The sequence below is a fragment of the Xyrauchen texanus genome, chromosome 4 (assembly GCF_025860055.1).
Source record: "Xyrauchen texanus isolate HMW12.3.18 chromosome 4, RBS_HiC_50CHRs, whole genome shotgun sequence".
NCBI classification, from domain to species: domain Eukaryota; kingdom Metazoa; phylum Chordata; class Actinopteri; order Cypriniformes; family Catostomidae; genus Xyrauchen; species Xyrauchen texanus.
In genome coordinates, this window is record NC_068279.1 from 30,317,411 (window position 1) to 30,605,768 (window position 288,358).

The 288,358-nt window shown below is 39.7% G+C and overlaps 5 protein-coding genes across 7 annotated transcripts in view; 3 read left to right on the forward strand and 2 right to left on the reverse strand.

The window, feature by feature from the left end:
* Positions 1–84,832: 84,832 nt before the first annotated feature.
* LOC127643292 (atrial natriuretic peptide receptor 3-like) lies at positions 84,833–130,301 on the reverse strand. 2 transcript variants are annotated; one of them, XM_052125971.1, is made up of 8 exons: positions 129,333–130,301; positions 112,226–112,348; positions 110,314–110,489; positions 99,684–99,819; positions 96,137–96,231; positions 95,235–95,349; positions 94,765–94,849; positions 84,833–86,760 (listed from the first exon to the last, which is right to left on the reverse strand). In XM_052125971.1, exons 1-8 carry the CDS (start codon positions 130,000–130,002, stop codon positions 86,649–86,651), a joined length of 1,512 nt encoding a protein of 503 aa, XP_051981931.1. In that variant the 5' UTR covers positions 130,003–130,301; the 3' UTR covers positions 84,833–86,648. The 2 variants fall into 2 exon arrangements, with proteins under 2 accessions (XP_051981931.1, XP_051981930.1); XM_052125970.1 differs by having other exon boundaries at positions 94,765–94,852.
* Positions 130,302–139,045: 8,744 nt separating this feature from the next.
* Positions 139,046–226,481, forward strand: LOC127643291 (AT-rich interactive domain-containing protein 3A-like). Of its 2 annotated transcripts, XM_052125968.1 has the most exons (9): positions 139,046–139,309; positions 139,869–140,507; positions 147,828–147,914; positions 195,887–195,959; positions 215,466–215,649; positions 216,963–217,207; positions 218,905–219,192; positions 221,199–221,288; positions 223,095–226,481. In XM_052125968.1, exons 1-9 carry the CDS (start codon positions 139,271–139,273, stop codon positions 223,268–223,270), a joined length of 1,821 nt encoding a protein of 606 aa, XP_051981928.1. In that variant the 5' UTR covers positions 139,046–139,270; the 3' UTR covers positions 223,271–226,481. The 2 variants fall into 2 exon arrangements, with proteins under 2 accessions (XP_051981928.1, XP_051981929.1); XM_052125969.1 differs by lacking the exon at positions 147,828–147,914.
* A 28,536-nt stretch (positions 226,482–255,017) lies between these two features.
* Positions 255,018–263,859, forward strand: LOC127636673 (E3 SUMO-protein ligase PIAS2-like). Its single transcript, XM_052117337.1, is given in 15 exon segments — positions 255,018–255,086; positions 256,609–257,077; positions 258,934–259,021; positions 259,109–259,159; positions 259,258–259,348; positions 259,583–259,613; positions 259,616–259,716; positions 259,869–259,974; positions 260,201–260,274; positions 260,382–260,542; positions 261,282–261,415; positions 261,561–261,738; positions 262,033–262,172; positions 262,270–262,307; positions 262,452–263,859. Coding segments are annotated over 15 exon segments (1,881 nt in total). The 5' UTR covers positions 255,018–255,062; the 3' UTR covers positions 262,647–263,859.
* A 261-nt stretch (positions 263,860–264,120) lies between these two features.
* On the reverse strand, positions 264,121–285,221 carry LOC127636663 (elongation factor 2). The gene is made up of 15 exons (XM_052117325.1): positions 285,081–285,221; positions 283,876–284,090; positions 273,167–273,348; positions 272,704–272,915; positions 272,082–272,269; positions 271,854–271,959; positions 271,646–271,759; positions 269,092–269,230; positions 268,808–269,003; positions 268,464–268,722; positions 268,148–268,255; positions 267,715–268,068; positions 264,787–264,969; positions 264,571–264,703; positions 264,121–264,353 (listed from the first exon to the last, which is right to left on the reverse strand). Exons 1-15 carry the CDS (start codon positions 285,081–285,083, stop codon positions 264,160–264,162), a joined length of 2,586 nt encoding a protein of 861 aa, XP_051973285.1. The 5' UTR covers positions 285,084–285,221; the 3' UTR covers positions 264,121–264,159.
* A 1,560-nt stretch (positions 285,222–286,781) lies between these two features.
* Positions 286,782–288,358, forward strand: part of LOC127641203 (chaperone protein DnaJ-like) — a 13,532-nt gene continuing 11,955 nt past the window's right edge. The window contains exons 1-5 of the mRNA XM_052124029.1: positions 286,782–286,931; positions 287,031–287,115; positions 287,195–287,320; positions 287,426–287,616; positions 288,272–288,358. The exon at positions 288,272–288,358 is cut by the window's right edge and continues 55 nt beyond it. Of these exons, the coding sequence (XP_051979989.1) occupies positions 286,863–286,931; positions 287,031–287,115; positions 287,195–287,320; positions 287,426–287,616; positions 288,272–288,358 (558 nt within the window). The 5' untranslated portion in view covers positions 286,782–286,862. The remainder of the gene's footprint in view (positions 286,932–287,030; positions 287,116–287,194; positions 287,321–287,425; positions 287,617–288,271) is intronic.

Below are 288,358 nucleotides of genomic sequence, written 5' to 3' on the forward strand. Positions count from 1 at the left end.
CCAGTAACTGAGCAGATTGTGAAATACTCAGACCGGCCCGTCTGGCACCAACAACCATGCCACCCTCAAAATTGCTTAAATCACCTTTCTTTCCCATTCTGTCATTCAGTTTGGAAATAAGGAGATTGTCTTGACCAGGACCACACCCCTAAATGCATTGAAGCAACTGCCATGTGATTGGTTGATTAGATAATTGCATTAATGAGAAATTGAACAGGTGTTCCTAATAATCCTTTAGGTGAGTGTATATATATATATTTATTTTAATCTAGTGACTAAGGGGCTAAATATGACCAAGATATTTTCTAAAAAGCACCCCATTGGATTGAGAAGTAAATAAAAATTATTGGTTGCAGAAAAAAGACCCCATCTAACATCAGAGTCCACTGAATTCTTGTCACTCTTAGTTCATCACATGAAGATGTATTTCATGCAATACCAAATACATTTCCACGTGAATAATTTTGAAGATTACTCATCTGAATGTACTTACAGTTGCCTCTCAGTTTTGAATGGCCAATCCATCAGAGAAACATAAAACGTCTAAAGATTTTTGTGCAGTATTGTTAAATGTAACATTTGGCCTGACTCAAGAGTCTTGAGTTTTTGTGTCCTTGCCATGATCAAAGTTTATAACAGCATTTTAGCAATGCTGCCTAAAAAAGGGCTGTTGGCAGTGTTTTGCACAGGCTTTGACTGGAGAGGAACACATTCTGCTGGGCTGAATCACCCTGCTTGGACTTTGATATTGGGTGTTTCTCTGTTAGTACAGAGCTTTGATGCAGACATTGCTGCCCACAGCTGCTCATGTTGGCTGTAGACCATGGAGGAATATAGTGGGCTTGTTGATGACTGTTCATCAACAAGCCCAATGAGGGGGACCCTGCTGAGTAAAATGTCCTGAAAGTTAGCTGGAGGTACCCTCAACCTGTCCGTCTATCCATACTGCCTTGTAAATCTGCCTACCCTGGACCAATACTGATTGATCACAAGGAGATTTGCTTGTTTGTTTTTTTTTTTTTCACAGACAAGTGTACCTTAGACAAGTTGTTTGGGTAGTTGGGAGTGTTTAAATGGATGGTTCACCAATAAAAATGTATTCTGTCATTTACTCACCAATCCAAACATATATGAGTTTCTATCAAAAAGGAGATGGTAGGCAGAATGTTTGCCTTGGTCACAATTCACTTTCAAGACATCTTTTTTCAATACAATGAAAGTGAATTGTGACTGAAGTTACCTTTCTGTCTAATTATCTAATTTCATTCTTATATATACAGGTGAAACTCGAAAAATTAGAATATCGTGCAAAAGTTCATTAATTTCAGTAATTCAGCTTAAAAGGTGAAACTAATAAATTATATAGACTCATTACAAGCAAAGTAAGATATTTCAAGCCTTTATTTGATATAATTTTTATGATTATGGCTTACAGCTTATGAAAACCCCAAATTCAGAATCTCAGAAAATTAGAATATTACATGAAATCAATAAAAAAAAGGATTTTAAATACAGAAATGTCGGCCCTCTGAAAAGTATAATCATGCATATGTACTCAGTACTTGGTTTGGGCCCCTTTTGCATTAATTACTGCCTCAATGCGGCGTGGCATGGATGCTATCAGCCTGTGGCACTGCTGAGGTGTTATGGAAGACCAAGATGCTTCAATAGCGGCCTTCAGCTCTTCTGCATTGTTTGGTCTCATGTCTCTCATCTTTCTCTTGGCAATGCCCCATAGATTCTCTATGGGGTTCATGTCAGGCGAGTTTGCTGGCCAATCAAGCACAGTAATACCATGGTCATTGAACCAGGTTTTGGTACTTTTGGCAGTGTGGGCAGGTGCCAAGTCCTGCTGGAAAATGAAGTCAGCATCTCCATAAAGCTTGTCTGCTGAAGGAAGCATGAAGTGCTCTAAAATGTCCCGGTAGACGGCTGCGTTGACTCTGGACTTAATAAAGCACAGTGGACCAACACCAGCCGATGACATGGCTCCCCAAACCAACACAGACTGTGGAAACTTCACACTGGACTTCAAGCATCTTGGATTGTGTGCCTCTCCATTCTTCCTCCAGACTCTGGGACCTTGGTTTCCAAATGAGATGCAAACTTTGCTTTCATCAGAAAAGAGGACTTTGGACCACTGAGCAACAGACCAGTTCTTTTTTTCTTTAGCCCAGGTAAGATGCTTCTGACGTTGTTTGTTGTTCAGGAGCGGCTTGACAAGAGGAATACGACATTTGAAGCCTCAGTCCACTCCTTGTGAAGCTCCCCCACACATTTGAATGGCCTTTTCCTGACAATCCTCTCCAGGCTACGGTCAGCCCTGCTGCTTGTGCACCTTTTTCTTCCACACTTTTCCCTTCCACTTAACTTTCTATTAATGTGCTTTGAGAACATCCAACTTCTTTTGCAATTACCTTTTGAGGCTTTCCCTCCATGTGGAGGGTGTCAATGATGGTTTTCTGCACAACTGTCAGATCAGCAGTCTTCCCCATGATTGTGAATTCAACTGAACCAGACTGAGAGACCATTTAAAGGCTCAGGAACCCTTTGCAGGTGTTTTGGATTAATTAGCTGATTAGAGTGTGACACTTTGAGCCTACAATACTGAACCTTTTCACAATATTCTAATTTTCTGACATTCTGAATTTGGGGTTTTCATAAGCTGTAAGCCATAATCATAAAAATTATATCAAATAAAGGCTTGAAATATCTTACTTTGCTTGTAATGAGTCTATATAATATATTAGTTTCACCTTTTAAGTTGAATTACTGAAATTAATGAACGATATTCAAATTTTTCGAGTTTCACCTGTATATTAGTAATAGAGGTTTGGATTGGAACAACGTGAGTGTGAATATATGAGAGCATTTTAGTTTTTTGAGTGAACTGTCACTTTAAGTGTGCTTTAGGGTACTGAAATGTATCAGCTAATAGGCCAGATTTCCCTTACCTTTGGCCTAGTGTGCTTCACAGCAGGACAGCTTATATCCCAGCAACATGGGAAGATTATGACTGTGTGCCGGCTTGCCTTCTCTGTGTACTGCAACAAATGGCTGTGTGGCAAATCATTATGCAATAAGCTCCATTATGCCTCCCAAGTAACATGAGCCATACTTTAATTCCTTTGATTCCCCACAGACACAATTAAGATATTCATGGTTGTGATTTTCACACAGTGGGCCAAATGTCATTCCTGCTATCTCGCTCACCGGCTGGGGAAATGTCTTGCCGGGGGTGGATATATCAGCAGTCATGTCTCATTTGTCTAGTGTTTACAACATGGTCTCTGTAGCAAATCATCTTGTTATTTGCCTGGGTGTATCCACAGCGGAATTCCTTTTCGATGGCAATTCCTTGGAATAAATCTTCAGATTGCATTATCAATAAACAAACTGTGCAGACATTGTATAATGATATCACATTAACTAATCTTTCACTTGGTTAGCATTAATAGTGGAAAATACATTCAAGCATAATACCCCCGATGGCACTAAAGAAAAATTCACCGTAATTAATGGAAAAAAAGTGTTTGGAATAATGCAGTCATTAAATATTCATGGTTGTGCTTCCGTTGTTTATATGAGGGTTTTCCACTTGACCTGTTTAGATCCTGTTTTTTTTCCAACTAAATACATAAGGACTCTAAGGACACTAAAATTCCTTATTACATTAGGTGCTACCAGCTGTTTTCTTCATTGCATAATATATACAAAAAATATATATATTTCTGTGTGATGCCTTGTCTGGTTTACTTTGGAATAAAAATGACAGCCTCTAACAGTTGATTAAAATTTAACCTGATTAATTGGGAAATACTTATTGATCATTTATACAACAGTTAGTTCCGGTTCTTAAATCTGACTGGCCAAGTGGCATTCCAAGAGTGCTGATATTTAGTATGACAACAATGGGGCGTTTCAGTGTTCGTACCACGCTGCTTGTCTAATGTATATTAACTGTGTTCCAGACCAGAGTGTGTGAGCAGTGCGGAGTTGTGGGATTTTGCCTGGCGTAAGGAGAGGGTTTTTGAATGTCAACGCGTTGGTGTTTTTTTTTTTTTCTCAACTTGTGATTGCATGGAGTGGGGATTCACTGTTGAGTGGGGAAATGGAAAACCCAGAGTGAAGGTGAAATGGAGTCATTAGAGAATGCTTTGAGTGGGGAGGGGAAATTGCTGTTGCTCCATTCAAATACGTTTATCCTTTCTTTGTGTTACCAACATGAAAATTTGGTCAAATTTTGTCTGAAACATATATTAACTACTTTATACAACTATCTCGCTCTGCAAAAGCAATATCACACTCCTACGGCAATGCAGATATTCAGTACAAGAGCTTTCCAAGAGCTTTCTTGCCATAATTATAATGGGTTAGTAACTAACATAAGGTTGTATGTTCAGTGAAGAACTGATTTTTCCTTTTTCTTTCAATTCCCAGAATAAAGACAGGACATTTTTTCATCAGACCTCACCACTCACTCTGCCCACTGTCTTTCTGCTATTTCTCACAAGGACAGAATGTAGACAGAACCAGCAAATGGAAAGCTGTTATACACCATTCAAATAAACCAAGGATTTGCAGAAGAGTAGGAGCTAGAGAATCTCTGACGTAAAATAGTCTACCGTGCACACACAGTGTCAACATGTTGTGTTTCTCTTCACCAGTCAGAGCATCCCATTTGGAGGATGTTTAAGCGGGGATCTGTTCGTCTCTTTGTTCTAGCCTATCTGTCACTCAGACCACATGCATTCCAGGACAAGCCTTGCTTGGACTGTTCTCTCATTATATTGGATCTTAACTTTGAATCTTTTCTTTTGGATGGATTTAATCTCAAATGTACCATTAGAAATGTGGAACAATTTTAAGGGCTGATTTCCTCTCCGGTGGCTAATTCAAACGTTTCATTGCATTACTACACCAGGATCAACTCAGTTTGTAGTTTTCATGGAAAGAGAGAAATCTAGCAAAACAGTGATGTGCTTCAAAGCCAAAATGCAGTAACTACATTTTTTTTTATTTTTTTTTTTTTATTATTATTCCCAAAATTGAGTTATGAATGAATGGAATAAAGGGAGTCTCAAGGCATTAATGCAAGTCAAAGTGACAAATATGTCCCCCGAAATTCAAAACAATAGTGGCAACATTTTTTCCATAAGAGCCCATTTAGGCCCAATTGTACCTTTTGCATTAAGTATATGTTGATTTGAAAATGTTTTACGCAAGTTTGCAGTTTTTATTTTTTTATTTGAATGGAAAAGAAAATGGCACAGGTTTATAATGCCCCTGAAAATGAAATTCATTGGGCATATATTGCCCCTCAATTAAGTAGTTAATTTCTGACCCTGCCTGTGACAAACAGGTTTGGCTCAACAATGTTCTAAAGTTAAAAATTGTTAAAAAGCTTTTTTTTTTTTTTTTACAATTTGCAAACATCTGTTTACACCACCCAAAACGAATATTCGTCTTCTTTAATGAAACCAAATGCCCTTCCATAACTCTCCTGGTACCACCAATGAGGTGGATTGTATACCCGCAGGGGCTTGGGAAATGTTACCCAACATGATCACATTGGTCAGGCAGTTTCCTTTGTCATCCGAAATAAAACAAATCAGACTGCACTCTGCAAACAAAAAAGCAACAAAAAAGAACTTTGGTCAATAGGCAGATGAATTGTCACACTCTGTGTGAATAGATCTATAGTAATCCATTGTTTTTATTTCAAAATCTTGTTTGCATCAAATATACAAAATGAAAATGTGAAACAAATCGCATGAGTAAGGTCTATACAAACCAAGGCCAAAACTAATATTTGTCTGGCTAAATGAAAACGAAACAAAAAAAAACCACTTGCAAAATATGGTATCTTTAGTGCCATAGATGCAGTGGATTGTGCAACAGTTGTGGCCTGGTAAACATGATGCAAAGCTCATATATCTTTGGTCACTTAGTTTTCTTCATTGGAAAAAAAATAAACTGCTCTCTATATAATCGGTCTCTTAGTGGACGAGTGTTTGTGCCTGGTAAGAAATGGGAAAACATTTTCTTTAATTTAAAATCTTTTTTGCAACAAATATTTGCTACGCATCAGTGTGAAAAGGCCTTTACTGCCTGTCCTGTGAGATGGCCTTATCCACTAATTCTAATTGCTGACTAATTCGGTTAGCAATGAGAGGAAAACACTGAGAAGAAATGTAGGCAGTCACACACGCAAGGTGGGCCATTAAGCCATTCAGTACCCAGAGGCAAGCATCACTGCACTAATTAAGTCACATACTGAATTTATAACATTATTCTACAGTTCATATTTCCATCTCTTTTAAAAGGTTTAATAAATGGAATAATTTGGATTTAAACAAATCCTTAACGACTTGGAGGTATTTTTAATGTGTCCTCCAGGGAAAAGAGGCTGTGTCTGCTCTTCAGAGGTGAAAGGAAGTTTAGTGGAATGTCTGCAGCACAATTTTAAGTAATTGACTTGGGTTGTGCTATTATTTTGTTCCGAAAATCATTACTTTTACAATGTCACATTCTTCATTTTATTTGGACTAAAGTGCACTTCTAGCATAGTTCTGAAGCATTTCTATTTCGGTTTGGTCCTATTCAGTTACTGATCTGCACATAGATGACCAATACAAACCCTTAACGTCGTATAAAAATCAACAAGTCTTTTAAACATTTAATATAATTCTCATTCAACTACTGAAACATGGGTAATATGCAAAAGTGATATTTTACAGAACACTACTTTAAGGGGTAGTTCATCCAAAAAAGGAAAATCCTATTATCCTACAACATTCTGCCTAATATCTCCTTTTGTGTTCCACTTATAGTTTGGAATAACATGAGGGTGAGTAAATGATAACTTTGTAAAAAAAAAACATTTAGAACTACCATCCCTTAAAGACAAAATCTTTGGCTTTGCCACTAGCATCAAATGACTTATGGTATAGAGAATTTAAATACAAATATAATAGTGTGGACTGTGTGTTACCTTGATTTCCAGACTTTAGGGAACAGTGCCTCTAATCCTTATGAGGACTATGGGTCCTATTAACCTGTCCCTGAGAGTTTGTTTTTACATGCGTATGTGTTCATTGCCATGGCCTCTTTTAAAAGGAAACAGGACCATTGCCAAATTTGTTACCCCATACTGTAGATTGCTCTGAGAGGAAGAGGAACAACACAACAGGGGGTGTCTGCTGTACAACATGGCCAAACATCCAGCGCTGTCAGGGGGCACATTCAAGAATGCACTCTGTATGTGTTAAATGTTTTCAAAACATGAAACTCAACTCTTTAAAACATTGCTCACGCTGTTTCCCCGGTACCTGTCTTTGGATATTTGCAATCCAGTCATATCAGGGAAGGATGGTGAAATGTTGCGATGTATGCGTTGGCATATTTTAATGACACAGAATTTTTACTTTGGAGTTTTGCTTGCCAATTTGCATTTTCGATTATTCTCAGGGCCTTAATTCAAGGAATTAAACATGTCACTGACCTCTATTTTGATCAAATGCAACTGGAATTATGTTTACAGATTGACAAATCTGTAATTCTTATGTCAAACGACTATAATAGTTCTGGTTAATGTACTTTTATAATTGATTGAACCTACAATTTAGATATTAATACTCAGTGATAGGACAGTTAAACAGTGCATCCGTAAAGTATTCACAGCGCTTCACTTTTTCCACATTTTGTTAAGTTACAGCCTTATTCCAAAATGGATTAACTTCATTATTTTCCACAAAATTCTACAAACAATACCCCATAATCACAACGTGAAAGAAGTTTGTTTGAAATCTTTGCAAATTCATTAAAAATAAAAAAATGGAAAAAAAAATCACATGTACATAAGTATTCACAGCCTTTGCCATGACACTCAAAATTGAGCTCAGGTGCATCCTGTTTTCTGATCATCCTTGAGATGTCCCTACAACTTGATTGGACTCCACCTGTGGTAAATTCAATTGATTGGACATGATTTGGAAAGGCACACACCTGTCTATATAAGGTCCCGCAGTTAACAGTGCATGTCAGAGCACAAACAAAGCCATGAAGTCCAAGGAATTGTCTCTAGACCTCCGAGACAGGATTGTTTCGAGGCACAGATCTGGGAAAGGGTACAGAAAAATGTCACAGTGGCATCCACCATCCGTAAATGGAAGAAGTTTGGAACCACCAGGACCTAGAGCTGGCCACTCGGGCAAACTGAGCGATCGGGGGAGAAGGGCCTTACCGTGCGTTCAGACCAGAGGCAGCGAGATCGTCAAAATTCGCTCTGGCTGCTCTGCCAACAACGCTATCAAAAATTCGTGGACGCTTTGACGTATTTGAAAGAGGCAGCAACGTTCATTCAGAATGCTTGGTTTGTGAACTATATTTAAAGGGGCCATGTCTCCAGACATGTCGACCGGTATCTTTTTGATGACATATGCTCATGAAATATTTTTATATATTATTATATAAACCATAATATCCACTTCATCAACTCACCTGGCACGCTAACAATTTCAGACACCTTTGTCCACTCATCGTTTGTTTTAAATTGTATTTATATCCCCTGGAAGCAAATGGGGACAGATCAAATATTACGTGGAAAGCCGCCAAAGCAATAATCAGTCTTCGGAACTAATGTTTGGTGGGAACTAGAGTTTACAAGGTTGAGTTCTCTAGACTTCTTCGCTGGAGCGTCAAAGCTCATTACCATAATGTTGGCAGCACTTGAACTTTCCTCTGATGCCCACACCGCCCAAGACTCGCCGCCGAGAGACGCTGGCTGTCATAGAAAATGAATGACTTCCGGTCGATTTGACGCTCTCGACACCTCTGGTCTGAACACACGCTTAGTCAGGGAGGTGACCAAGAACCTGATTGTCACTCTGACAGACCTCCATCGTTTCTCTGTGGAGAGAGGAGAACCTTCCAGAAGGACAACCATCTCTGCAGCACTCCACAGATCAGGCCTGTATGGTAGAGTGGCCAGACGGAAGCCACTCCTCAGTAAAAGACACATGGCAGCCTGCCTGGAGTTTTCCAAAAGGCACCAGAAGTACTCTGACCGTGAGAAACAAAATTATCTGGCCTGAATGGCAAGCATCATGTATGGAGGAAACCAGGCACCGCTCATCACCTGGCCAATACCATCCCTACAGTAAAGCATGGTGGTTATAGCTTCATGCAGTGGGATATGTTTTTCAGCGGCAGGAACTGGGAGACTAGTCAGGATCGAGGGAAAGTTGAATGCAGCAATGTACAGAGACATCCTTGATTAAAACCTGCTCCAGTGCGCTCTGGACCTCAGACTGGGGCGAAGGTTTATCTTCCAACAGGACAATGAAACTAAGCCAGCCAGAGTCCAGACTTGAACCTGATTGAACATCTCTGGAGAGATCTGAAAATGTCTGTGCACCGATGCTCCCTATCCTACCTGATGGAGCTTGAGAGGTCCTGCAAAGAAGAATGGGAGAAACTGCCCAAAAATGGATGTGCCAGGCTTGTAGTATCATACACAAAAAGTATTTAGGCTGTAATTGGTGCCAAAGGTGCTTCAGCAAAGTATTGAGCAAAGGCTGTGAATATGTACATGTGATTATATTTTTTTATTTTTGATACATTTGCAAAGATTTCAAATAAACTACTTTCACGTTGTGATTATGGGGTATTGTTTGTAGAACTTTGAGGAAAATAATGAATTTAATCCATTTTGGAATAAGGCTGTAACATAACAAAATGTGGGAAAAGTGAAGCGCTGTGAATACTTTCCGGATGCACTGTAACTGCTTTGATGTAAAGACTTTTGTTGCTGATAAAATCAAATCTTATCTACTTGATGATCTTGAATGTTTTTAATGATTTTTCTTTTGCCTTGAATGTTAAAACAATAACTAACATGTTTCTCTACAGGAAATTCATAGAAGACCCTATGTAGTTATGGTCTGGAAGAAAGGTTCAGGTAAGTTAAGGTACCAGGTGGTTTGGCTTGGCTCATGTATTTGGTAGCTGGTTAGATCTCAATCCTAGGCCCTTGGATAACAGCCCATTGTACAAAGGGGCCACAGTTTGTGCCTGACAGGCAGCAGATGCCTAACCCTGCCTCCACCCTAATTTTAACCATATGGAGCATGTAAGGCAGAGTAGCCTGCCAGGAAAAAGTATGGCACCTTTTGCCCATCGCACCTTGAGGAAGACATGTAACTTGTGATAGCTCTGTGTACAAGAAACATGAACTTATTGCTCCTATTGCACCATGTGATAGATGCAACTAACTTGATAGGCTCAGCCATTCAGTGGTATGGTTTACAGACATCACATTGTTTAAGGAGGCTTTAGGACATAGACTACAACATAGTTATCAGAAATTAAGTTATTATTTCTTACTTGAGGAACCTTACACGACATGTTCACAAACAAATACAATATTCTCAGTTGTGTAAATTGAGCTTTTTTTAGATTTCAATTGTTTCTAGCACCAATACTTTGTGTAATATTTGTCTCAAGGCTCATGGCCTCTTCATACCTAAATGTTGCACTCAAGGGGAGAAGATGGGAGACTTTTACTTTGTATTTTTTAGCCAGCACTGTGAAATCAGTTATAGATGCTGTGGTGTTGCCCAAACTAGGTAGATTTTCTATCAGGCCATCTAACCATTATCACTAATTTAGTATTAATTATAAATTAGTACACGTGGAAGGGCAATCTGGCCAATTTAATAACTGAGAATTTCACATATATTGTATTTAGACAGGCTGGGACCAATGTGGAACTCATTTTGTTTTGTAGCCAAAACTAGCTTTTAGTTTCTACCATCTTTAATCTTTTAAATTGCCATTGTGACATCTCACTTGTCATACCTTTTAGAAAAAAAAAAAGAATTCAGACACGTTCTAATGTTTGCACTATAATAGGACCACAATGATCAGCAAATCCAATTGGAACAGGTGCATCTCTGTTTATCAGAGCCTCTAAACCTTAGACCTTTTTTATTTCTGCATGTCACAGTGAGATGAAAAACTGGCTTGTCACATGCATTTTGTCTGCAGATTTGAAGCAGGATATAATGATGAGCACATGGATAAATATTTCATTTACCTTAACCTATATTTTACCACAAAATGAACTCCTTTTTAAATCTTCTTTGTTCTTTGAATATCCCCCCCAAAAAAAGATCCTTAATCCAGTTTATAAATGCAGATATTTTTTTTTGTTTTTTGCCACTCTTTATTAGTATAATTGTTTTTCTCATTGTACGTGAATGTGCTTTTGAGACTGTTACCTCAAATAGATGGCGTTTGTAAAGCCAAAATTGCTATAGTAAGACCACATTTGTTAAACATGTCCCGGATAACCTTTTCAAAACTCTAGATACTCTCCCATAAGAAATGCATGTTAATCTTCTAAATTTGTGTTTGTTTGAATTATTTTACAGATATTATCAGTATTATCAGGGAGATGTGTCATTTTATATTAACAGTTTACCTATAAATTCTGCACAAAACAACAGAAGTTCTTGGCTCACATGAACACACAAGCCACTGTGAATAAGCTTCAATCATAGCTTTCAAAATTTGCAACAGACATCAAGATTTTCACCCAAAAATACCTATCATTTTCTATCTGAGGATGTAGAATATGAAGCTCGAGTCACAGTAAATACACTTTAAAAAAAATGTCAGTAATTTTAACAGTAAAATACTGTAAAAATGCTACAGAAATAAAATGTTAATTGATTAACAAATATTAACTGTAAAATATTCAGTAAAATGTTTTAATATATTTTAAAAGACAATACAGTAGTTTATACAATACAATTATGTAAAAATTAAATAATTTAAATGTAAAGGACGATATTCCTGTGTAATTAATGGTAAAAAGAACAAGAGAGTACATGTACTTTTTTACAGTAAATTATTGTTAAAATAATATAATATTGAATAATAATTATGTTTCATCATATTTTTTATATCAGTTACGCACACTGGGGTGTTCTGTGTTATATTTAATGTAATTTAGTTAATGTTTACTGCATTATTTAAATTTCATATGTGTTACTCTGATGGTGTTTAGTGTTTTTGTGAGTGATACTGAGCACTGTCTCTGTATGTTTATTGATCATTGTTCCTGGAAGAGCCACTATTGATGAACTTCATGTCGTCATGTGCCCTTCTGTTGTTACTATGGTGATTAACAAATACTTTATAAAGTAAAAAACTGATTTGTACAGTTTCAGAAGGCATGTTTATGAATTTTATTTACTGTAAATTTAACAATTTATTTTTTAATTACAACCATTTTAAACTGTAATATGTACAAGTTGTTCTGTAAAGTGGTTTACATTTAAACTGTATTTCAACCACAGCTGCCAGATTTTTGGGGTAAATATAATAGGATTGTTTTTACAGTGTACTTTTATGATATTATTGGTCCTTTTTTAGGCTTTTAGGTCAATTATCTGCTGTTTTATTGAAAATATGAACTGGGATATTCATTAAAATGTCTCCTTTTGTGTTCCATAGAAGAAAAAAATCATACGGGTTTGGAACAACAATAGTAAATTAAGACAATGACATTTTGGGGTGAACTGTTCCTATAAGCTGACATAAACAAATGTTATTTCAGTCAGTAATGCTTTTCCATGTGTCCATAAAATCTGAATTAGTCATACTTTGGGACTGAAGCAATCTCAGTTCTAACAAGAAAAATAGATCACATACCAATATTAAGTATTTGTTAACTAACAGGTTCCTTAAATAGCAGATTGACCTTTCTTGGAAAGAATAGTTTAAATTGATTGAACAGACAAGCTGTACAAATATTAAAATAGAAGTAAATCTCTTTCTATGGATTTGGCAGAGTAAAAACGGCACTAGAACAATAAGGGTGACATGTGTCTTCTCAGATTTGCAACGCTCAGATGAGCAAACGAACCAGAGAAAGCAATTTCAGTCAATTCAGTCCAGCTCAAATAAAGTCGTTAACACTTTTCTATAAGGTTTCATTTGTTAGCAACCTTAGTGAACATGAACTAACATTGAACATTACTTTTACAGCATTTATTAATTTAGATAAGTTTAGATTTACTCATCTAAACATTTAGATGAGTAAATGCTGAAAAAGATATATTGTTAATAATTTGTTCATGATACCTAATGCATTAACTAATGTTAATGAATGGAACCTTATTGTAAAGTGTTACCATAAATTCTAATGATGAGGGCAATCTGGCTGTGAAAAGATGTATTTGTCCAAACAGATAAAAACACAATTATGAAGATGTTTTACAATGACAGGTTGTGAATAATCTGACCAAGAGCACTTTGGCATTTAACTGTGACTGTTAATTGTTGTGCTGAACAGCAGGTAGTTAAATATATATAGTAAAACACATACATGACATTAGTGAGAGAAATTATTTGCATCAAGTTATCTACAAGGTTTTTTTAAAGTTAGTCTCGGCTTGTACTGGGGGGGAAATGTAAATTATGTAAAAATGTGAGTTTAAAAAGTAATTTATGAATATTATTCACCTGTTGTTATTTGATTTCTTCAGCAAATGTTTCATTGTGCTCATTCGTGACCCAATGACTGGGTGTGAAAATGGATGATGCGTTCAAAGGATGTCAAATTTCTTCAGAGCACATGGCTTCAAACAGAGATGTCTAGATATCATGGCAACCCATTGTATATTTGACCCTTATGTGAAAATAATCCTACCAGCTTTGGCTGAAACATTTTAAAGTTGATCGTCATTGCAGTTAACCAAGCAAATACCAATTAAATTCTCGTTTCACATGCAATGCCTTTTGCTTTTATGTTGCCAATGTATCTGATATATTACATGTGAGAGAGCTGTGCTGTTTGCTGTCATGACCTTCTGAGTTCCCATAGCTCTTTTCAAGTACAACACATCTGCACATTCAGATCTTCAATGATATTATCTTGTCACACTTTTGAAAATTAAGAAAGACTGCCCTACTGTGCAACAATTTTCACAAATACTTTATCATGATTAGCCCTTGCCCAGGTCAGGATTTCAACCAAATCGACTTTTGTAATGGTATTTATTGCTTTCAGAAATGTTAAATGAACAGCACTTAAAGTGACACTGGCATCTTCAATGAAATGCTTGGACACATCTCTGTAGTGGTGGCCTTTCCAGTAACTATTGAGAAGCCTAGTGTTTGTTGACATTTCCCAGACTTTGCAGTGAGTGTCTGTGTTTGTGCTCACCAATGTGTGTCCAACAAGACAAAACTAAATTAGGTCTTCAGAGGTGATGGTTCTTAACCTTTAATACCTCTCTTTTCTTTGCAGTGTTACAGCACGTGATTGATTTTTCTCTCAAATGGCAGAAAAAGAAAGATGTGTCTTATGATAGAAACGACAGGCATTATTTAATCATGTAGGTAAAAATAAATGAAAGAAATGCATGGACAAGCATTTCAGATCCATTTTTCTAGTAAATGAGCTGAGTTAAAAATGTCTTTCTAGCAAGTCAATCCACTGTTGACCATCTTTGGGACACACTTGGGAGCCTATTTCCAGTCATGCCAGTGCAGCTCCTATCTGCTTGAATGGGGGGACTCAAAAACGATTATATTTGAAATCGGCAATAAAATTTGATAACATTGGAATCATAATTTGTGATTCTTTACCTCATATTACACTAAAACACACAATTTTCCCAGCTTGTATAGCTAATGCGTATGTATATTAGTGAGTTGATTGAAATGTGCCCTGTATCTTAAAGGTGATTGGCTCTTTTACCTCTAAAGCGAAACTTCCTTTTTTATATTGGTTGACCGTTGGGTGCTAGAGCTTCTTGCTTAGGCGTTCCAATTTCGTCCATTCATTTAAATAGAAGTGGCCCTGTCTCTGCTAAATAGTCTCTGATTTAAATATTTTGCAGATTGCTTTCTTTGAGATTGTCCAGATACTGATTGAGTCCTATATGAGCCAAGCCAGCATTGATTATTTTTACTTGAAGAAAACATCACAATCTTATTAACATTTAATATATTTCAGTTATGGATAAAAGGAATAGTAATAGGTTTTGAGGGGTTTTTACATTTTATCACCTAGACAATATAATTGCAGCGCACAAATGATAAACTGGAAGATTAAATGACACTTTGAGGCACAGCCATACTGGTAAGCTCTGGAAGAATCCTGTGTGATTGAGGGCAAATCTGAAGACATAGTTTTCTGCAGTTATGTGTTATTGTGATTTGATTGTGGTGAATATTTTACTATTTTATTATTATTCATTTTTGCAAAAACAAGAAACTGTAATCAGATCTAAGGCAACTACACAAATAAAAAAAATTCTGTTCTGGAGAGGTCCGATTGAAACAATTTTTACAAACAAACATAAACTGCTATTACAGGCTTCCATGATTGGCTATATTCCCAAACTTTCTCTAAGAAAACAAACATACAGTAATCTGATCAACAGTGTCTGCTACAGTGGGGGGCTGGGAATGTGTCTGATAAGCACTCTCTCTCTCTCTCTCTCTCTCTCTCTCTCTCTCTCTCTCTCTCTCTCTCTCTCTCTCTCTCTCTCTCTCTCTCTCTCAGCCCTGTAGAGTACCAGCATCTTCCATACAGAACATGTTGAGTGATTGGAAGCATGTACCTCTATATAACAGGCCAGCGAGCAGGGCACTTTAGCTTTTTAACCCTGAATATTACAAAAAGAAAGAACATTGATTTAGCGTCCAGTTTTTTTCCAGGTTTGAATGAAAAAAATAAAAATACAGATTTTCAACTTGGTCTCAGATTTTTGGATCCTACTGTATTTTTAGTAGATCTTAAAATTCAAGCCAAGCCAACAGTTAAACTGAATTTTGATGAATGTGGTTTTAGTCCTAGTAGAAGTAATCAATTTAATAGACCTCTTTCTAGAGGATGTTGTATCTCATAAAGTTTCGCTTGTGATCATTTGTGCACAGTTGGTCTCTCAGCTCATGCCAAGACTTGAATTCGACAGCTTCTTTGCCTGTATTAAATGGCTCCCTGTTAAGTTTAACAAAGTCACAGAAAAATGTTGATGAGGGCCTATATGTTTTTAAATAATCTAATTTTGGATTTAAAGAAGAAAATTAAAAGGAAGAAAAGGCCATTGCTATTGATATAATTAGCCCTCTAAAAGAAACTGTGGGAAAGACTCCTGAGAAATAAGACGTTATCAGTGTAATTCTTGTAGACTTTCACAGCACAGTTATCGGTGTATTAGTGCATTGCTTTATTTCGATCGAGAGTATCAGTCTGATTGCTAATAGCCCAACTCTCCAGAGTCTAGCAGGGAGCAGATTGTCTCACTTAGATTTTAGTGCGAGTGACGCAACGTAGGGCAGTGAACATCTTGCCCTTATTATGATTATTGTTATTATTTCCTCTTAAAGTGCTTTTAATAAAAGTCAGATGTGCCCCTCAAAACAGGTACTGCCAACATTTGGGCCTTTTCATTCTGTTTGCTTTATTTCCCCTGATGATCTCACAAACTCCTGGCACTAAATAGATGCGCTCTGTCCGGCACAACCATTCAGCACCTGTATTGTTACTTGATCTCATCCGAATGCCATGTAATGCCAAATAATTATGGGGTGTGACTGACTACTCAACCCTCTATATGAAGTTAAATACATTGAGGGAGAGATTTACTAAACCGTTGTGCCAATTACGCATGCAGTATTATGGTAAAAAAAAACTTTCAAAAGAGGTCAAAAGTTTTTCTACTGAGATTGGTCTGTTTACCAAAATTTGAACCAATGTCCCTAGTGGCCAAAAATGGAAGCATTGTTTAAAGAATGAACATAAGCTTTATTTTCTGGGTGAAATATCTACAGAATGGTGGCAAAAGGTTGTTTTTTTTTCAGTTGTAAATTATGTTATGCATTCAAAAGGAATGCAATTTTTTTTAACCATATGCTTCCATCTAAATCCCAACTGTAAACCTAACCTTCAGTGAAGAGAAAATGTATGTATGTAAAATGTATTCTTAAAGGAGGAAAAAACTCTGAATCACACTCATCATTTTGTTATGTCTTGCTGCTGTTTTTGTATTGTTGTGCACTGGAAGCTCTTGTCACCAAGACAAATTCCTTGTATGTGTAAGCAATCTTTGCAATAAAGTTCATTCTGATTCTGAGAAGCTAATATACAAATGACTCCTCTTGGATTCAACCAAGGGTGAATTTTAATATGAATATTAACCTTTGTTACTGCAAGTGATCAAGCAAGGGCACATGAAATCTGGTGTAAAGCAGTGATATTATTAACTCTGTTTTACAGTGCATCCGGAAAGTATTCACAGCACTTCACTTTTTCCACATTTTATTATGTTACAGCCTTATTCCAAAATTTATTAAATTCATTATTTTCAACAAACAATACCCCATAATGACAACGTGAAAGTAGTTTGTTTGAAATCTTTGCAAATTTATTAAAAATTAAAAATGAAAAAAAAAAAAAAATCACATGTACATAAGTATTCACAGCCTTTGGGTTGACACTCAAAATTGAGCTCAGGTGCATCCTGTTTCCACTGATTATCCTTGAGATGTCCCTACAACTTCATTGGAGTCCACCTGTGGTAAATTCAGTTGATTGGACATGATTTGGAAAGGCACACACCTGTCTATATAAGTTCCCACAGTTAACAGTGCATGTCAGAGCACAAACAAAGCCATGAAGTCCAAGGAATTGTCTGTAGACCTCTGAGACAGGATTGTATCGAGGCACAGATCTGGGGAAGGGTATGGAAACATTTCTGCAGCATTGAAGGTCCCAATGAGCACAGTGGCCTCCATAATCCGTAAATGGAAGAAGTTTGGAACCACCAGGACTCTTCCTTGAGCTGGCCGCCCGGCCAAACTGGGCGATTGGGGGAGAAGGGCCTTAGTCAGGGAGGTGACCAAGAACCCGATGGTCACTCTGACAGAGCTCCAGTGTTTCTCTGTGGAGAGAGGAGAACCTTCCAGAAGAACAACCATCTCTGCAGCACTCCACCAATCAGGCCTGTATGGTAGAGTGGCCAGACGGAAGCCACTCCTCAGTAAAAGACACATGACTGCCGCCTGGAGTTTGCCAAAAGGACTCTCAGACCATGAGAAACAAAATTCTGTGGTCTGATGAAACCTTTGGCCTGAACGCCAAGCATCATGTCTGGAGGAAACCAGGCACCGCTCATCACCTGGCCAATACCATCCCTACAGTGAAGCATGGTGGTGGCAGCATCATGCTGTGGGGATGTTTTTCAGCAGCAGGAACTGGGAGACTAGTCAGGATCGAGGGAAAGATGAATGCAGCAATGTACAGAGACATCCTTGATTAAAACCTGCTCCAGAGCGCTCTGGACCTCAGACTGGGGCGAATGTTCATCTTCCAACAGGACAACAAACCTAAGCACACAGCCAAGATAACAAAGGAGTGGCTACGGGACAACTCTGTGAATGTCCTTGAGTGGCCCAGCCAGAGCCCAGACTTGAACCCGATTGAACCCCATTTTCAGATCTCTGGAGAGATATGAAAATGTCTGTGCACAGACACTCCCCATCCTACCTGATGGAGCTTGAGAGGTCCTGCAAAGAACAATGGGAGAAACTGCCCAAAAATAGGTGTGCCAAGTTTGTAGCATCATAAACAATAAGACTTGAGGCTGTAAATGGTGCCAAAGATGCTTCAACAAAGTATAGGGCAAAGGCTGTGAATACTTATGGACATGTGATTTTTTGGGGGATTTTTTTTTGTTGTTGCAATAAATTTGCAAAGATTTAAAACAACTTCTTTCACATTGTCATTATGAGGTATTGTTTGTAGAATTTTGAGGAAAATAATTAATTTAATCCATTTTGGAATAAGGCTGTAACATAACAAATTGTGGAAAAAGTGAAGCGCTGTGAATACTTTCCGGATTCACTGTATGATGTTATTATTAACATTGTCCCTGGACCTGTGATAAGGGTGGGTGCTGTTTCATAATGGACCTTTATGGTATAGCCAAATCAATGGGGGAAGGAGGCACAATTGCAAAAAAAGAATTGTCCCAGACTCTGACTTTATGTGACTAAAATGGCTAATGCGAAATTTATCTCTGTCAGCATGGAAACTGATTAAGCTATTGTTTCTCACAAGAGAATTGTTCACCTCAAGCTCAGTGCTTAGTACCCATTAAATGAATGGTTCAGCCAAAAGTAACATTTTTGTCATTTATTCACACCGATGTCACTCCAAACCCAAATTATTATTTGTTTCATGGAAAATAAAATGAGGTATTTAGCAGAATGTCTTCTGCTCTTTTTCATACAATGAAAGTGAATGGTGACCAATGGCTATCAAGCCAAACAATAGCTTCGTAAAATAAAACAGCCAATATTTAAGTTGTTATTTGCTGAAAATCTTCCCCTCCATTCCCTGGTGCAACATCTTAAGTTACCAGGTTTGACCAACATGATCACACGTAAATGGACATGTTGCATTTTCCCATAAATTTAGATGTGATCGCATTTCCCTCTAGAACTACTCATAGCGCCTTGCTCAAGAAACCTTCGAGACACAGGTTGTGGAACCAAAAAATAATTGTGTTCATATAAACAATAGTTATCACGATTCAAATGGTGCATTTTTGCTCTAAAATTACATTTGTTTACTCCACTGATGGTTAGGTTTAGTGTTTGGGTTAAGGCTAGAGGGTGGTAATAAAATATGCATTCCTGTATTTATAACTAAACAACAGCAATTGGCATTTTCGTCCAACAACAACAACAACAACTTGCTTTTGAGTTTAATCTAGAGACATTTCACTTGGAAACTGAAGCTCTCTCAGGGTCAAACATTCAACATCGCTTTTGCAGCTGGGAGGCAGTAATAAAAATTTCACAGGCCGATTTCACCAGCAATACTTTTGACAATTCTGCTGAATGCACAGTGCGATTAATCTGTTTTGAACCAAAGATAACTCACGCAATGCACACAAAGTGTGTATAAGATTTGAAAGCTACAGTGGAGGGAACATTTTCAGATGGGACATCTTGCTAAACGTCTCCTTTTGTTTTCTACAGATGAAAGTCACACATGTTTCAAATGGCTCGGGTGAGTAAATGACAGAATTAAAATTTTTGGGCAAAATATCACTGCCTATGCAACTGAGTGAGCTCAATGTATTGCTCTGTGAAGATATTTTGCGAGTTCTCTGGTGGATATTTTCGCCATTGTCTGTGGTACATGCCAGTTCACTGGTTAAGTTTTCACTGGTTTTCAAATTGGGCCATTTTGCATAAACATTTAGCTACAGGTTAAGTTTTAAGATTTAGAAACAGATATTGGTATAATATTTATATTTGACTAGATTTAATTAGTTAGATTTAGATTTTACATATTGAATATAACATATATCTTGAAAATGTTGATTTAGATTTGTTTTATTTTTTTAAATATGAAAAGCCTGGGATTTAAAAACTATAGTAATTTTTTTTGGAAAGATGGGCAGTTATTTATATTATTATAATAATATATTTACTGCAATTTCAGAATTCATACATTACCTTGAAGAATATCCTCAATAAAGTGAGAAAGAAGTATGTGATTTCACATCAAGCAGTGTCAACTCTTTTATAGAGTTGGAATATGTGATGCTCCGGATCAGACTCAAGCAAACACATGTGGGCCTATATGGTAAGTACAGAGCTCAGTGTTGGAACTTTCCTCCACCACAGCCCTCAAATGGAGTGTATTGTTAACAGAAACTTTAGCTACATTACCACTACCAGTGTTGCTGTAAACACTGATTGTTTCTAGCTAATCATTGCCGGAACAAATGTATCCCACGTGGAGGTAATCGGTTTAATAAAGTGCATTTGTCTGAAGGCCATTTATAAATGCAAACCGTGCACATCTGGAACTGATCCTGGGCTGAGAAAATCCTGGTCTGATGATTTTGGTTCACCTGTAGTCAAGCACTGCACAGGTTGTGCAGGAACGGCCTGTCTAGAAGATGAGGGTTTGCAAGCACTTGCGTATATCTCAAGCATTATGCCGTTGACTTCAGTGAGATCTCTTAAGTATCTGTCTTTTTTTTTAGACAATGGAGCTCTTTATGACTCTCAATGTTTCGTAGCACAGCATTGAGTCCCCCTGTGGTTTTATGGAAATAAATTTTACGAATCAAGGGCATATGTTTCGACTCTAAAGCTGCATTACACATTGCTAAATCTATTTCTGATAATAGACATTGGGTATAGAAAAGCTTGTTTTTAGTTAAATAGTGACTAGATGTTCAGCAATAAGAGCTCCCCAACGAGTTCTTCTTTGTCTCCTCAGCCAACAAAACACATTTAAGACGATTTCCCGAAGGTTTCAAAGTTTTACAACAACTTACAAGTATTGTAATGGCTTTTCATTAAGAGGAAATGTGACATAGAGATCTAGTTTTATGTGGCAGGACACATACTATATGTCAGGATTATAATGAAATGCTGCCTGGAAACAAGTTTAGTACAGGTTCCAGACAAGGCAAACTAATTAAACAAGGGCGGGAAGGAGCTGTTTGATTTGTGATGGCAACATCACGCAGCACATTCCTGTAGTTTAACATTACTGGAACTAAGCAGCGCATATTCAAGGAATGGTCAGAGCTTCAAACCCTCACAGAGGTCTTCATGTTAGCTCACAGCTAATTGCCATTCTTGTTGTCTTAGTAACCAGTCAACAAGGCAGGGCTCAGTGCTTTGACATATTACACAGTATCCTTGGAAGCAGATTGTGAAGAAACCGTGCAGGTTCTATGAAAAGTGTCAATAATCAACAACTGGATTGCAGAAATGGTTCCATAAATTGCAATCCAACTAAAAGTGCTGCTTTACATGTTACCTCTCCAAATTAACTAGTAGCAATTGAAACAATTGGAATTTTAAGTGTTTGCATACCTATTGAAGTAACACCTCCAACCTCCAAAAAATATTTGGTTTATTCCTGCAGTAGACCTGTACAAGAATTGCTTTAGATACAGTATGTAACAAAAGAGTAGTTCAAGACCCCTTTTTTCAGTTTAAACCTAATCTAGCTCAACAAAAAAAATTGTTTAATTTTACTGTGGGCTCGACAGGCAAGTAATGTCACTATAATTTCTCATGTAGATGTTGTCTTCAGTGATTTACAGTACACTTACTGGAAGTCACCATTGACTATACTTGTGTTAAAGGGATAGTTTACCCAAAAATGATCTTTTACTCTCATACCATCCCAGATGCGCATGATTTTCTTTCTTCAGCAGAACACAAATGGATATTTTTCATCTCTGATCTGTTGGTCCATACAATGCTAGTGGATGGCAATCAGACCTTTTTGTAGCTCCAAAAATCACATAAAGCAAACATGAAAGTAATCCGTATGACAGTGGTTAAATCTATATCTTCAGAAGTGATATGATTGGTTCAGTTTCTCACCCACACCTTATTTAACTATCCTGTTATGTTTCATGTAATTTTTGACCCATTTAAGAGTTAAAAACAGTGAAAAACTAGACTTAAGTTTGGTCAATACTTTTGGATTATCCTCAACATTGACTAAATGAACATGTAAAAAAAAAAAAAAAAAAAAGCATTTTTATTATATTTGTGGAATGAAATCTGGCCCGGGGTAAATAATGCTGGTTTTCAATGAAGCTGTGAAGCTTCTCTTGATTGGAGGTCTCTCTCTCTCTCTCTCTCTCTCTCTCTCTCTCTCTCTCTCTCTCTCACACACACACACACACACACACACACACACAAAGTGTTAATAAACATTATTATCAAAATCAGCAAATATTTTTCATCTTAAGAGGACATGCGAATGAAAATATGAAGGAGATCATTTTCGGCGACAATTTTTCATTGTCTTCTGCTTCCAGAAGTACAGAAACATTCACGGGGTGGCAGTAGACATCTAATACGTTTTATACAACAGGGTTTCAGCAAAATATTTATCATGTTGATGAAATAGAGTTTTTAGAAAATCTTTATGAAATGCAATACGCACAGCTTTATTAATATTTGCAGATATTATACACAGATCTGCACATAATGTCAACGCACACACACACACACACACACACACACACACACACACACACACACACACACACACACACACTGTTATTTGTAGATGTTCAACTGCACAATGTTGACTTAACAATGCTGACAATGTATTTGCTGTACGATAATATGTTCCTTTTTTTGCAATATTTCTATGGTTGTAATTTTGCAGAATATAAACCATGAATATGTTTTTCTTTTAGAATGATTAAATTGGTAATTAATATGAGTATTAGCTCATTTTACTTACTGTAAATCATTACCGTAAAGCTTGATTTGCTTTATATCTATTGTACATGTATAGTCCTCACAAAGAGGTGGCGCTCTTTTCAGTTAAAATGCTACTATAGAAGCCTTTTTGGTGTGAAAACATGTAGGTAGCCAGTTTTCATGTTCATTATTTATAGATAAAAGGGATAATATAGTCAAAGTGCATACAAGCATACTGCTAACTGCATAGGCTATTACATACAGTGTACTGCACATACCTGAACATTTATGCCATATATATATATATATATATATATATATATATATATATATATATATATAAGAATTATTTTTTTTCTTGTAACTTGTATTTTCCTAAATCATAGGGGCATTTGAATACATAAAGTGCTGTGTAGAAGTTTTAGGCAGTTGTAAAAAATGTTTAGTGAGAATGATTTTAAAAATAATGCCATGAATAATTTTCATTTATCAATTAACTTCACACAAATTGCAATTAACAACAACAACAACAAAAAAAAAATATATATTTTTAGTGTGACCACATTATATGCTTTAAAACAGCACCAGTTTTAGGTTAAGCATTTTGGTTAATTTATGACAATTGAATGGTAGCTCAAGTGCATTGCATACTATGTGCTCTTTTTATACTGCACATTATCCCAAATATAGTAGGCAATTCCGGTACTCCATGGATACTGAGGTAGTATGGTTTGCTATTGAATACGTATATCCAAAGATGCTTTTACCATTGGGACAGATTTCTATAAAGAGAAGTGATTGGCCAGGCTGGTTTAAAGACAGGCAGGAATTATTTGGCATCTACATTACGCTGAACCAGAGAAGCCACAGACTTTTAGGCAGATGGGCCTGGACCTGGTTACTGCACGATCAGATTGTTTCAACACTGATGATGTGTGACCACATGACATTCTACAGCTGCCTGAAAGTGTTTATATCAAAGATGCATTTCTTTGTTGCTGAGTGTATAGACCATAATTCTGCTCCTCAAAAGAAAAAAGCATCAAACACGACCATTGCTTTCTATGCTATGTAAGCTATATAATCAGTCAACTCTTCAAGTGGTTGATATAGTCATTATATTATGATTATCCACTAAATCTCCACGGAGTGAAAAAGGCTTTTAAAGGTAATAGCAGATCATTTGAAATATCAATCATGTCTATAGCACAAAACACACATAGTACTAAAGTGCAGAAAACAAATGCTTCTAGCAATGCAAGCTTGATTTCGTGCATTATTGCATTCCGAAATGTGTCAGACCACAGTTCAGTTAAGCAAGTTAATGTTGCATTCAGGGCTGGACTGGGAAGAGAAATCGTCCCAGGATTTTCCCAGGTTCTCTGTCCTTTTCTGTATATCGCGGCGCCATTTTGTGGTCTGTTTTGCATATAGTAAATTTTAGCTTATTACGGCCCATTCGCCTATTTCGCGGCCGACCCACCGGCCTGCTCGGTTCTCCCGATGGCCAGTCCTGATCGACCCCAAAGTGCGTCGGCCCACCGGAAAAATGCCCGGTGTGCCAGATTACCAGTCCAGCCCTGGTTGTATTCTAAGAGTTGTCGCAAGAAGCGCTATGGCAGACATTAGTCATAACTGTCCAATTCCACTGTGACTTTTCTCTTTCAACCAACTAATGTCATGTTGGAACAACAGTTTGAAAAGAATATTGCTGAGCAAGTAAGGTACAGTCATTAGATTTGTAACATCTTACCTGAATAAGACAACAGGTTTTACAGCACAAATTTATCGCACCCTTGAATACTTAGGTTTGTTACTGCCACAGTGACACTAGATCATACGTTAATATGTTTAACTGGACTACACTTTGGCAATTGGCCAAGCATTTAGGTCTGTGTTGGCATACTTGCGTGTATTTCTGTCATGCACCACTAACACAATGATTTATCATTAATAATTTCCTGTTGTGCAGTGTGGAGCCAGTCAATAAGATATGTGTAAAAAGGTGGCTAACATGGCTGCGTCACATCATTTGTACTGACCGTGTGGATCATTATTAGTAATTTAAGAATATTCATAAAAACATGCTGAAATGATACAGATGCCTTTCTCTGATTATTAAATGGAGAATCATATCACATGTTTTTATTCTGTTCAGCACCCGTAACTGCATGCATGATTACAAGGGCTCTTAACTATCTTTGTTGAAAATAAAGAATGGTTTGATGAGGAGACACTGCTGATCTTTGTTCATTGCTAAGACTAAATTAAACAATTGATACTGCTCATAAAACAATACACAAGGTGATTAGACACTCCAAAAATAAAAGCATCTAAAAAACATTTACACTTCCATTTATATATAAAGTAAAGCAGCTTTCAAGAGTGCACATTTATACTGTTATGTGGGAGTACACATACAGCGAAGGCGAGACATATGATGCCAGAAAATGCTGTTTTATGAATCTGTCAGCAATTTGTCACACCTGTACCCCCTTTTTTCCATAAATCTGTCAACATTTGAATTTTTGGGGTTGCAAAATATAAATGAGAAGATTTAGAGGGCTATGACACATTCTTTAAGCAAGTGAAAGAGGTGAAAGTGAATTTCAGCACCTTCCGCAATTACCAGCTTTTCCTGTAAGTGCTTATTGCTTGAAAGGTTGGAGAGCTCTCAGAGATGCATTAATTCTGGAGGTGAGTTTAGGTGCTTGCAGTCTGCCTATCTGTGTTGAAAGCTGCTAGAGGTTGTAAATTAAACATGAGGGCTGCTATTCTGGCCTCGGTCAGGAGAACTGCATTTTAAATTAAATGCAGCAATGAATTTTAAGGCCCCAAAACTGCCTTTTAAATTGAAGAATGAATGTGTGTGATACATTTAGAACAAAATCTTTCCAAAAGTTTTTTTTTTATTTGTTTTGGTTGTTTGTAACCGCTCACCTGGGCAAGATTTCAGGAAAACTTAGTATCGGCTGCTAAACACCTTCTTACTGACATTGGTCCATATCATCGTTAGGTGAGACCTGGAGCTTCACCTACTTTCGAGGCCGACAACTAATTCCCATTCAGTCATGTAAAGGAGACCTTTTATGTCCCTTTTACAAGATGTAATATTAGTCTCAGGTGTCCCCAGAATGTTGTAAATGCTTCTTTTTGGGTGGAATCAAAAACACACTGATTATGTGTGTGTCTCATTAAATGCAAATGAGCTGCTGCTCCCTGCCCCCTTTCCGGATGAGGGCTGTGCCTGATGTCGGGAGTACATGAAGACTCTTATGCTCACTTTTACAGCCAACAACAGAACTCTTATGACGCTTAAGAACCTGAGACATTATTCTTCTCACTGTATCTGCTCCAGCACAGTAAGAAATGGCAGACTGTGTGTAGATCACTCGGGGGACTATGATAATCAGGTGGAGTCCGTCACCAGTCATGGGCAAGGCCTGCTCTAACGTAACATCACGTTATAGCAGAAAAATAAAAAAATATTTTTGATTAATAGAAATGTAAGAAAGAGGAGTTGTGTATACACACTGCTGACTAATATTTATGTACAAACACCATGTAAAAGTGAATTTTGCAAAATAGGTCCCTTTTAAAATCAGTCAACATGAACACACCAGCATACAGTGTTATAAACAAGCTAGTGCAAACTTACATTCTGTACAGTTTTTCATGTAGAGACATTTTCCAAGAACATTTCATGCAGTTTATTTAATGAATTAGTCAACAAAAGGAATAAAATCCACTTAATTACTCTTAAGTGCTGTCCCCAGTGAAAGCCATTCACATATCTGTCCATGTTAAGACAACTTTAATTTATATTTAGTAGATGCTTTTATCCAAAGTGACTTACAAATGAGCAACATGATAAGCAATTTGTCATATTGAAAAATTGACTATATCAGCAATATTGGATCGCTAAGTTCTCAAAGTGGCTGGAGTAGTGTCAATGTTAGCGCAGAAGAAAGAGACAGACAAAAAACTTTTTTGGCTTGACAGATATATTTTATTGTAAAATAGTAAGTGTGGATTGGTTCAGTTCTCGCAGAACAGAGACGTCTTCAGCTGATTCTTGATTGCTGAGATGGTACCAGCAGATTGTGTGGAGGTTGGAAGCTCATTCCACCACAGAGAAACAGAGAAAGGGAATGTTCGTGAAATAGACTTTGTGCCTCTGCGAAGGGACCACCAGACACCACTCGTTTATTCATAGCAGAGGGCGAGTTGGGATATAGACCTGGAGAAGTGAACTGAAGGTGGTGCTGTTCAATTTGCTGTCCTGAATGCCCGAGTCAAAGCCTTGAATTTGATGTGGGCAGCTAACAGTAGAATTAAATAAAGTGTGGGGTGATTTGAGCCCTCTTAGGCTGATTGAAGACCAGACATGCTGCAGCATTCTGGACCATCTGTAGTGGTTTAATCATGCTAACTGGGAGGCCGGCTAACAGGATCTTACAGTAGTCTTGAAATGAGCAGAGATTATAGAATATTAGTAGAATATTCAGACATGAACGATCTGATTATCCTGATGTTGTAAAGCATGAAACTGTTGGCAGTGTAGTTAAGCTGGTCATCCACCACCACTCCCAGGTTCCGGGCTGTCCTGGCTGGTGATAGTGTAGTTGAACCAAGATGAATAGAGACATTGTGGCAAACAGTTGGGTTGGCTGGGATCAAGAATTCTGTCTTTGCAAGGCTGAGCTGAAGGAGATGTTCCTTCATCCAGGCTGAGATCTCTGAGAGGCAGGCAGAGATACAAGCTGAGACTGTGGGGTAGTCAGTCTGGAACGACAGGTCCTATGTGGCAGTGGTAGGAAAAACCATGTGTCGTAATAATAGACCTGAGTTGTAGTGTAGTGTAGTGAAGATTGAAAAGAAGAGGGGTCCAAGCACTGATCCCTGAGGAACACCAGTTGTCAGCTGGTGTGATTTGTACACCTCTCCTCTCCAGATGACTTTGAAGGATCTGTGAGGTATGACTCAAACCATCCAAGCACAGATCTTGTGATTCAAGGTCAGAGAGAATGGACAGGAGAATCTGGTGGTTCACTGTGTCAAAAGCAAGGAGGAGGACGACATATGATTTGGAGTTAGCTCTTGCCAGTCGCAGGGTTTCAGCAATCGACAAAAGGGCAGTTTCCTTTTAGTTTCCTTTTTTGAAGCCAGACTGATGTCTGTAGAGTAGGTTGTTCTGTGAAAAAAAAGATGACAACTGGTGCAAAACATCCCTCTCAAGAGTTTTAGCTAGGAAAGGTAGGAGAGAGCATGGTCTGTAGATATCAACTACTGTGGGATATGTGTTGTTTTTTTTGAGCAATTGGGTTACTCAAGCCTGCTTGAATGTGTTGGGAAATTTTCCAGTTGTAAGAGATATGTTGATGATGGGTGTGAGTGCAGGTAAAATTGATGAAGAGGCATCTTGCAGAGCATGGGAGGAGTAAAGGGGACAGGCGGTAGAATATTAGAAAGAAGCACTTTGGACACCTCAGTGTCAGAGAGATGAGAGAAAGAGTAAAACAGAGGATGGGATGTGGGAAGAGAGTGGTTGTGGGTGTGTGGTGTAGAAAAATGGCTGCTGATGCTCACTACTTTGTCAGTTTAAAACTTAATCAGCAGTCAGAGAAGAAGTGGGAGGTAGTGAAGGATAGAGAAAAGAAAGTCAAAAACAGTTTATGGGAATCTGAAGTCTTACTGATCTTATTCTGGTAATAATCAACCATAGCAGCAGGAAGACTAGAGGAAAAAGAGGAGGAAAAAAAATAATACTTGCTTAGGTCAGCAGGGTATTTTGACTTGCTCAGTGCATTGGTCGACAGCTGGCCTGGAGGTAAGAGGACAGGCACTGTCGATGCAAAAAGTTAATGTTGAGCAAAGAGCATTTGTAACTTCATTTTCATTTAAACTGAACAGAAGTCTTAGCCTAAGTTCTGCATCTAGACCAGGCGTGTTCAGTACATTGATTGCGATAGCAAGACCACAACTGGTTGGTTGATCTACTGTAGATAAAATGTAAAAGATTGACTTTTGATTTCCTGGCATCTGTAGCTGTGCACTGTTTGACTGATAGGCGGCTTATGTTGGTTTGTTCGCTGCACTTTTCATGCTGGTGTTCTGAGAGTGCCTAAAAGTTCAAATGCACTTTATAATACCACCAGTGTCTATCTTGGTGAGGCATTAATGTAAATGCAGTTGGTTGTGTCTAAAGTGAACATAAACAGTGGGACAAAAAGTGCATTTGTATCAAAATGTCAGACTAGAATTGAAACTGAATAGACCACTGCCTAGTTCGGTGCATCTGGAAAGTATTCACAGCGCTTCACTTTTTCCACATTTTGTTATGTTACAGCCTTATTCCAAAATTTATTAAATTCATTATTTTCAACAAACAATACCCCATAATGACAAGGTGAAAGAAGTTTGTTTGAAATCTTTGCAAATGTATTAAAAATAAAAACCGAAAGAAATCACATGTACATAAGTATTCACAGCCTTTGCCATGACACTCAAAATTGAGCTCAGGTGCATCCTGTTTTCTCTGATCATCCTTGAGATGTTTCTACAACTTCATTGGAGTCCACCTGTGGTAAATTCAGTTGATTGGACATTATTTGGAAAGGCACACACCGTCTATATAAAGTCCCACAGTTAACAGTGCATGTCAGAGCACAAACAAAGCCATAAAGTCCAAGGAATTGTCTGTAGACCTCTGAGACAGGATTGTATCGAGGCACAGATCTGGGGAAGGTTGCAGAAAATGTTCTGCAGCATTGAAGGTCCCAATGTGCACAGTGGCCTCCATCATCCATAAATGGAAGAAGTTTGGAACCACCAGGACTCTTCCTAGAGCTGGCCGCCCGGCCAAACTGAGCAATCGAGGGAGAAGGGCCTTAGTCAGGGAGGTGACCAAGAACCTGATGGTCACTCTGACAGAGCTCCAGCGTTTCTCTGTGGAGAGAGGAGAACCTTCCAGAAGAACAACCACCTCTGCAGCACCCCACCAATCAGGCCTGTATGGTAGAGTGGCCAGACGGAATCCACTCCTCAGTAAAAGACACATGACTGCCCGCCTGGAGGCACCTGAAGGACTCTCAGATCATGAGAAACAAAATTCTCTGGTCTGATGAAACCTTTAGCATGAATGGCAAGCATCATGTCTGGAGGAAACCAGGCACCACTCATCACCTGGCCAATACCATCCCTAAAATGAAGCATGGTGGTGGCAGCATCATGCTGTGGGGATGTTTTTCAGCAGCAGGAACTGGGAGACTAGTCAGGATCAAGGGAAAGATGAATGCAGCAATGTACAGAGACATCCTTGATGAAAACCTGCTCCAGAGCACTCTGGACCTCAGACTGGGGTGAATGTTCATCTTCCAACAGGACAACGACCCTAAGCACACAGCCAAGATAACAAAGGAGTGGCTATGGGACAACTCTGTGAATGTCCTTGAGTGGCCCAGCCAGAGCCCAGACTTGAACCCGATTGAACATCTCTGGAGAGATCTGAAAATTGCTGTGCACCAACACTCCCCATCCTACCTGATGGAGCTTGAGAGGTCCTGCAAAGAACAATGGGAGAAACTGCCCAAAAATAGGTGTGTCAAGCTTGTATCGTCATACACAAAAAGACTTGAGGCTGTAATTAGTGACAAAGGTGCTTCAACAAAGTATTGAGCAACAGCTGTGAATACTTATGTATGTGTGGTTTGAAAAAATAAATTTGATTTATACATTTGCAAAGATTTCAAACAAACTTCTTTCACGTTGTCATTATGGGTTATTGTTTGGAGAATTTTGAGGAAAATAATACATGTAATCAATTTTAGAATAAGGCTCTAACATAACAAAATGTGGAAAAAGTGAAGCACTGTGAATACTTTCCAGATGCACTGTATTTCATTAAAATGCAATTAATAAAACAACAATAACAAGAACTAGAAAACCCCTCACTATGTTTGGCTAAAAAAAATTAAGTCATTTTTTAAGTAGTATTAATTTCTTATAATAAAACAGTGAAATGTTTAATATAATTTTTTAACATTTTTTATAATGTTGTTTTAATAATACTGACTCCTGATGTCGGGTGTGTTAATTTGTGTAATAAATACCAGGAAAGTAGAGATAATAAAATAATTTATAATTATGCTTAGACTATATAAGTTCCCTGTCTGACGCTCACTTCAACGTTGTGTCGAAGAAGCGACACTAGGTGTCTCTCTTGAGAGCCTTTTGCATCTCTGATCTATGAGAAAAGGCCAATGAGAAATTGGCAGACAGAATTTGCATGTCCCGCCCCCGGACATATGGATATAAAGGGAGGGAAATGCATCTGTTTCATTCAGAAATTTTCTTTGGAGCCGATCGGTTATTCTCAACTACCTCAACAACTGGCTCATCCTTGCCCACTCCCGAGAGTTACTATGCGCCCACAGGGACCAGGTGCTCTGGCACCTCAGCCGTTTAAGGCTTCAGGTCAACTGGGAAAAGAGCAAGCTCAACCCGGTTCAGAGCATCTCTTTTCTCAGCATGGAGTTAGACTCAGTCTCAATGTTAGCGCGCCTCACCAACGAGCGTGCGCAGTCAGTACTGAAATGATGTGTGCCAGCGCGTCTGCCCCGAGGGGAGCCTCTGTTCGGGCGTACCAGAGCGGGCATTTGGAGGTCTCTCGGGAGGCAAACAGGTCTACCTTGGCCTTGCCGCACCGTTCCAAAGGTCTAGCTGATCTACCACCTGCTGTCGTAGACACGATCAACCAAGCCAGAGCTCCCTCTACCAGGCAACTTTATGCCCTGAAGTGGTGCTTGTTTGCAAATTGGTGTTCTTCCCGGGCTGAAGACCCACAGAGGTGCGCAGTTAGGTCAGTGCTTTCATTCCTGCAGGAGAGGTTGGAGGGGAGGCTGTCCCCCTCCACCTTGAAGGTGTATGTAGCTGCTATCGCGGCCCACCATGACACAGTAAACGGCAAGTCTTTGGGTAAGCACGACTTCATTATCAGGTTCCTAAGGTTGAATCCCTCCCAGCCGAGCCTGTTCCCTTCATGGGATCTCTCAGTGGTCCTCCCGGGCCTTCAGAGACCCCCCCTTCGAGCCACTAGAATCAGTCGACTCAGGGCCCTCTCCTTGAAGACGGCCCTCCTGATCGTGCTCGCCTCCATCAAAAGGGTCGGGGACCTGAAAGTGTTCTCTTTCAGCGACACCTGCCTGGAGTGCGGTCCGGCAGACACTCAAGTGATCATAAGACCACGACCAGGCTACGTACCCAAGGTTCCTACCACTCCTTCCAGGGACCAGGTGGTGAACCTGCAAGGAGGAGGCAGGCCCAGCCCCTTCGTTGCTGTGTCCAGCACGTGCTTTGCGTATCTACTTGGACCGCATGCAGAGCTTTAGACAATCTTTGCCTGCTTTGGGGGACAGCGGAAAGGGAATGCTGTCTCCAAACAGAGGCTTTCCCACTGGGTAGTGGACGCCATTACGTTGGCCTATAGAACTCTGTACACGCTGAAAAACTGACCGCTTGCACCTAGCGCTTTTACCCGAGGAGATTCCACAAACTCGGCTCCCTGGATGACTCCTCCCTAGCCCTCTGGTCAGCAAATTCGGCAGAGGCTCAATTTACCCTGTACTGGAATAGGTGCTCCACAGGATGGGCTCCCACGTGGAATTTACCCCCTGTGTGTATTTTCGGCGGTACGGTCCCCTTGCGAGCGGACCCGTGTCTCCCTTGGGCAGTCCTTACGGACCCCCGGTTGCCGTGTTTGTAGCAACTCCGCCCTCCCAATGAGGTAGGATCTACCACCACACCATTCTCCACATGTGACCTAAAAGCCCATGTGATGTATTTCACCACTCTTTACCTCCCCCAGTCTGGGCAGGTGTGGTATCCGCAGGATCTCTCCCCCCTGAAAGAATAGGAAAACTGGGAAAGATCGCCTTCCCTGATGCGTATGATAGTGTTAAGATGGCCCCAGCTGCTTTAACTATGTGAGAAACATAGAGAGAAAAAAGGCACGGCTGGCGTGGCCTGCTCCCATGCTTGGAACGTCGCCTTGTTCCCCCCCGTCGGGGGTAAAGAACCAGAAGGCTTTGATGATTTTTCATGTAAAATACCTGCCCGCTCCTGTGTCAGCAGTACACTTACACGGCTCAGCGCATGGCGTGATTTAAATTGGATCCCTAGTGTCGCTTCTTCGACACAACGTCGAAGTGAGGGACAGATGGGGAATGTCTAGGTTACGGATGTAACCTCCATTCCCTGATGGAGGGAACGAGACGTTGTGTCCTCCCGGTCATGTCGCTGAACCGAGCCACTGTTGCAGCCGAACCTCATTGTCGGCCCCTCAGAAAAATCCTGAATGAAACAGATATATTTCCCTCCCTTTATACCCATATGTCCGGGGGCGGGACATGCAAATTCTGTCTTCCAATTTCTCATTGGCCTTTTCTCATAGATCAGTGATGCAAAAGGCTCTCGAGAGACCCCTAGTGTCGCTTATTCGACACAACGTCTCGTTCCCTCCATTAGGGAACAGAGGTTACATCCGTAACCTAGACGTTTTTTCTAATGCCTGATAGAAAACTATCAACCGTTTGTAGAGCAATACATCAGGCAGAAATTCCCATCATCGGTCACAGATACTCTTCAGAAAATTGTGCATCGTACATTAGATTAGAATGAGAACACAACTATATCTGGGCTTAAGAGATAATTAAATCAATGTGGAACATTGTATCTCAAAAGGACTACAATGTGCTTCTTGAAGGTTAGTTCACCCAGAAATGAAAATTCTCTGAGCATTTACTCACCCTCATGCATCCAGATGTTTATGACTTTCTTTCTTCAGCAGAACACAAATTAAGATATTTGAAGAATATTTCAGTTCTGTAGGTTCTCACAATGCAAGTGAATGGTGCCAAAATGTTGACGCTCCAAAAAGCTCATAAAGGCAGCAAAAAAGTAATCCATATGACTCCAGTGCTTAAATCCATGACTTCAGAAGTGATAGATGTGGGCGAGAAAAAGATCAACATTTAAGACAATTTTTGCTAGAAATTCTTCTCTCTACCCAGTAGGTGGCAATATTCATGAATAATGTGAATCACCAAAAAACACAAGAAGAAGAATGTGAAAGATAAAGTGGAGCCTGACTGAGCAGAGATGACAATTTATAGTAAAAATGGACTTAAACATTGATTTGAGCTGAATCTTAATAGATCTGTATCTGATAACAATGTTGTAATATGTTGATACAATTTATGACATTGTATTTTCTTTCCAGATCACTGAAACAATATTTACTTTGTGCAATGATTGAAAATTCCTTGACAAATAACTTTTTGTTGTGTGTAAACACAGGAACCGGTCTTGAACTAGAGCTTGAGATGTAGCTGATGGAATACTGGCATGTTAAACAGGAATTCAGGGGAAATGTGGGCCTGAAAGTCTGCTGTCTCAGGCTTGCTAGTGTTTTGGTATTTTGCAGCACTTCCTATTTAGATAGCAACAACCTGAATCCCGAGCTCTACACTGATTTGTCCTCTGACCTGTTTTCAGGAAGCAATTGAGAAGACTTCTGATTGGAGATCTTTTTTCCATTTCCTCATCCCTGCACTTTGCCTGAGTTTACGGTAATGAACTGCCCTGTGCATGTGTTGACATTATGAATGTGAGAAGAACATCATGTGGGAATATTTCCTGTTGATCTTTTTTTTTCTTTTTTTCTTCCTAAATTTACAAGAGACCTCTAAAACATGACCCTTTTCCAAATGGGACACATCCTGTTAAACTTAACCCAACATTATACTTTCTGCCATCTACAGTGAAATTCTTTACAGGGATCTAAGGATTTCAAAAAATGAACAAACACTACAATCAACATTTATGGTTAAAGGAATATTTCAGGTTCAATTCAACTAGGCTCAATCGACTACTTTTGTGGCATAATGTAGATTACCACAAAAATTTATTATTACCTGTCCCTTATTTTCTTTAAATTCTGGGGTAAATGGAGGCACTTACAATGGAAGTAAATTGGGCAGTCCGTAAATATGAAAAGTCAAAATTATATTTTGTTGTAATCAACATTTTGTCACAAATGCTGTCGACTGATCTTAACTTGTATTGAACCCGGAATATTCCTTTAAATATAAAAGATGCATGTTTGCACTGAAAAGAATGACAATGACACTTAAAAAATACACATGGCACAAGATAGTACCTGGTTAAGCTAAACTGTTGGTAGATAGTGAATAAGACGTAGGTGTTTGGGCTGAAATACTGCAAGCAAAAGAGGTGCAACTGTTTAGTGATATAAAAAATATATAATATATAAAAAATTTTTTTAAATATTTTTGCTTGGAAATTGTTGTATTTTAAAATGAATAAATGCCACTTGTTTTTTTATACCATAGTCTATTCAGATACTTGAATCAGATTGGCCGGAATGAATGCGTTAAAACGTTTTAATGCACAGGAAGTTCCAGTTAGAGGTCTGTGCAAGACTGTTTTTTTTCCATCCCTCTCCTGCAAGTTTCTATCCCGCACCTGAATGCTCCCGCTTAATTCTGCTCCATGTTCACCTGCTCTCTGCCCACTGTGATTTTCTTTCTTGACTGTTCCCATTCCCGCAACCCGCATTACTTTTTCACATAGGGCAAAAGCCATACATAAGACAAGTGTACGCAAGAGTTTTTTATTTGCCCCATTGACTACCTGCATAGCCTGCCCTAAATATTGGAGAAGTTCATGCATGTGATATATGCACCTTCTTAAGTTTATTTTCTATTTATTGCCATAAAAAATAAATCAATAGTAAAATAAATAATAATTATTAGGGATTTTTTCATTCATAAATGAATGAACCTGCTGCAGTAGGTCCTGTGGGATTTGGGAATGCAGACCTCTAGTTCCGGTCAGTTTTAATCACCTTTTAATATGAATGAACCTTTCTACCCACCAACTCTGACTGCTTTTCCCCACATGAAACATAATGAGAAAATTATGCCTCTGTTCAAACTACCTCCATTCGCGAATATAGTGTAGCGCGTCCGATGCCTCTCAGAGCTGGGATTAATGTCACATTAAAAAAACACAACATTATAAGTAATGCTGACTTCAAGACATGCAGTGCCATCTTTAAATCAACTGTGAAGCACTACAGGAAAAACTGAAAAGACACCAGTATTCATAAGACTGGTATTACTGGAGATAATTAGGGATGCACCTGCACTTTACCCTTACACACCCATAGGCATGAAAGGAATCCATGGTTTGACATTCACTCGATCAAGCTATGTTTTGCACGGAGGGGAAGAGAAGGAACTCAGGACCTATCAACAGTGTCTTTTGCTGTCCGGCAAGATGATTTGCCCACACCCACTTGAAAGCGCCACTCAATCCCGCATCACTGACTGAAGCGCTGAATGCAATCTGTATTTTAAAAGCAGCCTTTTATAGTTTAGTAAGGCCATATCACGATTTGATTTTGATCTTAATTAAAATCATGGTGGTTGTCTCCGTGGATGTTCTTTGACTTCACGATAATTTATTACACTGCTCTCTGGAATACTGATTCCGATTTGGCAATGGCGCCATCTAGCAGTCTGATATTTCTCAGTAACAACCTCACATCCACGTATCAAACCGCTTGTCAGGGTATTTGCAAACGATCTTCCCTGCTTATCAGATCACTGTGAATTCTCTACAAATAAGCAAATAAAATAATTTCAACTTAAATCAATGTTTCACGTGCATTTATTTATTTGTTTTGCAAGTAGTCTTCATTAATTTATTCATTTATGTTCATTAATTACAAAATAACAAACAAAATAAGAACTGCGACACAAACCAGAGGTGGATTTCAGCTTTTTCAGTGATCACATAATTACATGATTTCAATGCAAATCAATATTTTATGGCCATGTATTTATTTAAAAATAGGTTGGTATCTGTGTAAGGTTATCAGAAAATAAACCCATTCAGGGTGATAAAAGACCCCTCCGCTTTGCGTCAGGATCGAGATCACCCTGTTGGGTTTTATTTTGCGATTTCAACCTGCTGATTGTACATTATCCCTTACTTAATGCAAACCTAGCTATAGATTATCCCTTACATATAATGCAATAACTTTCATACATTTTTAATTGTGACTTAAGTGTCTAAATACATTTTGGGACCACTGTGTGTTTCATGAACACTATCTGTGGTCAATTGCATGTGGTTTCCATAATCTTGGATGGTTGTAAAAGTGTCCAGGCATTTCACAACACTATAAACAGCTTTGTGAAAACTCAATGGGGGATTACTCATGACACCACGACTCCCTTGAGAATGTGCAATGACAGATAATAGTTGGCTGTTGTTTAAGGGCCAGGACAGCCAAACATCAATTAAGCCACTTTGGTAAAATAGTTTATTCAAATGGAAAATCATGTCCTGTATGGTTCTGATTTTCATTTGTTTTTCAGTTCAGCAATGATATTTCCTTTTTAGAGACAGAATCATGAAGAGCAATGTAATCCAAACAATGTTTCAGTAAGGTACAAACTTTAAACTTTGATTTATGTATGTATTAATCTAAAGTAATTTATTAAATGTATTGTAACCAATTTTTTTTTCATGGAAAACATTCAAAAGATGTTCCAAATCCTTTAAAGATATTAATGAAATCAGTGTCCTGAGATATCTCACCAGTCTCTGTGACAGCTGTAAACAGCAAACAAAAATGTGTTCGAAAACCACAGACATTGACTCTTTTCACCTGTCAATCATTTTGCTCGTTCTCACAGTGTTGTATTTGAAGCAGATTGTTGAGGCTATGACTCATAATGTTTGTCATTCATTTTTGGTCACAAAATTATCTTTGGAAGGTGGGGGTTTTGGTATGAGGGGTGTGGCTAATTCAACAGCTCTGTCACAAGAAAGCTTCAGAATGCTAAATTCACTTTCAGCACCTTTAATTGCATGGCCGCTCTGGACAAGCTGCAACTTAAAGAGAGCCACATTTCTAAGGGCATCATAAATTGTACAATGCTCTCAATAACTCTCCTGTTTCTCCATTTCATGTTTTTGGGATCAATTGCTTACATATTCCTTGCAACTTTCATGAAATGTAGGGTGGAATACTGCAGGTTTTTTTTTTTTTTGCTCTTTGTTTTTCTTTTGTTTTCACATATGCTCAAATGTCACAGCCGTGGAAGGAAATATGTCTGGCCACTTCAGGTGCTTTTCAAAGAGATTCAATATGTACTGTCTCCATTCAAGAGAGTTTCCCATCACAAAGACGTTGCAACAACAGGAACTTCTTGTAAAAGACTAACTTCTGTTTAGCCTCCCCTGTCATAATTTTGCTTGTTGAAAGATCATGCAAGATCATTACAGGACATGATGGCACAGTGTATGTCCATTTCTAGAATGTGACTGATCTGCTCCATCATTTTGAGTCACTTTGTCCCAGAAACATATTTTGAGTTGCACTAAAGAAAAATAAAATCATTTCAAGTATTACATCAGCCAACATTTAAATTATTAATATCTTCAGCAATGATTTAGGCATAGACACAATAATTATATTGTATAATGATATATTGTCAGAAAGTTGAGACTTTTTCCTTTAGTGCATTCAATTAAAAATATGTTTCTGGGTCAAAGTGACTCAAAATGATGAGGCAGGGCACAATTAATAAAAGACCAATCTCCAAGGTGTATTTTGTCTAATAATGCCAACAATATTTCAGGTGACCTGGATTTTTCAGCTTTTTCTCAGACAAAAACTTAATTTACTAAATTTAAATGAAATATGTTGAAGGGAAAATTGATTCTGGCTGTTGGACTACATTACCCTCATTTTCTATCCCATTATTTAGTATAATTTATTCATGACACAACTTTTTCCAGAGCTAAAAACCAGAGCTCAACATCTTTATAAAATCCATCTATCAACCAAGACACACAAATACATGCTTGCAATAAGACTTGAAAGGATTGCATGCTTAAATATACTAAGCAAATATGTTTTCAATGTTCATATGAGAATTTGTTATACTGTTTGCAGCTAAAACCAGATGTAGAGATATTTGTTAAGAGATTATTTGTCATCTACTTGGACGCATCTGTGGTGCATTGAACATTTGCTGCTTCTGGTGCTTCTAAATGCTATTTAACTTTTCCAAGGACTATGAGTCATATTGATTTGTTACACAGCGGACGGGACATGGCAGATGGTAATACATCTTGAAGGACTATTATGAAGGATGTTTTACTCAATTTTGAAGAGATTAATTAGATGTGATTAACAGAATCAGGCCAAAAATGCTCTGTTCGCTGTGGTTTATAGTAATAAGATAGACTTGCACAACCTGTGTATTAATGGTAAATATTTTGAGAAATGATTGTTTTATTAATAGCATTACAGCAGACCCCCAAGCCGCACACTTCTGCACTATTTTACATAATTTGAAGTGTACGTAGTACGAGTAGTATGTTTACACTGAAAATGCAACAAAAAGAAGTGTACTACAAGTATCCATATGATGCACTTTTTCAGCCATCAAAACAGAGTGTTGAATGTTGGACACTTTGTGCACTTGGCTTGCCATACATAGCGGAATGGGCAGAGTTACAGGCAGCGACGGTGATCTGGCAAAACAATTGTAAATAATGGAGAATATGACAACTAGCTAAACTTCTAGCACCTAACATAAGTAAGTTAAACGCTTTAACATCATACCATGCTGTGTCAATATGCATATGTGACGAGGAGGAGGGCATGGCCATGATGGTGCACGGTCGGTGCTGAATCTGATGATCAGCGGGAGAGCAAGATAAATGGGAGCCGGAGATGGCAGTTCGAGAGAGAGACGCACATGGCCGTGCTGCATGTTTGTGTGTTTGTCTTATGTTTTATGTTGTTTTAATTTGAGTTTTAAATTGAACGTTATATAGACTGTTCAGCTGGTTCCCACCTCCTCCTTGCCCGATCTTAAACCCGGGAGGGAGGAGGGAGTCCTCGCCGCTGCCGTCCACCATAGGAGCAGTCACAGGGGTCGCTTCCGGCTGCTGAGAGCTGGAGGAACTGCTGCCATCTGCCAAGAAGAACACTTTGAAAATTCAGTGTACAGTACATTTTGTAAGTGCAAATGTATAGTGTGTCTTTTGGGACACAGATCAACATTCTACACTCTGTTTTGACAGTTGAAAAAGTGTATCATCCAGGTACACTTAAAGTCTCTTTGTTGCATTGTCAGTGTTAACATACTACTCGCACAACTTACACTATAAAATGATGTATAATTGTGCAGAAGTGTGCTGTTTGTGATGCACAGTAGCGGTTTTAGGCACGGGCGAACCGGGCATTTGCCCGGGGCGGCATTTTTTCATGTCACATGGGGGGTGGCACGAGCAGTTAAATATTTAATTAATTTAAAAAAAAAAAAAAAATCCTCTGCGCCGCGAAGCGGTTTTCTACATAGAGGTTTTCTGTTATCTGTCATTTCACTGTGTGGGGAATTGGCAAATTGGCACCCCTGCGTGCTGAGAAGGTGCCGTGTGTGAGAAGGGGAAAGGGGAGGGGGGCGCAGCAGGCAGGGGATAGTTCACCTCTGGGTGACTGACTGGGGGTGTCCACTGTATAACAGAGCAATACTCTAATGAAATTAGTGGGCTAAAGTCAGTCACACTCGACTTTCTTCCAAATAAGCACATTTTATTCATAATATTATAAATACAGGCCTATAGTTCCTGCACATTTTTGTTTTTCTGTGTGAAATGGCTAATAAAAATAAGTAATACAAAACGATTATGTGGTCACCTCACCAAGGTGAATTGGTTTAGTCTTGACTTCTGGCCGTGACTCGTAACGTGAGTGACAGTGTTGGGGGCGGGGGATGGGAAATCTGTTGATTGTCGAGTGCCAAATAAACAGGGATGGATAGGAAAAGGTCAAAGCCATCAGGTGCACAATTTTGAAAAAAAAGAAAAGAAGAAGAGGAGAAACCAACAAAAGATAAAGGTATGCAACTATGTTCTCTCTGTGATATAATTACGGTATCCATGTTGTCATGAATGAAGGGCTAATGTTAATTGTTGGTAACTCTTACGTTTGTTAGCCTATTTGCTATGATGCTTGCTATGCTTATACAACAAGAATTCGGTTTTAAGTCAGCAAACACGAGATCTAATTTCACCATAATATTGTGCTTTGCAACCAAACTGTTACAAGTTTGGTTATTATTTATTTCAATCAGTTGGGTTACGTTAGGAAATGTAATTAGCCAACGGAATTTTTTTTAAATCTGTAGGTAGTTTCAAAGAGACGACATTTGCTATTTATTTACTACTTATTTGCTACATGACACATGCCATGAATATGAAGGAGGTTTTTATGCATGTTTATGACAACTGTCATTAAGTGTCACATTAAGTGTCAACGTTGTCGTTGATGCAGCCACGTCAGCCATCAAGGAGAGATTTTCCACATTGGAAAATGTGGGAAAGAAATTCTGGGTTTTGACAAATTTCCCAAGTCTTGCAGGTGAGGAGCTGGCAGAGCAATGCGAGGCACTAGGCAGCACACTGCACTTTAAGGGGCACTCTGATGTGGACAGTAGAGAGCTTGTGCAGGAAATTAAGAACTTCCCTGAACTGCCATCAAAGACCATGAGCCTCCTTGAGCTTATCACTTTTATGCATGATAAGGATCTATCGGAGATCTACCCCAATTTTTGGACTGCTATCAGGATTGCACTTACTCTGCCAGTCACTGTTGCTCAAGCAGAGAGGAGCTTTTCAAAACTAAAGTTAATCAAGTCATACCTGAGATCAACCATGTCCCAGGAACGGCTCACTGGCCTTGCCGTCATCAGTATCAATCACTCAATACGGGGAGCAGATTTCATATGATGACATCATTGATGATTTTGCATCAAGGAAAGCCAGAAAAGTCAGGTTTTAGTTTTAGTTTGTGTTTTCTGTTCTTAGTGCAATAGTGTAATAATTAGATTCTCTTTAGTGTGTTTTCACATTTGTGTGTAATATATAATATATATATTCTATTCTATATTTTATTTGTATATTATTCATAATGTGTTATATTATTGTTGCTCTCTGCACTTGTTAAATTTTTTATATATCTGATTGTATATATGTTTGGCACATTTATGTATATAGTGTATATTTAAGTTTTCCAAACGACAATGAACACAATTCTGCACATTGTCGGATGTTAGGAAGGATTTTTGTGTGTGTGTTTTTTTTTGGGAAGTACAGTGGAACAATCTGGAAGTACAGTGGAACAATCATCTAAACTACCAACTATACCCATTTACACACACAAATGTAAAATAATGTCTGCATTTATGTGCTAGTACCTTGAGGGAATCATAGAGTTTTATGTAAGAGGGAAACCCCCAATATTGTATCGCAATTCAGCTGCAGGTCATGATAGTTAGTTAAGGAAACAAACACAGCAACAACTCTATCTGGAAATAAAGCGAATCAACAGAGTAAAATCTTCCTCAGATGCCATGTGTTATTTCAACAAGCTTCACAGGAAAATGATGTTGCTGTGGAGAAAGCTGCTTACTGACTAACTGCATGTATACGGGAGTAAAGAGTATGCTGCTTAAACAGTGCATGTACACAGGAATGCTGTTTTCTCACAATAACCCACTTTCTCGCAAGAAGCCGCTTTCTGGTGTCCATGTAACACTGATGGCAATTGCGATAACTGGCATGATGAAGAGACCGTATTATGTGTTATTGTTGCATATTTAAGAAGACGAATGACAAGCAGTGCTGATATGCCTGACAACATTACCACTTAAGGGCTCCATTGACAGGTGTGTGTCCGTCGTGAGCTGTATTTGTCCAATCATTGTTGACACCGTAATTATGCAAATCTTAGGGTGTACAGTGTGAAACCTCAAATTATGAATACCCAGAATTAGTTAGTAACCCAGGGTAAAGTATAAACAGTGTGAAACATGAAACGGGCTAATAACCAGTTGAACTGGACTGAACCGCAACAGGAGTTTACAGATGTATTTTCCCCTCTAATGGGTCTTACAAACCTTATCCAGCATCACATCGAGACCAAGCCAGGGGTGGTGGTATTAGCCAATCCTACCAATTGCCCGAGCACAAAAAGAAAATTGTCCGGGAAGAATTGGATGCAATGCTCGATATGGCAATAGAGGAATCCCACAGCGACTGGTCCAGCCCGTTTTATGTAGTTCCTAAGAATGACGGGTCTGTATGGTTCTGTGTGGATTATAGAAAAGTCAACGTGATATCTAAATTTAATGCCTAGCCAATGCCTCACGTTGATGAGTTGCTTGATCGGTTGGGCAATGCTCGATTTCATTCGACATTGGATTTGACAAAGGGTTATTGGCAGAGAGTTTGGGGCCCTGGCTATGTTTCAGCGTCTCATGGACCGAATCCTCAGACTGCATTCGGCTTAAGCTGCTGCCTATTTAGATGACATAATCATTTAAATCCATGATTGGCAGCAGCACATGCAGCATCTGATGCCGGTTCTGAGATTGCTGTGACAAGCGGAACTCACAGCAAACCCCAAGAAGTGCGCGATTGGACGGGTGGAGGTACGGTATCTGGAGTCCCCAAATTGACAAGACTGTGGCGATTGCAACCTGCCCGAGGCCCAAGACCAAAAAGGTGGTGAGACAGTTCCTGGGGCTGGCTGGCTATTATAGGAAATCTGTACCTAATTATTCGGACATCACCAGCCCGCTGACTGATCTCGCTAAAATGGGAGCTCCAGACCTGGACGGAGTAGTGTAAACAGGTGTTTACGCAAGTGAAAGCCGCACTTTGTGGGGGGCCGATTTTACATTCACCTAATTTCTCTCTCCCTTTTGTCTTACAGATGGATACTTCAGACAGGGGGCTGGGGGCTGTACTCTCGAAGGTGGTGGAGGGGGAGTAGCGCCCGGTGCTGTGCATTAGTCGTAAGCTCTCGCTGAGGGAGACGAAGTACAGCACCTTTGAAAAGGAGTGTCTTGCCATCAAATGGGCGGTCCTCACTCTCCGGTACTACAGGAGTATGCAAACGTTTAGGCACCCCTGTCAATTTCCATGATTTTCATTTATAAATAATTGGGTGTTTTGGATCAACAATTTCATTTTGATCTATCAAATAATTGAAGGACACAGTAATATTTCGGTAGTGAAATGAGGTTCATTGGATTAACAGAAAATGTGCAATATGCATCAAAACACTTTACAATAAGGTTGTAACACTTTACAATAAGGTTCATTAACATTATTTAGCATGAACTAACATATTTTAATTAATTTCTAAAAGTTATATTTGATAACATTAGTTAATGCATTATGAACTTACATGAAATATCAATGCACAATTGCATTAACTTAAATTAATAAAAATATATATTGTTCATTGTACATGTTACCAAATGCATTTAATGGAACCTTACTGTAGTGTTACCATGTTTTCTTTTCTAAGAAGGAACTAAATGCATTTTGACAAGAAAATAAGTAAATATACAGTACACAAAATGTTTTGCACTTTCAAGATCTGCTACTAATCACGATTAACTATGAAAAATCATGCGATTAATTATGATTAAATACTTTAACTGACAGCACTAAAAGGAATGAAATACAAATTAAAAATGGAGCTGTTTATACTACTAATATTTGGTAATTAATGCTTTGTTCCAATGTCCATACATCTGAGGCTGTCCATGGGTCACCCTTTGTGTGTATTTGTGTGTGGGTGGGGGGTGGGGGGCATTTGTGAAGCATTTGTATAAATATTTAACTGATACTGTGAGGTCAATGTGGAATAGACAGAGGATATGTGAGACTACTTACGCAGTTTGCGGTCACTTTCAGATGGCTGGCAGAAGAATACTTTTTTTCCCCGTCTGGGATATTTGATCAGCTCTAAGTGGTGCAATTATAGCTGGTTAATCCATACAATTAATCCCCCTATATTGCTCATTTCCCTTCTCTTGGCTTAAATGATTAACTGGACGAAAGATTGTTTATTCAGGTTTTAGCCATGCTTGGCTTAGCACGTCAAGAGGAAAGTGTAAGCGAGATCAAGTGAGAAACTGGCTGAGTTTTAGCAGACTTCCACATATAAAACCTCTGCCAGCTTTCTCAATTATTGTAATGCTTGCAGTGAACTTAAGTGAATTAGAGCTCCAGATTTCACTAGGCATTGTGATGTATGACGGAAAATAAACAGTCCCAAGATGATGTTAACATTAATCTGTGCTAATGATATCCTATACTGTAATAGCATGTTTCCTACACATAAGTCTGCCTCTTACCCCATTTGGTAGTCCTCACAACAAACCTTATTGGAAACACGTAATGAGCTGCCCAGCGGAGGGCAAACACCATGCAAATAATATTTTAAATAGTGCTCACAATTTCCTCTTTAGTTCCACTGAGACATGGCCTTCAGACCATTATACTGAGACTTAAACAGTAAGCATCCTTGACAGCTCCACAAAGTGCATGATTATGTGGCTTTAAAATTGTATCACAGGTCAAATAGACTGCCCTTAGGAATACTTGACATGAACAAAGAGGGAGATATTGTACATTTTAATTGATTGCATAATGTTTTTAAGGGGAACAAGGAAGATTGTTTGTTACAATGGTGCAGTGAGCTTCTAACAGACCCTTTGATCTTTTATCCTCTGGTTCTGAGTATGTAAAAGTAGGCCAGAGAGCCTGGCATCTTTATGTGATCAAAAGGGAATTTGAGGTTAGTTACTGAAACATAACCGCGGTTCCCGAAATGGAGGGAACGAAACGTTAGGTCGAATGGCGACTATGAGTCGCCCCTGATCTCTTTCAATAGTTTTAAATCATGCCAATTCTGATAGGCAGATGTCTTTCTATGTCCCGCCTCCCATGCTCAGTGAGCATATAAAGATGGGCCTCGTAAGGAAATAATTCGATGGAAGAGGCGAGAGGATCTCAAGCACCTTTTCAGCGGCAATCAGTATTGTGGCAGGAATATGTAACGTCTCATTCCCTCCTTTCAGGGAACTGGGGTTACATTTCAGTAGCCTAGAACAACACCGCAATACTGCTAATACTTCTCTTGCTCCCTGTCATGTGGCAGAAAGCTTGTAGACAGCCCGTTTCACCACCTGAGTAGGGAAAATACAGTGATACTGCCATAGATGAGGTTAGCCAATATTTTCCATAGAAATCAAGTCAATTGAGGTGATGAACTCAAGGGAGGATTGAATCACATACTCTCAGTCCTGGTTTTGAAAGGAGCCGCCCTCTGGGGCACCTTAAACCAAGCTAAGGAAGAGTTGATTCCCATTTGGAATCTAGGATAAATTCTAGATAAATAAATGTCTTAACTGCCTAACTTTTCATAAGGTAGATAAAACTAAGTGACACATTGTCCCATATATATAGAAGATTACTGCTATCATTTACAGTCAATCTTTAGAAATCCGTTCCATTTGTATCTAACCACTCTGGGGAGCATACTAAATGGGGTTTGTGCCTTAAGCGCAGTAACATTACTGCCTCTCCAGTGAGAAGTGTTTTCATCCAATGGATAAAACTCTTCTATGTTGTTCAGAATGAAACTAAGAAAACGTAAAAGTTGTAACCAACAACCTTCATGTTCCCAAGGCATTTGATTCAACGCTACTCATTGTGATGAGAGTTCATCTTCCTTTCACAGAGCACATCTGTGAAGAAAAGGAGGAAACATCTAGATTATAAAATCTAGTAAATGTGTTTGGGTAAGCCCAGCCTGCTGCTTGGCAGATGTCTGATAATGACAGACATTTTGCCAATGCCAAAGAGGAAGACATGCCTCTTGTGGAGTGGGCTTTAATTCTCACAGGGTATTCCAAGCCCTGTGATTCAGACGCCAGCTTAATAGCGTCTATGACCAGTGAGACAGTCTCTGTTTAAAGACTGCTCTGCCTTTGAATCGGCCTCCGAAACACATAAAGCGCTGACTTGTCAGTCTAAACTGGTGTGCACACTCTATGTAAATGTGTGTGCAATAAACGTTCTTCTTTTCACTGAAAAGGAGGAGAGAAATATAATGTACGTTTTTCACTGGAATCCTCCACTGATAGAGCTTGGATATCTCCCTACCACTTGTCTGAAGTGATGGCCAGTAAAGAGAACATGTAGTTCAGCTGTTTTTAGTGGCTCAAATGGCGAAGTACACAGAGCCTTCAGAACCACGGACAGATCCCACACAGGGATTGAGTCGGTCCAATATGTTTCGCTCCCTGTAGGAATTTCGTAAAAACATTGCGCTTGCTTATCGAAATTCCTGCAACCTGAGCAAGATTTTCCGCAATAGCTGCAACATACACTTTCAGCATTGTTGGTGATAAACCCGCATCCAATCGTCCTTGAAGAAAGTGCAGCATCATATTTACTGAGCAGTCTGCTGGGTTTCCTTGTCGTGATAAACATCAGTCTGAAAAAGTTGCCAATTTATTGCATATAGCTGCCTCGTCGAGGGGGCACTAGACTGTGCAATGGTGTTACAAACTGTATGTGACAACCCATTTATTTCACACGTGTTATGTTAAATGGCCAAATGTGCTGTTTCCACAGCCATAGCTATGCCTGGCTATTCCAGGTTGTGCCCTGCACAGAGAGTCTCTCCTCAGTGGAATTTGCCAGGGTGGAGCTTCTAGCAGTTTGGCCAATTCTGCAAACCATGGCTGGTTGGGCCATTCTGGCGCAAATAGTAGCACTGCTTTCCGATCCATTCTGATTTTGTACAGCTCTTGGTGTATCAGGCATAATGGTAGAAATGCATATTTGCATTTCTTTGCTGGACATTTGTGGGCTAAGGCATCTATGGGGTGAATGCTCTTACACAATAGCAAATTGGACCTTTAATTCAAATGGCTGGAAAATGTGAACTGCCCGGATTGATTTGACTCACCTCTTTCGCACAACATTTTTGATGTATCAGATTTATAAGGATGATATGCATATTTGGTTTAATCATTCGCCCCTAGAGTGATGCTCGTTTGATAAAATGCAGCCTTCACTGTGACAGTAATTAATCCGTAGGTATAATTTGACGTGGCGCCCCATGGCACTCTCGCACTAATGGGATCTCATATGCTGTAAACCCAACAATGTGTCTGCTATAGAGGCTGCCATGAACCCAAGAGCTTTCTGAAATGATTTCAGGAGTCAACTTGAGAACTTACATGTGCAGAAGTGAATCCACACGTTCATCAGACGTGCTCACATTGTACTCAAATCTATTTTCGTTTCGAGAACTGATGTCAGTATAAGTACATTCTTACCCAATTGATGCTTATACCCAGCTGCTACAGGTGTGCAAGAAAGATGTCTTTATGCTTGTAACACTGAGCCTACGACTAAAATGAGCCAGTCGTACAGGCAATTCAGAACACATATTCCCTGTATTCTGATCATCGCTGGGAAAGTTTAAGGTGTTATGACATTGCAAGCCACTGACTGTAACGATGACTGGTGCTGGCAATGATGAAGACGATGGCGATGAATTGAAGAACCAAAGAGCAAATTATTAACAAACGTGAAATCTAAAAAAAAACAACTACTGTATAAACTTAAAACATATACATGAACTTGAATGTAAATTGACTTAACATAAACTTGACTTGACATAAACATGGCTTGACATAAACTGACAAAGTTACCAAACACAATATGTAACAAGGGACAATGGATATGGGAGAACATAAACCAATGAACAAACAGAACTCTAAACATGAAAATCAAACAATGAACCAATGAAGACAAGACACATGAACATGGAGGGATGACAGTACATCACATGACCAAGAACACATGACATGAAGGAACTAAACTTTTCAAAATAAAAGATATGAAAAACACGAATCAACAAAATACACTGCACTGACGTGTTGTTTCTTTGAATCAACTTCTTTATTCTGGAGTTCTGGTTAAGATTATTTTGGATCCAGAAACAGTACCAGTTATTTTATGCACTCTGTGTGCCTTTTTTTTTTTTTTTTAGAGGAATCATTTTCCCTAACTTGAATCTTTCAAGTGATAGCAAAATAATTGCATGCGCCTGCTTGATGGGGGTGTTTTACAATGCAAACTTCATCTTGTGACATCATGCATTCCATTGCACTCTCGCATTCCATAGCATTCTCGCAGGGACCCAGCATTAAAGGGGGTCTCATATGCAATAAACACATTCGTGTGGCAGCATCTGGGGTGACCATAACCTCGGTGCTCTTTTGAAGCCTTTCAAGTGATGGAGAATAAATGAACTGTGTGCACCTGTGAACAAGTGCACCACTGTTGTTAAAGAGGTGCCTGTAAAATGTATTTTTGCTTACCACTCAGAGCTCATGACCACACTAAAATTAGTGGCAGCCACTCTTTATCTATTATATATTAATACAAAAGTAACAGCTTTAAAGTTTATCAGGAGCTACTTCACCTTCAACCAGAGTATAGGCGTTCCTTACGCACTGAACTGTGTAACTGAACATCAAGGTTCCCGTCTGGACATGTTTGCGTGAGTACATGAGGGCACACTGTCTCAGCTTCTAGTCGAGAATTTATGGGAATTGGGTTTGTGGCAAAGTGCGGAAAAACCTTCACATCTTCGTCTTGTCTTCATCATTGTCCTTGCCAGCAAATTTACAGAATACTACACGACTACAATGTACCCAGCAGTTCAGCACCTCAGCCTACAGCAGGGGTATCGTCCCCTGGAGGAATACGTGGAGGATTTCTGCGATCTGGCCAGCGAGGTGGGCTGTAATGAGGTCGCCTTCAAGGACTTTTTTGATGCCTGCCGGTCGCAGTCCCCTCAATCTGGCCTAATATATCAACCTCGCCCTGAAGATCATTGGTTCTACATTCACTGTAGAGGAGGCGGATACCGAAGTGTTCCACGACATATCTGCCACAAACCAGAGTTCCACAACATGGCCGCCAAGCCAGAGTTTCACGTCATGGCCGCCAAGCCAACATCCCACGTCATTGCCAATGCGCCCATGTCTGCCACAGCCAACGAGCCAACGTTGTCAGCCTCGTCTGTCCCAGAGCCTGCACCGCCAACTTCGGCCTCACGGAGGAGGAGGAGAATGGATTTTGTCTCTGTGTTCATGACCACAGAGGTCTTTCCTGAGACGCTGTCCATGCCCACGACCACAGAGGTCGCTCCTGAGAAACTGTTCACACCCACAACCACAGAAGTCATTCCCGAGACTCTGTTCATACCCACGAACACAGAGGACCCAAGACCCTGCTCATGTTCACAACCACGGAGGTTGTTTTCAAGTCTCTGTCCATGTTCACAACAACGGAGGTCGTTTCCAAGTCTCTGCCCATGTTCATGACCACGGAGGTCGTTGTTCAAGTCTCTGCCCTAGTTCACAACCACGGAGTTTGTTTCTGAGTCTCAGTCCTAGCCCCTGACCACAGAGGTCATTCCAGAGTTTCTGTCTATGCCAGAGTCCGCTCCAGGCCATGTCACCGCCATGCAAGACTCCGTTCCAGGCCATGTCACCGCCATGCCTCAGCCTGCTCCAGGCTGTGTCACGGCCACGCCTCAGCCTGCTCCATGCCATGTCACGGCCCTGCCTCAGTCTTCGTTATTGTCCTTGACAGCAACGTTACAGCAGTGCATCTTTGTAGTTTGTAGTGTATACGCATCCCTGAACAAGCCCAGCTGCAACATCCGAGTGTCAGGAAACCTTACCTTGTTTGCCACCAAACTGCCCGATGTCCTGGGCAGTTGCCTTGATAGCACTCAACGCAAGTCATGAACAACTCTTTGAAGAATACAAGGATTTTATTCATCCAGATCCTCCAGGATTAAGATTCTCCAGGAACTGGAACGGAATGAAGGGCAATACTCAGCTAGGTGCAGAAGCGGGGCAGAAATGTGCCGAAAATCACTTCTCCCACCCGCGGAAGGAAGGCAAATCTCTTTTAGCATGGTAAAGGCGTTCACTCCTGAAACGTGCATGCAAGCCCATTAGGGCATATGCAACATTTTTGGAGAGTTCGGCGTGCATCTCCAGGAAGGTCGGCGCCCTTGGGGTGCAGCTTGATAGGAGAATGCATACCAGTTCGCTAAACTGTAAAATGCCTTGCCTTGCAAAGCCACTTGTCTGAGAGAATTTCACTGGCATATTCCACAGATGAAAACACTTCAAATGGGAGCAGGAAGCCCACATGGCTTGCGCCTGCGGAAGCCTCCCTGAATTCTCCACAGACAAGGTGTTGTGGGAAACTGTAAACGTGGCAGGTTCTTTGAAAAGAGCCTACCATGAGTGCAGTGTTAATACTCATGCATTCACCGAGAATACATTGTGCATCATTGAACGTTGCTTCTGCATGAGTGCTGTGCAAGCCTGAAAAACATTAAACATTCAAGAAATACACTTGTGATTTTTCTGTCCTGAAAAAAACATATATATCACAAGTGTTACATTTTGTTTGTATGAAAAATTTAAGAACAAACTTCACTGGGCACACAAGGAATGAAAGATCTCCCTTTAAACCCTGTAGGCAAAACTTTGCCCTGTTGGGTAGTAGGGAAGATAACTTTGTCAACTGAAACTGTGCTTTACTCACAATGAAGGGCATGTAGAGAGAGATCCATTCATGACTCTGAAGGTGTATGTTCTGACAAGGACCATCTTTCTCTAAGCTAGCTGAGCAAGGGAGGCAGGGCTTCGAATGACATCTGCCAATCAGAATTGGCGTGACTGAAAACTATTCAGAGAGATTGCGGCTCATGAGCGACCTCTAGTCATCATTCAACGTACGTAACGTTGAATGACAGTCTTAAAAGGGAACATCATACACACAGCCCAGGATTAACAAAAATGTCTAATGAGTTTTTAGTTGGTCAGCAGCACTTATTAAATAAATAAATAAACAAATACTACTACTGTAATGTAACATTGTTTAAAAAAGAAGCGGTTGAATTTAAATAAAATTAGAGAAACGTCTGGCATATTTATACGGTACATTTATTAGAAGGTGGTGATGGTGTAGTGGTCTAAAGCACATCACTGGTAATCAGGTAATCAGAAGTTTGCTGGTTCGATCCCCACAGCCAACACCATTGTGTCCTTGAGCAAGGCACTTATATCTTGGTTGCTCCGGGAGGATTGTCCCTGTAATAAGGGCTCTGTAAGTCGCTTTGGAAAAAAGTGTCTGCCAAATGCATAAATGTAAATGTAAAAGTGCAATGAATGTGATTCCAACCTGCCTTTTTAAAAATGCTGTTGTGTGCTTAAAACTAAAGATTGAAGAGTTGCCAAATGGAAAAACATACATTTGAACAGACATATTTTGCCTAAAGGGAACTGTGTGCCATTTACTGGGCATCAAATCTTGGAACCCAATGGGCAAAATCTCAAAAATCAGGTTGGGTGACTGACTTCTCATTTTACCACACTCAGGATCCTTTAAGATATAAGGGGATTTGACTTTTGCGTGCAGACCATGATGAAGCAGTTGGGAAAATATTGGCCACACATCCCCATGAAAATAAAATAATAGGCAGATTTGCCTCTACAAATACACCTGTTATGGGTTTTCTGGAATTCTGTTTTAACTGAGCTGTCTAGCTGGCCTGTGAATGGAAACACATTGGTCTACAACTCTAAGAAAGCCCTGTCATACAGTTCATACAGGGAGATAAAGATGGTTTATAAGGCAATTTGTCAAGGGAAAATATATAATATATGAATTGACTGTTTTATCTGAGAATCAATTGTTGTTACTGTGAAGGCCTTGACAAAATATCATTTTTTTTTTTTATACTAACAAAAAATTTTTTTTGTTGTAGAATGGGAAGTAAGCCATAAATCGTTGGTTTCATATTATGCAGAGAAGTGATGGGTGCTGTCATAGTACATTATCATTATTTTTCAAAGTAGGGTTCATGCAGGATAAAGTACATATATTGTATGTGACAATGTTGCACAGTATTTACATAAGAATCTGAATTCGCATACTCATTTTCATACTCTCCTTCTGCATATAGTGAACTATGTGGCATCCTCTACTTCTGTGTTTCTCAGTTCTTTCCTGGAATACCACTAACATTGGATTTTGGATTTCTTCTTTAATTAACACTCCTGGTTGTGCTGATTAGCTAATTAGAATGTGTTCCATGATCAAAATTGAGTGTGTCAAATAAGGGAGACATTGCAAATGTGTGCTGTTCCGATACGTGTCCACTGGCACAGAGTGAGCGGAGCTAAGCGAGTATTTTCATTCATTCCAGTGGAAACCAAGTGACATGCTCTCAAGGGGTATTGTGAGATTGACAGCAGCAAAGTGTTTAGAGCAGTCAAGAACGTCAAAAAATGTATAAATGCTAAACTTTATGCAAATGAATATGTGGCAGTCAATCCCAGTGAGATGAAAGTAGTCTGTCATTAATGTTTCAAAATCTGATGATAATGTTGGAGTTTCTGCTGGATTCAGTGCTTAAATCACATTGTTCAATTCAGAGTTAAAACAAACTTCAAATGAAGATTGCACACATTCAATATGGCAATACTGTGGCTGTGTATTCAAAAGTGCAATAAATCATGGTTTATATACTTTGGGCATTCAGAAATAATATTAGCATCTGTCTGACTGCAATTGTGCATATATATTATGATTTGACTTACCATGTACTTAAAGTAATGATGAGACTATACACAATCACTTTGCATATACACACGCCCCAAAATGGCAGCTCTCTAATGTTGTGAGCGGCGTTGAGCTGATTTCTTCTGCTCCAGTGAGCACGTACCTTTATTGATACTCCAACAAACGATTGAGAACACTGCTCTTCTGTATATAAGGAATAGTGAATGAGTGAACAAATAAACGACTTTGGATACAGCCCTAAAGTCAGTGCATGTGGAACTTAATGGTCCTCTTTCACACCTGTAAGTGTTGCCCTGGGCTATAACTGTCTTTATAGACGATCAGCCTTGCAACAACAGGCATTTGCGATCATAAAAACATTAGAACAGGGAATTTCAATAATATAGTCAGTAATGTGAGCTACAACTCTACTACATTTTTACAGATTCAAGTTAACCTGACTAGTGCAAGTGGACCGTCTCTCAACAGTGCACAGTATCACAAGTCTCACCTCATCTCAAGTCACACACCTTTCATCAGAATTGTCAGTAAAAAGAGCTCTTGAAAGCAAAAGATACCAATCACAGGATCACCAAGGAACCACAGAGCCAAGACACTTAAGGGTGTAGAGAACATTCTAACATGAATTTCAGGTTGTTTTTCCACCAAAACAAAAAACAAACCATATGACTACTTTTTTAGCGAAGCGTGCGCCATATTACGTGTTCTGTCGTCTGTCTACTTTGGGGAAGACAAGAAACTGCTCATGTGAGTACATTTGTTTTTTCGACTTATAAAATGTATAAGTTTAGGCTTAAACATTACGAAAACTGTGAAATAATGAAGTTATGTGCGATCTGTCTCCTGCCTTTCCAGGAGACCTGTTCATATAAAACTTAATCACATGTGTTTACATTTTACATTTAAAAAAGATATGATGTGTATGAATAATTACCAGCACTCATGAAAGTTTCCAACAATATTTATTTTTATATTTTATGTAGATGTGAATGGTCTTTGCCAAAGCAAAACTAGTTTTCTGGTGGTTGCTTAAGTGTTATATTTACTTTGTAGCACATTTATGCTACAGTATGTGGTAACTAGGGGTTTCTGGATGGTTGCTATGGCATGCTATGCAGTTATCATGGTGATCTCTGCTGTGTGCTTTGGCGCATTGCTACAGTATGTGGTTGCCAGGTTGTTACTATGCTGTGGCTAAGTTGTTTTCTGTGCTTTTTGCACATTGCTATGCAGTTACTAGGGTGTTCTGGGTGGTTGCTTATTGGCCCCATAATCCCATAAATGTGATCATTCTGATTTGACTTGAATACGTCATTAAAGGGATGGTTCATTTAAAAATGAAAATTCTCTCATAAGTTTCTCACCCTCATCTAAAAGTGCTGGAGATTGGCTGTGTTTAGGCATCAAGGGAAAACACTAGTATCAGAAAATGGTTTGAGTTCCAGGTCTGAGAAAGAATGTTATAAGTAACATTGCTAACACTGTTCTACATTACAGAGAAATACTAAACCGTAAAGAGCCTTTAAAATATAATTTTTACAAGCGCACGCACAAAGCGAGTCGCAGTGACACCGGGAAAAGCAGTAATGATCCTGAATGTGTTGGAAAAACCAGCAAGAGACTGTCTGAACATTTTGTTAATTTATAGAGAAAAATGCACATTCGGGTTGAGCAAACAGACGATGATCTCGGGATCAATGATGGTCAGCGTGATCACTAATAGCTGATGCCTTTGACCATGTCATGACAATATTTGGCTCGTTTTCCCATTAATCTATTAAATTATTATTATTAGACTATTATTATTATCAAATTATTATTACAAATAATTTCCCTGTAGACACAAAGACACGCGTTTGAAGAAACACCATCCATCCATCTTCAACCGCTTATCCGAAGTCGGGTCGCGGGGGGAGCAGCTCCAACAGGGGGCCCCCAACTTCCCTATCCCGAGCCACATTAACGAGCTCTGACTGGGGGACCCTGAGGCGTTCCCAGGCCAGTGTGGAGATGTAATCTCTCCACCTAGTTCTGGGTCTTCCCCGAGGCCTCCTCCAAGCTGGACGTGCCTGAAACACCTCCCTAGGGAGGCGCCCAGGGGGCATCCTTACTAGATAAGCAAACCACCTCAACTGACTCCTTTCGACGCAAAGGAGCAGCGGCTCTACTCCGAGCTCCTCACGGATGACTGAGCTCCTCACCCTATCTGTAAGGGAGAAGCCTGCCACCCTTCTGAGGAAGCCCATTTCGGCCGCTTGTACTCGCGACCTAGTTCTTTCGGTCATGACTGAAGAAAAACTCTTTATTATATTATCCACAAGACTGCACGTCTCCGTATCAGCACGTCATACATGCGCATATACGGCTTTTCTGTCATCTGTACTGAATAATATAATAAAGATTGTTTCTTCTGACTGAAGCATCTGAGGATCTCACAGTTTGTTTCTGCCTTCTGATTTTATTTATATTGAGTGCTGCAAATGACCTCAGACATCTCAGATTCAGGAGGTGCTTTGAGTTCAGTTCACTTTATTTCCACAGAGCAGGTTATTGTGAATGCAACTCTGCAAAATAATACAAACTATATAAAATAATATAAAATGTATAAAATAATACATTATTTTATTTTATCACTTTATTATTTATTTATTTGCTTTTTCATTTTGTTTGGAGTGCAATTTGAATTTAGAAATGTATTATTATTTAATTTTCAATGCAAAATCAATAAAATAAGAATATTCACTAATCCCTCAGCCCCGAGGTTTCCGATGTAACTGGATATATATATCGTGAAGGAGGGAACAAAACAAATTTATTCACACTATATATTTACGAAATACCCGACGGGTAGAGAATGCCCAGATGAAGCTTCTTTGCCCGAGAAAGTTCACAAATGTTGTAAAGCCATCTTTCAAAAAGTTGAACAACACATTTTAAATGCACTTATTTTATACTTAGTTTCATTTGAACTTTTAGTTAAAATAAATAAAAAATAAAGTTCTAAGTTTAAAATCAAGGTGTTTTGCTTTATTGTGTTAAGCTTAACCCTAACCATGTTTACCGAAAATTATCCCATAGTACCACCTAGCATCCAACCAGCGGTAATACCACGGCTCATCGTTTTTTCCTACCAAAGTATCGAAAAAGGTATCGTTTAGGAGTCAAGATATCAGTATCGATATCGAAACATTTTGAACAATACCCAGCCCTACTTTGAATTGACCTATAGAGCTGAAATATTCTTTTAAAATCTTTGTTTGCATTCTGCAGATGAAAGAGAGTCATACACATCTGGGATGACATGAGGGTGAGTAAATGATGAGCACCAACAATAAAAAGTTGCCATGGGTTTAATGAACTGTTCCGTAATTTATGCAAATTACATGTACTTTTGATACATAATACAGTTAATATCAGTTACTTTAATACTTTTACTTGAGTCAGTTTCCATGAAGGTAACTTTACTTTTACTCAAGTATGACAAATGGATACTTTATACAATACTGCTTGAATGTGCAGTTACTATCCACTGCTATTGCAATGCAAAGAGTGGCCTGGACTGTTTTTTAAAACTTCTCCATTTGTGTTCCACAAAATAAATAAAGTCATCCATGTTTGGTTTGACATGAGAGAGAGAGAAAGCTCAAGATATCGATACATAAAAAATAAATAATTCACATTTACAACATTTCACATTTGTTGTAAGGTGAAATTGCTCCATGTCGAAATCTGAGAAACATGTGGTTTTGCTTTCCTCCCTAAGAATGAGGACAGGTTTTAAAAGGCTTTAAAAGTGCAAATCTTTAAAATTCCTTGTTTTGAGATTGCACAAATTCCTCTTCCTGATAAAATCCGCTTAAAGAGTAAAGACAGGGTTAAATTGTAACACGGTTGATTAAAGGTATCAACATTACTTACAATCCTCCAAGAAATTGTTGGACCAGATTTCGAAGGGCATGTCTGGCATGCAAGGGCTTTGAATACTGTGTGTGATAAAGGCCATTCTCCAACATGACCAAACCCAGGCTGTGTGAATTGGAACCACATTGCATCTGAAACCATCTTTCAATGGGCTCTTGTAAATCCATTTCAGACGATGAAAATGATGGGCTGACCTGAATGCAACTCACTTCTGAACATTAACATTTGTCTTGAATTTGGAATCATCCAGGGATCTCACGGAATGGCACCTCGCATTCACATTGATATATTTGTGGAAAAACAATGTCTGTCTTATGATCGTTCACAATAACATTTGTACAAAGACTCACGCAAGCAGTGACTAATGTGTGATTGAAAGGGCAGGGAAATATTAATGCATAGAAACACTCCTCTTTGTGCTGTGCTTTGTAAAACACTGTTGTGTGTTGAGTGCAAATCTGTCTGAGACAAGATATGTGCATGTGAGAGGCTTATGACAGGAGAAATGAATCACTGAAGGAAACTAATCCAAGGAAATATAAAGTAAACCATTTCACACAAACTGAAACCTCAAGAGAGGGCTTCTTGCCATATGGAATTGAAATATATATTTTAAATTATTTAAAATATATATTTCTAGCGTATATATTTAATATAAATATATACGCTCCTTTTCATAACTTAATTTTCTATTTAAAGGGATAGATCACAGGATCTAATTTTGCATTATGATTAAATGTGCTCATCATTTACTCACCCTCATGACATCCTAGATGTGTATGACTTTCTTTCTTCTGCGGAACACAAAATCTTTTAGAAAAAATATCTCAGCTCTGTAGGTCCATTAACGTGAACAATGATCTGACTTTTGTAGCTCAAATCACATAAAGGAAACATAAAAGTAATCCATATGACTCCAGTGTTTAAACTCATATCAGAAGCAATTTAAAAGGTGTGGGTGAGAAATATTTCAATATTTAAGTCCTTTTTATGCTAAATCTCCACTTTCACATCTGAAAAGTAACATAAAATTTTGTTTAGCGCATCATTCAGGCCATTACGGAAAACTTTGTTTACCCTATATTAATAATGTTGATGTTTATATAGTTCAGGCACAATAATAAGTCTTAATATAAGAAAGAAGGCATGTTTTGGAAAAAAAAATGACAATGACATAATTTAGATACTCAATGCGCAGCACTATTCCAGTTCATTTATTGCAGGTGGTTAATGAGTAAGATGCTGGTTTCTGCATACCAAATGCCAAACAGGCCACAACTGTTTAATAAATGCACCCTGCAAATTAATAGTGAAAACATTTGCAAATACTTACAGTTTTAGGAAGAGATTCACTCTGCCCCAACTTCATTTCTTTCTTATCTTGTTCCATCAGATTGACTAATTTATCATTCTAATTCCTCTTAAGTTTCAAGTCAAAACTACTTTACTTAGTATAGAGATTATGTCTTTAATCAAATTAAATCTATGTACTATTTTATAATCTCTTTTTATTGTTCTTTCATCACAGATACATATTTAAGTGGCTTTTTCTACATCCATCATGTCAAATCATTACATTTTGTTTTGAGCTTCAGTGCCGATTCCTTTGTTGACTTTCATGTAATGACACTGTTGCTTGCCCTTATGACTTATTTTCATTTCTCTGTTTAGCCTTATCTCAATGTGGCTGCTTGTACAACCACAGACATCACACTCTTGGAGAAAAGGTTGGTTGTGTCAGTGCAAGTTTCTTACACTCTTTAAAAATGGTTCATTCTGAGCCTTCCAACTGTTTTGAAAATGCAACTAAAAGATATTGTTACTTGCTGCCCAGATCAATAAAACACATATATGTCAACACTTCAGTTATTCAGCAGACACTCTATATCCAAAGCAACTTGCAGGACATTTACTTAAGGACAGTTCATAAGACAGCAAGCAGGGGGTTAAGTGCCTCATTGAGGGGCACAACAGTGATAGGAGTAAAGAGCAACGCTTCAGTTTTTCAGACCACCCCTCCCAGGCTTTGAATCGTACACCTTTGGGTTACCAGCCCAAACCTTTCACCACTATACCACCTTTTCCTTGTTGCATTGTCTTGTTCTTTTTTACTTTTGGATTAAAAGGTCAATGTAAAGACCACACTTATATTTCTCAGTTGTTGTCTCTTCTTTGTGTTGCAAAAGTTTTTTCAAAAGTTGGTTCCAAGATCACACAAAAGCATTTTTGTGCAAGCTGTACAACTTTTATTTTGATTTGTTTTCACACTGATCTGAACATTAAAAAACAATTATTGAAATGCTGTATACTTATTATGGCCTTTATTAGAAGCCTGCTCTCTCACCACCAATTATTTACTTAGTGACAGTTTCAAAACATGTATGGTTGACAATTGCTATTTGAAGACTACCATAAAAAGGCCAGACAGGACTGCTCATCTCATGATGGTCACAGATGTTTTGTCCCTATTATTATTATTATTATGAGAAACATGTGGCAAAAGACAAACAGATCATATTGTGAATACACAGCTGGAGAAAAGACTGAAAATGCAGTTTAAAAAAACAAGTCACATAAACAAATTCTAATTATTACAGAGAACTGAAAGAAATATATCAATATTAAAAACTATTTGGCTCAGTGTTACAGGCAAAACAAAGTCTTTATAAGACCCCTTCCGGATCTTCCAAGGCTGTGTGTTTTGGCTTTGAATGAGTAATAGATTTAAATTTAAGTCTGGTTGAAACAATCCTCCATGACACTTTAATCCCGCTTTCATTTAAACATTTAAATTGTCACCTCAACAAGTGTTATGACAGCTATGACATGAGCGATGTCTAGTGCCATTGGCCCTCGTGCTTCTTGTGACCGATTACGACATGCAAATGTTTGGATTATGTGACTAATTTAACGGAAAGGAAGGTTTTCTACAATTAAAACCTTCAATTTTCTCACACTACTATGTGACTTCAGAGGGCTTTAAATGCAGCATGAGTCATTTGGGATACTTTTAGTGTTTTTTTGTCATTTTCTGGAATAAATGATTTTAACATGCTTGTATTTGTTTGTTATATTTTTATATTGTTGAGAATTGGTTAGGTTTAGGTTTAGGCATAGGGTGAGGTTAGGTGCTCAAAAATATGTATAGGCTTTAATACTTTAATGTAGCTAAAAATCTGCCTTTCACAGGTTTAGAAATGGGTAGGGTTAGGGGATCTAAAATATCTGTCACGATGCAGGAGGAGGCAGACAATGGGTTGGATCCAAATGCAGTGTACTTTATTGTAAATCAAAGTGAGACAAAACAAACAGGACCAAAGGAAATGACCACGATGGGTAAAACGACACAAAAACCTGGAAACACGGAAAACATGAAAGGTAGAACAGGCAGGATAAACATCAGGGGGAGCACGGAGACAGGCATCCACAAACATCAAAGACCGACAGGGGAATGGTGAAACAAACCGGGTTAAATACACAAACACAATGACGACTAAACGAGACACAGGTGAGACCAATGAAGAGTGCAGGCAGTGAGAGAGGCCAGGAATTGTGGGAATTGTAGTTTTATACACAGACAGTGAAACACGGGGCGGACAAAAGGAAAAACGTGACATGGAATTTGACGTGCTGAGTGAAACAGAAAACACGGACCGGACCACAAGGAATGTGACATGGAATGTGACATGGAATGTGATAGGTGAAACGGAGAACATAGGCCAGACAACACAGGAACGTGACTGTGGCAGCGGGGGCGTGGTCAAGCGCCCGTCCGGGAGAGAAAAGCGGTAAGGGCGCTCACACCTGAGCTAAATTATTTCTAACACCTGTCTCTAATTGCAGTAGCTTGAGGAGAGCGGCATAAAAAGCAGCAGCAACAGAGCCCAAGGGAGAGCCAGACACAAAGGCCAAGAAGCTATTGTCGTATATTAGTGTGTGAATTTGTGTGGGAGAATTAAAAACAACCTTACCTGAACCCTGTTGCTGTTTCCGTCCCTTCCTCACTGGAAACTTGTTACACTGGTGCCGAAACCCTGGAATTTGCAGGAACAGTGGTCCAAAGCTATGGAACAGAGTCACCCCATAGAGTCCTCCCAGCTGGCGGAAGTCCTCCAGTCCCTCGCTACGCTCCATCAGGCCCACCAACAGTCTCTGCTTGAGCTCCGACAGGACCAGGATCGTCGGTTCTTTGAGATCATGCGGGCTCAAGCAGAGGACCGGCTTGCCATCCGGAGCCTCCTCAGCCAGGAGGCTGCTCCAGACGCAGCCGCGACCCCGGACACCCGCGCCACACTGCCCCCACCCGCGCTACAGAAGATGGGGCCGGCAGATGATCCAGAGGTGTTCCTGGACCTCTTTGAGCGCACGGCGGAAATTTGGGGTTGGCCACGCGACCAGTGGGCAGCCCGCCTCGTCCCTCTCTTGTCTGGGGAAGCACAACTCGCGGCACAACAACTTCCGGCAACAAGCCTCCTGGCTTATACCGACTTGAGGAGAGCCATCCTGCAACGGGTTGGTCGGACCCCGGAAGAAAGTCGCCAGCTCTTCCGGGCCATGAAACTGGATAAATCCGACCGCCCGTTTGCATTCGCCCAGCGGCTCCGTGATGCCTGTCGGAGGTGGCTGCTTGCGGGGGACCGCGACGTCGAGGAGCTCGTCGATCAAGTGGTACTGGAGCAGTTTGTCCAGCGCTTGCCCCGGAAAACAGGTGGAGTGGGTCCAGTGCCACCGCCCGGTGTTGCTGGAGGAAGCCGTACGACTCGCGGAGGACCACATGGCGGTGATTCCAAGGGCGGATGAGCCCTCTCTCTCTCTCTCTCTCCCCTTCCCCTGTGTCTTCCCCTGTTTTTCTCCCCTCCCCTCTGCCCTCTCGCTCTGCTCTCTCCCCAGGGTCCGTTCCTGCCTCCCGCAGGCGCGGGGGATTCACTGGGCCGGTCTGCTGGAGGTGCAGAGACCCGGACCACTTCCGGGATCAGTGTCCACTGATGGAAATAGGGACGGTGGTGCGGGTCTCCGACTTCCCGCAGGCTGCCCCGATTGGGCTGGAGCGTACCGTATTCCGGTAAGGATCCAGGGGGGTACATACCAAGCATTGTTGGATACCGGCTGTAACCAGACCACCATCCACCAACGCTTGGCTCAACCCGGGGCTTTGGGAGCTAAACTGGTGAGGGTGAGGTGTGTGCATGGGGATGTTCACAAGTATCCCATGGTGACTTTGGCGATTAAATTCAGGGGAAAAAAACCATAGTGTGGAGGCAGCGGTTAGTTCCCGCCTCACCCATCCGCTAATCTTGGGTACTGATTGGCCGAATTTCAAAGATATTTTAGAGGGTATTTGTGCGGATGGGTCCTGCATAAAGAGGTGTGCGGTGTGCGATGCTTTGGCAGGGAGGCGGAGCCGGGGCCGTCCTCGGCTGCTCGGAATGACGAGGGAAGGGGCGAGGTGGCGCCCCTCCTCTCAGGGAATTCCCTGAGGAGGACTTCCCTCTAGAGCAGTCGCGGGACTGAAACCCTTAAACATGCTCTTGGCCAAGTGAGAGTAATTGATGGTCAACAGCTCCGGCCGGCGTCGCCATTGCATACCCATATTTTTCGCTTATTAAAGATCGGTTGTACAGAGTGACGCAGGACGCTCAAACAAAGGAGGAAGTGACACAATTATTGATTCCACGGAGCCGCCGGGAAATGGTTTTCCAGGCGGCTCACTATAATCCTATGGCCGGTCACCTCGGGGAAAGAAAGACACTTCTCCGTCTAATAGCCCGTTTCTATTGGCCGGGCATTGGTGGTGACGTCCGCAGGTGGTGTGCGGTGTGCCGTGAATGTCAGTTGGTAAACCCACCGGCCACCCCAAAAGCGCCTTTGCGCCCCCTTCCATTGATCGAGGTCCCCTTCGAAAGAATTGGAATGGACCTCGTCGGGCCATTAGAACGGACAGCACGCGGACATCGCTTTGTGTTAGTCCTAGTGGATTACGCAACGCGATATCCGGAAGCAGTGCCCCTGAGCAACATCTCCGCACGTAGTGTTGCAGGGGCACTCTTCAAATAATCTCCGGGTGGGGATTCCGAAAGAAATCCTCACCGATCAGGGCACAACGTTTATGTCACGTACACTTCGCGAGCTTTACGAACTATTGGGCATTAAGTCGATTCGCACTAGCGTTTACCATCCGCAGACTGATGGCCTAGTGGAGCGATTTAATAAAACACTAAAAAATATGATTTGTAAGTTCGGTACACGAAGACGCTAGGAATTGGGATAGGTGGCTCGACCCCTGTTATTCGCGAGTACGGGAGGTCCCACAAGCCTCCACGGGGTTCTCACCGTTCGAGCTGCTGTACGGGCGACGCCACGCGGGGTCCTCGACGTCATCCGCGAAGCTTGGGAGGAGGGACCTTCTAATAGTAAAAATGAAATTCAATACGTTCTTGATCTTAGAGCAAAACTCCACACACTGGGGAAATTAACACAGGAGAATTTGCTCCAGGCTCAAGAACGCCAACGCCGGCTGTATGACAGGGGTGCTCAGCTACGGAATTCGCGACCGGGAGATAAAGTGCTTGTATTACTCCCAACATCGAGCTCGAAATTACTCGCCAAGTGGCAAGGACCCTTTGAGGTCACACGACGAGTAGGGGATCTCGATTATGAGGTTAAACGTACCGATAGAGGGGGTGCGCGTGAAATATATCACCTCAACCTCCTGAAATTGTGGAGAGAAGAGGCGGCCTCTGTGACGTTGGCAACGGTAGTTCCGGAGAGGGCGGAACTCGGACCGGAGGTAAACAAAGCCCGCAATCTCAACACCCCGGTTCCTTGTGGAGACCACCTCTCACCGCGCCAACTCGCAGAGGTTTCCGAATTACAAAAGGAGTTTGCAGACATGTTTTCTCCTCTACCGGGCCGCACAAACATCATACATCACCATATCGAGACCGAGCCGGGCGTGGTGGTACGTTGCCGCCCCTATCGCTTGCCCGAACATAAAAAAGAAAGTAGTTCGAGAAGAATTGGATGCGATGCTTGAGATGGGAATAGAAGAATCCCACAGTGATTGGTCCAGCCCGGTCGTCCTTGTTCCCAAAAGCGATGGGTCTGTACGTCTCTGTGTGGATTATAGGAAAGTCAACGCGGTGTCTAAATTTGACGCGTACCCAATGCCCCGTGTTGATGAACTGCTCGATCGGTTAGGTACGGCTCGATTTTATTCGACTTTGAATCTAACGAAGGGTTATTGGCAGATCCCCTTGACACCAATTTCCCGTGAAAAAACGGCCTTCACCACGCCGTTCGGATTACACCAATTCGTGACGCTTCCTTTCGGTTTGTTCGGGGCACCAGCCACGTTTCAGCGCCTCATGGATAGGATCCTCAGACCGCACACTGCTTACGCCGCTGCCTATCTAGACGATATCATCATTTATAGCAATGATTGGCAGCGGCACATGCAACATCTGAGGGCCGTCCTGAGATCGCTGCGGCGGGTGGGGCTCACGGCAAACCCGAAAAAGTCGCGTGGTTGGGCGTGTGGAGGTACGGTATCTGGGGTTCCACTTGGGTCATGGCCAGGTGCGTCCCCAAATTGACAAGACCGCGGCGATTGCGACTTGCCCTAGACCCAAGACCAAAAAGGGGGTGAGGCAGTTCCTGGGGCTGGCTGGCTATTACAGAAGATTTGTGCCTAATTATTCGGATGTCACCAGCCCGCTGACTGACCTCACTAAAAGGGGGCTCCAGATCCGGTCCAATGGTCAGAGCAGTGCCAACAGGCGTTTACACAGATTAAAGCTGCACTTTGTGGGGGGCCGCTTTTGCATGCACCTGACTTCTCTCTCCCTTTTGTTTTGCAGACGGACGCTTCAGACAGAGGGCTGGGGGCCGTACTCGCGAGGTGGTGGAGGGAGAGGCGCCGGTGCTGTACATTAGCCGGAAGCTCTCCTTGAGGGAGACTAAGTACAGCACCGTAGAGAAGGAGTGTCTGGCCATCAAGTGGGAGGTCCTCACCCTCCGATACTACCTGCTGGGGGCGGGCCTTCACCCTATGCTCGGATCACGCCCCACTGCAGTGGCTCCACCGCATGAAAGATACTAACGCCCGGATCACCCGTTGGTATCTGGCCCTCCAGCCTTTTAAGTTCAAGGTGGTCCACAGACCGGGGGTGCAGATGGCTGCCGCTGACTTCCTCTCCAGAAATGGGGGGGGAGTGGTAGGCAGGCCGGACTACGCCCCGGCCTGAGTCGGGCGGTGGGGGTATGTGGCAGCGGGGGCGTGGTCAAGCGCCCGTCCGGGAGAGAAAAGCGGTAAGGGCGCTCACACCTGAGCTAAATTATTTCTAACACCTGTCTCTAATTGCAGTAGCTTGAGGAGAGCGGCATAAAAAGCAGCAGCAACAGAGCCCAAGGGAGAGCCCGACACAAAGGCCAAGAAGCTATTGTCGTATATTAGTGTGTGAATTAGTGTGGGAGAATTAAAAACAACCTTACATGAACCCTGTTGCTGTTTCCGTCCCTTCCTCACTGGAAACTTGTTACAGTGACAATATCGATATGATAGTATATTGTTACTCATTTATTTTTAAGTATAATAAAAACATGTTGCGGATCTCCTTATGAGATCACTCTGACTATTTCTATTATAAACTCTAAATTTCGTTTATTCTCTAATATGAAGGCCTTGTAAAATAATGTTTGATTTTTTCAAGCAAACAATGTCTAAAATCCCATGATATCTAGTAATAGTAGAAGTGTGTTGAGAAGCACTTCATTATTTATAAGAGAATGATAATGGTATTTGCCTGCATTATGATGTTCCAATAATGGAAACTGTCAAGTCTCATTTCTTTCATATAATTGAATCACTTCAATCATACACATATACTGTAAAGGAATCCATGGAAAGGAGGAGGCGAGAACCGGCTTGACGATATAAATAATAGTTTAATGGTAAACTTAAAAGACAACATAAACACACATGATGGACATGTCCGTAAACGATTTCTCTCTCCCGCACGACACCCTGCAGTCGACCTTTAGACCTCGGAGGCTTGATTAGCCTAATACGGGACCGGGTGCGTAGGATCATGACCCGGCCCCGCCCTCCGCCCTGCCACATATACATACTGACTTAAATGTAAAGAAAGAAAGAGGGAAGGTAGCAGAATGATAAAAATTTAAAGAATCATCTAGTCTGGATTGTACATTCTTTTTGTGCCACGTAGAAACTAAGTTTACTACATCTCTGCAAACAGAACTTTACATTTGGACCTTCAACCAAAAACAGCATGATAGAGTTCAAGTCTTGCCCTTTTTTGTGCAGAAAGCCACTTTTGTAGTAAATCCTTTGAAAATAATCCATGAAACAGGAAGACTTGAGACATCACATTGTTAATGTGATAGTCATTAGAAGACATCTTGCACTAAAATACCTCAGTGAGAGAGCAATATTTGGAGGACTATTTAAAATAGTTTGTAGTCTGAAATAACCTTACTAAGATTAGAATTAATATGCACAGATTTATCAGAAAATAAATACATCATGAGCTCATAAGCACGACCGAGCACAAAAGTGGCAAAAACATTTAAATTTCATTTAAATGGGAATGTGTGCAATTAAGGTTGGGCCAGTTTTGTATTTTCAATTACCCCTGCCATAAATATGAATAATTGGGGACAAAGAAGAGTTTATACAAGGATACAATTTAACTGAATAATCCTAGTTGGTTCCCATGTGCTTTTTAATAAAATCCAAAATACAGCCATCGTGGGAATGTGTCAGGTAAACCTTCCAGAACTTCAGAACATCAATCTCCAAAAAAGTACTGCCTGGCAATAAAAAAAAGGGTGGATCAGACACATTCTTAGAGTCTGAGTGCTTTTGTGGATTTTCGTCCCATAATGGAGTTTTAAAGTCAGATGTTATTTGCTTTAGATGTTAAAGCTTGGCCTTTCCCCCTAGACTTCACTCTCGAGTATTTTAGGGGAGAAAGGGAGCACTCCTCAATGAAAATCTCGAATGTTTTGAAGCAAATGGAATTTGCAGTGAAGTTGGGCTGTCCAGGGCTGGAGTGGGAAGAGAAATCAGCCCCGGGATTTTTCATAGCAACTGGCCCAAAAGTTGCTCTGGGATGCTTTTCTTTTCTTTTTTTCTCTGGCCTTTTCTGCATATTGCGGCACCATTTTGTGGTCCATTGTGCATAACCAGTTTTGCGGCCAACCCACCGGCCTGCTCTGTTCAGATGGCCAGTCCGCCCCTGATTGGCCCCAAAGTGCGTCTGCCCACCGGGAAAATGCCCCGTATGCCAGATTGCCAGTCCAGCCTGGCTGTACCCATGAGATGTCCGATGGCATGGCATGCTGGTTGCTTAGAACTAAGATCATGTTTTAAAAGAAAATTTCAAAGCTGAAAAACAGCCTGACCAGAGTACATGAATTGCATGACTCTCTATGGAACATTTGTGTGTAAATTGAATTATATTGCCATTAATATAATTCCCATGTTTTCTTTTCCTTGTCTGAAGTCCTTTCTGTTGTGTTCTGTGTAATTGCACTAGAGGGCACTAGGGAGTGCAAGAGAAGAGGAAGAAAAAAGAGGAATAGGAGAAGTAGTGCAAATAGTGATGGTTGATATGAGTTCGTAAAATAAAGAAGTTAATAATCCTACTTACCTCGTCAAATGCGTTGATGTCCTAGAGTTCACTGTTTACTTGCATATTAATACCAACATACAACACTTTCCTTAGGAAAATAAGCCATCTAAATTATTATTATTATATTCTTTTTTTTTAACAAATGAAACATGTTCATAGCAGCTTGCTAAATGAGTTGTGTCATATTCTTTCTTTTAGACAATGATAACAGACACATTACTTCCCAAATTTGTCACCCTTCATCCACACCTTTTGCCCAGCAACACAGTGTACAAAGCTGGTCATCACCTGAAGATATTGTATTTATGTTAAGGTAACTGTAATGTTGTTCAGTGGTAAGGAGAAGGCGAGAACTGGCTTGGCAATGTAAATAATAGTTTAATTGGTAAACTGAAACAAAAGACAAAACACACACATGACGGACATGTCCGTAAACGATCTCTCTCTCCCGCACCACCGCCGCAATTGGCCTTTATCCCTCTCGGAGGCTTAATTAGCCTCCCCTCGCGGATGGCAGTCTTCTGTCGACCCCTCTGCGTTTCTGGGGGATGGCAGGGCACTCCTCCACCCCTCCACATGTCCATAATCTATCTCTCTCTCTTTGCACCACCATCTGCCATCGGCCTTTATCCCTCTCGGAGGCTGAATTAGCCTGATAAGGGACCAACCCGGCCCCACCCTCCGACCTGCCACATTCCTCCCTCGTTCTCTCGGGCTGGGGCGCCTCTGGCCTGACGTACAACCCCCCCCCCCCCTCTTTCCGTGGGAGAGGGCGTGCTTTAAGCCCGGTCTGCTGGCAGGTCATCCCCATCTACCTGGACAAGGGAGGGGACGAGGGGAGGGAAACAGAAATAATTAAAATGGGGGGGTACTTCCTGTAACAGTGTAGCTGCCAGGGGCTCTCCTCCGCCCCTGGCAGCGTTTCCATCGCTCCAGGTGGTCGGGGAGTCCAGTCCCCACTCGCCTCATGGACGGCAGCCATTCACCACGTCCAGGCGGTCGGTCTACTCCCTCCTCCGGTGGATGGCAGCGGCGCTCCCCTGGGTGGACGGCAGTGTCAAGGACTCCACGACGGGCATCCCTTCTCCTTCCCGGGCTTCGGCACCAGTGTAACGTAGTTCAATAGAAAGGAGGAGGCGTGAACCTGCTTGACAACATAAATAATAGTTTAATTGGTAAACTGAAACAAAAGACAAAACACACACATGACGGACATGTCCGTAAACGCCTGCAATCAGCCTTTATCGCTCTCGGAGGCTTAATTAGCCAGATAGGTGACCGGGTGTGTATAATCACGACCCATCCCCGCCCTCCGCCCTGCCACAGTAACATAACCAAGGGATCTCAGTGGTTTTGACATTAAACCTCCTTGATTCTTTCGCTTCTTATGACCAAATGTCAGGACGTCACGACACAAAACAAATTAGGCTTAAAGTTATCATTTATATGTCGCCACATTTGATTTGTGCTACGTTTACATGTGTTGATCAATGATTTGATTTGAGTGAATAACAACTTAAATTTCAGTCTGTTCATCATACAAAGTGATTGTTTGCCTTCAGAAGACTTGAAATATGATAGAGGTATGATAAAGCTCAAACACAACCTGACCAGTACCATCACAATTTAAGCCTAAAATCATTCTCCCTCTTTTTAATTTCTTCTCTAATCAAGTACATTTGTTTCCATAGGCTGTATTTTATTTAAGCATCGTAGCCAACATTTGTAACTGTAAGCTATAGTAACAGTTCCCTTTTAAATCTGTTAATTACTGAATAAGCTGCTGATGCTATGGGAAGCTCAGCCCAGGAGTTACTAACTATGAAGCCCTTCATAATCACACCAGTTTTATTGGCAAATAGCTGTTCACTTCGGTCCCAATGCATGCATCACAGCGAGCATATAAGGCAGAGTACAGCACTCATCTGGTCAGAATTAGTGATAGGAAGTCTGATTCTTTTCTGCGAACTGGTACTTTCGGAGGGTTCATTTCAATAAACCATTTTAAATAAAATTAAAAAATTAATTTACGTCATCACGTAATGACGTCACTGTTCATAATACTAATACGCCGGTGTCATAGAAAACATGCTCAATTACATTCAATAATGCGCGAACCAACTGGCTGGTGTTTTTACAGACATTTTCAACCTGTCCCTCTCCCTGTCTGTAGTCCCCACATGCTTCAAAACATCAACCATTGTGCCTGTACCGAAGCAAGCCAAAATCACTTGCTTAAATGACTGGTGACCTGTTGCTCTGACCCCCATCATTAGCAAATGCTTTGAGGCTAATCAGAGACCACATCTGCTCTGTGCTGCCCACGTCTTTGGACCCATTGCAGTTTGCCTACCACAACAACCTCTCCACTGATGATGCCATTGCATCTACAAGACACACTGCTCTCTCCCACCTGGAAAAAAGGAACACATATGTTCCTTTTTGCTCCTTTTTGTGCTGTTTGTAGACTACTGCTCAGCATTCAACACCATAGTGCCCTCCAAGCTTGATGAGAAACTCCGGGCTCTGGGCTTAAACAGCTCGCTGTGCAGCTGGATTCTGGATTTCCTGTCAGGCAGATGTCAGGTGGTTAGAATGGGCAGCAACATCTCCTCATCACTGACCCTCAACACTGGAGCCATGCAGGGCTGTGTTCTCAGCCCACTCCTGTATTCCCTGCACACACATGACTGTGTGGCAACACATAGCTCCAGTGCAATCATTAAATTTGCTGATGATACGACGGTGGTAGGTCTGATCACTGACAATGATATAACAGCCTACAGAGAGGAGGTGCACACACTAACACGCTGGTGTCAGGAGCACAACCTCTCCCTCAACGTCAGTAAAACCAAGGAGCTTATGATGGACTTCAGGAAGAAAGACAGAGAACACAGCCCCATCACCATTAATGGAGCACCGGTGGAGAGAGTCAGCAGTTTCAAGTTCCTCGGTGTCCACATCACTGAGGAACTCACATGGTCCGTCCACACTGAGGCCGTTGTGAAGAAGGCTCACCAACGCCTCTTCTTCCTGAGATGGCTGAGGAAGTTTGGAATGAACCACCAAATCCTCACATGGTTCTACACCAGCACTGCAGAGAGCATCCTGACTGGCTGCATCACCGCCTGGTACGGCAATAGCACTGCCCACAACCGCAAAGGCCTTCAAAGGGTGGTGCGAACTGCCAGAAACATCATCGGAGGTGAGCTTCCCTCCCTCCAGGACATATATAACAGGCGGTGTGTGAAAAAAGCTCGGAGGATCATCAGAGACTCCAGCCACCCGAGTCATGGGCTGCTCTCACTGCTACCATCAGGCAGGCGGTATCGCAGAATCACAAACCGCACCAACCGATTACATGACAGCTTCTTCCCCCAAGCAATCAGACTTTAGAACACTTGATCTCTCATGATCAACAATCAGCACTGCACTTTATTAATCTTCTTAATCTTCATCTTATTATCTCACACTGGACTGTCAAATATATTCCCCTCAATACAACTACTGAATATATATATTTTATATACTCTTATTTTTTATTTTTTATTGTATGTGTATTCTATATTGTGTGTATTGTTTACTGTACATTATATATTATATTGTGTTGTGTAAGTATGTGTACATTTGATATGTAAATTGTGTTGTGTAAATATGTTGTTTCTTGTAATTGGTATGTCTCGTCACTGTCATGACTGCTATGTTGCTCGGAACTGCACACGGACACTGATATATAAATGCAGAGGTTCTACACATGTCTAAAGCACATAAAGTGATTAAACTACTCTTAATCAACTCACCCTTTTTTACAGAAACCATGATCCAACTCATCACAACTTCAGATATAATCTGCACAATACTTCTGCAAGCACAATATGTCATGCACGTTCGAGAGACAGGTTAATTATGAGTAACTTGTGGATCAGTGTTGACTCGAGATGTGAAATGTTTCAAAAGATTCACTCCAATTTGGTGAACTTGTTCAACTCGTTCACTAAAAATAACTGGTTCAAAAGAACAATCCGTTCATGAACTGGACACTAGTCAGAGTTTTCTCCTTCAGCATTGCGATATCATCTATCCTACTTTGGATGCCCAAATCTTCGTATTGTCATCTGATTCTGCACACCTTCCCAGTGAGTGGATAATTTTCTGCTTCCCTGTGGTGCTCCGACGAACAAGCTGCACTACACTTTGCCATTGAGTCTGCACATCTTAGTGAGTTAATTGTTTTCTGCTTCCTGTGTGTCAGCGGAAGGATGACCTTTTGCTTTGCCGTTTATTCTGCACTTCACCAGCGAGTGGATTATTTTCTGCTTTTGTTTTGCTTCAATGAAAGCCTCTCCTTTGAAATTAAAAGTATTACATAACTTTATTGCATATTGTGATTTGTATGTGTGTGTCTACTGTACACAAACATCTAAAAAGCTGTTTGCTTAACAACGTCTTTTACAAGATGGCATTTTGCAAATGTTTCCCACAGTGCAAACGGTGGATCCCCATATCCGACGGGCATGAGTGCTATGTTTTTTACCTGGGCCAAGCACACGCAGAGGCTCGGTGAGACTGGTTGCACTCACTGCGAGAGCATGAAACTCAAGACGCTTCGCTCTCAGATTGCCTTCTTTCTGAAGGATGATGCCAGTCCCCTCTCACCATACTCCTATTGTAACGGTTACCCTGTCTTGTCTCACTGTTGCCCTTTGTTTGTAATTTTGTCACCCTTGTACCTCCATAGACTTCCTGTCAGCCCTCGTGTTCACTGTTCATTGTTTTCACCTGCCCTCGTTAAGTTTGCCATTTGCTTCTGTTTGTCATCTTGTTATCTTGTTTGGTGTTCTGTTTGTTCATTGGCCCCTTAGTTCTATGTTCATGTATATATACCCTGGTTTTTGGTTCAGTCCCTGTCTTTCGTTGATTGTTTGTGAACATGGTTGTATGTTGGTGATGTTCGTTCCCATGCCTGTGTTCCCAGTTCCAGTGTTCTCCTGTTTTGTTTTCATTTTTGCCCATCGTGGTAGTTTTGTTTGTTCATCTCTGTTTGTTTCCATTCGTTTAAATAAAGATATCTGCACTTGGATCCTCAACCTTTGTCAGCCTCAGTCCTCAATCGTTACAGAACGAAAGACCACACCATGGATCCAGCAGTATTACGTGCCAGATATCACCTGCTCTGCCTGAGGCAAGAGGACCGTCCTATTGAGGCCCACGTCCGCGACTTCCTTAAACTGGCGGCTGTTGCGGACTTCTCGGACTCCTCCCTGGTGGTCTTCTTCAGGGAAAACCTGAGTGGCTGGCTGAAGGAGCGGCTGCCGCCGGCATCACGCGGCTGGACTCTCCGCGACTTCCTGGAGTTAACCTTGCTGTTGTGCGGCACCCCGTTCACGCCTGCCCCGGTTTGCGAGCCAGAGCCTACGCCTGCCCCGGCCAGCGAGCCTGAAGTCACGCCGACCAGGAACAGCGTTCCAGCCAGTCACCTTCCATGAGTCAGCGCGGCCCACTTCGTCTGCCCGGAGGAGGGAGAGAAGACGGGCTTCCGCCTCCCGGCCCGCGCCTGCCCCGGTCTGCGAGCTAGAGCCCATGCATGTCACTGTGAGCGAGCCTGAGTCCTCGTCAGCCACGGTGAGCGAACCTGAGCCCTCGACCGTCCCCGAGCCAGCGCCTGTAGCCTCGACCGTCCCTGAGCCAGCGCCTGTAGCCTCGACCGTCCCTGAGCCAGCGCCTGTAGCCTCGACTGTCCCTGAGCCAGCGCCTGTAGCCTCGACCGTCCCTGAGCCAGCGCCTGAAGCCTCGACCGTCCTAGAGCCAGCGCCAGTAGCCGTGACCGTCCAAGCGCCAGTGGCCGTGACCGTCCCAGAGCCAGCGCCAGTAGCCAGGACCGTCCCAGAGCCAGCGCCAGTAGCCGTGACCGTCCAAGAGCCAGCGCCAGTAGCCAGGACCGTCCCAGAGCCAGCGCCAGTGGTCGAGCCCATCCTAGAGCCAGCGCCTCTCAAGTCTCTCAAGTCTCTCAAGTCTCTCGAGTCTTCCAGGGCTCCTCCTCCCGAGCTTTCCAGAGCTCCGCCTTCCGAGTTTCCCGAGCTTTCCAGAGCTCCGCCTTCCGGGCTTTCCAGAGCCCCGCCTTCCGAGCTTCCTGAGCTTTCCAGAGCTCCGCCTTCCGAGCTTTCCAGAGCCCCGCCTTCCGAGCTTCCTGAGCTTTCCAGAGCTCCGCCTCCCGAGCTTTCCAGAGCTCCGCCTTCTGAGCTTTCCAGAGCTCCACCTTGCAGGCTGTCCAGAGCCCCGCCTTCCGAGCTTCCTGAGCTTTCCAGAGCTCCGCCTTCCGAGCTTTCCAGAGCTCCGCCTTCCGAGCTTTCCAGAGCTCCGCCTTCCGGGCTGTCCAGAGCCCCGCCTTCCGAGCTTCCTGAGCCTTCCAGAGCTCCGCCTCCCGAGCTTCCCAGAGCTCCGCCTTTCAAGCCCCTCGAGCCTTCCAGGGCTTCGCCTCTCGAGCCTTCCAGGGCTCCGCCCCTCAAGCCCCGCAAGCCTTCCAGGGCTCCGCCCCTCAAGCCCCTCGAGCCTTCCATGGCTCCGCCCCTCAATCCTTCCATGGCTCCGCCCCTCAAGCCCCTCGAGCCTTCCAGGGCTCCGCCCCTCAAGTCTCTCGAGCCACCCACAGCTCTACTTTCCGAGCCTCCTCCAGAGCCTCCTGCGGCCCCGCCTCCAGAGCCTCCTGCGGCCCCGCCTCCAGAGCCTCCTGCGGCCCCGCCTCCAGAGCCTCCTGCGGCCCCGCCTCCTGAGCCTCCTGCGGATCCACCTCCTAGGCCTTCCTCAGCTCAGTCTCCTGAGCCTCCTACGGCTGAGCCTCCAGAGCCCCCCTCAGCTCCGCCTCCTGAGCCTCCGGAGCCCCCCTCAGCTCCGCCTCCTGAGCCTCCAGAGCCTCCCTCAGCTCCGCCTCCTGAGCTTCCAGAGCCGCCCTCAGCTCTGCCTCCTGCTCCTCCTGAGCTTTCCATGGGTCCGCCTCCCTTGGCTCCGCCTCCTGGGCCTCCAGAACCTCCCACAGCCTCGTCTCCAGAGCCCCTCTCAGCTCCACCTCTGGGACCTGTCCCTGTCCAGTGGCCTCCTCCCAGGCCCCCTGACCCGGTCCCTGCCCTTGCCAAGTGGCCAGCTCCCGGGCCATCTAAACCGGCCTCTGTCCTGTGGCCACCTCCCAGGTGCCCTGAACCGGCCCCTGCTCTGCGGCCATCTCCCAGTCCACCTAAACCCACCCCTACCCGGTGGAAGCTCCCCAGGCCACCCGACCTGGTTCCCAGCACACACCCCCAGAGACTGCTTATCTGCCCTCTCGCCCTCCTTGGTCTGTTTCTGTGTCCCTTGTGCCCCCTGTGGACTGCCTGTCTGCCCCTCGTTGCTCCCCGGACTGCCTGTCTGCCCCTCGTTGCCCCCCGGACTGCCTGTCTGCCCCTCGTAGCCCCCTGGACTGCCTGTCTGCCCTTTGTGCCCCCAGTCATTGGTTATTTGTTCTTCCCGTTTTTGTTGATTGTCTGGTATCCGATCCTTGAGGGGGGGGCTATGTAACAGTTACCCTGTCTTGTCTCACTGTTGCCCTTTGTTTGTAATTTTGTCACTTTTGTTATTCCTTAGTTTTCACTTTTGTCACCCTTGTACCTCCATAGTCTTCCTGTCAGCCCTCGTGTTCATTGTTTTCACCTGCCCTCGTTAAGTTTGCCATTTGCTTCTGTTTGTCATCTTGTTATCTTGTTTGGTGTTCTGTTTGTTCATTGGCCCCTTAGTTCTATGTTCATGTATATATATACCCTGGTTTTTGGTTCAGTCCCTGTCTTTTGTTGATTGTTTGTGAACATGGTTGTATGTTGGTGATGTTTGTTCCCATGCCTGTGTTCCCAGTTCCAGTGTTCTCGTGTTTTGTTTTCATTTTTGCCCATCGTGGTAGTTTTGTTTGTTCATCTGTTTGTTTCCATTCGTTTAAATAAAGTTAACTGCACTTGGATCCTCAACCTTTGTCAGCCTCAGTCCTCAATCGTTACACCTATGGTTCTCGAGGAACCATAAAATGGTAGGATACAGAGTGTAGGATTTGTCACTGGCACAAGCCATGTGAGTAAACCCATGCACCACTAACGGGGAGCATGGTGCAATCACATTCTGCAGTTATGACAGGGTTGCTATGTTGATTGAAGCATCAGAAGGTGAGGCCTGGTCTCATTTGGCCAATGAGTTTGCTTGTATTTCTCCCCGAGGGGATGAAAACCAAGTGAAAATCTTTGATGCTGATCTGACCCAGGTTCTATCTTGGGCAGTCGAGACGCTCCAATTAGAGTTGCACTGTTGTTGTTTCTGTGACTAAAATTGTCACGTTCCAATAAAGTTTTATACCCTGTTGCAGTGGCTGGGAGCGCAAAAATGTCTGCAAAAAAACAGCAAATTTCCAATTCCCCATGTCAAAACACTCCCCGAGGGTGGGCTTCTGTGTCATCTGGCCCATTATCTACCACGATGTTGCGGGACGTGCTGGTCTTATAATCAAAGGTAATAAGTATCCTCGGCAAAGATGCGATAGAGGTCATTCAGCTGTGCGATGCTCAGTGCTGGTTGTACTGCTGCTACTTCCAAGTCACCAAAAAAGATAGTGGCCTATTCCCTATTCTGGACTTGAGGTGCTTCAAGATGGTTGCTCAGAGACAGATTTTGTCTCATGAGTATCCTCTGGATTGTTTTTTGTCGATCGACCTGAAAGACCCATACTTTCATGTTTACAAAGCCCCTCGCTGAAGGAGTCTTCTGATATTCACCTTCGAGGGAACTGCTTAACAGTTTAAAATCCTTCCCTTTGTATTTTCACTCACTACTTGCACAAATATGTCGATGCGATGCTCGCTCCACTGAATTCGTATTTTGAACTATATCGACAAATGTTTTTCTTTAGTGCAGTCAGAGGAACCAGCTTGCAAAGACAGGGATCTGTTGCTTGCACATTTGGAGTGTTTGGGTCTTAGAGTCAATAGGGCAAAGAGTGTGTTGGTGCCCAGCTGTCAGACTTCCTTCTTAGTAATGAAACTCAACTTGATGACAATATCAGCTGGTGACATCTTGGTATGAAAGAAGCGATGCCTATGTTAGAATGCAAGCTTGAGTCAAAACCAATTTGCCCTGTTCAGTTAGTTCTACAATTTTGTGATGTGTGTATATATAATCACTGGATATCCCATAGTTATTTTTGAAGCTTTCTCATATGCATAATGTAGAGCTGCATCGCCACTTTGGAAACATGGTGGGTAGCCCTGAACGACACTATCCAATTTGATGCTATAATAAGATATGGGCTGTTTTCTCATGGCATCAACACTGCCGACATTCAACCCTATTAGCAACATACAAATGAAATGGTTTAGTGTGTCTGGTGTAGCTAAGGTTGGAGCTTTTTGGAGTTCATTCTTTATCGACTCAAATGCTAGTAATGCATAAGTACTCCATATTAATGGCATATTCAAATTCTTTAACCCTGCATGTTTCAAGATGTTGTGCAATGGTGTACTTTTTACTGCATACTCCTCCATCTAGTCTGCACTAAAACCAGTAATTTCCAAAAAGATCATCATTTGACCTTCTGTTTGTGGCAATGGCGCTTCACTTATACCTTCCAATTGGGCTGTAGCTATGGCTTTTGTTCCATAGGTACCAGTCGTCCTAAGTATTCAATCTGTTGTTGACAGTACTGCAATTTAGTTTTTTAAGCCTTGTGGCCTCCTTGATTCAATTTTTTGAGCACTGCGATGGAATCTCTGTGACACTGCTCCAACGAAGAGGAACAAATAATCAGCTCATCCACATACTGTAGTAACGTACTGCCTATCACAAGATCACATGTGAACACGTGACGAATGTTTGAAACCCTGTGTCATTCTGGTATAAGTATACTGTTTGTTATCATACATAAATTCAAACAGATGTCTGCTCTCCTCAGCCAATGGAACACTGAAAAATGCAGAACAAAGATCAATAACAGTAAAATATTTTGCATCATTAGGAACATTCGTTAGCAGTGTGTGAGGATTGGGAATATCAGCTGGCCAATCTTCTACTATATCATTAACTGCTCTCAAATCATGTATAAGATGCCATTTAGATTTGTCTGTTTTTGGCAACAGGTTAAATTGGAGTATTACAGTAGCTTTCTGTCTCTAATAATACTCCTGCCTCAACCAATTCTTCAATGGTGTTTTTAATGTCTTGTTCAGCATCTGGTCACAGAGGGTATTGTGATTTTCTTGGCTTTCATTTGTAAGAGATCTACTAATCAGGCAGTTCAGGTCAGTCAACTTTTAATGTTTTCCTCAATGTCACACAAACAGCTTCAATGACATACAACACAGCACTGAGCCTTCAACTTCACACATATCAAATTGTCCGTTCTTAGTGGTCATTTATCTACACCACATCTCATACCTGTCTGTCTCTCTCTCTTGGAGGCTCTGTGGCTGCTCTCTTATGCCGCTCTCCCCGTGCTCACCGAAATTAGAGACAGGTGTTAGACATAATTTATCTCGGGTGCAAGCGCTTGACCACGCCCCCGCTGCCACACATTTGTATTGGACTAGCTGATTTTAGCAGCTCTACGTCTGTATCATGTTTCGACCTTAATTCGGTTGGCACCTGATGATCCATTTTGTCTAACAGTTTGTTGTTCACGAACATTATAAACACAAGGCCTTTATAAACCAAAAGCTTTCAAAAATACAATAAAATTCTAAATGCAACTATTCTACCGCCTCTCTTAGGCAACCTACCAAGCAGCCCTTCTCTCCGATTCACTTCCTTGACATGACAAAAAGTGGTATTAATAGGATTTTTGCCTACCCTTGCAGCCCTCTTGCTAATATGTAGGTATTTATTTTCCTGCCTACCCGTGTAGACCTCTTATCACTACGCAATAGAGCGGTATCCGTAGGACTTTCTACACATTAATTTATCTTAAATTTTCTCTGTGATCCATCAAGACCCACTTAACAGTAAAACAAAGTTTTGCATGCAAACAATAAAGCATATGCTTTAACTCTGAAAACAATTTGAGGTTTGTTCAGCAGGATACTAATCATAAAATGTAAATATGAAATACAACAGAGGTTTTTTGTTGCATTAATATTAACAGATTGTTTTTCTTAGTTGTGAAGGTTAAAGTAAGCTTAAAATATTGATGTTGAGTTTACGGTTACAATTTTAATTCAGATTCATGAACAGATTCATTCAGACTCAGCCTGTTATGAACTGGGTCTTGAGACCGACTCGGCCCCTTTTGGACTCAGACTCAACTCGGACTTGATTGTTTAAAGACTCGGACTTGACACAGACTTGACTAAGGTGGACTCAGACCCAACACTAGAATATAGCCTTGGATTCACAATATTTTGCAATACCTTTTATCAGAGCCTGGAAAACAGACTGTACTCTGGGAATCAATGACCTGTACCAGTGAGAGGGATACCAATTTCAGAGACATGTGTAAGAGAGAGGACTGGCACTGCACGACTGATTCAAGTTTAAAATAATTTAGTTATCTCTGTAATTTACAATAGCATAAATCAGCTTTATTTAATGCAAACTTTTCCAGTTGTCAAACCATACATCCATAGCAACAGGCCTTGCCAAGTGTTGGCAGAGGATTAACAGATTAACCGAAAAGGATTAATTTGCAAACGGCATTGGAGAAAATGTTCAGGAAGACTGAGAAAGAACTGAGAAAAAAGGTTGGTGTGAGAAGCTTTGCCTTTGAAAAACTAAAATGACTTGTTTCTCTGCTTGAACAACAAGATTGCTGCACAGAGTAGCTGGAAAGCGAAATTGATCAGAGCTGAACAAGACTGATGAAGAAGGAAACCCTGCATCAAGGAGGAAGGAAGACTGAAATTGCTCCAAGACTTAAATGTGGATGAATTTCAATCAGGGGGCTCTGGGACAAAGAATCACAGCTGATAAGGAAGCTTTGATGTCTCCAAGAGGACATAGTAAGGCCACACAGGTCATAAGCAGTCTAAGAGGACTGAAAGACCATTGGGCCACATCACTCAGTGTTGATACTGAGGCTGTTTCAGAGAGCTGTTTTGTTTGTAACAACAGAGATACTAATCTGGCGACTGAGTAAATTTAATGAAAGCATCCCTCACAACATCCCGCCTGGATAATAATATTTATCCAACATCACATGCAATTGTGATATAAGGGAGAGCATTCCATTGAGCGCTGACATTTGGTACTCTGAAAAATTTTTATGTCATGGATTTTATAATGAATTCTTCCAAGTAAAGTGACAATTAAAAGCGGTTCAGTTATAAAATTATATTTTTTAAATGTTATTTAAATGTTGTAATTAATTATTTTATTTGATGGTGTAAATGTGTGGTGCCCTGTGAAATCATGGAAATAAAATTCCAGTTTTGTAGGAAGTGGTCTATACAACACTGATTAATGTTCAACAGTTTGTCATTCTTGGGGAACCGTTAAAGATACTCTGCAGTACCTTCTGGAACAGGGTTCCACAAAGAATTAATTATTGCTAAATTATTGCTTACAGCTCCACTACATTAAATGTTAGGCATTATGTAATTGTTTAAGCACCTGTAAGATACATAATATAATTGTGTTTTTTGTCTTAAAAAATTTATCTAGTATTTCATTTCAGTGGATAATATGATTGAAGTCTTGGATAAGATTAATACAACTGAATAAAATGCATATGGCAGCCCTAAAGTATGATTGTTAGTAAAGATTTCATGCTTTCATTCCTTTTTTGTATGCATTGAATCATTCAGGGAAAATGTACAGACATGTTACAAAAACATACAAAATGTTATTTTTATAATTTTATGTGACACATTATGAAACACAGGAATGCTGGAATACATTTAAGATACAGTACAAAGAACCCCTTTTCAATGTCAGTCTAAAACAATTTGTCAACCAACAAACTCTTTGTTCATAAGCCTCCTCCACGCTAATATGTTTTCGGGTGAAAAATCATTGGATTTGCTACATTCTCATCCCTCATCCACTCTAGAACAGCGTATTCCTATGACGAAATCATACACTTTTGAAAACGCTCTCTATTGGAATAAGATGGTGTTTTAGAAAGCTGAAAATTGAGTTTTCAAAATTAAATGGATTAGTGTGGACGTGGCCTGAGTTACCTGATTTTTATTTTTATTCCTATCTCTTGTTATTTACATTTTGAACAGAGAAGGAATGCAGATAGCAATCAATGGTTCTTTATTGCAACAAAAAATTGCTTTTTTTAATTTCTCCAACTTCTTCACAGTTTAGCACATTTCAAGCACAAGTGTTCTTCAACACAGCTTGTTCAGTTCTTTGGTCTGTATTTTTCCCATGTTATCTGAGTTTCTCTTGATAACCAGTAATCGCAATTTGCATCTTTGTTTTTAAATCAATTAAATGACAAAAGGGCTGTTTAGAACACTAAAGAAATATTATTCATTTTGTACCTTTTCAGTGTGTGCAGCAGTGCATTAATTTAGGCTTTTTGTTCAAGACTCTTCAGTGATATTTTAACAAAAGGATTAAATATTTCACAAGAGAAAGCAACACATTTTTTGTTTTGTTTTGGCTATGGATGAGGATGTGGGATTTTAAACATTTATATCAATGGGTAACTTTTAACATCACAAGCTATTATAACAGCCACTACAACTATGTAAGGGTTCACATACATGCTGGGGCTCCCAAAGGATAGAATATCCTACTGAGGCATTCCATATTAAACAAAAGCCATGTCTTCAGATTTTTAAAAGAATGTTAGATATCACAGCCCTTTGAGATCATTTCACAGATAATTTCAAATGGAAATTTACCATACAGCATTGACACTGTACTGACTTTCAACAATTATCCATAACAGCTCTAATGGCTGAGGCATTCAAACATGGATACCCCTTTAAAGTACTAAAACATCAGATTTGAGAAACTGTTTGCAATTTTGAAAAATGGACAATGCATTCCATTGATGTATGCTGAAAATAGATATTTTTTAGCTTTTCCCAAGGCAAGGACAATGTAACAAGACAAAACAAGGACACAAGGAAAAAGCACTACAATAACATTAACAGAAAAGAACAGTTATATTGCAGATAACTACATAATGATATCACATATGAAATTAGCAAATTTATCTGTCTCTGTTTAAGTGCAATTGCTTAGTCAACAGGTTCAGCATCATAGTATGCAGTCTTCTGATTAAAAAGCATTCAAGGAATTTTTTCCATTTGTTTTCCATTGCCAGATGTGAGGTCAAAGAATTTACTTTGTATCAGCTGTGATTTCATGGTTCTTTTGAAATGCTTTTGAACATATACTGCACTTCAGTATTCAGTGCCATGACTTCAGTTGGTTCATAATTTTGGTGGTACGTGGCTAATAATATTATATAGACTACACGTCAGGATAATTCCAAGTTAAACATTTAGGAGAACCTTAAGGGTGAAACACTTACCTATAGTCTGAAAGGGATTGATCAAAGAATGTGTTGGAATGTTGTTTGACGAGGGTTGCTTTCAGCTGGGGGAATACGCAAACCAAATATGAAGACAGACAGAAACAGAGCTGCCTAACAGATAGGTTAGTTAAACAATCCTGCAGTCATGTATATACGATTCATGCAGTGCACAGCAATATGGAAAGTGCTATTCACAGAACACATGTCATCACTCAGTATTTACAAAACCATCTGCTACTATAGATCTTCTTAGGATATTATTACATTTTAAAGCAATGTTCTGCATTCTATCCAAGTTAAGGTCCATACATATAGAACATTAGTTTAAGATTAGATTAGATTTTAGAGTTACAGCAGAGGAGATAACTTTAAGGGATAGCTCACCCAAAAATAAAAATATTTCTCATCAATTACTTACTATCATGCCAACCCAGATGTCTATAACTTTCTTCTGCAGAACACAAATTATGATTTTTAGAAGAATATCTCAGCTCTGTAGGGTCATACAATGCAAGACATTTTTACACTCCAAAAAGCACTAAGGCAGCATAAAATTAATCTAAAACAATGTGTGAAGAATGTGAATCACCAAAAACACAAGAAGAATTTGAAAGTTAAAGTGGAGATTGACTGAGCAGGGAAGATCATTTATAGTGAAAAGTACTTAAATATCAATATTTTTCTCACACCTATCATATCGCTTCTGGAGACATTGATTTAACCACTGGAGTATTATGTATTACTTTTATGCTGACTTAAGTGATTTTTGGGGCTTAAAAATCTTGGCACTCATTCACTTGCATTGTATGGACCAAACAAGCTGAGAAATTCTTCTAAAAAAAATTATTTGAGTTCAGCAGATGAAAGACAGATATACACATCTGGGATGGCATAAGGGTGAGTAAATGATTAGATTGTTGGTTAACTTTTCTTTTAAATTTTAGTCTGGTCCACACACAAAGCAATCATATGTATCCAGAACACTTGGAATATAGAGCATGAGCCATATGTATTACTTTCATGGTAGTTTTGTACTTTTAGGAGCTTGGCAGACCATTTGTATGTAGAAGAGATGTCTGGACATTCTACTAAACACCATTAGTATGCCTTCAGAAGAGTCACTTAGACTACTTTTATGACACTTTTGTGTTCTTTTTTCAACTTTATATTGAGTTAATATCAACTGCTATTACATTTAAATCAGCTAATAAATATCTCCCGTAGTATTGCGTTGAAGAAAGTCATGTAGGTTTTTAAAACACATGTGGGTGAGTAAATGACAGAATTTTCATTTTGGAGTGAACTGTACCTTCAAGCAAGTCTTAGTATCAAATTAAAATCCATTTGAAAAGTTTCCCTAAAGGAGTCGAACAAATTACATTGACTAGTTTCAGATAATGGATGTGTTGCGTATGTGTGACACCTGTTGTGATGAGCAGCAAAGAAGTCAGTTGTGTTTGCTTTGGCTACATGACCTGTGTTCACAATGTCTCTGCAGTCTAGGATCATTTTCACACACCCTCTTGGAGATCTATGAGGAATTTCAGACCACAGCTTTGACGTTTACTATGGCCAGTCAATGGTTCACTGGCCCACTGAACGGTTTATAGAAAATAGCTCACAGAACACATATCTACACAGTTAGTTACATATTTTAGAAGTAAAATAATACTGTATATTACATGTAATTAAAAGTTATTCATACAATGCATTGCTTTTAACCCAAAACAGACCATACCATAAGCAAATTCTAACACCCACTAATGGTAAAAAACATAGAGGCAATTTAATTTCATAAATTTTATTTTTAATTGGTCAATATATATCCATCTAAATAAGTTACAATTCTTCTGAGTGTTTACAAAGCCTTGTAAATATACTTATCTGACAAGGCAGATTATTGTTTTCTTAAAAAAAAAAGAATCTGTATTTTTCACACAAGAAACGAGGTTAAAATCAACTCTAAGAAAAATTAAACCTCTACAAAAATATAAATAAATAACATCACATCTTATGCTGATATATTTACTTACATCAGTATACAATTGCCATCATACCAACCTTGAATAAAACCTAGATTATTTTACTCGCAAACCATAAAAATTATTTTAACGAGACATCTCACATTTACATGTCTTAAACTGAATCATCACAAATGCTACAAATATATTTTATATGATATTAAATTGACAGATGTTTGATAACCACGTCCTGAAAAAAACAATCTAAAGACATAAAGTTAAAAAATATACATGTGCAATATAAATTCTGCGAATGAACATAAACTTTTCAAAATCTTTTTACTGGAAGGTAGACCGGCTTTTGTTGTATATATAATTATGTGGCATAACTATACTGTATATCTATTATATAACTTCCTGCCTACGTCCTTTTTAAGCTTTTTACATATTTTAAACCTTAAAAGCAAATAACATGTTTGTCTCTGCAGTTCCTCTTACGGATGACAACAAAGTGCATTTCAATGCTTTAGAATCTCATTGATTTCAGTCATCCTCTATACAGCATTTAAGAAATGTCTAACAATAAAGAGCTGGCTGTACAAAATTACTGTAACACAAAGGTAACTGTAAGAGGAGGCCTTCAATGAAACTTTGATCTGCATTATGATCATAGAATGGATTGCCTTATTTTGCTGCTATAACTGCAAGATAGCAGCTAAAAATATCTGAAATGTGTCATCAATAATTCAATAAAGCTAAAAAAATCAGATATGGGTGGGCACAGTTTAGTTTGGGTTTAAAACAGTCAGTTTTGTCTTTGTTATTTTAATTATCTCTAAAGCAGTAATAAACTGTTTAGAATCTTGAAGCCCTAACCATAATCACCAGTCAGACAACATTTGGTTATGAAGCACCCAGCAGCATGTATGATACCAAATCTGGCAGTATAAACCAAGATATTAATGAGTGTTGAAATTATATTATATAACTATAATTGAAATCAAAATGTGTGAGAATAAATAAAAATTATGTAACAGTTCAGTGTTTCAGCACGCTGCCAAATTTGATACATCAAGGCTTGCTGAGATACAGTTGACAGAAAGGAACATCATTTAGAAGTTTATATCGGTTTTGTATTCAATAGTGCCTTCTGTTGAAGTCTACACAAAACCCAGAAGAAGAAAGAATTGATTCTCCCAGTGTGTTCTAATGGACATTCTCTATAAGAAGAAAAAAACCACCTTGTTCACTGGGGAATTTGTGCATTCTGTAAGCTTATGTAGTGATTACCACTTTTATAGTCCTCAATATCTCATTACCACTGCTCACATCAATCCAGCAGCTGACTGCACTCAATACAGCTGACTCTTTTCTACGGAACTGACAGGACAAAACTTCCTCAAGATAAGTCTGGCGAAAAACATAAAGTCTGTAGGTTAATTAACCAGACCTATTTCTTGAGTCGAGGAGTCTTGCAAGCACTTCTCCTCCAATAATTAAACTTTCCTGAGTTTACAAATTGAGAAGCAAGAGACATTTACAAAGGAAAAAACACTACAGCATGTCTATAAATATTTCCGGGCTCCTGGAATGGTGTTTGATGAGCCAATAGACTCGTTTGAGATGCACCTTCCCCTAATTCGAACCCCTCATTAGCTGTCATATGAAAACAGACTACGCTGCTGAGAAGTTTGATCTGATAGAGTCTTCTCTCAACTGACGGTGATTCCCAATGTCACACTCTTCTCCGTGTGTTCTCCGCTCAATAGTTATCCTGTAATTCTTCCTGAGGAGCAATGAAGAACAGAATAATGAATGTAGATGTCAAGTATTAGCAGTATTAAAGGGATCATGACATGCCTTTTTTTTAATTATTTTAATATGTTCCTTGAGATTTACTCATAAAATTTGTAAAGTGTTTTGTACAAAAAAAAAGTTTTTTAAAGTAGGTTCTTATTGCTGTGACGAGGAAGTTTTGCAATGAAACTTACAGTATGTTTTTATTAGGGCGAATGATTTAACGCATTAATTCAGTGCGATTCATTTTGTAAAAAATAACGCGTTAAAAAAATTTACGCAATTAATCGCAATGCCCCCATACTGTAATATGGAAGATTCCTGAGATATGCAAGCTTGTAGTACCACCTGTGGTCCGGCCACAACAGTGGCTCGGCTCAGCGACAAGTCTCGTTCCTTCCATCGGGGAACGGAGGTTACATACGTAACCTAGACGTTCCCCTTCTGTCGCTCTCTCCACGTTGTGTCAGAGAAGCGACACTAGGGGTCCACTTATAAAAGTGCCATGCACTGAGCCGTGTACGTGAACTGCTGATACAGGAGCGAGCAGGTATTCTTACGTGCAGGACGACCAACTGTATCAGGCTGCACATACCCTTCCCCAATGCCCCATTTAAGCCATCAGGATTCCTTATCGTTACCCTGGAGGGGGGAACAAGGTGCTGGCCGCCAACCTGGGAACGGGCCAAGCCTGGCCGGGACTCTTTTCTCTCTATGTTTCTCGCATAGAGCAACTAAGGCTGGGGCCCTTACACGCATTGAGGGAAGGGGGTCTTAGCCCTTATTCAGGGCGGAGAAGACCCTGCGGAGGCCACGCCTACCCGAGAGGGGAGGCAAGTTTAAGTGGCAAAACCATCAGAGGCCTCACTTAGGGCCTATGTGGAAAAGTTGGTGCGGTGGTGGATCCAGCCTCATAGAGGGGGGAACACACAGCATGGCAACCGAGGCAGCCGTGACTGCCTAAGTGAAACACGGGAGTCCGCTCGCCAGAGGGGACAGAACCGTGGTGTTACACACAGGGGGAGTCCGAAGGAGGCCTTACCTGTGGAGCACCTATACCAGTACAGGGTAGCTTGCGGTACCCGCAGTGGCTTGGGTCGGCGAGTTCCTCCGCTGAACTGCGACCACGAGGGTTCACGAAAGTGTCTGCCGGACCGAACTCCAGACAAGCGTCGCTAACAGAGAACGCATGCAGGTCCCCGACCCTCTTGATGGAAGCGAGCGCGATCAGCAGGGCAGTCTTGAGAGAGAGGGCCCTGAGTCCAACTGAGTCAAGCGGCTCGAAGGGGGTCTCTGGAGTCCCGTAAGGACGACCGAGTGATCCCAGGAGGGGAACAGGTTAGGCCGGGAGGGAGTTATCCTCCGGGCACCTTTTAGGAACCTGACGATTAAGTCATGCTTACCAAGAGACTTGCCGTCTACTGTGTTGTGGTGGGCATCCACCTTGAGGGTGGAGGGGGACAGCCTCCTCTCCAGCCTCTCCTGAAGAAACACGAGCACTGACCTAACTGCGCACTTCTGCGGGTCTTCGGCTCGGGAAGAACACCAGTCCACGAACAGACGCCACTTTAGAGCGTAAAGATGCCTGGTAGAGGGGGCTCTGGCTTGATTGATTGTATCTATGACGGTCGATGGTAGGCCGGCTAGATCTTCCGCATCCCGTCCAAGGGCCAGACGTGGAGGTTCCAGAAGTCTGGGTGCGGGTGCCAGAGCGTGCCCCATCCCTGAGAAAGAAGGTCCTTCCTCAGGGGAATTCGCCAGGGAGGGGCTGTCGTGAGGAGCGTGAGGTCCGAAAACCAAGTCCAGGTGGGCCAGTAAGGGGCTACCAGAATGACTTGCTCCTCGTCCTCCCTGACCTTGCATAGCACCTGTGCAAGAAGGCTCACTGGGGGAAATGCGTACTTGCGCAGCCCCGCAGGCCAGCTGTGTGCCAACACGCCTGCCCCGAGTAGAGCATCTGTCCGGGCATACCAGAGCGGGCAGTGGGAGGTTTCTTGGGAGGCAAACAGGACTACCTAAGCCTTGCCGAACCGGTCCCAAATCAGCTGGACCGACTAGGGGTGGAGCCTCCACTCCCCGCCAGGCAAGCTTTGTCTTGACAGCGCGTCCGCTATCACTTTGAGGTTGCCGGGGATGTGAGTGGCGCGCAGTGACTTGAGTCGCTGCTGACTCCAAAGGAGGAGACGACGGGCGAGCTGTGACATGTGGAGGGAGCGTACTCTGCCTTGGCGGTTTATGTAGGCTATGACTGTGGTGCTGTCTGTCCTGACTAGGATGTGTTTGTTCCAAATTAACGGGAGAAACTTCTGCAGGGCCAGAAAAACAGCAAGCAGCTCTAGGCAGTTGATGTGCCAGCGCAGCGGGCCTCGGTTCCACCAGCCTGCGGCTGCGCGCCCGTTGCACATGGTGCCCCAACCCAATTTGGAGGCATCGGTTGTGACCAAAACGCGTCGGGACACCTGCTGCAAGGATACTCCTTCCCTTAGAAAGCAGAGGTCTGTCCAGGGTTTGAAGGTTTGGTGGCAGGCAGAGGTAACTTTTACATTGTGCGTGCCGCGGCGCCATGCTCGTCTCGGGACTCGAGTCCGGAGCCAGTGCTGAAGTGGTCTCATATGCATCAACCCCAGCGGCGCGGCCACCGCGGAGGATGCCATATGCCCCAGGAGCTGTTGGAAACGTTTTAGCGGGACCACGGCGCCTGGCTTGAAGGAAGCAAGGCATTTCAGCACTGACTGAGCACGCTCGTTGGAGAGACGTGCTGTCATTGAGACTGAGTCTAACTCCAGACCGAGAAAAGAGATGCTCTGGACCGGGGAGAGCTTGCACATTTTCCCAGGTGGCTGAGCACCTGGTCTCTCTGTGCGCATAGTAACTCTCGGGAGTGGGCCAGTATGAGCCAGTCGTCGAGGTAATTGAGTATGCGTATGCTGGCTTCTCGGAGCGGGGCAAGAGCTGCCTCTGCGACTTTCGTGAAGACGCGAGGGACAGAGACAGGCGAAGGGAGGACTTTGTACTGATACGCCTGGCCGTCGAACGCGAACTGTAGGAAGGGTTGATGTCGAGGGCGAATTGAGACGTGGAAGTACGCGTCCTTCAGGTCTACCGCTGTGAACCAATCTAGATGCCGGACGCCAGATAGAATTTGATTCTGGGTGAGCATTTTGAACGGGAGATTGGACAAGGTCCGATTGAAAACTCGCAGGTCCAAGATCGGTCGTAAGCCGCCGCCTTTCTTGGGTACAACGAAGTAAGGGCTGTAGAAACCCTTCTTCGTTTCGTTGGAGGGACAGGCTCTATCACGTCCTTTAATCGAAGGGAGACGATTTCTTTGCGCAGGGAATGGGCATGTTGGCCGTGTACTGCGGAAAATTGTACGCCCACGAAGGGGGGCGGAGACCTGGCAAACTGAATTGCGTAACCGAGTCGAATGGTCCGGTGCAGCCAGCATGACGGGTTGGGCAGTGAAAGCCACGCCTCTAAACTCCGTGCTAGGGGCACCAAGGGGACGAGTTTTTTGGACGTACCCGGCGGGGCTTCGCCACGGTGCGGAACAGGCAATGTGGCGTCGGGAGGCAACGTGGCGTCCCGAAGCTCTGGTGCTGAGAATAAACTCAAAGCATTTACCTTGCTCCGCGCATCCGGCAGGGGGCGGGTTCGTGACTGAGGAGGAGGTCTGATGCTGGCGTCCTCTGGACTCATCTGAACAGGCCGGGGAACAGTCGTGGGGCTGAAGGCGGGGACACCGCGTCCATGGAGCCGGGACTGTTGAGGCCTTAAAGCAGAGTGCCGTGAGAACGGCATTTGCGGGCCAGGTGACCCCAGAGACAAAGGAAATAGCTCTATAGAGTGTAAAGAATTTAACAAAAAATTCTCCTCCCGGCCCTCCACCGGGGAACGGAGTGGTCTTACCAGCACTGGAGCTAACGTCTCGGTCTCTGGGTCTGTCATCTCAGGAGCGCCTGGGAGCCTTCTGGGTCCTCAAGGGGGTCCGTGAGACGATGGGCGTCCAACTTCTGCGGGGAGCTCAACGCTGGGGCTTAGAGCTGGGCCCACTCACTTGTTAGTTGAGGCGGAGCACCACTTTCTTTCATTATTGAAAGCCGCAGGAGGACGCCCTCGGCGAGCAGACAGGGCATGGCCCCTGGCGGCAGGTTTGCGCAGGGCAGGATGCTTTTTTTTGCTTGAAAATAGCCTTCGTCTGTTTCTTCACCACTGAGGACTGCTGGGTGAAGTCGTCAAGTGGTGTCGCCGAATGGACGGAGCTGGGAGGCGGGGCGTTTGAGAAGCGTGCTTTGTCTGCCTCCTGTACTGCCTGTCCATCGTTGCGTTTCTGGACCACGGAGTGGCCATCGCCTGTTTGAGTGCAGTTCCTGCAGCACGTCAAGAACAGGACCACCCAAGTGCAGATTTTGAAGTGCCCTGGCCGGTGGACTTGCAGGAGGAGGCCATGGCGTGCAGGGGAGCGGTCTGGGACCGTTCTACCACTGAGGGTAGCGAGAGCGGAGGAGCGAGGAAGCTGGGCTTGCTCAGCTCGTCATGCACGTCCGGGAAGGAATCCGGGGGGGGCGCGGCTGTGAGTGGCGCACATGCCCGTGGAACCAATTAAGCCCGGGGAAGCATAGCGGACCTTCTTGCGTCAGGCTCAGACTGGACGGAGACCCGAAGGTGGCGGCCCAGGCGAGTTATCCGCATCCGACGCCGCTGTTACGCTCTCCGATGCAGCGGTGATGTCATCATCCAATGCCGGGGAGCTCGAGGGACCGGACGGTAGGCTGTTAAGCGAACCGCACTAATCCCGAGCTCGGATGGAAACAAGCAAGCGTGCCGGGGAGGCGGGGGGTTTCGAGGGGGTTCACCCGGCAGGAGGCAAGGAAGGAGGCAAGGCGTGGGGGGTGGCTGAAGCTGCTTTTTCTCACTACAAGAAAAAGCCTACGACCGCAATGCTGTCATGGCTATGTTCTCGTACTGAAAACATACACCATTCATAAAAACGCTGCCTGCGTGTGATCGCAACCCAGGAATGCAAGGCAGTTTTTATGGCCGTCAGAGGTGGGGAGAATCAACGCATCCAGAAACTACACAGAGGCGGGAAATCGTCTTTAAAAAGACGGGTCCTGAGAAGGACGTTCAACGCCGCTGTGTTTTGCTCTTTTAGAGCGAAATTCACTCTTTTAGAATAACTTTAGAATGCACAGCCGTGCACGAATGAGAAAGCCGCTGTTATGCGCTGTCAGATCCAACAGCATGCAGAGCGTCAGAGGATTAAACAGGAACTTGGTGTGTAACTCGCAGCAGACTGCATGCACGACCTTCGGCTCCGAAGAAATTTTCTGAATGAACTCCCGTATTTGCGCCGCTTAAATACCCGTATGTCCGGGGGCGGGACATGCAAATACTGGGTGCCAACTCTCATTGGCCTTTTTTCATAGTTCAGAGGTGAATATCGGCGCTCAAGAGAGACCCCTAGTGTCGCTTTTCTAACACAACGTGGAGAGAGCAACAGAAGGGGAACTATATTTAACTCGAAACAGTGACCTAAAAATGTTATGTTTATGATGCAACGTACCAGAGACACTACACAAGCATGTCTGACGCAGGTGCCCTTAAACAAGCCCTCATAATAAATCTCGATCTGACTGACAAATTCACATGTGAAATGGATTGCTGTGAACTGTATGCCAATGATTGAGTTATGATCAATAATATGATAGTAAACAATACTGTGGCAGGGCGGAGGGCGGGGCCGGGTCGTGATCCTACGCACCCGGTCCCGGTCCCGCTACTCAAGCCTCTGAGGTTTAAAGGCCGACTGCAGAGTATCGTGCGGGAGAGAGAGATTGTTAGCGGACATGTCCGTCATGTGTGTGTTTGTGTCTTCTTTTAAGTTTACCATTAAACCATTATTTATTTTCAAAAGCCGGTTCTCACCTCCTCCTTTCCATTGAATACCTTTACAAATACATTGTATTCTAAAGTCTCTTTTGTATTGTTTTATCAATGATGAACTCTTCTGCCACAAGTATGTAATGCATTTTAATTATCTGAATATTTTATATATATATATATATATATATATATATATATATATATATATATATATATATATATACACACACACACTCACCTAAAGGATTATTAGGAACACCTGTTCAATTTCTCATTAATGCAATTATCTAATCAACCAATCACATGGCAGTTGCTTCAATGCATTTAGGGGTGTGGTCCTGGTCAAGACAATCTCCTGAACTCCAAACTGAATGTCAGAATGGGAAAGAAAGGTGATTTAAGCAATTTTGAGCGTGGCATGGTTGTTGGTGCCAGACGGGCCGGTCTGAGTATTTCACAATCTGCTCAGTTACTGGGATTTTCACGCACAACCATTTCTAGGGTTTACAAAGAATGGTGTGAAAAGGGAAAAACATCCAGTATGCGGCAGTCCTGTGGGCGAAAATGCCATGTTGATGCTAGAGGTCAGAGGAGAATGGGCCGACTGATTCAAGCTGATAGAAGAGCAACTTTGCCTGAAATAACCACTCGTTACAACCGAGGTATGCAGCAAAGCATTTGTGAAGCCACAACACGCACAACCTTGAGGCGGATGGGCTACAACAGCAGAAGAACCCACCGGGTACCACTCATCTCCACTACAAATAGGAAAAAGAGGCTACAATTTGCAAGAGCTCACCAAAATTGGACAGTTGAAGACTGGAAAAATGTTGCCTGGTCTGATGAGTCTCGATTTCTGTTGAGACATTCAGATGGTAGAGTCAGAATTTGGCGTAAACAGAATGAGAACATGGATCCATCATGCCTTGTTACCACTGTGCAGGCTGGTGGTGGTGGTGTAATGGTGTGGGGGATGTTTTCTTGGCACACTTTAGGCCCCTTAGTGCCAATTGGGCATCATTTAAATGCCACGGCCTACCTGAGCATTGTTTCTGACCATGTCCATCCCTTTATGGCCACAATGTACCCATCCTCTGATGGCTACTTCCAGCAGGATAATGCACCATGTCACAAAGCTCGAATTATTTCAAATTGGTTTCTTGAACATGACAATGAGTTCACTGTACTAAAATGGCCCCCACAGTCACCAGATCTCAACCCAATAAGAGCATCTTTGGGATGTGGTGGAACGGGAGCTTCGTGCCCTGGATGTGCATCCCACAAATCTCCATCAACTGCAAGATGCTATCCTATCAATATGGGCCAACATTTCTAAAGAATGCTTTCAGCACCTTGTTGAATCAATGCCACGTAGAATTAAGGCAGTTCTGAAGTCGAAAGGGGGTCAAACACAGTATTAGTATGGTGTTCCTAATAATCCTTTAGGTGAGTGTATATATATATATATTTAAAGATAACTATGTATAATTATTTAATCATTATATATTGCATTATTGTTATATAAGGGGCATTCTCAGCAAATATTTGTATATGCGATTAATCACGATTAATTAATCGGGACAACATGTACTTAATTCGATGAAACATTTGAATCGATTGACAGCCCTAGTTTTTATAGTACAATGACGTCATATCCAGTATGTTAAAAGATAAAGGCAAACTTGATTCCTCATGTCATAACCCCTTTAACTTTTGTGTAGACTATTATATTTGTAAGGGTCTTATTGGTTCTATGTTGATTTGGAAGTTTGGATGGAGGATGGAGGGTTGGGAAGAGGAATTTAACTTGAGACGATCTGTAATTTATTTTATTTTTTTGGTCTTCTTTTTGTTTGATTAAACAAATATACAGTTATGTTTTGTTTTGTTAAATAAAAATAAAGAGGATTGGAAATATTTGTAAGGGTCCTTAGCCCACATCAAACTAAATCTTGGGCACTGAGTTTTGAGCAGACGGTTCTAAATATTCTGGTAATGCCTGATTACCAACTGCTGAATTGCCAGAATAAGAGTTGCTCGTCCAGGATGTACCATTTTAATAATCTATGGGCATATTTCATTAAAAATAAAAGAGAGAAAAAGTTACCTAAAGAAGTAGAATGCCATGAGGAGAGCTGTTCCTAGAATTCCCCCTACTATTATCCCAGTCAAAGCCGATACACCTAGTCCACCTGCTTAGGAAAGAAAGTGAAACCATTTGTAAGAAAACCTGAACATCTATACTTCTGGGAGGTATGCTTATTGTACAATATCTTCAGTATAATCTACAAATTTCATACATAATTATTAACAATAATTAGACTATGTTCAGTCAGTGGCCCATAAAAGTATTTAGACACTTTTGGACACTTAAGTCACACTTTAAATGTCTGCATATAATTTGCAATAAATACAACATTTTATAGATACGAAAACTGTGCGATATATGCATTGCTCTCTGATGTTATAATCGAAAATTATTTAAGGTATTCTTTGCAAATGCATCTGCTAAACCATTCTTGCCCATTACAAAAATAACAGTGTAGTATAAGTCTTAAAGCAGCAGAGGTAATTTACATGATGTGTCAGATGGTTTTGGGGGTAGAGGTACTGTTCGCAAAGAGAACCATTCCCTCTTAAAGCCAGGCATGATCTGGAAACTTCTGTTAGTCCCAAAGTAGTTCATGACAGTCTGAAACCATAAAAGGACAGGTTTTATGGAGATCATCTATTTTAAAAGGTTAGCATGCTTCAATCAGATATAATTCTGTAATGCTAGATCCTATGCTATTCCTTTCCTATTCCTGATTTATATGTTACAAAATTCCAAAAATATAGCCCATTAAAAAACTGTTAAAATCAGCCAGCTAAAAATGGTTGGCTGTCTTAGCTGGTCTCCCTGCCTTGTCAAACTGGTCAGCAGACTGGTTTTAGAGGGGCCTGGCCACTTTTCAGTGGGTCATTCTGGGAGATGAGCTCAAAGCACTTAAAGAATGTTCTGGGTTCAATACAGTTTAGCTCAATCAATAGCATTTGTGCAGGTACGGATTATGGTCATGTGAGGCCCTGGGGCACCAGCTTCCTGGGTTCCATAGACAACAGTGTAAATATAAAGTTGACCAAGTTAAGCTCAATCGACAGCATTTGTGGCATCATGTTGATTACCATAAATAATGCACAAGTTTTAACTATTTAAAGAATTATTGCACGTGCTTTCATATAATTATAAGCTTTACATTTCTGTTTAAACCCACCAAAAATGTCCACATTCACTTTCATTGGCCCCATTCACTTCTACTGTAAAAGTGCCTCACTGTAAAACAGATTTTTGCTTTTTTTAAAGAAAAGGAGGGACAAGTTGAAATTTAGTTTTGTGGTAATCAATATTATGCCACAAATGCGGTTGATTGAGCTTAACTTGTATTGGAAAAAATATTGAATAAAATTTCTTTAAGAAAACAAAAATGATCTTCTCTTACCTCATGGGTGCCTGCCTCTGGGTTTGTCATCCTAATGACTGAGAAATCCCCATTCCGGTCACCATTGGCATCCAAAGACACCTGGCCAGCAATGCCTGAATAAATAGAATGTAAGGAATGAGAAAATTAATAAGTTTGAAAAGTCAGACATTCCAAGGAACACACCAGCAAGAGTCAACAAATTCCGGGTGGGAAATACAACAGGATATCTCATCCGCCTCCTGCCGCTTTTCTTGGCTTAGCCTGGAGAAATTGTAATTTCATCTGTACATCTGTGTTCCTGAATTCTTTACATTTTTAAAATATTATTTCATTTAACAAGAAAACATGACCCTGTTCTTGATGATTCTGGCTGGACAAAACGTTGTTATTTCACGATTAGTTGTCTTAGTGTGGTCATTGAGAGTGGCCTGGCCTGCAGACATGTCTGAGGACTTATTTTATAAGGGAAGCTTAATAAATTACAGGGGCAAGAACCCACAACCACAGTAATACAAAGCAAATGTAATGAATTTAGTATAAATGTTACTTTTTTAGAATTGCTCTGTTCTCTTAATCTTGAACAGAATATTTGCTAACAATAAGATCAACATTTCATTGATAATTTTTTTATCTTTTCATCCTTTATCCTTAAATAGGATGTTGTTATCTTGGAAGAACAAAAATGTTACCAAGCCTACTAATTTTATTCAGGGAGTTAACACTTGAAAGTAGGCTACTGTCATAAAGCTTGTTAAATTTACTATATGTAAGTATTAAAAAACATCTGAATATGACTGTGACAGGGCAGAGGGCGGGGCCGGGTCATGATTCCGCACACCCGGCCCCTAATCAGGATAATCAAGCCTCAGAGAGGGATAAAGGCCGACTGGAAGCTGCAGTGCGAGAGAGAGATTTATGGACAGCTGTCTGACACCTTTGTGTGTTTGACTTTTTGGTTATGTTCATAATTAAATTATTATTTATATTATCAAGCCGGTTCTCACCTTCTCCTTTCCCATTTATCCCTTTACAATGACATTTGTTAACTCTGTATTAGAGCTATCGATTTAATGCGTTAATTAAGTGCGATTAATTATATAAAAATAACATATTAAAAAAATCATCACAATTAGTTCCCCTGACCATTATATGGAATATTCCTACCATCGAAACAATTCAAGATTGAAGTACCACCTGTTTTCTCCAGGGGTCAATAAGCAAAACTTCAACTGTATAGGCAATGCGCAGCTCATACAAAGAATAAACCACACTTAGCCACAGCTTTGAAATACAGCTTGATGGAGCACAAATTCGAATTCAAGGATCTCAAGACATGTTTTTTTAAGTTTGAAACTACATTTAACTTCACACAGCCACCTAAAAACAGTATGTTATTGATGTGACGCAACCAAATTGAGACGGTCCTAAAGCGTCTGTCTGATGCAGGTGTACATTGACGCGTTCTTAGAAAAGCCTTTATAATAAATCTAACTCGGACAGATTGATGAATTCAATTACAAAATGGATAGCTGTGAATTGTAGGTCAATGTTTACTTGTCTGCCATAATAATGTAATGCATTTTTATTATCTGAATTATTATTTTTAATGATACATATATATATTTTATATAAAATTATTTAAATATAACTATTTACTCTAATTTAATCACTATATATTTAATTATTGTTGTTTGAGGGGGATTCTCAGCAAATATTTACACATCATTAATTGTAATTCATTCCATGTATTAATTGGCATAGCATGTAATTAATTTGATTAAAAAAAAATGTGAATCAATTGACAGCAATATTTGTATGTAATTTGACTTGGGTTTTCTGTAAACTTTCCACATATTCAGTACATTGGTGTGATGATGTTAATTAGGTCAGAGTGGTTATAAGAAGCCTTGACTTGCTGCTTTTATTGCGACTAATGAAAGAGTACTTTATTCAAATTTATACTAATTGCTTAGTTTGTACTAAGAACGTATAGCTTACACTAATGATCCAAGACCTGTTTATTTAAATGGTAATAACACAAAATCTGAGTGTACACACTGTTACCATAATGCTATAAATCCCTTAATGTGTAGATACTCAAAGTTTCATGCATAAAACCACAGCATTTTAAATACATTTGATTTTATTTGAATGAGAAATTACTGTAACCAAATATATATATATATATATATATATATATATATATATATATATATATATATATATATATATAAAATAATCTTATTCTTAACACTGCCTGGCTGGTGCATTATTCAGACATGCTAATTAGAAGGTCTCACTTGATTAATGATATGTTTGCTACAACAGATTACCTTCTCTGTCACTGAGACTACAGTATTTAACACAGGGGTCTTCAATCTTCTTTCAGTCAATATTATTTAACATGTCTAAATCCTTTAGGATACACCAACAAAATGTATTTCATGCATTAGATAAGGCATAGCTCCTTAACATTTGTAGGTTAAAAAAAATCAGTGTATTTTGAGATGCTTACATTGCAATGCCATAAAAATAATAATTAATGATGTACAGATTAATATACTTGTACATTACATTTTAATACTTGTACTTGAAGGGATAAGGAATTCTCTCATCATTTACTCACCCTCATACCATCCCAGATGTGTATGACTTTCTTTCTTCTGCTGAACCCAAACAAAGATTTTAAGATGAATATTTCAGCTCTGTAGGTCCTCACAATGCAAGTGAATGGGTACCAACATTTTGAAGTTTCAAAAAGCACACAAAGGCAGCACAAAAGTTATCCATACTCCTCTAGTCTTCTGAAGTGATTTAATAAGTTTGGGTGAGAAACATATAAATATTTAAGTCCTTTTTAAACATAAATTATCCCCTCTGCCAAGTAGGAGGCTGTATGAAAAAATTATGTGAAAACAAAAACAAAATATTTATAGTAAAAAAGGATTTTAATATTGATCTGTTTCTCACCCACACTTATCATATCAATTCTGAAGTCGTATGGATAACTTTTGTGCTGCCTTTATGTGCTTCTTGGAACCTCAAAAAACTGTCACCGACTCAATTGCATTAGGAGGACCTACAGAGATGAAATATTCTGTTTAAAATCTTTGTTTGTGTTCAGCAGATGAAAGAAAGTCTTATTCATATTGGACTTAATGAGGGTGTGTAAATGATAAGAGAATTTAAATTTTTCTCACTTTAATAATTTTATGTATGACAAAAACATTTTGCTGAACTTTACTTTAGGTTGTAGTTAAGGTGCTGTAAGTTATATTTTATAATGAAATAGTATCTAGAAAATATTCCTATTCCCTGAAAGATATCTCTGAAATAAGTGTCCTAAAATACCTCACCTCACTTGACAGCACTAGACATGAATGAACATAAATAAAAAAAACATAATTGCAACAAAATTTCAAGTGAAACCTCACACTTTTCTCAGTACAAATCTGCATTTCACAACTTGGTGCTGATTGATTTTTTGCTTCAAAATAGACATGTAGCCTTATTAAAAAAAAAACAACTAAAAAGACATCTTGCATTTTTTTTTTTTCTGATTTACCTTCAAATGTCCTGTTCCACATGTTGTGCGTGATATCAATTCCATCCTTTTTCGTGAGACCGGTTCTCACCACCTCACGCAAGGCAATTGCATAGAGAAGCAAAGCATCATGGAACCCCTCCATAAACATGTTGATCTGCAGAGTATTAAAGAGCAAGGTCTGATGAACGCATTGTAAATGCAGTGATTTCTCAACCAATATAATGTTACATTTTCAGAGAGACACAGACGCATTCAAAGACAAGTGCAGCTGAACAGCTGTCTCTCTCTGAAATGAAAAGGGGCAATTAATTCTTACATACACATGGTGAAGAAAAGCTTAGTAAGGAATCCAAAGGAGTCTTTACACTGTTGAATTAATGCTGCTCTAAATAGGCTTTGTGCCCAATCAAAATTCTGTGTAAAGATGCAATGCAGCATAAAAGTCAAACCAAAATATGCCAGCACTCAGTATCATCAATGCAGCCTTAAACTTTGTCGTTGTCATGACAGAGCATCTACATAAAACTATTTGTCAGGTTACCTAAAAAAATATACTTCATGTGGTAACATGAATTTTATATTTACTTTATAAACTATTATAAGGATGACACAAGAGAAGCTTCTTCAGGGTGCAGGAATTTAATTTACAGTGAATGGACACTCATCTTCGTGTTTCTAAATATTTTAATTGAACAACATATGAACATCGTCTTCTTACACCAATGATCCATAAACATGATAGATATCAGCACTGTGTTGTTCAATGAAATTTGATTAATTAAAAAATTATAAAGGGCTCCACAACTGCCCTGAATACTGAAAAGCATGTAGGCCTACTAATAGATGCTAATGTTATGATATGGATTAATAATCCATTCCTGGCTGGGCTATATTGCCCAAGGCAAACAGCAGTAAAACCCAGGGCTTAGTCAGTCAGCTGCCTGGGGAGATTTGATAACTGGCTGCCAAGATTACTGTATATTTACATTCACCCACAACTCCCTAATAAGAGTGAAACAGCAGGAAAAGCTGATATAGTCATATGACTGTTTATATACATATTCATTTTTGGAAGTATGAAAAGAGATGAAATCTCCAAGCATTCAGAGCATAAAAAACCCTGCTGTGTTTTCATACAGAGCACACCTTGCAATTCAGCAACACAAAGTATCAGACTGGACAATCCACATTCAAAACATTTCATGCTTTCTCACTGTGAAACAAAGCCCACTGATATTTAAGATCAGGCACTATTGGCAACAGTTTGTATAAAATGTCATGGTTACTGTTGTAACCTCCATTCCCTGATGGAGGGAACAAGACGTTGTGTCGAATGTAGTGACACAAGGGGTCTTTCTTGAGAGCCTTGCATACCTCTGAACTTGAGAAAAGGCCAATGAGAAATTGGCAGACAGAATTTGCATGTCCCGTCCCCAGACATATGGGTATAAAGGGAAGCGGACATGCGTCTGTCAGTCAGGTTTTTGCACTGAGGATCCGAGAATAAGGTACGGCCGTTTACAGTGGTAGGTCTAGTGTCGTGGCAAGGGGGACACAATGTCTCGTTCTCTCCATCAAGGAACGGAGGTTACAACAGTAACCATGATTTTCCCCCTTCTGTCACTCACTCAACATTGTGTCGAATGTAGTGACACAAGGGGTCCTATTTAAAAATGCCATGCACTAGACAGTTTACGTGAACTGCTGATACAGGTGCAAGCAAGCTACTGCATGCTAGAAGCAACTGTACTGGCCGCACATAACCCTCACCAACGCCCCCAGAAAAAGGTGCCATATACAGACCTCAGGTTCCTCAGGTTTCACCCCTAAGGGGGGAACAGGCAACATGACTATCATGGGAGCAAGCTGGCCAGCCACAGCCTTTTCTCTCTCTATGTTTCTCATCATAGAGCATAAACCGGCTGAGGCTATCTTAACGCTATGAAATGTGTCGGGGAAGGCAATCTTTTCCGTTCTTATTCATTCAAGGGGAAAAGACCCTGCGCAGACCACATCCTGCCCAGACTGGGAGGAGGTGACATGTGGCCAATACATCACATGGTTGGCCAGGCCACACGTGGAAGTGGTGCGGTGGTAGGTCCTACCTGCTGCAAGGGAAGAGATCTACAAACAAGGGAGATGCGGATCTGCCACCAGGGGGACCGTACCATGGAAAATACATCACAGGGAGTTGCCTGAAGAGAGAATTAGGCCTATGGAGCCCTACCACAGTACAGTGCACTTGAGACTCGTAGTGGGTCTGGCTGCAAATTCCTCCTCTGAATTCACAGGCCAGAAGGCTAGGGAGGAAGAACATCCAGGAAGCGAGAGATTAGTGGCTAACCTGGGAGAGAGAGTGCACTGGATCACTTTGGTGAAGGGCGCTAGGTGCAAGCGGAACACCCGGTCAGCTGTCCCGTATTACCGAGTTCTACCAGATCGGACCTGACAAAACACAGGATGAGACCGACTCAACCCCAGAGATTGTAGAATCTCACAAATGTGTTATGTGTTACCCAGCCCGCTACTCTGCAGATGTCTGCTAGTGAGGTGCTGTTAGCCAGTGCCCACGAGTGGGCCAATAAGGAGCCATTAAAGTGAAAGGGACATGCAAATTCTGTCTGCCAATTTCTCATTGGCCTTTTCTCAAGTTCAGAGGTACGTGAATCTCTCAAGACCCCTTGTGTCACTACATTCGACACAACGTCGAGTGAGTGACAGAAGGGGAACCGATGCCACCTCAGTTCAAGCATGTGATATGAATGGGATATAGAGGACATGTTGATTTAAGATTTTGTTCTTTTAAGTTTAAAGGTAAGTTCTCAAAGTCATTAGGATTTGTGGTTATTCTTCACAGTTTAAATGAAAAAGGGATTTCTTATGTAATATTAAGAAAAAAACGGTACAAGACACCAAGCACAATAATGTATGCAGAGATAAAATGGACAAACTCACAGGCAGGTCTCTAAGAAATATATAGATTTTGACTTGAAGGTGATGATATTCATATTAAGTTTGTATATTTCATGTTCTTTTACATTTCAAGGCATAATTGATGTGGGTTTTCATTTAACATAAATAGATTTATTAGTGCTCTGCTCACTTTAAATTGTATTTTTATTTATTGATTGCCATGTTTCAAGATATATATAATTATTAAAGAATGAATAAAATTATTTAATTTCATCTGCTAAATTACACGGCACATTTCATGATGTTTTTCATTACACATAAGCTAACTTTTTTTGACATTTTGTGATGTTTAATTTTATTATATACTATCATTTAATATGCTAGAGAGGTGCCATTGGCCAGTGCCCACAAGGATGCCACACTCCTCGTAGAGTGTGCTCGAACCGCAAGGGGGCGGGCATGGCCTGGGTTTGGTAGTCCAACACAATGGTGTCCACGATCCAGTGGGCAAGCCTCTGTTTGGAGAAAGCGTTCCCTTTTTTCTGTCCACCAAAGCAGACAAAGAGCTGATCAGAGCATCTAAAGCTCTGCGTGCGATCCAAATAGTTGCACAAAGAATGCACCGGACACAGCAACGCAAAGGCTGGTTCTGCCTCCTCCCGGGGCAGTGCTTGCAGGTTCACTACCTGATCCCTGAAAAGGGTTGTAGGAACCTTGGGCACGTAGCCAGGTCGGGGTCTCAGGATGATGTGATAATCTGCTGGACCGAAATCCAGGCAAGTGTCGATGACAGAACGCTTGCAGGTCCCCAACCACCTTGATGGAAGTGAGCGCAATCAGGAGGGTCGTCTTCAAAGAGAGGGCTTTTAGATCTTTTCTTAGATCTTCCGCATCCCGCCCAAGAGCCAGACATGGAGGTTCCAGAGGTCTGGACGCAGATTTCAGAGGGTGCCCCGTCCCTGAGAAAGAAGGTCCTTCCTCAGGGGAATCCGCCAGGGATGTGCTGTCACGAGGAACGTGACCCTTGTAAGGGGCCACAAGATTGACTTGTTCCTCGTCCTCCCTGACCTTGCGCAGGACTTGTGCAAGTAGACTCACTGGGGGAAATGCGTACTTGCACAGCCCCCGGGGCAAGCTGTGTGCCAGCACATCTGTGCTGAGGGGGGCTTCTATCAGAGAGTACCAGGGCGGGCAGTGGGTGGATTCTTGGGAGGCAAACAGATCTACCTGTGCTTTACTGAATCGACCCCAAATCAGCTGGACCACATGAGGGTGGAGTCTCCACTCTCCGCTGAGCGTTACCTGCCATGACAGCACGTCCGCTGTGGTGTTGAGGTTGCCCGGTACATGAGTGGCATGCAGCGACCTCAGCTGCTGTTGACTCCAAAAGAGGAGATGGCGGGCGAGTTTCGACATGCAACGAGAGCGAATGCTACTGTGGCTGTGTTGTCTGAGCGGATCAACACATGCTTGCAGGATCAGCGGCAGGAATCTGCGCAGGGCAAGTAATACAGCCAGCAACTCTAGGCAGTTGATTTGTCAACCCAACCATGGCCCTATCCAGGAGCCAGCGGCTGTGTGCCCATTGCACACAGCGCCCAGCCTGACTGGGAGGCGTCAGTAGTAACTACGACATGTCTGAACACCTGCTGTAGGGGGACTCCTGCCTGTAGAAAACAAAGATCTGTCCAAGGGCTGAATAAGTGACGGCAGGAAGGGGTGAGGGTCACACGGTATATGCCGTGGTGCCATGTCCATCTCGGGACTCAAGGGTTGAGTGGTCTCATATGCACCAACCCGAGTGGCGCGACTGCCGCTGAGGATGCCATATGCCCCAGGAGCCTCTGAAATTATTTCAATGGAACCGCTGTGTCCGGTCTGAATGTACTCAGGCAGTTCAACACCGACCTCACACGCTTGCTTGTGAGGCATGCTGTCATTGAGACCGAGTCTAATTCCATGCCGAGAAAAGAGATGCTCTGAATCGGGGGAAGCCCAAAACATGAGGGGACAGGGACAGACCGAAGGGAAAGACGCTTGTACTGATATGCCTGGTTGTCAAAAGCAAACCATAGAAAGGGTCTGTGACGGGGTAATATTGACACGTGAAAGTATGCGTCCTTCAGGTCTACCGCCGCGAACCTTTCTTGATGCCAGATGCATGTCTCACAGGTCCAAGATTGGCCGCAACCCACCACCTTTCTTGGTACGATGATGTAGGGGTTGTAGAACCCCTTCTCCATCTTGGCTGGATGGACAGGATCTATCGCACCCTTGCGCAGAAGGGTGGAGGCTTTTCGCCCTGCACCAAGGTGAAGCAGACACCTCTGAAGCGGGGCAATTGCGTAGCCGATTCAGATGGTCCTGGCAAGCCACGCATCCAAGCTCTGGGCGAGGGGCACTACGGGGACGTTCATGTGTGGCGTACCTGGATCTGAGGCCTCACGGTGGGGGGAGCAGACAACGTCACATCGGAGAGTGTTGCTTCAGTCCAATGTGGTTGCATTGAGGCGAAGCTTGAAGCACTTACCTTGATCCACGTACCCGGCCTGGGGAGGGTAGGCAACTGAGGAGGAGGTTCTGTAGTGACGACCTCTAGACTCGTCACCACCTGCCAGCCTGAGATGCGAGTGTGGTGCAGCTGAGTATGTGAAGGCAGGAGGTCCGCGTTCATGGGGGCCTGACTGCAAGTGCTCGGTGTCTGATCACCATGAGAACGGCGGTTGTGGGCACTGGCTATGTGACCCAGGGAGTGAGAAAACTGTTTTGACAATGTGGGTACCGCAGCCTGTTGGGAGTGTGGCAAACAAAGAAAAGGAAAGAAAAGATTCTCCACCCGGCCCTCCACCGGGGATGGAGTGGTCTGAACAGCAGCTCTGTGGCAGACGTCTCTCTCCCTGGGTTGCCCGTCTAAGAAACGCTTGGGAGCCTTCCGGGTCCGGGAGGTGGTTTGTGAGACCTGGCCGTCCGATGTGGTATGCTGGGGCTGACAGGCTGTGAGCGGTGCCCCGAACCCAGGAACCAATCGTCTAGCCATGAGGGTTGAGGGGAGGATGGAGGGTTCCAGTCCAGCCCCACACTCGCGGCGGCCCAGTCGAGCTCTCCCCGTCGGAGTCCGCTAAGATACTCTCCAATTCAGGGGTGAAACTCTCATCCAGCTCGAGGTCTCCAAAAGGGACATCAGACTGGCCATAAGGCAAATCCCCACGGACCAGGCAGAGCGGCCCGTTAAACTCCCGAAATCGCCTCCAGAACCAGCCGCGTCAGCCCTATACCCATGAAAGAGAAGGCGTGACATGGGGGGAGGCTAGAGTGTCTTTCCCCCGGAAGATGGAAAGCCGCGACCACAACGTTGCAATGGTCATGCTCTCGCAGTGAGAACATGAACCATCCAGAAACGCTGCCTCGGTGTGATCGCTGCCCAGACACGTGAGGCAGCGCCCATGGCTGTCCAAAGCGGAGAGGTAATGACCGCATCCAGGAATGATAAAAAGATGTTCAACGTCAGTGTGTACTCTATTAGAGAAATATATACTCTTTTAGAAGGCTGTTGATGCGCCCAGGGGCGTAGTCTGCACTGGTGTGCATAAGAAGAGAAAAGCCGCTGAAAAATGTGCCATATCTCCAACAGCGTATGCTCTTATAGAGGTGAGTGGAACAGCAGTGGGTTTACTCAGCTCGCTGAAACACAACCGCTTGGCACCGAAGAAAAAATCTGTCTGAACAGACACACGCTTCCCTCCTTTTATACCCGTATGTCCGGGGGAGGGGCATGCAAATTCTGTTCGCCAATTCTCATTGGCCTTTCTCAAAGATAAGAGATAACCGAGGCTCTCAAGAGAGACCCCTAGTGTCACTACATCGACACAACGTCGAATGAGTGACAGAAGTGGAACCCCAATTCCAAAAAACTTGAGACAGTATATGGAAAATGCTAAAAAAAGGAGTGATTTGTCAAATATATTCACCCTGTGCTACACTAAAACAACACAATATTTGGGATGTTACATTTATAGTATTTTATCGGTACACTCATTTCAAATCAGTTGCTCCAAACATGCTCCAAAAAAGTTGTGACAGTCAAGTGTATACCACTGTGTTTACCATATTAACTCATAATAATCATTTGGGTACTGAAGACACAAGTTTATGTTTAGCAAGCAGAATTTTTCTTCAGCTTCACAATTGTACGTGGCTTTCATAACCGTATTTTGCGCTTCATAATGCACCGCACACTCTCATTTACTGACAGGTCAAGACTGCAGGCAGGACATTCCAGCACCTGCACTCTCTGCTTATACAGCCACACACTTTAAATCTGGGCAGTAAGTGGTTTGGCATCATCCTGCTGGAAAATGCAGGGATGTCCCTGGAAAAGATGGCATCTGGATGGCAGCAAATTCTTTACATATGTGCATGAATAGTGCCCTCACAGTTGTGCAAGTTACCCATGCCATGGACACTGACGCACATACCTACCATGACAGATTCTGGTTTTGGACCTCATGCTGATAACAGCTTGGATGGTCCTTTTCCGATTTGGCCCAGAGAACACGATGGATGTTTTTTACAAAAACTATTTGAAATGTGGAATCGTTGGACCACAAAACATGATTTCACTGTTCCACTTTACATATCAGATGAGACTGAGCCCAGAGAAGTTGGTGGCACTTCTGTCTCATGGATAGGAAATCACACACATTCAGAAGTGGTTTTCCGCCTTGCCTTTTACGCACAGAGATTTGACCATAGTCCTTGAACCTTTAAACTATATTGTGCACTGTAGGGGGTGAAATGCCAAAAATCCTACCATTTTGTCTTTGGGGAACTGCTTAATCATGAAGGAGGAACCCGGGGCCGTGTAAAAAGTCCATGTGAGTCTTTTATTGACAAAACATATTAGCGTAACAGACAATATAATGCTTTTCATTTGCATTTACAGCGATTACACTCTCCTTATACTGTATACTATAACACGATTGCCTCACATGTTTAACATCACCTGTTTCACATCACCTTGTTATTTCAACTCGTCAAATTGTTATTAGTCCTAAATTGCCCATCTCAACATTTTTGAAGAATGTGTTGCAGGCATCAATTTCAGAAAAAAAGAAGAAAAAAATAATAATAATATTGAAATTGGAATTTTGGAACTGGGGTTGCATTTTATTTAATATTTTAATATATTATATTATTTTATGATATATTTTATTTTGTCTGTTACAGTACATCACTTTATAGAGATGAGGGGAGAGGGAACTCAAAGAGAACTGCATAAACTGGCACTAATTCAAAATCAGCCCGACTGTGGTAATTAAACCTGCATCATTTGTGCGAATGTAACTCATCCTCAGGGCTCACTGGACTCACTGTTTTAACCAATAAGCCTTTTTCTGTTTATTTAGGCTGATCAACTTCAGGCTCTGGCACTAAAATGAGCAACCACATGTCAGTTTCCTCACCCTGGTGAAGAATTACCCACACAGCCTCACTGTCACTAGCAGGAATGCTGCAATGATAGAAAGACCAGAACAGAACATTTACTGTAAGATGTTATGCTCTCTTTCAAAACCTTACACTGTGAACAAACATTCTCTAAACCTTGCTTAAATATAATTAAAGGATATTCAGTAGAGCAATAGGATAACAAATCAAAGATTCTCCTGAGAGAATTGCCATGGTTCTAATCGGGTTTTCCCCAATCTTGGCTGTTCTGAAAACAATGGGCAATTGTTGATCAAATAGAGATGATTGAATCAGAACAAACTGTCTGTTGTAAATCTGTTGTATCATCTTGTTTGTATCATTTCAGCCAATGCGCTACAGTGTGTTCAGATCCTGTGAGGTGGTTTAGGTCTCCTTAATGGTCAGCAAAGCACTTGACTGCATGTCTTGTTCTACATAAGGGTTGTTGATAAGGAAAGAAGCAATCATGGGTGGCCTTAAATTCATATGCAGTCTAGTGTATTGAGTTTGACATTCCTCAAAGAATGCGCTCTAGTCGCTTTACTGACCATACTTTTCATGCTGAATTGTTTGAACTTTGAAACAGTTCTTTCCATGTCCAAACAAAGAAATACACACATTAGGTCCAGTTGCAAAGCATTAAAACCTCACTAGATGAAACTTTACCATAAATTGCTAAATCACATGATTTAAGAAGCTGTGATTGGATTATACACACATGAACAGATAGGTATTTTAGAAATGCTTAATCTGTCTGAATAGAATTTCTTGAGATTATTTTTGCATCAGCAGTTTTGGTTATGCTGAAACTTGATCACCTGCAGTAATGCCCACAGAGGTTGAGACAAAGTATGAGAAAAAATAAGTAAGAGATAAACCTAAGGGGCAACAGATAACAACTAAGATTAAAGAACATGTCAGTCTGACCCAATTTAGGGTGTGCTTCATTTGAATATATGATATTTCTCAACTATTTCTGTACCCCTTTGAGGAAAACAGCTATTCATGCTAAAGAATGTTGCTTGTATCAAGGATAATTTCAAAACACTTTTTTGACATTATTTTGCAAGGGCTTTCTACTTGTGTGAGAAACTTTGGAGAAAACCAATCAAACCCTTTTGCGGTTACATTAAACCATAAAATGTGTGCATAACGAATGTGTGGTAATCCAACACACCCACCTACTGGTCATCAGTGCATTAAAATACCTTGGATTTTTTCAAACAATCTGTAATATTTTAAAGTAGCTAAGGAGTTAAGGTGCCTTTAGATCTAAAACAGAGATGTTTTAAATGGTCCATATTGAATGAATCCCTTAAAGATTTACTTACTTTGTAGCTTGATTCTAAACTTGATATTCAGTCAAGACAGTGAAAACTGTCATTTCTCCAGCAGTTTTACACATATGGGGGGGGCTCTTTGTAAATGAGTATGGCTGCATTTCCTGGCAGTGAATATGAATTGCTAAAGTCTGTGTGGATGCTCATAAGAACACCACTCAATGTACACAGTTGCTAAAAATGTATCACCTTGCTTAATGAATAAAGTTAGCATTTTCCAAACAGCTCATTAATTCAGCATGAAAACTGAGCAGATTCGACAAGCGGAAGCAAGAGTACAAGAAAAGGCCAAGTTTGTGAAAAATCACATCAACCTGTATTTCTGTCAGGTAAGGCTTCTCTCAGAAGTGTACTTGTATAATGAAATAATTGTGCTTGCCACACTGAAGTCTTGACATTCATATTTGCAACGAGAATGGGCTTTGTCTGAATACTTTTCATTCTATATGGTGATGGTCCACTACAAAAGTCCAGCTCAAGCTTTTTTTTTTTTTTTTTGGCCCCTATTGATACATCAATTGAGCTAGTCAAATGTGGCAGCCCCCCATTGAGGTTATTAACCTTGGCACTCCAATTCATCCACAATTGTTTGTTTCAGACAGACAGCTCCTGCTGCCTTCCCTAGAAACGTTCTGATGGCTTTTCAAAGAAAGCTGACATGCTGAAGACAAAAACCCAGACCAAAATATGTTGCCTCCACAATTATTCATGTGGGGCCTTTATGGATAGCCAAGACACCCCATTCAAAATCAGTTAAAGAGTGAATGTACTGTATTCTGACTTTAATCTGGGTGATTAAATGAATTAGCTACTCTGTATATTGCAGACCACAAAAATGGATGGAATTACAGTCACTGGAGTTGTTTGTTATTGCATTTGATTGACAGATTTTTTTATTTTCAGTAAATTTTTTTCGAAGACTCACGTACAGCACTGCAGTCTTCGCATACAGGGATGTCCGATTGCTGTAGTGAATTTTTCATTTCCATCGAGAACTCCTCAAACTCTGACTTGGTGGACCTTAGTAATGTTACAGTGTTGAGAAAGCTGTAGGCAGCCTTGGCCTCATTGTCATATTTGTCTCCTCTCTTCCAGGACCCATCCCCTGTAAAATAATGTTGTTTTTATTGTAATAAAACAACCCAATTCATGATTTTTGTCATTTAAAAGAGTAATTCACCCCAAAAGTATGTCATAATTTACCCTCATCTTGTATGTCTTTCTTTCTTCTGTGATTCACAGAAGATGTAAAGCAGAATGTCTGAGCTGCTGTTTTCATTCAATGGAAATGGATGGTGACTAGTGCTGTCAGGCTTCAACAAGGACCATGAAATTATTAAAGTAGTACTCAATATGACTTGTGCACTATATTCTATACTATAATGTGGCTATAGTGTGGCTTCAGAAGACATGGAATATACAGTGCACAAGTCATACAGACTACTTTTAATGTAATTTTCTTTCCTATCACTGATCACCATTTATTTTAGAAGTAGAGAAAAAACAGCTTGAACATTCTGCAATTTTCCTTTTGTGTTCCACAGAACAAAGAAAACATGCAGATTTGGATCGACAACATGACGTTGAGTAAATTATGACAGAATTTGTATTTTTGGGTAGGGCTGGGCAACATGGCTATAAAACGTATATCTCTTTATTTTTCAAGCCTATTGACTATATATTATTTATGAAATGGCTCACAAGTGGTTTCTATATTAAATCAGAGGAAATGTAATTTCATCCAAACAGCCACTGTAGCCACTATATATACATTATTTTAAAGGCATTAAATAAAAATCTATTATTAAAAATAGCTTAATAAAAAGCATTATTTATCTTCATCTACTTCTATTAAAACACTTTTATTTTGACACTGAAAGTGCAGTGTTTGTAGTTTACAATGTTCTGCATCTGGTGAAACGCTGGTCTCTCCTCCTTTTGTGTTATATTGTGCCGCCTTTGTAGATGTTACTAATTACTAATGTTGGGACATGCGCAAATGCTTGAACATGCAGTACTTTTCTTTCATAATGCATATGAAATGTTATAAATGCGCTATAAACACGAGCCCATGAGCCCCACATGTGCACAGATCAGTGTGTTACCGGTTTATGACACACAGACCATGTTTTTTCTGTCTTTAAATCACAGCCGTTTTATAATCACCTATGACCATATGCCATATTGATGCTTTTTTATTAATTGTGCAGCTCTGAAGGATAGAGACATTAGTTTACTAATATGCACTTTATGACACTTAAACTTAAGTTAAAAATCATTGCGATATTCACAATATTGCTTAATTTTATGCCGTCAGCAAAAACATTGAGATTATATCGTGAATATTTGATATATCGCCAAGTCCTACTTTTGGGTGAACTATTCCTTTTTTTTAAAATGCAACTGGAACATACAGTACCCCATAATTTGTTATAGGAAAGTACATTTCTCAAGATAAGGACTCTAACATTATACAAGCAAGTTTGGCCTGTGTCTGCTGATAAAACATCAATGAAAATGGCTGAAATATCTGCAGTACTTTTGCTGCAACAATGAGGTTTTCAGATATGCACTGAAACATCGGTGGAACCTCCTGACATTATCCAGGCACTATTGTGTTGGGCCAAATATTTCAGAGACTGCATCTCTTGAATGTAATCTCTATCAAGCAGAAGAGTTGGGCCTCTCTTTCAGTTCACAGTGTAGATAGCCTCATTGTGCTCCAGGGTCAATACAGGACAATCTGGCCTGACTGTGGCACATCTTGGGAATGGATATAAGCTTTGTAGGATGTACACAACACAAGTGTATATGTGAAAAAGTGTGAGCACTGCAATTTACCATAAGAAGATGAGTTGAAGAGCTCGATGTTGAAGAAGATGTGGCTGTCGCTGGTTAATTTGCGTCGATGAGCAGCCAGCATGATCTCTCGTACTGTGTCCTCCTTAGCGCAAATTATGACCACTGCAAAAGGAACGAGAAGGAACAGAGTGGCTTGTCATTTAAAAGCCAACACTTAATTGACCCTTGTCACAGTCTGTGATGGCATATCCGTCTAAATTACATAATTTTAACATTCTTAATTTTTACACTATTTATTTTACATGTATAACACTACACATGGCATTAATTAATACATACAAATGAAAATACATTTTCACCACTGCTGCAATGGGGTTTTAAATACAGCTGCTAAGGGAGTGACAGTACATTTGGCATCTTTCTCTTTTCTGATTGACTGATCCAGCTCTCCCTATTTTGTTCCTATTTGTAAATTTTTTGCTGGAGTAGCAAATGGGAACAGAAAAAAATTAATTGTTATATCTTTCCATGTACCTCTGCAGTAGTTTACAAACCTGGAAATGTGATAAGGGTCCACTACGACCTAGAGTCTTGGGTAAGCAACATTAGAATAACTCTGACTACACAGATAACGCATTTTGAATGGCAAAACTAGCTATATGATAGGGCTGAAATGATTAGTCGACGTTATCGACAATAAAAAATTGTAGACAAAAATATTCATTTTCGAATAGTCGTTTAATCTCATTTAACGTAACATGAGATCACATTAAACTCTAATGATGATGTATGAGAGCAGCACTGCAGGAGAGGAAGAATTACACAGTTCACAGTCCAGATGCACTCTAAACTTTCACAGCTTCAAGTGATGAACATCAAAAAGTACAAGGGAATTATACAAAAATACAAAATAAGTAAATACAGAAGCACTCTCATTGAGGAATAAGTGGAGTTGGAGCACTTTAAAGGAAACACCCTGACATTACATCTTGATGTTGATGTAATGTCAGGGTTTAGTGTCTTGAGATTGAAACTGCATCCAGCTGAGGCACAATCTGTCATGGGGATGCTCATCCCTCGAGCCCACACTTGCTAAAGCTAGATTAAAACACGATGGCTCGTGACTTATTGAATCATAATATATGTCATTGTGTGTTTCTTATCATGAAGAAAATTGGCAATACGCAGGTTTATTACTAAGAGGAGTTTGTTTTTTAGCGAGTTAATGATGGATTGAAGTGAACAGAAAGGTGAGAGAGGTAGTCTTCGCCACATTGTACTGCAACAAAAACGGTTTTGATTGTTTTTTGTTTTGGCTTGTTTTCCCATATAAATATCTAAAACTCATTTAAAACAATGTTCATTTTCTTTAGCAGCTATACTGCAGAAGAAAAAATTGCTATCTGAGAATGTTGACTATAATATTAAAAATACAAATATTTTAAAATATCTAAAAGTCCTTTAAAAAAAAAAGATACTTTCACCAGAGCAGCAACATATAAGATATTTAGACTTGCTTTTAGAGAATAGATGTTGAATATAAGTATATTTAGTCTTCACTGCACTTGCAGAAGTATAACCAAGTGAAAAAATTACACTTATATACAAAATACACTTATATTTAAGATACATTCTCGTAAAGCAAGTCAAAATATCTTATATGTTGCTTCTCAAGTAAATGTATCTTGTTTTAAGGATATTTCGACAATTTGAAATGGAAAACATGCGAAAAACACTTGATAACAATAGGAGATTTTGAAGTGAATTTCTTTACTGAATTAAACGTAATAAAAAGTATTTTCCCTTTAATTCAGTGAATGTCATTTAAAGGTATTTTAAAAGATGATTTTGTCCTCTTTATTGTTAGTAAGCATCTTTAACACAACTTTTTAAGCCAGGGAACAAGCTGAATAATCGGTTAAGAGCTAATGATTAATTGTTGCAATAATCGCCAAATAGTCAAATAATCGTTCTAGTTAGATTAACCGATTACCTAAACTAATCATTAGTTGCTGCCCTACTATATAACACAAAAAATAATGCACTGTGTTCTAATAAGGCTGTTTCTCAATGTGTGGTCTTACATGTTTTTACATTCACATGGACTTGTTCAACTTCATCAACCACTACCTGTTACGAATGGGCAGCGAAGGCAGACGAGGAGATGCGGATCCAAATGCAGTTCAATTTTATTAACCAAACAAACAAGGCAGGTACAAGGAAAACTCGGGAACAAAGGAAAAACCCTCAATGGGGAAATAAACACAAGACTGAGGAAACAGGTAGGGAACACATACCGGGCTAACAACATTCAACGAAAGACAAGGACTGAACCAAAAACCAGGATATAAATACACAAGGACAGGATGATTACAAATGATACACAGGTGAGAACAATGAACAAAATGGCAGTGATGATGACAGGTGGATACTGGGAAGTGTAGTTCTTTTAAACAATAGACTAGTGAGACAGTGGAGCTAAACAAGGGACAAAAGTGAAAACTACGGAAAACAAAAGGGACAAAAATGGAAACCAAAGGGGCAAAGGTAAAACAAGACAAGGTAACCCTAACATAGCCCCCCCTCAAGGATCGGATTCCAGACGATCAACAGTGACAAAACAAAAAACAGGAAGAACAAATGTCCATTGACTGGGGGGGAAGCTTGTGGTGGGCAGACAGACCAAGGGGAGCAACGAAGGGCAGACAGGCAGTCCAGGGGGCCACGAGGAGCAGACAGACAGTCCGGGGGGCAACGAGGGGCAGACAGGCAGTCCAGGGGGCAACGAGGGGCAGACAGGCAGTCCAGGGGGCAACGAGGGGCAGACAGGCAGTCCAGGGGGCAACAAGGGGCAGACAAGAGGTCCAGGGGGGCACAGAGGGCAGGCAGGAAGTCCAGGGGGGCACAAAGGGCAGGCAGGAAGTCCAAGAGGCACACAGGGCAGGCAGGAAGTCCTGGGGGGCACACAGGGCAAGGTTCAGGTGGTCTGGCTCGCTGGCCACAGGGCAAGGGTAGGTTCAGGAGGCCTGGGAGCTGGCCACAGGGCAGGGACAGGTTCAGGTGGTCTGGGAGCTGGCCACAGGTCAAGGGTAGGTTCAAGAGATCTGGGAGCCGGCCACAGGGCAAGGATAGGTTTGGGGAACCTGGGAGGAGGCCACTTGACCGGGACCGGGTCAGGAGGCCTGGGAGGAGGCCACAGGGCAGGGACCGGTTCAGGAGGCCTGGGAGCTGGCCACAGGACAGGAACAGGGTCAGGAGGCCTGGGAGGAGGCCACAGGACAGGGACCGGGTCAGGGGGCCTGGGAAGAGGCCATAGGACAGGGACCGGGTCAGGAGGCCTGGGAGGAGGCCACGGGACAGGGACCGGGTCAGGGGGCCTGGGAAGAGGCCATAGGACAGGGACCGGGTCAGGAGGCCTGGGAGGAGGCCACAGGACTGGAACTGGGTCAGGGGGCCTGGGAAGAGGCCACAGGACAGGGACCGGGTCAGGAGGCCTGGGAGGTGGCCACAGAACTGGAACAGGGTCAGGAGGCCTGGGAGGAGGCCACAGGATGGGAACAGGGTCAGGGGGCCTGGGCAGAGGCCACAGGACAGGGACCGGGTCAGGAGGCCTGGGAGGAGGCCACAGGTCAGAAACAGGGTCTGGGGCCCTGGGAGAAGGCCACCGGACAGGGACAGGTTCAGGAGGCCTAGCCGAGGGAGGTAGCGCCGTAGGAGGCTCTAGAGGCGGAGCCGTAGGAGGCTCGAGAGGCTTGAGAGGCGGAGCCCTGGAAGACTCGAGTGACTTGTGGGGCGGAGCCCTGGGAGGCTCATGAGGCTCGAGAAGTGGAGCCCTAGAGGGCTCGGGAGGCGGAGCCGTAGGGGGCTCTGGAGGTGGAGCCATAGAAGGCGCTGGAGGAGGAGCCGTAGGAGGCATGAGAGGCGGAGCCCTAGAAAGCTCTGGAGTCTCTGGGAGCAGAGCCATAGGAGGCTCGTGAGGCGGAGCCCTAGAAAGCTCAGGAGTCTCTGGGAGCAGAGCCGTAGGAGGCTCGGGAGGTGGAGCCGTAGGGGGCTCGGGAGGTGGAGCCATAGGAGGCTCTGGAGGTGGAGCCGTAGGAGGCTCTGGAGGTGGAGCCATAGGAGGCTCTGGAGGAGCCATAGGAGGCTCGAGAGGCAGAGCCCTAGAAAGCTCTGGAGTCTCTGGGAGCAGAGCAATAGGAGGCTCGGGGAGAAGGGCCGTGGAAGACTCGAGAGGATCTGGAGGCGGAGCCCTGGAAGGCTCGATAGGCTTGAGGGGCGGAGCCCTAGAAGGCTCGAGGGGCGGAGCCCTGGGAAGCTCGGGAGGAGTTCTAGAAGACTCGGTAGGTAGAGCTCTAGAGAGCTCGGAAGGCAGAGCTCTAGAAAGCTCGGGAGGCAGAGCTCTGGAAAGCTCGGGAGGCAGAGCTCTGGAAAGCTCGGGAGGCAGAGCTCTGGAAAGCTCGGGAGGCTCGGAAGGCGGAGCTCTGTAAAGCTCGGGAGGCAGAGCTCTGTAAAGCTCGGGAGGCGGAGCTCTGGAAAGCTCGGGAGGCTCGGAAGGCGGAGCTCTGGAAAGATCGGGAGGCGGAGCTCTGGAAAGCTCGGAAGGCGGAGCTCTGGTAAGCTTGGGAGGCGGAGCTATGGAAGGCTCTAGAAGGCTCGAGGGGCGGAGCCCTGGGAAGCTCGGGAGGAGCTCTGGGAGGCTCGGAAGGCGGAGCTCTGGAAAGCTCGGGAGGCTCGGAAGGCGGAGCTCTGGAAAGCTCGGGAGGCGGAGCTCTGGAAAGCAGAGCTCTGGAAAGCTCGGGAGGCGGAGCTCTGGAAGCTTCGAGGCGGAGCTCTGGAAGCTCGAGGCGGAGCTCTGGAAGCTCGGATGGCGCTTGTTCTGGGGCAGTCATGGCTAATGAGCTGGCTCTTGGGCGGTCATGGCTACTGGCTCTGGCTCTTGGGCCAGTCATGGCTACTGGCTCTGGCTCTAGGGCGGTCATGGCTACTGGCTCTGGCTCTAGGGCGGTCATGGCTACTGGCGCTGGCTCAGGGGCGGTCGAGGCTACAGGCGCTGGCTCAGGGACGGTCGAGGCTACAGGCGCTGGCTCAGGGACGGTCGAGGCTACAGGCGCTGGCTCAGGGATGGTCGAGGCTACAGGCGCTGGCTCACTGACGCCGGAAGCTACAGGCGCTGGCTCACTGACATCGGAGGCTACTGGCGCTGGCTCGCTGACGTCTGAGGCTACTGGCTCGCTGACCGTGGCAGGCGTGGGCTCTGGCTCGCTGGCCGTGGTTGGCGCGGGCTCTGGCTCGCTGGCCGTGGCAGGCGTGGGCTCTGGCTAGCTGGCCGTGGCAGGCGTGGGCTCTGGCTAGCTGGCCGTGGCAGGCGTGGGCTCTGGCTCGCTGACCGTGGCAGGCGGAGACTGGGGAGAAGAAGCCTTTCCTCTTCTCCTCCTCCGCCGGGCGGACGAAGCTGGCAACGCTGGCTCGTTGGCCGTGGCAGGCGTGAAGGGACGAACCATGGGTGAATGGAGGGTTACCACTGTGGGAGGAGTGGCAGGGTTCTCCTCGATGACGCCCACAGTAAACGGTGAACCGCAGGCCGGCAGAGTCTCCTCCACGAACGTGTGGAGCGTCCAGCCGCGCGTTGCCTGTGGCAACCGCTCCTTGAGCGCACTGTTCAGGCTCGCCCGGAAAAACCCCACCAGGTCGGAGTCAGGGAATTCGGTGGCACTCGCAATCGCGAGGAAATCGCGGATGTGGTCCTCCACCAGACGATTTCCCTGACTAAGGCTGAGCAGCTGACTGCTCGCTTTTCGAACCGCTGGATCCATGTTTGGTCTTTCATTATAATAATAATAATAATAATAAAACCTTTATTTAACCAGGTAAGCACATTGAGAACACTTTCTCATTTACAATGGCGACCTGGCCAAAAAAGCGTCGAGGTACAAAAACATAAGTTACACATATAATTACAAGTCAAAGTAGTACTCAATAAACATAGATGATTAATATACTGATCCGTAAATCATGTACACAGATCAGGTTAGCATGTACAGTGGTCCGACAATAAATTTGCTAACAATAATTTAAAAGTGATTAACGGGACAATGGATTCAAGCTTCAAAGATTTTTGAAGTGTATTCCAATCATTAGCAGCAGAGAACTGGAAGGAGAGCGTCCAAAAGAAGTACTGAGCTTTAGTAGCCACCAAGGTGACATACCTGCTTGAGCGAAGGTTAATAGAGGGATTGTTCTGGAAATTAATGATCTTAGATAGGGTGGGGTGTTACACAATAAGCATTTATAAATAAAAAGATACCAATGTTTTTGGCGCTGGGTATGTAATGAAGGCCATCCGATTAAACTGTAAAGGTTGCAATGGTGAGTGTTATATGGAGCATTGGTGACAAAACGGATGACACTATGATATACAACATCCAATTTCCTAAGGAGAGAATTTGAAGCGATTCTGTAAATAACATCACCAAAATCAATAATTGGAAGGATAGTCATTTTCACAAGGGAGAGTTTGGCTGGGAAAGTGAAGGAGGCTTTATTATGAAATAAGAAGCCAATCCTAGATTTGATTTTAGTTTGAAGCTGATTGATGTGGGTCTGGAAAGAGAGTGAAGAGTCTAACCATACCCCTAGGTATTTATAGGTATCTACCTGCTCTATTGCAAACCCATCTAGTGTCATGATACTTTTTGAGCAGTCAAATACAGTGTGAGATCGATTAAAAAACATAAATTTCGTTTTGCTAGAATTTAAAAGCAGTTGAAGGGAACGGAAAGAGTATTGTATATTATTAAAGCTTTCTTGGAGGTTTTTTAACACAGTGTCCAACACCGGGCCAGCCGTATAAAGGATCGTATCATCTGCATAGAGGTGAATCATTGAGTCTCCTGCAGCAAGAGCAACATCATTGATATATACAGAAAATAGAGTCGGCCCGAGGATTGAACCCTGAGGCACCCCCATGGAGACTGTCAGGGGACTGGAGAGAAGTCCCTCTGACTTAACACATTGAAACCTGTCAGAAAAATAATTTGTGAACCAAGCAAGACAATCCTTTGAGAAACCTAGGTTTTTCAATCTACCAATTAGAATGTTGTGATTGACGGAATCAAAGGCCTTGGCCAGGTCGTTCTGTTACGAATGGGCAGCGAAGGCAGACGAGGAGATGCGGATCCAAATGCAGTTCAATTTTATTAACCAAACAAACAAGGCAGGTACAAGGAAAACTCGGGAACAAAGGAAAAACCCTCAATGGGGAAATAAACACAAGACTGAGGAAACAGGTAGGGAACACATACCGGGCTAACAACATTCAACGAAAGACAAGGACTGAACCAAAAACCAGGATATAAATACACAAGGACAGGATGATTACAAATGATACACAGGTGAGAACAATGAACAAAATGGCAGTGATGATGACAGGTGGATACTGGGAAGTGTAGTTCTTTTAAACAATAGACTAGTGAGACAGTGGAGCTAAACAAGGGACAAACGTGAAAACTACGGAAAACAAAAGGGACAAAAATGGAAACCAAAGGGGCAAAGGTAAAACAAGACAAGGTAACCCTAACACTACCGAAGTTCAATTCCAATACTCAAGAACGCAAGTACTGAGAATCCATAAAATTACCCTGTGTTCTTGACCAGGCCGAATATCGAGTATGCATCGGATGGAGCTAGAACCCATGTGATGTCGCAGAAGTCATAGCGGCACTATGATGGCACTATGGTGGCAGTTGAAGGACATTTATTGTTGGATTTTCCCACCAGAGTTTCCCACTATAAGCTTGCGAAAGTCTGGTGGCTCATGAGAGTCATCATACTCCTTCAACATTTGTTGATTTGCTGGGAATCGTTTTAATAAAGTAATAAATGCATGGAGGAAATTAGTAAATGGTCTGCACTTATATAGTGCCTTTTTAACCTTAGCGGTATTCAAAGTGCTTTACACTGCATCATTCGCCCATTCATACACACATTCACACACCAATGATGGCAGAGCTGCCATGCAAGGCGCTAGTCTGCCATTGGGAGCAACTTGGAGCTCAGTGTCTTACCCAAGGACATTTCGGCATGTGAGTCGTGAGAGCCGGGAATCGAACCACCAACCCTGCAATTAGTGGGCAACCCGCTCCACCACCCGAGGCCCCTTGTGTTAACAGACTTTGTTTTTCTTTCAATGTGTCACTAGTCCTCCAAACCTCACAGGTGTGATGATAATAATGCTGTCACTAGTGTGTGATAATGGCAGTAATTCTCTCACTGGCTACAAATGTGCTGGGACGGTCAATTGCACAACAGGAATATCGCAGCACATCTCAAAGCACGCAATAGATGCATTCTACATCCTCCTGTCCTTCCAAGTTCATTCTTCCAAAGTAGCTTGGCAAGATTGGTCTTCCTAAGAACAAAAGTCCATTCTTTACATTTGTAGCATTGAGAAACACCCATAAGTGTTTTTCAGGCCATGAATTAAACACAAACAGTAATGTATTATCATCTCAATTTGGAGAAAGTGCTCGGCGCTGTTCTTTTATGCTGTTCAATTCTGAACTTTGTTCCATTGGCCAGCTTTACAAGAACATGAGACACTGAATCCGGCATTTATTCAATTATGTAAGCACAAGCACACAAGTAACATATAATAACTTTTCTTTGACCCAGTTGAACAGAAACAGTCTGAGGTACAAAATATTTTCCCATGGAGCAAGGAGGTCAAAAATAAATAAACAAACAAGCAAACAGAAGTTTTTTTTTTCAAAAGTCGAAAAGTGTCCCATAAATAGGAAGATTCAGAAGATTGGAACTTTCCCCACAGCCCAGTCAGTGTAATGCACTGCTTGAAATATCCTCAGTTGAGTGGGACAAACTTCACCTCAGTATTCCTGCACTATAGCAGCCTTTAATTACAGAGCGCATAGCACACTACAGGCCCTGTGTTGACTCTCCAGCGATTCCATGGGGTACAGCTCCAGCCAGCAATATTTCTAAAATCTGGATTTTCCCACTGGGGCAACACATGGCACACTTACAGCGTGGGTTGCACCGCATTTAAAGCACCTGGAGGTCTATGTAAAAGCATAGTGTGAACGTGCACATGGAAATAATATCACTGTGCAAACTCGTGCTATATCTCTACTGAGTATAAGGGTTTAGTGTTTTGCTTTCTGTCCAGCTTTGGCAGTATGGCACAGAATGCAAAACAAGCAGGGCTATAATGACATATCTCTGGCTAAGTAAATTCACTTGCGAGTGTCCCTGAGGACCACTCAGCAGGCTTGCAACGAGCCAGTTTGTGGTTTTGTGCTCACTTCATTCACTGTCAAAACATTGCAACACTGTACGCCATCTTCATTTACGTGTGTTATCTTCTGACATTTAGCCTCAGTGTGGAGATGTGTCAAAAAAGATTCTTAAATATGTTTAGCATGGATGTAAAAGATGTGAAACAAAAGTGCAATACACAAATTTACTATCAGAGAAATTCAAGACAAAAACAGAGGGTATGTGACCATTCTCTTGATGTCACCATCTGCAATCAAAATAATGTGAATGTGAATGTTTATGAACATCACAGGCAAAATTGTGTATACTGGACAAAATGCAAACAATCATTTCTTATAAACAATTTCATGCATTACGCAGTTTCTCTGTCTGATCTGCTAAAACTAATGGAAAATTCTTTCATGAAGGCTTGTGCTGGTTGGCTCAGCCCCAATTTGAATTTACAAAGGGTTTTACATGGACTTGCACCATCTAATCTTGCTCAACCTATAATCTCTACTTTTGTAGTTAATATAAAGCATTAAATATAGCCACTGCATTGTCTGTGAATTAAAGGAAGTTCAACCAGAAATTTTTCTCATCATTTACTCGCCCTCATGCCATCCCAGATGTGTGACTTTCTTTCTTCAGAAGAACACAACTTATCATTTTTAGAAGAAAATTTCAGCTCTGTAGTTCCATACTATGCAAGTGAACGGGTGCCAAGATTTTGATGCTCCAAAAAACACATAAAGGGAGCATAAAAGTAATCAATAAGACTCCAGTGGTTTAATCCATATTTTCAGAAATGATATGATAGTTGCGTGTGAGAAACAGATCAATTACGATTAACGCCACCTAGGTGGCGATATTCATGAAGAATGTGAATCAACAATAACACAAAAAGAAGAATTTTAAAGTTGATGTGGAGATTGACTGAGCAGGGAGGATAATTTATAGTAAAAAAATATTTAAATATAGATCTGTTTCTCCCACACCTATCATATCACTTCTGAAGACAAGGATTTAATCATGGATTACTTTTATGCTGACATATTTGATTTTTGGAGCTTCAAACTATTGGCACCAATCCACTTGCATTGTATGGACCAAAAGAGCAGAGAAATACTTCTATAAAAATCTTAATTTGAGTTCAGCAGTTGAAAGAAAGTCATTCACATCTAGGATGGCAAGAGGGTGAGTAAAAAATGAGAGAATTTTCCTTTTTGGATGAATTACTCTTTTAAGGCATCTTAACACATCTTTCTATTGTGTTGTCCTTGCAGGTTACATGCAATTGGAATTGTAACCCCCTTAGAAGTCCAAATGGAAAATGTCTAGGTTAAGTATGTAACCTCCGTTTCCTGATGGAGGGAACGAGACATTGTGTCAAAGCAGCAACACTAGGGGTCTCTCTTGAGCGCCGAATATGCCTCTGATCTATGAAAAAAGGCCAATGAGAATTAGGCAGACAGTATTTGCATACCCTGCCCCTATACCCACATACGGGTATAAAAGCGGGGGAAATAAAAGCGGGGCTCAGCGACGTGGCCGGGAGGACACAACATGTCATTCCCTTCATCAAGGAACGGAGGTTACATACGTAACCTAGACGTTCCCTGTCTGTCGCTCACTTCGACGTTGTGTCGAAGAAGCAACACTAGTGGTCCAATTTAAATCACTTCAGGGCGTAAAGTTGCCTGGTAGAGGATGCTCTGGCTTGGCTGATCGTGTCTATGACGGCAGGGGGCCAGACGTGGAGGTTCCAGAGGTCTGGGTACGGGTGCCAGAGCGTGCCCCATCACTGAGAAAGAAGGTCTTTCCTAAGGGGAATTCGCCAGGGAGGGGCTGTCGCAAGGAGTACGAGGTCCGAGAACCAGGCCTGGGTGGGCCAGTAGGGAGCCACTAGGGTGACTTTTTCCTCATCCTCCCTGCACTTGCTCAGCACCTGTGCAAGAAGACTCACTGGGGGAAATGCGTACTTGCGCAGCCCAGAGGGTCAGCTATGTGCCAGCGCGTCTGCTCCGAGGGGAGCCGCTGTTCAGGCATACCAGAGCGGGCAGTGGGAGGTCTCTTGGGAGGCAAACAGGTCTATCTGGGCCTTGCCGAATCGTTCCCAAATCAGCTGGACCGACTGGAGGTGAAGCCTCCACTCCCCAACGGGCTGTCGTTGTCATGATAGCGCGTCCGCTACCACATTGAGGTTGCCTTGAGTCGCTGCTGGCTCCAAAGGAGGAGACGATGGGTGAGTCGCGACATGTGTTGGGAGCGTACGTCGCCTTGGCAATTTATATACGCTAGAGTGATGGTGCTGTCTGACCTGACTAGGACATGTTTGTCTCAAACTAATGGGAGAAACTTCTGCAGGGCAAAGAAAACAGTCAGCAACTCTAAGTAATTGATGTGCCAGCGCAGCGGGGCCCCTTTCCAAAGTGGGGGTGACTATCACACGGTGCGTGCCGCGGCGCCATGCTCGTCTCGGGACTCGAGTCTGAAACCAGTCTCATATGCATCAACCACAGCGGCGTGGAGGACACCATGTGCCCCAGGAGCCTCTGGAAACATTTTAATGGGACAGTTGTGCCTGGCCTGAAGGTGGCGGGGCATTCCAGCACTGACGCTCGTTGGTGAGACGTGCTAACATTGAGACTGAGTGTAACTCCATGCTGAGAAAAGAGATGCTCTGAACCGGGGCGAGCTTGCTCTTTTCCCAGTTGACCTGAAGCCCCAAACGGCTGAGGTGCCTGAGCACCTGGTCTCTGTGAGTGCATAGTAACTCTCGGGAGTGGGCCAGAATAAACCAGTCTTCAAGGTAATTGAGTATGCGGATGCCGGCTTCCCGGAGCTGGGCAAGGGCTGCCTCTGCGACTTTCGTGAAGACGCGAGGGGACAGAGACATGCTGAAGGGGAGGAATCAGCGTCAGACGCAGCGCTCTCCGATGCAGCGGCGAGCTCATCCACCTGGAGCTCTAGAGGATAGGCAAGCTGGCTGTAAGGCGAGCTGCTGTTGCCTTGAGCATGGACGGGAGTCAACGAGTGTGCCGGGGGGCGGGTGGTCCTGAGGGGGCGTACCCGGCGGAGCTGCACCCGCTGCCGTCCCCAGATCGCCTCCATCACCAGCCGCATCGTCCTCAATCCCATGGGACGGAGGAGCAATGCGGGGGGGGGGGGATTGGGGCGTCTGGAGTGGCGTGCTTTCTATTCAAAGCGAGCCGCGACCGCAACGTTGCCATGGTCATGCTCTTGCAGTGAGAACATGAACCATCCACAAACTCTGCCTCGGTGTGATCGCAACCCAGACACACGAGACAACGCCTGTGGCTGTCTGAAGCGGAGGGCACTCTACCACATCCAGAAACAACACAGGGGCGGAAAGGCATCTTTATAAAGACGCGTCCTGAAAAGGATGTTCAACGCCAGCTGTGTACTTGCTCTTTTAGAGGAAAATACTCTTTCAGAGAAAATCACTCTTTTAAATAAACTCTATTCGTTTGGCGCTGTTGAAGTGCCCAGGGGCAAACTGCACTGCCACGCAGAGAAGGAGAAGTGCCACTGAAGTGCGCCATAGTTCCAACAGCAGGCAAGCGTCAGAGGAACAGGAACGGGTGTGTAACTCGCAGCTGACTGCATACATGACCATCGGCTCCGAAGAAAGTTTCTGAATGAACTCGACGTATTTCCCCGCTTTTATACCTGTATGTCTGGGGGCGGGGTATGCAAATACTGTCTGCCTAGTTCTCATTGGCCTTTTTTCATAGATCAGAGCCATATTCGGCGCTCAAGAGAGACCCCTAGTGTCGCTTCTTCGACACAACGTTGAAGTGATTGACAGAAGGGGAACTATTGAATGTTGCAGTGATATGCATTTTTGAAGTTTAAATGACATGCAAATAAACTTACCCAAGATACCCAGATACATCTGCAACTTCACCCTCTGTACTGTATCAATACTCGCTATTACAGTACTTCCACCACCTTTCACAAGCCCCTGAAAACATAACAATGAGGTGCCTACATGCCTGGAATACTAATTCTAATGTCAGCAATCTACCTCATGGAACAGGCTGTGCCATTTAGCGTTGAAAATATATGCAAATTTATACAGTGGCTATGTCTATAATTTTTGGTAATATACACACAAACTTTTATGACCATAGTGCCACAGCCAACTATCTGGTCACCTGTCCCAATCTGTAAAATTTCAGCAATGCTTCTTTTAGTTTGGATGCTAGTCTACTTTTGTAGATTGTAAAATTGTAAAAAATGACTATGTCATTAGCTCTCACATGTGTAGTTACACAATGCCAGAGATTGTCTTATAAAGGAGGAGATTTGCAGTTCTTCCATTGAAGAAAGCATAATGGTCAAATAAGTTTTACAACAGCAAATCACCATTTGCGAATACTGTACAAATGAATGGTTAGAGCCATGAAATGAATCCCACCTCTTGCAAATTTGTCTGTGTATTCTCTTCTAAAACTGGATTTTTTTCATAGTAAGCATATAAAGTTAACTTCAAAGGGATTATTTAATGAAAAACATGTTGAAGATTAGCAGACAAGCAGTCAATTCATTAAGTTATGAGCTGTTTCTACACACAAGCAGTTTATTCAGTGTACTGAAGCATCTCCTCCATTAACATTCATTAGAAAAACAGCCACTTGTCTTTTAGTGTTACAACGAACAGATGTAGAAAAGGAAGTGGCGTTTTATGGGTAAAAGAGCCTTTTAGATACAGACATCACCTATCAACTCGAGGTAATCTGAGGTAAAGAAGCACAATTTATGATACCAGTGTTGTCAGATCATAATCTTGACAAGCCATTTTGGAAATTTTGGCCTTTCCCCATTCAAATAGATAGGAGTACTTGAATAGAAATATAGCTGCCCGCAGCCTGCCCGAGAGCATTCCAAAGATGGTAAAATGAACTGATTTGCCTTGAAAGGGACTTTCATGCAAACTTCAGGGGAGGCCAAGATTATCAGTGAATAATGATTTACATTTCGGTCTGTTCCTCAAACTAACCAACTGAATGCCTTCAGAATACTTAAGTTCTATGAATTACTTTTATGACACTCATGGTCCTTCTTTTTAACTTGACAGCAATCAAACTTTTATTGTATGGCAAAAGCTGTATAAAGATTCTTCAAAACTCACTTCTGTATTCACAGAAAAAATAAAACATAAGGGGATCTAAATATAGAAAGAATTTTCATTTTCAGGTAAACTATTAATTTTCCACTGAAGTAAAATGATGCCTTGAGTGTTTGGGTGGTAGCCTAAAAATGCATCCCATCACTGAGATTCCATGTTCAAATCTCTGCATTGTCTGTGAAGGACAGATCTAAGGAAATATATGACTGTTTTTGTATGCTTTAAATGATTTGCATTCCATATTTTATCTCTTAATTGTTCTGATGATTTTAACATTGTAAGGACCTCTTAATACATCATTAGCTGTTGTGAACTGGTAGAAAAAGGGAAAGCATTATTAAAAAGCCTTGAGAGCTTTAACCCTAACAGTGTCAAAACAGCCCAAAGACACCTCCAACCCTTTTCAGTCTGCTATACAGACATTTTCAGAATTGGTGGAACATTCCTTAAATGACCAGAGTTCATGCAATCTGCTTTAGTTCAGGAGTACCCAAACTTTTTCTGTCAGGGCCAGGTCACTCTTATGTTTTTAAGGGGGGCCGTAGTGAGACTACATTATTTTTGTCACAGAGATTATTCTTCTAGTTTTGTTATATGGATTAATTTTACAATTACAATCCATTCAGAAAACATTATTTTAATATTGGCAACTTTGTAGTATGTATACATTTCTTAGCATCTTGCTTTAGGATGGGCCTATCTGAGGGTTGTCCCCCCTAAAATATCATTAAAATATGTGTATTGTAAATAATATAATGATATATTCTTAAAATAATTGTTTATGAAATAAAATAATACAAATGCAAACGGGGCAACAACAAAAAACCCTTTGGTGTCCCCTTCAAAAATTGCTCTTGAGAATTGTTATGTTTATTGTCCCCCCCAACATTTTGATAAAATTTTCGCCCCTGGATACAGGGGGCAAGGCCTTGTGCTGGGCCTCTGTATTAAGGGATATCTGTATATTTTCGAAAATCGTCAAAATCCTTGGTAAGAATGTGAGAAATGCACTGTTTATGAAACAGGATAAGTAAAGAGGTCAGTCAGACTTTCTGTAAAACAGTATTTGAGGCAGACAGATATGATGTTTGAAACCAGACTAAAACTTCACACAGTTAATAGTTTTGATAGCAGGCATATCTATTAGCACCATAATGTGTCTAACACCAAGAGTAGCAGTGAGCTTTAGAGAGGCTGTATCCTCAACTATTGACTGAGATTCAGCCAGGCAAACAGCACATGACTTTACTCGCCTTGAGAGAAGCTGTTAAAAAGTGCTCAAGGATGTCAAGAGAAGTACTAAAGCCTACAACTGCTCCCCAAAATTCCAACAGCTCTTGCTCTGTGTTGGCTGCCTGTCAAAATTCTGATAATTTTTCCACATGCTTTATAATGGAATGTAACTGACCTCTAGCTTATCTTTAAAAACCTGTAGCAATGTCTACTGTAGTGCAGCCAAGATGATTTGGACAGGAGTTAGGACAAATTTTCATTCCATTTATTTTCTCTATTGCTCTTCTGTGTTACACCTTTCCTGGCATCATGTTCTCCAGTAGGGTATATAGGTGTTCCCTTTCGGCTTTTATCATTTGGTGTCAAACACCATTTCCAGAGACACAAAATTTTATTTGGAGAGGCCTTCCATCAAATATACTAAACTGACTAGATAATATAAGACTTGAATGTGAACAAGCAAAGTGGGTCACAACTTACTACAGAAAGCGGAACAAAAAATCTGACAACAGAATTTTCAGAAATTTTTAAAAGCAAATATTCTCTACAATATATTGAAGTTTGACTGTTTCATAGAACAAACCATGTTTGTTTGTTCGTTTTTTGTTTGTTTTTTGAAAACACCAGCATGTTTGAAGAGTTTGCAATGACTGTTTACTTTTCCAAACCAAGTTTTAAACCTCTGCAGGATGTTCCGGACACTTTCAGAACCAAAAAGAGAATGTGTGACTGGATCTATATATATGATTACCAAGTATCAACGGTGACAAAAAGTATCAAACATAAATCAAATAATTTGCTCTTAAAGGTGTCTGATGGGTGCTGACAGCAAGTGCAAGGTCACATCACCAAGAATTTATTTACTCAGTATACATGGAAAAATAATCAAAGAAATTACTTGTTTCCAGACACAGGACCTGCTTGTGTTTTGTCCAAATAAAATTAACCTGATTTTGTAAAGTTAATGCTTAAAAGATAATTCTGCATTATTAGGCCTTCACCCATGTTCTATAAACATCATTCACTTGCAATGGTAAAATGTTCTCATGCGTTTTCTTGTTATCGTGACTATTTGGAAACATGCAACCTGATCTATTTCGTAGCTTATAAATGTGAATTACTACCACTTGTTGTGTTGTGGTCTTCACTGTAAAAAGTGGAAAACTGTAATTGAGCTATTTCCACCAGATCAAACCCTTAAAAATTAAGTTTTGTTGGTGTAACCCAATGCACTCAGGTTGGTTCACTTTACCTAAAAAGTTTAAACCAGATCATTTAGAAGTTACCACATGAAGCATATATATTATAATGTTTTTTTATTAATTTTTTTAATTGTTAAAATAGCTAGTCTAGGGAATGAAAAGCTCAGACTCAACAATGAAATGCCATCAATTCCACATGTGCAAGCCATCACCTAACCTCAGATTGTTCCCTATACTGTAAGAAGATGCATCTCCTAAATCACAACAAATGAGTAAATTAGTGTACCTTCACGCCCATAGACAGACTGTACGATCTCGTCGGCGTCTACCCTCTCTTCGTGAGAGTTGAACACAAAGACATCTGTAGCGATGTGGTTCTCTTCTAGGACGGTATAAACCCCCTCCGAGGTAAAGTAACAGTTTCTCTCATCTTTATCATCATCGTAAATCAAATGTGCCGTTCTCCAGCCGAAATGAACGAACATCGCCTGGAACGTCTCCGCCATTTTCAGGTAAGTTGGAGCTATCCGCGTGAGATGCGAGTACTCGCTGTTTTTATTGCTGAAGCCGGTGGCCAAAGCACCTGCTGAGATTAATGGGATGTTCCAGTGCGACGCCACTCTCGCCACCGACGCGGCCGCGTACTCGCACACCGGACCGAGGACCAGGTCGGGACGCTCGTCTCTCTGCATGTCCACCAGCGCGTACAGAGCATCCATCCCGCACGCCGAGTTCTCATAGTGCACAGTGAATGTCAGTCCCGCAAACGGCTCTTTTATGCCAAGGGTTTTTCTCGCGTAATCAATAGCTGGAAAAACTCTTGGGTATGAAAACAGGTATGTGTTATTGAGAGGCAACAGGACCAGCACGTTGATGTTCTCATTCAGTGTACTTGTGCTGCCAGGCATCATGAGTGATACCCAAATGCACAGGCAGAGTGACATAAAACATGACATTTTTTAAATGTTCTTAAATCAATGAACGCAGTAACTGTTGATCTTTTGCACTGAGTCCTAAGCTTTTTGAAAGTTATTTTGCTATCCCAAGATAAATGGTCATATAAATGAAGTCGTATCCTTAATTTCACTTAGTATGTCAGAATCCCACAATTTCTTTTAATGACTGAGTTGTGTCGTGTGTGCTCCAGCAAGTCTCTCCAAAGGCCCTCTTCCCCCTGTTTGAAGTCTTCTCTGGAGCTCTGTCTAAACTCTCCGGTTCCCTGTGTAATGACTCTTGTTAGGATGTGTGAAGTGTGCGGCTGGTCACTCACCACACACGCTGCGGTCTAGGAGGAATTTTGAAGCATCCCTTCATTACTATTCAAGCGTCATCTCTGCGCAGCCCGCCCCCTCCTTAAAGCTACAGTGTCCCTTATTCATTACAGCCTACAATTTCAGTCTGGAACGCAAGCGTGTTCAAAAGTTATATCGACTATTTAGATATTGTTCTAATTGGTCTGACTTTACATAACAGTGTTTAGTGCTTACGAGTAATTACGTGAGAACACTGAAACTGTAATTAAGACCTAACCATTTGTGGAGCTGCTTGTCCGTTAACTTTTTTTCTAATGCAATTATAGGCTACTGTAAGCAATATCACACGAGAAAAAGTGCTGCTGCGGCCTCATGCCGCAAGTAATGACAGCTGTGCTGATGATATACGGATTCCCCTGGAATCTACGCCCCTGCCAGTCACAAACATGTATAGAAAAAATATTGATATTAATATGAATTCATAAAAATAAAATAATCGAAATTGGCCAGTTAGTTCATACATTTTTTATTTGTCTGCAAAATAGATCCAAAAGCAGCCAAGCATCCCCCACATGCCCTCAAACTGCACTCAAATTCTGTTTTGAACTAGTGGTGTTTGGTTCGTAAATTAATCAGTGTTTTTGAAGGAATCTTTTAAGTAAACAAATCATTCTCATTCACTTGTTGCAGTGGTGAATGACTCTCTCTGATTAAATTATTCAATTTAAGCATCAAATACGCTCAGTTGTCGCCACCTACTGGAGTAAATATACAATCTCCAAAAATGTTCACTGAACAAATCTGTAAATAAAATATAAATTAACTATGAATTAAAACCCCCACTACTATTTGAAAAGCCACAAATACAGAGAAGTGGGGTGAAATAAATTAAAAAAAAGCAGATTCGAGGACCGGAACTAACTGTTGTTTGATGATGTAATAGTCTATGTGTAAAATGGACACTGTACTGTGATATCGCTTTGAATTCCTTTTCTATTGTTTTTATTCTTATTTAAGTTTTGATATATTTTTATGTTTAACTTTAATTCAAAAAAAATTACTGAACTATTGTTATATAATAATCAGTCCAAAGAAAAAAATAATAGCATACCCCTTTGATTAAAGCCAGAATCTACCCAATAAAATGGCCTAATTTTGCCTGTTTAAATGATTTGCAAACTGTAACTTAAACAGAAACATCAAATGTTAATATTGTTCTGTCAAATCATATTCTCTATTACATTGCTGGTATTATTACTTGATAGCTAACTGTTTTCTGTCCCGCATATCCATCTTTATGTGTTACAAATATTGAGCTTTACCCAATATTTCAAACATTATCAGAGCAACATCTAGTGGGAGATGCAAAACAACACATGATTGTCAAAACATTTATAATAAATGTCATATATGTATATATAGTATGGTTATGAATGCAACATCTTACATAAGCATATTTATATGAGGCATCAATTTAATGGTAAGACTCGAGAGTAAAAGCAAGCACACAGCAGAATAAAAAGGCATTACAGCAGGACAGATTTAGTGGCAGATTAAAAAAAGACTCAGCCAAACTCTACAGACGAAACATTTCTTATTCACGTCACTGTTAAATGGTGTGCTGAGTCTGTCAATGAGACTGTTCTGAATCCCAGCACTTTTGATTGCCCCCATAGGCATTACACACGTAGGCTGAATAAACAAAATGGATCTAAAGATAACAGTAACTAAATGACCTGTTCAGTGATATGCACTGAAGTATGTCCCTGTAATTATCTAATGGGCAAAGTACGACAGTCCTGGCAAACCCACTGTACTCCCGCATAAATATCAGACTCCCTGTTTTCTGAGATGCAGAATGCTGAGAGTGTCTTTTATTCTGTGATCTGGGTGTAGTTCTCGCCTGGGATTACTGTGGTAACTGGATCACAAAATTGTTCTCAAATGATCCCTAGGTATTAAAACGTTAATAATTATGTTTATGTTTTGAACCTCTTGTAAGTTAAGTTGTTATCCTAAAGTCATAGTTTTTAATATCACTTGAAAGTTTTGTGATTTATGTTTCTTGTTTTACTGTTTTAATTCTGGGAACAGATCAGCTGTTGTTTTGGGTTTTGCTAATTTCTCAATCTAATCGATGGGTTTATTACTCGTCAGTGGTTCCCAAAATGTGAGGTGCGCTCCCAGAGTTATATTCGGAGTTACAATCGGAGTATATACTGGCTCTTCCAAGCTTTATTATGGGAGTGAATGGTACCTTAGATTTTGAAGCCCAAAAAAGTGCATCCATCATAAAAGTAATCCATACAATTCCAGGGGGTTAATAAAGGCCTTTTGAAGCAAAGAGATTCGTTTTTGTTAGAAAAATATCCATATTTATAACTTTAAAAACTATAATCACTGGCTTCTGGGAACAGCCGTCCGTGCGTTCATGAGAGATTCAAGTTCCGGCATATGACGTAGGCATAGCATAAGCTCCGGTGAGAAGGGACGAACGTAAAAACGCAGAGGATAGAGGAAGCTAATGAACACGTGGACGGCCATTTCCGGAAGCCAGTGATTATAGTTTTGTATTACTATGGATATTTTTCTCACAAAAACGCATCGCTTCACTTCAGAAGGCCTTTATTAACCCCCTGGAGTCGTATGGATTACTTCTTTGAAGGATGAATTCACTTTTTTGGACTTCAAAATCTAAGAAACCATTCACTCCCATAATAAAGCTTGGAAGAGCCAGTATATACTCCGATTGTAACTCCGAATATAACTCTGGTTGCGTTTGGCTGAAAGAAGAATGTACACCTCTCTTTTTTATACACCTAGGATGGCTTAAGGGTGAGTAAATGATGGGATAATTTTCATTTTTGGGTGAACCAACCCTCTAATTACAAGACTTTTTACATTTATGTGCTTGGCAGACATTTTTATCCAAAGTGAATTACAGTGCGCTTATTACTGGGACAATCCTCCCCGAGCAATGTGAAGTTAAGTGCCTTGCTCAAGGACACAACTGTGGCTGTGGGGATCGAACCAGCAACCTTCTGATTACCAGTAACTACGCCATCAACACTCTATTTTTACAACTACACATCAACAACACCCTTACTAACATTTATTACAGTAATCTGTAACAGAATATTTCATTAAAACTGTGGAAGTTGTATTAAAATAGTGGTGTTAAATGTGTTAGGCTATTATTGTTAACAAATAAACAGTTTATTTTTTAAGAAAGACTAACCACTTAACTAACCACTGTAATGAGGAGCCATCCATGGTCTTTCTTGTGTTTATGGCATTACAAATGCAACTGTTATACAATTAAAGAACTAAAAGAAATGAAAGAACTGTGGTAAACAAAAGGGCATTTATAATGTAGAATAAAAATGTGTTCTGAGTAGGAAACAAACATCTCCTCTATCGATGCAAAGTTTCAGAATCTGTAAAGTAGTTTACTCATGAATATTATAACTAGCCCTATTTGACTTCCCACAGCACCTTGAAGTACAAAAACTCTGTTGAATTCAGAGGTTTCTAGATGCTCAGATGATGCTCAGATGGGGCATTTAAGATAGCACCACTCTGCTGGTCACTGTGCTCATGTAATTGTAGTCATCTGTTAGTGTGAGTGAGAGGGTGAGCTGTGTTCCGCATTAATCCTGATTTTGCTAGATTAATGTCTCCAGTTTGTGGCCTGCAAAGTCATGGTTTCCAACAACCAAAGGATGTCATTCGGAAATACCAGCTCATCTCTCGGTTCCTATAGATGTATAGGAACCTATAGAGTTAGTCTAACCTCTGAGTGGATAGGTTACTATTTACTCATGTTTACTAGTAATTTGTTAATGTTTTAAATAATTTAGCAATAACAGTTGCATCTGCGTCATCAAATTACCCAGTTGTTAAAATGTGTTTGCCCCTTTCCTTTTTCCTACATTAGTGCAAATTTTACTTGTGTACTTTGTTTCTAACAAGCCATTAGCAAGTTTATCTGATACCAATACTCACTGAAAAGTTGTTAAATTTACACTGATTTTGACTCTAAAATTACCTTAATTTGCCATCACAGACACTTGGAAATTTAATTATGCCATGATCAAATGTAATGTCTAAAGATATCATATATTGTCAATCTGGAAAGGCTTACAAATATACTTCTAGGTGTTTGGGACTTCAGCTTAGTGAGAACCATACTGTAGTTTCCAAAAGGAGAGCACTTTGAACAGTGGATCTGTCCAAGATCATGGTCAGAATAAAAATGTCTTGTCATAACCAAGAAAAACATATTTTTGTTAATTTGCCAGTAAGCACCTGATTAATCCCAAGCTTTAAAGGTACTACTGATGTGCTAATGGTTTGATGATGGAGACATCTACTGGTTGTCCCACTCAAAAGCATCCAGGCAAATGACAGTACTAAAATCTTTGTAATTTGCACCCAATATCCAACATGGTATTTTCCAGATGAAGATGGATTTTCAGATTAAATCAGTCTTTTTTAACTCTTGCTCATTCATTCACAATATGTACAGTAAGGATCAGATGAAGACTGAGCTAAAAAATACACTACACTTGTATTATAATGGTATGGACTATAAATAGTCTGCAAAAGGGCACATGATAAATGTTTAATACAGTTTAAAATAAAGTGCTACAGCAGTCATGAGTAATTGGTCATGAGGGGGATAATTAGCCTACAGGCACTCAAAAAGAGGGCAGAAGAAGATTACAGTTGCCAGTCTTTCTTTTAATCCAGAGATTTTTCATAAAAATGACATCAATACTGTCTAATTACAAGTGTGTACCAGACTACTGATTTATAGACATCTCTTTAAGCATAACAATGTGTTAGGTGCATATGACAGTCGTATTATTATTATAAAAGGTTATTGGATGTTGGCTTTTTTAGGAAACCTGTGGAGGAAAGCACCAACTGATCTGAGCAGCAATGTTTTAAAGCAATCATTTAAAGTGATTTAAAATAACATATCATATATGTTATAATATACAGTATAACCCATATCACACATAAGGATTATTATTATGCATAACAAAGAATATGATTATGTGTAAATCATAATGATCAGTCATGTGAGACATATTCACTGGTTGGTCAAAATGTGTTTGTTAATGTGATTCAGCAATACTTGTGCTGCATTCAAAAGATGGCACATGTTTCAGTCTATGGCGTTCTAATTAGAAAAGGCAAAATCCACAGTTATTTTTATATTGACCCTCCTGACAAGTTTTCTGAAATCAATATTCCTGATCTGTATTGATTTAACCATCTGCTGCCATTTCCTCAAATCTCTTCCAGCAGCTGACTAGAATATCTTGGTCAACATATTGATGTCCTTCATTTATCTTACAATCAATCATATTCTGGTGCTTTGCAAGGATTATTTGTTCAGAGATCACAAAATATGCTAAGAGGAGCTTTAACTCATGACAGAGAATGGGTACATGCATACACTGGAATATGTGTTGAAGAAAATTGTGTGAGAAGTGTATTGAATACACATTACAGTGGTCCAAAATAAGCAAAACTTACAAATATAAATTAATGTTATTATATTCAATAACAAAAGGTCAGTTCAAGTGGCATTTATTTTAAAGAAAGATGCAATGTACACTTTTCAAGCCAAAAGATTTACAATATACAATATAAAGCAAAACATACTGTTCAAAATGAAGATAAAAAAAAGTGTTGGCCATTTTCATATTGTCAAACATTATGGAACATGTCTATTAAAGTGATAAACATCTGCGGTGAACTGACTTCACACATCCACTAAAAAAGGCATTGGGACCAGCAGGTTGAATTTATTTATAAACATGGCTTGAAGAAAAGATAATTCTAAGAAAAAGTCTAGCATCATTATTTTGCAGATGCCTCATGATATTTTGTTATGTTGTGCAAATCATACATTTTCCTCTTGCACTTGATTTATTGTTGAGAGAAAAACTGACTTTAAACACACCCAGATAGCCTAATGTCCCTCAACAATTCCTGCAGTCCACTGCTGAATATTTCCTATTAGAATCAACCTGAAACTATCAAATCTCGTTCTATTGTTCTGATTGTTCCAAATTCAGCAGGATTCTATAAGCTGGTTTTAAAATATTGTGCTTATTTGCCGCCGCCCTCTACTCATGACGTGCCTTCCCTTTTCGAATGCGTGGAACGTTTTTGTTATTGTTCTTTTTTTTTTTTATTGCTCCTATACACTAATTTAATCATTATTTTTTTGAAGAAAAATATGGATCATCCTCTCGAAAAGCACTTAACATTAGGTTTGAATTTTTTTTTAACAAATTTGATTTTCACTAAAGCCAAGGTCAGGTTAAAATTTTAGATAAAGGAAAAATCAAAGGATGTGACCCATCAGAAAATGAAATGAGCAAATCTCTGAACTTGCATCACAGTTTTTGAGTAGAAGAATTCTGGTTTGCATTCAAATTATTTACAGGAGCTTTGCATCCATGGCTTAAATTCTAAGTGTAGACATCACTTTGTCGTAATGATGATTGTATTATAAGTGAGTCAAAGTCTCTGATGTCATTTTGTATTTTTGGTTTGTCTTGAATAACGTCAGTGTTCTTTTTCTGATCTATTAAGCCAGCCAATGTATTAGTGTTATTGAATTCACTCAGTTGCAATCTTAGAGCTGATGCAAGGCATAAATACTTTCATGCTTTCATTAGCTAAGTGTTTCTGAAGATGTGGGTACCATGCAAAATAATCTGACATTTCCAGTAAATTTTATGCTGAGTAATTTTATAGCATGCTGGTCAGATATTATAGCCGAACGGAACCATGAAAAATGTAATATAAGAAATCTATAGGCCTACATCAAGCAAATTCTAATAATGTAACATCTATAATCTATGGCTATGGTCTTGGTTGACACCATGATATATATGTAGCTGATGTATATGGCAACTATTTTTTGGTTTTAACAAATATATAGATTTGAGAAGCGTTTTGGAATCATTCCTCTGTACTGTACACTTTGGTGAGAGTTCTCTTGATGCGTTTAGCGACAATAAACAGCAGGTGGCGATGTTAAAGAGCTCATATTTTATGTTCTATGTGTTATGTGGCTATTAATCCTCTTAAAACTCAGGTTTGTTATCTCAAATTGTTTGAACAGAACTTTTACATTTCATTGGCAACTTCATACTTCTCTTTAGTATGAATATTATTATAATAATAATTATTATTATAATATTAGATCTCTGATATGTGTCCTTATAATATGTGCAAACATTACAGTTTATTTATTGTGTAAAGTGTGTAAATGCTATCCCATTATTGAGATACTGTATTTCTTGCAACTCAAGTTCACAGTGTCAAACACATTAACCATCATTCTATCCCAATCAGTGTCAGTGCAAGACCTTAGCCTTGCATTAACTCTAATGAATTGTAAGCCTGGGATGATTATCAATTTTGCTCAACAGTTTGAGGGCTTAAAGCAACACAGGATTCTCACAGGAGTTATTGGGGTCAAAAGATAATGGGTTATTTCATCATAATCACAGAGCAGAGGGGTCATGGGAGAAATTACCTGCTATTTATTGCTATCTGGACTAGTTCAGACATTACATTTATGGCAGCCAAATGTTCTGCACATACATAGTTGAATAAAATGTGTTCATCCATGTTTCCCACAAGATTCTTTGCAAAGGCAAGAGTCAAGAATTAGACAAACACTGCAGGCTTCGTTACCACAACATAGTTAAAAACCCTAAGAACTGTGTAATGACTAATGTACTTCACTGAAATTATATGGAATTCAATGTAAGTCTGTTTATCGGTTCCATAATTACAAATCTTGGATAATTGCAGGGTGAATGGCAATTATATGTTCTGCAGTCAGAAGGGTGTATTTACAGAGGACCAACACTCAGTGATATTTATCAGTACTGTCTGTCTGCATGCTGGTCAATGAGTTGATTTTTATTCTGTATATTGTGTGAACATACCCTCGCAGCATATTATATTTTAAAACAGGTCAATCCAATGTGTGAAATGCACATGTTCTCAATCAAACCCGGTGTTTAAAAAGGTTCAGTAAACTCTTTGTGCAATGCATTTAATAAAGTGTGCAGGGATTTTCTTATTTATATACGTAAGAGAAGCATTTAAATGCTTAAATTGGCAACAAACAGCGACCACGTTTAGTAGACTTTACAGTAAAAGGCTTGCTCTGAAATTCATAACGTTTAGGCTATATCACAAATTGATTAAATGTAATCAAGTTCTTTGGCAGGCATATACGGTCCGAAACAACATTTGCAAACCTCATATTTCGCTTAGACACAACTCTCTCGCTTCTATTGTTCATAGATATAAATAGTGGGTGGATTTGTTTCGAAGGACAGCTTGTTTGAGCAAGATTACAATTACCAGCCTACTTTATCATGTGCGCTTTACGCACGAAAACCAAAAATAATGTTTTAGCCTACAACAATTTTACAACACACGGTTGAACAACGCTTTCAAAATTGTAATCCTCCAAGACGAAACATTAATTTTGTGATACGTCGCTATAGTTAACTAGAACGTATTAAAACCTAATGGAAACGACTGTATATGGATTAATAGCTATAAAGTTTGAAGTAGGCTACCGTGGTTGAATCCCACCGCGCGCCGGAAGCTCAGCTGTATTTCTGTTGGCTGCGTGCAGACCCTGCCCTGATTGCCTTAAATTCATCTGTCTATTGACGTGTAGAGGGCGAGCAGATGAAGACAGAGGGACTGGTCTGATCTCTTGTCCTCAGAGGTCATTCTCGCTACAGTTACAGACACTTGTTGCCAAATCGCTCAGAGAACCCGTTTTCACTCAGCGAACACTTTCTCCAAGTTCACGACATTGAGCTAGATGTTGAGACGGGAATACAACCACTTCTGACTTTGTTTGGGGGAAAAGGGCCACTTTCAAAAATTCGTCGCATCTGACGGGAGAAGCATGGTTGACAACACAAGCATAGCAACTAAATCTGCACTGGTAAGCGTGAGCTCTGCTCCTCTGGTCGAACAGATATATCCTCGTATTTGGCATGTCAAATTATTTGTATTTACTTACTTACATTCAGACAGTCTTATCATGCACGTAGGCTATCATTGCAATGGCTGTTTACAAACTTGCTCAAGTTCTGTTATGCTAGCCTATAGACACGCTGCACTTCGACCTATAGGCTAGCTACCCATACAGCAAATCTATACTTTTTGACACATTTCTGCTGTTTCAAAGTCGCTTCAAAAATGAGAAGGAGGCTATTTACAATTGATTCTGCAACTTTCTAGATATTGACCGTCGGGCATGTTGCGCAAATGATCATGTTAGTGTTCGAATCTCCATAGGAACCCACGATTGCCTAATCAAGCATCTACATCCAAAGTACTTTTAAGATATAAATTGTGCTACTCTGATTTGATCTGTATGCTACTACAGAGAAAACTGTTAAGTATTTGCACTTTGAATGTATGCGCACAGTGTTTTGCTGCTATTAATTGCAGCTAAAATTTTGATTAATATTATTTGACACGTTGTTTGTTGCCCACAGCAAGCCGCTTTCTCGTCGGTGAACACTCTTCCTGTGCTGGTCAACTCCTCCAGCGCGCACAGTCAGTCGAGCGGCGGCGGTGGGATGAAGCTGGAGGCGGTCATGGAGAACCTTCAGCGACAGCAGGCGGCTCGCCTCGCTCTGGAGGAGAAGCTCCGGCAAGCCGAGAAGGAGAAAGACATCAGGTCTATGGTGGAGTCCCAGATCCAACAGCAAGCTCTCGCATTCCGCCACTATCAAGCAGCGGTCAGGGGTGTGTTAGAAGGGGGAGCCCATAAATTTCCCATGGCGAGCTTAGGCCACCCCGGTGAGCATACGGTCCACTCCGACATCGATGATGATGATGATGATGACCCAGACCTGGACCGCGGCATTGATGATGAAGACCGGGATTTAGAGGAAGATGACAGTATGAATGAGTGTGGAGGGGATGAAGATTTGGAAGGACCCCTAGCTCATTACCCACCACGCCATGCTATTTATACAGGTGCGGGACAATCTCCAAAAAGTACCCATACACATCTGTCCAGAGTCCAGCCTTCTTATGCAGCTCCAAGACAGGCTGAATCACCCAGTGGTCTGGCATCCCAAGCACAATCTCAGCACCACGAATGGACTTATGAGGAACAGTTCAAACAGGTATGTCCCATCGTGAGTGCTGTAGGTAGATTTTAGTAATGCACTGTTATAACCATTGAATGCGCACTCTGGTAAACTGTATGGTGCTTAGTAATGTGCAAAGTTTGAAAGCATGAAGTGAGATTTTTTTTTCAGTCCTGTGTGAAACTACTTGCTGAACTCCCATTATTTTAATCAACAACACAGCCAGTAGTCACATAAATAAGAAACATTTTGGCCTATACTGAAGCTCTGAAGCATCTATTAGGATATTGGTGAGAAACAGGCTGATAAGTGTGCAATATACTGAACCAGCATTAGGACTTTAATGCTTGGTCTTAAAGTAATCTTTGTACAAACTATACAGTTCAGACACTTGGATCATGTATATTTTGAGTAGGCCTATGAAAATAATATTCCCTGCATCAATGTGCCATTACAGCATACTTTTGATAGGTATACTTACTATGCATATGCTAGTTATGACTTGAATATATACATATGACAGCTATATTTTAATAGTTGCATAAAATATTAACCACTTAATTATTTATGTCTGACTTTTATGTTTTTGCAACATGCATGAAGATTATATTTTTTGGAATCATTGCATTTGTTGTGTCAGTACATATTTGTGAAAAAATGCAAAATACTATTTCAACGTTCAAACTGGAAGAGCTTGTTCTTCAAGGTAGGCTAGTGCACCTGTACATTGGAAATTCAGGGTTATGGCATGAGATTTTTTGCGAGTTATGCTGCAGCAGTATAGTTCCACAGTGTTCTCTGGGGATTATTTAGAGTGATACACTGAGAGTGAGGCTCTTAAGCAAACACAGATCTATACAGAATGAGTCTGGATGGACTTGTCATTTCTTATTTATGATAGATCATTCAGATGCATTGCTAAATGAGACATGCACATTAGCAGCTGCATTAGTGTAAGCACTGGCTTAACGTATAGGCGTTCAGTGCAGTTTGAATAAAGACAGCTGCTTTGATTGAGAGTCATGCAATGGAGGGTAATAACTCATCTGATTGTATTCTTATATGGTTTCAACTATTAAAAAAAACTTCAACAAAATGTAATTTTATAGTGTAGTTACCATTAGTGTAATAGTGGGTTGTATTTAAACATGTTTACAGATAATGTGAGTTACCTTTCAGTATAAAGACATTCATGATTTTCATGAAGAAAACTTTGTATTTCTTTAGCAACTTTTAGCTTTTTACATTGCTTTTAACAAGATATGTAGCCTAATTAATAAGAAATGTAGTAATATTTACACTTTTGACATAAAATGAATACAGACAAATATTATGTTCTTTATAAAAAATACATGGTCATGTTGTTTAACAAAAGCCAAGGACATGCATTTTCTAAATGCTCTTGAGCTATTTGCACAAATCAAGTGAAATGTAGAAACAATGAAAGGATGCCGATGGCATTCAGCAGACTGACTGGAGCCAGTGTACTAGCTGTTTTTCAACACCCAGCCCCCCAATGCCTTCGTGAAATAAGAAAAGCTGTTTAGAAGAATAAAAGACATTAACCAAACTGGTTGTGACTTGTGACCAAATTTTTGGCATCTGTATTTGCAAAAATAATTAAAACAATAAATGGATACCGCTATATTGCTTCGCTAGAACTGTATAAGCATGCTCAAATATCTGTTTTCATCATGTTTTATTTTTATTTCTGTATTATGTTATGAAATTAATATAAAAACCAAACAATTATAAATCATTTATATAAATTAAGCATTGTGTTGTTCCTCCATTCCTATTGCTTACACTTTATTATACATGTATATAAAAAAAAATTGTTACGCTTTGGGTGTTTTTACCACTTCTTTTTGCACTGATAACAAAAATGCGTAATTCTTAAAATCAACACTGGCAGGAGAGAGCGTTAGAGAGAAAGAAAGGAAAGGATAAAGTTAAATATGGCCGTTTATTGTCAAATAAATATTGAGGTGAGAGAGAAAAAAGCAAGTAGTTGCGTAGAATTTTGGCAGGAATGCAAGACACTAGACCTAGTGGCATTCCAATCTGGCTCCCTCCCAGTAATGCTGGGATATCCCTCTCAGGCTGCGAACGGGTCGGCTCGTAGCCAACCCATTACGAAATAGGAACAAAAAATACAGTCTAGTAGTCAGACAAACATATTCGAGTGTATGTCCCCAAAGAGAAGTACATTCTGTACCTAGAGTGCATTTTTTAAAAAGTTATTTATATACTTTTTCATTCTGCCACTTTCACTTTTATTCATTGTTTTTTAGAAGTATACAGATTGTTGAAGATGTATTTGTGAAATAGCAGGGTTTTTATTTTATTGTGCAAGTATTATGAATTTTGAGAAATTATAAAACATTGTGCATGACATGATTAAAGCAGTTTATCGGTTATCTAATATAATTTTATGAGTTTATGATTAAATAACATCTAATCTGACAGGCTCCAAATCAAGGTTTATATTACTGTGGCAAAAAAGAGGGCCAATTAAGCAAGCTCGAACTCTATTTGAAGTAAATATTTAATGCTCAGAAAAAAGAAAAAGAAAACCGAGGGTACGTTTTCCTTCAGCAAATATCTCTCATCTTGTGATTACTCAGCCTGACCTCCACTTTTGTTTCGGGGCTTGTGTTTGATCTCCCTCTCCTTCTCCCTTTGCCATGTTTTGCAAACATGAATAACTCACAGAATGGCTTTTTCCCATAACAAGGCTTTTACAGGGCCATAGAGTGGACTGGGCAGGGCTTAAATAGGTTGTAGGAAACCCGGTAGTGGTGTTTGGTTTCACTACAGAAGCTTGTGGAATGGAGACTTTCCTAGTCCGCTTTAGTAAAATTTGTCTAATGTATTGTTTTTGGCTCTGAGGGTATTAGCGCTCTATAAACTCTGAACTCTGTGTTTGTTCTGAGCTGAGAAGGGACAGTTTGGCCCCTTAATCCTCAAGAAGTAACTGTTAGAAACCCTTCTGAATACACATAATCATTTTTAATTTCGAAAATGCAGTTCAAAACAGATTATATAGTGTTTCGAGGCAGCCAATGGTGACCTAATTCACTCTACAGCTCTCACAATTAAGCAAAACATTTCCTGGAGAAAATAGGAAATGAGGCAATTGTGAAATCACTGGAAGGAAGACAAAGCTCCCCCAGCCAGGAAGGCAAATAATCTTTGTGGTTACACAAACGTTGTCAGTGTGCAGGGGTTTTAACATATGCACCTTCTTTTTATTGGACACCATTATGAAGTGGGGACAAAACTTTTATCCAAGTGGAAGTGAGACACTGAGGCTGTATGCAGGCAGTTCGTCTGTTGATATATTTAAATTACCTGTCTTGGTGTTTTCTAAAGTTACACACTTTAATTCAAGCCCAACACCTTCATTAAAATGCTTGGTGCTACTTCTTTGAAATAGACACACACACACACACACACACACACACACACACAGCGTATCTCCAGTATCAACACAAGAAATTCCATTTCTTTACAGGCCTGCTCCACCCATATTGTATCCCCCTCTGTTTGATTGCGTTGCCTTGCTCATATGTTTTGGAGAGCCATTAAGTTCCCCAGCATGCAGTCTCTGTCAAGCTAAAACACATGCATGGAGCAAATTCTCCATATGGCACAGAGGTTGTGATATACACCCAGCAGCATTATTGTTAGCAGCCTGTGGTATGAGCTAACACAGGCCTCCCGACAAATGTGTCCGGCTCTTTTTTGATGTGTGTCAGTGGAAATATTGAATATAAATTCTAGCAGTCATATCAGTTTTAGATGGCTTTTTATTTAGGTGCCTGCTTTGGTGGACTGTTATAAATCCCTGTTGAACATTTCATCAACTGCCAGTTTTAGGAGACCTGATAATCCATCTCTTAACATTAACCTTAGTGGACATCAATATCTTATTGACTGTACAAACAAACAGAGTGAAATGTCAAAATGAGAGTGATCCACTTTAACCCTGTGTTTTTCTGAGACCTCAATCATCACTCAAACACTTTCAGTGAAAGTATGTAACTTTTTCACTGTAGCAAAGAGGTATTTTTCATATTAAAACACAGGTAGACAGACTTGTCTTGCCTCTTTATTGCAGGTGTCACGTTTTATGAGCAATGCTGTTGCTTGCAAGTCACTGGACAGTGAACAAACTTAGCAAATACTAAGCTATACGCCACTTCTAGTGCGTTTAGAAGTTACACTTTCTCAGAATAATGTATATGTATATGCTATTTTGCTGGGTATTGTAATACATACTATTATCCTGTTAATGTTCTCCTTTTCTTTTCAGCACTTTGCCCATAATCTGAAGAATGAGGTGTGATTTCAAGCAGTTGTATGTCACATGGCATCATTTAGACACACAATTTAAAGTATGAGTGCCCTGCATGATTTCCTGTATCCTGCAGTCGAGGACAGGGTTGGGAGGGTTACTTTTGAAATGTATTCCACTACAGATTACAGAATGCATGCTGTAAAATGTCATTTGTAACATATGCTGTTAGATCAGGTCAGTAAAGTATTCTAAATACTTTGGATTACTTCTTCAGCACTGGTAGATTTTTTTTAACTTGTTTTGACTATAAAAACTCTGCCAGTACAGTAAGACAAAATACACATGTTAAAATACATTCTTTTTTTTCAGGAAAACAATACAAAACATATTATCAAGAAGAAGATGTTTACCCTAATTTAAAGGTCTTACAAGAAAAAAGAAATTATGATCCAACGTGAATTTTCTTGATAAAGAATATGATTGTGTCTGCATGTAAAATGGCTAGAAAGAGTATTTTAGCGTAGCATAAAGCTGACAATTTACACAAGGTTTATTTTGTGTCAAGGCTCCAAACTTACTTCTCTGTCGTATGAGTGTAACACATCATAAGAAAGTGTTTCACTGCTGTTCAAATGCACTTTGGATCGCATCATTTCTATGTATAAATGTTTTCCATCTGAAAGGACTAAATATTAAATGAAACAAATGACAATAAAATGCAAAGTAATCTCTTCAGTAATCAAAAAACTTTTTGAATGTAACTGTATTCTAATTACCAATTATTTCAGTTGTAGCTGTAGTAGAATGCAATTACTTATATTTGTACTTTAAATGTGTTACATTCATTCCGTTATTCCCCAACCCTGGTCGTGGGATCATTAAGGCAGCCCATATGAATTGTGGATTATTTTTATTGGAAAAAGAGCCAAATAAATAAATAAAAATATTTTCCCCAGTTTCTTTATTGGAATCTTTGTACAGACATTTTAAAACAGCATAGAACTAAATGTACCGAAACCGATTTCTGCTTTTAACAGTTTTTCTTTTTAAATTTCAAATGCTTTGTATCTTTAAGTAATATCCATTCAAGTTAAGAACAGAGAGGATAAGATAATAAGAGCACAACACTAAGATGCTGACAAGGACACCTATCTTAAATATGCCAGAGAAATATTTCATTATTGTTTTCTAAAACATAGGAATATTATTTTAGATGTGAGTCATTGTAGTTTGATTTCTCAATACACCTTTGTAATGTTGGTTGCCAGGCATAGCCCATGCAACAGTCTGCAAACATTTGGGATATAAACAAAATGTTCAGTTCACTTATACTAGGTAGTCTATACTGATGTTGTATCTGTAAAAAACACTCTCATTTTGTACAAGTCAGCTAACCTTTGACTATTTACACTGCATGTATATAGTGCAACAATAATACAGCAATATTCATATTGAGTGTTGTAATGTTATACAGTATGATCGTTTGAGCAGCTAACATGTGATATATTATTTTTAGGCTACAGTGTGCAAGGTTCTTCTTACGAGATGCCATATATTTTCTTTTGGCACTTGAAGTAAATTAGCTATTAATGGACATACAGAGCCACTTTATCTTCAGTTCACAATAAATTACCATGCAAGAAATCCTTTGTAGTGCATTTAGGCAAAACTGAATTTCTGCAATCAAGAGAATAAAAAGAGCCTCATTTGAGGATGGCAAGGCTAAATACATAACTTTGTTTTTGGTGCTACTTAAAGGTAAAATGTGCTACAAGTGTCACCAAACAAATTGCAAAAATAATTTTTGTTTTCTGACTGGTTTTTCAAACATGTCCCTCGTGATCCATTGGTCATATAAAAATATTTTGCCAATTGTTGGTTGCGCCAATTTTGCTGTTTGGGATGTTCAATCAAACAGAGCACTGTTTTCATATAAATCAAACTACAAATGGCTTACTTATATTTGTCTTTGCATATTAAGGTTGATAGTTGTGTCAGTATCATTAATATACAAGCAGCGCAGTGGGTGTAAAATGGCAGCATGCTACTGAAGTCTCATGTCATCAGTCTTGGTCCATATGGCCTCACATGTCAGCATTCATTAAGGTGAGGAGTGGTAATGAAAGATATAGGGAGGAATCAAGCATTGAGTGTTTTAGGCTTACGGTCAGAATCAGATATACTCTTTACAGGATTAGCTTCTGTGAATCCCCCCCCACCCTACAGATTCCCCCCACATATCACATACAAACTGTGTTTATTTAGGTTTAGCACTCAGACATGTCTATACATGATCGAATAAGACATGTCTTTATAAATGTTTAATATGCTTGGAATATCATTACGAATTTACAGTTATAATGAGATTATCACACAGTCTAAAATGAATTGTTTATTGATAAACTAAGTCTTTGTGTTTGCTGGCATAGTTTTGTTTGTTTGTGTCAAAAGTGTAATGCTATAGTACTAACACCCTTTTCTCCAGGTCCTCAGCTTTTGATTCATTTAGGAGATGTAGAATAATCTCAGCATGACCCATTCAGTTTGATTCAGAGACACACACATCCATCCATCCATCCATTCATCTATCTATCTATCTATCTATCTATCTATCTATCTATCTATCTATCTATCTATCTATCTATCTATCTATCTATCTATCTATCTATCTATCTGTCTGTCTGTCTGTCTGTCTGTCTGTCTGTCTGTCTGTCTGTCTATCTATCTATCTATATATCTATCTGTCTGTCTGTCTGTCTATATATCTATCTATCTACACAGACAGACAGACAGACAGGAAAAAGTCAAATAGGAGGGTAAAGTAAAAATGAAGGGCCGTAGTCTTTGTATGTGAATGCAAATTTCGATATATTTTTTTTGGCTAATCCAACTCACTTGCCTGTTAGAACAACGTCTGGTACTAAAGCAACTAGCACCAGAATGTTTTGTATTGTGATCTTTACTTTGTTTAAAACAAATGCCTATTGTGTTTGCTGCCTTCATTAGCATGAGCTCAGTCCATGATTTCAGTTGTGCCTTTGACATGTGTTCAGTCAGGCCACAGCAGCGGGCTGGTGAGGAAGCTGAAAGAGTCAAGCGTTGCTTTCAGTGGTGGTGGCTCTTCGTCTATGATACAGGAGGTCAGTAATCATCCCCAACCCCCATTCCTCATCTCCCTTATCCCTCTACTTTGTTCACATTGCACTCACACCTCCTTTTACTGGCCCGGGCCTCTATGTAACAACCCCTCAACCCAAACAGTAGTGATAGTCTGGAGAACTTGCACCCGTCTTGATGTAGTACCAAAAACAATGCCCCCTTTTCTGGAAGATGAAACAATAGTGTGTTAACTTTGCCAGAGCTCTCCCTGGTAATTTATCCAAACAGAAAAAAGTAAGTAAAGCCTTATTATGTCTGAGACATCAGCTTTGAAACGAACATTTTCACACCTCTTTGATGTAGTAAAGGTAAAGTTTATTAAAGCTACAAGTAAATGTTGATATAAATCATTGCTTGTATGTTATCACATAAACACATTTTCTATTAATATATTTCAAAATTAGAGTTGGTGGCTGGTATTACATTGATATTCCACTAAATGTATTTCATTAAGCACTTGATCTGCAATGTAAATGTACATTTGTTGATTTTAAAGTAGAAAGAATCCTTTACTTTTAAAGGTCTTAAATTAGCTAAACTGTCTACTAGTGTAGTACTAAATGAGAATTCCAGAAGAATACACATCATTTTGTGATGTATACATGTTTTCAACATTCAAAATGTATTTCTGCCCATTTTATTTTGTGATTAAAAGATATAGAGGTAGGTTCAAAACAGATCATAAACATTTAATATACATTTTAGTTAAAACGTGTGCTACCACCTAATGTAAACAGGTTAATTTATCCTGTACCTAAAAAAGTGCTGCATGTGGAAACTTCTAAATAACCTTGTTTTATAATAATATTATCTACACTTATTGAGTGAATAATTTTTCATGAGAAGGCACATGTCATTAACAGTCTGTCCCTACTCCAAAGTGTGATACTATCAAGATCCACTTTACAGTTTTTCTCAATTGCTTTGGCTCAATTCTCAAATGAGAATCATTTTTTTCTAAACATTAAGTTCAAATCTCTGAACAGTTCTGTTTTGATGTCTTGTTCACACCAGATTTGAATTTCTTATTAATTTACGCAAATTGCATGTGTTTTGGCACGTGTGTAAAAGAGTAAGTACAACTGTCTACAATTTTCTCAGTGATTCTCAGTGAAATTGTCACTCTTCACAACTTCTAAACATTATTTAACCGTGTGAGCCATCACATACAACACGATCCATTTAATTATCAATATCTGTCCGACATACATGTATATTCCATAAATATCTATGACGTGGAATGTTTTTTCATTGTTGTGTTTTTTATTTTTATTTTCTTGCATGGATGTTATTTTGTGGTAATATTCTGTTCACTATATATAACTTTACATGTAAGAAATGTGTAAAAATGGATGCAATTATGAATCTTCTATTTACATGTAACACATTTCTACAAAAATAAATGTTCATATTCATATCATTTTTCTGTGTACTACATATTGTAAAGTATTGACTTTTCCCAGTAAACTTTTACCTACTGTTGAAATTGGTATCTAAAAAGCTCAGTGTGCTACACAATAGTATTCAGCTAGACAAAACTGACATTATTGTATAAGACAGTAAGCAGTCAGTGTCAACAAAAAGGTAGATAAAAATGAAATTTTTGTATAACAAACTTTCCAGGGTTGACTGACATGGCGAAAAAACAACTAAACATTTTGACCAGTTTGGCTCACACGATGACAAAAAAAAACATTTAAATTGGCACTGGCCAATTTACTGACTCAGTAACTAGAGTTTGAAGCATGAATTAAATGTTTTGGGTGAGTTATTACATGCAATAGAGTTGTGATGTCCCATAAAACAGTTGTGACAGTTGCACTTACAGTTTAGAGAATGTTAAGACTGTTTCAAAAAATGAGCCAAAGTGAAAAAACTGTAATAGATTACTGAAATCATTAATAAGTGCTAATCAACTGACCGGAATGTTCTTGACATAGTGCACAACCCACATATACCTATAGCATAAAAGGCTTGCTTTGTTTTTAATGGCCTGCAATGAATTCAAGGTTCCTTGAAAGAAACCTCAAATGATCTCTTTAATCCAAAGGACATCTCTGTTTTAAAGCTGTTGATCATTTCACTCATTTAAGAAGAGCAGTTTCGGTATAACTGCCATGGATATCATCGACTTCCACTGACTTCCACACCTTTGTGCTAAAAGATTTGTGGGTCAGTAAAAAATAAAGGGAGACCTCTGCATACTTGTGCCACAGCAGTAACAGGCAACAATTATAGCTGAAACGGCATCAGACCGTTTCCCAGGGATTGTTTATTTTACAGATTTTACCCTGCATCCAGTTCCTCTCCTGTTGCTGTTAAGATGATTTATCAGGTCTGAAGGGAACTATGAAATATTTGAAATGAAAAGAAGCTTTTTTTGCTCAAAAGAGCGTTTTGCTCAGAGAGTTTTAGTTTTTTCCATCTGGCTAAGTTGTTAAAAGAAGCCGTATCCTAAAATGTTTACACTCTAAAATAAAAAGTAACTGAACACTGAAATGTGAATGTCAAGTAACAGAGAGGGCAAGAGTGTCTATTTTTTAATTCTTCTTTTATGTCTGTAGTTCTGATGTATTTATTTATTTTTACTCTGGAGAGAATTCCTCAAGCACATATCCTCAAAAGCAGGAAGGTTTGAGTTCCTCCGCTACTTGCAGTGTTTCACACAGTGTTTGAAAAAATTATTTGGCACGGTCATTTATTATGTTTTCATGACCAGAAATAGTTTTATGCTGTTTATAAGAAACGTTCGCTCAGATTTTTTCAGATGGTTAATGAGGTTAATATAAAAGTTAAATAAATTGTAATTCAAATCATTTAGTGGATTGTTAGGTATTTTTGAGATTATCTTGTTACTTTAGTGTAAACCCTAAACTAAAAAATGTTGTTACCCTGTCTGGTAAACAAGGAACCATATCGGATTCTAAGGAAGTAATTTTGCTGCCTTTTATGTGAATTATGGTAAAAACAAGCTCTGTTAAACCAATCAAATGCCAATGGTCAGCTGAGCAAAAAGAAAGTGGACTCTGACCTTTAGTGCATAATAAAGTAAATAGCATAGGCTGCTTTTGTCCATTGCAATTGTGGAAGATTTCAATATTGTGTAAGGGTCTTAAGTAAGAATATTGGGATCATCTGATAGCATCCATTGAATGGTTGTGCCAACAGTGTTTGCCAATCGCACTTCTGTTAGCAAGCGTTACGTTCCATTAAATAGTTAATTTTCTTTTATTAAATTAAATAATGGCATTTCTATTGCAAGGTACAGTTTTGTTGCTTGATATGGGGGTTCCTTGAAGTAAGCTTTCTTTTCCTAAGAAGTGCGTAGGTGTGTATTTAATCTTCTGCTTTAGAGAGAAATACATTTGATTCCATCATATAAAGATGTAGAATGTGAAAATATGCAGTATTAATTTTAGAGAATGAAAAGCATATCAACAGAAATTTTAACAATGTTATTTCCCCTTTAAATTTCTGCAACATTCGTTGGCTTACACTTTGCTTGAACATTTCCCCCTTTCTCTTTTTCTCTCCCTTTTTTCTACAGGTGAAAATAATCTCCTAAATAGCCATTCACTCTAGCTAGTTTCTGGTGAACACAGTTTACACATTTATAGAGCTAAAATTCAGATCCGTGTACATCTTCATGGTAACACTGGCCCCTTCCTCCCTCAAAGATGTACAGGGAAGCAATCAGTACATTCGTATTGAAGCCCTCACTAAATCAATACAAACTAGATATATCTCTATTGCCATAGATCCACAGCTGACCAAAAGATCTGAACATCCTCACTCTGGTTTGGCCTGTCTGTCAAATAGCACATTAAATTGCGTGACAGAATCATAAGTATCAAAGACTCATCACATGAAATAGTTGGCATCTGTTCCAAAACATTCAACAAAATATAAAGAAAACAATCTGTTTAGCCAATTAAAGGAGCTGTGAATGCTCGTTGTTTTTCGTATACAAATAAAATTGCAGCCATGCATTATTTTTGCATATTTATAAAGATGTTCGAACATGTCCAATCATGATTGACTGTACTGTTAAAAAGCAGCCAATGCTATCAACAGAGGACATTATCCACTTTTCCTAGGATGAGGGCTAATGAAGTTATATAGAATTTTGACAAGATAATGGATTTTTTTTCCTTCCTTGATTCCATTCTCTCAGCTCTCATGACAAACTGTGTAGAAAAGAAGTGCGAGGGAAACGGATCATTCAAGGCTGCTCACAAGGGGCATGAAAGATCAATACTGACCCTTTTTGAGAAAAAGGTAAAATATAGTGAAGGCCTCTATAATTCAGGGTCGAGTTTGCACTTATGCAGGTGGAAGAACTGAATTCTTTCTAGTGTCAGAGAAACAGTAAGGCATTTGTAGTGGACCTGCATCTTCAGTGGATCAAGAGCCGATTGCTGACCAATACAATTTAATAGCACATAGCATAGAGGAAGTAGCTTGAACCACAACCTTGCTGCACAATTAGGTGACAGTGTGTATGCGGTCTATATACAAAATGTATAATTTACTGTTGCCTGATGAGGATGGTTGTTAGATAATGACATAATAAAATAGATCCACTTATCATTTAAATATTTTAATTAATTAATTTCGTTTTTATATCAGCCAAACTGCATAAAACTTTCAAATGTTTACTGATTGTGCAGTCAAATGTAGATTATAAAACAATTCTACTCAGTTTTCTCTGAATGTGAGCAAAGTTGTGTCAAGCCCCTCTCTCACAGAACAGATTATCATCTAATAGCCCTTTTCCACTGAAAATGCGATGGTTCTTGTGACGAGCCTATGCTCTGCTGGTTCACGGCCGAGAAACCGGTCGTGCTTTTCAACTGACCTGAGAGCTGAACGGTGATGTAACGGGTTACTGTCTATGTGGTAGTTTCACGTGACTTCCACAAACATAAACAAACATGGCACCTCCCAGTGTGTTTGTATACAGCTTTTACTTTTGATTTTAAGGACATATTTATACATATGGATTAATGCAATCAATCGTTATTACATTGCTCAACAAGATTGTCAGAGATGACATCTATGCTAAAGATTACAGGTAATGTAATTACAGTATATTTTATGAACTATGGCTTAACTTGCTACGTTCTATAAACTGTTACAGTGGAATCATTATTAACATTAACAGCGGATGGTTGTATTTGGATTTTTGCCATAGCATATAATATTATTGACTGAGAATCCCACCATTTTACTTAACAGATAGCCTTGACCTTCCAAACTTTGGGAGTAGCTGGTCAAAAATCCCCTTACAGAACAAAACATTGCACAAAATATGATGTCAACAGTGTAAGGAAAGCTAACAAAGTTGGCAAATATAACAACTACTAAGATCAGCTGCGGAGGACACCAGTGATTCACTGTTTATCTCGAGCATTACTGGCTGAATTCAATACCGGTTAGTCCAAGTTCAAAACATTGTTGCTCCGTCCACTGTCGCTTTTGCTTATGTCTTTCTTATGGTCCCTGTACTCCCTTAAGTGTTTATAGATTTGTTTATGATTTGGTCAATTGTCCGTTTGAAGGTGGCGTGCATCTTTTCGTGCTGTATCTTCATTCTCGTAGAGTATTTTTTCCCCTTTACGAGCTCTAGTTTATCTCGGACCTTCGTAAATAACATATCTCAAGTAGAGCACTTGTTTCGTCATGTTACCTGAACACTTCTGATATCTCATAATTTTTTGGGTTTTTATTGTTGTTATAGAGCGAAGAGTTCTCCTTGCTGCAGACAGTATCTACTGATGTTGTTTGGGAAAACTTTACCCCGCCATCCATCCCCTGATGTAATCGGTTGCTGCGTGACCATCAAGCTTTTGGTGGCTGGTGTCGAACCAGGTTTTTGGTCCCAGAACGACCTTTTCTGCTATGGAAATGAGTGGAACAGTTTGAGAAACTGCACCGGCCCAGGAACCCGCACCTGAACTATGTCGGAGTTAAGGGCTATAAAATAACCGATTTTGGTCATAACTCCGATCTGACAAAATGTCTGATGACTGCGTTTTGTATTTGTAGCATCATTTTAATTATTACAGATTGTGTTGTCTCATTATTAATGTGTTGACAGACATATAACATACAGTGTTGTCCCAAATCATGATCAGAAAGGCTACAGCCACTTTAAAATGGCTCCTAGAGAAATGTGATCCTCTCTAATCAGCATCCGCCTCTGTGAAATCTAACATGGGCTTGCTGACTCTTCGTTTCTGTTTAGCATAAGCAGAATCTGATGACCTTTGACCTATTTGAAGACCTCACCCCCTCACATCGCCATAAAACAAGACTTGCTGCATAGATTCCTGACTCGGTCATTGATCATTTAGGAGATCAAAGGTTTAGTGAAAAGATCAGTTGTGGCACACACTAGTCAGTAAGCTGATCTGCAGCACAGTACTATTGGTTTTGAAACCTATAAACACAAGTGTGATGTATTGAAAATGAAAATATAGAGATTAATACAACATACTTTTCTCAGGAAGGTGTGATGGCTGTCGTTTGTGGGTTATGTTATGTGTGTGTAGATAGTGCATATAGTGCTCACCTTTCACCTCTCATCACTCACACTGTCTCCATGTTGCATCAATATGTGTTTCTGACAAGCTTATGTGTGTCCCACTTCTTTTTCAATGGCAGGAAAGTTGTGGCGTATTCCTCTAAGCTGACAACGACTCATATTCCCTCTCTTTTTATTTATTCAGAGGCAGTGCTGTAAAGCTGTTACTTAAAGGCCTCTTCCGTCAGTATCATTTTGTTGACTTAAACTATACGTTGTGCTCCTGCTGTGTATCATCTGTTTAGACAAATGTTTTATGATCAACAGTAAATTTGACAGGCCTGTGCCGTTCAGTAGATCCAGTCCAGATGTGCTTAACAAGAAAGCTTAAGAAGTGAGCTCATCGAAGATGCTAAAGTGTTAAAGACAACAAAAAAATCTGCAATCATTTACTCGCCCTCATGCTGTTTCCATGAACACAAAGGAAGTTATTAGGCAAAATGCAGTGTTGGATGTAATGTAATTGCTGCAATTTAATTACCTTTTTGAAGACAAGAGTAGTGAAGCGCATTACATTTCAAATTCATGTAATCAAAGTACAGTTACTGACTTTCAATTTAGTCAGTTACTTGGGTTACACATTTCTAAAATGATATTATGTATGTTGAAAACATTTAAAACCTGAATGACATTAAGATGTACAGCTTATTGCGTTTAAAGGGTGTGCGCCCCCTAACGAGTCAATGAACAGGGAGGAAATAGAGATATTATTTTGAATTTGTTGGGTGGAAAGTCTTTTTGTTGGGTGGAAAGTCAATTTGTTGGTTTTAACTTAAAAGTAATTAGTAATGTGATTACTTTTTTGATGAAGTAATCAATAAAGTCAGTAATCTGATTACAGTTTTAAAGTAGTAATTTGTATTTTGTCATTTTTTGAGTAACCTTCCCAACACTGGCAAAATGTTATAGACTGATAGCCTCAGCCACCATTCACTTTCATTGTGTCTTTTTTACCTTACAATATAAATGGAATGGCAACTGAGACATTCTGCCTAACATCCCCTTGTGTTTTCCACGGAGAAAAGAAAGTCATATGACTTTAGAGCAACATGAGTAAAACATTTTAAAATAATTATTTTTGGTTGAGGTATCCCTTTAATAAAAGATATAAGATATACTTTATATATTTATTACATGGCTTTCTGGAATACTCAATTCTGATCGGTTAATGTTGCCATCCAGCAGTCAGATATTGCTCTGTAACTACCACACATCCACACAGGGATTTAAACCTATCAGACCGGTCATCCGGGTTCTGCAAGCCATCTCTCCTGCTTCTCTGCTCACTGTGCGATCACTACACGTAAGCTAATAAAATTGTTTTTTAAATCAAATCAATTTCATGTGCATCTATTTATTTATTTGGAAAGTAGTCTTGGAATAGGCTGAATACTGAGGAGTCAGATGGTCATTTTTACAAAGTAAACACCAACTGAACTCTGACGCAAACCGGAGGTTGATTCAAGCTTTTCAGCATTTCTTTTTTCTCAAATTACATAATTTCAATGCAAATCAATATTTTATGTCCATTTATTTATTTATTTGGTCAGTAGCAGTGTAATAAGCGGAATAACGTACAGTCAGTCAGTTGTTGTCGCAAAATAAACCCCTTCAGGGTAATACATGATCACCCTGTCAGGGTTTATTGTGCCATAACATCCGGCGGAGTGTACATTATCCCTTACATATAATATAATTTTTTATATATATATATTTAAGGTATGCTAAAGAAGTTGTGATAATATTGGTTTTAACACAAATATTTCCGTTTGAGACTGTGTATGATTTCATTGATATCAGTGTATTTACAATCAGAATTGGGTTTGGTTAGCATACATTTGGACATTCAAAACTTGGATGATCAACACACTTATATAAAACATTGAGGATTTTACCAGCAGAAACATGTTTCATGGCAATCCCATTCTCAGACTGTTTTACAATGCATTTTGCATAATGTGCTTGCTTGCTTTTTTTGGCTTCTATTTGCTCTTTGCATTCTGTAATATCCACAAAACTGATTTTTTTTTTTTAAAGCAACGGCCATAAAAATAATTACCAGGTCTGTTTTCGATGTGTCTATACCTGCAACTAGCAACATAAGGAAAAATTCATTTGGGTGTGAGCCTTCTAAACTGAATTGTTTTAATTACAATACACAACACTTAGTGTTTTTCTTGTCCATCAATAAGAGTTTAGTTGTTGTGTTACAGGATTTGATAGTTGAGTCATGTTTGAAGGTATAATTTGTGGTGATATCTTCACCATCTGCTTTCGCAATGCTAGTGTGACCCCCCCTCCCTCCCCTGGCAGGAAATGGCATCCCCCACTGATGATGTGGCACTTTCAGTCATAAATTTAATGGCCTGACCCCCCTCATTTCCCCCAGCTCCATCCCTTCATAGCCCCCTTCCACTCTCTCAGGATTACTGACCTTATTCCTTCAATTATTTATCCTGCTATCTCCTGGTGTATAGCTAGAATTAGTTACGAAAGAGCCCGCAATGAATGGGTTTGTTCAAACCCCGCCCCCCTTGCCCGTATGCTGTGATGTGACTGTGCAATACTCCCTTTGTGATCGGTGACAGGTGAAGAGAATTGATGAGATGAAGCCAGCGATTTCCTGCCATTTAAAGTCTTGCTCCATATGTCTGTTGATTTATGGTTTGCTTCGTGATCATCTGTAATACAAATTAGGTTATTATAATGAAGTTAAACTATTGCAAACACAGGTTAAGTATAGATTTGGAAACAAGATAGCAATTAAATGAGAAGCAGGCCTTTCTGAAGAAGCTTATAGAATGAAATACACCTTAAAGAAGATTGGAGAAAAATATTGTAGGTTATATATATATATATATATATATATATATACTCTATATACACTACAAATTTACCTTAATGTACAGCCCAACACTTACAGTATAATTGAAGTTATTGGTGAACGAAATGGCATTGGAGTGTATTTTTAGTTTTTTTTTTTAGTATCCTTGATTTGCTAAGACCCCTGATGAGGAATAGTCATTTTTAGACAAGACATGTAGAGAGTCATGTGCCTTGTCATCTTTTACTCTGTTAACCTAGTGTTAAAGTCAGCATTATTGTATAAATGCAGTGCTTACCATGAATACACACAGACACACACACCCACCCACATTTGTTTTTCTATCATGGTAGGGACTTTCCATTGACTTCTATTGTTTTTATACTGAGCTACTAATATTTTAGATCCCCTATATCACTAATCTTAACCCTAACCAGATTTATAATTTTTAATTATCATTTTAATTTAAAAGATTGGTCTCTTTAAATCACCATCAAGTACATTTTAGGTAACATTGTTCCTAACATCTCTTTTTGTGTTCTATAGAGGAAAGAAAGTCATACAGGCTTAGATCAATATAAAGGTGAGTAAATTATTATTCAAATATATATATATATCTTTTTTGGTGATCTATCACTTTAAGACATGATTTAGTTTGTTTATCAAGCTGTTTTCCTCATGGGGACTGATGACTGGTCCCTAAAACGTATGTGATATATTTTTGGGGACATATTCCCCATAATGTTGGCAAAATCTGACCAAATACACACACACACACACACACACACACACACACACTACCACCAGCCACATTCAAAAAAATTTCCAAGGTCTGCTAAACTAAACAAGACATGACCGCAAGTAATACACTGCAGCCTACATGAAAAATGTGTCTGTTGGAGCTGGCAATACAAACAAAATGCTTTGTGTGGACTAAAATGAAACTCCAAATCCTTTAAACCAAACAAACAGGTTATTAGAAGGTTACATGCTGTAGTTCATAGTGTGGGATTGGCTTAGATTGGTTTGTTACCCCTGTGTGTAGTATCTACACGTAATTTTAATACCACAAGTGTGAATGATGTCTGGATTTACGATGTAAAAGGTCAGCCATGTACTGTCAGAAATGTTTTGTCAGGTTATCTAAAAAATACATTTTATTGTGGTAACATCTAAATGAACTTTTTTTTTTAAAGTCTAAAATACTATTTAGAACAGCATGTGTTTGAGTAAATGACAGCATAATGCACATTTTTAGGTGAATTATACTTTTAAAGTAAGAACTACACTGTTTCACTTTCTATAGTGGTTTCTAAGCTAAAAACTCATCTGGATTTTTGTTAGAAAGCTTGTTGGTGTTTGGCTAATGTATGTGGTGTGCTTTGGAATTTGGTTAATAAAGATGGCTCTGTGTGGTATGGTAGCCATCTTGAGCCTGGCTGTCAAAGACCATAAAAGGTTAGCTCATACGGGAGCTGCTCTGTTGATGTGATAGAGTTCCCTCGCCTCCTGTGCACACAAGCACTCACACACACAGCTGTGGGAAACACCAGACCCTCATGACACATTTGTACGCTCACAAAACACACACGCACCTTCTCTCTCTCCCTGCATTACATGCACACCGGCACAGTGATTCTTCGAGCACAGAGTATTCATCATGTACTCATGCATCACTGATCTATTCAGGGGTCCAACTCCCTCTTTGTTCTCTAGTCTTGGCTGCAAACCAAACTTACTATGGGTGAAAGTGATACAAACATATTGTTCGTGGTGTCTGGTAATAACTGCTATGCATTGATGCTTGTTCTTGGTACTTGTAAAAGACCAGAATCACCACCTAACTATTGAATAATGTCAACATTTCAATCTATATCAAATATTTACATTGGTAATCCTGCTCTTCCATTGACTTGAATCTGAGCATGTGTCATGCAGCATGAAACAGCCTCACCTGATTGACTCTGTAGCTAAATGTAAAGTACCAAAACATAATTTTAGTACAATTTCCATCATGATTGAGTTCTGGAAATGCAGAATGACTTGTGAAAGAGGCCACCATAAAAAAATGTTTATAGTAAAAACAGAGATTTTTTTCTGAAATCTAGCCCACGTTTCAAAAAGGTAAAAACATTATTATTATTTTTTAAACTGTAATGTAAAACCATACTTGAAAGATGTGAATTTTTTGATGTCCCTGATGAGCTACAAGAACTTCCTGTTTCTTTGTAGCATTTTAGTTAGATCTGTACTAGAAGTGCACCATATTTCACTTGCTGGATTTTATACTAAAAATGACTAAATATTTACAAAAATAATGTTTAAAAAATACAGTTCTTCCTACCACAATTTAAAAAAAAAATTTTTATTATGTTTTATAAAGATGAAGTAGTTGACTTTATAAAATTGATTTCACAATAAATTGTATCAGTGCTCATAATAAATGCCATAGCATTACTGAAATGTTATCTGTAGAAATTGCTGATAGTTATAAGCATATTTAAATTCAACCATTTCCTTCCTGCCATATTACTAATTAATCATAACCTTTACATAGGTTAGAAAAATCAAGCACTTGCAATTATTTTAAATTTCATTTTAAAATACTTGTAATCAGATTGCAGGTGCTTGTTTATTATTACATATTATTAATATACATACATTAATCAATCTAAAAGTCTAAATCATCCATCTAAATTAGCCTGCAGCTGATATACATTCTCTAAGCCACACATGAATGCTGAACCGATTGCATTTGTACTGTAAAGTTAGTTTTAGTTTTGCAAATTACTTCTGTGCTCGGTTTCAAAAATGCTTATTTGTGACAACTTTTGAGACTTTTTTATGATGTTGATTCACAAATATAACTGGTCTAATCTGTTTCCACGCATGGATGGCATGTTTACTGCCAAAATTGCCAGAGTAAGAACATTTTAAGTGCCTTTTTTATTTCACTCAGAAACAGACAAATAGCACAAAAAACCACAAAGCAATTCTCCTATTTTGGTCCATTAAGTAAGTTTTCTTTTATGCATTTATGCGAAATGGTACAAGGTTATTCTATTCAAATGCATCATATACATTAAATAAACAAGAATTAGGTCAGAAGTAATCCAAAACTACAAGATTAGATTACTTTAAATGTAATCCAATAGATTAAATTACTGACTACAATTTTGGACATGTCGTTTGTAATCAGTAACAGATTACAATTCAGAAGTAATCTACTCTGCACTGATCCTTAGGCACCATTCACTTTCACTTGCATCTTTTTTCCATACAATGAAAGTGAATGGTGACTATGTAATTCTGAGACTAACATTCTGCCTAACATTTCCTTTTGTGTTTCATTCACAAAAGAGAATACAGGTTTTGAACAACATAATGGTGAATAAATTATGACATTATTTACATTTTTGGGTGAACTATCCCTTTAATGTTAACTCTTTTTTTAATTTTTTATTCTGATTCACTCTGAACCATTTCCTCTTTTGAGGAAGAGGCACCATGCATCTTGATCTTTGGAACATGTACTGTATCTCAGTGTCTGGATATTGAGGTTCTTGGCTTTAACTGCTTGGTCATGTTGCTTTGCATTATTTATTTGAACAGAGAGACCAGTTTCCAAGTGCCTCACATTGGTGACCTATGATTTATTCATGCAGCTTTATATTGGTTTAGAGGCGGATATGTGCATTTCCATCTGAAGGCTCTGAGTTATACTACCATTTTGATTAACTGTTCATGGCCCCAAGAGAATTAGAGCCATATGCTGGTCAGGTAGAGAGAACTTAATGACTAATCCAGTCTGCTGCCATTCTCCGACTGTTGAATTAAAAAATCAGTTCCTGCTAAAAACCTGAAGATTTTGGGGAGATATTGTCTAGTGTATTATATAGATATTGTATCAACATGTGAATGAGCTTCTATCATACTCTAAGAATGCACATATTGTAGCATTAGAATAAATTGGTTGTTCACTAATTTGAGAAGATGTCAGAAAAGTTTTACCAGTACAAATATGTGTCCCAGCACCACTTCTGATCATATCACCCCTTTTCCCGGACAGTTCACACTTTGTTTCTCAACACCTCCTCCTCAATAACAGACTTTCGGGCTTTCAGATTTTCTCAGATGTTCCTGTTCCTGTTTCATTAATGTCCGTAGCACAAAATCTCTAACCCTAAATATGAGCAATAATAATACTTTGCAACAACGGTCCCACAGTCATGGAAAACCTGAGAACAACAGTGAGTTTTAAAATGTTGATTTCGAGTAATTGAAATGCCATGGAAATGTCTGTATATTTTTTTGGGCTGGATATTGCTCTTTGCTACTGCTTGTGTAGAGTTAAACCTTTAAAATCACTAATATATAATCGTCTATTAATTCAAAAGATTGTATTCACGTACAAATGGAGATCCCCCAATGTCTTCTGAATTATTTATAAAAAAAAATAAAAAAAAGAATCATGATTGACTGGAAAAGTCATTGAAATTCTCTGCTCAAAAAGTGTGGTAACCCTGTAGTATACCACCAATAATTTTGGCTCAGTCATCATAGTGGTGAACATTTACGTATGGGCCCTTGAAATACACCTCCATATCGATTTGGCGTCCAACAGAGTGGTTGAGATAAGCGTAATTGTGATCTCCTTGTATTTTCAGACTGCTATCTCAGTCAGTCCTCTTTAATACTGTCATGTTTGCGTAGCTTCTCCAAAAGCAGCTGCTACCGTATTAAGGAGCCATCCGTTATAGTGGGGCAAATAAAGCAAGCTTGTGTGCCGAGAGTCTCTGTCATCCCCCCCTCCCGCCCCTGAATCCCTGTTCTGTTTCCAAGGTCTGCATTACACAACACTTTCTCTGACCTCTTTCCATACTGTTTGTTCACACGCATGGCCCGTTGACTTTTCTGGCAGTGTTTCGTTGGCTTGGCTCCAGCTGGCTGACGGTGTGTCTGCTGTTGCTGCTGCAGAACACAGACAATCTCTTACAGATGTCTAGAGACATGGTGTTAGACTCATGCTTTAAAAACGAGGAGCATACGAATGGAGCAGAGTGAGCCAGGTGCACTGCTTACTGTTCATCCAAGTTGCCAGTAGACTCATTCATGCCTTGATGGTGCGTGTGTTTGTGTGTGGGAGACAATACAGTTCCTCTGTATTCTGTGCTTCCAAATCCTCTTCTACTTCTAGAAAGCACAGCTGTAAAAGTCACATTTGCTGGTTTGTTTTCCTTATTCAATACAATAGTCTGTTTAGGTTGATTGTAAAGCAGTTCCACACTAAATTAAATTCCAATTCCAATTTATTCCAACTTCTTTAACTCTTTGTGTCTTTTCATTCATTTCATTCATTAAAGTCATCCTTCTCATTTTCTGCCCAGTCTTGTCATCTACCTTTGGCTGTGTCTGAAACCTTAGTTAGTCAATTACTACACAGGCATCATCTAATGTTCTATAACAAATTCAAGTGAGTTTTACCAAATATTTTCTAGCAAGTCAGTCCAGGAGGCTATTTCCAGTCATGACAGTGCAGCTCCTATCTACTTGAATGAGGGAACACCAAAATCTGAAAAACAGTTGGCCGAGATTACGATCAAAGAACATATTCTAAAATGTGACTGGCTCTTTTACCTGTAAGGCGGGACTTCCTTTCTACATCCGTTGACTGTTGGGTGCTGGAGCTTCTTGGTTGGGCATTCCAATATCTCCCATTCATTTGAATAGAAGTGACCCGTCTCTGATAAATATTCTCAAATTTTACAGACAACCTAGCATCTTGTTAGGGACTACAATCTTTATTTATTTGTTGAAATGGAGTCATAGTTGAAAATAATGGGGAAAATGGACATTTATGAATAAATGCCATTCAGCCATTTTTATTCCACTGTATTCCACCAATGGCCAGATCACACACATAAGATTGTGGGATACCATAGGCTGCAAAGAGTACATTTATGCTGACTTCTAAAACAGACCTGATTAAGACATCATAGTAGACAGGATGTTATGCAAATTTGCACCTTAAAACTCCTTTTAAACACTAATAGGTGTGGTCAGTTTCCCTAAAAATACCTCTGGAAAAAAGCAGCAAAAGTAGAATTTTTCAGCTTTCAGCCATACCTGCAGCTTTTGTGGTTTTTTATTTTTATTTAGTTTTTCATTCTATCTTTCCTCCCTGTTCCTGTCCCTATGTAGCTGTTTAGCATGAGGGAAGGGTCTGGCTGACAGATTGAAGGATCTGACGGGGTCAGAGGGGTTAAATCAAACAAATCTGCCCATTGACGTCCTGTCTCCTCCACCCTCCACTAATATCATTATTCCCGGGTGACGGGGTGAGCGGACATGTCGCTAAGGCTGACAGCACAGAGGCGAGGGCAGCCACTTACCACAGTAGACCTCCCACCATGGCAGGCTCCTTTTGTGGAAGGACCTGTCAGCAGTGGCAGAAAAAGGAAAACATTGAGTCCTTGCTGTTCATCTGAGTAAATACATGCAGAGACACATAGGGGGTGGAGGGATATGGATTGTTGCTCATTTGTCTTTACTTTAAACAAGTGAGGAGAGGTGCTATACATTTTTCCGTCATTGTTTCTAAGTTCAGTCTTCAGTTTGCGTGAAATGCTGTGAAATGCTTGGACTTTCCCTTGGCTTTCTTTTTTTTTGGACTAGTGTAGTATTCACAGTGTATAGTCAAAGCATGCAAACAAATCAAAGATCATTTACAAATCCAAATACCTACATACTATCACAGCAGCTTAGCAAATAGCTTTCTTTAACTCTAAAAAGCATAAGAAAATGCAAAACGATAAAATGAATCACACCGATTGTCACAAATACCCATTCATCACTATGTTTTGAGAAAATTTACCAGAAGTAAAGAGAAATGTTACTTAGTAATATTTTCAAATGTTACACATTTGATCAGCATTATAAAATTAGCCAAAGACTCTATCACAAACAAACATGAGTATGTGAGTCATAAATGTTAAGACTTAAAGGAATATTCTGGGATCAATACAAGTTTTAACTCAATCGGCAGCATTTGTGGCAGAATATTGATTCCCACAAAAAAAAAAAAGCAAAAATCTGTATTACAGTAAGGAAGGCACTTATATTGAATGGGGGCCAATTTTTGAACATTAAAATGCTTACTTTTTCAAAAGTATAGCCACAAGATGTAATATGCGTGTAAACATGATTTTAGTATGATAAAATCACTTACTAACTTTTCTGTGTAAAGTTATAGCCAATTTTACAACTTGGTTGTAAATGTAATGTCAACAAACCCTAAACCCTAATTTACAATTTAAACAACTTTACAGCTCAAATAATACATGAGTTTTAACAGAATAATTAATGTAAGTGCTTTTATAAAATTATAATCTTCACAATTTTTGTTTAAACCCTCCAAAAATTGGCCACATCCACGTTCATTGATCACATTCACCATTGTAAGCCTCACTGTAACCTCGATTTTTGCTTTTTTAAAGAAAAGGATGGACGAGTCAAAATAAAGTTTTGTTGTAATCAACATTATGCCACAAATGCTGTCGATTGAGCTATATTTTTATTGAACCTGGAACAATCCTTTAATTAGCCAGTTGCAATTTGAGCATTAAACTTGAGTTTGTGGGGCAGCACTGACAAGTCAATTTGCCTGTTGTTGTATTTGCTTAGGTGTTTTGTGATTTGTTTTTATGCCTGTCAGTTTGCATTCCTGCTTCAGAGATTTGTTTGTCTGCTTTTGGATTTGGGTGAGTTTTCTGATACGTTTGCGTGCTTTGAACATCTCATGCACTATGTTAGTAAGAACTGAACTGCCAGTACAGCACTGCAGACTGAAAAAGCGCTGCACATTTTCTAAATTATGGCTCTGACATTTATCGGATTTACACACAAATTTTAAGGCCTTAACTGCACAGGTCTTTATTGTCACTCCTGAGGCCCTTAAATGGGATGGTGTGGATTTATAATCTAGGTCTACACAGGAGTAGGAGGATTTCTTTTTATGTGTTCGTCCATGCTCAGCTTTTTGCAACCTATTTTTAAAACGTTCTTTATTATGTTACTTTAATTTTCAGTTTAATATACAGGGAGTAATCAACTTATTACTTTCCCTTAAAGGAATAGGCCTAGTCACTCAAAAATGAAAATTTGTTAATAATGTATCTTAACCTTGTGGCATTCCGAATTTGTATGTTTCTTATGCCGATGTTTTAATGAATATTACAGCCCATCTTTTGAATACAATAGCAGTGGATAGTGCCTCACTTTAAAGCTTAAAAATGGACTCAGAAGTATCATAAAAGCCCATGCTACCCCTGCTACATATTCCAAGTCGTCCAATAGTATGCAATTGATTTTGGTAAGATAACTCAAACATTTTGTAATTTTCCAATGAAAATATTGGCACGTGTTGCACCTTTTAAGAGCATTATGAGAGAAGCTAGTGGCTCATGCGTTTTTACTCAATTTAGTTGTTTTTAGTGTTACATTTTTCATTTTTGGTTAACCATTCTTTAATAATATTTTCTTAGCAAACATAAGTTGCTTGTGAATCATGTTCTATCTTTACAGATGTGTTAGCTATTGCTCTAAATATTTGCTTGGTAGCAAGCAGAAGTTGAGGTCTGATGACACCATCTAAACCACAGGGCAGCGTAGAAGAAAAGAGGATTTTTTTTAACCTTTACATGCCAGAGGTTTCAGTGTCAGGCAGTTAAATGACCGTTCAGTTTGTTGTTCTACACTTGCTGTATTCTAACCTGCATTGCCCCGCCAACTTTTGTGTTACAAATGAGCCGGTAACTCACCTTTTGCTATGGTGGAGCATCAAAGACCAAGACCTAATTATCTGGTCTCCATCTCCAGAGCTTTGAGTGCTCTTTTGGGTGAGGGGAGGCCTCCCATTCCATTCCTGTCTTTTATTGTGTTCTAATAAGGAGAAGTGAGAGCATGTTCAAACAAGCAGGCTTGGAGTGCCAGACAGTGAAGAAGACCTGAGTGTTTCATGGTTTTAAGTAGAACCTTCAAAGTGTTTTGTTTGCATTTGGGTATCTTTGTAAGCTTTAATTGTCTTTTTTAATCTTAAAGCCATTTACTCTTCATATTTTAGCTACGGATTGGATACTTTTACAAGGTCCAGAGAGGTTTTTTTATTTTTATAAAAGGTCTGTTGTTGGTCAGATTTTGGGAATTACTGAAAAACAGTCCAACCATAAACGTCAAAGCCATGACATAAAATACACTGGGAGCCAACAGTTTGATAGGATTCCTTCTTTCTCCCACACAACAAACACACATACAATCACACCCCTCTTCAGACTAGACACCTCTGTTATCATTGCTAAGTTAAGTATTCACTGAGAAGCAATCAAGCATGTGGGGCATGTTTATGGTTCCAGCAGGCAGCATTTGATTCTTCTGTGTGAGGGTGTGGCTCTGTGTGTGAAATTGGAAAACTGACCAAATCTTTGGTCTGGATTGTTGCTTTCGATTTTTATAGCAGTGCAGTTAGCTATGGTCTCATCCTGTAGCTGCAATTTATATCGTCCATGTGCAGTTGTTCCCATTCAGTTGTGTGAGGCCTTTAGATTTTGAAATCTCCTGTGTCTGCCTAACTGCAACCCTAAACGTCTGTATTATGTACACAGAGAGCTCAGTCTCCCTTGAGAAGCCCATCAAATTATGTGTATTGTGATAACAGAATTGCTTCTGTTATTACAGAGTCAGGCTGCTTTTGGTGGATGCCTTTGAGGATCTGTGCACTAGTAGCTTGTTGTGGTGCAAGCTAACATGGCTGTCCTAGTTTCAAGTAAATTACTGTTCCCACATTCCAGCATTGACAGAAGGATAATGTCTGGTTTCTATCCACTGCACAACCATAGAAGACATTATCTAAGCTGCTGATAAGGAATTTGAATGTCCAGTTTTTCCTGTGTAGACATGAATGTTAAAATGTTCAAGAGTACAGCACACTCATTACAAACCACAATGTTAAAATATTCTTGGCCATAGCAATTCATAATATCCAATAAAAAAACATTTGTATGCTATCAGGTGAAAGAGCTTAGGTTTATCAAATAATTGTTTATCAAATGTATCAGTTAAGCTCTGTTGATTGTTCCACACCTGGTGCCTTTTTTGGTGTCAGACATTGAAAAATGTACATTGATATATTTGTCTGAATGTTGATATAACATAATAGACCTGCATTATTGTGGAATGTCTCCATTGCTTAAATGCATCATGTGTCAATTTGAGCAGGTCAGAACGTGACTGTCACTGTACATTAGTTAAAACATTTAAAGCATAATGAATGGGAATATTGTAGCTCAAATATTTCACAGAACATTGATTTTATAGACAAGTGCGAAAGTTTGTATTTTAATCAGTCTCAAAGTATTCAATCTATACTGTAGGTTTAGTCAGCCTTGACTATCTACATCATTATTAAACATGCCTTTTAAAATAATTATTATTTTTAGAGAATAAAGAGATATGACTATTCTTACTTAAAATGACTGATCTTGCTTTTTGGGTTACAGTGTATAGACATGCAATAATACATTGAGGCCTGTTAGTTCTGATATTCTAGAAACTAGACATGTTTTTAATATCTTCATTGTTCCTTTTGACAGACCACAAACATTTTTCTTCATTTTTATTATTTTGTAGTCATTGTCATTTCATTTTTTTACTCCCTTTAAAAACTCCTGTCTCAGGAAATGAAAATGAATATGCATGTTAAGGTCATACAGAGTTTCCTAAAGATTCAAATGTTTTGACAACAACATGTATCATGAGAAGTGATCCTGATAGGGGTAAAGCATATTTTATAATGATGTGATTCTCTATGCAGCTATTATGAAGCTCTTAATGATCATGAATCTGTTGCTGACACTGTGGAGCATTAATGTGCTTAGTTCTCTTCTGACTGCACACATCCAGTGCTCTGCTCATGTAGCCTTGAGACATAAAACACATTTATTTTAACCCACAAAAATTTAAAACTTAGGTTTAATTGCTGGCTTACAAACTAAAGTGGTGCCAAATTTACAGTCTGCAGTGATAAGTTCACTTTTCCAACTTCTTTGAATTTAATTAATTAAAAAAAATTAAATGCTGAAAACTCTTTTGTATAAATATGGGTGTTATTAGGTAAAGCAGAGGTCACTGTGTACTTCAGATACAGATATTCAATGTGTATATATATATATATTTATATATTTAAACATTAAATTACATTGTTTAAACACATTAAACCACCCTCTGAATTTAGCAGTTAGCATTAGACAAGTTAAATCAGAGTTTGAGCATGCAATGGCCGCACTCTCACACAATGGACTATTGACTTTTATAGCGGGCCAGAGGGGATCGTTTTTTAAGATATAAACATTACAGATGTTTGTAAATCCATTTTTTTAAATGAGTGAATGCACTTCAAGAGACACAATATTGGCTCATTTCTTCATAAATATTTGGAAAATGAAGTAGGCCTACAATAATTTATTTCAACCTCAGTTGAATGAGCTTCAATAGAGCTACACTGCATGTGAATCTAAACAATAAAAAAGCAAAAAGTAAGGGGAGTGCTGACTGAATGATTGCTTTAGCTGTGCTGTCATGTTACTAGTTTCAAAAACACATGTGTGTATAGCAGGCAGAGAGCTTTGATGTAGCTAATCAGGCATAGAATCATTGGATTTAAGCAGCAGTGAATGATCTTTGATGGCCTGAGCTCTCACAAGTAAAAACTTAATTACAATATTAGAGGGGCAGAACCTCATCCCAAACATATTTGCTCTGGGAACACGTTTACAGCAGTGGTGATTTCTCAGGGCCAGCAAAGCCTTCTCTGCTGTCATAACATACCAAATAAATAAAAAAAAATTCATTCTTTCATTCTCATTGACCTTTTTGCCTATGTTTTTCAATTGCTTTTTTTTCAAACGATTAGCAAACAAACAAAAAGTTTATCCAATCAGAATTTATTCCTCAATGCGTACAAGCAAAATGTGACAACTGTTTCACAAATCGCATGCCCGAAGCCACGCTCCTTAGCCAAAGCAGCGTGTGAGTTTGAGCTCTACCCTGTCAGGCCTTCAGAATTTTCACAGAATCCCTCAACACTGCCGTGAACAGGCATCTAAAGTCAGACTGTCAGATTCATCAGATTGATTTATTTGTTCTTGGTGGGTGTGGTCTTTAGGAAATGTCCCAGTCCAGGCCTTCTTGCTGACCTTGAGTGACGCTATCATGCTTTAAATAATGTACATAATTTGAAAGCGAAGAGGGCGAGATCTTGCTGATGATTCGGTTGTCATCACTGCTGTTATTGCCGTTTAAATCCTTATGGATGTAAAAACCTGAGATGTTCTTCATGATCGTGTGATTGATTTATTAAATAGGAAAGGAGAACTGATTTTACTTCAAGTAAATTGTTGAGTGCTTTTGCATTGTTATAGCAACATCAGGAGTTTTCTAAGTGTAAATTAATCTGCTTGGGCATTCAGTGTCGGATCAAGTTTTGAAAAGTAACCGTGTACCCTGACGAAACGAATTTATTGCAAGCAAAGTTAAATAACAAATATTATTAGAGAGCTTTTCTTGGTACTAGACCCTCTTGGTCCTGGTTTTCATGCATGGACTTGTTTTTAAAATGTCAACTGGTATTATTAGTTGACTGCCACGTAATGTATTATAGGCACACAGTGTCTTTTATTCATTGTGAAACTGTGTTTTCTTAATGACATGAATCGTACTGAAGGCCTAGACTTCAAATGCACTATAGCTGGTTTACAGTATATTGAAATTGGAAAAGATCTATGACTGTACTCATTGTTGACTATGTTATTATTGTAGAAATGCATTACTGGGTTGCCTATGGACTGATTTATCCAGCCATATTACACGTCAGTTACACAAATGCAGTTTGTATTTGTGTGAATCACAGCTATATCAGTTATTCTGCTTATCAACTGACAACATTCCTTTTAGCCATAGCAGGGATTCATTTGCTCATTATACTTAAGTAACTGCATTCCATCAGAGTTCTGCAAGCAGGGGCCCAAACCAGGGCCTCGCTAGCCACTGAACATTGTCTTCATTGGGGCTCTGTGCCAGGAGTATTTATACTATATGAAAGGGGCCCACTTGAAGTGTATTAGAGTTCTACATCTCCTACATCTACTATATTGGTTATATCATATACATATAATGTGCTATGTCTCTATGTTGGGTATGGGTCGCTCTTCAATGTCAAGGACTGTGACATCCTCATGGTCATTTTTATGTTAAACTAGTTTGTTTTAATATTATATACATTTCAGTTATAATATGATAATGTATTAAACATAGATCATATTATAGACATGTGGGTAGTTGATGCAAAATATGTCCATTAACTTTTTTTATACAAATAAAATAAAAATATTATCTGAACGTACAGTAAAAGGGTTAGTGTTAATCTATTTTAAACAGAATACGGTTTAAAATAGATTTAGATGAAGTATATCACATCACACCATCAATGTCAGCTTCCCAAAAGTATTTCATACCCACTTCCCATATATACATATTGTATAACCATTACATTATCTGTCACACTGTCATATTTGTACATAATACATACACTCAAAATGTCCCTACAGCTTAAGGACAGAAACATTTTCTTTTCTCTTGTGTTTATGAAGAAAACCTGTCAAGCATTATGTTGTCCTTCATTTGATAAATCTTTTGACACCTATTGAAAGAAAAATGCCAATTTGGTCATAACTGCTGCTCCCTTATCAACTGCACCATGTGATGTACCCATAGCTACAATGAAACTTCCTTACCCACTTCTTCATTTTGAAAGTGTTGTTTATAATTGCTGTTTTCATGGTTTCACATGACTAGAATGCTTGTCAACATAAATGTTGAAAAACATATCACAGTGGATTCTCAATTTAACCTCTTGGTTGCTACATAAGGAGATAGTAATCAAAAGGGTAGATCACAGACTGAAGTGTCTTCTCTCACTCGTCATGCAGTACTACTTCATGTCACTTGCAACAAAAGCAAATGTTCTTTGCTTACGTGAGTTATAGTCCCTCCATTATGTCCAAAATATCATTTATTAGGCCTGTTAACAAAGGGCATTTCATGAAGCAGAAAGAGTTGTTTTAAAGGGACGGTTCATCCCAAAATGACAATTCTGTCAGCATATTCTCAATCTCTTGAAGGTGAGTAAACGATTTTTGAGTGAAATATCCCTTTAATACACGTTTCTTCATTACGTTTTATATTTTTAGAAAGTTTTGAAGAAGTTTTGCCCATGTAAAGAAAAACCTGAAAGTTGAAGTATCACAGTGTTTTAACATTCTTTGTGTTCTTGGAAAGCCAATAACACTAACAATCCATTTTCCGCTCTTGTTCAGACATCTTTGCTTTTCATTTAGCTTAACCTTTTTCTTTTGTCCCAACACATTCATTCAGGACAGGAAGCATTTCAGGGGGAAACAGATTTAGCTGAGAACATTAAGCACAGCCTGTATTCTTTACAGGCAGCTCTAGCGTGAAGCCACATCACAATATCAAATGTTTAATTGTTCATTCTCGGACACTGATTAACATTTTAATTTGGTCAGGGTGTTCTTTGTGCATGGTCAGGTTAGTCATTCAGAGAAAGAACAGGAACAACAGCCTTTGTTTTAATTAAGCATGTGGTTTAGATTCTGGCTAGTGAGTCGTAAGTAGATTTTTTTAATTGTTATTGAAGCAGTGTCTCCTTAGAATTATTTTTGAAATTGTATTTGAAAACGTAGACAGCCAAACCTCAATGAGTAGTAATGAATTTGGAGTTAAAGGATCTACTCTTGATAAACTGTAGTTTAATTATCTGCTAGAATTGTTTTAAAGTTTTAAGTCCAGTCACTTACTTTACATACTTTGTTACTTACCCAATTTCACTTTTGTTTTGTATTTAGAGTTCTTCTTTAAGTCTCTCAGTAGACTGATATTTCCAAAGTAAAACCACTGTGACAGGACTCATAATATACAATGAAAGGGAGATGCAGCCATGGGGAGCTCATGTGAATCAGATCGGACCACTGTGCATCAGCAAAAGTAAAATATGGAGCAGCTTCCATGCTGCCGGACCCGAATACCTTAATTGTTTTGGCCATTGAGTGTTCTTGCTGAGGTTGCATTTGCACTGTTCGGTGGATGTCACCCCATTCTGTCATTTGTGTTTTATGTGATGATTAAACATTTGCCTGCTTCGTTAGTCCTGTGCTTGGCATGTGTAATTGACCTGAGCTAGCGGGATCACTATCTAGATATTTTTCAATATATAAAATATTCAATATATTCTTGATATTTATGTATTTGCTATGAAATGGGTGCTGTTGTTGTTTTTTAATTTGAAAGATACCTAATATATCGATCAGCCCTTGTAACATCACAAAATGTCATGCGCATCATAAAATATTACAAATGTATAAGAACGCTAGAAGAAAATTTGAATCAAGCCAGTTTTATTACTTGACCTGACAATAATGTGCAAAGTTAAATAGAGAAAGAATTGGGCTTTTGCGTTATAACGATCACACCTGTTTTTACTGCTCTGGGCATTAGCTCTATTTTTAATGACAGTGCTGGACATTCCAGTTTTCATGTGGGAATAATTAGAGACGTGGCATTGGGCTTGGAGGGTAAACATCACACAATTACAACAGGATGGAGGAGGGGCCCCAGTCACTGGACGAAAGAAATGATGAGGGGCAGAACAGGCTTAATGACGGGATGCTGTGGGAAACTGCTTCAGATATGGCCAAGTGCCATTAGTCATTTAATGTATTAAACTCGATGTATTTGTCCATGACTTCTCAGAGTTGAACAGAATTTTCTTTAATGTTCTCTATATGTTGTTATCACTGTAGGATAAGTTTCTTAAAGTGCTATGTGGCAAAATTACACACTGGCATTCTCCACATTGTTCTCTGATGGTGCCATTGGACACAGAGCTGGGCGTGGCCTGTTCATGTTGGGCGATCATTCTGTGCTTGGTCCATTTCCATTGATTGTCGATTTCATGCAGATTACCATAATGCTGATCAACTATACTTTATGTTGTTTTTTAACATTGATATTTATCCAATCATGAAAGTATTTTTATATATCAAAATATAATATATCATTATTATATATTATTACATTTATATCATGGAAGATGGTAACATTAGTACTTATTTCATACTGAAACATGTACACTCACCTAAAGGAGTATTAGGAACACCTGTTCAATTTCTCATTAATGCAATTATCTAATCAACCAATCACATGGCAGTTGCTTCAATGCATTTAGGGGTGTGGTCCTGGTCAAGACAATCTCCTGAACTCCAAACTGAATGTCAGAATGGGAAAGAAAGGTGATTTAAGCAATTTTGAGCGTGGCATGGTTGTTGGTGCCAGACGGGCCGGTCTGAGTATTTCACAATCTGCTCAGTTACTGGGATTTTCACGCACAACCATTTCTAGGGTTTACAAAGAATGGTGTGAAAAGGGAAAAACATCCAGTATGCGGCAGTCCTGTGGGTGAAAATGCCTTGTTGATGCTAGAGGTCAGAGGAGAATGGGCCGACTGATTCAAGCTGATAGAAGAGCAACTTTGCCTGAAATAACCACTCGTTACAACCGAGGTATGCAGCAAAGCATTTGTGAAGCCACAACACGCACAACCTTGAGGCGGATGGGCTACAACAGCAGAAGACCCCACCGGGTACCACTCATCTCCAATACAAATAAGAAAAAGAGGCTACAATTTGCAAGAGCTCACTAAAATTGGACAGTTGAAGACTGGAAAAATGTTGCCTGGTCTGATGAGTCTCGATTTCTGTTGGGACATTCAGATGGTAGAGTCAGAATTTGGCGTAAACAGAATGAGAACATGGATCCATCATGCCTTGTTACCACTGTGCAGGCTGGTGGTGGTGGTGTAATGGTGTGGGGGATGTTTTCTTGGCACACTTTAGGCCCCTTAGTGCCAATTGGGCATCGTTTAAATGCCACGGCCTACCTGAGCATTGTTTCTGACCATGTCCATCCCTTTATGGCCACCATGTACCCATCCTCTGATGGCTACTTCCAGCAGGATAATGCACCATGTCACAAAGCTTGAATAATTTCAAATTGGTTTCTTGAACATGACAATGAGTTCACTGTACTAAAATGGCCCCCACAGTCACCAGATCTCAACCCAATAGAGCATCTTTGGGATGTGGTGGAACGGGAGCTTCGTGCCCTGGATGTGCATCCCACAACTCTCCATCAGCTGCAAGATGCTATCCTATCAATATGGGCCAACATTTCTAAAGAATAGTTCAATAATTTTTATTTCTTGACTTTATGAGGAAGCTGGTCACCTTTTTGTTTCTTTTTGTGTTGATTCCACCTAGTGGCTGGAGTTTGTTTTGTGTAGTAACACTCCTTCAAGAAACTCTTGCATCGACGGAGGATCGCATTTGCACTGATGTTTCTAGCCAAATTGAGAATAGATACTAAGGATGGCTACAAAATATTGACATGCCCACAACAAGCGATGTCTTCCATAAAATCAATGGACCGAGGAGGTCATGGTTTGTTTCTCACTTTGCCCTCAAGGAGCTTGACTCGCTGATCATGCACTTGACCATCCGAGGAAGATGGGTGCCTTTCTTGTTTCTTTTTATGCTGGATACACCTAGCTGCTGGAATTTTGTTTTGTGGAATAACACTCCTTCAGGACAGTTGTGGATGAATCCGCTCGTTCTTTGTGCTTATGCGTCCTATTGGCTGGAGTTTGTTTTGTGGAGTATTTTTAGGTCATCTGCTGCACTCACGAATAGCCGGCTCACTGAACATTCGTTTGACTGCACAAGGAAACTGAATGTTTTTGTTTGTGTTTGTGTGTGTGTGGGGGTGTTTGTGTGTGTGTGTGTTGGTTCCGCTAGAGGTTGGAGTTTGTTTTGTGGAGGAACACACCTTCAAGACAATTTTGTGACTGAATCTACACATTCTTTGTGTTTATTCTGCCTATTGGATGGAGTTTGTCTTATAGATTAGTTTCTGTTATGTAATTCTATTTTACAAAATTTGGACAGAAGCACCTGACTTGAGCAATCCGTTGGCAAATATGACTCTCATAAGCGTACATGGACTGTTTGAGTTAAGAGGGATGGACAGCGGTTTGCGCTGTTGTGCACGGTGTTAATGTGCACATTTTTCTTTTTTCTGTTTGTTTGGTTCTGGAGGAAGTTCGGCATTTGCCTGTTGCACTGTTGGACTGTGATGTTAATAATTTTGTTTCTGACACACAATCAATTTTTTCTAATATGATAATATGTTAAATGTTAATATGAGTGGATTGTCTCTCTCTACATGGAATGTGAATGGTTGGGGCATGTCATAAAAGAAGGAAGTTTATTTATTTTCTTAAATGTAAGAAATATGATATAGTGTTTCTTCAAGAAATGCATTTTGCCCCGCTGGAAGATGAAAATTTTGGGAAGATATGAGGTGGACATGTTTTCTTTAGTGCTGGCTCAAGTAAGAGCAGGGGAGTCATTACATTGATAATTAAAATCTACAATTAAAATGTCTCAAACAGAGTAAAGATCAATTAGGAAGAGTCATTGTTGTTTTAGCAGAAATTCAGGGACAAAGGTTGATTTTGGCTAATATTTACACACCTAACATTGATGATCAGGCCTTTTTACTTCTTAATGGGATGTTGCAAGCTGCTGGCACCCCTCATGATATAATATTGGGAGGACACTTTAATCTTTTGATGGACTCAGTCCTTGATCATAGTGAAGCAAACATGTGTAAGCCCTCTAGGGCAACAGTGACGCTTCACAAGATGTGTAAAAATCTTTCAGGTAGTCTTACAGGTATTTGGAGACATCTAGTAGGGACTATACATTATTTTCATCAGTCTATAAGATTTATTCTAGAATCGATTTTTTTATATATATATATATATATATATATATATATATATATATATACATATCTAAGATATATATATATATATATATATATATACAGTGCCTTACTGAAATTATTCGGCCCCTTTGAACTTTTCGACCTTTTGCCACATTTCAGGCTTCAAACATAAAGATATAAAACTTAAATTTTTTTGTGAAGAATCAACAACAAGTGGGACACAATCATGAAGTGGAACGAAATTTATTGTATATTTCAAACTTTTTTAACAAATAAAAAACTGAAAAATTGGGCGTGCAAAATTATTCAGCCCCTTTACTTTCAGTGCAGCAAACTCTCTCCAGAAGTTCAGCGAGGATCTCTGAATGATCCAATTTGACCTAAATGACTAATGATGATAAATAGAATCCACCTGTGTGTAATCAAGTCTCTGTATAAATGCACCTGCTCTGTGATAGTCTCAGAGGTCCGTTTAAAGCACAGAGAGCATCATGAAGAGCAAGGAACACACTAGGCAGGTCCGAGATACTGTTGTGGAGAAGTTTAAAGCCGGATTTGGATACAGAAAGACCCGGCCGTCCCTCTAAACTTTCAGCTCATACAAGGAGAAGACTGATCAGAGATGCAGCCAAGAGGCCCATGATCACTCTGGATGAACTGCAGAGATCTACAGCTGAGGTGGGAGACTCTGTCCATAGGACAACAATCAGTCGTATACTGCACAAATCTGGCCTTTATGGAAGAGTGGCAAGAAGAAAGCCATTTCTTAAAGATATCCATAAAAAGTGTCGTTTAAAGTTTGCCACAAGCCACCTGGGAGACACACCAAACATGTGGAAGAAGGTGCTCTGGTCAGATGAAACCAAAATCGAACTTTTTGCAACAATGCAAAACGTTATGTTTGGCGTAAAAGCAACACAGCTCATCACCCTAAACACACCATCCCCACTGTCAAACATGGTGGTGGCAGCATAATGGTTTGGGCCTGCTTTTCTTCAGCAGGGACAGGGAAGATGGTTAAAATTGATGGGAAGATGGATGGAGCCAAATACAGGACCATTCTGGAAGAAAACCTGATGGAGTCTGCAAAAGACCTGAGACTGGGACGGAGATTTGTCTTCCAACAAGACAATGATCCAAAACATAAAGCAAAATCTACAATGGAATGGTTCACAAATAAACATATCCAGGTGTTAGAATGGCCAAGTCAAAGTCCAGACCTGAATCCAATCGAGAATCTGTGGAAAGAACTGAAAACTGCTGTTCACAAACGCTCTCCATCCAACCTCACTGAGCTCGAGCTGTTTTGCAAGGAGGAATGGGCAAACATTTCAGTCTCTCGATGTGCAAAACTGATAGAGACATATTAACTTAAGGGGGCTGAATAATTTTGCACGGCCAATTTTTCAGTTTTTTATTTGTTAAAAAAGTTTGAAATATCCAATAAATTTCGTTCCACTTCATGATTGTGTCCCACTTGTTGTTGATTCTTCACAAAAAATTACAGTTTTATATCTTTATGTTTGAAGCCTGAAATGTGGCAAAAGGTCGAAAAGTTCAAGGGGGCCGAATACTTTCGCAAGGCACTGTATATATATATATATATATATATATATATATAGCTATCCCGCATTTCATCTGTTGCTGACTGCTCAATTGGAAACATCTTAATCTCAGATCACGCCCTTGTGAGTTTAGAGGTGTTGCCAAATACTATGCATTTTGTCTCAGACATTTGGCTCATTGGTCGCTTCCACCTGAGAGTGCCCCTCCCTGGTTTTGTATTGAACAGGAAGTTATTGTCCCTATTTCGCCTTTATATCAAACTAACCGGGAAGGTTAAGTTACACCCTGTTATCTTGCATTTGCACTTGATATGGACAAAAATGAGTGTTTGATTCAGACATTTATTTGAAAACGGCCTTGAGCATTATGGATGAACCCAAAATTATGTATTGATAAATTCCTCTTCTGCTGGTCAGAGTGGATTGTGAGGGGGATTTCTACAATTTGTGACCTATATGAGAGTGTAGAGATCCTTTGATAATTTGTTTAAACATTTTGGGATTCCCAGATCTCAGTTATTTAGGTGTTTACAGTTGTACTATTTTTGGGAGTAGCATACACCCCCTATTATGGCAGACACTCTGGGAGTGGTGAATCCTGCTTTTGTAAAGGTCATGCGGCAGCAGTGTATTGTTCCCTGTTAATTCCGAGTCTGGGGAATGGAGATTTAACCTCTATCAAGAGATTGTGGGAGAAAGATTTTAATTTGGTATTGGAGGGAGTGTGGGCTGGGATTCTAAAAAACATCAAGTCTGTAGATTCTAATAGACCTCCTCTAGACTTTATAGGCTTGGTCTCAAAGACACACCCACCTGTTGGCGTTGCCAATCGGAGGATGGAGATATGGCCCATGTTTTTTGGTGGTGTGCTGAGATCCAGGAATTTTGGTTGAAGGTACAGAATTTTCAGTGTGACGTGTTGGGAATTCGGATTTCATTTTGCCCCAGATTCTGTGTTTTGGGTGATGGGGTGGTCATCGATATTTATTTTATTATTTATAATAATTATGTAATTATAATAAAAAAATATATAATAATGTTCAATGTTGATATCATTCAGTTTTAAAACTAAACCCAAAACACCTACAGCACAATAGATTACAATAGCCAGAACATTCACCTTATTCTGATGACTTGCACTGAATGGAATCAGTAGCATCCGGGCGGTAGCATCGCAATTTCGCGCTCTGTTCTCAGAAGTCCTTGGAAGGCGCGTATGTGCAAACCTAGTTGTCATGGCAACTGAATAAACAAAACCTCGCCTGGTCATTATTTACTCGTTAAGTGCAAGTCAGACAGAAACTAAAAGGAGGAAAGACATATTTATTTTTATTAAAATTTAACGAAAGTACATTTAAATTTTGTGCGATCTACCAGCATTGCCTTTGCAATCGACTGGTAGATCGCGATCAACGTATTGGGCACCCCTGGTCTAAAGTTTTCCTTTTTCTGTCCGTCTTAGTAATGTGTTTACTTGTAATGTTTGAAATTCTGCTATGCCAAAAAAAAAAAAAAAAAGTCACATACAGTGCTTGCATTAGACTTTCTCATCGTCCGTCATTTTAATGGATAAGGTCATACAAATTTCATCATAATCTATTATTACCCATCATTTTAATTTTCATATTTTAATCATAATAAGACATTTAATAGCTTTTATTTTCATTCACATTTTCATTTTTAATCATGAACTTACAGGACGAGCATATAGCGCATTAAGAATTTATTTATTTATGAAGAGAACAGATGAAAAACAGATGGATGAATGTTTTTTCCCCGCAGTGACAGCGGAGGCCACTAAAACACGACATATGAACAACACAATATTACAAAAAACAATACGATTAAAACATGAACAAAACACTTAAAAAATGAACTGAACAGAACTCAATCGACAACTTCCTCCTGGTCCTCATCGACTTAAACTGTGTGCTCGCCTGTATGTAATCAAACGCATCAAGGGAGACTGAAGCAAAGGCAATTGTCATTAGATTTTGCGTCTTTCCCTCAGACAGACGACTTCTCATGGCAGTTTTAATTTGGTTATGGAGGCTGAACCCAGCGACATGCTCCGCACTGCCCTCCACACGACAAGAGTTGCAGAAAGCATCAGAGCGAGGCGATTTCACAAGTTTACAATGTAAAAAAGCGAGATGTGTGCACAATATACATTAAAACATATATTTGGAAGAGAGAACAAAAGCTTGCAGTTGCTTTGATAGCAGAAAGTAATAAAAGGTTTTCGTTTATGTTTTCGTCTAAGCCTTTTCTTGGTGAATTTAAATTAGTTCAATAACTGGGGTCTCTGATATTCTTAAACAATAAGGTAATGTTTAATTAAAATAAATTATGAGACATTCAATTTATATATTTATTTATATAAATGATTGCCGTTATAAAGAAAAATACACACGTGTGCTAGCAAGTGAAATGTTTTGCACCAATTACAGTATAATTATTGTATTTCACCACACAAACACACACAGACGTGTGCGATTACACAACTACACATCAACCGTATTAATAAAATATATTATCTGTTGAATAAGAAAAAGCCGTCTCTGGGTCACTTTTATATCCTTTCAGATCTCAGAGTTGTTGCAACCACTGAAAAGCCAAGCCAATGTTGATTCAGGTTTTATTACAGACTCTGTCGCTTTCCCTTTTTGCTTGTAGACTCTGCTCTGTTTGGGGTTTCTTTGTTTTTACAACCGGTGATCCCCCGTAGGTTTTTTGTTTTGAATGATCCATGGTAAATTTTTCTCACTCGTTGTGACAACAAACTTTCAGCTTCATGCTACTCCCACACCATACATGCGCAACAGAAGCCAGAGAGTACGGTTATGACGTGACACGTACTGGTGAATGACATATGTATGCAATTTTCTGATAAATCCGTCCCGGCAGCTCTAAAAATATTTATTATTATTATACGTATTACAAAGTGTATTTGGGTAAAGTATAGACATGGTTTGGAAGATGGATTTTTGTTGCACTCTCATTAATAACAAAATGTTGTTTTTTAACAAAAAAAAGTTACATAGTGTAGCTTTAAATTAATTGTATTTGTTTAATATATTAATTAAAATAAAACAACAATGACTGTTTAAAATGTTCTCTTTGATAGACAGCAGAAGGACTCCTTGCATCCGCATTACTTTTTTCTATGTTTATTGAATAAATCATGCCTGACCCTTGTCTTGGCTCAGACACAAGTGAAGGACAGAGATGTTGATTTTTTTCCTCTTGTGTCATCCCTGTGTTAGAGATCATGAAGCTCCCCCATCCTACGCACACACACAAACTACTAGCCCTTTATTTCCCCTGAAGCTTCCAGTAGATGACATTATTATCACTACAGAACCCAGTTGCTCCAGCATAAAACAAAGAGGCCTGTTCACGTCACAGTTAAAGTGTTTCATTTTACAAGGCTGTTTTTCCATAAATTAATGATTGGGAGGGGGGTGATCAATATATCCGTTGTATAGTCAGCATCCACTTTTTGTGTTTATGATGTGTGGGTCATTGCTGCAGCATAATGATGTGATTATTGATTAGCATTTAAATGCTAATCCATATGTCATATTTTCTCATGAGTTTGCATCTATAGGTACATTAACTGTTTTCCTTCCAATTTATTCCATGTTACCTTATACTTCTATTTTATGAGTATGACACATGCTAAACATTTGTTAATGAGCATTTTTTTAGGTATTTTTAAGTAAAGTTTCCCAAAACTGTGATTGGTTATGGAAGCTATTGTAGGTGGTACGGGAGCTCCATTTTTTTTTTTCTTCCGCACGTACATTTTGGTGTCAGTTTTTATTGACGGTTGTTTTTACAGAGTTCTATTTTTAGCTGTTGAGTAACAATTAAAATGTTTTGTGTTTCATCCAAATGTTTACCAATGGGTACATTTTTACACAATGACCACAAAATAGGGAAAAGAAATGCTTAGAATGTGTTCCATTTAATGTCTTTTAAATTATAAATGCTAAAAAATATATATATATGATTAAAAGTGGTGAAAAACCTTAAAGAAATGTTAACCATTCATTGGAACTGGACAAAAATGGATTGCAGTGGTTGGCGGTTAGGTCACTAGTGGTGTGTATGGAGAGTCTAAACAGTGCTGTTTCTTTTCAATTAATATTATTGTTAAAATATTTGGATCACGTAAGCTCTACCATCTTCTCTCGTATTGGCTGCCGCTCCTGAAAGTTGCTCTTCATTTGCATAAAGTAAACAATTTCTCAACTTTGTCGCTTCGTTGGCACGCCCACATCCGGTCGCCATCGCTCGTGTTGCCAGAAGTCACCAGCTCTCATTGAAAATGAATGAGATTAGGTCGTTTTGTCACTGGTAGTGTGAATGCAGCTTTAAGAATATAGCTGCTGGTTTTTAAGATTAGAATTGTTTGATTTAGTACGTTAAGCACCATATTTGACATTACCCTCAAAATTATATCATGAATCTTATTTGTCCTTTCAATATTTCACAATTTGATCAAAAGCTTGTTTGATCACGTTACTGACAATATTGGTCTATTTTCTGTTTTAATATAATCATATCCTATTTCTCCAATAAAACCATGTAAAATACACTGTCGGTCAAAATTTTGAAACTCTTGACTGAAATGATTCTCCTGATTTAAAAATCTTTTGATCTGAAGGTGTATGCTTAAATGTTTGAAATAAGTTTTGTAGACAAAAATATAATTGTGCCACCATATTAATTTATTTCATTACAAAACAAAAATGTTATATATAAAAAAAGCAACCAATAAGTGCCCAACATTGGTGGGAACTTCTTCAATACTGTTTAAAAATCATCCCAGGGTGATACCTCAAGAAGTTGGTTGAGAAAATGTCAAGAGTACATGTCTGCAAATTCTAGGCAAAGGGTGACTACTTTGAAGATGCTAAAATATAAAACTTATATTTTTATACTTTTGGTTTATTTTGGATTTCGTTTAGTCACAACATAATTCCCATAGTTCCATTTATATTATTCCATAGTTTTGATGACTTTACTATTATTCTAAATGTAAAAAAAATAAAGAATGAGTAAGTGTTACAAACTTTTGACCAGTAGTGTATATGATAGAGATACAATAAGACATAACACATTTAGTTTTTGGGAGGTGCTACACAGATCTTGAATTCCCATAGCATTGGCCAACACCATATAAATCTGATTTACAATGGGGTTTCAATGTGAGTCCACAGTATACATTTAAGGATCCAAAATATATTTTAAACATGAATGTGAAAAGAAAGTTTTAGGACTTAAACAAATTTAAAACAGAGAAATTGTGATGTAAAGAATCTGCACTATTTTTTAGTGATCAATGAAAATCCACAAGTGTCTAACTGTAGACCTACTGAAGTTTGGGCAAAAGTCCATGCTCATCACAAAAGGGCCTTTTCTCACATCTCCCACTAGGGAGTTAAAGGGGCATCCTGCACTGTTCTGCCCCCATAAAATAACACTTAGCTCTGGCAGTACAAGCTCAGCTCACTACACTTAATCCAGTCCGTCAGCTCAAGTACCCGGACAAATCCCATAAGTAGGAACTCCATCAAGGAAAGACAAAGATCAGCTCTTCATATTAGCTTACACATCTCATTATGTCAGCTGTGTGTGTGTGTGTGTGTGTGTGTGTGTGTGTGTGTGTGTGTGTGTGTGTGTGTGTGTGTGTGTGTGTGTGTGTGTGTGTGTGTAATGGAATGGAAGATGCACTGGCAGTCCGCCAGTTTGGACCAGTGCCAGTGTGACCAGTCTTACTGTTCTCTAATTAACTCCTGTTCCCTTGTGCCTGTGCTTCTCACACACACATTCACGCAGACACAAACAAACACACAGGCACATTAAGCACAGCAGTTTCTTAGTAAGTAAAGTAAGTAAGTAAAATTTATTTGTATAGCACTTTTCTCAGATGAAGATCACAAAGTGCTTCACAACAAAAGAAAGCATAAGCAGCTCTCATAAGTACATCTCAATCACAAAACAAAATAAAATAAAATATAAGTAAAATAAGCAACACTCAAACACATACACAATAGACCAGCGTCAACCATCCTCCAAACTAATCAAAAGCCTCTTTAAAAGCAAAGTTTTTAGCTGACTTTTAAATTTTTCCACACAATCCAAGCAGCGTATTGAAGGAGGCAAAGCGTTCCACAACCTGGGTGCAACAACTTGGAATGAACGGTCCCCCTAGTTTTAAAATGTGCAAAGGGGCAACTAATAGTCTCTGACCTGTTGATCTCAGACTACGTGAGGATGTACGCAGCTGTATCAGGTCAGAGATGTATGAGGGTGCCTGTCCTTGTAGGGCTCTAAAAGTTAGGACCAGAATTTTAAAGTGCATTCTGAATAGCACTGGTAACCAATGGAGTGAAGCTAAAACTGGAGTAATATGTGCCCTTTTACTCGTGTGGGTTAAAAGCCTAGCAGCAGAATTTTGGACAGTCTGAAGACGACCAAGATCCTTCTTATTAAGGCAGATAAAAAGACTGTTACAATAGTCCAAGCGAGACGAGATAAAAGCATGAATGATCATCTCTAGCTCGGCTTTTGACACTAAGAAAAGAAGCTTCAGAAGCTTCAGGACCCAGTGCATGAAACCACATACACTTGTGTTTACACACTATCAGTGGCACACACAATGAGTGTGATCGATTCTATTGTACTGGGATTTTTTTCCCCAGTATTGATGCTTGTTAATTAGTGGTTTGTTAGCAAGGTAATTGTTACCTTTAAAAAAATAATTTATTCTACATTTATTTATTTTTTTGTACTCAATCTCTAAACAATCACTTTGGCAGTAATGGTATTTGAAAATTATACATCAGTCACATTTTCCCAAGAATATAAAGCATGTTCAGAACAAATTCTCTTCATTGCTAGATTTACTACAACTCTATAGTATTTAAATGGCATATTAATCAACAGTCTGTTCCAGTCCTTTATTCTGCATTTTAAAGGCCCATTTGTACTTCTGCGCCAAACCTACGCCATAAGCTGCACGTAGCCTGATGTGCACTTCTTCAAACATTTAACTGCACGTTGTGTCGACACAGACCACAACAGTTGTGATTGGTTCACTTTGTGCAGAGACCGTCCCCCAGCATGAGGTAAAAAGGTATCTTTAGCGACACATTTTCTCCAAGATTATTTTAAGATCTTTTCATCATATCTACTGATCAGTGATTGTGTTGCATTGTATTCGAACTAAGGAGAATTGTTTTAATAGTGAACATCTGCTCTTGTTTATGGTTTTATGGTTGTGACTGGTTTATGTTTATTTGAGTTACAAGTGAAACGTGACAAAAATACATCTGTTTACAGCTTATTATCTCTGTGCTTTTTTCTATGGACTTTTACTCAATATATACTGTATTTACAGTAATATGTGAGTAACAATATTAGTTGTATTCTACATGAGAACTTTGTGATCTGTATGATGTTTTGGCCAGATGTTTGGCAGAATTGTGTAAAGTAAATAATCATATTTCATAAGTTATGAAAACAAAACATTTATAATTTGTCAGCTAATTAAAAGTACATGTTCAGAGTTGGTAATATTACTTATATGCATTGTAAAGTCTATCTTTTACGCTTTAAATTATACCTATTTTGTGTTGGCCAAGTGAGTAGTTATTCATTAATTTGGTTATTTTTTCTTTCATCACGGAGTGTCAAAAGTATGCCAAAATGTATTTATTATTATTAAAGCCACTCAAGAGCAAGCATACAGTAGATGCTTGATTTATTTTTCTCCCTGCATGGCAGACAACATGTATAGCATGTTTGATGAACACGTTTTTATTGCTATGATAATTTAATTAATATACTTTTGAATCCACAAATTGCAGTGCTTTTGTTTAAATAGGAAATGTATAATTTTTTTTAGAAATGAAAGCATTTTCTCTCAGAATATTACCGGTAATACATATATACAGGGTACAGAACTATAAATAAAACAGCCTACTTCATAGGTTTGATTCAGAAGTATAACTCAGCCTTAAGGCTGATGATATTCAGTATAACTGCCCTGGAACACTCAACTGTTTGTATCTCTCTACTTCTCTGTGTTGCTCGGCAACACGCACAAGTTTATCCTGCTTTGGCTTCTGTTGGGACTGTTTTTATCAATGGAACATAAATAAACAAAATAGCTGGCTGTATTGTGTATATAATTGAAATTACTCCAAAGTCCTTGTTTATAAAACAATATTAAACTTGCAATCGTGATGTTGTACTGAATATCAGCATGGCTGTAATTAGCCTGCCCACAACACACTGCACAACAGCACCCGTGCTTGTGTGATACACACAAAACCTGAATTGCAGACCTAATATTTTTATAGGCAATACACTATATAACAGTACCTAACATTTTTGCTTTTCAGCTGTGCTCTTACACATATAGCACAGGGTGTGTATTATTTGCATGGTCACAGATGTTATGAGGTATAGAAGTAAAAGCATTTCCAAACATTTAAGTCAAGAGTCAGTCCCTCTGCTGAGCTTCCAGGTTTTATTTAGTATGACATGTAACAGTTCAGCTCTAGACTGCCTGAAACTTCACTTAAACTGGGTTCAAAGTCATATTCCAGTTCCTCCCACATTGCCTTCAATGCTTTTGACACGTATAAAATGAATGATGTATGTGTGTGTTTCAGTCACAAAGAATGTCACCCCGTCACTGGCTCACCTACCTGATTTGAGGATTATAAAACGATGTCTATAGCATGTCGACCCCTGTTCTTAGACACTGTATAAACACAAGAAAAGTGTTTATTCTTCTACTCGCATTCTGGAATTCAGTGTATTTGATTTGTGAAAACCCTCAGTGTTGTTCAGGCCAGGCCTGAGTCTGTTATGAAAGCCCAGGTGAAATGTCTTGATAAACATTAAACATTATAGTCGTTTGTGCTGGACAGTTTATTGTATTGTGAAGAGCTCCCTCTACTGAAATTCTGCTGTGATACTTCTGACATTATGCACACCTAATCGTCAATGTTGTGACATATTCTAAAAGTTACTTAAATTCAGTATGTTTTACAGTTCTTTCATTTTCTAATAATAATATATTGAATTGTACATAATTAGATAGTGAAGATAAATTAAAAACATTTTAATAAATCACTCAAATGAACATATTTATCAACCTCTCTTCCCCTCTCTCTCTCTGTTTTTTGCTTGTACATTTTTAACCTGCAGTCATTCATGGTTGAATCAGGGTGTGATCAGCAGCCTTGGGGGATTGACACTATATGCAGCTTGAGTCATTTGAAACTTGAAGGAATCATTCAGAAGCTTCATAACAAACACACACACACACACACACACACACACACACACACACACTCAAAGCTGAGTAGGTCAGAAAAAAAGGAAAGACTTAATGCTCTTAATTATAGTATGTTCCAGGGATATATAATTTTTAATTTTTTTATCCTCATTTATTTTTGCTACTTTTCAAATGGCTTTTGTGTATTGATGTTTTTGCTTAAACTTTGTCCAAGACCCTGACTTTCAATCTTAAAATGTTTATGTCCTTTATAAAAATGTTAATAATTGCAAACACTTATATTTTTTAAATTGTGTATTTATGAAACATAAAATGCTAGCTATAAAATTGGCCTTAGCAAAACAACGGAGTCTGCAATTTTATTCAATAAATGTTTCAAATGTCATTTCCACCATAGAATGTTGTTTTCCTGAAAAATCACTATTTAGGGGGAAAAAATGACAAAAAGGCTTGAATTCTCTTGTGATGCATGAATATCTACTCTTAGATAGGTGTGATGGATATGCAGACATTACAGTAAGACAAACAGCAGCTAGCAAGATACAGAGGTATGTATATATATATATATATATATATATATATACTCACCAAACACTTTATTAGAAACACCTGTACATCTACTTAGTTATGCGATTATCTAATCAGCCAATCGTGTTGCAGCAGTGTAGTGCATAAAATCATGCAGATACGGGTTCAGGGGTTTTAGTTAATGTTCGCATCAACCATCAGAATAGGGGAAAAAATTATCTCAGTGATTTCGACCATGCATGGTTTTTCATGCACAACAGTCTCTAGAATTTACTCTGAATGGTACAAAAAACATCCAGTGAGCGGCAGTTCTGCGGACAGGAATGCCTTGTTGATGAGAGAAGTAAACGGAGAATAGCCAAACTGGTTCGAGCTGATAGAAAAGCTACGGTAACACAGATAACCGCTCTGTACAATTATAGTGAGCAGAGTAGCATCTTAGAATGCACAACATGTTAAACCTTGAAGCGAATGGGCTACAACAGCAGAAGACCACGTTGGGTTCCACTTCTGTCAGCCAAGAATAGAAAGCTGAGGCTGCAGTTCCGTTTGAAATTTTGACAATTGAATTTTGAATTAACGAGCATTCCATTGGCCAATTTGAACATTCCGTAAATGTAAGTCTGTAGGATTTTTTCAGATTTTGTTTTTTGATTGTTAGCTGTATGAAAAAACTATGTCTGGTCAGTTAGAAAAGACATTGCACACTATTCCAGAACAGTATGAAGGTCTGTGCAGAGTTTGGTGAATGTAGCTTGAAAACTCTAGGAGGAGTTAGTGTGAGAAATTTTTGTCTCCATTTAGGGATTATGAAAACAAACCAAAAAAAAAATATATACATATATATATATATATTTGTTTATTTCACTTTTGTACACACTGCATGGAATTTATGAAAATGTGGTTGTAACCACCTAAATGTTTCTGGAGTTAATTTGGTTGTAGAATGCAGACGTCACCCCCTTAAATTATCTAACTGTGTGTGTGTGTGTGTGTGTGTGTGTGTGTGTGGGCATGTTTAAGTGCTTTACGAGGAAAATTTTTTAGGTTACAAACTGGTAATTACAAGGGTATTATGCTATAAATGTGGTTTATGAGGACACTTCTAGTGTCTCCATAATTTAAATATCTTAAAAAAACATATTAAATGATGTTTTATTGAAAATGTAAAAATGCAGAAAGTTTTCTGTGAGGGTTAGGTTTAGGGTTTGTGTTAGGTTTATGGGATAGAATATATAGTTTGTACAGTATAAAATTAATTATGTCTATGGAAAGTCCTCATAATGATAGGTAGACCAACATGTGTGTGTGTGCAGAACAGGATCAAGCACTCTATGGTGTACTAACAACTGTATTTAGCTGAAATGGTGTACGTGGCTGTACTTTAAGAATTCAACAACTCATGCGCTTAATCTCATGAGTGATATTTTCAGAATCAGAACTTCAAATCACTGTAAAGTAAATGTCATATAACAAAATAAGTCATACAAAAAGTTACCAAAATCTGAATAATTAGAGTTACAGTCCATCTTCCAAAATGTAGATTCATGTGAGTCTTGTATGACCAAATGCATGCAGCACTCTGCATTCTTGCAGTCATAATGCTCAGAATAGAACTAATCTGACGGTAATGGACCACTCAAATGTGAAGCAGAGCTCTAATGTATTTTCTGTCTGTTAATATTTCATGAAATGTTGTAGATATCATTACGCTTTTGACTTAATTACTGTTTTACTGGTCACTCCAGCTTAGTGATGACCTATGCAACAGTGTCACAATTACATTACCTCAATCATACTGTAATGAATCTCTAATTTACTGTTATGGCTCATGCCACTTTAAATGTGGCCAGAGTGTTGGCAAGATTGTGTGATCTTTTTAAAAAGAAAGAATGGTTAGGCATTCTTTAAATTTGTTTAAAATTATTCTTTATAGTTTTTTAAAATACAATGTAAATGTGGGCATGTTTTTAGAGATATTTTGCACAGTATGTATTTGGTATGGTTAATAAATGCATTGAAGTCATTCTGTATCCCAGAATGGTGGTTAATGTGCAACACTGAAAAGACGGTTAACCTAAAAATGTGCTTCATGTGGGAACATTTAAATTAACTGGTTTTATTGAAGTCAAAAAATATTAAATAACATCTCTGAATCAGCATGAACACATTAGTATTCCCCATCAAAACAGGAATAGCTTAAACGGATAAAGGGATAGTTCACCCAAAAAATGAAAATTCACTCATTATTTACTCACCCTCATGCCATCCCAGATGTGTATGAATTTCTCTGTTCTGCAGAACACAAATTAAGATTTTTAGAAGAATATTTCAGCTCTGTAGGTCCATACAATGGAAGTGAATGGGTGCCAAAATATGGATGCTCCAAAAAGCACATAAAGGAATCATAAAAGTAATACATACAACTTTGTTTTAATCCATATTTACAGAAGTGATAAGGTAGGTGTGGGTGATTATTCAAATTGTGATTAAATGATAAGAGAATTTTTGCCACAAATTTGCATTTCAAACTTTTTTATGTGAACACTAGAGCACCGCGTGGGGTCCAAAAAGGTACTCAAAGCACGTAACGGACACAGCAATGAAAGGGCTGGGTCTGCCTCCTCCCGGGGCAGCGCTTGCAGGCTCACTACCCAGTCTCTAAAGGGCGTGGTAGGAACCTTGGTCACTTAGCCTGGCCACGGTCTTAGGATCACCTATGTTGCCTGGACTGAACTCCAGGCAAGTGTCGCTGACAGAGAACGCTTGCAGGTCCCCGACCCTCTTGATGGAGGCGAGCGCGATCAGCAGGGCCGTTTTAACAGAGAGGGCCCTGAGTCCAGCTGAGTCTAGCGGCTCGAAGGGGGGTCTCTGGAGGTCCATGAGGACCACTGAGAGATCCCAGGAGGGGAACAGTCTTGGCCGGGAGGAATTTAACCTCCGGGCGCCTTTTAGGAACCTGATAATTAAGTCGTGCTTACCCAGAGACTTGCCGTCTACTGCATCGTGGTGAGCCGCGATGGCGGCGACATACACCTTTAGGGTGGAAGGGGACAGCCTCCCCTCCAACCTCTACTGTCGAAATAAAAGCACTGACCTAACTGCGCACCTCTGTGGGTCTTCAGCCCGGGAAAAACACAAATTCGCGAACAGTCGCCACTTTAGGGTGTAAAGGTGCCTGGTGGAAGGGGCTCTGGCTTGGTTGATCGTGTCTACGACACCAGGTGGTAGACCGGCTAGATCTTCCACGTCCCATCCAGGGGCCAGACGTGGAGGTTCCAGAGGTCTGGGTGCGGATGCCAGAGCGTGCCCCGTTTCTGAGAAAGAAGGTCCTTCCTCGAGGGAATTCGCCAGGGAGGGGCTGTTGCGAGAAGCGTAAGGTCCGACAACCAAGTCCGAGTGGGCCAGTAAGGAGCCACTAGGGTGACTTGCTCCTCGTCCTCCCTGACCTTGCACAGCACCTGTGCAAGAAGGCTCACTGGGGGAAATGCGTACTTGCGCAGCCCCATGGGCCAGCTGTGTGCCAGTGCGTCTGCCCCGAGGGGAGCCTCTGTTCAGGTATACCAGAGCGGGCAGTGGGAGGTTTCTCGGGAGGCAAACAGGTCTAACTGGGCCTTGCCGAATCATTCCCAAATCAGCTGGACCAACTGGGGGTGAAGCCTCCACTCTCCACTGGGCAAGCGTTGTCACATTGAGGTTGCTGGGGATGTGAGTGGCACGCAGTGACCTGAGTCACTGCTGGCTCCAAAGGAGGAGACGACGGGCGAGTCGTGACATGTGGCGGGAGCGTATGCCGCCTTGGCGATTTATGTACGCGCTACCACTGTGGTGCTGTCTGACATGACTAGGATATGTTTGTCCCAAACTAGTGGGAGAAACTTCCTCAGGGCAAGGAAAACAGTCAACAACTCTAGGCGGTTGATGTGCCAGCGCAGCAGGGCCCCTTTCCAATGGCCCGCAGCTGCGTGCCCATTACACACGGCGCCCCAACCCGATCTGGAGGCGTCCGTCGTAACCAAGACGCATCGGGACACCTGCTGCAAGGGTACTCCTGCCCGTAAAAGCAGAGGTCTGTCCAGGGTTTGAATGACTGGAAGCAGGCGGTGGTGATCATCACACGGTGCATGCCGTGGCGCCATGCTTGTCTCGGGACTCAAGTCTGAAGCCAGTGCTGAAGTGGTCTCATATGCATCAACCCCAGAGGCGTGACCGCCGCGGAGGATGCCATATGCCCCAGGAGCCTTTGGAAAAGTTTTAAAGGGACCATTGTGCCTGGCTTGAAGGAATGAGGCATTTCAGCACTGACTGCGCACGCTCGTTGCACAACTCCATGCCGAGAAAAGAGATGCTCTGAACCGGGGTGAGCTTGCTCATTTCCCAGTTGACCTGAAGCCCCAAACGGCTGAGGTGCCTGAGCACCTGGTCTCTGTGCGCGCATAGTAACTCTCGCGAGGGGGCCAAGATGAGCCAGTCATCGAGGTAGTTGAGTATGTGGATGCCGGCTTCTCGGAGCGGGGCAAGGGCTGCCTCTGCGACTTTCGTGAAGACACGAGGGGACAGAGACAGGCCGAAGGGGAGGACCTTGTACTGATACGCCTGACCGTCGAACGCGAACTGTAGAAAGGGTCGATGTTGCGACAGAATCAAGACGTGGAAGTACGCGTCCTTCAGGTCTACCGCTGCGAACCAATCTAGATGCCGGACTCAAGTCAGGATATGTTTTTGTGTGAGCATTTTGAACGGGAGTTTGAGCAGAGCCCAGTTGAAAACTTGCAAGTCCAAGATCGGTCGTAAGCCGCCGCCTTTCTTGGGTACAACGAAGTAAGGGCTGTAGAAACCCTTCTTCATTTTGGTTGGAGGTACAGGCTCTATCACGTCTTTGAGTAAAAGAGTAGCGATTTTCGTGCGTAGGGAATTGGCATGTTCGTCATGTACTGCGGAAAAACGGACGCCCGCGAATGGGGGCGGGGGCCTGGCAAACTGAATTGCGTAACCGAGTCGAATGGTCCGGCCCAGCCAGCGTGACGGGTTGGGCAGTGAAAGCCACGCCTCCAAACTCCGTGCTAGGGGCACCAAGGGGACGAGTATTTTTGACATACCCTGCGGGGCGTAGCAGGTAATGCGGCGTCGGGAGGCAAGGGTGCGTCCCGAGGCTTTGGTGCTGAGAAAAAACTCAAAGCACTTACCTTGCTCCGCGCACCTGGCAGGGGGCGGGTTCGTGACTGAGGAGGAGGTCCGATGTTGGCGTCCTCTGGACTAGTTTGAACAGGCCGGCCGGGGAACAGTCGTGGGACTGAGGGTGGGGGTACCGCTTTCAGGAAGCCGGGACTGTTGAGATCTGGAAGCTAAGTGTCGTGAGAACGGCATTTGCGGGCCAGGTGACCCAGAGACAAAGGAAATAGCTCTGTTTTTGAGAATGTGATAATTTTGAGAATGTAATAATTTGAACACAAGATTCTCCTCCCGGCCCTCCACCGGGGGATGGAGCGGTCTTACCACCTCCGGAGCTAACATCTTGGACTCTGGGTTTTGAGGTCTCAGGAGCTCCTGGGAGCCTTCCGGGTCCTCGAGGGGGTCCGTGAGATAGGGGGCGTGCGCCTCCTGCGGGATGCTCGATGTTGGGGCTGAGAGCTGGGCCCAGGTTGAGACGGAGCAGGGTGTTTCTTAGCCGCAGAGGGACGCCCTCGGCAAGCAGACGGGGCATGGCCCATGGCGGCAGGCTTGCAGCAGGGCATGATGTGAGATATGGCCTCTGTCTGCTTCTTCACCACAGAGAACTGCTGGGTGAAGTCCTCGACGGTGTCGCCGAAGAGGCTGAACTGGGAGACAGGGGCGTTGAGGAAGCGAGCATTGTCGGTTTCACGCATCTCGACCAAGTTCAACCATGGATGACGTTCCTGGACCACGAGCGTGGCCATCACCTGCCCGAGTGACTGCGCTGTGACCTTCGTAGCTCTAAGGGCGAGGTCGGTCGCTGAGCGCAGTTCCTGCAGCACATCGGGATCAGGGCCACCTATTTTCTATTGAAAGCAAGCCGCGACCGCAACGTTGCCATGGTCATGCTCTCGCAGTGAGAGCATGAACCATCCACAAACGCAGCCTCGGTGTGATCGCTGCCCAGACACACGAGACAACGCCTGTGGCCGTCTGAAGCCGAGAGCACTCTACTGCATCCAGGAACAACACAGGGGCGGAAAGGCATCTTTGCAAAGACGCGTACTGAAAAGGACGTTCAACGCCGCTGTGTTCTGCTCTTTTAGAGGAAATTACTCTTTTAAAGAAAATCACTCTTTTAATAACTTTTTCGAGTTTTCTCTGCGCTGTCGAAGCGCCCAGGGGCAGAATGCACAGCCGTGCAAGAAGGAGAAAGCCGCTGTTATGCGCCGTCAATCCAACAGCATGCAGAGCGTCAGAGGAAAAGGCAGGAACTGGTGTGTGTGACTCGCAGCAGACTGCATGCACTACTATCGGCTCCGAAGAAAACAAATTAATGAACTCGTCGTATTTGCCCGCTTAAATACCCGTATGTCCGGGGGTGGGGTATGCAAATACTGTCTGCCAACTTCTCATTGGCCTTTTTTCATAGTTCAGAGGCATATTCGGCGCTCAAGAGAGACCCCTAGTGTCGCTTATTCGACACAACGTCGAAGTGAGCGACAGACGAGGAAGCAGGATTTTTATATTACACATTCTGTGCCTCATGCTACACCGTTGGTCATACTGCACTCCCTGTCTGTGGCTATTCATCACTATCCACACAAACACAATTAAATCACAACTGGACAACTACGTAGCAAGGGTAAATTAATTTAAGTTAAAGGGTTAGTTCACACAAAAATGACAATTCTGTCATTCCAAACCTATATGACTTTCTATCTTCCATAGAACACAAAAGGAGAAGGTAAAATACTTATAACCTCAGTCACCATTCACTTTCATTGTATGGAGAAATAAAAATCAATAATAAGTGAATGGTGACTGAGGCTGTCATTCTGCCTAAAACATCTTTTTAAAAAAGAAAGTCATACAAGTTTGGAAAGACATGAGGATGAGTAAATGATGAATTTTAGGTGAACTGACTAATTTAAATGTACCTTTCTTTAAATAACTCTTCAATGTATATAGGATAAAGACTAATCTTTGGTGACTACAGGCTTTACTGCATTTAAGAGGTTAATGTCATATCAGAGTTTGCTTGTTGAGTTTCAAACAGCACATTTTATATTTGTGCTCCGCACATTTGAAATGTCACAAATGGGAAAAAGCCTGTTGTGTCTTGTTCACACTTTAAACCCACTGTACCTTCTTTCCAAGGCATTGATTGCATCGGTCCTTTAATATTGGTGACAGCTAATACACTCTTAAATGATCGGTTATTATCTCTGTGGCCTTGTTCCATGTGCCCCGCTGTTTCCAAAGGTCATCCCTCTGTCTTCCTGCATCGACCTGCTCTCCTGTTAACGTGGCCTAAGACTTATTGAAAGTGAAGGTTGAGGAGCATATTTCCTTCAGGCTGCAGTCTTCTTCTTGAGACAGCTTTTAAAAGGTTCTTTTGAGCAGGTCCATTCAGAGAGAGGGACAAGATGAGAAGCATAATGGATATGCCAATAAGGGGAAAAGCTTGCGTAGAATGCATGTGGTTTCACACTTTGTGTGTGTATCAGAATCAAGCCTTAATACAATATATTTAAAGACAGATTAGCCAGATTGTCAGAAATTAGCTATTTTATTAAGGAGCATTATTTGCTTCCTGGAAGAGTGTGCTGTCCATTTATGTCAAGATACTTTAGCTTAATCAATGAATTGAAATAATTCTCAACCCAAACGATAATGGCTGTTACCTATAAAATCAAATCAACATCAAAAGACAAAAGTATCTGTTTTATAGTAAATATCATAACACAATAAATGTTTTCCTAGAATTTATTTTTAAGATGAATCTGATGAATTCACTAAGGGGTCTTTTTGTCCCCACATTTAAAATATCTGTGGGATTTCTGTCACTTTTTGTGGCATTTTTGCACAGAGTCCTGGTTAATTTCTGGCCCTTGTGTATACATTAGGTAAAACTGCTATTAAGAACTCTCAGCACAACATAAACATAATATGCCATCCTCTCAAAATACTAATGATTCATATTGTTTGTCATTTCACAGCTGTATGAACTAGATGATGATGAGAAAAGAAAGGAGTTTCTTGACGATCTCTTCAGTTTCATGCAGAAAAGAGGTGAGTCTTGTATCTGTGTGTGTGCAGCTAAGATTGCAAATGTAAAAAGCACACACATCCCTACACACACACATTACACAAGCTTATGTTACCATTAAATGAAAATGTTTGCATACAGGTAATTATAGAATCAGGGGCTTTCAAGCTGTATTCTAGCTAAGTTTTTTTTTTTCTTCTTTATCGAAATAAATAACAGAATCTGTATTAAAAGGTGTTTGAAATCAAGTTAAATTAATACAAACTTAGGAAATCATGAGGATCCTCTTTCATGTGAACAGTTTCAATAAATATGTTTGATTATAATTGTGTGTTTAGATGATTGCCACCTGAATTCTAAAACAAAGAATCTTAAATGTCTAACACCCATATGCAGGCTTGCCAACAATAGAAATGTAGGGTTTATTGTTTTGCTAAAAGCTGCAAATGTGTAGATACTATTGTGATAGGCTTATTCAGGTTTCCCTCTTGAAACTTCCAGTTCTCTGAAGTGTTGCTGCCACTGTGGTGTTTTTCTGCCTCTGATGCTATCTGAAACAACGGCTTCTGCTGTTTGTTTTATAATTACTCTCAGATTATGTGAAAACATCCCTGAGGGGATGACCTTGCCACAGTGGGGAAGGAAGCATCCTGGTATTATGTTAGCTTGCAATACCATAATTAAATTTATGCTTTAATGAGGAGGGAGGTACATCATTTGAAAAATTTTCCCATCAAGATGCTTCAGGAGACATCAGTCTCAGATACTTTTTAGGGGAAATAGAAGATTTTTAATGGTCTTACACAATGTGAGGATGTTTGCCGCCCTTTAAAAAAAAAAAGAAAACAAATCAGGACAGAATTAAAGAGCTATTTTCGGTGCATACAGAACTGTTTTTGTTATTTTGAGTGGCTCTGTATTGGTATAGACTAAACTATTTAGAAAAAAATTAAAATCTACCCATTCCAATTTCATAATTCCTCCAAAAAATTACGTTTTGAATAGAATAGAATAATGTTGGATGATTTTCCCTGATTTGGTTGCCATTGTTTAATTTGTAATCTAGAAAAACACCATGATCAAACAATTTTCCTTTTCTCAAATATTGTGTACTTTTTGCATGATTGACTGAAAAGTTGTATTATGAACCTGTCATGGACAATCATCTCCAAGTCAATAAAATATGCTGCAGATTTTTCCAGAGAAAGAGGTGTTGAGTGAGAGCTCCTCTGTTAATCCATGAATAATGACAGATGTGCCTCTTCAACAGTTTGTGGCTGTGCGCTTGTGTAGAAATCATTCCTTGCACATTACAACGTGGGTACTTGGAAGCCATTTGACAAAATCTGTGTGTAAATGTATTCATGGCGTGTTGCTGACCTGACAGCCTGTCAGCAAAACAACATATTATTACTGAAAAGCTCACCACATTGTGGTGGTGCCATTACTACCTGGTGCTAATATGGTACATGGTTAAAATGAAAAAAAAGACAAACAAACATGGTAATACCATAGTACTTTAAAAAGTGATAACCTAAAGTTGTTTCCTTAAGGATCTGATCAAACCATTAATATGAGTTTTGTTGGAGTTAATGGAGTCAGGTTGATTCAGTGATGTTCAAGTAAATGTAGATATATATATATATTTTACTTGAAACCAGTTAAATGAGATGTTAACATGAAGCACATTTGTAGGTTAACATTTTTCATTGTACTGTAGGCTAACGTTTGTTTCTGTGTATATTTTGTTAGTGATTGTTGTGTTGTTCCATATTATGTTTAGCATAGTATTGCTCTAGTTTTGTATTTTTAATTTGCCCTTTTAATTTAGTTTAGGTTTTATTAGTTTTCACTCTGTCGTAATTAGTTAAATTGTTTATTAAATATCATTTAAATATGTCTAACACAGTTACATTTCTCAGGATCGTCTATTGATATCGCTATCAGGTGAAATTTTCTTGTTTAATTAAGGCAAGTTGCTAGGATCCAAATTTTATGTACTTTGTTTCTAAAACAAAAATTAAATAATGTTAATTTTTATTTTATTATAGTAGTACATCATGGAAAAGTATTTTTTGTTATGTTTTTATTTTTAATTCAATTAATGAAAATGTTTTCATTCAATTTTTGTTTTAATATGTTAACGAAAATAACACTGATGTATATACAATGAATTGGCATATCTATATACATCTATACGGGACATATTCCAATGCATCCATGATAAATTATACATAGTAAATATTTTCTAAATCTTCCCATTCCAGTGATATTTTTGTAAAATATTTGTTTATAGGTCATGTGTTGCCATTTTGACTAGTCAAACCATCTTTGCAACAGATTTTCTTGTCTGGAGCAAAACTCCACCTTAGTGTTTTGGTTCAGTGTTTGGGGCAGTTACAGGTCCCGGGATATCTAATTTATTTGCCCTGAGAGGTAAGAGAGGACAGGGAGGGGTGAGTTGTCATTTACATCTGTCTCATCTGTTTAAATTTGTGATGACAGGAATTCAGGTCAGGTTTTATCACTGTTCACTCTGTTGTTATTGCACCATGGGCTAATCCATCCAAGACAGCCAGTGAGGAGTCACCCAGTCTAGTGATGCCATGACATAAAAATGTCTGAATGCAGTAAAGTGAAGCTCTTCCCGTCAGCTCAGCCATGAGATCAAATATAATTAAATCCCCTCCGCCTCTGTTCTTATGTCTGATGTCTACATCTGCATTGACTTGATAACTCAGGAAATTGGAACACACAGCACACTCATGAAAGGCTCAGTTACATTTATAAATGAGTGTTTGTTATTGGCAGTGGTTGTGACTTGATTTGGTTAGACTTCTTTACAAGGCCATAAAGGATATATTCATTTGTCAGTGCGCCTAGGGTGTTTCACCCAATAATTTATTTGGCTACATTTTACTAGTTACTTTACTACAAACAAACAGAATTATCAGTTATAATCATGAAAAGATTATATAACCCCTTTATATTTGAATTAAGCTTTTGAGATTGTTAGATCTGTTATGTGCTTTAGATACATGTCATAAAATAATTAATCTTCCAGCACATAATGCAGATGACCTGCAGTACTCGTTTTAATGTTGTGTTGTTGATAAAGTCTCTATGGTATTAAATGACCAAGTGGCTTTCATAGCTGTGTTATCATACTGTGTGACTGACAGTATGAATAGAATGGAAACTCCCGTAAGTTTTGTCACTCATTATAGTCATTAGAGACAGTTGGAGCTGTTGGATTGCATCACAATTGGGATAAAGGATTCAAAATGCTATCCACTAATGCATGTTCAGTCAGAGATGGTAATAGACAGAGGTGGTTTTGGGGTCACTGTGTATCCAGGGCTTAGCCAATGCATTTGTGAATGTGTCTGGGGCCAACATTTGATCTAATAGTGAAATATTATTGTAACAAGGTAGCAGTTAGGGGAAAGGAGGTGGATGGAGATTGCGAATCCAACTCAAAAGGTATGTTAATTTTATAGCTCAAATTAACACTTTTCAATGACAACAACTCAAAATCATGCATTTCAGTGGAAACGATTCAGCACAGTCTCTGGGTGCGTGTAGCTCTCTTTCTCTCTCTCTCTCTGCCTCACTGGTGTCTGGCTCGCTCCTAAATCCATCTCCAACTCCACCCATTTCTGGAGAGGAAGTTTGCAACAGCCATCTGCTTCCCCGGCCTGTGGATCACCACAAACGTAAAAGGCTGAAGAGCCAGATGGATGATCTGCGCATTTGTATCCTTCATGCGATGGAGCCACTGGAGCGGGGCGTGGTCCGAACAGAGGGTGAAAGCCTGTCCCAGGAGGTAGTACCGAAGGGTGAGGACTGCTCACTTGATGGCCAGACACACCTTTTCAACAGTGCTGTACCAAGCTTCTGGCTGATGTACAGCACCGGGCACTCCTCCCCCTCAACCACCTGTGACAACACATCTCTCAACCCCCTGTCCGAAGGACTTCTTGGGATTTGCTGTGAGTCCCACCCATCTCAGCTACCTCAGAACCGCCCTCAGATGATGCGGCGTATGCTGAGTGCAGTCTGAGGACTCGGTCCATAAGGCGCTGAAATGTAGCCAAGGCCCCAAAAAAAACTAACGGAAGAGTCACAAATGGGTGTAAGCTCCACACACCTTACCTTCACCTTGTGACTAGCATCTAAAGCCTAGTCTTGAACCAGGTATTGATGGATGGAGGTTTGGCTGCAACCTGAATCCACCAAGGCCTGATATGTACCCCCAGTTAATACACACGGGTATGCAGTACGTCCGAGCTCGATCGGGGTGGCCTATGGCGCGTCAGGGACCCGTACCAATGTCCCCACCTCCATCACCTGGCATTGGTCCCAGAAATGCCCGGGCTCTCCACAGCTCCAGCAGACCTGCCCAGACTCCACGCAAACGCCCGTGGCAGTGGGTCCACCGGGGAAACCGGCAGGTAGTGCAGTCCCCGAAGCCGAGGAGCCAGTATGGGAGGGGGCACCCCCATTTTACCTGGAGGAGTAACAAGACTGACAGAAGGGGAAGGAGGGGAGACAGGAGAGAGAGAGAGAGAGAGAGAGAAGGATCTTGGGGGTTGCCAGCCGAATACTCCGCCATATGGTCCTCTGCCAGCTGGATGGCCTTTTGGAGCAATGCCTGGCAGTGGCACTAAACCCTCTCCACCATCCCTTTCAGAAGTTGAGCGATAAACTGCTCCAGTACATTTACATTTATTCATTTGGTATATGCTTTTATCCAAATTGACTTTCAAAAGAGGAAAACATAAGCAAATCATCTTAAGGAGACGGTGGTACAAAAAGTGCCATATCACAAAGTTTCACTAGCATCAGAATATTATTCAAAACAGATTAAAGTGCAACAAGAATTTGTATATATTTTTTTGTGACTGGTTAAGTGCTCATTGAAGAGATATTTTTTTAGATGTTTTTTGAAGACAGAAAGTGAGTCAGCTTCTCGGATGGATTTGGGAAGGACATTCCACCAACGTGGTATGATGAAGCCGAAAATCCGGGAAGGCGATGTTGCATAGCCGACCACAGTACCACCAGGTCGATCACAGCTCCAATATCGCATTGCTCAGCCAGCAACCACCTCCAGCAGGATTCCCGGAGCTGCTGGGCAAAGGCAAATGGGTGGCGAGCGGAAGCATTGTCGCTGCTACTCGGGTGTCCGGCCGACCCATTGCAGGATGGCTTTCCTCAAGTCAGTCCCCCACCGTCCGCTCAAAGAGATCCAGGAAGTCCACCGGATCGTCTTGGGGGCCCATCTTGACTAGTGGAACATGGGGTGGGGTGGTCAGCACCCTCCTGGGGCAGCAAGCTCCAGAGCACCTGCCGGTCTTCCGCTTGGGCCTGGATGAGCGCAGTAAACCACTACTCCTGTTCTGTGCGCAGTTCAAGGAGGTCCTAATGTTGTGTCTGGTGGATGCTGGCGAGGGTCTTGAATACGTTCTCCAGAGGTGAGGCATCCATGGCAGCGTTCTTCCTCCTAGATCCTGGGTTTCGGCACCAGTGTAACAAGTTCGCAGTTGGGGAATGGAGGAAGTGGGAGACGGGGATTCCAACTCAAAAGGTATGCTTATTTTAAACTAAAATTCATGCTTTTCAGCGGAAACGGTTCAGCACAATCTCTGGGTGCATGTTGTAGCTCTCCCTCTGCCTAACTGGCTCACTCCTAAATCCATCTCCAACTCTCTCTGCAATGACACATAGCTGTTAGAGACAATCATTGCCAGGTAATGATCCTTACTGTTCTCATTTCCTGATCTCGCTCTTCATTCACAAGCCGGCATTCAAACATGCACCTACCACCACAATTACTTTTAAATAAATATTGATATTTTACATCTGCAGTGAAAAATATGATGGGTTAGATTTAATAAAAATAAATATGTAGCATTTTTGCATCACACTTTTAAGTAAATTCAATTAATGGTCATTTTATGTTATCACAATTAGAAAACCTTTGTTTTACACAAATGATTCAGTTAATTTACTTCAAAAATGTATGCCACACGAATAAGATTTAGCAACTAAAACCTAGTTGTTTCAAATTAACATTTATTTCACTGTTTCTACTTAATTGTCTTGGCTTTAAAGAAAATAATAACTGAGGTCAGGCATTAAACTTGATTCCAAAAAGAAGTGCCCATAAAACTGCCTTCCCTGTGCATGTATATTCACATGCACAGGGAAGATTTGAAGTTGACCACTTATGGAGCATAGATCACCCTAATGGTGATTTTACATGATTAGATATTTACAGTAAAACAACATCAACAATACTAAAAATATCTATGAATTCATAATAACAACTAATAAATTAAATGCCCATATAAGATCCTTGTAAACAAACAAACATGATTAAATTGTTCAAGGGCTAAAGGGGCCTTCATTGTTTGAATTATAAGTACTTAAAATGTAAATTTTATGGATTTGTAGGCTAAAGTTCAGGAACTCAAGATACATTTTTTTATGTAACTTTCTAAGTTATATTTTGTCTTGTACATATTAATGAAAATATAATTACTAATATGCACATTTCTGAGTCATCTATTTATTTATATATGTTATGGTTGTTGAGCCAACTAATCTATTTTTTTTAGTTTGAGGAATAATTGTTAGAAGTAAATCTTTCAATATTATGGCAGGTAAAACTAAAAACGTCCAAATACTGTAACCTTCAACTCAGCCTTCAGACACACCTTATAGGGGTGAGTAAAAATATAGTTTTTCCAATTAATCGCGATCTTCATTTGAGCAATCTCAAAATCAATCTTTCACTCAGTGCGCAACCTACTACAATAAGAGGAAATCACTTGCATTTGCAACAAAATTATGTGCTCTGAGACTAAAGTGATTATATTTGGCAACTGGCTGGTAAATGTTTAAATTTCACTCACCAGTAATTGTGTAGTTTAGTCGTGAAGTGTTCAGCAGCGAGATCCTTTCACAGCGGGTTGAATAAAAGTTGTTCCACGTAATGTGTGTCCAAGACAAGATCCACGCAACCCTTTTGTCATTGAATGCTGTCTCTTTTTATACCCTTTCTGTTCTTTACAGCAAGTTGTGGATCAAAAACATCTACAAAAAAACAAGTAATTCTAATCATGCATCGCACAGATGATGTAAAGCAGTGGTTCTCAACTGGTCCCACCCTGGGACCCACATTTTCCCCTGGTCATTAAGTCGCGACCCACTTTTTTAGAATTCAACCAACAAAATTTATTTTTCAAAAATAACTGTTGAAAACACTCATATATCATCTTTTTAAAAACATAACCCTACATACATGCATATATTATCCCGTGCAACGTGCATTTCAGAGCATATTAATAAGTAACTGGACCCTGACAACCGCATGTACAAAAGTTAATTAAATAAATAAGGCCACATAACAAGATATTTTTACTCTATTCAGAGCAAATTAATAAGAAACTAAGGAGAACCATGACAACTGCATGTACAAAAGTGAATAAAATCAATGTCAAAATCACTCAAAATACAGTGAGGAAAATAAGTATTTGAACACCCTGCTATTTTGCAAGTTCTCCCACTTGGAAATCATGGAGGGGTCTGAAATTGTCATCGTAGGTGCATGTCCACTGTGAGAGACATAATCTAAAAAAAAAAATCCAGAAATCACAATGTATGATTTTTTAACTATTTATTTGTATGATACAGCTGCAAATAAGTATTTGAACACCTGTCTATCATCTAGAATTCTGACCCTCAAAGACCTGTTAGTCTGCCTTTAAAATGTCCACCTCCACGCCATTTATTATCCTAAATTAGATACACCTGTTTGAGGTCGTTAGCTGCATAAAGACACCTGTCCACCCCATACAATCAGTAAGAATCCAACTACTAACATGGCCAAGACCAAAGAGCTGTCCAAAGACACTAGAGACAAAATTGTACACCTCCACAAGGCTGGAAAGGGCTACGGGAAATTGCCAAGCAGCTTGGTGAAAAAAGGTCCACTGTTGGAGCAATCATTAGAAAATGGAAGAAGCTAAACATGACTGTCAATCTCCCTCGGACTGGGGCTCCATGCAAGATCTCACCTCGTGGGGTCTCAATGATCCTAAGAAAGGTGAGAAATCAGCCCAGAACTACACGGGAGGAGCTGGTCAATGACCTGAAAAGAGCTGGGACCACCGCTTCCAAGGTTACTGTTGGTAATACACTAAGACGTCATGGTTTGAAATCATGCATGGCACGGAAGGTTCCCCTGCTTAAACCAGCACGTCAAGGCCCGTCTTAAGTTTGCCAATGACCATTTGGATGATCCAGAGGAGTCATGGGAGAAAGTCATGTGGTCAGATGAGACCAAAATAGAACTTTTTGGTCATAATTCCACTAACCGTGTTTGGAGGTAGAAGAATGATGAGTACCATCCCAAGAACACCATCCCTACTGTGAAGCATGGGGGTGGTAGCATCATGCTTTGGGGGTGTTTTTCTGCACATGGGACAGGGCGACTGCACTGTATTAAGGAGAGGATGACCGGGGCCATGTATTGCGAGATTTTGGGGAACAACCTCCTTCCCTCAGTTAGAGCATTGAAGATGGGTCGAGGCTGGGTCTTCCAACATGACAATGACCCGAAGCACACAGCCAGGATAACCAAGGAGTGGCTCTGTAAGAAGCATATCAAGGTTCTGGCATGGCCTAGCCAGTCTCCAGACCTAAACCCAATAGAGAATCTTTGGATGGAGCTCAAACTCCATGTTTGTCAGCGACAGCCCAGAAACCTGACTGATCTAGAGAAGATCTGTGTGGAGGAGTGGGCCAAAATCCCTCCTGCAGTGTGTGCAAACCTGGTGAAAAACTACAGGAAACGTTTGACCTCTGTAATTGCAAACAAAGGCTACTGTACCAAATATTAACATTGATTTTCTCAGGTGTTCAAATACTTATTTGCAGCTGTATCATACAAATAAATAGTTAAAAAATCATACGTTGTGATTTCTGGATTTTTTTTTTAGATTATGTCTCTCACAGTGGACATGCACCTACGATGACAATTTCAGACCCCTCCATGATTTCTAAGTGGGAGAACTTGCAAAAGAGCAGGGTGTTCATATACTTATTTTCCTCACTGTAAATAAGGCCACAAAACAAGATACTTGTTTGGAGCAAGACGCTGTCAGACACTTTTGTGATGCCCTCAGCTCCTGGAGACGTCTTTGAAAAAACTCCACCGGCTTGTCTTTCGATGCGGGATGTTTGGTTTCTAAATGGCGCTTCAGTTTGGACGGTTTCATGCTCTCATTGGCAAGCACTTCACTACAAAGCACACACTGGGGTTTCTGTCCCTTTTTATCCTCAATGTACGAAAATCCATTTTTTAAATAGTCTGGGTCATATTTGCGCTTCGCCATCTCGAATCTGAATGTCAAAACAACGTAAAGACAGGATGGTTACCATGGCTAACATAGTAAACTACCGCACGTCTCTGACGAATGCCTGTCAAAATAAACCTTTTTTCAAAATAAAAGACCAATCAAACATGAGACGCACATTAATTTTTTTTTGTTTTTTTTTTTACCAGCTTACCGAGACCCACCCAAAACAGGTCTGCGACCCACTTTTGGGTCGCGACCCACCAGTTGAGAACCCCTGATGTAAAGCCATTCAAGTCCTCTCTAGTAAAACATGTGCTCATTAAAATGTGCTGTTTATAGAAAATTTAATTTTTTTGTTAAAGTGACAGTACCGGTTTTAGCATGTGTTCAAAAAATCTATGTAAATACTTGTAAATAGTACAAATTAACATATAATTTATGCAATTTAATAATACATTTGTAACAAAAATTAATATATGTAATTAGTCAAATTAATATTTTCCTAATGTACCTAGTTAACAGGTCCCCTGTATAATTAACAGTATTAGCTGGGAGATAATTTATTTTATATGTAAGCAAAAGGGACATTATAAATGAAAAAAACCCAAATGTAATTGGAATCGAGTTGAATTGAGAGCTTGTTAATCAGAATTTATTTGAATTGGGAAATATGTGTCAATGTCCAGCCCTAACACCTTAAGATCATGTGCATTTTATTATCATATGTAGTTTAAAATGCCGTAGTTACAAGAATTTATACTCTTTTTGTTGACTATAAAATGGACATTGTACACTGAAGACAGATTGATGTTAATGGTACGCCAGGTGTTTTAAGTTTGTTTAGAATTTATCAGGCTTTTACAATGAATGCTTCTGAAAAAAGATTTTTAGTTGGGTTTGTCAAACTTTGGCATTGTGCCTTAATAAAAGAGTTTGCAAGAACTACAAATGGACAGGCTCACACAAATTTGTTTGCTCGCAAATTCCTCAAGAACAAAATATATTCTGGAATATTCCTACAGTTCTACGAGACTACTAAGTGAATAGAGTAGAAATGCTTCTCTTAATTATTTTATTTCAGTCATGCCTATTCTCTGAATGATTTAGCATGTTGTTGTGACATATTGATAGGAAATTGGACTTGGTGGACTAGATCTGCTATGCTGATGCTGCTGCTGCAGAGCAAGCACGGAGACATGCTACTGCTAGAAAATACACATACATATGGAGTTAGCACGTGGATATGCAGCTGCTGCACAGTGAGACTAAACTCAAGAAATGCTGCATTGAGCATATGTTACATGCTGCTGCACAAATAGACATAACATAAAAGATCCCCCAACAAAGCAGGGAAGCTGCACAAACACATAAATGCAAACACAAAACACAACCCCACAACAAAGAAGATCTAGGCCAAGACTTATGTTCTGCTGCTGCTCTGAAGAGCCATGTGCACCGAGAGAATGCTAGCTAGGTGTGCCTGGCCACAGGCCAAATGGTGTAACACTAATGATCAAAATTTCTATGTGTGCCTTGGCCTGCCTAGCCGATTAGCTTAAACGCTAGTGACCTAACTCATTATAGCTGCGTTTCCACTGTCAGGCCAAATGATGGCATGCAGTGCATGCCAGGGCCAGTTTGAGTCGTACTGTCACTTTTGGGGCTTAATCATGCCTCCTCAAGGCTTCATCTGGGCCAATGGCCAAGCGGCCATTTAATCATGTTCTATCCCTTAAAACCCTTACAAAGTCCTTTTTTTGTTTGTTGATGTAACCTAATGTATAAAATAATATTTTTGGTTTATTGACATTTCTGAATATCAACATGGTACATTTTTAGGTTACCTGACAGTTTTTTAAGGGTGAATCTCCACTCAATAACCTCAATAAGTGAGTTATAGCACATGGTCTTCTCTGTGACTGTTGTCTTGGTCACATTCCACACATGCATTTCCACGTTCTTGCAACACATGGTTGCCACAGGTCCATTTTGCCCCTTACTCAGTTACATCACAAGCTCTGTGTGTGTTTCAACTGATAGGTGATAATTTGATAATTATAAGTTTGTTTGCACTAGTCCAAAACAACTTGTTCCTGGGATATATTTTGAAAGGTGCTGGCCCCACTGAAATATAAGTGTCTATAATAGCAACACACGGTTAGTGGGTTTTCTTGTTTGAAACTTGCCAAGGATCATATTACAAATTACACATTCCTGTACATATAATAAATTACATTTCAAGACAGATTTGGATTGAATGAAATTTGATTGAACATTTAGTTTATTATCATGGCATTATTGTGGCACACATTATATGTTGTCATATTCAGTAGCCACATGTGATGAGTTCTCTCATAAATTTACATATTAACTGAACATCTGAGTGAAAGTGATTAACAGCCTTATTTTGCCTTATAGTTAAAATGAGCAAGATGGATGATAGGATGCAAACGATCCACCTGTCGTTATTTTAGTAAGGGTAAATTTAAGCAGTACACTATAATAGAGGAAAGGTCAATGATCAGTGATACCAACTTCATATATAGAGCTATGGGGCGTGTTGGTTACACTGCAATCTGAGCTTCAACTGAGCAAAGATTTCAGAATGCAATTAGGACACAGTGTCTTACATATATTATTAATGACAGTGTGCATTCCATATATAGAGACATTCCAGGTGCTTCTGAAAATAGATGTAATATTTGTTGAGTGTCATAGAATATGAAGTAAATAAATTACATTTCAGAACTAGTCAGAACTGACATATACTAGAGCTAAAGAAACTAAGCTCAGACTCCTATAAGACAGCATTCGTTTTAGAATATTTTATATAAAAACCTTCATATACAAACTTTAATACATTTTAACAATGTAGTATATTTTTATATAATACAAATTAAATTAATTATATTCATGTAAATTCTATTATATATAATTTATATATTTTCATTATATAATGACACTGATTTTGTCCAAATATTCTTTGAACTTTTTGTAAGGGAAGTTACAATACTTTTTTTCTTCCAATTTGTATTTTATTTCGTTCTCTGTAACTGACAAACAAGGGTTTTGGTTTGAGTTGATATTATGTCCAATAAAAAAATACAACTATTTCTGTGCCCAAATTTCATATGCAGAAGTATGATTGAGAAAGGAGATCAGGATGAGTAGTGCTATCTTTCATGATGATCTATAAACCAGAATATGTGGATAATGGACACCAATCCACTTTTTCCTTTAGCACATGACTTCAGTCATGTATGCATTCTAGTTACCATTATGCTTGGTAAAATATCTTTACAAATGGTTACTTAACTAGTAGTTTTCTGTTTCGCTTAAGAAAGCCAACAAAAGTAAGTGCCCTGGAGGCAAAAGAAAAAATCAACACGAGGCTTTTAAAGAGTTTGAGAGGAACGTTGTTTTTTATGTTAAAGACACTGGTTTACAAATCAAGATTGTACTTTTGCAAATGTGCATGGATTATCAGTTAAACAGTTTTAATAATAAAACAGATCCTATACGTTGTTGTACTGATTAATATTCTGTTCATGAATTCCATAAAGTGGAGTACAAATGTCTAAGATCACTAGTGAAAATGCTTCCATCTTAGTGAAGTGTTGAACATAAAAATACTATGAATTTCAGAATTTCATGTAAATTTCATGTGTATTTTGTATGTCCTGCTTTTGCTTTGATGACAAGCACTTAAGCTACCACAGAATCTACAGGTTTGTGCAAAACCTGATGATCCATTTTATACAGTATATTTTGAGAATCTTCCAAAGAGCTTCTTCAATGGCGGTTAAGTTAAAATGGTCAATATCACAAATTTGCTTGTTTGATTAGTGACCTAGAAATAGTGCAGGATGTTAAATATTTCTAAGTCATTTTACATTATTATGTTTTTAGTTTTTTTTTTTTTTTCAAAATGTTAAAACTTTATCTATAAAAACCTAAAAATATCCAGGTTTAAATTTATTATTGAATCCCATATTTTCAATGTAGTCTCAGCTATTTGGACAACACTGTATGTCTGAGTGTCTGAAGTAAATGTCAACATAAAGTGGGGTGTGCTGGAATATCCATTGTGATGGGGTTCAGGACTGTTATGATTTCCTGTCCAGCCTCGGGCACTCTTCAGTCGTCTTCCACTCTTCACTCATCTGCAGCCCACTTTAAAGAGTAAGCCCACTCTAAGATTAAAATGTGGCTCTGAGTAGGGTGATACTCCACAGCAGTACTTGAAAATGAAATAGTGCTTGATTTATTGTCCCGAGCAACTTTTGTTGGACATTCTGGAGATGTTAGTGTATCAAGACTCACCCAACACTACTACTACCCTCCCATTTCTCTTTTGATCTGCTTGGAAAATAGCAAAGTGTCAGTGATTGATCTTGTATTCTTAAGAGATAATTTTCCAGTGACAACAATGATCATGGGAAAATTAATATCAACCTGGAAACTCCGTATTTACTGAACTCCTGTAAAGCTCTACAACAGTAAATTTAACTTTGATTGAAAAATTATTTGTTAGATATCCTTATTTAAAAGCACCAACAGTTACAAAACATTTTTGTATGACTATTATTCATGTATGCTTGCACGGAGATTATCTTGTATTTTTTAAATCTGTGTGATGTCTGTGCCACTAGTGTAACCAAGTTTAACTCCAAAAATAAAGATTGTTTTCAAGCAGGTTTCCCTAACTTTTCCTCTGTCGACCTTTGGTTAGAAAAAACAGATAGCCCCGCCCCCAAACTCAGACCATTAGTTGAGCCAAAGTTGCTTTGTCAGCAACAAGTAAGTTTACACTTACATATTAAGCTGGGATAGGAGAAAGTATTTTAACATAGTACAAATATAAACTGATCAAGGATTATCTCAAATAAAATATTTCCGAACCAAATTCCACTCCCAGACTGAAATTCCACAGTGTTTATTCACAGGATCAAATTACATTTTGATGACAGTAAGGAAAAGAAAAGTGTCCGGAACATATTAAAAATCAATACACAAAAAGTTCTCCCCCACTGTGAGTGAATTCTTGACAGGACTGTGGTCCCCTGTAGGCCTGGTCTGCGACCAGAGGTCATTGGCCTTTCCAGTGTACCCCAGAACTTGTCTTCATCAATCATAACCTGTCAAATACAGATTGTTTGTCGCAAGGTTCTTGGTTTACTGAGATTGCCGTATCTTTTTTCACATCAAAATGGCTGCCTCTATTTCACAGCTCAACACAAGCAGGTCTGTGTTTGAGCTCAGCTCATGGAAGAATGTAGATGCTCCCCCAGAGAGCTTTATATAGAGAGAAGTATTTATGACCAGCTGTTTAAGACCTGTTAATGAAACTTGTACAGTTGATTGCAAAGGGCAAATTATACTTCTGTCAGAATGGAGAAATCTTATGAATTTATTAAAAAACATTTAGTCATTTATTGTCATTTACAAATACAAACTAAATTAAAAGTTTTCAGTTAACTGAAATATCTACTAGCAAAAAATTGAAACTAAACCAAGATAGCATTTTCATGCCTCCAAATCGAACTAAAACATAAAAGGTCTCAAAAAATGTATACCTTCAGTGCACAGTATGTCGCTTAGGATAAAAGCATCTGCCAAATGCATAAATGTAAATTAATTTTAGTTTTAATTTTAGATAAATAGTATATTATAAAATGTAACTTTTGCAACCTACCTTCATTAAACATATATTAATAACACTAGGCAGTTCTGAAAATTGTATCTCCATCAAACATATTTTAATTGTATTAACTAACGCATTAACTTTTAACTAGAAATTGAAACTACACTGTAAGTAGTGGTAATCTGCAATATTTTGAATAATAATAATATTTGAGTTGAATAACATAAGTTAATTTAGATGTTACCACATGAAGCACATTTACAGTGTGCACTGTAAATTTTTCAGGTAACCTGTGCTTCATGTGGTAACACCTTAATTTACTCGTTTTATTGAAAAATGTAATTTAATTCCACTACATTTACCTGAAAAATTGGGTACACAAACAAAACTGTTTTTATAGGTTAGATCAAGTAGAAATACATCCTTGAGGTAACAATTGCAGGTTACCAGTGTAGGATGAATCTAAATATACAAAAAAAGAAATACCAAAAAATATAGAATAGACTAAAACTAACATACATAGAGTGAAAACTAACAAAAGCTCAACTAAATTGAAAGCACAAATTGAAAATAAAATAGAAATGTAAACTAAATTAAAACTCAAAAATGTAATAACCCTGACTTAGACTTTTGTTTTATGATAGTTCGATTAAAACCTTCTTTGGTTGATACTTGCTGTAGTATGGTTGTCTCATTAGACGACCACTGATGGAAATCACTTAATTGCATCCTTTCTTTTAAGTTTCTGTGATGGGTTCTGAAGAATACATACGTCCATCTTGGAAGTCACTTGGAGTGATGGGCTCATTTACAGCCCCTAATCTTTAAGCAACGGGAACAATTCCAGTGTTATTGCCCATTGTAAACTGATAAATTCCCACTTTGATTCATGATTCCCACTGGGAGGCAACAATAAATTGATCACATCTAGGACAGCATCAGCACTTTCTTTTGAATAAATCAATATTTGATGCTCTCATAGTTACCTGAAATACTAATGAAGAGAATGAAAGGCAAGTTGAGTGACAGTCACAGTTTTTTCTGTCAGTTCATGTCTAATTTCACTCTTGCTTCCATACAGGAAAGAAGTCAGGTCGATAGCACATACCTGACTCCATACAGAAATGCCATTTTGCTGAAGATAAAAACTACTTTTTTTAGTACTCCTTATTTACTACAGTGAGCACTCAAGGGTGTTTTCAGCCAGCAATATTGTAACTGTATGTTTTTTGTAGTTTACTTTTTTAGGAAAGCTCTTCTTCATCTTTAAAAACAAAGAAACACATATATTTATTGGCTCTTCCTGTAATTTATCAGCATATATACATAATGTATGTGTATATATATAATTGTATGTTCTTATACATTTTCTGTGTTTTACAATTATATTTGGATGGCTGGCCATTTTATTTATAGAATTTTTTTACTTTATTTTACATTTACATTTTTTTCTCCCCAATTTGGAGTGCCAATTCCCAATGCGCTCTAAGTCCTCGTGGTGGTGTAGTGACTCGGCTTAATCTGGGTGGCGGAGGACGAATCTCCGTTGCCTGCACATCTGAGACCATCAATCTGCACATCTTATCGTGTGGCTTGTTGAGCGCGTTACTGCGGAGACATGGCGCGTATGGAGGCTTCACGCTATTCTCCGCTGCATTCACGCACAACTCACCACGTGCCCCACCGAGAGTGAGAACCACATTATAGCGACCACAAGGAGGTTACCCCATGTGATTCTAACCTCCCTAGCAACCGGGCCAATTTGGTTGCTTAGGAGACCTGGCTGGAATCACTCATGACTCCAGGGGTGGTAGAGTAAAGTAGAGTAGTGAGTAAAGATGCTGACTACCACCGTCTTTACTCACTGAGCTACCCAGGCCCCTTACATTTTACTTTTTTACTTATGCGCTGGTTTCAACACAAGAAGATATTGTAGTTTTTTTAAGAATACTGAAAAAGGAAAAAGACAAACGCAGGCAAAGCTGTTACACTTTTGGATGAATCACTCATGTAATGGTGATTTGTAAATTGCTTTGAATAAAAGCATCTGCTCCTAATTTCATAAATGTAATGTAAATGTAAATCTAGCTTGTCTCCCTGATAAACACATCATAGAGGTCTTACTCAAGCTTGTTTGGTCTTATAAGTGCAATTTGCCTGTTTTATACAGATGGATAAAGTTTTTTGTTTTTTTTCTATCTTTGTTTACAAATTAGCCCGTTAATTTCATGCTTGGGAAGAGCAAGCATTGTAGGCACATTCTTCTTCCATTATCTGCTTGAAATGAATGATGAAAACACAGACTGCTGACCATTTAGATGATTGGCCCCAACACCATCTTATTCCCTTCAGCACATTTTCAATTAAACCTTTTTAGCCAGTGAACAATTAGCAGGCAGCTATGTGAGTTTGGCGAAACGTGTTTCTCTGCAGTCCACAATCACTCATTGTAATAATGATGCATGACCAGATCAAATTGTTTGGGATGACAAAAGCTCACACTGGCCTTTATTCGCTGCATCTCTTTCAGGGAACTAGAGGAGATGAATACATCACCTCGGATATCGAGTGCTCATAAATCTTGTTTTAGAGACGCCTATCCAAGTTCACTTCAGTCCGAAGGTGGCTTTTGTAGAGTCAGGTTTTATTTATTGCTTCAGCCTTGTTTAGTTTGGGCTTTTGTGCATGGGAATAAATAATTATTTGTGCATTATTGTGATTTAACTTTGTGCATTATAGCCGTGATTCACTCCCAGTGGGCACTTAAGCAAGTTCCAGGGGGTACTTGGAAAGGTTTTGATTTTTGCTTTGTTAAACCTATAAAAAAAAAACATTATAAATTTAATATATTAAAATGATTAATCTCTTTTTTTATTCCTTTTTTAAGTGTGTAATAAAACAATATGAATAAAATGAAATTGTTCTGATCATGTTTCATGAATTAATTTGTGTGTACATTTTTGGATTTATGAATGATTTATACACACTTTATTATTATTATTAGTATGGAATTACACTCGTAGCAGAATATATGTGATACATTGAAACAAAAATAAAATGTATAATTTTTTACAACAAAAAAAATTTTGTTTGTGGCTTTGGATAGTAGCTTCTGCTAAATGAATAAATGTAACCAAAAAAAATGCCAGGTAACTAAAACAATTTGCTCATTAGTTTGGAACAACGAATTAACTCTTTTTTTATTATTATTATTATTCAAGTGAAATATATGATTTAACATGCCTGAATCAGTTGGGAAACACCAAGGTTTTGCATGTACTTTTGCATTTAGAAAAACACATGTTCATTTAAGGGGTCTGATGGCTTTTGTTTAGACTATTTTACAGTAATTTAAATACTCGAAGGTGTCCCTTTCAGATGTTCAGATTTTGATGTTTTTTTATCATAAAATCTGACATAAATTAACAAGAATCTGACATAGCATGATTTGCATGGAGAGTACTGCTTAATTTTATTTTGTGTTTGTGTGTGTGGGCATGTTTATGTGCTTTTAGGTTACAAACTGGTAATTACAAGGGTATTATGCTATAAATGTGGTTTATGAGGACATTTCTAGAGTCCCCATAATATAAATAGCTTAAAAACATAATAAACAACGTTTTATTGAAAATGTAAAAATGCAGAAAGTTTTTTGTGAGGGTTAGGTTTAGGGGATAGAATCTAAATGTAAATCTGACTTGTTTGAGGAGAAGTTAGAAACATCATTTGATTGTTTTAGATGGTGGTGCTACTTTAGATCTAATGCCAGAATTGTCTCAGAGTGGAGGGCAAATAAATCTTTACTTTTAATAGTGTCTCTAAGTTTACATGCCAGAGAGACAAAATTAAGACATGCTTACAAGTCTTAACTGATGTGTTTTTAACTTGATAGAACATAGCATTGTTCTCCTAGCTCTTTTCAGTCCGTGGCTCTCCTTGCCGTTGTTTGCTCTATATTTCTCTGTGCATTGATTGCTATTATGGCAAATCCAATGAGCACAATAGAACTCTATCAGCAAAATACAGGTTAATTATCTTGAGGTCAGCCAGTCTCAAATGCACACAAAGGGCTAATCCTCTTCACACATTACAACCGAACATTAAATCGTGAGCACAAATTATCGTTACGTTTTTTTTTTTTCTTCATTCAGCAAATTAACTGGCAAAGGTGAGGAGTGCAATGTTTAAGGTTGGACATACAATAGCCTAAAAATACAATATTCAATATGTGAGAATATAACATGCAAAATTGTACTTTTACTAAATGAGACAGAGGCACTCTTGCTCCAAAAGAAAATAAATAGATCTTCATAGTTCTAGTGAAACAGACAGCAGAGACCTTTGATTGAAGGCAAAAAGTGATATTTTTGCTAAGTGGAGTGGGAAGCTGTTGGACATTTACTTGTGCCTCACTGATTGGCCTTATAAGCGGCAGAGAGGCCCATCAATGACCTTAAGTTAATGGCATTGATTGTGGATATTGTGCTTCCACCCCACCCACACCCCCCTTTTTGCAGGGACTCCAGTGAATCGGATTCCTATCATGGCCAAGCAGGTGTTGGATCTCTACACTCTCTACAAGCTTGTCACCGAAAAAGGCGGCTTAGTGGAAGTCATCAATAAGAAAATATGGCGCGAGATTACCAAAGGCCTGAACCTCCCTACCTCCATCACCAGTGCGGCTTTCACCCTCCGAACACAGTGAGTGAGATAACTTTAGAGGGGAACAACCTGTTTATAACAGCCAGTTGATTCTTGACTTTCTAATCCAATTGAATTATCTGCTTTTAAAATAGAGAGAGTGAAGGGGAAAGTATATTTGAAAGTATATTGTTTGAGTGGATATAAGACAAAGATTGTAGAATCAGAGAGGTACATTTGTAGATAGAATTGCAACTGTGATCCATCATCATAAGAATAATGCTGTTTTTAAGCATTAAATCAGCATGAGAATGTAAGTATAATGAAGACATTATCTCAATGAAGTTGAAAAATTAAACTTAAAATTTAAAATTAAAATGTTACTAGTAATTTTACTCACTCTTGTTCCAAACCCATATGAGTTTTCCTTTATGTTCCACTGAAAAAATAGTAGCATACAGTTTTGAAATGACATGAGGGTGAGGAAATAATAAATATTCTGTCATTTTTGGGTGAACTACCTGTTTATTATTATAATTAACTAAGAACTGTTTTCTTGAAAACATCAAATCACATTATTAAAAAAAATCCTAACCTGATCCATAGTTTTTTGGCATTTGTGTCAGTTTTTGCATTCTGTGTAAATCCTTGACCTTCTTGAAGAGCACATGAGCTTGTTTGTGCAAGTACCATCATTTAACACAATTAAAATTCACTTAAAGAAATGCAATTCTCCTGTGGCCCTGTTGGCTACCATAAGAAAAAACATGGCATTTCAAGAACTTGTGGAATAATATTTACTGTCTACACTGGAAACTTGCCTGCTACCAGAGTACATGTGTGGAGTGGAGCGGCAAAAATGTCCCCTCCATGCTCAAAGCATTCTATAATAACTCCTCTCCAGCTCGTCTATTTCCTTCTCCTCGTTTTCTCCCCACTCCCTGAAAATAGAAATCTAACTACATGTTAGCAAAATGTACCTCTCCAATGTAAAGTTATTTCAGTGTGCTTTTTAATACCACATACCTCCTTGCAGAAGATGTATTGAATTAAAAATAAATGTAACACTGCTTAACACATGGTGAATTATTGCATTATGGGCCGTTAACACGTTTTGTGCTTGTGATGGAGCACAAGCTGATTTTCAAGAATTTTTCGCTACAGGAAAAACGAAGCCACCCCACTCCTCGCTCCACTTCCACTCTTCTCTTCTCAAATACAGTTTCAGAGTAGACTGTAGTTTTCTGCTTCATGTTGGATATTTTAAATCATAGTAAAAACAGTATGGCAAAATCTCTACCATTTGACAATTTCTCATTTCATTTTACTATCATACAGCCACAGGACAATCTTCTTTTTTCTCTTTTCTACAGGTATATGAAGTACCTCTATCCTTATGAATGTGAAAAGCGGGGACTGAGCTCTCCCGGCGAGCTCCAGGCAGCTATCGACAGTAACCGCCGTGAAGGGCGGAGACAGAGTTATGGCTCCACCCTCTTCAACTACTCCCCCGTGGGTACCCCCACACTGCTGGCTTCCCCCAAACTCCAGATGCCCCACATCAGTATGCCCACTCTGAATGGCGGGCACATGACTCAGTCCCCCGTTATCAAGAAAGGTTGGTTTTTTGTTTCACTATTTGAGCACCCCCCCCGACACAAAAATTCCTTGCCATCTTAATGGATTCAAAGGATAGATTAAAAATTAAATCAATTTATTACACAGCTATCTGGACTACTTTTACTATCTGGACTAATCTTCTGATAAGACCCATCAAAGCATTTAGATGTCAAATATTTTCATATAATGACCGCTAAATAATATCATTTGCCTTTGTCATAGACAAACGGTTTCCTACATATCAATGTAAATTGTATCACCCTGTGATCAATTTCCAATAAATACAATTATATAAATATATCATATTTTAAATAATTATATAATACAATTATTTCAACCCAAATTAGTATTTTATGTGCATTTATTTATTTATTAGACAATTAGTTGTTTCGACCATTCTGCAAGAGTTTATTTTATCATTTACAAATAATATAACAAGAAAACTTGTTGACTAGTGAAAAGATAAGGACAACAAATTAATTAATTAATTAATACAATTATATTCTTTGTCAGGAATTTATAATGTTATTGCATACCATCTAAATTACAACCCATCCTAGACCCACAAAAGGAGAAGTCATCCCTCTTACACAGTAACACTGGCACTTCTTACTCATGTTGATTCCTCACTGTGGCCTGAGTGGTCATCAGAGCGGACAGGAAACAGCTTGCAGGACTTCCTCTTGCCCACTCTGCCAGGAGGAGAAATGAAGCACAAAGAGTTTCATTATTTAGTAATGTGCCCATATGGAAAAAGACAAGTCACGCAACTCTGGAAGGATCAAAGACCCTTACAAATCTGACATTATTTATAGTGTTTACAAAGCAGCTTTAAATAGAACTGAGAGCATATTGCATGGCTTGTGTGTCATACTCCCCTATGAGGATGTTATTACAACATTTCCAAATATTAAAAGTACTGTAGCATACAATGCAGACTGATAATGTTACATGCAAAGAACATACACTGTAAAAAGTGGATAAGTCATATTTTATACATTTTTAAATTACCTGACAAAACATCTTTTACACTGTCATTGTGCAAGGTCATATTTTACAATAAGGTTGTATTCATTAACATCAGTTAACTACATTAGTTAACATGAACTGACAATTAACAATACCTTTACAGCACAACATACATTTTTTTTAAATGAAAAGTTGTATGTTAACATTTATACATTGAAGTAAAATTAACTATGAGCAATTGTTATAATAAATTAACATTAACCAAAAATGCAGTCAAAAATTTTGTTTATTGCCACTTCATGATACCAAATGCATTAACATGTTCAATGCTGTGTCAGTTCAGTGCTTTCCACTTTCACAATCGCTTTGCAGTATATGTTTACATTTATTTATATTTACATGTATTCATTTGGCAGACACTTTTATAAAAAGCGACTATAAAGTATAAAGTTGAAGGTATCGGTTTAAACTATTGCATAGAATGGTGTATTGTTGATAGTATGAAACGGCAGGTCAAATATTGACACAAAAACCTTTAGAGTCACATCAATCACACAACTGTAAAAAATTTTAACCTTAAAAAATGTGCTATATGTGGTGACAAAACTAATTCTTAGTGTTAGATCAGGTAGAAATAGCTCCTTAGGGGAACAATTAGAGGTTACCATTTTTTTCAGACTTCACAGTCATTACACACAGACCTCATCATGCTTTTTTGCTCCACAGAAGACACCATGCTTTCCAACTGCCTGACTAACAGAGTGGGCATCCCTGTGTCTTTTGCCGGCCACCACAGTGCAACTCAGGCTGCTGCAGCCCAGGCTGCAGCTGCAGCAGCTGTGCAGGCGGCTGCATTGGAACAGCTGCGAGAGAAGCTGGAGTCTGGAGAGCCACCGGAGAAGAAAGTGATACTTATGGCAGAGGAGCAGCAGAGGATAATGCAGCATGCGCTGCAGCAGAATCTCTTTGCCATGGCAACTCAGCTACCTATGAACATCAAACTTAATAGCAGAGGTGAGTGAAGAAGATGAGTGCTAAGATTGCTCTCACATAATTGTCCTGAAATTGTCAGTTCATGTTCTCATAAAAGCCTCTTTATTGTCATCAGCTTTAGAAAAACGTGAAATTAAAAGCTCTTAACAGAGGCACAAGCTTAATTTCTCTCTTCTTGAAAGATGCTTTATTTGAGAAGATTGATAAGCAGCACATTTGTAGACTAAATGTAAAATGCAGTGCAATTTGTGGTATTGTCCAGTCAGCTTAAACGATTCTTAGAAGTCATAACATTGCAATTTAAAGGCACAACCTTTATAATTAAGCATGTGCAGTATTGTAATATAATAACAACACTGTGTCTGCCATGATATCAACCACAGAGATTACATGTTTTGCATGGAAAGGCATGTACTGTAATTGTGAAGCAAAGGTTAAGACTGACTTCAGCTACTGGCTAATAATGGTAATGATTAGCAATTAGCTAATAATAATGGAACCTACTTGGTAAGGATGGGGTCAAAATTTCAAAGAGTGATTTTTCCTCGCAGTACTATTCTATAATTCTAATGCCAATTACCAATATTTTTTGTTACATTTTTTACATTCATATTTTTAGGAAACGTACTGTAGCATTAGGTTAATGCAGATTAATTTATTTCTATTTTACCAAATAAGCAAAGAATATGATTAGGCAAATCCAATGAAGATGCATGAGTAATAAGTGACGAAAATATATTTCATTGTTTTGAGTACCTATACACTAAACTTATTATGTTATATTGACCCAGATGTCTATATAATATCATATTGTGACATGAGTCAGTAGAGAAAACATTATGGATAAAATAATGGAGATGAGGGTAGAGAAAACTGGAGGTTATTTACTCTGGGCTGAGTGAAACCCTCAGGCTTGACTGCCAAACAAAAGATGCCCCAAACATTATCTTTCCAATCTCCGATAACAAAACCATGTACTGATTCAATTTTTTAAGAAATAATACCATATCATTATAAATAAACTTTAATAAGGGTTACACACTCACAAAAAATATACAAATCTGCTTAATTAGGTGTTGTGACAGGGCGGAGGGCGGGGCCGGGACGTGCTTCTACACACCCGGTCCATTATCAGGCTAATCAAGCCTCCGAGTGGGATAAAGCTCGGCTGCGGACGGTGGTGTGACAGAGAGAGAGCGTTTACGGGCAGCTGTCCGTCATAAGTGTGTGTTTGTGTCTTTTGTTTCAGTTTTACATTAAAACTATTATTTATATTGTTAAGCCGGTTCTCGCCTCCTCCTTTCCATTAATCGCTTTACAGGTGTAAATTCTGAAATTGATTATTTCTGTCTAGCTATTTGTCTAATGTAATGGATGCAGTGCAATCATTGTAACCTTCATAACCTAATGACAGAGTGTGTGCTATGATTGCAGACTTGTCATGTGTAAAATGCATTTTGTATTCTGCATCACTGTTTTTCATTCTTCACTCATCTAACAGGTGTTACTTTTTCAAATTTTTTTAAAAAATATTTTCTGTTACTTGATGAAATGCACACCAATATCCACTATATATTTATTGTAATTGTCATACTGCTATGTTGCTCAGAACTGCACCCAAGACTTTCACCCACTGTTGCACTTGTGTATATGATTGAGTGACAATAAAGGGATTTAATTTGATAAATGTAACAGGAGCTGACTACTTTGAAAAATGGATCCTTTGCAATTGTTTTATCAAAAAATGGATCTGACCACCTAGTGTATTTGTATTTAATACTTTGCGTGTAATGTTAACAGTTTCAATGGGCTTTTGTAAGAAATGGTCAGAGCATTTGACACAGGTGTCCCCTGTGCTGTTCCCTATTTAGAGAACACAAGTGGAAGCCCCCAACTCTTTTAATAAACCCATCCTTATCCTGTCACTCATGAGTTATCACCAATGCTTCTCTTGCTTCTTGTGTTCCTTTTATAAATGCTCATATTGAGTTTTTCTCTCTCTCGCTCTCTGGCTCCTCTCTTGACAGATGATAGACAAGAGACTGCATTGAACCTGTCTACCAACGGCATTAGCAGCATCAACATGTCAATAGAAATAAATGGGGTTGTCTACACAGGTAAATAGAGCACCGTTTGCTGATGTAATTGCAGGCAGAAAATTCAATAAGTTATAGCAGCACCCCCTCGCTTAGTCCTCCACACAATTTGATGTCTTTGCTATAAAATCCATCGTAATGAAGTGGCGAGTTCAATAGAGTTAAAAAAGTTAAATATCTTAAAATTGGGCCCTGGCACTGGGAGGTCGATGGAGCTTATTGTCTTTCGAGAAAGGCCCTGTGCCTTAGCTAGATACAGTGCTTGTGCTTGATGTGCGGGAGACAGTAATTACTAGAAGATGGCTCATAAGCTTGCTGGGAACGTTTCAGTGGAGGAGATCAAGTTGAAGTGGCATCCATTTTTCACTGAATGATTGCTTCCAGTAAAGATTCATAGCCCCAGAACATAGATTTTTTCAATATCTTAATTTCACTGGTGGTGATGCTTCTTTGAAACTTTAGTTTGTCTAGCTACTGTATAAGCTACTCATTATAATTTATAGTTAAACGACACTTAAATGGATAGTTCATCCAAAAATGAAAATATACTCACCCTCCTGCCATGCCAGATGTGTATGACTTTCTTTCTTCTGCTGAACACAAACAAAGATTTTAGAAGAATATTTCAGATCTGTAGGTCCATACAATGCAAGTGAATGGGTGCCAAAATTTTGAAGCTCCAAAAAAGTCAGCATAAAAGTAACCCATACGACTGAAACGGTAAAGTCCATATCTTAAGAAGCAGTTATGATAGGTTTGGGTGAGAAACAGATCAATATTTAAGTCCTTTTTTTACAATCACCCTCCACTTTTACTTTTACAATATAGTATATGATTCAAAACAAACTTAAATATTGTTCTGTTTCTCACCCACACCTACAGCTTTAACCACTGGAGTTTTAAGTATTGCTTTATGAGCTTAAACATTTGGGTACCCATTCACTTGCATTGTATGGACCTGCAGAGATGAGATATTCTTCTAAAATTCTTCATTTGTGTTCTGCAGAAGAAAGTCACACATCTGGGATGGCATGATAGTGAGTCTATGATGAGAGAATTTTCATTTTTGGGTGAACTATCCCTTTAAGAAAATAATAAAAAGTATCTAACTACATCAAAGCTATTTGGAGAAAACATATCCTTTTATATATTTACGATCAGAGCAGTATTTATCTGAAACAAATTTAGTAAGAATCTCGATGAGAGTGACAGCATTAAACAGATGAACAGCAGCATTTATACTATAAATGTTATTGCAACTATAGCAAATATAAATGACATAAAATTATACTCAAGATAAAAAAGTGATGTAGGGTTTTGTCGCAATTTGTTATAGGGAGTAGCTTTTAACTGGAAAAGCTACACTATTTTGAAGTTAGTAGTGTCACTGCTTTTAGTTAGTATCTCAACTACTTAGTTTTTTGTTTTGTTTGTATCTGTTATTTTTCTCGTGAATATTATACAGAAAATGTAGGTACCTAATCAAAATGTAGGCTTCAACTACGGTACTACTTTCATGTCTCCTGCATTGCACAATTGAGAAATTGCCTCCAAAATGTAGCAGTTGCTTTGGCAAGGGAGTGTTATCAAAAAATGTTTTTAGGACTGTGGAAGCTAAACCTTCAGTTAAACCTTAATAAAAAATAAAAAAAAACAGTATACTGTACATGGCAACATAGTTTGCATACTATTGCATTAAAATATCAAACAATTGAGTTTGTTATGGAAATTAGATTTTGACAGAACAAGTGAATGCAACTGTTTAAATGCTTTGAATCTAACTTCAGCCTAACTTAAACTAACTAATTATTTGTATGCTTACTCCAGGGGTCTTGTTTGCCCGTAAGCCAACCATTGGTTTCATGACAGGCAACCAGCGAATCCATCACCAACACAGTTCTCAGGTAAAGAGCAGCAGTCCAGGTCTCAGCAACCACATGCCGCTGTCCTCCTCCTCCTCCTCCTCCACCGCTTCCTCACATGGACCAGCCACCTCCCCTTGAGCCCACAATACCTAACACGACTCGTCCTCATCGTCATTTAAGGCAGGGTCTCTAGTTCATCCTGTTGGACCAGTTTTCTTTCTGTCTCCTTCAATGTACACATTTTACTGTTTTTCTAACCCTCCCCCGGTTATCAGGACAGAAGAGTCTATTACTTAAAAAACTTCCATTAAAATAATAAAAAAGGCAAAGACAAAATGAGTAAGCTGAGCACCAAAAGCTGATAGCCGCACAGTTGAAATGTGTTACATTTACAAATGCAACAAGTTGCGGCTTGTAATTTTGTTCATCTGAGGACATGTTATTCAGTGTGGAGTGACTGAAACACACTGTGTGGCAATGCCATGAACACAAGGAACAGTGTGAGGAACCTGAGAGGACTGGATGTTCCTGAAACAGAGCGCTGATCTTTTTAAAGCAGGATTCTTTACTCTCTTTCACAGATCCTGGAGTTTTGGCACAGGAGTCCATCTTGTTCTTCTTTTCCTGTACCTTTACCTGTTGCATTCTTGAATCAAACAGCAAGAGCTACTGTCAGCTATTACCAAAGAGAAGATGAGCAACATATTAGTGGTTTCTGACTTTATTTGATAACTTATAATGATTACAATGCACAGTTTTTCAGCAACAACACACATAGCTAAAGCCATTGCAAAATATCAGAAATATGCAATGGAGAGTCATTATAGTGAAGTATCATGCTAAAAAGATATACAAATTTAGATTTTAGGCAAAGCACATCCCATTTTACTTGGGTCATCAAATGATCAGGGATCATTTACTCTATCACTGCTTGAAGTTCTGTTTTTAAAGAAAAATGTGGAAGGGATATTGGAGACAGATATGCAAGATCAGCCATTTTTAGCTTAATTCTGAAGAAAGCAGGGAGAACAACAGGTATGACTATTTCTCCCTCTCTCTCGTGACTGGGTTTGTTTCTAGAGCCATTGCAAAATATATTCAATTGATTGCGGATTTATTTGGGGAACGCTTGTCGACAATGTTTAATGATTTTCCACCACCTCGGCTAGTGTTTAATAGCTAAAAGTGTTCATTAGACGGTTTAGTAGATGGAAATAAATGGGTCGCATTGATTAATACAGGTTTAAGGGTTGTCAGGAGAGGTTAAATTATATTGTGACATGGAAGTGTGGGCTGTGAGCTGGAAGTTGATCATGAAAACAAAATGGTTGAGCACTGCAACCAGAAAAGAGAGGCTTACAAGAACAAAATTGCATGTACCATAAACAGGCCATCTTAACCAACAGCTCATGGGGTGTTATCACCTTTGTGAATAGAATCCAATTTTCATCGAGTTCTCAACAATGCACTTGCATGTGAGATTTCATCTCTCATTCTTTATTCCATTCTCCATTTTTTTGGCTCATGCTCTTGTTGTTTATTTCTTTTTCTTCTCTTTTCTGTTGGTAAGGAAAATGGGAGGTTGTTATTGTCATTTTGCTAGAATTCTGTAGAAAATTTAAAAGTTGTATTTATTATTTTATGATTTTGAATCTTGGGCTGTTTCAATGCTTTTAGTGACACCACATTTATGAAAAAGAAAAAAGTCATTTTACAGCCCAAATACCTCACAAATCCTGTAAACCTGTAAATGGATAATAGATTATGAATACAAGATATACCTCATTTATTTCATTTCTATTATTTTTATTGTGAGGTCACTTGAAAATTATGTTGTTGGTTTTTTTTTTTCAGAAGATCACTGGATTTTGTTTTCTATTTTGTTTTACTAAAGAAGGGAATATATAATGAACACACATCTACCTCATTTGTTATAGACTGTGCCAACTACATGATCACAGCAGCCAGTTTTCAATCGTAGCCTTTCTTGTCCAAATTCATTTTTGTATGCATGACTCGTTCTGCAAAACCAGAGTCTGGACCACACAGGGCTTTACACAGCATGATTTGCATTGCTTGTTTTTGTTAGTGGCATTTTTTTATGCGTGGGGGAAATAAAATACCAGAAGGATCCAGTGTACAACTGCTCAGATTGATTCAATATTGATGTGATAAAGGTTTTGTAAATTAGATCTTTATTATATATATCTGAAAAACACCTTAATATATCTGATAAACTATAAACTATGTTAAGCTGTGTCTATTAACTTTTCTTAATTAAGCTTACATCACTGTTTGCAGTCTTTAGATGTTCCATTGATGCCAGTGTTTGCTTCAGTCATCATTTCTATTCAGGACATAATGTGGCTTTCAGAAGATATAATCTAAACCAAAACTAACGTAAAATTGTAATTATCTTTTTTTTATACTCTCTCTTAAATGTGATTGGAATGTGGAAATATGCTCTTGTGATTTTTTTTTTTTTTTTTTTACAAATACCAAAGATCTAAGTTGACAATGTTGTAGGGTTGACTATTGTAACTTTTAACCTTTAACTTTTAATCATGGGCGCAACAAAGAAATTTTTCATTTGGTCTCTGCTGTAGCAAAGCTTGATATTAAGAGTTTGGAACAAATTGTTTTTAAAGACATGGCCAAGTTGTATATTCAGTTTGTCTTCAGATTTTTCACACACTTTATGTATGAATTAAACAAGTAAACTTAAGCATTATTGTGTTGTTGTGATGGAAATATATAGTGTATATTTATGTGGAAATACAGAGGGCACAATCAATGCACAATTGTCTGATTACTGTTTTTCAATGTAATTTACCTCTTGATCAGCAAATGAAGAGACTTTGCTCTTATTTTTTCACAGCAATTGCACAGTCTGTTCCTTCACATGCTCTCTGTACAGCTCATGTTACTAGACTGCAGAGATTTCGGGACAAACTCTGGAGTGCTTGTTGACTGTGAAACAAAAAGCTTTTACAAAATCATGCTTACAGGCTTTCTGTAGATGACAATGTTTTGAGAATTTGTTCAAATATGACATATAAGATCATTTTGATAAAGGTTTAGAAAAAATATGATTCAATTGTGCTTAAAAAAGAACATGTTGTTTACTTTGTTTAGCTATGTCAACAATGCTATGCTGGTAGATTTTAGATCCTATTATTTGCTGTGTATGATGCTTCTTTTCTTTTTTTCACTTTGGATAAATCCAGTGCATTATGGGAAAGCTGGATTGTGGTGCTCAGGGGTTAAAAAAAGCAAACAAGTGAAAGAATTTTATTTTGTTTCTTTGTTTTGCCATTGACTTGTAGCATAATTAGAAATAAAGTACTGCTTTCCACTTTAGTGACCAACTGAGGTTTTCTTTTGGTTTTAAATCACATTCATAACTCTGCCATAATACATAAAAGTTTAACTTTTATTGGAGAAAAAAGTCTGAACACAACAGTAAAACTGGCTGATGATGGAATTAGGAGTAAGGCTTAATCCACTAAATCATTCTAGTCCTGTGTTTGCCAAATACCTCTGTGATTCTTAAAACATATTTTCAAAAAGAAACTGAAACATTTCGGTAACACTTAACAATATTGTTCTATTTGTTAATATTACTAATATATCATTAACTAACAATGAACAATATTTTTTAACAGGATTTATTCATCTTGGTTCATGTTAACTTGTAATAATTTGTTTGTTTGTTAGTTCATGTTAATGTATACAACTTCTATGCTTCTAATTAACATTAACCAAGAAAGTGCGGAAAATTATTTCATTGTTACCTCATATTAACTAATGTTAACCAACACAATCTTATTGTACAATTATATCTCAGTTTTAACATCTACAACAATCAACCACATTAAAACCACCTGCCTAATATTGTTTAGGTCCCCTTGTGACGCCAAAACAGCGCCAAACTGCATCTTAGAATAGCACTCAGAGATGATATTCTTCTCACCACAATTGTACGGAATGGTTATCTGAGATACTGTGGACTTTGTCAGTTCGAACCACTCTGGCCATTCTCTGTTGACCTATCTCATCAACAAGGCATTTCTGTCCACAGAACTGCCCTTCACTGACTTTTTTAGTTTTTGGCACGATTCTGAGTAAATTCTAGCCACCGTTGTGTGTGAAAATCCCAGGACATCAGCAGTTACAGAAATTCTCAAACCAGCCCATCTGGCACAAACAATCATCCATGCAATTATCTAATCAGCCAATTGTGTGGCAGCAGTGCAGTGCATAAAATCATGCAGATATGGGTCAGCAGCTTCAGTTAATGTTCACATCAACCATCAGAATGGGGGGAAAATTTCTCATTTATTTGGACCGTGGCATGATTGTTGGTGCCAGACGGGCTGGTTTGAGTATATCTGTAACTGTTGATCTCCTGGGATTTTCACACACAACAGTCTCTAGAATTTACTCAAAACATTACTAGAAATTACTTTAAAAATCCAGTGAGGGGCTGTTCTGCAGATGGAAGTGCCTTATTGATGAGCGAGGTCAACAGAAAATGGGCAGACTGGTTTGAACTGACAAAGTCTACGGTAACTCAGATAACCGCTCTGTACAATTGTGTATTGGTAAAGGTTGCCTTTGTTTTGGCCGCACAAGGGGGACACAATAATAGGCAGGTGGTTTTAATGTTGTGGCTGATTGGTGTATGGAAATGTTTTGCCTCCTCTAACAAAGCTGTACTGCTTTCTAGAGCATAATAATTATTAGAACCTTTTCATTGAAGTAATGAAAAGGCATTCTCTAATCTGTATCAATCAAACTAAAGAGCCTAACATACACTGGCGGCCAAAAGTTTGGTAATGTACAGTTTTGGATCTTATGGAAAGCAATTGGTACTTTTATTTACCAAAGTGGCATTCAACTGATTACAATGTATAATCAGGACATTAATAACGTGAAAAATTACCATTACAATTTGAAAAACAAAAATGTTCTGAACTTCTTAAACTACTTCAACGAGTTCTCACCAAAAAATCCTCCACAAGCAGCAATGACAGCTTTGCAGATCCTTGGCATTCTAACTGTCAGTTTGTCCAGATTCTCAGGTGACATTTAAACCCCACGCTTCCTGTAACACTTGCCATAGATGTGACTGTCTTGTCGGGCACTTCTCATGCACCTTACAGTCTAGCTGATTCCACAAAAGCTCAATGGCGTTAAGATCCATAACACTCTTTGTCCAATGTCTGTGTTTCTTTGCCCACTCTAATCTTTTCTTTTTGTTTTTCTGTTTCAAAAGTGGCTTTTTCTTTGTAATTCTTCCCATAAGGCCAGCACCCCTGAGTCTTCTCTTTACTGTTGTACATGAAACGTCATGGTTACTGTCGTAACCTCCGTTCCCTGAGGGAGGGAACGAGACGTTATGTCGAATTAAATGACACAAGGGGTCTTTCTGGGACACCAAACGTACATCTGAACTTGAAAAAAGGCCTTCCTCAGGGGAATTTTCCAGGGAGGTGCTGTCGTGAGGAGCGTAAGATCTGAGAACCAGGTCCGGGTGGGCCAGTAAGGGGCCACCAGGATGACCTGTTCCTCCTCCTCCCTGATCACAGCACCAGTGCAAGAAGGCTCACTGGGGGAAATGCATACTTGCGCAGCCCCCGGGGCCAGCTGTGTGCCAGCGCGTCTGTCCCGAGAGGAGCTACTGTCAGGGAGTACCAGAGCGGGCAGTGGGAGTTGTCCTGGGAGGCAAAGAGATCTATCTGTGCCATGCTGAATCGGTCCCAGATCAGTTGGACCACCTGGGGGTGGAGCCTACACTCTCCTCTGGGCGAAACCTGCCACGACAGTGAGTTCGCCGTCGTGTTGCGGTTGCCAGGGATGTGAGTGCCATGACAGTGAGTTCGCCGTTGTGTTGCGGTTGCCAGGGATGTGAGTGGCGTGACGAGAGCGCACGCCACCATGGCGATTTATGTACGCTACCGTTGCGGTGCTGTCTGAACAGATCAAGATGTGCTTGCCCCGGATTAGTGGGATAAACCTCTGTAGGGCAAGAGATACAGCCAGCAACTCTAGGCAGCTGATGTGCCAACACAGCCAGCATCCTGTCCAGGGGCCAGCGGCAGCGTGCACGTTGCACACGGCGCCCCAACGCTGTTGAGAGTCGTCTGTGGTGACTATGACACGTCTGGACACCTGCTGCAAGGGGACTCCGGTCCGTAGGAAGCAGAGGTCTGTCCAAGGGTTGAAAGTCTGACAGCAAGAAGGGGTGATTGTCACACGGTATTTGCCGTGGCGCCATGCTCATCTCGGGACACGAGTCTGTAGCCAGTGCTGAAGCAGTCTCATATGCATCAACCCGAGCGGCGCGGCTGAGGATGCCATATGCCCCAGGAGCCTCTGGAATTGTTATAGAAGAACCGCTGTGCCAGGCTTGAAGAGAGCGAGGCACCTGAGCACTGACTGAGCGCGCTCGTGGTGAGGCGCACTGTCATTGAGATTGAGTCTAAATCCATGCCGAGAAAAGAGATGCTCTGAACCGGGTCGAGCTTGCTCATTGCCCAGTTGACCTGAAGCCCTAGAAGTCTGAGGTGCCTGAGCACCTGGTCCCTGTGAGCGCATAGTAGCTCTTGGGAGTAAGCCAGGATGAGCCAGTCATCAAGGTAGTTGAGTATGCGGACGCCCACTTCCCTTAGCGGGGCAAGAGCTGCCTCTGCGACCTTCGTGAAGATGCGGGGGGCAGGGACAAGCCGAAGGGGAGGACCTTGTACCAATACGCTTGGCCATCGAACGCGAACCGTAGGGAGGGTCGGTGTAGAGGCAAGATGGGGGCATGGAAGTGCGCATCCTTCAGGTCTACCGCCGCGAACCAATCTAGCTGTCGAACGCAGGTAAGAATATGTTTCTGCGTGAGCATTTTGAACGGGAGTCTGTGCAAAGCCCGGTTGAGAACTCGCAGCTCCAAGATTGGTCGCAACCTGCCACCTTTTTGGGTACGATGAAGTAAGGGCGGTCGAGACCCTTCTTCATCTCGGCTGGAGGGACGGGCTCTATCATGTCCTTGAGAAGCAGAGTTGTGATCTCTGCCAATAAAGCGCTGGCTTTTTCGATGCATAAGGCGGTGGAGAGAATACCGCCAAAATGAGGCGGGAGCTGGGCGACTTGAGTTGCGTAGCCGAGTTGGATGGTCCTGGCCAACCAGCGCGATGGGTTGAGCAGCGAAAGACGCACGTCCAAACTCCGCGCGAGGGGCACTAATGGGACGATCGCTTAGGGGTGATTCTACACACCCGGTCCCGTATTAGGCTAATTATGCCTCCGGGATAAAGGTCGACTGCAGGGGATCGTGCAGGAGAGAGAGCTCGTTAACAGACATGTCCGTCATGTGTGTGTTTGTGTCTTCTTATAAGTTTATCATTAAACCATTATTTATATCGTCCGATAGAGGGTGGACGGTAGTGGCGAGAACTCTACTACGCCGTATCCCTCCTCCTTCCCGGGCTTCGGCACCAGTGTAAAGGGATCAATGGAAAGGGGGAGGCGAGAACCGGCTTTTCAATATAAATAATAGTTTAATGATAAACTTAAAAGAAGACCCAAACACACACATGACGGACATGTCCGTTAACGATCTCTCTCTCCTGCACGATCCCCTGTAGTCGATCTTTATCCCTCACGGAGGCATAATTAGCCTAATACGGGACCGGGTGTGTAGGATAACGACCCGGCCCCGCCCTCCGCCCTGCCACAGTAAGGATATTTAGTATGCTAAATTTATAAGGGAATTTAGGGTCTTGAAATATGTGAGCTATGGACTAAATTAAACTGTCCTTATTGTACCTTATTAGGCAATGAAATGTATAAAGGAATTAGTCGCGTTCGACAACCATTATAAATTAGATAAATGACAAATAATTAGATTATTTGTCTTAATAGATTCTCCACCATTTAAATCGTAATAGTTGTATCTGCTCACAGTTTCTACTGTAAGGTCTTCGCTTTAATAAGTCAATCATGATTAATTCACTTATTGGAGTGATATTATTCTCATGGCTTATTGAAAATAATATCACACGTATTTAGGTACAGCTTTGAAACGAAATCCTTTAGAAACAGGGATGAGATTATTTATCAAAATATACCACAGTCACGTCATCTTTGAACACAGACAAACTTGATTACTATTCTAAACATAAATCTAATCTAACACATATATATATGAGACAGGTTGGTGAAAATGAGTGATAGAATGTGAAATAAAATATTCAGTACAGTGAAAATGAATTTTATGGAGTTTGTTGACAATACCGTTAGAACCATTTATACTTCTTTGAGTCTACATCGATTTGCTATCGGATTACCCAAAATATTTAATTAATACACCAGCACTTTGAGCACAATATTGGAGATGTACTTGTGTGTCTTTGGTGTTTCCTTGTATTCTTTGTGTTCTTTGTGTTGCTTGGTACTTGGTAGAAGTTTGTTCCATCGATGTTTTGGATCTCTGTATGAATGATGATTTTGTCTGTATGAATTATGGGGTTAGCTTTAAAGCGAGGCCGTAGAGAGTGATGAGTCTCAGACTGAAGTGACCGAACCTCAGCACAATGAGAATCCTGCTCGTGACCCAGGCATGCAGCATAACGTAAGGCGCACCCGTGTTTACGAGAGACAGACATAAATTATTGACGCGAGTGCATGCCACCAAGTTGACATAAGCGCAATGCACTCACGTTAATAACAGACAGAATGTGGAGTATGAGTGTCCGGATCCTGACACAGACCAAAACCAAATTAGACAGGGAAATCAGGATCCTGACACCATGCTCCGTACATGAAACACAAGACAGACTGAAGAGTGCACTGCAGGGAAATTAAAAACGAAGCCGTGCGCTCACACAATGACAGACAACGAAACAAAAGACAGACATAGGATGATGATGTCACAGTCCTGTCACACAAAAACCCAGACTGACAGGACCATGACGGATAGGTTGCTTAATATTTGATCAGCCTATGGTTACTGACAAAGGATTTTGTTAAATGCTGTCCACTTAAAAGACAAATTGAGCAACAAGCATTCATTAAATGACAAGATGTATGCAGAGAAAGACAGTTTCAATCTCATTATGTTCATTTTAAAAAATAATAGGATTGTGTGGAAACAGCAGGTGGTCCAGAATTTAAACACAAGCATAAAATATTAGCAGTTAGTTTCCACAAAAACCATATAGACTACATGGAAAGAGACAGAAAAAAAGACAGACAGACAAAAACAGAAAAAGTTGACTTGGCAGGACAAAGGTCAAACTTCCGCTCTGCAAACACGGGCAATTAAACTAATGAAGCCAGGGATATGTGCGGCATTAAGCAGCTAAAATAGAGTAAAGATTGGTTCATTAAGGCCCGAGAACCTGATGTAATTATGAGTGAGGCCAAGATTAGTGCCTGTCAATGGTCTTGCTGAGGATTTGCAGGTAATAGAGTTATCATTGAGGCTCAAGCAGTTACATTACACTTCTGAATAAACAAAAACAAATTAGCAGCGTCGTCCAATAATGGGTTATCTTGTCAGGGCCTGACAGAAATCCATGCCCTATAACACAGTGTTAATTTTATGCTTCACTGACAAGCACCTTCAAAATCGATAGAGGTACTATAAAATCAGGGAGTCCATCAATCCTGGTTGAGGACAGACAAGGAGTTTTCTCCTTGTTGTAGGAGTTTCTTATTGTTGTTTACTAAAAACTGCCCTTTAATGCCTTTATATTTAATAAGATATATAAAATATCTAAATCCATCAACTGTACCAGCATTCCAGGGATATAACCTTGTAATTACAACATCAATGTACAAGAAATAGTTCAGAACAAATAGACTAATGAAGTGTGCTTTTTTTTGTGGTAGTTCAACACAGTCTCTGAAATTTTAGTTCCATAGACAACAACCAAACTATAAACAGAAATTCCAATCGATACAATGCAGGCATCAAATTTTATCTAGCCTACAATCTGACACTTTATTTTAAGATAGGAAACATCAGTGAGCAAATTTGGTTGATGTATGTTAATAACCTCTAACACGCTTATCCCGTCTCGTTTTAAACCTCAGTGTTTTCTTTTTTCCTTGTTACATAAACATTTCCTAAAGTTATGAATAAAATCATGGTTACGATTAATATTTGGACAAGGGGATGGACTTGATGGTTAGGTTTGCGTTAGAATAATAATAATAACATCATCCATCATTTCGTTTATTCTTCTTTATGGGAGTAAATGTCCTCCATTTTTGAACAAGCCAACTCGTACAATGATTTCTCAATCTCGTACTATTATTACGACTTGTCATGAGATTGGGTGGGTAGTTCTTCTAAATGAACTGGTTACTATTTAATATGACCGACTTATTACTTGAAGTCATATTAAAAAGTCATAATAGACATCTAGAAGAGAAGAGAAATAAATAAATAAATAAATATCAAACTAAGGTTTATCCTTTACTTTTAACATGCTAGTCCAAGGCTTTTACCTACCGTAGGTGCTTTCTCATTTCTGTTTTCAGTCTGATAGACCAGTATTACTTGGAGGCATTAAAATGGTCATGTGTCAAAGGGGTTAGATTACCTTGCCTGGGGTCATCTGAGAACATTTAATCCGATTGCATATTACAAGTACCTGTAGTATCATTTAATTTTAGTGCCCCTCTCTGACTTCTGCTCCTGCTTGCAACCTTAATGAATAAGATTAATTACATTGAACACAATGATTTGTCATTGAGAGTTCTCGTTTCTGGACAGCACAGTGAAATGAAGGCATGTTTTTCATTAGATGCAAACCTGTCAGATCTGCATCTATGCTCCCCTACAGAGTCACCCACCTGCATCAAATAAAGCCACATTATTAGCCTATATTTTCTGTTGTTTTCTCTCATCTTACATCTTTATTCACTGGCTGATGACCCATTGATAAGAGAAATTAAAACAAATATGCTGTTTTCATCCTCTGCTGTCCTGGTGACCATTGATTCAATGGTGAACTTTCACCTCTGGAGTAGGATTCCACACTAGAATCACCTCTTGGCTGTCAGAGATGATTAGCTCAGCCAATGTATGAAGACAAGCTTTTGTGTTGTCAATCCCAATTAGCAACCACAGCATTTACCGGCAATGTAACGTCCAGAATATTGATTAATTGGCTCCAAATTTGTGATTTTATAAAATGCACAAAAAAAAGTCACCATTCACTTTCATTGTATTTTTTCCAGACAATCAAACTGAATGGTTACTTATGCATTCTGCCAAACATGTACACAAATTCAAAACACTAATTAAACAACTGATAACATCAACAAAATAATACTGTAAAAACCTTTAGTGGTCCAGTTAAAATTGTGATCTTTTTTCATAGTGTCACATTCACCGTGTTTCCTAGGACTCTTATTTTGAAGTGGTTTTCGTCCGCTGTCTTCCGTTTCCCCCAGACTACGTTTCCCAGAATGCACTGCCCTCATCACTGCCTTCTGTTCCTCAGCCACCTGTTCTCCATTCCCTCATCAGCATCTTGTGTATACATACTTTCTAGTTCAGTTCCATCCTTGTCAGTTCTTGTTCGTTGTTCTTAGTGGCATTGTATATGTTTACTCAAACAACTGTAGTTTTGTGCCCTAAGTCATCGTCTTCTGTAAATCCTCACCTTCTTGTCATTGTCAATTAAAGGATTGCTGCACCTTGATCCCACTCTTTTGCCTCATCCATACAACACGTGACACATAGTATGAAAGGAAAAAAAAATGTTAATCATTGAAGATTGCAAACATTTTGGAAGAAAACTTTGGAGACAATTTTATATAAACTATATAAACCTTTAAAATAGGTTCCATTTATTAACATTAGTTATTAACATTAGTTAACATCAACTAATAATGAACAATACATTTACAGCATTTATTAATCTTTATTTTAATTTAAACTTATACTAATGCATTTTTAAAATCAAAGATTTTATTTTATTTTTTCATTAATTAATGCATTGATCTAACAATTATTATACCCTAATTATTTTTTTAGCAACAAAGATGAATAAAATACTGTAAAACATATATTGTTCATTGTTAGCTCATGACACCTAATACATTAACTAATGCAAACAAATAAAAATGTAATATTTATCATACATAACATATACTGCATATATATATATATATATATATATATATATATATATATATATATATATATATATATATATATATATATATATATATATACACACACACATAAAAATATACATTTTTATGTATGTATGTCATGTTCCACTTTTTGCAAGTGGAACATGAAAGATCAAGGATGTGGTGACTGCTCCCTCTAGTCCAGCTGTAAATGTTTACATAAAGATGTGCTGTTTCTGCTATTAAATGGCCTCAAAACATGAACAACCAACACCAAATGTCAGTTTCTATAAAAGTAAATATCATCCCTTGCACATCAGATCTCTAGTAGTTCTAAAGAAATCTCTGCAAACGTGCAACTTTTTTGTACATAATGCCATTGTAAATTAAAGACAATTCTTCTAGGCCAAAAAAATGTTAATTGCCAGTATTTTGCGGATCAAATGGCTTTTATCTGTGGACAGGTTTGCCTCAGGGGTATGTAAGATGAAGTCAGCAATGAAATGTATTGGGCTACACAAAGCCTCAAAGGGAGTGTCACTTCAAAGGCAAACTGAGAAGCACTATCCATTTTGTCCAATACACTAAATTCCTCAGCCTCTGACTTTTATAAGAAAAACAAAATGTTGTATAGCAAAGGCTCATTGAAGGAGGATTTCAACAGTTTGCCAGAGTGGGATTCAAGTTTAACACTCAGTAGAATAGCCTGTCTGTCTGTCTGTCTGTCTGTCTGTCTGCCTGCCGGTCTGTCTTGTATACATATTTATATATACAAAATATATTATATTGTATCTATCTATTATACAATTACGTAATTCGTTTACCTACTCATTTTGTTTTGATTAATGACAATTCCATTTCTGTAACATTTCGATTTTTTTTTTTTTTCTTTGTGTTTCCAGGTAGGCTATATTGATTGTTCTAATTATAAAGAATGAAACATTTAAATGGTGAACAACAAACAGAATTTTTCACAAACACTACATAATATTCTTGCTATTTCTGTTTGTGTGACAATTTAGATGCTGTTTCCTCATCTGATTTTTTCATAGACTCGAACAAGCATTGATTGGATGTCCCTCTATTTGTTCATCGACAAGGCTAGATTGATAGATTTCTGAGTGGGGGAAGGGTCATACATTCCTCTTATTACATAGAGGTTAGTCAGACACTTATGCATTGTGATGGGATTCTTTTCTTTAGGCAGTTATCGGCCCCAGTCCATGACCTGCCTTATAAAATAGCACATATGATTTACAAGGAAGTGCTTTAAAGGCCATTAGAAATATTCTCATGTGAAATTAAATAATAGTTTTGCCATAAAACCACAGGTTGCCATAGTGATTAAAGCTATGGAAACTGGATATGTAGTCAATACATAAATCATGTATTGATCACCATAGTTCCACTGTATCTTGTCTATGGTTTGGATTTTATTGAACAAACATAACTCAACCCAATCCCTTCTGACATACAATGCCAGCTTTTATTTGCCCTTAATGTATGTAATGACTGATATCTTTAGCTGTTTTTATTTTATATTAAGTGAGGAGTTCTATTTTATTTCATTTTACTCAGTGTTGTGCTTATTATTATTATTATTATTTTTATTCAATGACAATTATATTTTTTATTTCCTGGTTACTGAATTTCACACATTTTCAAACGTTTACATTCTGATAAACAAACAAACAAATCAATAAATGAACTATAAAAAGTTAAATGTTTATTTAATTTAAAATGCAGAAGTTCAGAAAGTAGGTTCATAATAATAGCTTTAATGTCTCATTGGCAGGTTTTACACTGAGTCTATTTATCAAAGCACAATCGCAGCTCAACAATGCAACAAAAGATTTTTCATGCCTTATTGAGAAAAGTCAGACACTGTTTAGAGCAGCCCAAACATTATCTTGAAGCAAAGAGAAAAATCTGTTGATGTTGTCAATGTGGATATTTGTATGTATAGTTCTGCTTTCCATTTTGCGTCATCTGGATTGTCACGCATCACATCATGAGCCAATGAATATCAAGCTGTTTCAGGGTGCCAAATCAACAGAGATAAATCAGTGAATACTTCGCAACGTCTCTTTTGTCGGTCTGCTTGCTGTGAGACTAGGTGTTCGAATCCTACCAACTCTTGCCTGCACCTGCCTTTGTGAAGATAACATGAAACATTTAGAATGCAAATTCACCAAAACACACAAAGCCGAACCAAAGCTATGTGGTACAATGATGAATGTGCTGCCTCTAACATGCTGACATCCCAACAAACACAGCTGGCCCAAGCTAGTCTTTTGCTTATTTTTCTGTTTTGCCTTACAAATGGAGTCCTGTGCAACATTTCTGCCCTTCTGAATTACAAAAGAGCATGTTACCACAATCATACTGGTGGTTTTATCGGCAGCAATATTTGGTTTTCACCAGCTGAAGTGTATGGGAATGAAAGTGCTAAGAACATACAAAAGCGTATTCCCCCCACCCCCCACTTTGAACAGACATTATATCAGTTTAATACATTTAATAAACATTTTTCAACTCAAATAAAGCACAAATAAAACCATTAGGGGAGAATGAGTTTGATTGCATGTCACAAAACTGTCACATAAATGGATGCTGGAAAATGTACCATCTGAATGCATGCCCTCTTCATCCACAATTATTGATTTTATTGTGATGATTTAAATGATTTGTTGAGGACAACTTTTATTAGATTTTTTTATTTAAATGTATTATGATATCTATTATTATATTTAAAAAGGCAATTGGATGAGACAAATAAAACATTCAATGTGTCGATTTAATGATAAAATATTGTAATACATTTTTAAATTAATCATTTACAGTTATATAAAATAATATACACAAAAAAAAAAGTTCATGTTAAAAATGTGCTTCTTGCATTCACATTTAAATTAACGGATTTCATTAATTTCACAAATATTATTGAACATGTCTGTATAAATTTTCATAACAATTGGTTTGTAGATTGAACTTTTAAAAGTGAGATCAAGCAGAAATAGCTCCAGAAGGTAACAGTTGCAGACTACAACTTTTTACAATTAATTATGCCATATGATATACAGTACATTTATATTTGTATCATACACATTTTATAATAAATGTGAGACTAATGTGAGCTGAGTGGTGTAAGTTTGTTTTGAAATAACCATTTTATTTTTTCTGTTTTTTGCTTCTCTCTTAAACCTTTTAACTCTGTGCCAATGCCAACCAACAAGCCCCACAATCTGGTCCAACCATGAACTGTTGGGGTTGGCTGGCACAATCGCACAACATAACTTTAGTCATGAATTAACAAAATCAATCAAATATTTTGTGACAAAGCTTTCATTTGCACACAGTTGGGATAATGGAATGTTTTGAAATTGAACAAAGAATGAAGATTCTGCTAACCAAACCCAGTCTCTCCTACAGTTTGAAAATTTAAGATTACCCAGAAAACCTACCAGCCTTTTGGAAGGTTCTAATCCTTGTGGGTTAAACTTTAAACCATGTTTGGTATGTTTAGGGCATATTTTGGTTTTGTTTAAGCTTAACATGGAGGATAAATAAATTTCTGTAAATCCTAAATGTTGTTATATATATCTTATTCCAACGCATTCATTTCCAAAGCAATATTACAGACCATTGTAAACATGTCATACTCTTTCAGGCATGTGTAAAATGTCTCTTGCATGCTTTTCCTTAAATATTAATACATTTATTCAATTAATACAAATGGTCAGTATTTATTATTATTATTTGCAATTCATCAGATGACATTACAGTTTTACAAAATGGTTTGGGATAAGTGATTATTTAATGGTTCATACCTTAATATGATTTGTAGTAAGCCAGTGATTTATCTTTTTTAACTCAGCTTAACAGATGGCATACATTTATTTAGGGCGATCAGTCTGTCAGTCTGAGTGGTACACAATTAGTTAAAGCCGACTTAAGTTTTTCTATTTAACATGTGACGATGCCCATAATGTCCAGGACTTTGAGGCAAACATGTAAGTAGTGTTATCCCTGAACTTGACCCTTAGTTACAATTTACTGTTAAGCATTGCCCACAGCATGGTCTGTACTTGACAGAATGACCAGAGCAAAATTGGGCTTTTCGATTTCCCGTTTGAATAACAATGCTTGTAGAGACAGGTATTTGAAAGGAAGAGTCCCAATGGACGAGCACTAAGTGGACTAACAAGCCACTCCAGTACTCTGAGTTTCCACACACTTCCACTGCAGCTTCAACGGTAGCAACTCTGATTTCAACAGTAATTGGTGTCTTGTCTCTGTCTACTGCCAATAACACGAGCTAAGGTTAATAAAGGCTAAGATGTTTGTGTGCCTATATGTGTGTTTTTCCTATGGCAGGTCTTTACATGCCTGTAAGTGTGAGTGTTTCTTACAGCAGGTTGCTCAAGTGGGAAAGGCTGGGTAATTATATGCCATGGGCAGTTTACCCAGGTCATGGACTTGTGTGCCTACACACTTCAACCTCATCAATCACAAACATCTTGGTTAACCTTGTATTTGTCAAGCCGAGCAAAGATTAAATCTAAATGCAATCTTTCTGTTTTCACAAGAACATGTTGAACTCAACATCATGTCACGAGTAACAGTTATCAATCATGAGTTATATAAGATTTGTTTTTAATCTAATTAGTAAGAACAGATTTATGTGCCTTTGTGTCATAACAATGTGTACACCCATTACACCAGAACAATATAATGTGGATGGTTATTTGATTGAGAGAACAGAGTTAGATCATCCACGCTGGCATTCTGGCAGTTTTCTATTACTCAAAACAATCATTGTTCACTTGATATACTATTTATTCTGGTTTGTGATACATAAGCCAACTCTTTATTTTAAATTGATAGTATCACAAGTTTCATTGAAATGTTTTAATAGCTCTTTGTTAAAGCTGTCACATACTAACAAATATCATGTTGAGAAAAATCTGGAAATGTTACTGTGGTGAAAATAGGCTCAGTTGCCAGTTCAGCAAACAATTTCAAAATATTTCGTTATTAAACCTTAATTAAAACCTAACCTAAAGCATTTGTCCAGTGAAAAAAATCTAAATTAACTAGTTTTATTCATGAGAAAAAATATTATTAAATACAACTGAATCAACCTGACTACAATAAGTTACAACAACTAAAGCAATTTTTTAAGGGTTAGATCGGGTGGAAAAAAATTCATGCATGTTACCAGTTTTCTACAAGACAAAGAGTTGAATTGAACAAGAGTGGTAATTGTAGAGTAATTGTGGTAAAGAAATGATGACTAAATAGCTAATGTTTGAAACAAACCCTTCTGGGAGTATATCTGATGTCTCCTCGCCTTTCATGCTCACATTCATTTCATAGATAAAGGAGGGGATGTGAAATGTAGGGGAGGGAATTTTGCCCATTGACCATTACAAAGGCAACCATGAACACTGGTGATAAACTGATAGAGTTTATGTGTGGGGAAATTGTATCAATATGAACACAAACATGCCTTCTCTTGATAAACTTATTTTATTTATTAATTATTTTAGTCAATACCGCAAATTGACACTAATTACAAAAAAAATAAAAAAAAAATAAATCAGTAAAAAGTGTAATTTCTTGACACCTGCTGTCATTCATAGAAGATATTTTATGGTAATTCAAGTATAAGACTAAAGTTTTTGATGTCATCAAAGAGAAAATTGTTTTTTTTTTACCACAGGCTGTATTAGAATTTTTATGGAGAAAATAACAAGTTCAGTGACTAAATACATACACTTTTTGCATATACTTTTCTGAAAACTGAGACTGTCTAGAAGTGAACTAGTTTTCAATTATTTATCTTATGTGGTTAGTTGAACTGACCAGTGGGCAAAAATACAGTTGGAAAAAGGCAGGTAAATGTGTATTTTTAAATCTCGTAAGTAGTAATACTGAGGTTAGCCCACTGGAATGCACTTGGTAAACAGCTGAAAGTTGAACACGCTAATATAAACAGTTTGAAAAAAAATTATATATATAAGTAAGTTGTATCTTGTAAACTTGTAAGTCAAATATATATAAAAAATGTAAAGCCCTTTCTCAGAGTCTTTATAACTTTAGGTAAACAAAGAAATATTACAAATACACACTGTAAAACGTGACTAGCCTATGTGTAATTATTACCTAAAGGATATATTTATACATGATCTTACTTTTTTCGTTTAAATTACTTTCTTTGATGTATTCTATTACAGTCGTCATGTTGATTTGTCATGTTAAGCTTTACAATCAGAATCCGTTGGGGCGAGGAAAGCCCTTGTGATAACGATGCATTGGCATTCAGCCCCACCTGCTGGACGACTGGCTGCAAACGGACTGCAGGCTACTCCTGGAAATCAGCATTTCATTTTGATCAACAGTTCAGCAAAACACGTGGCCTGTAGTGATCTTATCTGTTATATCTTATCATAGGTATCTTGTCCTGCAGCTGTGCATCTCTCTCTCTCGCTCGCAATTTCAATTTCAATTTCAAAATAGCTTTATTGGTATGACACATTGTACATTGTATTGCCAAAGCATTTATATGCGCATGAAAAAAAATCAAAGTAGAACAAATTCTGTATTGAACAAGTGTGGAAAAACAGGAGGGAAAAAAAACAGTGCATATACTTTCAGTGGTGTGTGTGTGTGTGTGTGTGTGTGTGTGTGTGTGTGTGTGTGTGTGTGTGTGTGTGTGTGTGTGTGTGTTTGCATATGTGTGTGTAAGAGTTTGTGTGAGTTCACGTGTCTTTGTGTGTGTCTGTGCGCGTCAGTGTGTGAGTAAATGGGCGCATCACTATAACTCAATTTTCAATGTAAAAGTACTTTATTGGCATGATTGTGTTTACATAAAATATTGCCAAAGCATTAATACACTAACTCTCTCTCTCTCTCTCTCTCTCTCTCTCTCTCTCTCTCTCTCTCTCTCTCACACACACACACACACACACACACACACACATGTCGACATGTTTGTGTGACATCATATGCACCTGTATCTCGGTGAAATCATAGTTGAGAAATTCTGCACGAGCCTACAAGTTGTAATTCTCACTTCGGGATGATTTCCATTGCACTTTTCCTAGTAGGAAGTTGTAAACTGGGACATATTGTACTGGGACATATCCTAAAGATCACACCCACCAAGAACAAATAAATCAATCTGATTGGCTGATGAATCTGACAGTCTGACTTTCTAGTTTCTCATTCAATTGCATTCCTGAGATAATGACAGAAAAACAGCATCTGGAGTTATTCACATTTCTACAGAATTCTGCAATCAGGGATTCTATGGGGTGTTTGTCCCATCTAGAGTGATCTGCCAGACAGAGTGGACCCCAAACCTCACATCCGTACAGAGCAATAGGCATTATAATACAATCAAAGATTTTACACCAAATTGTTACAGGAATGTCTATTTTGGTAAATTTGCCTTTAATAGCATATAATGCTCTTCTAGCTTACTCTTTTAGTGCATTCACTGCCAGAACAAAAAACCCTGAAGCACTGATTTTTAGACTAGTTAGTCGTAGTGTAGGGTGTGTTCTATTGCAGTGTTTCACAGAGTGAATGTGTAGAAATGTAAGAAATCTAACTTCAGAATTATTTATAGTAAGACCAGGTGTTGCAGATTGTTCCAGTAGCACTGTTAACTCATTAATGTAAAAGTTGAACAGAGTTCAACTCAGACAGAGAGGACAACAGAGGACTCAAACTGCAGCCCTGTCTCACTCCTCCCCCTTGAGTGAAGAATTCTGTTCTTTTATTGCCCATTTTAACTCTGCACCTGTTGTCCGAATACATAGATTTGAATGCAAGATTGTAGAATTTTATAATATAGACCATCATGCAAAATGGGATCAAAAGCTTTTATAAAATCAACAAACCAAACAAACATTTTGCCTTTGTTTTAATGATGAACATGCTGGTTGACTCGCATGTGTTATGTGTAAATGCGGTCGGTGGTGCAGTGGTTTGGTAGGAATCCAATCTGACTCTTACTCAAGACATTGTTCACACAAATGCCTCGGTAGTTATTGGGGTTGAATTTGTCTCCAGTCTTATATGATGGGTGTATTAAGCTTGTACTCCAGGTATCAGGAAGGTAGCCAGTTTGCCGAACCAGATTGAACTTTTTAAACAAGGCCTCCTGCTTTACGCAGGGCTGTGCTTCAGCATTTCTGATCTAATGTTGTCTAAACTGGGTTTCTGGGTTTTAGTTTTTTAAGTGCATCTGTCAATTCTTCTCTGCTAATCTGATAGTCTAAAGGGTTTTGGTTATTTTTTATTGTACATTCCAATTGACATCTTATTTTTGCATGTTTTTCTGGTGATGTGTGAGATTTTCTGGAGAAAGTTTTGGAATAAGTTTTTAAAATAGCCTTTCCATAATTCTCTGTTTTGTATGTCCTGGCTATGTTGTTTATTCAGACTTTTACATTTTTCCCAGAACTGATTATTGTTAATTTAGTCTTTTTCACTAATTTCATTAAGAGTGTGGTTTAGATGTTTTTGCTTTTTGTGGTGTATTGTATTTTTATAATCCTTGTCTGATTTCATCTTTTTGTGGCTCTCTGTGTTTTAGTTGCAGAGCTGTCTGAGTAGTTTTCTTTTAATTTCATATTCTTTATCAAACCAAATTTCATTCCCAGTTTTTAGTTTAGTTTTCTTGTTTGTACGGATTAGGTTTGCTTTGATTGAGCACCTTTGATAAATATAATTTATTTGTTGTACTGCAAAATTTACATCAATCTTGTTATCCATATATTTTTTCCCATTTAAATTGAGCTTTTATATGGTAGAAAACCAATTTAAGTCCTTTCAATTCATTTGTTTTTTACGACAGCTTTACAAAAAGCACAAAAGGCTGGGATTTAAATAAATAAATATGTTGTCTGTATGTGCTGCAAACTTCAAGGTGAATGGGCATTTTGCTCTCTGAATCTTGTCTTTGAGCAGCCAGCTTCACCCATTCACATTGAAGCATGCAGCACATGCAGGCTTTAGCTGTGTCCCAAATTAAACACTATACACCATGCACTTCCAAAATACATGCATTTAGACATGTATGCATTTTAAAATTATAGCATTGTCCCAAATGGAACACTTTACGTAAGCATTCGCACTTTAACATCTGACAGACGTGACGTTTAAAATGCATGTAATGTGTTGCAGCAAGCTTTAGCACGTTAGCCAAACTCTGTTCATCACTTGTATCTCAAACTACATACCTATTCACACAACGTGGGTGATGTAAAGCATTCAAGTTACATTTGTAATGTGCTGTCTTTACTGAAGTTTTGCTAGTTGCTACATTCTCCAGTATACATTATTTACAATTATTTTGTCAGACAAGCAACTCAGCTAGGTAGTTCCGGCTCTTCCGCTACGTACAGCAAGACACGAGTGCCAACATTCCACACTCCGTTTGACTAATGAAGAAGTACATCATCCACCCGGATGCTTGTAGTACACTTCTTTTTGTTTAATTTTCAGTGTAAACATACCACAATACAAAATGATGTAAAATAGTGTAGAAATGTGCAGTTTGGAATCTACTTTATATATTTATTTCATAAAGGCAGGCCTTTGTGGTTTAATAATCATACAATTACATGTCGCGATTTTAATTTGTGCACTGAATGTTTACACACTAACAGTTGTACATCAGACATATAGTTTTTGGGATTGGAGTGTGTTGGGGGAATAAAGGCTTTAAATGCGACAATGCAACATTTTATAATCTTTAGTTTTAAAAGATAATGTTTTTAATTTGCCTGTTTTAGTAATCTTTTCTTTTTTTTTTGTGCTGCATCTAAGAAAAGACAAATATAATTTTAATTTCTTGAATTTTACATTGTATCTGTAAAATGATATGACTGTGTCAGCTGGCTAGGAAAAAGAAAATACACAAAATTATTTACTGCCTTCAAGTTCTTCCTCATTGTTTGTTCCTTGTAGTAGAATCTTAACACAATATTTTCTTCAATAATCCAAATGCTGCTCTTTTCCATACAAAAGCAGTTCATACTGAGCACTACTGTCGAGGTCCAAAAAAAAAAAAAGTATTAATATACAGTACCATAAAAGTAGTCTATACAACACAAAGCTGTTGTAATGCCCCAGAAAGCTTGGTATGTAATGCATTAGTCATATGGACTAATAATATTATGTCTTTCAAATCAGATAAATTAATTTTTAGCATACTATTATAATTAAAGTTAATTTAATGTTTGTCTCATTTTACAGTAGTATGTATTTAAAATGACAAATCTTTGTAAGCTGACATTTTGCAAATGTAATGTTATTGCCTATTTTCCATGTTTTTAGATATTACATAAATACATTTATGTACATAAGTTACCCATAATTTGGGGCAAATGAAAAAACACAAGATTCTCCTCCCGGCCCTCCACCGGGGGACAGAGCAGTCTTACCACCTCCGGAGCTAACGTCTTGGACTCTGTGTGGCGGCAGGTTTGCGGCGAGGCATGATGTGAGATGGCCTCCGTCTGCTTCTTCACCGTGGAGAACTGCTGGGCGAAGTCCTCGACGGTGTCGCCGAAGAGGCCAAACGGGGGGTACCAGAGGGGTGCTCTCCACGAAGACGTCAGCTCATCATGCACGAGGCTGTGAGCGGCGTCCAGACCCCAGGAACCAGTTGTCCAGCCGTAATGGCTGTGGGGAGGATGGAGCGTTCCAATTCAAGCCCATGCTGTTGGCTGCCCGGGAAAGCATGTCGGTCATCTGTGCGTCGGCCTCAGCCTGGGTGTGCAGGCCCGAAAGCGGCAGCCCAGGGGAGTCCTCAGCGTCAGATACCGCGCCTTCCAATGCCGCGGCGAGCTCATCTGCTTCTGTCTCTAGTCTAGAGGATAGGCTGACTGGCTGTAAGGCGAGTCGCCGTTGCCTCGAGCATGGAGTCAACGAGCGTGCCGGGGTGCGGGTGGTCCGAGGGGGCATACCCGGCGGAGCTGCACCCGCTGCCATCCCCAAATCGCCTCCATCGCCAACCGCATCATCCTCAATCCCGTGGGAAGAAGGAGCAACGCGGAGGGCGGCTGGAGTGGCTTGCTTACGGTTGTGGCTCCAGCCTCGGTGTGATCGCTACCCAGACACACGAGACAACACCTGTGGCCGTCTGAAGCGGAGAGCACTCTACCGCATCCAGGAACAACACAGGGGCGGAAAGGCATCTTTATAAAGACGCGTCCTTAAAAGGACGTTCAACGGCGCTGTGTTTTGCTCTTTTAGAGGAAATTACTCTTTTAATAAAATCACTCTTTTATGAAAAGGACTCATGAGAGTTCTTTTTTATCTGCGCTGTCGAAGCGCCCAGGGGCAGGAATGCACAGCCGTGCAAACAGGAGAAAGCTGCTGTTATGCGCCGTAAGATCCAACAGCATGCAGCAGAGGAATACAGCAACTGGTGTGTAACTCGCAGCAATTGCAGACACGACCATCGGCTCCGAAGAAATTTTCTGAATGAACTCCCGTATTCGCCCCTCTTAAATACCCGTATGTCCGGGGGCGGGATATGCAAATACCGGCTGCCAACTTCTCATTGGGCTTTTTTCTTAGATCAGAGGTGTATATCGGCGCTCAAGAGAGACCCCTAGTGTCGCTTCTCTGACACAACGTGGAGAGCGCGACAGAAGGGGAACTGTAAATACCTAAAAAAAACTGAGATCTGGGAATCCCAAAATGTTAAACCAAATTATCAAAGATCTCAACACTCCACTCTCATATATGTCACCGAGTGTGGAAAGCCCCCTTACAATCCACTCTGACCAGCAGAAAGGGGACTTATCAATACATAATTTTGGGTTCAGCCATATGCTCAAGACAGCATTCAAATAAATGTCCATATCAAACACTCTGGAAACTTTTGTCCATACCGAGTGCAAATGCGAGAAAACGGTGTGACTTAATTCTCTGGTTAGTTTAATAGAAAAGATTTGCAATGACGAAATAGGAGCAAGAACTTACTTTTCAATACCAAACCAGGGAGGGGCTCTCTCAGGTGGAAGTGACCAATGAGCCAAATGTCTTATAATAATAAAACAAAATCTTGGGTAGGCCTAGCCCAAATTTGTCAATCAGCCTATGTAACTTACTGAAATGTAATCTGGGACATTTACCATTCCAAAATGAAATAAGAGAGGGGGACATCTACATGGAGAGACTGTAGCAGGTAGTTGAATTTTGGAATACAATTCATTTTAATAACATTAACCTTCCCAATCATAGATAAATGTAATGAAGCTCCCCTGCCCACATCGCTCGAAAAACGTTTTATTAAAGCGTCACACTTAACTTTAACTAAATCACACAAATTTGCTGGAAATAAAATGTCCAAATACTTGATGCCCTGTTTGGGAAGGTGCCCAGTTGAAAAGCCGTTACTGGGCAGTATGCTGTCAGAGCCAAAGCTTCAGATGTAGACCAATTAACCCTGTATCCTGAGAATTTAGAAAAGGAATTGATAATTCTGGGGAGGCAAGGCATAGATTTAATGGGGTTGGAGACAAATAATAAAAAAATAATCTGTGTAAAGCAAAAGCTTATATGCCACCCCTCCCGCCACCACTCCTGGAAAAGCATCCTCCTTTCTTATCACGGCTGCTAATGGTTCCAGGGCAAGACAGAACAATAATGGGGAACGAGGGCAACCCTGTTGGGTGCCCCTACCCAGAGTAAAATAATCTGAAATTAATAAAAAACAATTTTACCGCCACTACTGGGTATTTATAAAGTAACTTAATCCATTCAATAAAAGAATTTCCAAACCCGTATATTTCCAAAATCTTAAAAAGATAATCCCATTCTACCATATCAAATGCCTTTTTGGCATCAAGTGAGATAGCAGCGACCGGAGTCTGATCATTCCCCACTGATCACATGATATTGATGAGACGCCTGATGTTATCAGAAGAGCTGCAGCCCCAAATAAACCCGACTTGATCTATATGTATAAGAGATGTCATAACTTAACTTAATCGATTAGCCAAAATTTTTGACAACATTTTAATATCTAGCTGGATCAGGGAAATTGGTCGGTAACTCTTACACTTTTTTAAGTATCAGATTGATTCAGGCTTGTGTCATGGTTGGCGGTAGCTTTTCATTCTTTAATTATTCTGTATACATTTTTAACAAAAGTGGAGCCAGTTCTGTAGCATAAAATCTAAAAAGATCTTTTTTTGTCTTCAGTTTAGGGAGATCTATTGGTTCAACAAAGTTTCTAATATCCTCATCAGTAGACAAAGATGTGGAACTGTAAAAATCAAGATTCTTTAAATGCATTTTTAATATCAATGTTTTTGCTTAACAATAACAATTTTGCTTAACTACGATCAATGACTGAGTCCATCAAAACATTAAAGTCTCCTCCCAATATTATATCATGAGGGGTGCAGCATCCCATCAAGAAGAAAAAAGCCCTGATCATCAGCGTTATGTGCATAAATATTAGCTAAAATCAACCTTTTCCCCTGAATTTCTGCTAAAACAACAACGACTCTTCCTAATTCATCTTTAATCTGTTTGAGGCATTTTAATTGAGATGTTTACTTATCAATGTAATGACTCCCCTGCTCTTACTTGAGCCGGCACTAAAGAAAACATGTCCACCTCATATATTCCTAATTTTTTTTAGCTTCATGCAGGGAAAGATGTGTTTCTTGAAGAAACACAATATCATATTTCATAACCTTCCTTCTTTTTATGGGGTCTCCCATTCACATTCCATGTGGAGAGACAATCCACTCATATTAACATTTGACATTTTCACATGTTAGAAAAAATAAATTGTGTGTGTCAAAAACAAAATTATAAAGACCACCTTCCAACATTAGTGCAACAATCAAACCCCAAACTTTCCCCAGAACAAAACAAAAATAAAAAATAAAAATGTGCGCATTAACTCTGCACAAGACAGCGCCAACTGGCATCCAACCCCTTTTTTTTCCCTCGACAACTTTGTTGTCGGATTGCTTGAGTCAGGTGCTTCTATACAAATTTTGTGAGACAGAATTACATAAGAGAAAGTAATCTATAAATCAAACTCTAGCCAATAGGCAGCATAAACACAAATAACATGTAGATTCATTCCCAAAACAGTCTCGAAGGTGTGTTCCTCCACAAAACAAACTCCAGCCTCTAGCGGAACCAGCACACACACACAAAAAAAAGCAGTTTATTTTCCTCAGACAGTCAAACGAATGTATAGTGAGCTGGCGGTTCATGAATGCAGCAGATCCTAATCCTTCCAAGTCCTGCCAAAAATACTCCACAAAACAACCTTCAGCCAATAGGAGGCTTTAGCACAAAGAATGAGCATATTCATCCACAACTGTCCCGAAGGAGTGTTATTCCATAAAACAAACTCCAACCGCTAGGTGGAACCATCACAAAAAAAACAAAAAAGTCGCCCAGCTTCCACGGACGATCAGGTGTATGTTCAGTGAGACAAGCTCACTTGGGGGGCAACATGAGAAACACATCATGACTTCCTCAGTCCATTGATTTTATGAAAAACATTGCTTGTTGTGGGCATGTAAATATTTTGCGGCCATTCTTAGTATCTACTCTCAATTTGGCCAGAAACATCAGTGCAAAAATCCTGCATCGATGCAAGAGTTTCTTGAAGGAATGTTACTACACAAAACAAACTCCAGCTGATAGATGGAACTGGAGATGGGCTGTAAGTGTATTTTTTTGAACACTTAAAGCCCAATTCTATTAAATTATTGTTTAGTCTACTTTTGAAAAAATGCAGGCAAAATCCCCTGTATTAAATTAAATAAATTACCAAACAAAAAAAGCATTACATTAAAACATTTTATTACCAAACGAAAAAGGCATTAAATTAAAAAAATTAATTACCAAACGAAAAAAAAAGAAAAAAGATCTATATATGCCTTTTCATTTCTCAAACTTAAATTAGCTTTACCCTGTTCCGTAGATGAATAAAGTCAGCTGAATGACATTCTCAGAAATTTCTAGACTTTTTTCAAGACTATAAACTATCAGAACTATTTATCCAATGCTGGGTTCACTTTCAGAAAACAAACTTTTAAATATTTTAAATCTAACCCTCTTTACAACAAATTGCATTTACTACTTCTTCAGAAAATATAAATTTGCATTTTGAAACTAAAATAAATTTTAAATGATAATCAAGTTCAGTTGGTTGTTGATGGAGAAATATGTGGGACATAATGCAGTTGTGATGGCCATGCTTTTGATTAAATGGTTGTTCAAAATATTGAATATCAGGAATGTATCATGTAAACCTTGATAATACACTGCATAATTTTTTTTCTTTTAATAGATGTGCACACCGCATATACACATCGATTGATGGTCCTTATACTGAGACAGAAAAATTTCTGCCAATACTTGGTGCAGGTTGCCAGCTTGAACAGGGCCACGATGATACGCTTTCGGGTCGGAACTGGTGCCAACCTGCGATAGGTGCAACATCAGGACCAATATTACAGTCCAATCAGAAGGGCAACTGTTCCCTTTTGATTGCAAATCCTCCAATTCTCATTGCTTTTATTTGTGAAATTAAAATTATAATAAACTGGCTAATTTTAATGAATTGTCTTTGAGGAAAAAAATTAGGGACATCTGTGAGGGGAATTAGCGATAAACACACATTTCTGAATGGAAACGGCTTCAGGGCAGATTTCTTTAGTGCTAAACAAAAACTTATGCGACAAAGTGTTTTTTTATTCATGACGTCATCACGCACACCATTTTTATCGGTGAAAGGCCATTTGAATGGAAACGGGCAGAAGGCGGCAAATGTCGCATTTTCACTTTGTTGATAACAAAATAGCGCAAAAGGTGGATGGAAACTAGGCTACTGACTCCATTGTGAAAAAGGCCCAGCAGAGGTGGAACTTCCTTCACCAGTTGAGGAAGTTCAACCAGCCACAGGAGCTGCTAATCCAGTTCTACTCAGCAGTCTTTAGGCACTTTTCCACTGCACATACGGTTCGACTTGCCTCAACTCAACTCGCTTTACTTTTCTGAGTTTGAATTTCCACTGCAGTTTAGTGCCCCCAACATGGGTGGGATTATAGGATGACATCATCTTAAACACGACACAAACTGACCAAAACAATAACACGACCGCTATCTGTTAGCTACTAGCTCATTGTGCTGCATAAAGCAGTTGTTGCATAGTGATTTTACACAAGTGTAACAGTTAAATTGGCCTGGTTGTTTTAGAAGCAAGCTTCCAGTAGCTGGTCAACTAAATAAAGTGAAGCTTTCAAGAAGAGTATAGAGTTAACATAACAAAACATACCATCCTCCATCGTGGATCAACGCCAGTCCAGGGTGCTCTCCCTCCCACTGCTCGCTGGTTTAGAATGCATCCATTTGGTCGAACCACTTCCACTTTTCCTTGATGGTTCTGTAATCACTTTACTGGTGGAGTGGTGGTGGTGTAGTGGGCTAAAACACATAACTGTTAATCAGAAGGTCGCTGGTTCGATCCCCACAGCCACCACCATTGTGTTCTTGATCAAGGCACTTAACTCAGGTTGCTCCGGGGGAATTGTCCCTGTAATAAGTGCACTGTAAGTCGCTTTGGATAAAAGCATCTGCCAAATGCATAAATGTAAAAGTACTTTTCCCTACACTTCCTGAGAGACTTTTTCGTTTCGCTCATCGCTAACGAGTGGACTATCTGCACCTTGTTTATTGACCATGGCGTGGTTTGGCGCACAGCTATTTCTTTTTTCACAATTCGAAAGTCTTGTGAACAAATTATACTGTTATCGCTGTTGCTAACTTTAAAACTAGCGGGTTGATGTCGCATGTCGTAAATCCAGTGATGCTGGTAGTGACGATTCACCCTGACCAATCAGTGATCTGCAGGATTTTGACGTCACATTTAGTATCGGCTCGGCTCGCTTGGAACCTCAACCGAGGTGGTAATAAAAAAAGTATCAGGTACCTGGTACTATCCACAGTGGAAAACCCCCAAAAAGCGAGCAGAGTCGAGTTGAGTCGAGTTGTACCGTGCAGCGGAAAAGCCCCAATTGAGTCTGTCCTCTGTTCGGACTGTTGAGCGGAATATTGGTTGCCCTCTGCCCTCACTTCAAAAACTGTAAACTTCCAGAGTGAGGGAAAGGGCTGGTAAAATCACTCTGGACCCACTCACCCTGCCCACTACCATTTTAAACTGTTTCCTTCTGGCCGACTCTACAGAGCACCAGCACCAGAACCGTCAGGCACAAGAACAGATTTTTCCCTCAGGCTATCCATCTCATGAACTTCTAAAACTACACTATAATTACATGCAATACACAGCCTTGTCAGTTATATTATTGAACATATCCTACCTCTTCTGCATTACATTCCCTTGCACCAGGCCCGGACTGGCCATTGGGAGCACCGGGACAATTCCCGCAGGCCTGGCGACTAAGTTGGCCTGCTGCCAGCCAGTGTTTATTTATTTATTTATTTTATTTTTTAATTATTATTATTTTATATTACTACCTTTACCAGTGATAATTTTTGAATTTGTCATTCAATAAAATTATTATTAATATTAATAACAATAAAAAAAAAAAAAAATCATGAATCTGTTAATCTTGACTGGCAAGGCTACGATTCGACTTTACGCCTCAGACAAACGGAAACAGAAAAAACAGAAAATGCGAGCAGCACCCGATGATGGAGAGAAAACGGCCAGGTGGAGCAGAGAGGGAAAGGACAAAAAAAAAGAAAGCACTCCAAGAAGAAGCAGCAAAATGTTGCAAAATTACTGACCTGTTCAGGGCTTCAAGTGCAGGTCAGTTTCATCTGTAAATACTGTACTTTTTTCTTCGTTAACTTAGTATTGAACTGCTAGCAAATGTAAGCGGTAGCGCCCGTCTAACGTTACATTTGTAAAGAAATCAAAACAAATGAGTGCACACAGAAAACTCACAGAAGAAAATTTCATAATTTTAAATTTCATTTCATTTAATGTACTGAGGTAAAAATTGTAATTGTTGTTTTTTTATTTATAACATATGATTTAGTTTAACATAACACAACTAAGGGAGCTGTTTTGCTGAATATTATCACGATTGAATGTTACATTGAATTTATTGTTCAATAAACAAGTAGCGTAGTTAATATTTATTATTAAGTTACTTACATTTTAGACACAAACCATATGAACTGTTTTGGTTTTATTTCACCGACTAAAATAGTTCCAAAGGAAAGCTACAGCAGCGCTGTGTTTTGTTTTCTGAATGATTCAGCGTTTTGAACGAATCTTTTGTATGAATGACTCACTAATTAAGACGGTCACTAGTGGCGGTTTAGTTTAATGTTTAAGTATTGCATTTTTTTATATTCAAACATTTATTTAAAACATCAATCTCATAACATTATTTATTGCAGTTGTAATTGCAGTGCACATTTTTTTATTTGATGGGTAATAGCCCTATAGTGTCTTATTATTATAACTGAATTTATTGATCAAATGTAAGAATTTGACTTGAAAGATGATGCATACATTTAATAAGGTAATACAAATTTCCTTTTTTTTTATCAAATGAAGGTGGAGACAGCCAACCTAGCACTAGCTGTGGTGCAATGATCACACATCAGATTCAGCCAGGGAGTGAGATGACAGGTAGAAGCAAAATAAGAAAAGAAAAAATTAACATATCGTATGAAATATAGTGTTGTTAAATGTTGGATATTTAAGTAGTTTTAAGATAAAAACAACAACATTTTGTCATAAATATAATACTTTGATTTTTACTAAAATAAATGTAGATTCTGGGCAAACAAATTACAATTGGCTTGGAGTTGGTGAGCACAGTTTGTTCAACTTGTAAAAACTGTGCAATATGTTGCCATATCCTGCTGTCTAAATACAACCTTCTCACTGATCATGTCATTGGACTAGGCTACAAATTTTTGTTGACATTGTCTGTAACACAAAGTAGCCTGTGAAAGAAGCTTCTCCACACTGAAGCTTGTGAAGAACAGACTTAGGACCTGTATTAATCAGGAACACCTTGAGGCTTTCATGTTAATGTCAACAGAGAGGGAGATACTTGTTGGAATTGACATTGACAACATTACTGATAAAGTTGCTGAGAGCAGCGAAGTCTTACGCAACCTGCTGACCTTCTAAGCTAACATTTTTGTTTAACCTCTCTTCTGCAGTTTATATACACTTATGAGTGAGAAGTAGAGAGGTAGAAACAGCTTTGGACTTCTAGAGTAAATGCTTGTATGTACGTTATGTGCAGACCCATTTGATATTAGGACTGCTTTACTTCTAGGTTGGTTGTTTATGTTTTTATGTTATGGTCATACTGTGAAATAAATGTAATTTACGGGAGAAAAAACAAGGTTGTCCGTGTTTCTAAATTTTATTTGGGTGCATAGGATGGCCTGGATGGGTGTAGGATTTCCTGGCCTGAAATTGTGTCCCAGTCCGGCCCTGCCTTGCACTGTATAACAGATTTGTATTTGTAAATACATGTGTGTATTTCTACATACTTATATTTCTATTAGCTTTTTTTTATTATTTATTTATAATCTCTGTCTTTGTATTGTTTGTGCACTAGAAGCTTCTGCCACCCAGAAAATTCCTTAAGAAGCTTCTGCCACCCAGAAAATTCCTTATAGGTGTAAGCATAGTTTGTCCATAAAGCTCATTCTGATTCTGATGAATTCGAGCGGTGGCCACGTGACGCGACATCTCCGGACTGGGCAGGATGAGCACAGCCAGAAAATGGCGGATATTGAGGAGTTACGGGTAGGCGAAAGTCCAATGATAGCTGGCTACCTTGCGTCTCTCACTCTCTGAAGACATTGTGATGTCCCCGTTTTGTTATGCTACTTTACCGGTCGGTTCGCTCCCCAATGTATAGATTATTAATAGTTAATAGGCAAATGTCTCATCACACCTTCAGGCTGATTGTGATTACACTGTTAGCCACCGAGGTCGAACTGCTACACAAACATTGACAATCAGCCTGTAAATATCACTGAGACTGCTCTTATTACCCACTATCACTGCATGAAAACGCTTTATCATAATGCCTAACCAAACTTGACGACTGTTCGCTGCAGGTAAAAAGTTTCTTACGTTACAGTTTCTTCACTGCTCCAATTGTTTTGGCTGGTCTTTTGTTAGCTAGCGTACGGTTGGACAGCACTGAACATGTATATGTTATCACAAGTGTAGTTTGTTTTTGAAACCCTTTGTTTGCACGGTTAACCGCTGTCTAGACAAGTATATCGGATATTTGTTTGTAAATATATGTGTAGCCCACAACGTTTTATACTAAAATTGCGAGCTGCACTTTTAAGTGGGACACATCGAGAAGGTTGTTTACAAGCCTGCAAGTGAGTTGCCTGCCAACAAGACGAACTTGGTTCCTGTTAATGTGAGAGTTTTCCCGCCACATGTCTTAAGATAATGGCATTTACTAACACAATGCGTAAGTCATCTTTCTAAAGTTTAACTTATTGCCGTGCAATTTAGCATCAGCAGCGACACAACTTTCAAATTTGAAATGACATCTGTATAACGTTTGTTTTGGATATTTGAAAGTTAGATACATGCCTTTCTTTGCTATTATGCATGCATTTTATAAGTGATTTATGTTGTCTTTAACATTTCTAGTAAATTGATCAGAAATGCTGTAACTGACTGTAAACAATGTTGTTGTTTTTTTCTGCAGCAATTCAGTTAATTCGTCTTGTGGCCAACGTGATCATCTGTTTTGTCCTGTGTCATGCTCTTGTGCTTTTAATGTTCATCTAATGGGTCTTGAAATTATTCTCAACATTTTAGATGCTTTTTGGTCACATTTGTTAAGGATTTTTAAAGAAAAATGGATTAACACGTAAGAACAATCAAGCATGGACCGTTTAATGAAGGGTCAGTTGAGATTTTCTTATTTCTCTGGGGTTTCTGGAATGGGCATATTTGGGTGGGTGTCACCTTTCTTCACACATACTGGTTTTATTGTTGGTGGAATAAATAAATCTGCTTGCAAATGAAACCTTTGGTTCTTTAAAAATCTCTCGTAACCAAATACCACCATTTTATGCCATGTTGATTATTGATTCGCAGATTATTGTCTTTTGGCATTATTATAAATGCAAAACATTTTTTAAATAATTTACAACATGGCACAGAGACTGGCTGTTCTTACTAACTGTGTGGCTACTGGCTAAAACATTTAATTTGCTTGTACAGCCCATTTGCTTTTCCATGACTGGTGTTGCAAAGTTCCCTGTTTAATTACCTGTCTGGATTTGTGTTGCAGAATATGGTATCAAGTTTCCGTGTCTCAGAGCTCCAGGTACTTTTAGGTTTTGCTGGAAGGAATAAGAGCGGTCGCAAGCATGAACTTTTGCTAAGGGCTCTGCATTTACTGAGGAGTGGCTGTAGTACTGCTGTGCAGATCAAAATAAAGGAACTGTATCGTCAGAGATACCCAAGAACATTCGAAGGTCTTTCAGATTTGACTGCTCTTAAGTCAAGCATCAAGTCTTACTTTCACATAGCCGGTGGTGCCACGGTTGTGAGCTCAGATCTTCCTCTGCAAACTGGCCATTCGGACCTGGTGCAGCAGCACCTGTCGAGCTGTGAGTCACCTGTTTTTCATGAATCAAAGCCCATGATGAATATGCAGCAGTCCACACCACTTATGGCTCCCGTCCACCCGGACGTGCAGATGAAATCCCTCCCTTTTTACGATGTGCTGGATGTCTTGATCAAACCATCAAGTTTAGGTAATTTTCTAAAAAATGCTTTGCTTCTTGCAAAGTACTTTATGCATGCAAAATTCTAATCTGGACTTTATATTTGACTGTTGATTAAGAGCGGAGAATAGAGCTTATTTTGAGCCATGCATTTCACAGATGTCTCAATTTAAGACCTAAAAGGTGCTGTAAGTGGCTATTTTATTTATTTAAAAAAAAAATTTGTAATGGTATGCAGAAAATGTTTTTACTCCCTGAAAGAGATCTGTCTTGAGATATCCCACCTATTTCTGTGTAAACAGAAGGGCTGGGCGATAGTATGATGTAATCGGATATTGACGATGTCTTACAAAGATCCTGATACCGATTGCGAACAGACAGTGAATGCCAATATCAGGAAATGGCAAAAGCATGGATCTGGGAAGTCGCCAAATATAGTGAACGGGGTGTGAAACTAGCACCCGTCACCAGCAAAATGCAACGAGGAGAATTCCAGTTTCCAAGCTCCTCGTCCAAATGTATTTCATGCGTGGGTAATTTGCTCATGTACCCGCAAAAGGAGAAGAAATGCTTTTAGTCATAAAGATATGCGCTTGAAGAAATGATATGCACCTTTTTCTTTCCCCTGTTTCAATCACCTGAAAACTGTTTGCAAGAATAAAAGTGTCTATGAGAATGCTGCAAATGATCTCCGATCATCTCGTGAGGTGCTGTGAGTTTAGTTTGCTTCATTTCCACACACCAGTTAGCGGTTAACATGCATTGTGAACGCAACTCTGCTGGTTCAGTAATAATACAAAGATAACTGTATATAAAGAAACAAAGATGAATGTGATTAAATCATAAAGTAATACAAGACCGTTTCATCTTGAACCTAAAATTTAGTTTATTTTCTTTAGGCAGCATTAACTGTATTACCAAAACGCAATACAAACACAAATTCGATAAGAACACATAGGCCTATTTAGCAGCATTATTTTGGGAACACAATGGAATTTATTAGGTTTTATTATTATGGTTATTATTATCTTTACATTTAGAATTGTCTTTAGCTCTTTATCTGTAGGCTGTTAGTAATTTTCCACCTGTTGTTGTTGACAGATTCTTGGGTGATGGCAAATGGAGACATTGGAGATGGTAAATGTTTGGATTTGGGGAGGTGGTTATAAAAAATGTTTTGATCACTTAGTTATTTTATTGCTTTTTTTGTTCAGTTTGAAGCACATTTTGAACTTAGAAAAGTTTTTGTTTCAATAAATGAATACAAATTTTAAAACAAAAATAATCCACCGACCCTATGCCCACCTGCTGTTGAAGATGTAATTGGATATCGTAATATTTTTGAAGGCAATTATCGCTAAAATATTTTTTACATATGTTTTACATATCGCCCAGCCCAAGTAAACGGCAAACAAAAATGTGACCACGGGCCAATCAGAATACTTTGATGTGATTTCTGCCTGTCAGTCATTTTGCACATTCTCGAAGTCTAGTATTTGACGCGGATCATTTAGGTTTAACGCCATATTCAGATTCATTACCGTTTTTACTATTTTGCTACTTTCATGTTTGACAAACCCTTAGAAGGCACACTGCTGCTCTTCTGCTCGGTGACAGTCTCAACAGTTCAATGGCATCTTGGTTTTGGAGAGAGTGGGTGTGTCTAATTCAGTGGCTATGTCTTGTGGAAGTTTCAGAATGGCTAAAATCGCTTACAGCACCGTTAAGCTTTTGATGATGATGATGAATAAAGCATAGTTTTAGAGTTTTGAGTAGCTTTTGTGATGTAATTTATTGGTGTAGCTGGGTTATAAATGATTTTCCCTTTTGTATCTTAGATTTAAAATAAAACCATATTCCTGTGATGAATGTTTTGTGTTGTAAAGGGGCCAGTACTGTTCAGCGGTTTCACCAGGAGAAATACTTTATATTTGCTTTGACTCCACAACAAGTGAGAGAAGTTTGTATTTCTCGGTAAGCACTTCATATGACTTGTCATTTAATCCTCCTCTGAAAGGTGATTCTTTACTGTTCTTACACTTTGCTTTTGCTCTTACCTAGGGATTTTCTTCCAGGTGGCAGAAGAGACTACATGGTTCAAATTCAACTACGGTATGCATCAACAGTATGTACTAAGCTGTCACATTTGTCTGATTTTTAGACTATTGAAGTTTAATCAGAATGGCCTCTGTCTTTTGTGTTGATATTAGGTTTTGTCTAGCAGAGACTAGCTGTCCACAAGAGGACAATTATCCAAACAGCCTGTGCATTAAAGTCAATGGGAAGCTCTTTCCTCTCCCTGTACGTAGTTTTATTGTAATAAAACTTCTGTAAACCTTTTTATGTTTTTTTTTTTTTTTTTTCCCGTTACCCTAAACGGTTCAAATTCTAATTAATATATATCTTATACATTGCATGTGTGTGTGTGTGTGTGTGTAACTGATATTGTTAGTTTGAATAGCAAGATGTTGGATGTGCAGTCCTGCTGTAAGTTTTACACTACACATACTGTATATAGTTGTTGATATGTCACAGGGCTATGCACCGCCTCCTAAGAATGGTGTGGAGCAAAAAGACAAGGCAGACCACTGAACATCACATCTCTAGTCAGGTTGTCATCTGCTGTACCAAATCAGATATCAGTCACATGGGCACCTGAAATAGGGAAAGTAAGTTTACTTCTGCAACTGCGCCTACTGTTTTAATTTTCCACACCTTGCAATATCAGCTACAGCGTTCTAGCTAATATGTCAGGTATTATTTACTTTTATTGCTTTATATACTAAGGATTTGTATTTATTTCCCCCCTTGTTTTCTGCAGACATACTCCATGTCTGTTTACTTGGTACGGCAGCTGACCTCACCACTGTTACTGCAGAGATTAAGAATGAAGGGGATCAGAAACCCTGACCACTCCAGAGCATTAAGTAAGTCATAATTGACCATTTTCTCCTTTAAAAACAAAAAAAACAAACGTGGTATTATAATCTTACATTTATACCAGATCGTTGTACTGAAAATTCTCTGGTGACATTTAATATTTGGTCATTGTCTGTCTTGCACAATTACCTTCTCTATGTGTTTAGATAACGTGAATGGGCAGAATTATTAGAATAAATAGCTGAATCCACCCCCTCTTTCCTTTCACAACAGTTAAAGAAAAACTCACAGCAGACCCTGACAGTGAAATTGCCACAACCAGTTTACGAGTCTCACTTATGTGCCCTGTAAGTTACTGCATCAAAAGATGTTTTTATTAATAAGTGTGTTGATATTGTAGCATGACACAATTTGAGTTTTGTGTGACTAAACTTGTGTATTCTCCTCTTCATAGCTTGGCAAGATGCGCCTTACAGTTCCCTGCCGAGCTGTCACCTGTTCTCACCTGCAGTGCTTTGATGCTGCTCTCTACCTGCAAATGAATGAGAAGAAGCCCACCTGGATCTGTCCTGTCTGTGACAAAAAGGCCACATATGAGAGTCTGATCATAGATGGGTGAGACTGTTTCTGCTATGGCAGAGGTGGATAGAAACACTCTGGCCACTCTAAAGAAATGTTTCAGGTTAAATACAAGTTAAGCTAAATCGACTAAAGCATTTGTGACGTAATATTGATTGCCACAAATATTAATTTCGACTCGTTATTCCTTTTCTTTAACGCAAACATTGAGGTTACAGTGAGGCACTTAAAATGGAATTGAATTGGGGACAACTTTTGGAGGGTTTAAAGGCAGAAATGTGAAGCTTCATTTTATAAACACTCATTCCTCTGGTAAAACTGAGCTGTAAAGTTGTTTAAATTGTAATTTTTAGTCGTTTTAGGTTTGTTGATATTACATCGTTATGGCAACAAAGTTGTAAAATTGGCTATAACTTTACACAGAAAAGGTTAGTAAGTGGTTTTATCACACTAAAACCAAGTGTACGTGCATATTGTCTTGTGGCTATACTTTTGAAAAAGTGAGTATTTTAACATTTATGGACTGGTTCCATTTACTTTAATTGTAAGTGCCTCACTGGAATACGGATTTTAGATTATTTTTTTTTGGCGGGGTAAGTCAAACATTTATTTTTGTAGTAATCCATATTATGCCACAGATGCTGTCAATTGAGATTAACTTCAATTGAACCCAGAATATTCCTTAAACCATGGTAAATTCTTACATTTATTTGTACTGCCTATGCGTATAGGCAGTGAGATACACATAGTAAACAATGCTCTCTCTATTGTTCAGGCTTTTCATGGAAATACTCAATGATTGCACAGATGTAGATGAAATCAAATTTCAAGAGGATGGGACATGGTGTCCAATGAGACCAAAGAAGGAGGCTTTGAAAGTGTCGTCTTCGTGTATCCCAAAAATTGATTGTAAGTGATATGTTAATTACATTCAGAAGTAAGAAAACATTGAATAACATGAATTAGATTAGATTCATTTAGTTGTTTGTAAATATTTCCATGTTGGAAAATTATTACTAACCCCACCAAATGATGTCTTGCTGTGACCCGTCAGGTGCTGTCCCAGTGCGACAGTGTGCAGTTGTGCCACTCCCCGAACCCAGCAGTACAAAAAAAGCAGACGTGATCGATCTGACGCTAGAGAGCTCGTCTGATGATGACGAGGACAGTGATCCACCTCTGAAAAAGCGCTGTGTCTACATGTCAAAAGCTGAGGAGATGCACAGCAAAGGGTTGGTGCTTACAGATTTACTACAAAATCTGACAGACTGATTTGTAAGACCTGCTGTTTTGTGACTACAAATGCTGAACTTTGAACCACACATTAAATGTCAGTTGTAAATTTATATTCTGAATAAAGTAATCCAAAATGTTTCACAAAATCCATCAAAGTTTGATTCCAGTGGAACCTACACTTCCATATGATACTTTATATGGCAACAGTGTAGCATAGCAACATGCTAAAGTGATGATACTTTATGTAGCAACATGCTTTGTGATGAATTCTTTCCATTTTCCTCTATTAGGGTTTTGACTTATCAGCCATCAACTGTTCGAGTGCCAAATGTCCAGGCGCTGGACACCTCATACCTGACCTCCTCCATAGCAGACTACTCTGTTCCATTCCACCATTCAACCTTATCCACTATTCCCACAGATATGCAAAGTATGTACTTATTAAATTTGTCATCCAATCAAATATGCTTTCATTCAAGTCTCAGAAGGAATGCTAAAGGTTCTCATGATCCATGTGTTTCCCAAAGGTCTTGATTTATTTTCGCTGATTCAAGGGGAGCCACAGGTATGTGTAAAATGTTCATACTTGTAATAAGATTTCGTTGGTGTTAGGTTTTAATGGTCTTATTCGTCTGTTTTCTGTTATACTGGGTGCACACAGACTTTGTTTCTGAATGATTATCACTATTTTGCTTTCTTGTCTTTTTAGCAGCATTACAGAGCCCCCATATTTTTAGACAACCTCTCTAGCAGCCTTCAGAGTGCCACCACCAGCGCTGGCCTTGTATCCTCATCAGCTCAGTACACAGTAGAGACGGGAACCCATAGCAGCAGCTCTAGTCACGAGACAGGTGTCATCACTGGAGGATCTTCAGGTTTATCAGACATTATATCACTAGACTGAATCATGGTTCATCTTTGTTGGCAGAACTACACGTCAGTAAACTTACCAAACTGAGACAAATTGGCTAAGCTAAAAAAAAAATGTATGTTGGACTATGGAATTCAAGAATTGACAAGGAACTAGGAGGACTGCAATGAAGCAAGATCATGTGGCTTGGTCAGCAAATGCAGCACCGACTCAAGCTATTTTGTCTTCAAATTACGGAAACTCAAGTTATATTTAATTACTCTCACATTAGCTTTTTGATTTGAGGAGTAGAGCTGAAAAAGGAGTGGACTGAAAATGTCAGACACAAACTGTCAGCAAATTGTTGAAATGAAAATGGAATTTCAGCGGCAACACAAATTGTTGGCATTAACAATTTCAGCAGTGCAATTATTAATATTTTTGTTTCAATTTCAGACTTCAGTTGCAGCAATAAAAACTTTTTGTATATTGTAAATGTTTACTCGTCTGATAGAGTACAGTACAAATGTCAGATTGCAACACTTTTGTCTGTTTTTGAAGATTATGTGGTTTTAAATTGTGATTTAATTATTTTATCAAAGGTAATCAGATTCCTGGTTGATCATGCAGTAAGTCAATTTTGAATCTGTAATTTTATGTGGATGTAGTTTGTCCACTCTACCCCATGTGTTTGTTATCTTAAAATAAATTTAACATATTTGGCTCAAACTGCAACATGACCTGCTTTAAAATATCCTAATTTTAATGGTTATTGGTCTGCTCATAAAACATGCAGCTGTAGGAAAAATGTAAATGAAGCCATTCAAGGTATGATTAAAAATTATGCCTCAAAGTTTGTATACAAGATGTCACATAGGATCAACACAATACACAAATCTTCTTTATTTTGTTATTTTGGAGGTCTTTTTTTATTGCTAATGGATATTTACTTTATAGACATAAGCAGCAGTTTTAGTTCTTCTCACATATAGTCTTATTGGATATGTGCCATGTAATTTTGAGAAAGTCTGAAGGCATGTGAATGGTTGTTTGTCGCTCATTTCTTTTTCACATGTAGCTATTCCCTGTTACATACATTGTATGGACTATTTTGAGTCTATGAAGCAAATTTTATTGATAAAAAAAAATGCTAATTGTACCTCCCAGTGAGGGCTGAGTTTTATAATGAATGCAGCTCGTCATTGATGGATGGCAAAGTTAGGAGCATGGGCATCCACATCTGAAGTCCTATAAACTAATCCACAGTGATTCTATAATTATTAAATGTTCGTTTGGAAATATATCTTTTTAAGTTTAATGATTAAGTTCAGACTTTTGTGGTGTTTCACTGTTTTGGCTGTATTATCTGCATTATGCATCTGGATACATCAACACAAGTTGAGTGTGCTAAAACTTTATTTGCTGCAAGATTGTACAGCTTTTAACATTTCAAATAAGATAAGATTTTCAGTGTAAACATTATTCCATACACTTCAGAATCATCACTGAGTATTTTAACATTGTAAGGTATACAGCTTCAGTCACCATGTGTACAAACCATAGCCATTTATAGTTTGTCTAGGAAGTTGTCCAATGCTGGGATGCCCTCCTTCAGACCTTTACGCTTTCGGGTCTCGGCAACAACCAGGCAAGGTTTGCTGTTTACATCAAAGGGGTCACCTGGCAAAATCTGCCAGTGGTCAAACACGCACTGAGGGAAGGCCTGTCCACCTGTGTTAGACCGCAGGTCTGCTGTGAAACCTGTACAGAAACAAATTCAAAACAATCAAATGAAAGCATAAGATTAATAATGTTTTAATTGTAGTGCTATGTTACTACATTGCAATAAGAACTTTGTATTTAATGTACCAACATATTAATTATTGGAGACAAAATGATAAACCTGTGATGCCCTACTGCTATCATTTTGAACACAAACAAAAAGATACAAGTTGCTTCGAGTCTGAAAGAGTCTCACCAAATGATTCATTTACAGGCAGGTATGCCTTCACAATAAATATAGGTGTCCCTGCCACTTGGGACTCCTCAAAAACATGGCCTCTTTTTCTGTTCAGCACACCGTAGATGCCACCAACGGCCTGCTCTGGGCACTGGAAGGAAAAACTAATTTTAGTGTCAACCAGATTTAGATTGTATTCTCTAATTTCTATTAAAACGAATCCACCATATGTACCTGAATTTCAACCAGGTAAATGGGCTCCATGAGTCTTGGCTGAGCGGTGAGCACAGAAGCATACAGAACCCTACGGGCTGTAGGAATGATCTGACCTCCACCTCTGTGGATGGCATCGGCATGAAGGGTGACGTCATGAATGTCAAATCGGGTTGCTCGCATATTCTCTTCACAGAGAGCACCCTAGTAATTTAACACAAAAGAGTCTCTTAAAAATCTAATTATTAAAAAGCTTAATTTGATCGTGATCTAAACTGAACTATGTAGCTATGTTGAAGAATATATAACAGTATATACACCGATCAGCCACAGCATTAAAACCACCTGCCTAATATTGTGTAGGTCCCAGACATGGGGACTTGTGACTTGGTGACTTGGACTCGAGTCGACTCGAGTCGCTATTTTTATGACTTGTGACTTGACTTGACAAAAAATTAAATACTTGAGACTTGACTCGGACTTGGAAGTTAAAGACTCGGGACTTGACTTGACTTGAGACACGAAGACTTGAATGACTTGAGTGTTAATGACATCATGTTTTCAATTTGAATATAAAATATGTAAATTATTTAAAAAATAAAGTTGATCCAGCTGGAGCGCAGGCTGAGAATACTCACGACACTATAGGCTATCATCAGCCATGCCCTCTCGTACCTTACGCACACCACGCCCACTTAGATCAGATAACACATCAACATGTCAGCCGAGGGGTAACGTTACCGAGGGTCATCGCTTTCGGCTTCAAAAATTATTATCAAGATGGCAAAAGACGAAAAGCGCTTTGCAAGACATGCAACGTTAAGATCGCGGACAGCCAGACGACAACCTCCAATTTCGTCCGCCATTTGAAGAGCCATTCTGCCCAGTAAGTGCTTGTCAATTTGTTAATTTTATCTGGTTAGTTGGTAGTTAGCTAATGTAATAATAGCAGGGTTCCCACGGGTCCTTGAAATCCTTGAAAGTTTGTGAATCTGAAAAATAAAATTCAAGGCCCTGGAAAGTTCTTGAAAATAAACATACATAGATACAGGTCCTTGAAAGTGCTTGAATTTATTTTGTGCAAGAAGTTTTCTGGAAAAAAAATCTGTCCATTAATTTTTTATTTCGCCAACACTTCGTGGCTTATGCTGCATACTAGCCTGCTTGATTTACCTTAGTTACGCGCATTTACGTTAAGTGTTTCCCGCGCGAGGTACTTTGTTTTGTACGTTGCCATGACGTTCACGCGCGCTGGTACCTCAAGGTGCAATACCTTTTAAAAGAGGTAATGACTAATGGATATACTCTGAGTGTGTGTGTGTGTGTGTGTGTGTGTGTGTGTGTGTGTGTGTGTGTGTGTGTGTGTGTGTGTGTGTGTGAGCGTGTATTTATCACTTTGTGGGGACCAAATGTCCCCATAAGGATAGTAAAACCCGAAATTTTTGACCTTGTGGGGACATTTTGTTGGTCCCCATGAGGAAAACAGCTTATAAATCATACTAAATTATGTTTTTTGAAAATGTATAAATGCAGAATGTTTTCTGTGAGGGTTAGGTTTAGGGGTAGGGTTAGGTTTAGGGGATAGAATATAAAGTTTGTACAGTATAAAAACCATTATGTCTATGGAAAGTCCCCATAAAACATGGAAACACAACATGTGTGAGTGAGTGAGTGTGTGTGGGTGTGGGAGTGTGAGAGCGCGAGAGACGAGAGTGAGTGTGTGTGTGTGTGTGTGTGTGTGTGTGTGTGTGTGAGCGCGAGAGTGAGTGAGTGTGGGTGTGGGAGTGTGGGAGAGAGAGTGAGTGTGGGTGTGAGAGTGAGTGTGTGTGAGAGAGTGTGTGTGTGTGTGTGTGTGTGTGTGTGTGTGTGTGAGAGAGAGTGTGTGTGTGAGAGAGGGAGTGTGTGTGAGAGAAAGAGGAGAAATGTAACAAAGTTTAATGTAGGTAACTGTGTTTGAGAGAGAGAGAGAGAGAGAGAGAGAGAGAGAGAGAGAGAGAGAGGTGTTCTGAGAGGAGTCTGTTGGATGTTAAGCTGTTATTTGTTTTATGGACTCAATGTTGAAAATTTAAAACATTTCAAACACTGTTGGCAGAAGTGAAAAATAAATAATTTTATGAAGTTACAATTTTGTTTGATTCCATGATGTAGTTTACTGAACATGAGTATTGTAATTTACTGACAGTTACTTATATCTTGTCTTTTCACTTTATTATGATCAGATTCTGCAGGTAAAATTACAATAATAAGGTGACTTGACTTGGACTTGACTTGACATAGCCTGTGACTTGACTTGGACTTGACTTGACATAGCCTGTGACTTGACTTGACTTGACTTGCCCAAGAAAAAAATACTTGGGACTTACTTGAGACTTGAAGGTTAAGACTTGAGACTTACTTGAGACTTGCACATGTGTGACTTGGTCCCATCTCTGGTAGGTCCCCCTTGTGCTGCCAAAATTGGGCCAAACTGCATCTCAGAATGGCATTATGAGATTCTGTTCTCACCACAATTGTACAGAACGGTTATCTGAGTTACAACAGACTGAGTAATCACTGAGATCAAATTTTCCCCCATTCTGATGGTTGATGTGAACATTAACTGAAGCTCCTGACCCGTATCTGCATGATTTTATGTATCACCCTCAACAGTCTCTAGAATTTACTCCGAATTGTGCCAAAAACAAAAAACATCTAGTGAGGGGCAGTTCTGTGGATGGAAATGCCTTGTTGATGAGAGAGGTCAACAGAGAATGGCCAGACTTGATCGAACTGACAAAGTCTGTGGTAACTCAGATAACCGCTCTGTACAATTGTGGTGAGAAGAATCTAATCTCAGAATGCTATTCTGAGATGTGGGTTGCCGCTGCTTTGGTGGCACGAGGGGGACCTACACAATATTAGCCAGGTGATTTTAATGTGGCAGATCGGTGTATATCAGTCTTCACTCACTTCTTTAGTTGCCCACTGGAAACCAGCCACTACACTGTCCTTTATCTCATTCAAATATTGAACTCCCTTTGTGACATCCACAAGGATGTTGGGTCCTGTGCCATCTGGTCCAAAGCACCATATCTTACGGGCCTCTGCAACCTCCCATTCATATTTTTCAGCCAGGTAGCGAGCTCTCTGTTTGAGTTCCTGCCGAGAGGTTACATCACCCTTATCAATGTCCTCAGCCAAGCCATCTGGAAAAGGCCGAGACTTCATGTACAGACGATTGTGCTTGTTGGGAGACTTGGACAAGCAAACCTGGTCTGATTCGTCACTCACTGTTTCACGATATGACACAACTGGGTCTGATTTCTGAAAAAAACAAAAGAAAGTAAGAACATGCTTAAAAAATATCTGCATACTCATCAGTGATGAGTCATCGAATTGTTACCTTTAGAGGGATGCAAGCATGATCTTCCTCAAGGTCTTTCAGGCAAATTTCCAGATGGAGCTCTCCAGCACCCGCCACTATGTGCTCGCCAGACTCTTCAATGATACACTGGCAAAATGCAGATGATAAATTCATTATGAACACACTGTTTAAGTACTAGAAAAGAAATGCATATCTCTATTTTCAGAAAGATGAAAGATCTGGTGTATGAATTTTATATTATACCATGTAATTTGAGTGGGCAGGATTTAAGCTGCTTTTGGTCGTTTATTTTGTTTGTACAGCAACAATGGGTTAACCTATACAAGATGCTCACCTGAACCATAGGATCAGACTTGGCTAGACGTTTGAGGCCCTCCACCAACTTTGGCAGATCAGCTGGGTTCTTGGCTTCCACAGCAACTCTCACCACAGGACTAACACTGAACTTCATAACACGCATGTTGTGAGCATTTTCAAAGGTGGTGATGGTGCCGGTCTTAACCAGGAACTGATCGACCCCAACCAAACCAACGATGTTCCCACATGGAACATCTTCAATGGGCTCTACGTAGCGACCCATCATCAGGATAGTTCTGAGGAGGACATGAGCAATGATCATATAAACAATCTCTGAGGATTGATGAGGATGCCTTATGTGTGTAACAGTTGGCAGCAAACCTTTGGATAGGCTTTATGTACAAGTCCTCTTTCTTTCCTGGTGTGAAGTTCGGGCCCATGATGCGCACCTTCTGCCCAGTAGCAACAACACCAGAGAAGACACGACCAAAGGCATAGAATCTACCCTTGTCAGTGGTTGGCACCATCTTAGAGATGTACATCATGAGAGGAGCTTTAGGATCACAATTCTTGATCCCTGTAAAATCAAAGGAGGAAGTTGACAAAGTTTGCCAACAAGGTAAATCTCCTTGAAGTGTGAAACCTGTCGTCATGTTGTGACTAACCCATGGCAGCTTCATCATCACCAGGACCCTCATATAGCAGTTCACAGCGGTACTTCTGGGCTGTGACGGGAGAGGGAAGATGGATGGTAATCATCTGGAGTAAAGCTTCACCTGCAGGTAACCAGCGGCGCATCACAGCCTGGAAACATGGTACAACCATGCATTAATTAGACCAGTATGGACTTTCATTAATTATTCAATGAAAATTAACTTTGTTCTTGGTGAAACCTCTATATCAGGGGTGTCAAACATACGGCCCATGGAGTCATCTGCGGCCTGCGGGTTGATTTGCGGAAAAAATTAAAAAGTAATGTTTGAAAACATTCATGTTGATTTAGCCTGTAACTTGGGAAAGATGTATTCATACTATTATTCTATTAGCAATAGCAGAACAGATAAACATTAAAATTTGTGGTGTTGCATGATCAGTGGATTTAATTGTAATTGACTCTGCGACATTCAGTATTCGCAGAGTCATGCGACACGTATCAGCGAATGCCACACATGTCTGATGGTGACACAAGTTCCACGGCCACAGATTCCCACAGTGAAGTTTCTCTCACAAAAATAATGACAACATGGACAGGTCCAAAGGTAAAATGAGGTGTAATAACTGTTGCGTTTCCGTCTCATTTAACTATTATTAATTTTAAGCAGGTTTCATTTCCTTGGTGTTTATGTTCAGTTTCTGATGGATTATTGAGGCTGAAGCTCCACCCAAACAGTGAGCGGTTCTCTCTTTTTCTTGTAAATATTATTGCTTGATTCCATTCAACTAATTGTGTGTATTTGTGATATAAACTCTGGTTAATGAAATTAGTCAATTCTGTGTTTTTCCTTTAGTTCAGAGTCAAGTTAGCACCCACCAACCCGCCAAATGTTTTTAATGTTTAAGATTTTATGCACAGTGGAGGATTATTTCTGTGGAGGGTGACTTATAAAAATCTTGTAGTGACATGTGACAAGAAATGCTGTCAATGGGGGCCTGGATAGCTCAGTGGTAAAAGATGCTGGCTACCACCCCTGGAGTTCGCTAGTTCAAATCCCAGGGTGTGCTGAACCAAATTGGCCCAGTTGCTAGGGAGGGTTGAGTCACATGGGGTAACCTCCTCTTGGTCGCTATAATGTGGTTCATTCTCGATGGGGCGCGTGGTGAGTTGAGTGGATGCCGCGTGGATGGCGTGAAGCCTCCACATGCGCTATGTCTCTGTGGCAATGTGCTCAACAAGCCAACGTGATAAGATGCATGGGTTGACGGTCTCAGATGCTGAGGCAGCTGGGATTCGTCCTCTGCCACCCGGATTGAGGCGAATCACTACGTGACCACAAAGACTTAAAAGCACATTGGGAATCGGGCATGCCAAGTTGAAAAAAAAAAGAAAAAAAGAAATGCAGTCAGACACAAAGACACGTGTTTGAAGAGACACATGTGATTATATTCTGAAGAACAGACGAAAGAAAAGCTGTTGATTTGCTGTGTATTTAGAGGCGAATTCTAATGGAACAAGTGCATGCAGTGTGCTCACTGTTTCTGCTGTTTCAATAATCATCTGAAAATAGTTTGCAACTGCAAGAACAGTGTCGTACATGAGAATGCATCAAATGATTTCAGACCATCTCAAGAGGTGCTCCATGGAGCAGTTCACGTTTAAATGCTTTGTGAATGCAACATTGCTTAATAAACATTGGCTTAATTTCAAACATTTGTGGCAGAATACATAACCATACAAAGCAAATGACATGCAGCAATATGAATTGTCATTCACTACAGCTTCAGAAGTGGTGTTTTATATACCTTTATGAATAACCAAAGGAACTGGTAAAAAAAAATCAAAGTGGCTGGTGAAATTGGGCATTCACAGCCACTGTGGCTGGTGGGAAAAAACATTTAGTATCTTTTTAACCCAGTGTTAGCTATGAAAACAGCATCTTTCAATTTTCCTGCTCCAATTTTCCTTTGCTCCACCGCTGAACTACCAGCGTCACTAAATAAATTCTATTTTGCACAAGTTATGAGATTGCAATCTGAATTGAATGGGGTTACATAAAAAAGCATGCACTGTGAAATAACACCAAAACAGTGTGCCTTTCTATTGCGTTGTGTTCGTTGGCTGGTTTAGTCTGATTCATGACTAAATGACTCTTATGAGCTCTAACTCTTACGTACTTTTAAAACAGTGATTCACCAGCTCACAAGTTCTCGTTTTGAATCAGTTCGACGAATCCTTCAGTGAATTACTTGGAGGGGCTGAATGAATATGTGATTTTCTGCAAGTTGCTCTCAGTCATGTTGAAATGTTTTGTGTACAAAGTTGATAAAATATGATAATATATGATGAAATGTTGTTAATGATAAATAATAATTTTAATAAATCGTTTAAAAAGTTAAAATAAATAAAAGTACAAAGTTGAAGAATATATATACCTATTTATAAATTATACACAGTATATATAATTTATAAATATAAACTTGGCCCCAAGCAATTTCGCTTGGTCTAATCAGGCCCGTGACCCAAAATTAGTTTGACACCCCTGATTATATCATTACATTTACCTTAAGAAGAGGTTTTCCTTCTTTTTCTTTGTCCTCCACATCAAGCTTTACTTCAAGTTTGTCAATCAATTTCTGTGTCTCTTCTTTTTTGAAATTCATTATGGCATCAAAGACCTGTGTAAATAGTTCAAGTTGGAGATACATTTTCAAGGTTACTCCTGAAAGATGAATCAGATATTGACAAGAAGGGATTGATTTAAAGGCACACTTTAAAGATTGGATCCAAGACAAGTTGGGAGAAAGTACGAGGCAACTTATTGCCTTCTGCATTTGTTGCTGATTTGCTGAATTTTCCACAGGAAGGATCAAAGTACCTAGAGAAGAAGGCCTTGAATTAAAAGGAGTATACATACACAGATAGATGAAGGGATATCACATGATTAAGTCATACAGTCATTGTGTTCCAATGTTCTTCTTTACAATACAAGATGCTTACTTATCTCCCCAAAGCTTTTTCATCATATCTTCCACTTTCCTGGCACGTTCTGCTGGAGAGAGGTCTGCTTTATTCTTATCTCCTTTAGCAGCAAACTTGGCAACATACATCTCAGCAAACTGCTTTAGAGTAAAAGCCCAGCCATGGAGGCCTGAACCAAATCCCACAGTCCCAACCACAGGATCCACCTAAAGGAGAGAAACAGATAAATAAAACAAATTCTCTCCTCTGGTCACTTTTCAGTCAAAACTGTGAAAAATAAAGAAGATATTTCAGTAACACTTTACAAAACGTTTTCATTAACAATGAACAATACTTTTACAGCATTTATTAATCGTGGTAATGTTAATTTCAACATATAGTGTACATTTTTTAAATAAAAATGTATATACATTATTCATTGTTTAATGCATTATTAACTAACATGAACTAAAAATGAACAATTGTATTTTTCTAACAATAACCAAGATTACTAAATGCAGTAAAAACAAATATCACGTTCATTGTTAGTTCATAATCCCTAATGCATTAACTAATGTTAACAAATGGAACCTTACTGGAAAGTGTTATCGAAATTTCTTGTTTTCCTATTTAAATTCAGATGCCAGCATGAGTGATCTACCATAATGTTTCCCATTGGTCCATGCTCTCCTTCACCATAGGTTGAGATGATGACATTTACATTCTCCACAATCCGCTGGAAAGTTTGGAAAAGCTCATCGGGTTTCAGCTGCAGCTCAAGGAGAGCACGGTCCATCTTGTTCATCATTAAGACAGGCTTGATACGCTCTGCAATGGCTTGTCTCAAGACGGTTTCAGTCTGCACACACACACCTGTGGAAAGAAGCAAATTTTGAAACTCTTTAAAACATCTTTTCTCACAGGTTTGGATATTTGCTAAAACAAATAGTCTGGTGGGTGCTTAAATGTTTGCATGATTATAAATATTGCCTTCAAAATCTAATTATACATGTCTGTGAATGTATAGCATGCTTTATTTAGATAAAAAGCATTGTGAATGTGATATTCTGAAAAAGAAATTAGGTACCTATTAAGGTTAATGTGCCATGCAAGTGTTGCCCTACCTGATACACAGTCTACCACTACAAGGGCACCATCTGTAACTCTAAGAGCTGCCGTCACCTCAGAGGAGAAGTCAACGTGTCCCGGTGAGTCAATCAGGTTTATGAGGAAGCCAGAACCGTCCTTGCACTGCTTGATAAAGGCTAAGTCATTTTCTTGGAGCTCATAATATAGAGAGATGGCTCTGTAGGGGGAAAATATATTTCAAGCCCTTCTGGTCAATTGGCTGGTATATATACAAACTATCCCCTTAGTAAAATTTAAATCTGTATAATAATCTGTAACATTAAAATTCTATACCCTGCTGACAAATTCAGTCTACATATACATGTCTATGCATAAATAAGGTACAATAGGGCTCAAGGCCTATTTGATTTAATTTTCTCCCAAAACACAAACAAATCAACAAATAATACCACACAACTATATACAATATATGACTTTTCTAAACACCTGTTTGTCACTATGTACTGCAAAATTGTCCTGATTTATGAGATCATTACATGTAATGTCTAAAATTGATGTAGTTTGATCTAATATTTAATTTTTTATTTAAATGTTGCAAATTTGTGTTGCTAATGAGAATCCCAGAAATGATTGCTCACATTGACTGATCCAATCAAAATGGAGATTCATTTATCTTTAGAATACTTAAGTTATAAAATGTCAAATGTGATTTAAGTTAACAGGAATAGGGCCCAAGCACTGAAAGTGCAGAGGCAGTAATGTTCTTCTAAGGATTATTAGGGCCCAAGGGCTTAAATATTCATGATATTTTGCACACACATTAGAGTTGTCGGCCATTAGGCCTAGTCAAAAGTTAACATTGTTCTTCTACTTGCTACATATATTGTTCTCACCAAGCCAGACAACTTTCAAAATTACAGTCATGGGGGAATCATGTGACTGTCACCAAATTTAGGAAACATTCTGCCAAGACGTTGAAGATGCTAAATTGCGAACTGATTTTTTAGATATTGAACGGTGTTGCCGTGGCGATGCAATAAATTAAGGGCAAAAATGTGAAACAGGAAGATCCATATCTTCTGTGTGCATGCTATGATTTTGATGAAAATTCAGCTTTATGTTTGGTAATGGTGGCTGATCACAGTAATGCAGCTATTATTGGTTACTGTTATAGTGCCACCAACTGGCAGCAGGAAGTAAGACAAATTTATCCAACTTTGAAATCGTCCTCTTGTGTTTACGTGAATTGCTTAAACAATCTTTAGAATAATGAGCCACTGCTGATGTAAAATTGTAAATGGATATTTGATATCTTAAATACTGTTGCCACAGCAGTTTTTAAAGTGAAATAAAAAAAAAAAGTTATAGAAGTTTAAGTTTATTGTAATGAAAATGTACTGCACAACCTTTTTACATTTTATCTAAATGCTGTGGCAGCGTTTTATTGTCTGAAACGGCAAATAAATTCACGAAGGGAGCGTTGTCACGAGACAACTGTTCCTTTATTCAGTTGTTTGGGATTACAGCATAAATATTTTTTTTTAACTAATTTCCGAAGGAAACACAAGAAGATTTCCATTTGTATGATGAAAAATCCGGGAAAACAATACATTCAAATACTTTTTTGAGTTCAAATATTTCGCGTGTAAGAATTTTTTTAAGAGATTTGCATGCAGAAAAATTTGTGAAGGATTCTACTTTTACAGCCAGTAAGAGCCCTCTTGAGAAAGACACCTTTGACACCATTTTAATGACTATGTCAGGCAGAGGTGGGTAGTAACTCTTGCATTTACTTGAGTAACATTTTGGGGAATTTTTTACTTTTAGAGTAGGTTTAAAAGTGGATACTTTTTACTCTCACATTTCAAATCTGAGATGTCAAACGCCCTTGCTTGAAAGTAGATGAGAGCAGGCTGGTGTAGTCTGGGGAGGAGTGAAATAAGAGCTGTCAAATCGGACAATTCTCACTTCTTGTAGTGGATCAGCTGCTACGAGATCAAAGGCAGATATTACAGAGGTATATAATGATGATTTGTGAGTTTTCCTAACTGCACCATAATTTGATTACTGTGTTAAGAGTAAAAGTTGAATTCCTGGATTCATTGCCGTAACATCAAAGGTGCCAGTCCGTCATGATGACATTTTGTTTGTTGTCATGATGATCAATAGTTGTTTTTTGGAAACCAGTAGGCAGTTTTTGCTTTTAATAATTATTCTATGGGCGGACATGCAGTATTCTAACCTAATTTATGTCCTCGTTATGTCCAAAATTAATTTAGAGGCTATTTAAACAGAGTATGAATAACGAATGCAGACTCAAAGTTAATGTACATTTATTTTGACAATGAACAGAGAAACAATTTAATCAAATCAAATCACTTTATTGTCACTCAACCATATACACAAGTACAACAGTGTGTGAAAGTCTTGGGTGCAGTTCCGAGCAACATAGAAGTCATGACAGTGAGACATATACCAATTTACAATATACATCCAGCTTTACACAACACAATTTACATATCTAATATAACGTCTTAGTTACGTATGTAACCTCCGTTCCCCGATGGAGGGAACGAGACATTGTGTCGGAGAAGCGACACTAGGGGTCTCTCTTGAGCGCCGATATATACCTCTGTTCTATGAAAAAAGGCCAATGAGAAGTTGGCAGGCGGTATTTGCATATCTCGCCCCCGGACATATGGGCATTTAAGCAGGGCGAATACAGGAGTTCATTCAGGATTTTTCTGAGGAGCCGGATATGGTCCGGCCACAACAGTGGCTCGGCTCAGCGATGTGGTGGGGAAGACACAATGTCTCGTTCCCTCCATCAGGGAACGGAGGTTACATATGTAACCTAGATGTTCCCCTTCTGTCGCTCTCTCCACGTTGTGTCGGAGAAGTGACACTAGGGGTCCCACTTCAATCATGCCATGCGCTGAGCCGTGTACGTGAACTGCTGATACAGGAGCGGGTGGGTATTCTTACGTGCAAAGGCGACCAGCTGTATCAGGCTGCACATACCCTTCCCCAATGCCCCATTAAAGTCATCAGAATCCTTCTGGTTACCCTAGTGAGGGGAACAAGGTGATGCTTGCCAACCTGGGAACGGGCCAAGCCTGGCCGGGCCTCTTTTCTCTCTATGTTTCTCGCATAGAGCAACTACGGCCGGGGCCCTTACATGCATTAAGGGAATTGGGTCTTACCCCGTTTCTTATTCTTTCAGGGGGAGAAGACCCTGCGGAGACCACACCTACCCTGCAGGGGAGGCAAAGAGTGGCGAATACATCACATGGCTGCTTAGGTCCTATGTGGGAAAGTTGGCGCGGTGGTAGATCCAGCCTCGTGGAGGGGGGAAGCTACAGCACGGTGACCGAGGCAGCTGGAACTGCCTAAGGGAGACATGGGAGTCCGCTCGTGAGGGGACAGTATCGCGGAAATTACACACAGGGGGAGTCCGAACAGGAGGCCTTAACCTGTGGAGCACCTATTCCAGTACAGGGTAGATTGAGTACCGAGTAGTGGCTTGGATGGCGAGTTCCTGCAGAGAACTGCAGACCCAAAAGGGTTAGGGAAGAATCAACCAGGGACCCGAGGATGGGGTCTCCTGGGAACAAAGGCGCACTATTTTACCTCGGCTGAGGGAAAGGGCGCCAGGCGCAAGATCGTCAGCGTGTAACCTAGTTCTACGGGCTCGGACCTGAGAGAACACGGGACGATACTGACTCAATTTGGAGATTGTAGAATCTCGCGAAAGTGTTAGGTGTTGCCCACCCTGCTGCTCTGCAGATGTCTGCTAGGGAGGTGCCCCTGGCCAGTGCCCATGAGGATGCAACACTCCTGGTTGAGTGAGCTCGGACCCACAAGGGGGGGGCACGGCCTGGGTGTGATAAGCCAGTGGGCGAGCCTCTGTTTGGAAACAGCGTTCCCTTTCTGCTGTCCCCCGAAGCAGACAAAGAGCTGCTCAGAATGTCTAGAGCTCTGCGTGCGGTCCAGATAGATACGCAAAGCACGTACCGGACACAGCAACGAAAGGGCTGGGTCTGCCTCCTCCCAGGGCAGCACTTGCAGGTTCACTACCTGATCTCTAAAGGGTGTGGTAGGAACCTTGGGCACGTATCCCGGTCGCGGTCTTAGGATCACGTATGTGTCTGTCGGACCGAACTCCAGGCAAGTGTCGCTGACAGAGAACACTTGCAGGTCCCCGACCCTCTTGATGGAGGCGAGCGCGATCAGCAGGGCCGTTTTGAGAGAAAGAGCCCTGAGTCCAGCTGAATCTAGCGGCTCGAAGGGGGGTCTCTGGAGGCCCGTGAGGACCACCGAGAGATCCCAGGAGGGGAACAGGCTTGGCTGGGAGGGAGTTAGCCTCCGGGCGCCTTTTAGGAACCTGATAATTAAGTCGTGCTTACCCAGCGACTTGCCATCTATCGTGTCATGGTGAGCCGCGATGGCAGTGACATACACCTTGAGGGTGGAGGGGGACAGCCTCCTCTCCAGCCTCTCCTGTAGGAACACGAGCACTGAACTAACCGTGCACCTCTGTGGGTCTTCAGCCCGGGAAGAACACCAATTTGCGAATAGGCGCCACTTTAGGGCGTAAAGATGCCTGGTAGAGTGGGCTCTGGCTTGGTTGTTGCGAGAAGCGTGAGGTCCGAGAACCAAGTCCGAGTGGGTCAATAGGGGGCCACCAAGGTGACTTGCTCCTCGTCCTCCCTGACCTTGCACAGCACCTGTGCAAGAAGGCTCACTGGGGGAAATGCATACTTGCGCAGCCCCGCGGGGCAGCTGTGTGCCAAAGCGTCTGCCCTGAGGGGAGCCTCTGTCCGGGCATACCAGAGCGGGCAGTGGGAGGTTTCTTGGGAGGCAAACAGGTCTACCTGGGCCTTGCCGAACTAGATCAGCTAAACCAACTGGGGTGGAGCCTCCACTCCCCGCTGGGCAAGCGTTGTCGTGACAGCGCATCCGCTATCACATTGAGGTTGCCGGGGATGTGAGTGGCGCGCAGTGACTTGAGTCGCTGCTGGCTCCAAAGTAGAAGAACTGTGACATTTGGTGGGAGCGTACTCCGCCTTGGCGATTTATGTAGGCTACCACTGTGGTGCTGTCTGACCTGACTAGGATATGTTTGTCTCGAATTAATGGGAGAAACTTCCTCAGGGCAAAGAAAACAGCCAGCAGCTCTAGGCAGTTGATGTGCCAACGCAGCGGGGCCCGGTTCCAACAGCCTGCGGCTGCGTGCCCGTTTCACACGGCGCCCCAACACAGTTTGGAGGCGTTGGTTGTGATCAGGACGCGTCGGGACACATGCTGCAAGGGTACTCTTGCCCGTAGAAAGCAGAGGTCTGTCCAGGGTTTGAAGGTTTGGCGGCAGGTGGTGGTGACTCTCACACGGTGCGTGCTGTGGCGCCATGCTCGTCTCGGGACTCGAGTCTGAAGCCAGTGCTGAAGTGGTCTCATATGGTTGACGCAGTGGTGATGTCGTCATCCAATGCTGGAGAGCTCGAGGGAGCGGACGGTAGGCCGTTAAGCGGACCGCATTAATCCCGAGCTCGGGGGAAGCAGGCAAGCGTGCCGGGGAGGCAGGAGGTTTCGAGGGGATTTACCCGGCGAAAGCATCCCGTTATTCTCCCCAGATCGTCATCGCCCGCGCGCCTGCCCCAATCCCGTAGGAAGGAGGTGAGGCGCGGGGGGCGGCTGAAGTGGCTTCCTCTCACTACAAGAGAAAGCAGAGATCGCAATGCTGCCGCGGTTACGTTCTCAAACTGAAAACATAACCCATTGGAGAGAATGCTCATCCTGAGCTCGGACGGAAACAAGCAAGCGTGCCGGGGAGGTGGGGGGTTTCGAGGGGGTTCACACGGCGAAACGGAGCCCGAGGTGCGGGGGGCGGCTGAAGTGGCTTTCTCTCATTACAAGAAAAAGCCGCGACCGCAATGCTGTTATGGCTATGTTCTCGTACTGAAAACATAGACCATGCATAAAAACGCTGCCTGCGTGTGATTGCAACCCAGGTACGCGAGGCAGTTTTTATGACCGTTAGAGGTGGGGAGAAATCAACTGCATCCAGAAACTACACAGGGGCGGAAAAAATCGTCTTTAGAAAGATGCGTCCTGAGAAGGATGTTCAACGCTGCTGTGTTTTGCTCTTTTTCGAGCGAAATTACTCTTTTAGAATAACTCTTTCGAGTTGTCTGCGCTGTCGAAGCGCCCAGGGGCAACAAATGCACAGCCGTGCAAGGATGGAGAAAGCCGCTGTTATGCGCCGTCAGATCCAACATCATGCAGAGCGTCAGGGGATTAAACAGAAACTGGTGTGTGACTCGCAGCAGACTGCATGCATGACCATCGGCTCCGAAGAAATTTTCTGAATGAACTCCCGTATTCGCCCCGCTTAAATGCCGCTGGACCCGCGGCTTTACAGATATTCACCTGTCAGAAGGATCGAGTTACATCCGCTACAGAGACGGAGAGTGTACTAACCTCTGTAGATTCAGCTGCAGGAGCTCTCTCCATGAGGGTGGTGTCATTTCCCTCGTAACGAGCATAAAAAGTATTAAGCTCATCCGGGAGAGAGGCAGCAGTGTTCATGGCAGAGTTTTTATTCCCTTTGAAGTCTGTGATGATATTAATTCCCTGGCACATGCTTCTAGAGTCTTTGGTGTTGAACTGTCCTTCCATCTTGTCCCTGTACTGGCGTTTGGCTGCTCTGTTTTGTTTATGCTCCTCCACGTTACCGGATTTAAAAGTGGAGGTCTGGGCATTAAGTGCCGCACGAACATCGCTATTAATCCACGGTTTCTGGTTGGGGTAGAGCCATATTTTTTTGGTCGGCACAACGTCATCTATGCATTTACTGATGAAACACGTTATGCTATCAGTGTAGACCTCCATGTCGTCATCACAGGCGGACCGGAACATCTTCCAGTCTGCAGATCAAAACAGTCTTGTAGCATAGAATCTGTTTGGTCAGACTAGCACTGGATCAGCACTGGGCGGGTGCTTCCTGTTTCAGTTTCTGCCTGTAAGCAGGCAGAAGCAGAACAGAAAAGTGTTCTGATTTGCCAAATGGTAGGCGGGGGAGGGATTAGTAGCCAGTCCGTAAGGGAGAGAAGTAATGGTCCAAAACCCGGTCCCCTCGTATGTTGAAACTGATGTGTTGGTAGTATTTCGGTGCTATTGACTTGAAGTTGGCTTTGTCAAAGTCCTCAGTCACAATGAATGTGGCCTCAGAGTGTGTGGTTTCTTGTTTTCTTATACTCCCATACAGTTTCTTGAGTGTCCGGTCTGTGGCGGCTTGTGGCAGGATGTATACAACTGTGATAATGATCGCTGTGAATTCCTGTAGCCAGCAACATCCAAGACAAAAATCATACAAATTGTAGACAAAACTAACAAAAAACTGCAATATTGGGTCAGAGGTCGCAATGCAGCAGCCATACTTGGCACCATATACGACAAAAATAAATGCAACAATAAAAGAAATTGAAACTTACTGCCACGGATTTGCATTGAAATTACAAGCCTAAATGACTTCTGTGCTCATATTAATATCTACTTAGATCTTAAAACCTAATGCCTTGAATTACATTTGTTAATTTCATTTAAACCAATTTTAAGGATAAATAAAAATGGTAAATGACTTCATTACAAAATAATCTTTAAATATACATATTTGTTTTAATAAATAATTATATTAATTTATAGCAAAACATTTTATCAGTAATGCAAAACATTTAAAATTACCAATAAAAAATTGACCTATATAGTTCTCACCAAGCCAGACAACTTTCATAATTATAGTCATTAGTTCCGCCCAACAGGAAGTTGGCCATTTTGTAATTTCTGAATATTGCAAGCTCTAAACTTTTAAATACTCCACCTAGGGGATTCATGTGACTGGTACCAATTTTGTTCAACATCATGCCAAGACATTGTAGATGCTAAATTGCAAACAGATTTTTGATCATTTAAAGTGTGTCACCATGGCGCAGCAATAGTTTTTTTTAGTTTAGGCATGCGTCTGTCAAGAATGACAATGCTTGGGTAGTTCACATTAGTCCATTTTGGTTAACTTCATCCGTCTTTCCCTCAACTTTAGAAGGTTGTTGGCGTAGTCTAGTTGTCTTCCTTTGTGAAGTTGAGCCCTCCACTGATCCTGATTCCTTGATGCTACGGTCCATGATTCAGGTTGAATGACAAAGTCCACAAGATCTCTTTTGAGTACATCTTTAAAGCGAAGCTTTGGTCTACCAGTGTGACGAGTTCCCTCTTCCAGAACGCCATGGAGGATAGAATGAGGGATGCGGGAAGGTGGCATTCTGTTTACATGTCCTGCCCATCTAAGACGAGTAAATTTGAGCCTAGATGATAGAGGTTCAGAATTAGTTATCTTAAAGAGTTCCTCGTTTGTCATCTTGTCCTCCCAGGTTTTTCCTATGGTGAACCGTAGGTTTCTGGTGTGAAAAGCACTGAGTCTACTTTCTTGTGGGCGATAGGTTGGCCAGCTTTCTGCTCCGTAGAGGAGAATACTCAGGACACAGGCTTCATAGATTCTGCCTTTAGTTCGGACGGACAGGTACTTATTCCGCCAAACTCGTTTAGTGAGTCTTCCGAAGGTAGAAGCCGCTTTACCAATTCTGGCACCCAATTCAAGATCAAGTGTCGCACTTCGAGTTATTGTAGAACCCAAATAAGTGAACTTCTCAACTTCTTTAAGTGGGGTCTTATTGATTGTAAATGTATGAAAGTCATGGACATGTGAAACAGGAAGTTCCTTATATCTTCTGTGTTCATTGTATGATTTTGATGTAAATTCAGCTGTATGTATGGTAATGGGGTCTGATCACATTTATGTGGCTATTATGGGTCATAGTGCCACCAACTGGCAGCAGGAAGTATGGAACTTTTCACAGACTTTGAAATAGCCCTCTCATGTTTACATGAATTGCTTAAAGATTCTTTAGAATAATGTCAAGACACTGCTGATGTAAATTGTAAAGGGATATATTTAATGTCTTAAGTACTGTTGCCATTGAAACATATTAAATATTATTATTCTGTTCTTCATATATTTTTTGAGGCACTTGGCATGCTTACATTTTTGTAACATTCAGCACATACATCAGAGTTGTTGGCCATTTTGTATGAGCTCATGTAGCTCATACAAACTTGAGCTCAAGTTCATGTATGGGCGTGTAGGGGGGCTCTGTAGCCTCACCTTTTGACTAAAGTGTTGGGGTCAGTTTCACCTACAGTCGCCAGTCTTTGTACATATATTGTCCTCATCAAGCCGGACAACTTTAAAAAAAATAGTCAATAGCTCCACCCAACAGGAAGTTGGCCATTTTGGATTTAATTTTAATTTTTAATTTTTTTATGCAGGCCCTGAACATTTAAATACTCATCCTAGGGGATTTAAGTGACTGGCACCAAATGTGGGCAACATTATGCCAAGACAATGAAGATACTAAACTGCAAACTGATTTTTGATGTATTGAATGGTGTTGCCATGGTGTAAATTCATGACAAAAATAGGGCAACAGGACGTTTCTCATATCTTCTGCGTGCATTGTGTGATTTAGATTAAAACGGAGCTGCATGTTTGATAATGGGTGCTGATCACAGTGAGGTGGCTATTGTGGGTCACAGTGATAGTACAACCAACTGGCAGCAGGGAGTGTGGCACTTAAAACAAACTTTGAAATAGTCCTCTTACATTTACCCAAATCACTTCAAAATTATTTAAAATACTGTCAAATGCTGTAGATGTAGCGCCCCCCTTGAAAATTGGCATGAAAGGGCGGCTCTGTAGCACCCCCATTTTCACATACAGTTACCAAAATTGGTACATATATAGATCTCATAAAGCTGAACAATTTCATAGTCACGGTCATTAGCTCTGCCCAACTTTTAAATGCTCCTCCTAGGAGATTCGACTGGCACCAGATTTGTGCAACATCATGCCAAGACATTATAGATGCTAAATTGCAAATGGATTTTTGATTTTGAACGGTGTCACCGTGGCGGAGTAATAAATGTATGGCGTAAAACGGAAAACATTAAGGGCCTTATATATTCTGTGTGCATTTTGTGATTTTGATGAAAATTCTGCATGTTTTTGCACACAGCAAGTATGTTTGGTAATGAGGGCTGATCACATTGATTTGGCTGTTATGGGTCACGGTTGTAGTACCACCACCTGGCAGCAGGAAGTGTGGCTCTTACAACAGACTTTAAAATAGACGTCCTATATTTACCCAATTTGCTTCAAAATTGTTGTGTCCACCTTGCCTTGTTTTCAAAAAACCACTGGGTGGAAATGGACCAGTTGTGCTTGAGCCAGTCATCGCTGCTTGCAGCTATATTCTTAATTTACTAATTTAATTTACTTTTCAATGTTGATACACTTTTTGGACAGAAAAAAGGCACACTTTCCTTAAAGCGTGCTGCTGTGTACTTCAATAAACAAACGGGCACGCGTTTAACTCTTTATATATAGAACTGGCGCAACACATACAGGTTCAACATGAGGGTATTACAGACTTCCTTCAGCTATATACGACATGCACAGAAGATACACTTAGCTAACTACGGCAAGTCCTAAGGGACCATCTTCATGTACATATTAACAATACTAAATACACCACACGTGCCTTTAGCCCCATTGTACCCCATCTCTCAAGAAATCAAACAGGAATAAGAAATTTAAATAAAATATTATTTTGACATTTAAAACAGAAATACCTACGTTGACTTTATGGTGATACATCTCTCCTGTTCATCTTTTCTGGTGTCAGTGAATCTGGTCTCTCCTGCACGTGCAGAAGCAATAATACCAGCCTTGCACACCAAGGAATCAGTGAGAGTAGATTTGCCATGGTCCACGTGGGCGATCACAGACATGTTCCTGATGTTGGACTTTTTGTCCATAATCTCCCTAATCTGGTCTACTGTGAAATTCACCTTCAAGGGACAAAGACAAGTTTTTCAAGGGTTCTCTATGGAGTCAAATGTATTGTGTGCCTGTGTATGGAAGACACTATGTGATGTCAAAACAAAAGAATGCTGCTCATAGATTTAATTTCTCAGTAAGGGGAAATAATAGATATGATGATTACAATCCAAGCAGCATTTAACGACTTTATCAGCGCTCGAAAAAATATTTAATAACACATAAGAGTGCATTAATGTACAGCATATATACGGTAAGTGCGTAATTACTGGGGAAACGCTGTGTACAGCAGTATATCCAGCACAGGCGCTGCCGAGCGATGCACTCAGGCAGCCAATGACAAGCATGTTTTGGCTGACAAGAGGTGTTTCGACCCTCAAAACAATAACACAGCAGTCCCGTCCGTCACTACTATATCTGTATATGCATTCAGCAGCCCTTGCTCAGGCTTGCTCTGTCTCTGCGCTTGAAACTTTAATACGCTCTTGAAAAGAACAGTGGGCGTGCACGCGCTATTTATAACTGGGTAATGTTATTCCAATATGCGCGAGCGCCGTGCTGGGTCATATCCCTAAAATAACGCGGCTTATTTTCTCTTAAAAACAAAGATTGATTTAACCGCATGCGGTAGTGGTTAATATTTATTCGACGGTTAGGTGTCAAACTTACCGAAGTCGTGACTTATTCATTATGATCTCCCTTCGAATGAATATATATATATATATAGGCCTATATTTGACCAATATTTCAGTGCGTCATTCCCTTTCCTAACGGTTTTTGTCGTAGAGAGGTCTTTAAATGTTTAGCATGAAATTAAAGTTCAAGGTTGACATAAACGCGAGAATGTTCTAAGCTAGGTGTCATTACGTCATTGATATCAGAATAAAATAAGATTACATAAATGACTAGCAATGCATCGGTGGAGTCCAAAATGTTTTACTGTAACAATTTAGTCATTTCTTAATAGAGCATGATGCACTTGCCAGAGAAAACTATCGTACCATTTTGGCGACTGGCTCCCAAGTTTAGGACGGCCTCGGCTGCGGTCGGTCTGTGCTCCTCACCGGTGGAGGACTTGGGGGGGAAAGAGAGAGAATATGACGTCGAATCTAGTTTATGCGGCGACAGATAGCACTGCGGAGTCATGTGGAAGAAGTCATATGGACCCAGATATAATGGATAGTGTTGTGAAATATTTAGATTCAACGCATTCATCCAGAGATGACAGTCATGTTCTAATAAATTATCATTAATTCTAAACAATCATTATATGGGGTAAAACGGGGCTAAATGCACACTATATGGAAATGTTACTCTTTTCTGTCACAAAATGCAGTTATAACGAAAAAATGATTTGTTTTTATTGAATATTGATGGGGCAACATCATTTGTGTGAAAATATAACAGATGGTAAGTAAAAAATAAAATAAAAAAAAAAGGTCGCGGGGGCCTTTACATCGCATTTGGGATAAAAGGCCCACACATTTGGGGTAAAAGGGTTTATATTGATATTGTGTAGATATCGGTGCAAAATTAACTAATGCAAAACATTTCGAGACAGCAAAGATGCTGTCTACACATGCTTATTCAAAACTTCTACATCAGAAAAGGGTGCACCGTTTACACATTTGGCATTGCATTACATCTCAAATATTCTGAAGTAATCTCCATTGTGATTGGATAAGTCAATGTGAGCCCACTTTGAACATTCTTCATAATAAATGCTGATGATCTCATGGATCTGTTAAACTTTGCAGTGCATATTGACAAACAGGTGTTTAAATTAGAAAGTGAAAGTTCTGTGGTAGTATCAAATTGGCCTTTTAGCCCGTTGTATCCTAGATTGGCTTCAATCCAAGGTTGTCTTGCAGCATATTCATGTAGCCTTTTTATTAGTAAAAGACAGCTCCTGACTTAGTGAGACTGAAAGCCTAATGTTATTGCTCATTTGTTGAACAGTTTTAAACGTGTACAAAAATGTGTGTGTTTTTGTATCACTATATTATCTGGTTTAAACTTCATGTAGGAAATTTTCTATATTTAAAAAGTTAATTCATACCATTCAGTGTCAGAAATTAACATTACTCTTACGGGGCAATATTTGCCCCTTGCATTTGATTCTCAAGGGCATTGTTTTAGCTAATTTGTTCTATCTAAAAATGTACTAATGCAAAACATTTTAAGTTTAATACTTAAATTCAAGCAGTTCATTAACATTAACAAGAGATAAAATACATAAATAGGCCTAAAACTGAATATTAAGACCTTTATCAGATGTTACAAATAAAAAAATAAAAAAACTGAGGATTTCGTTAAAAACACGTTTCAAATTATGGGGTAATTTCTGTCACTTTCAGCCACCCTTAATTTGTGACCCTGCATTCTACTATGTTGAACGTTTCGTGTTAGATTATTTCGGTTGCTGGAAGTCTCGCGAGAGCCGAGTGCGATGTTCACACTTTGTTTATTTGAAGTCCTACAGAAACCCTATACATACCCCTAAACCTAACCGTAACCTTACCTCTAAATCTAACCTTAAACATAACCTTAGTTCCAACGAATGAAACTCTCGTGAGACTTGTGCTGCCGGGATGTCACCTTCTAGACACAACCCCCAAACAGCAGGTGGCGATGTATCACTAATCATTTGTTTTACGTAAGAGGAGGGAAAGTTGAAGTTCGAATAAGACCTCAGGAAGTGCTCTGATCCTGCAGGATGAACTGTGGTTTTGTACAGTAAATATTAAGTGTCTTTCAAACCCATTGAGTGTCGAGCTTTTGACATGTCTGTCTTTCCCTGTTTAGTTGACAGATGGAGTGAGGAGAATAACAGCATAATTTCTAGGTGGAAGGTACTGTAGCAAAATGAATAGATATTATTTGATTAATTATTTGAACAGGTAAAATGTGACTTTAAGCATAAACAGTCATGGGGTGAATTTCCGTTTCAGCAAAATGAACGAAGCCCTGAGCCAAATCAGGATGTTCAGAAACGATGCTATTCAGAAAGCCTCAAACTGCATCAGAAAATTCAAGGTACTGTGATATGTAACTTTTGGTGGTTTAATGTGTGGTGGTTGCACTGGCACAAGTATTTACATACGTGTTTACACAGGCATACCAGCAGCTACTGAACGACTCAAGCTTGAAATGACAGTTTCATACAACAGGTTTTTATTCTCACTGGGCTTCTCTATACCAAGTGAGATAGAGGAAAGTCTCACTCACACTTTATTAAGAGGTAAAACCCAAAGATTGTGTTTTATTATGGTTTTATTTTATATTAAATGTCTATGTGTTCATACTCATCACCTTGCTCTTTCAAACTCTCTCTTTCTCTGTCTAGCTTTAGAGGCTGTTGGACCTCAGGTTCCCACTTCTGATCCAGTTATGTTGTGGCAGGTTGTTCTACAGACTTTTGGCACCTCAGTCTATGTGCCATATGTCCACAAACTTCTGTTGATCCAGTGGATGCTTTGGCTTATGCAGTGTCAGTTAGATAACATTCTTGCTCTTCTGAAACAGACTAATAACAAGGTAATTGTGACATTGTATGAAAAGGGTGCATGTGAAAATGTACTATTTGTTGAGTCTTGGAAGTTGCTAATTTTATTTTATGTGTATTGTGAACAATAGGACTTAAAGGCTTAATGCCAATGTGTGTAATTTGTGTGCCACAGACAGCACCAGGCTTAACAATTATGATGTTTACAAATGTTGACTGTATCCAAACTTCCACCATCTTCCATGTTTCACACTGAGACAAATAAAAAAATGTTTTAGCTAATGTTGCTATATCAGACAGCTTAAAGCTTACACTTTTCAGGGAAATCAACCAAATCTTGGCTTACTAAAAGTTGCATGTAAAACTGGAATAGGACAAAGTATTTTAGTGCCAGAAACAATAACACACATCAGCTTTAAACAAGCAATTAGGCCCAAAAAAAGAGGCAAATAAGTGATTTAATTCAATTGTTTTTATTAAAGACTATTAATAAATGCCTGTGAGAAGTTTAAGAATGCATATTTTAGATAGATAATTTATTGTACTCAAAGAGGAAATTTGTTTCCACTGTGGGTGCGTAGAAAACCTAAACACAACACCACCATACATATTAACTATCAAAACATTCACAAACATAAAAAAAAAATATTTGAAAAGCATATTTGACTGCTTCAAATTTCCTTTTAGAAAGAGCTCTCAGCACCTGTGAATCTACAGATAGTAATCAGAAACCTTGCTTTGACCATGGAAGAGGACTCCTTTCTAATGGTTGCC

What these genes read in the sequence shown, in the direction of transcription:
- LOC127643292 (XM_052125970.1), bottom strand. Translation starts at nt 130,002, where the DNA reads ATGTCATGTTTTATGTCACTCTGCCTGTGCATTTGGGTATCACTCATG. An exon ending in AAAACCATCTGACACATCAT is followed by an intron (nt 94,853 to 95,234) that starts GTAAATTACCTC and finishes TTCTTTCCTAAG; the next exon opens with CAGGTGGACTAGGTGTATCG. An exon ending in ATGGCATTCTACTTCTTTAG is followed by an intron (nt 86,761 to 94,764) that starts GTAACTTTTTCT and finishes ATTGCTCCTCAG; the next exon opens with GAAGAATTACAGGATAACTA.
- LOC127643291 (XM_052125968.1), top strand. Translation starts at nt 139,271, where the DNA reads ATGGTTGACAACACAAGCATAGCAACTAAATCTGCACTG. An exon ending in TAGCAACTAAATCTGCACTG is followed by an intron (nt 139,310 to 139,868) that starts GTAAGCGTGAGC and finishes TGTTGCCCACAG; the next exon opens with CAAGCCGCTTTCTCGTCGGT. An exon ending in CTTCGTCTATGATACAGGAG is followed by an intron (nt 147,915 to 195,886) that starts GTCAGTAATCAT and finishes GTCATTTCACAG; the next exon opens with CTGTATGAACTAGATGATGA.
- LOC127636663 (XM_052117325.1), bottom strand. An exon ending in TGATGATGAAGCTGCCATGG is followed by an intron (nt 269,004 to 269,091) that starts GTTAGTCACAAC and finishes TTGATTTTACAG; the next exon opens with GGATCAAGAATTGTGATCCT. An exon ending in ATGCTTGCATCCCTCTAAAG is followed by an intron (nt 268,069 to 268,147) that starts GTAACAATTCGA and finishes TGTTTTTTTCAG; the next exon opens with AAATCAGACCCAGTTGTGTC.